Here is a 246,676-nt window from a genome sequence, read left to right as displayed (position 1 = left end):
AAGAAATGTTAAAACACTCTCTTTGGTCTTAGCCTAAGGGTAACTAAACAAGTCACCAGTGAGGTATTCTTCTTTGTTTCTGGAAGGCAGCCTTTCACTCTGTTGGTTTTAACAAAAACAAATCCAGTGAAACAGGTGGGGAGAGAGGACTTCTCAAGAAAGGTTAACTAGAATAAGAACCAACACTGAAAACGTGGTTTTCTGTCAAAGCTAAGGGAGCAACTGAAAGGCATAGGAAGATTTTTTTGGCTTTTAAAGGATACCTGAAGACTACAAATCTCCAGACAAGAGGGAGTGAAGAAAAATCTGTGCAGTCAGCAAAGTTCCTCCTCCCGAAGCCCAACTTGGGTAACGGGGTTGGGGTGTATGGGACACAATGAGGGAGCAGCTGCTGTTCTATTCACATGCACCAAAAGGACACTGGGTTCCCATCCATATTTTTGAAGTCACCTTGATATGGTGAACTAAAGGTCAAAAGTTAAGTGAAAAATCGAGATGGTGACCAGCATAGTCCCACACGGACTTGTCCCCTCTTGTTAGAATTGGACTGGAACCCTTTAATTCCTTTCCCCAGTCTCAGAGACCTCAATTCCTGAGCTACGAGCAAGGCAAGAGTAATTGTAGTCAGTCTTCCTGTGAGGTACAGAAATCACTTACTTTTCTCAGAGTCATCAAGTATATCCGAATTCCACTTCTCCTCCCTCCCAAATCCTGAGAAATGCGATACAGAAAATGATACTAAGTCCTAGGCTTAACTAGAAAAGGCCAGCTGAGTGGAAGCTGAAGAATTTCTGGGTGGCAGCCGGCTGACAGGAATACCAGAGGGCTGAAGACCAGAGTCCAACATCCTGAAGGAGGGGCTGCTGGGAGACGGTCCTCTAGCCTGGGACAAGTCATTGCTTTATTCACTGCTGAATCCTTTCTCCCCTAGAGAGCTCCTGGCATAGGACAGGTGTTCAGCGGCACTGCTGACTCCGAGGAACCTCCCACTGCATTTCTGAACTTCATGCACAGATACCTCCCATTAACATTTCTGAACTCCTGATCTATTTGTGTCTTTATTTGGAGTGCATCCTTGGTAGACAGCACGTAAGTGAGCCTTCCTTAAAAATCTAGTCTGAAAACTCCTGTGCTGCCATTTTGTTTTTGCCAGAGCTCTTTCTTCTCTGAATCACTGCCTGCTGTCATCTCCATTGTCTTCAGAGCACCATTAGTTATGGTCTCCTCCAAACTCTTAGAAACAGGGTCAGTGCCCGAAGCAGAGATGTGGAGGTCTTCAACCCACCGCCCGTCTTTCTGTCTGGGAGGAACCCCAGGACCACTGCACAGGAGTTTGGGGTTGGGATCTCCTTTTCCCAGCGTGAACTCACTACCCTATTAGTGAGCCTCAAGGAAGGGACAGGAGCCCCTAGTCCTCCTGGCGTGCCCCTCCCTCCCAGTGTGGAGATGCCACCCTCTGATCTACTGTAACAGAGTGCTTGGAGTCCTGGTACTCTCGGCCTGCTGTGCTTGGGGCAGAACTTCTGCCCTACTTTTGAGGTCTGATGGAAAAAGTGAGCACTGGTTCTCTGGCCATTTCTACCTGGGCTATAAATCCTGCAGTATGTAGTGAATTGGGATTTTAGGGGAGAGGAAAGTCCCCTTTCCATTTTCTTGGTCACTCATTTTCTGGGGTAACACAGAGCTGAGAAGAGGTGGGGAACTGAAGAGAGCAGGTCATGGTTCAAATGCCACAGCCTCACACTGCTCTTATCAAGAGGTAGTAGATTTGCTGGGCCCAGTGGTGCATGCCTGTAATCCCAGTGATTCTGGAGGCTGAGGCAGGAGGATTGTGAGTTCAAAGCCAGCCTCAGCAACTTTGGGAGATGCTAAGTAATCCAGCGAGACCCTGTCTCTAAAGAAAATATTTTTAAAAAGGGTTGAGGATGTGGCTTACTGTTAAGTGCCCCTGGGTTCAATTCCTGGTACCAAAAAAAAAAAAAAAAAAAAGATGAAGTAGATTTTCCAGAAAGAATATTTCTCCATTTGTATGCTGTTTGCCTTTAGGACAATTTCCAGAGACTTGGAATGTTTCCCCCCATTCCCAGAATATTTTCTATGAGAGGTATCCCCACCCCCACATCATTTGTTATTTCTGATCAATAATCATTAACCATTCTTATCTTTATTCTCATGTATAAAATGTATCTCTTATCCATCTGTTTCAAAGAATTTTTTTTTTTATCTTTGGTTTTCAGCCACTTGACAATGATACACCTAAATATGAAATTCTATTTTTTCTGGGCTTCTTAGATTTATAAATTGATACTCTTGTTCCAATTTAAGTTAGACAATTACTCAGTCAAAATTATTATTCAGCCAAATCTCCTTAAATATGTTTTTGCCCCATTAATTCTCTCCTCTCCTTCTGAATAACATAGATATTAGGCTGCTTGATAGTTCCCTTTAGGTAATTGAGACTCTGTTCATTTAACTTCAAATATTTTTCTCTCTTCATTTTGGTGATTTCCACTGACTTTTCTTCAAGTTTTTGAATCTTTTCTTCTGCTGTTTCTAAACTGGTATTAATCCTGTCCAACATTTTTTGGGGTATGATAATTTTAAAATTTCAGGTATTTAATTCTTTTTCAGTTCTCAGATTGTATTTTTCAGATTTGAAATTTCCATTTGGTCCTTTCTTTTTTAAAGCATTTTCATATCTTTTGTGAAATCTCCGTATCTTCACATATTATACCCAACTATGCTGTAAATTCTTCAACACATTTTAATAGTTATTTACAGTCCTTATGTGCTGATTCCAACATCTGCTCTATCTGTGGGTGTCTCTTTATTTCCTGGGGGATTTTCTTCTCCTCATTTTTCTACTTCTTCATGGGTTCTGTAACTTTGTATGTTGGACATTGTAGAAATTTTAACTTCTGTTATCTACCTCTGATTAGCGTTTGGTTTTGTTCTATCAGGCAGCTAAGTTTCTCAAGGGAAACCTTTATCCTGTTTTGTTAAGATAGTTATTTTTTATTCTTGTTCTTAGCTCTAAAAAATAGTCCATAATCCTGGGAAGTGGTCCTTACATGTGAAACATGATGCTTCCGTCATATAGATGAAATGCAAGAGTTGTACACCAAGCCCCCTGATAACTTCAAACTCTATCTCCTGAACACCAGGAAACTGCTGAAATATCTGCTCAGCACTTTCTTTCTTCCAGTTGTTGTTTTCTGCTGTGCTCTTTGGAGTTTTGCCATGTATATTTGCAGCTAAAAAGTCAGCCAAGATTCTGAGAAGATTTTGTACATAAATCTGGGAACTTCCCCTCTATTATCCTAATGTTCTGGATTCCTCTCCTTGGATTTCCAGTTGCTCTGGAAATCCTGTATTTCAACCTCTAATTCTTCAGTTGAAGAAGTCTATGTTGTGAGACTTGTGAGTGTGTGCAAGAGAAAAGCGTTTAGTGTGGATTATTTCTTCTCCAGTTTGGTCCTTTTCTAGCACTCATATATAATTATATATGTGTTCTGACTTTATCATTATTTCAGCAGGAGGTTTAGGCTGATACAAACTCTTCTTCAATTACTTGAAGCTGGAAGCCTATGGTTGGTATTGTTGCTTTTACACATAAATGAGGTCAGTCATGCTGTATATTCTATTTTGTAACATTTTTAAAGAAAGAACCCATTTCAGATATTCTGTGAATCATATATTAACTGATCTTATATCTTTTTCCTGACATATGGTGCGCTTAAGTATTCACTAATCAAGCTCAGAAACAAAAGTAAATTATTAAATGGAGATGTGGTGTGAATTAGACTTCTTCCAATGTTATATAGAAGATGCTAAGTTAGTTTCTTTTGAAGAATGAACCACCAGAGACCAGTCCTATTTGGGTCTGCAGCATCATGGGTTTAAATAATCCTCTATAAAGCACACTTTTATTATTTTTGGTTTTCCCTACTACAAGTAATGATGCAATGAACATTCCTATACACTAATTTTTCAGTCTTTCCTGTAGAATTATTTGTACAAAGTGGCTTGCTGAGTCAATGTACACCTACATTTTAAATTTTAATATATATGCAATCATCCCTTGGTATCTACAGAGCATTGATTCAGGACCCCCACACAACACCACTAGGGATGCCAAAATCCACAGACAATAAAGTTCCTTATAGAAAATGGTTAGTATTTGCATATAACTTAAGCTGAACCTCCCAAATACTTTAAATCATCTCTAGGTTAATTAAAATAAACTTACTCCAATTAGAATGGTTATTATCAAGAACACAAGCAATAATAAGTGTTGGCGAGAATGTAGGGAAAAAGGCACACTCATACATTGCTGGTGGAGTTGCAAATTGGTACAGCCACTCTGGAAAGCAGTGTGGAGATTCCTCAGAAAGCTTGGAATGGACCCAACATTTGGCCCAGCTATCCCACTCCTTAGTTTATATCCAAAGGACTTAAAATCAGCATACTACAGTGATGCAGCTGCATCAATGTTCATAGCAGCTCAATTCACAATAGCTAGATTGGAAACCAACCTAGATGCCCTTCAGTTGACGAATGGATAAAGAAACTGTGGTGTATATACACAATGGAATATTACTCAGCCATAAAGGAGAGTAAAATTATGGTATTTGCTGGTAAATGAATGAAGTTGGAAAATATCATGCTAAGTGAAATAGGCCAAGCCCAAAAAACCAAAGGCTGAATGTTTTCTCTGATAAGTTCATGACAATATATAACAAGGGGGGATGACAGGGGGCAAGAGAAGAGTGAAGGAACTTTGGATGGTGTAGAGGAAAAAGGAGGGGAGGGGATGGGATGGAAAAACAGTAATGAAACAGACAGTATTACCATATATATATATATATATATAATTACATGAATGGTGTGAATCTACATTGTGTACAACCATAGAAATGAAAAGTTGTACCCCATTTGTATACACTGAATCAAAATGTGTAAAAATGAAAATTATTTTAATTAAAAAAAATAAAATAAACTTACAATGCAAATGCTATGTAAACAGAATTGTTTAGGGAAAAATGTCAATAAAATAAAATAAAATCTATACATGTTCAGAACAAATGCAACTTTTTTCCAAGTATTTCCCATCCAGGGATGTGGGAACCAAGGATACAGTGAACCGACTGCAATCACCAACTGCTCTTTATTGCTCTTTAACAAAGGCTATATAAATGGATGCTCCCCACAGTGCATAAATTGCCTATTTCTTCATAATTTTAACAACATTGGATATTATTGATCTTTGAAATCTTTTCCATAAGCACAAACCATGCATTCACATTTCAAAAAAGGGGAATCATCAAGCCTTCTTTTCTGTTCTCAATCTTCATTTTAAGTAACCCAAATTGCCTTTCTAATTTCCCAACATTATAGCTCAGCCATTGAATAAGCAATCAATTTCTGTCCTTGGGCTTCCCCTCAGAAATAATTTGAGTTTTGTGTCTTGCATACATTCTCTGATTGTAGTGGTGAAACATCATTCCCCGTTGAACCGGGCCTAGAACTTAATTTCTTAGTGTTCCTCTACCACAAATACAAAGACCTCATTCCCACAGCATTCCCTCACTTACCTTTAAAAGCTGTCACTTTCCATAAAGTAAAAAATAGACAGTTTTATATTTGTGAATCAAGGTCATTACAATTTCAGTTGATCCATATCCCTGCAACACTGACTCAAAAATACTTTGTAAGTAAGAAATTCTCTATCATGTCTTCAAAATTACTGCTAACGACTTCTATTTTCTTCACCTTTAAAAAGTAATTATTAAGAAAGTAAACTGCATACCGGAATGTTTTCTCAGTAAAATGTATATGAAGCAAGAGTCAAATGTACTTTAAAGATAGAAGATGAAACATATTTTCCTCTACTCTCTCTGAATCTTCACTAACTGATATGGTAGGTCTTGTTTTGTTTTGCTACAAATCCAAAAAGGAAAAGAAAACTAGAATGATAGCTATAAGATGTTGTGAGTTAGGAAGCAGAAGACAGACAAATGACCTAGCAGGTCCAGGACAGCTATGTCATAGGTGAGCAAGCTAAGTAGCTGCCCATTTTCCAAAGAAAAACCACAACATATTAATAATTACAACTAGCAGGTTTATTATTTGAAGTAAAGGGGAAAACAAAAGTCTTAAGAGGCAGCTAGACTTCCCCAAATCCTCCACTTTGTATGACTAGGTGACCAACTCCTTTTACCTCAGCAGAAAATAGAGATTCAGACTCCATACAGAATAAAACCAGAAGGTTTCTGAGATTCCTCATGGCACAGTTGAGGGTAGTAACCATTTTGAAAAAGGAGAATTAACTAATAAATATTGAGAACGTGCCCTATAGTCCTCTTGATTTACTTGGTTCCCAGAAAACTGGGGGATCTTAGAAGATGCTTCTTGGAACACATCTAATACACCAAAAGAAAAGAACTAAAGACATAGATATTTGAGTTTTCCAGCGAAAGAGCCCAGTCTTTACCCTCCAAGTGATCTGATGCTCTTTCAAGCTCCATCCACAGTAGAGTCTCATCAAGATTCTTAGTGTCTTGTTTTAAATATAAATGAACAGTCAAGGAGCATCAGACATTTGGAGAAATCTTCTAAGAAAAAAGGCAGAGTGCTATGACTGGAGTATAATTTGTCCCCTCCAAAACTTATGTGGGAACTTAATACCTATTATGAAGAATTAAGAAGGTTGAAACTTAGTCCAACTATGGCATTTAGAGATAAAACTTCTGGGAGGAGTAGGATTAGACAAGGTCATCAGGGTGGAAACTCTGTAAGAAAAGGGAAGGAGGGTAAGATACACACTCACACTCCCTGTCTCTTACATGTGATGCCCTGAATCTCCTATAGGCTCTGCCACCCAGAAGGTCATCAGTGGATGCAGCATCTCAACCTTGGAATAGAACCATGAGCCAAATGAACTACTTTTCTTTGTAACTTACCAGTGGTATTGCATTATTAGCAACAGAAAATGTACTAAGACATATATTAAAAAAAGAAAGAAATTAGAGAAAACAGAAACTATAAAAATAAAAACAATCCAAAAGTCAAGAGAATATAGTGCCAACATGAAGCAATAGGATGCAGTTTCAAAATAGAATATTTGCATAACCAAAGAATCTTAAAAATTAAAAATCGTATGACATGAATTAAAAATCCAACAAAAAGTTCAGAAGAAAGAGTTGATTAAAACTTCCAAAGGGCAATAAAATGACAGAAAATAGGAAAGAATAAGAAACTTTACAGACCAAGTCAGGAAGTTCAATATCTGAACAATATGAATCCCAGAAAGTGAGGAAAATAACAGGAATAAAATCAACAAAGAAATAATTCAAGAAAATTTCTCAGATATAAATACTAGTGTTAGATAAAACAAACAAACAAAATGTATCAAGTGACCAGCAAAACAAACAGATTATACTAGTCAAAGCATATCATTGTGAATTTGAAGTATTTTTGGAGTCAAAGAAAGAATCTAAAACCCTCTGGACAGTGAAAAAAGTGGTTATGTTGCAAGAAAAAACTCAAAATGGCATAAATGTTCTCAATAGTATGGATACTTGAGGAAATGCTGCTGAAAAAAGTGAATTTTATACCTAGCCACGCTGTCAGGTAATGCAAAGACTTTCAGAAATGGAAGTTGTCAAAAACCACAACCACTATGTACCTTTCTCAGGATGCAACTGGGAAGCTGCTCCACCAAAATAAGGGAATCAAACAAGAAAGAGAAAACACACTGGAATTCAGGGCAGAGGGGGCTACAAACACAAGAGTGAAGTGAAAGAAATTCCCAGTGTGATGTTAAAGGGAAACCTCCAGGATAACAGCCATGTAGCAGGTCTGGAGGGCGACTTGTCTAGATCGGAGCAAGTCAGAAGATTCTGGGAAGGACCTAAGGGGTTAAAATTAATAGAATGCCTGATGTGTGTGAAAATTTTTGACTGTTTAAGGATGATTTAGTGATAAATGTGTATAACATAAACAAGAGGAATAATAATATCCAGGTGGAACCAAAAGTTGTGCAAGGAAAAGTAAGCATAATCCAAATATTTATATTGTCATATTAATATTGATCCAACCAAAATTATGGTATAGCCCGGTCCAGTGGCACATGCCTATAATTCCTCAACTTGTAAGCCGAGGCAGGAGGCACACCAGTTCGAGTCCTGCCTGGATAAATTAGTGAGACTCTGTCTCAAAATAAAAAATAACAATAATAAAAAGGGGTGGGGAAATAGCTTAGTGGTAGAGCATGAGGTACTAGTTCAATCCCCGTTGCAGCTTGGCACCTAGCAGATCAGTGAGAATGTTTCTGAATTAGTGAATAAATGAAACAAAAGTCTTAAACTAAGTCCTGTAGGCAAAAACAGAAGGAAATGATTAAAAATACGAGTATTATGTGGCTCCTCCTTGGAGCACAGGAAGAGGCATTACTGTGCCATTGCCAACAGAAGTGGCACATCAAACTAGTAACGTCACTAGCTGTGTGCCGTGTCTTTTCCCCTTTGTTTTCTACAGACAACAAGTAGCAACTGTTTAAAAAATATGAACTTTGATCACCTTCACCCTGTCTTTTTTGGCTGTAGTTCATGGAGCCAAGAAGCGTTACCGAGAGGTGGTGTATCGGAGAAAAGGACCCAGTAGCCAAGTAAACCATCCAACTGAGCCACCAAAATGGAAGGACTGACAGACCAGGGAAATCCAGAATCTGACCTGAGGCAGTGAGGTGAATCCAGAGCATCCTTGTGGGAACCTTGTGACCCCCCAGGTGAGATTAAACTTCCTTTCAATATACTCTCATACTTGCTTCTTATCACTTAGCTTACAACCTGTCACTAGATTACAAACTCTGTGGTAGCCCTCACCTGGGTATACCTTGCCTGGCACATAGACGGCATTAAGAGCAATTGTTTTTTGAATGACTAAATGAATCAGGTAAGAGCAGGAAAATTTGAAATAGCAAGTGAGATGTAAACCTTGGAGAAATTCCTTGAGTTAAAAAGAAAAGGAAACCTGATGGTGGCTTGGTGTGGGATACTGATGGGACATGCCACCCCAAACTACGACTGTAGGAAATCAGAATATGCCACTCCATGTATGCCTCTTTAGCATAAGGATTATTTTGAGCTGGTTATTTTGGAAAACTGCAGATAGGGAAGAAGTTCTGAAAATGTCTGAGAATTTACATCTAGGAAGGAAATCTCTGTAAGAGTGCTTCCTCTCTGCATCAAGAAGAGAAGAGTGACTCTAAATGCCTAGAAACTCACAGCAGTGGAGAAAGCATTGATTTCAATCTACATAACAGAACTTGCTCTTGTTTATAGTGCATTTCCCAACCATCTTGTCATAATCAGGCAGAACCCTACACCCTTCTCTTTTGTTCCAGAGACATGGAATTTAAGCCTGAAAAAGCAATGTTTTTGAGACTGACTCACTTTTTCCTGAGCATCTCCCATGTATCCATGTTTTTTTCTCTTGTTAATCTGCCTTTTGTTACAGAGGTCCATCTCAACTAGGAACTATGAAAATATAGAGAGAAAATTATTTCTCTCATTCATTTTTCCTACCCAATGGGGGCCAACAGCCTGGACATGAGAAGGAAGAGGTTTTATAAGTGCCACCTGTGCCTGGAAATTCCAGCAGTTACAACACACACACATGCAGGTTTGTGCCTGAAACTATCACCATGAATCTTAAATGCTGGGACTGTAATGGTAAAAAAAAAAAGTCTGGTTCAGCTGTCACCCAGTGAAACCAGCAACTCGATCAACGAAGTAATGGGAAAAGAAAGAGTTTTATAGGCCACAACCAGCAAGTTTGAAGAGGGCAGACTCCTGTCTTGGACATACTTACCATCTTAGCTAAGACTGTAAGCAAGGAAACTTAAGGGAGTGTGTTTTTAGCCACAAATGACTGAGCACGAGAGTAATCATTACCTACTGTGGTCCATTTCCTTTCTGATATTATATGAAGGTCACCAGATGTTCTTGGTTCTGCAAATCTAAATTATGATTGATTAGGAGGTCTCACAACCCATGTTTTTCTTGTTCCTTTTCTTTGGAGTAGCTAACTCTAGCAATTAATACTTTAATCATTTAGGGGCTGCTTTTCTTTAGAATTTAGGATGTTTTTCAAAGAGGAGGGAAATGAGAAGCTAATTTGCAAAGGACATGTTAGGTGGCTTCAAGACTATTACTGTCCAAGCAAGCCCTACATTACAGAGGAAGCCATCCTGGTTGGAGATATTTATTTCACAGACAATGAAGCTAGCAAGGGAATTCTCTGACTTTTATTTGGGAGCTCAGACTTCAGATTGACCAACAGCGACCTCAGATAATCTTCATCAGAATTAACAAATTCAGATGATAGGCCATTTCCCAATCCTGTGAATGACTTAATAAGATTAACTGTTTGGAAAGCAGGATGCAGGAACAGTCATCTCTAAAGGGCAGAAGGATTATTCCTCAAGGGGTAGAATAGGCTAATGACATTTTACTTTGAAAATAGTTTTGGCATAAGCTCCCTGGGGCCCAAAGAGAGGGATTGGGGGTGGAGGTGGAGAGCAAAGAGGATCCATTAGAGAAGTCAAGGAGGAGCTCACATGTTAAACGGCTGAATAAAGTCAGAACACCACTGGACCACACAGATACTGAGACAGTATCAGGGTACTGCCTGCATAATTCCGGGAAAAGGAAAATTTAAACCATTTATCTAAAATCAGTGTTGCCAGCATGAGATGTGGAATCTACCTGCTCAGAAAAACAGGTCTCTGTTTTGCCAAGAATCCAACTTTTCCTGCACTTTCTCATGCAAAAGGTTGTTCAAGCAAGGTCTTGAATGGTTCTTTTCTTTTAGCCATGAGACAAACAGCCTATTTAAAAGCCCGTGCTGCACTCTGCCCACACACTGACTCAGGTGGCAGTTATCTTGGGTGCTTACTAAATCCCACAGGACAGTAACTGCAACCTTACTGTGTGCTGCTGTTTCACATGACTTGATGGCTGGTGGCAGGTGGGAGCTAGTAATGATCATCTATTTAATTAATATCACTCACTAATTCTCTGTAACAATGATAGGAGAGGTACTGACACCAAAAATCCAGCTGGTAGGCTGGGTACATTTTTTAAAATACATACATATATATATATATATATATACATATATATATATATATACACACACACACATATATATATACACACACATATATATATATATATATACACAAACACATATATATTTAAATTTTTATTTTTACAGGCTGAACTTTGATTCATTGTACACAAGTGGAGTACAGCTTTTCATTTCTATGGTTGTACACAATGTAGATTTACACCATTCATGTAATCATACATGTACATAGGGTAACACTGTCTGTCTCAGTCTACTATCTTTCCTTCCCCCACCCCTTCCTCTACACCATCCAAAGTTCCTTCATTCTTCTCTTGCCCCCTGTGATCCCCCCTTCCATTATGTATCATCATCCACTTATCAGAGAAAGTATTCAGCCTTTAGTTTTTTTGGGCTTAGCTTATTTCACTTAGCACAATATTCTCCAACTCCATCCATTTACCAGCGTGGCTGAATAACATTCCATTATGTATATATACCACAGTTTCTTTATCCATTCATCAATTGAAGGGCATCTAGTTTGGTTCCACAATCTAGCTATTATGAATTGAGCTGCTGTGAATATTGATGTGGCTGTATCACTGTAGTATGCTGATTTTAAGTCCTTTGGGTATAAATCGAAGAGTGGGATAGCTGGGTCAAATGGTGGGTTTTCTGAGGATTCTCCACACTGCTTTCCAGAGTGGCCGCACCAATTTGCAACTCCACCAGCAATGTCTGAGTATGCCTTTTTTCCCACATCCTTGCCAACACCTATTATTGCTTGTGTTCTTGATAATAGTCATTCTAACTGGGGTGAGATGAAATCTTAGGGTGGTTTTGATTTGCATTTCTCTAATTACTAGAGATGTTGAACGCTTTTCCATATATTTGTTGATCATTTGTATAAGGCTGGGTATGTTTTGATGTGTAGCTGCCATAACCATTCTGAGCAACCTCTTGGCAGCACATCAGGGGTTTACAGAAAACAGTTAAGATGAGCCTTAGTTCAAATTGGGTACTGCTATGTATTTTAAACAAATGACCATGCTGAGTTAACTTCTTAGAGCATTGGTTTTCTGGCCTGTGAAATAAGGGAAATAAGGTTAAGACCCTGACTCCTAGGATTCTCAAAGGATTAAATGACACAACACAATTGTGTAAGAAATAGAAAATTTGATGATCCGTTTTCAAAATATAGTATTTAGCCTTAATTGGGATGTAGGATCCAATTGTAAGCCATTTTGAGATCAATTGCAGTCATTTTAACTATAGCCCTTCCTTTTGCCCAACCCAATTTTTAAATTAGCCTATTGCAAAGATTGAACCCCAACCTCCTCCTATCATGGGAAGGCGCAGTGCTATATTAGGCCTAAAAACAGGTGAACTGCCTGCAGGTGTGCTTGCTTGCTGGATTTTCTTTGGTAGCACACCCTTCTGCAGAAGTAAAGTTGGCCTTGCAGGGCTACTTGAGAGCACACTTGATTCACTGTGACACCCCAGTGTTTCTAACAGTTTGACTCCCTTCCACGTGCATGGTGCCCTAACAGATGCTCCATCACTGCTGCTTCCTTTGTCTCCCCTCCCCTGCAGCTCCATACTCACTGCATAAAAATACTTTGTTCCTGTTACTGAGCCAGAGACCCAACTCCGGGGATCCCAACAAATCAGATCCTGTCACTTGCCCCAAAAAACAAAAATAAGTAATGGTGAAAAGCAGGAACTTTAATTAGCATAGCTATACTGGGAAAACAGGGGACCAGAGTTTCCAACCCTGTCTTCAGGGTACACTGACATGAGTTCCCACATCACATAGACAAGGTAGACCAGAAGTATGAATAGTCAAGGAGTCTTGGTCAAATTGTGCTTTGATTTATCATTCTCTCAGGATCGGTCAAGTGGGGCAGTGATAAGGAAGTTGCTGTTGCCTGGGGTGAAGGGGTAGTTTCAACTCATCACAAGATGTTTATGGATCAGACCTGTTGTTCCTGGAATCCAAGATGACTCAGAGCAAAGGAGACAGATGTAAAATGGAGACAGAGATGCCAAGTTTTTCACATTTGCAGGCCCAAGTGAAGAGTCAGTGTTTTTAGTAAAAGCAGCCTCTAAGTCCTTGTTACATTCTTGCAGAATGAGTCAGGTGAAAGGGAGCGGGATTTTAGTTAATTGGACATGTTCTAGCATTGCTCTAAATAAATACCAGTTCCTGTGCAGCCTGTAACTGAGGGTTGGGGCCATCTCCCTAGGTTCTGTGTTCTGGAAAAGCTCTTTCTGTGCTGAGAACTGAACTGGGACTTCCTCACTAGAGGTCAGGATGTTCTGCTTTAGCATCTGCTGTTGCCCCTGGGGACAGCTTTGCACAAGGATGCAGAGTGTAGGAACATAATAGCCCAGCATGTGTTGATCTGCTCTTTCAACAAACATTGAAAACCTAAGGACAAGCCAGGCAGCATTCATTCATTCATTGATTTGTTCATTCGTTCATTCATTCATCAAATGTTTCCATAGTGTATATCCTGTGCCTGACAATGTACTAAGCACTTTACAGTCAGCATCTCACTGACTATTCATAACAGTGCTATGAGGTTGATTCTATTATTACCTCTATTTCAGAGAAAAAGATCCTGAAAGCACAAGAGCCGTTACATAACTTACCCAAGAAACATGTGTAAGACATTTTTGAATCTGTGACAACAGTCCTTCATCACTTGTCCTGGAGTGAGGGAAAAGCACACATTCATTTGTTCAGGCTTTCATCCATTTGTGGAGATGTTCATTAAACATGGAGTATGTGTCAGACTTTGTGTTAGGAAAGGTGGGGTCCCAAGACCTAGGCCTACTCTTGAAGAGCCTACATTCCAAGGGGCAAACCCTAAGGGGGCCTCATTTTATCCTTGACTTTGGAACCAGCAAAGAGGCCTTTAACTTGGGTCAAAGATACTGTCCTTGTAGGAGAATAGGCTTCTTTATTTAAAACAAATTACCTTTCTGAGGCATTAAACATGTGACTTTTGCTCTTACAATGCTCATGCTAAGGAGTCCATCAGTGGTACTTGCTTAGCCCTTCAGAAGAGAAAACGTTCAGGAGAGAAAATGTATATAAGGCTAAATGTACATAAGCCCAACAGGATATGTGGTCATAAGATGGGCCCAGTGTTCCCAAACTTAACAAACAATATTCTGTGATAGGTGTTAGGTATGTATTATTAGGTATACTGTAAAATACATAAAGAACAATATTGACCCATTTTTTTCAAGTATACTACTGCTTGAAGTAAAGACTTTTTTTTTAAAAAGTGAGTTAATTCAAAGAAAAATAGTAAGCTAGTAATGGCACAGGCAATATTTTAGATAATGAAAATTGATCAAAGTGGTACCTAAATAACCATATAGAAGTTATTACTGGGGTGTCACTGGCATTTTGGGTAGATTAGCCCTTCATTATGTAGGATTATCACCCATAGTGAGGTATACTTACTGTCCCCAGTCCCTGCCCCCCACATGGCAACAGTGTCCCTCCTGTATCCCCATCAATACATGGTGATAATCCTTCTCCAATAAATAATTCCTCAAAACATTTTCTTTTTTTATTCTTTTTTGTGGTGCTGGAGATTGAACCCAGTGCCCCGTGCTTGTGAGACAAGCACACTACCAACTGAGCTATATCCCCAACTCCTCAAAACATCTTCAAAAGCCACATAGTAGAGGACTGGAGGATTTGGTACCATTCTTGGTTGGGGCTTTTGGCTAAACCAAGGTTAAAGACTGGCTGAATGCCCACTGGAAAAACAAATACATAGGCTATTGTTTTATAGACTTTTTGAAGTAGAATGAAGGGAAGATTAAAAACCAAGCTCAATTCCCAGGTGGTTTAGAGGAGGAGGCACCAGAGTAAGCAAATGAGAACCCAAGTGAGAGGGCACAAAAACTTAAGAAAGTTCTGGCAAGAGTAGTGACAGAGAGAGTGGCCGGGGCAACAGAGAACTTGCCTGTCTTGGGACAAACCTGTTCCTGCATGTCAGACCTAGTATCTGGTAATGTCCTGAGAGTGTCCACTGCCTGCTGTAAAATAAGCAATACAACTTATTACTTGAACTAAATGCTGTATGACACCCACTCAGGGAGAAATTTTGCAAGGATACCTGAATCATATGATGAAAAATGTGACAGATTTATCAATCATTAAAGAAAGCAAAGAAGGTTCCAGAAAACCATGTTTCTCTTTCCAAGTGTCCCGTAATATAATGTGTTACTAACAGTGCAGATGAATTGGGGGAGGAGGAGAATAAATCAATGTTTGCACATCACCCAAGACGCTGTTCATAACCTTCAAAATAATCTTGGTTATTTTTGGTACCCGAGTCTCGAGAGTTCCCCTTACACTCTAAGGTTGAATGGCCTCTACCTCAATGTGTCTGTAGGATAAATCTTTCCAGAGATATTCATAGGTGGAGTCATGGAAAGAAAGGTTCGAATGTTAAATAAGTTTGGGAAATATTACACATTTCCTTTTTGGAGATTCACAGTGCAAGCTGGCATCTTAAAGGTTTTGAGATTTCTTCTACTTCTCTGGTAATTGAAAAGGCAAAATCCAAACTCCTTGGCTGGTTTTTTAAAATCCTCTGACTTGCCCCACCTGATTTGGTCAATCTGCTTCTCGGGAAGCAGGCTTGTCACAACTGTCGCTATTATGTGTCTTCCTGTCTTGGCTTCTGGGCCTTCTCTGGTTCTCCTCACTCTGACACTCTCCCCAGACTTTCCACTTCCGCCACACTTGGCCAAGCCCCAGCTCAAGATTCATCTCCTTGACTACAGGTGCCTCTGATGAACTTGCTCTTCACTGTGAATTTTCTCAGAACTGTATCTGTACAAGGTGGTGTCATGTCATTGTGATTCTTACTTCAAGGTTACTTTGGAATTAGCCTCAGGGTATATGATATATGTAGTTTGTAAACAGCCCTGCTTTTTTTCAACAGCTAATAGGAGCCCATGACTGTACTATGGATTATAAGGTTCTTATAGATAAAAAATATATGGTGGATGTACCAATGGCCAGCCCTGTACCCTTGTAAAGCCACGCAGACTCTGGATCTTTATGAATTAACAACCATTGTATAATGGTTGAACCTAGTATTCACGTTTTCTGTAATTTAATTTGATGTTTCTCAAATTAAATTAAATAGCAATGCAACATAGTCTATCTACAGTGTATAATGTTGGAGGTATTCAAAGTCAAAGCTAAGATTGTTTCTGGAAATGGAATTGGACCTTTTACCTGCATGTTCATTGTGTGTGTGTGTGTGTGTGTGTGTGTGTGTGCAGTGCATGCGTCCACGTGCATTGGGGACCGAAGCCAAGGCCTAGTGCATACTAGGCAACATGCTCTGCTACTGAGTCACATACCCCAAGTTGATTTTTTTTGGGGGGTGCTAAGGATTGAACTCAGAGCCCATGTATGCTAAATACACACTCTACCACTGATTTACATCTCTAACCCCTGAGTTTGTTTTTATTTCTAATATACTCCATATGTTCCTCCTCTATTCCCACAGCCCTGCCCCCACAACACACACAAGAGTCTGACTTTCCAATGGTCTTTCTCATGTCATTCAATAATGAATCCATCCTTCCAGTTTTTAGGACAAAACTTTCATGTTTCATAATTGAATTTTCTTTTGAAACATCACATCCAAATGTATTGAAAATATCTTCAGAGCCTGACCACTGTTCGTCACCTTGATGCTACTGGTGTGCACCCCTGGAAGCTGATTCTGAGAAGGGGTTAAGGGGACAGAAAGTTTACAAGGGGGTGCTCTCGGGATCAATGCCTTAAGGAAGGAAAGAGGCTTGGACAGAGGCAGACGTTGAGCTGTGAGCAGTCACCACCACAAAGGTCTGAGCTGACTCCCTGAGGCCCTCTGGGCTGGGAGGCCTTAAGGAGTTGTCTTGAATAGAGGTGAGGGGCCAGGCCTTTTGCACCCTCACTGACAGATCACTTCATGCAGGCTGTCCCAGGGAAGGGGGGCGCCATTGGACAAGATGGACTCTTGCGGAGGCAATTCTTGAAGATGACTGACAGCAGAAGGCCTTTAGCCAGAACCCTCTCAGCCACTGGAGGCCTGGCATTTCATTCCTGAAGGGACCTGAGCAGGAAAGCACATCATCCCATACACTCCACCATGACCATCTTGGTTGGAGCCCCATCTTCTTGAGACCGGGGTAACAGCATCCTCTCTGGTTTCCTGCTTCAGTGTTCTTAAAATGTTGGCTAGAGGGACCCTTTGAAGATGTGTTAGAAGACACCACGCCTCTGCCCCAAACCACCCACACCTTCCCGTCTCCCCCTGAGTAGAACCAAAGGTCGGATTGTCCACATCACTCTGCACCCTCTGCTCCCCCAGCTCTCGGGCCTCAGCCCCTACTACTCTCCCTCTTGCCCACTGCCCTCTGGCCACCCTGGCTTCCTTCATATTCCTTGAAAATGCTTGAAAAGTTCTGTTAAAGGATAAATTTAGGCAGGTTGACATTTTGACAAGTGCATGCGAACTGTCAACAACTCAGGCAGGAAGCAGCTCCAGGGCCAGCAGCAGGATGAGGGGAAACTGGTGAGGAGTCCATGGCAGCAAAATAGAGAAGACACCCGATTGGTTAAGGAGGAAAGACCCTATTTGGTGATTAGTTGGCAGTTTTGGATTGGCAAAGACTCTAGGTAGGAGATAGTTGGTGGTTTCTGATGGTAGAGCTTAAGTTCTCCTTTACTGTTTACCTGCATTGGGTTTTGGTTTCTTATGTAGGAAACCCAGGTGCTGGAGTCCCAATTAGTTATTTCAACAGTCTTCATTGCAGGGCTTTCGCCTTGTACTGCTGCCTCTGCCTGGGCCTCAGTGTGGCTCCTGCCTCTCCTACAGGTTTTCCCCCTGTCCCCTTCTTTGAGACCGCCTTCGACCTAAGGCTGTGTTGCTCCTTCTGCTGTCCCTCCCTGTCCCTTTGTTACATTATGTTTCTCTATAGCAGGGAGCTCCATGGGGGCTGAAGTTCTGGACTGTTGCATTGACTACTAGATCCCCGCCACCTATATTCAAGCCTGGCATACAGCAGGTGCTCAAGAAATATATGGAGAATGAATTTCTGTAAGTTATGGGTGAAGGGTCCATGGTTGGCCCAATTGAAAATTGTTCCCCCATTCTCTGGGTCTCTAGGAAGCTAAGAATAGCTTTGCTTCCTTTCCTTTTATTTAGCTATGGTTATGCAGGCCATTTGGTTTTCTTTACCCAAATTAAATGAGCTAGTTTAAGTGTCAATGGCAGATGGCACACAGGCAGGAGAGCTGGTGAGAGGGAGACTCACATCACTGGAAGAAACCAGAGATTGATTCAGGGGTCAGTTCAGAGGCTGAGTTTGTTCTTCTAACAATTCTCTAAGGACCTCAGGGTCCCACAAGAAGGGCCTTAACTCCTTCTAGGGCAGTGCCCTCAAGGTGAGGAGCCCCACTGGGCCCACCTCTTAAAGATCCCACCATCTCTCACTCCACCACATGGAGGACCCAGCTCCCAGCACATAGCCCTCAGGGGGAAAAACACATCTAAGCCACTGAGAGTTCAAACAGACATGACCTTCGATGGTGTTAAACTTTTTCTAAGGCCTGGACTCCCTGATAGCAGGGATGATTACCGGAGAAAGTTTAAGGTGATGGACATGCTAATTACTATGAGTTGGTCACTAGTCACTGTGATAAATCAAAACCTCACATTGTAACTCATGAATATGTACAAATATTGGGTCAATTGACAAATTTTAAAAAATTGTAGTCCCCCTATTTGTGTTTCAAAAAAATAAAGCAAAACAAAACAAAAAAACAATTAACCACCACAGTGAATGAACCAGCCCTCAAATATTACCAGACCCACTCCACACTTCCTTCCGAATCTCCTAAGACTCATGGATGACTCCCTTGTTAATGTGCCTCCATAAAAGCCAAGCCTCCTTCCTTTTCTTTAAGACATTCCTCAATAACAAATGTTCTTAAACTGCAACATTCTGAATAAAATCACATCCTGATTGACTAGTGTGTTTTGTCTCTTGTGCTTTCATAAAGAGGGGACTTGTCTTGGGAAGGTTTATTTATAGCCTCAAAGATAAAGTGTCCACTGGAAAATCAACAGCTGAATATTGAGTGACAAAAGGACTCTTGACAATAGACAACAGATAACTGAAGGGTCCACTCCCTCAGCAGAGAGCCAGCACAGAGCTCAGCCTCAGAACAGGAATAATTACTACTTCCAGAGGCCGTGAAAAACTTGACTCAAGCAGATGGCTGGACAAAAAGACATTGCTGGGAGTAATTTCCCAGCATATAAAGTAAATGCAGCTCTATATGATTTCTCCCTGAAATCAACTATCCTCCATGTGTCAGGCACGAAAGGCTCATTCCTTCCCTGTATGGAAACTCTGGTTCTAAGGAGGTGAAGTAGATGCAGAAATCCCTCAAAACCAGACATCATCAAACATGGCACGTTTACAAGCGCCTACCTTTCAAAGAGGTGGGACCAGGAGGTCCACTAGCCTACCCTTCCCTAAGGGAAAAGGTCTGCACTTGCTGTATAAAAACCAGGACTTAGATAAATGGCTTCACTTTTGTTCTAAATCCATGGTCAGCGCTTCACATCCTTGTATAATCCAACAGAAACATTTGACTCCATACCATTGGTCACCAAGTCTCCAAATACTATTTAAAACCCAAATAGGACTAGTCAGAACTAGATTTTGATGAAAGTTTGGTGCCAGGGATCCATTGTTAACTTTCAGATTTGGGGTTCTGGGGATGAACAAATTGGATCACTGGGAATTCCTTCAAAATAAGATGCCAAATTTTTTTTTTTTTTTTTTATGTGCACACACATGTTCTTCTAAAGAAGGTTTCCAGAGCTTTCTAATATTCTTAAAGGGAACCTCCAAGCCCTCTGATGGATAAGAACCACTTCTACTACGGATATTCTGGGTCTTCAAAGAAACATCCCTTAGACAGATCCCCTCATCCTTGGCCAAGGCATGTTATAAGAGGCAGAGAGTTCACTACCATCTGTGATGGGGTTTCATTAGTTGGCATATGTAGGCGTTCAGCCTGGTCCGGGGATCAGCAATAAGCTAAGTCATGCCAAGACCTTTGATATTGGCAAAGCCTCACAAAATCAATTCATTTTGTAGAAGCCGACCAGGCAAGGGTTACATGTCATCAAGAGAAAGACTAGTAATTATTTGGTCGAATCCAACTCCTTGTATATTTTCCATAATTATTCTCCATCAAGAATGCAACTTGATACCCTAAAACAACACTGGCTAGAGATAAAATGTGATACTGCAATGGAAACATGCTAGTATTACCCAGATGTTGGGTCTGCTTTTTTTCTTTTTAAGTATTAAACCTGGATGTCATAGGCTGTGCTCTGAATTAACAATAGCTATCAGAATTATTGCCATATGTTTTGCACAAGTTTTAACAAAGCAAAGACAAAGCTTAATTGGCTCACAGAACCGTGCTTTCATGAAAATGTAATTTTTCTATGAGAACAGTAAATGCCAACAAGATAGACGTCCCTGTTCTCCTGAGTTGTTAATAGTTCAAAGAAGTAAACAGAAACTTGTCACACTAAAAACATTCCCTGTATGCCGGCAACATCTAATTTGAATCTGTTGGAGTCTTACAGGAAGAAGGGCAAAGGATGACATAAAGAAGAATCCAAAAATATGCCTAATGCCTAAAACCTCAAGTCTGATCCTGATTGCATGATAGTGAAACAAGTCACATGCTTCTCAATGTCACTGCTGTCTTGAGGTACAGAAGAGGACAGCATTTGTCACTAGGTTTCATTTCAAAATTGCTTTGACACAGCCTTTTTGCATATTCACTTTGCAGATCTGTGGCAAGGGGTGCCATTTGTCAAACTAGATGTATAATAAATTAAATGGAATTCTAGTGTCCATTAATCTCCCCTAAGGGGACTGCTTGAGTCAGCTTTGCATCGCTGTGACCAAAAGGCCTGACAAGAATGACTTAGAGCAAAAGTTTATTTTGGCTCACAGTTTCAGAGGTTCGGCCCATGGCTGGCTAACTCCATAGCTCTGAGCCCAAGGTGAGGCAAAACATCATGGCAGAAGGGCACAGTGGAGGGAATCAGCTCAAGACAGGGCGAGCAGGAAGCAGAGAGCTCCGCTCACTACGGACAAAATATATAGTTCCAAGTCCCACCCACAGCGACCTACTTCATCCAGTCACACACTCTACCTGCCTATGTTACCACCCAATTAATCAATATCAGAGGATTAATTCACTGATTGGGTTATAATTCTCATAATCTCATAATTTCACCTCTCAAAACTCTTGCACTCTCTCACACCTGAGCCTTTGGGGGACATTTCATATTTAGAACATCACAGGAACTGACACACTACTGGGGCAGAACTTACCCAAGCTCACTTCAAGTGTCACCTCCTGTGTGGCCAACTTAACTGCTCCCTCTTCTGTGCTGGCCAAACAGTGTCATAGTTGCTGGTTCTTGTCTCCCCCAAGGCTGAGACCCGGTGGGGCAGGGACTATGTCTTATTTATCTTTGGATCTCCAGTAACTTGCGCAGTGTTTTGCAATCAGCAAGAATTTGCATGGCACAGGAACCATGTGCCATGGTTGTCAGGATTCATTAAATGAGAGCCAAGTGCTGGATCAGACTCCCACCCTGATTCTGAATACGCTCTGAAGTGTGCTACCATTTCATAAGTCTTTGGAGTCCTGATAAGTGCGCCAGAAGACTACGTACTTGCCATTGCTGTTCCATAGACCCTAGCAGAAGGCGGGTCTATCTTCACATTTCTCAGAGTCCTGGGAGGGGGAAGAATATTAGAAAAAAAATCCCAAGAGCCCAAATAATTCAGCCCAATGATCTAGTGAAACATTTCTGTGCTGGGCACTGTACTAAGCACAAGGCACCTTTCACCCCATGGGATTCTCACTGAAACCACAGGTGAGCACTACTATGGCACATTTTACATGCGAGAAAATTTGCACAAAAAAGTGGAGTAACTTGCCCAAGTGAGGGAGTCTTATTTCCCAGGCCTCCCACCACCTATAAAGAAAAGCAGAGGAATCTTTTCTGTCCCCACAGTTTCACTCTGTTCCCTCTCTGTTCTGCTTAGTACTCAGTCAGGTAGGGCCTTGATCCCATCATGTTGGATTGGAGATCCATGTCTACTCACTGGTCAAACCCTGAACCCCAGTGGGTGGGGATTTTTTATTGGTCATCTTTTCACCTCCCCACTTAGCTGACAAACTGGCTATAGTAGCCTCCCAATAAGCCTTCCCTGAACAACTGAATGCAGGGAGCCTCTATCCCAAACTTCCATGCTTGGGGGACTCCCAGAAAAAGGGGTGAAGGCAGATTCCTCCTACTGCCTCAGGAGGGGTGTGCCTGGGTGTGCATACACGCCCCAACAGCAAATTTCACAATAGATCACTGAAGCCTGGTGGGACTAAATGGTTTTTTAAAAAAATCAGATCGCCTCTATTTTACTGGAGCAAAAGTTGTTTTTAAAAAGTCAAAGTAGTTTTTCAAAAAAACATGTGTAACTTTAAACCCAGAAATTCTCCTCTAGGAGTTTATACCAAGAATCCTCATGGGTCTATTTCTAGAGGCAGGTTGAAAGCAAAAATACCTGCAGCGGTTGAGCAACAGGTAGGAGAGGGGTAGAGGGCATGCAGTCTGTCGCTGAGGGATGGTGACATGCTGGGCAGGGCTTGCCCAGTGATGCGAGGAGAGGAAACAGAGTAGCCAAACTCTTTGTCAACAGGGTCCAGATATCTTGGTTTTAAAATATCAGCTATGGTAGGTTGCAAAAAGAGGACCCCAGTTATTCCCCTCCTCTCTCCATACCTTTGGGTAGAGCCTCCTACGTTGACCCTCAGCGCCTACGTGACAGCCTTTGGCCAAGAGGAGCTTAGCAAAAGGAATGCCAACAGAGAGAGGCCTGAAGAGTGTTTGGCCAGTGGGGGCAACCAGGGCTTGCTTCTGGCTGCTATGTGACCCTTGCTGCCACCACCAAGTAAGCAAGGCTGGGCAAGTCTGATGGGGAAGGGCGAGTGACTTAGACACCTCTGTGGCCCCAGACAGATGCTGGCCCTTGCCAGGCACACGAGTGAGGCCACCCTGAGTCATCCAGCCTTGGCCAGTCATCAGCTGACCACAGATGTACCAACCAGCCCTGCAGAGGTCAGCTGAGTTAGCCTCCAGCAGCTCAGGCTGCTCACAGAACCCTGAGCTAAGTGTGAGTGAAGTGTTAAGCCAGCACATTTGTTGTCTGAAAACCAATACATGTGGGGGTGGTTTGCTATATAATAAGATCTAATTGGTAACAAAATTAAAACATGTTTGGAGTTAAACAAAACAGGGATCCAGTTCATTGTACCCTCGATGAATGTTGACATTTTGCAATGGAGACCTCCCTTGCATCATTGCTTGTTTAATGCAGTGCTAGGGATTGAACCGGAGCCTCCCATGTACTGGGCAAATGCTCTGCCACTAAGTCACATCCCCAGCCCTTTTTCTACTTTTATAATTTTGAGATAGGAGATCACTACATTGCAAAGACTTGCCTCAAACTTGGATCCTCCTGTCTCAGCCTCCCCAGTAGCTGTAAGCACAAGTGTGCATCACAGAGCCTGGCTACACCATTGTATGTAATAATGAAAAAGTCAAGAAAATATGAGGATCCACAGAATAGGGAAGGGGATAATAAAGGGTGACATATTTATATATAGGAGAGGTGCGCTGTCACTGGAAATGAAGGTGTAGGGCGGTAGCGACACACAGGTCTACCAACGTTTTGCCGTGTGCCATCAATTCTGTTGTTACTTGTTGCCATAGTGGGGGTAGAACTCAGAGGAACTTTACCGGAGCTACACCTCCAGCTCTCTTTTGAAAACCTAAGACAGCTTATTTGAGGACGTCAGAGCACACAATAGGGGTAGCATCAAGAGCTTCTCTTGAACAGTGACACGGCGCTAAAGGGGAACCAAGCAAAAAGTGGGATGGTGGGTGTTGGAGGGTGAATGCCATTGTTGCAGTTGGTAGCTAAGTGTCTTCGAATTTCTTCAAAGGTGTTGCCAAAACTATGGGACTTGAAAGTGTGTCCCTAACACAAAGGATGTGGGAAACCACTGGTGAAGCAAAATCTTTAATGGCATTGGGACGAGAGCTGTATGTTAACTAAAGGAAGTCAACTGTACTGCAGCATGTACGATACAACCCCCATTCTTTTTTTTTTTTTTTTTTTTAATTTCCACACAATGTTGCTTTACTGTGATAATCAGGTTGATTTTGTTATTTCTCCTTGATACTCCCATGATATCTTTACATTGCTGAAGTGAGGAGTTATACTATTACATTAAATGACAGGTTAGACCATTTGTTTTTCCTCACTAAATCATGAAATCTTTTTATGGCGTCTCCTTAGCTCCTCTTGATATTTCCAGTTCTTACCATCGCCTATTTCCTATTAGGTAATGTAAAAATGAAGAAGTAGCAATAGAGAGAAAAATAAGGGTGCCAATAACTTTTACTAAAGGAATTATGAAATGCTTTTTATAGGAGGTAACATTCTAACAGTTCCCCATTCTTGTTATAAAAAGAACATGCAGGCACAGGAAACTCACTGGAGGACAGAGAGCAAAGCTGGGTCTAATAGTGGTTACCTTTGGAAGAGGGGAGTATGGGTAATTCTTCATCTTTTCCCCTGATTCATTGTTCCTTTTTTTACAAAGAGATGTGATAAATGTGGACTTGTGTTGATAAATCAATAAAAGTTACAGATCTGAAAGCACTAGAAGGCACTCATGTTCTCATGCACACACCTGCACATCCTCACCCCTGACACTCTAATCCAAAGTGGAGTAAGAATGTCATTTTATTGTTTTAGCATCTGCAAACGTCCTGCTGCCCCTCTGCACTCATCCAGAATTTTCTTAGGGGTAGGCAGACTCTGGAATTGTAGAATATTCTTCCATGCAAAAACACATGGAATTCTTGCGGGCAGCTCACCTCCATGATTCTCTTGGGAGGCAGGCAGGTGCTATGTAGCCTCAGTCTTCACAGCCAGAGGTAAAAATGAGGCGGGGATTCAGCCGCTCTGTTCTTCCACTCTGTGGAACTTCTGCATGAATGTGAGCAGGCCCAAGGAGTTGCTGCTGCCATTTGGAGGTGGAGACACCCTGCTCGTTAAAGTCAATAAGCCAGAGCTCTAATGGCCCCCTGACCCTGTCAGCACTTCACAGCCTTATTCTGCACTAATTGTCCCTCACTACTGGCAGAGCACAGAAGTGTCTTTGTGCATGACAGATTCCTTACAAACAGTGGGAGCAAGATGCAGCTAATCATCAGACCCACTTCTAAGATGCCAGATAGCCGGACACAGTACAGCCCATCGACACTCACTCCCTCATCTGTAAATGTGACTGAGTGGTGAGAACAAAAGCTAAAAAAACTCTCTATTAGGAAATCCAGGAGGAAAAGAGCAAAATAATAAGTCTGAGATTCGAAATGAAAAGCAATTTATTGAAGATGCCATAGGAGTACAGTCTATCATGGGTATAGGGATGTGGACAAAAAGTACGAGAGGGTTACAACACAATGAACTACTGGCTAGGTGACAAGATGGGAAACTCAGAGCTCATAAGGCCAGTACATGATCCTTTTGGACTGCATTCGCTGAATGGATGAGCTGCAGACTAACTGATCTTTCTAATAAAGGGGATATGGGTACCAGATGACTGACATGTCAACACACCATGGTCATCTTTTTGGGTACCTGCTTCTTGTTCAACTCTATATACTTGTCTTCATAATGTAAGAAGGTAAAAAGTATATATTTTTTCCTTTTTGGAAAATCTTGAGTTATGTTAGCATTATATGGATGGCCCAATTATTGACGAAGATTGATCATGGATGGGGAACTCCACCTGTGTTTTTCTCGTTTGGATCCATTGTAGAGTAATAAAATCACATACTATTTTAAAGGTTGGTAATCAATTGCATTGGTAGTAATTCCCCCTCTAAGTCTCATCTTTAGGCACTAATCACTTTGTGAACTACATGTTCAACCATGGCAGCAAATGAACAGTTACCATTTCCCAAGAGCTGGCTACTGCTGTTCCAAAGAAATGATACTGTAATTTTACATCTTTAATCTATGCAATGTAAGAATGAGAAAAAAAACCCACAACACTTTCTCATGAAAGGAGCACAGTATATATACAGTAATTCATGGTTTATTATCATCATCATCAGTTGAGTTTCCAGGCAACATGAAGGTGGTGTTTTATATATGGGACACCTGCATGTAATGTGATAACATGGTATTTTTTTTTAATCACTATGATTTACTGGTCTATTAAAAGGCAACGGCACAGTTAAAAACTACAATTAAAACACAATCTTCAAGCAATTAAAAACAATGAATTGTTGAACCAATGTAGGAGATCTGCTGGGTACTTTGGCCTTTTAAGTAAAGTCGAGTAGAAATTGTTTTCTCTTTCCATCTAAAGATCAGTGAAAAGAAAAAACAAAAACAAAACAAAACAGTCACCTGCTCTGAGTGAGTCAGGATCTGGCACAAGGGCCTTGGGGACCCTCCCCCAGTGCTGACAGGGGGCGTCACTCCAGCATGTGCTGGAGCACCGAGGGGTCCACCTCCACGGCCTCCAGGCCCCTGTGCAAGCTCAGGAAGGTGGCCTGCTTGCCGAAGCGCTGCCGCCAGCGGACGAAGGCCTCCACCACCTGCGACTGCACGTTGTGGGGGTGGTTGGCCTTACAGCGGTAGATGTCCGTCTGGGACAGCCCCAGCGACAGCACCACGGGCTCCCACTCCGGGCCCAGCCTCTGGGCCAGCTGGTTAATCTGCTGGTCTGATGGGGAGCTGTTGAGGATGTGTGAGGGGATCCCAGCCATCCGATCACCTGGGGAGGAAAAAGACACGAAGGTGACACACAAACAGACACTTCAGGTGGGCAGAGACTAGAAAGGTGGGCGGCACAGACCACCGCTGGTGGGGGCTCCCAGCCTTGGTGTTTAAGGACTTAAGAAACACCGCCCAGCACCTGTGAAAATGTTCACGATGGCAAGTTTGAAAATAAGAAAACCTAGAACTCCCACCAGAGAAGCCCACCGATGATAATCTGGCTGATTTCCTTCCTTATATATATATGACAGACACTGGGGATGATCTCGTGGCACATGCCAGAGTGGCGGGCTCTTTTCACTTCCATCTCTCTTGTCAGAGGCCAAGCCAGGAGTTCTGCAGAAACTTAAGAAGGCTGCCCAGGCCCCAGTTCCCCCTGGCTCTGGCCTGTGGGCCAGCAGGGGCTTGATCCTCCCTGCAGGAAGGGCTCCCACAGAAGGGTAAAGCCCAAATCAAAGAGCTCTCTCTCCTGATGGCTCACCAGGAAGCATTACCAAGAACAGGTGCAGCTCTCAAAGCAGGAGCCAAGAGGCCTGCTGAGAGAAAATAAACTGCGGCTCTACAAGGGAAGAGGGACAGCGGGGCTGGTGGCAAGCCGCAGAGGCCACTGGAGTGGAGTTATCCATGCTGGTCGAGCCCAGAAGACAAACAAGCGTGTTTCAGTTTCTCTTCTGGGCTCGGGGGCAAGCAGAGAACTTGACCTTGCACTTCCTAAATTAGCTTCCTGTCTGCGAACAAGAGTGACAGTGAGTAAGTGGTTCTAAGTGTGTCTGACACCAATGAGCAAGGCCATAGTCGCACAGAAGGGGATTCAGAGGCCCTCCAGAGGAAGGAGGCTAAGGCGAAGCCCTGAACAAGAGGAAGGGGAGGTGGGGGAAGGGGAGAGCCATGCATTCCGTCCAGGGGAAACGGTGTGGGAGCACAGAGGGAGAGGTGGTGGGGCGCGTGGCAGCCAGTGCAGTTCTGGAGGGAACAAGCATGGTGCTGGTGGCCCTGGCTCGGGCCAGGTTCAGACACTTGCACGGGACAGAGTGCTGCACTTGCCGTCCGCAGGCTTCGGGGATTCGGGTCAACCCACCTCGCGCTCTCCAGCCCCCTGTTTTGATGTATGATTCAATAAGAAGGCAAAAGGCATCCTGTAAGAAGAGCTGCTGTTTTTCCCTGCCGCGCCTTTGGCCTCTAGGCAGTTAGTTGCCAATACCTCAGGGGCTAGTTGCAAAAATATTGCCTTGGACTTTTTCTGGTGTTTCTCAACACTGTGATTTAATTTTTTTAAAAAAATGTATTAACACATACTAATTATACATAGTAATGGGTTCAATGTGATATTGCCAGACCTGTATTCAGAGTGCACTGATCAGATCCAACCCCCCTTTCTCCTCCCCGCTTCCCACCCTCTTCCCAGTCTCTAGTAATCACAATCCTACTCTTGGGTTGACTTTTTTTAGCTTCCACATATGCGAGAGAACACGTAGAGTCTGTCTTCTGGTGCCTGGCTTCTTTCACTTAACACCCTCTGGTTCTATCCATTTTGTTGCAAATGCCAGATTGGCATTCTTCTTTATGGCTGAATAATACTCAGTTGTGTATATATACACCACATTTTCTTTATCCATTCATCTGTTGGTAGGCACCCAAGCTGACTCCATATCTTAGCTACTGTCAACAATACAATTAAAAAAGTGACTAAGAAAGCAATTAGAATAATGATGATAATTGTAAGCAATGTTTTATATGAACAGTATGATATTATGGTTTTTATAAAAGTGTGGGAGAGTTTATAAAAATAAGCGCATTAAAAAATTCAAGGACAGCAAAATTACAAAGAAGAAAGCAAATCAACCAATATCTCACCGTTGTATTTACAAGTGCTGAACATCATTCTGAATATCTCTTTATGCACATATACTGCTAGAAGGACAGGTAGATCTCGATCTCATTTAGAACGATAATATAAGAACTTTTCCCTAATAAGAGCTATTTGATTTTTGTTTAAATTTAACAGTAGAAAAAAAAGCAGACATAAAACTAAATACTTTCTGACTAGCAACAAACTACTTAAAAATACACATGCACAATTTAACAGAGAAAACTTACAAAAATTTAAGCGCGTAACCAAACGTTTTTTCATCCATGCTTTATAATTAACACAGTCCCTCTCCCATTCTCTTCCTCACATCTCTTGACTTTTTGTTGCTCGAATAATTTTTTGTAAGGTACCTACTGTGTATATGTCTCTGTGATAATAAGCCACATGCTCCTTACACCTGGCTGTTTAAGACCACATTACAGTGGTTCTGTCAGTTACTGGTTTTCACCATGGCTTTCCTACTCGTGGGTCTGTTTCTGGTTCTAATCTGGTATTGTGTTTTTGTTCTAAACTTCTCTTGGCTCTTTTAAAAATTCCATTCCATTTCACATCCATTAGGAAGGCCACTACCAAAGTGGCAGACCTAACAAGTGCTGGTGAGGATGTGGAGAAATCCTGTGCTCTGCTGGTGGGAGTGTAATGGTGCACCTGCTGTGGGAAACAGAAAACAGTATGGCAGTTCCTCAGAAAATAAAAAAATAGAACCAGCATATGAATCAGCAAATCCACTTTGCATATATACCCAAAAGACTTTAAAGGGGGCTTGAAGAGATAGTATACACCCAAGCTTACAGCAGCATTAAACACAATAGCTAGGAGGTGGAAGCAACCCAAGTTGCTTCGTTCAGTGATGAATGGATTTAAAAAAATGTGATAAATACATACAGCAAAATTATTATTCAGACTTGAAAGGGAAGAAATTCTAACATGTGCTCCAACATTGGTCAACCTTGAGAACATTATGCTAAATGAAATGAGTCAATGGCAAAAGGACAAATACCATGTGATTCTATTCAGAGGAAGTATCTGGAGTAGAATGGTGGCTGCCGGGTGCTGGAGGAGGGAGCAGTGAGGGGTTAACAGATACGGGGTTTTAGTTTTACAAGATGGTTGACAACTTTGGAGAGGTGCTACAGAACAATGTGAATATACTTAACACTATAGAACCGCGTGTTTAAAAGTGGTTACAATGTTACATTTTATGTTATGCATATATTACTACAATTACAAATAAAAATGAAATAGATAAATTAAATAGAATTCATCACTTTCTTTCCCCAAAATTGCTTCTGAGGGGCCAAGGCAGGGTGTTTCTTCCCTGCCCGCCACTTTCCATGGGGCCTGGCATAAAGTGTAATTGCTTTTTAGTTTATTTGTTGCTGGTGAATTGGGGGCAAGGTCCATTTTTGTTTTTGATTGCTTTTCAGTTCAGTTCACTGGCAGTGGGGGAGGGACTGTCTGTGTTGCTGCTACACTGTCGCTCTGTCATCATCTTTCTCACTTTGCCACCAACTCTCAATGCAACAGATGCTGTAAGCCAATTGTCTGGCAGTAAGGACAGACTTTGCTCTGATTCTTCCACACTTTCAGGGTCACGTACCCGCTGTGAATAGTGCCACATAACTGGGAGACGGCAGAAGTCTGTAGACACAGGCTGGGGCAAAGAGGACTGGCACATGCACCCTCGACTGCCAAGCAAATGAGCCCTTCCAACCAGACAGCTTTACATACACCAAGAGGCAAGAGCAGCTGTCTGTGCCGTCTGACCTCTATCTGGAAAAGTATCCTCATGAGGCCCTTTTAGCTTGTGTATTCTTGCTGAATACAAGGTTACTTAAAAATGAGAGTCCTAAGGCTTTAGTGTCAACTTCCAAGGATATATTACATAAAATGAGGCCAACCTACAAATTAATCCAGTGTGACCATCTGGCCACTGTTCTTCAAAGCAAATGCATACCACTAGTGGTGTGTGTGCTCATTTAGGTAGATGAATGTTCTGTAGTATAATGGTCATATCTATTTTAATACGGTGAGAAAACTACAAAAAACATTTGAAACCCAAGATTGCAAGGGTTAAGATAAGTAAATAAAAGAGCTGGTAGAGAATGGCAAAAAGTCAATTAAGAAGAAAAAGCCAATTTAAAGAAAAGCATTAAATTAGTAGTACAGGCGGTACATAGATGTGTCAAAATTGAACAAGCAGAACCCAAAAGACTGCGGTGGGGGAAGCCAGTGTGTGTTCAGTGCACCAATGGATTCAAGGCCCACCTCATGCTGTGCAGGGCCTTCGAGTTCACAGACCCTGGGATGGACGGACTATCCCTGATTAAGAATCACCAGCCACCGAGATCTAAGAATGTCCACTCTAGTGCCTAAAATTCTAAGCAATAATTTAACTCCTTCTAAATATGGACAATATGTTCTTCCTTACACAGATCCTAAATCTTTCATGCAATCTTTTAATCTCATTCTCAGTGAAGCTAAAACTCACATGTTTTAAAAGGAACAACATATGCTGAAAACTCACCGACCACAAGCCAAGGATCCACTTAAGGTACGGGTAACCACTCCTCTACCGCCCTCCACTTACTCTCTCACCACTCCATCCCCATCTCTGGGATCATCACAACACAGCTTGCCCCTCCTTTGCCCTCATTCATACTAATCAGAAGCTATTCTCGAAACTAAAAGTCTCCTTTCTAATTCCTATTGCATTGAGAGTCAGGTCTAAAAGTTTCACACATCACTTTTCCTTGTTTCATATTTGGTGTTGCTGCCGCCCAAGCTCCTTATGGGCAGAAATCACGTCTCCTGCCTCTGCAACCTCTTCTCCCAACCTTTAGCCCCGCACTGAACATAAAATGGAAACTGATGTACACTTTCCCAGTAACTGATCATAATCTTGAGGTGAAAAGGTCTTCCAAGTCAAGTGTCCAACTAACCATCTCCAGTAGCTTTGTACTTCTGATTTTATAACAAACCCCTGTGCTGCAGACAGTACTCCCTATCTACTCCTGGCAGGGCAGAGTGTGCTGAGTGAACCAGGTCTGGTCAACTTCCCCTTTCTACTCTGCATTCTATGATATGTGGCCACCTTAAAGGGGACCTGAGAAGAGAAACTGCACAGGCAGGATTCAAAAGTGTCATTTGGAAGCTAAAGACTATGGACTGAGAAAGGCATGGCAGGTGTATAAACCTCTGTTGGGAGAGTCAGTTGAATCTGCAGCAAGGGGTCTAGAATAATAGGAAGGACTTAAGCTATAATAGTTCTTTCTAAACTTTAGAAAATTTGCAATATGACTGGACATGTAAGTGGAAATGAATTCTTTATCACAGTAACTCAGCTGGACATGGTGTAGCACTTTAAAAAACTATACAAATTTCTGTAGCTGGTAATACACCAATTGCCCCAACTTATGTGGCTGTGAGCCACTGTTACTGATGGAAGTGTCCTATGCTTCAGGTTTGATGAACTACAAAGAGAATTGAGCTAAGAGAGTATAGCCATGTTTTAAGAGTCAAAAGCCAACCCCTTCTTGAAGACATTTAAGGCCTCAGTTTATGTCAAGTCCACTAATGTTCCATTAATCAAAGCAAAACACATGGCCCAAAACCAACAGAATAGGGAATTAAATCTTCTCACAAGATGGGAGGAGTAAAAATTTGCTGGGAAATTCTCTCTAAACACAAGTGCTAGAAACTGGTGCAAGAAAAATAAATTGAAAACTTGACTAGACCAAAGTATTAAATATATTGGAATGGCTAACAAACCCTCCCCTGCCAAAGAGTGCTAGTCCCATAGTGTTTTACAGGTGGGGTCTATCGAAGGCTCATTTAATTTCCTATCTTGTTCTTGGGCCCAGAGCAATGGAGCTGGCTGACCATGAACTGAACCTCTGAAACCATGGGCCAAAATAAACTTTTTCTCCTCTAACAACAACAACAACAACAACAACAAAAACAAAAACAGATCTTATGCAAGTTGTTTAAAAAAACAGAAAAAGAAAGAAGTTACTTAACTGATTTTATGAGGTTACCACACTTTTTTATTTCAAACAGGACAGAAGGAATGCAAGGAAAATTATAGCCTTGATTCAGTTATCATTTCAGAAGTAAAATAAAATATTTTATTATTTGCTATTATTTTAATAATGTTTTATTTCTTATTAAATTATTATTAAATAAAACATTAACCAAATTTAAATACATATTTCAAATAATATATCACAAAAAAGTACAACTTATTCCAGGCTTGAAATAATTTCAATAAATAATATCATAATAATATCATAATAATATATAATTTCAATAATATCATAAACCCTACCAATTAAGTCAACATACCAATAGACTAAAGAAAAAAGTCATTATCTTAATAGATGCAAAAAAGGAATTGGTAAGGATTGATGCCTATGATTTAAAAAATATTTCTTAATAAAATTTCAGAATACGAGGAACTCTCTTAACTTGGTGAAAATTGTGAAAAGGTTCAGTAAGCACTTGATTTAATGGAGAACCTCTAAATGTATTCCCTTTAAGAATGGGAACATGACAGGACACCTCTACCAGTATGACTGTGGAATATGGTACTGGAGGTCCTGACCAGTGCTGGAGAGAAAGAAGAAATCAGGTGTAAGCATTTGAAAGAAGAGGTAAAACTATCAGTTTTTTCAGATTACATGACCTAATAAGTAGAAAAAGACCAGAATTAACAACCCATTTGAATAAGATTACACAAAATTGTTGGTACAAGATCAACTTAAAACCTGACAAAACCAAATTTCAACATTCTAGCAACAATAAAATACAAAATAAAAAATAAAATAAGCAATAAGAAGTATAAAGGATCTAGTACTTAAATAAAGGCTGCATACGATCTCAATAGGAAATTGTTTATTAAAATTTTAAAAATTTAAAGCAAGAACTGAATAAAGGAGAGTCATTCACTTGGTGGGATGACATTATCATAACATAAAAATGATCATTCTTATAATGACAATTAAAATTCCAGAATTGGAAAAGGAGTTTCTTCAAACTGGTGGAAACTATTATTATACAGAGAAAAAGAAAACGAGACTTTGCCATCATGCCATAAACAGTGATAAACTGCACAAGGACAAAGGCGCAAACATAAAAGATAAAACTATAAAAAGTGGAAAATAATCTGAGAGTATCATTATGACCTGTGGCAGGAGGTGATTTTTTAAGTGAATCCCCCCAAAGATGAATTTTTTTCACATCAAAATTAAAGATTTCTGCTCAACAAAAGAGACCATGATCTAGAAAAACGGGGACAGAGAAAAATGGGGAAAGACACTTGTTATCATCTAACACCAAACAAGGGACTACTAGTTGGAATGTGTAAGGTACTGCTGAAGACCAAGGGGAGAGATAAGAACCACCACAGGAAAAGACCAGGGTACAAACAGTTGATTCAAATTAGAGGAATTATAAAAGCACAAAGGAAGAGATGATGAAACATAGAAATTTAATAAACTAAAATGGAAATAATGATAAATCATCTCATGTGCACAGAAATCTAGATGCTTTCAGTTTGGGCTGGAATGTGATACATGGAACTTTACACACTGCTGGTAGTAATGAAGACGCAGCAGTCATTTTAGATAGCAAGCTGGTAGTGTGGGTAAAACTGTACTATCTTGTTCCTAGTTATAAGTATCCAAGAAAAATTCTGAAAAAGATCCATAAGGGGCATGTATAAAGCTGCTTGTGTACAACATTTCACTATTTGTGCTAGCAAATACATACATATATATGCATATATATATACATACATATATAATATATACACACACATATATGTATATACAGCTTTTAACTCAGCAATCCTGTTTTGGAATATAATATATATTTTTATATAGTTTATTTCACAGTCTTTATACTTCTCCCCTATATACTCACTCCTATACAGATCCATGAGGCATGTGGATGCAGCTTTTTATATGAGGTAACACAGTTGGAAGAAAGGAGACTGAAGCAATCTGAGACACCATCATTGGTGGAAGAGATAAAGCAATATGAAAGTGTTTCTAGGAATGATGACAGACTTACAAAAGGATGGACTAAAAATGAGAGCACAAAATGTAAGGAAAAGAATGAGTTCTGTAACAATGAAACTTTAAAAAAATGTTCAAAACACCATTTACAAAAACACAGATAAAAGAATACAGTTATCTATGGCAGGGAGAGGAATGGAAATGGAAACAAAAGCCATAAATGAATGAGAGAGACCCCACAAGATTTTCACAGATCAATTAATGAAATACATTATGCCATAAGTTGAAGAACATGAAAGAAAAAAAGAGGGGAGCAGGGGTAGGAGAGGAGAAAGAGAGGAAGGAAATAAGGGAGGGAGGAAGGAAGGGACAGAAGGAGGGTCAAGAACCACACTGTAATTCAGCCGTCTCCTGGGCTGCCAGCATGGAGTTGATCTGGTTTGTGGCGGGGAGGGTGTTCCAGGCTGGGCAAGCTAATGTGACTGCCACCTCCCAGGATTCGTGTGTTAACGCTGGTCCCCAAGGGCACTAGCTCTTGGCTGAGGGACTGGTTGCCTGGAAAGGAAAGAAAGACACCTTCAAAAGAGAATTAGAAGTCCTTGTTCTGTTAGATAATCACAGAGAACAATCTGGGTTTTCCAGAGAGGTAGAGAAATCAACTGGTCTTTCTAAAACCAATTTCCAGGATGATGAAGTGACAGTCTACTCCAAAGTACAGACCATGTTGCAAAATACAAATAAATCCTACTTGTTGTAATGGAAAACTTCATTTGACTGTCAAGTCTGGGAAGGTCAACAACAAAATTGCTAGCAATAATGGAGTTCTCGCTGAGTTAACAGGCAGGAGGCAGACTGGATGCCCTCTGGCTAAGGGCAAGCAGGCCTGGGCACTATCTAAATTTGAATCTGCCACGAGCTAGCCATATAGCTTGGAAGAAGTCATTTAACCTCTTAGACTGTTTTATCATTTGTAAAAGATAAAACCGGATGAAGTCCAAGGCTTCATTTAGATGCAACATCATACTATCTTCTGGAAGCAATTTTATTAGTTTCTACAGATCTTGTGGGTTTTGAATTCTCATTACACCAACAATTAATCATTTATTATTGCATCAATTTTCTCTACATGTCGTCTAAGACAGAACTAAGCCTTTCAAGCTTTTAGTAATGGTTTTTGTTTATTTGTTTGTGCTTTGTGAAGTGTGAAGATCACTCGCAGGGGTATCCTTCCATGGGTGTGGCGGGGAGTGGGGAATAGGGGGCACAGTGAAATGGTTCAGTAAAGCATTTCAAAACTGTATGATAAACTTCAGAGCTTCATGTTACAACTTGCTGGGCCAGTCGTTTCTCACACTCTTGCACAGGCCTGACACAGTTCCATCAGTATGTCATCCATCCTGTACCAGCCAGCCCTGGGTCACAGAGCCCTTTCCCTGAAACAGTCTCCTACTGATTTTCTCCATCGGTGTGGCTCCTCAACCCTCCTCTGAGTTGCAACTCCCATTCCACTCTGATCTCCTCGTTCACACATCACCTTCTAGCCTAGGATATAGTTTATGATGTGCTCCAGCTGTTGCTGTCTACCATACCCACACTCTCTCTGCTTCCATCCCTAACGGAATATGAACTTCTCACTGCTAGGGGAGCTCTGTCAATTTTTGCTCAGTGATTTATTCCAGGTAGCCAGAACAGTGTCTTGCACATAATAGTCACTGAAGATTTGTTGGACAGAGGAATGAATTAAAAGGAATAAATTATTACAATTCCATCATATTCACTTAGTTCTGTTCTTTATAGCTTCAGTGTTACCAAGGACTCCTACTCTTAGTTCACTTAGCATTTAAAAAGTCAGAGAATCTGCATAATATGGGAGTGAACAAAACATTTAAAAGAGGGATGATTTCAAATAGTAAAATATTGTCAAGGTTAGAGATATCCCTTTCTATACTGAACTGGGCCACAATAAACTCCCCTCTCCCACATCCATGTTTAATTTGAAAAGAGAAAGAATCCAAGATGATTCCTGGGTAAATGCAGCAGAGGGAGGCCGGATTCCAAGTCTCCATCCCCCTAGTACCTAAAGAAATGAACAAGGCAATAATAAGGAAGCCCATCAGAAAAGATGGCAGAATCGCCTTCCAATTCCTACCTCCCTGAAGCTGGATCAATTACTCAGTAACACTCAACTCTAAGATCCTCAAAATCTGAAGAGGAATAAATGAAGTGGGGCTTCTTAATCATTTTTCTTGACTGAGTAGGATGCAGATGTAACTGCAACAAGGAGGCACGAGGAGACCAGATCTGTGCACAGTGAGGACTGACCATTTCTGGCAGAATGAATAGCCGTCTCCTGTGGTCTCAGGAGAGGGTGCAGGGCCCAGCAGTTTTAGTGAAGTTTCCTTATATACAACTGCTGAGCTCAGCTGCTACCTCACGCTTCTGCCTGTATGTGCCCATAAGCTGAAGGCAAGTGGACAGAAATGCTCAGTCTTCCAGGGGAAACACGGGCCGGAAGGGTGTCAGAGAGGTAGCCCCACTGGATCAGAGGGCTGAAGGCTGCACCCCAAGAGGAGCAAGATGGAATGAAAGGGCATGGCTGTTCAGTAACAAGCTGTTTTAACAAATGGCTTAAGAAGGGAACATTATGCAGAAGAAAAATGACCCAAAGCAAATATCCACAATCCCTAGGGAATAAAAGAACATATTTTGTGTTACAGAACAACCTAATAAGAGACTAGGAACAAGAATACAGTGAAACTAGAGCTTAATATAAGATAATCAAATAACAAAGTGAAATTAGGAAGAATCTTGCCAGACTAAAATCACAAACCCATGACCAAAACAGCACCATTATGAAGCTAATAAATAAATTAGAAACATTAAGTAATTAAATTAATGTGGTTCAAAACTGTACTTCAGAAAGGCTTGAGGTAATCAGATAAAAGGCAGAAATGACAGGATATGTTGATATATCTTGTGAGGAGAAAAATGTAATCCATTTAAAGTTAATGGACATCCCTGAAGTAGAAAACCCAGTCCCAAATATTCAAAGATCTAATATAAGAAAAGAGAATAAATCAAAAGAGCACACTTTGTTTTTAGGAAAAATAGATAAGGAACAATCAACTATGAGACATAACCTAGATAAATAATTGAATCTCCAGTTTCCAAAAATAATTCTTCAAGCAGAAAAAAATCGCATACAAGGAGGAGAAAGCTAGTAAAAATTTCAACCATACTTTAAGTGCCAAAGGAAAAGAAGCAATTCCTCCAAAATTCTAAGGGGAATAAAGCATAGTGTATGACTATCATTTCTAGCCAAGATGATATTCATATACAAAGGTAATCCTTAGATATTCTTACACATGAAAAAAACCTCAGAAATTCACCGTTCATGAACTCTCCATTAAAAGTCTTGATAATCTAGTCATTGCAGGAAGTAAAATAAAGGTATGAGCAGAGGCATACCTATGCAGGGAGGTGAAAGGGCTTGCTCCAAATGCAGGCCACAGGGAAGCATTAGAGAGAATTTAAAACCAGTATAAACCCCACTAAAAGTCAGTTGCTTTTCACATTACCAGGTGTCAGCATTTCTAAACAATGCAAATGATGAAAATCTCTCTTCTCTGGGAAGTTCTTTGTCCTGCCAGTCTCCACTGAACCCCTCGATCTGCTCCACAGTATTAGTGATAGAAAAAGATCAGTACTGGGCACTGAACTTGCTTAAATATAAAATTAACTGTAAATTGAGCAGAGTATAACACTATACACCTTGACAATATGAAAATAATAACAAATTAAAATCAAGGCTGGATTACAGAATAGAATGTAAATTTTATATACCTTGACCTTGACTATGTGGAGATAACAGTGTAACTCACTGAAATCTAGAAGGGAAGAAAGGAGTGAGTGAGTGTGCCTGTGATCTCATTTATCATGGCAGGGAGGACATGATTGTGGTCTAACATGGAAATGGAAGGCCAGGCCTTTAAGCTATCTCTGTCTAAGAACAAGTTGCAGATCTCCGTGAGTTGACAGATGGAGAGTTCGCTTCTCCCTCCAGCACCCTCCCCTACAGGCCCATGTGGCCATTTGGGGCAGTGCCCTCCATGTGCTGGCTTTGCAAACCTGTGCACTGATCGTATGCCCTCCTGCCGGAACGTGAGCATCCAGCTCACCAAGGCAGGGAAAGAAAGGGTGAGAGACTGGAGGTCTGGTGATTGAACACATCCATCCATAAGTGACACTGGTCATTTCTGCTCACATTTGTGGCTAAAGCACGTCACAAGGTCATATGTAACTTGAAGAGAGTGAAGAAGTATGATTCCTTTATATCCCAGAAGGGGACAAGAACTGTGTGAACACCAACAGTTGTGTCTGCTACCGAAAGTTATAAGAGAAAAAGACACGAAACCCAAACCAGCAAGTTCTTCATCATCTCTTTTCTTAACCTTAGAAAGAAAACAAAATTTCTTACTGTGGAAAAAATGCTTTTAAAAGTTCAGAAATTCTTTCTCATTTAGTTTCTTTTTCTCTAGTTAAGTTCGAGTAAAATTAAACGTAATGATTTTTAAATTTAAAAATGAGCATGTATCATGTAATCTCCCTCTGGAGCCCATCATCTTAACCACTCAGGCATGATTATAGCTTCTCATCCCAGTTTTGTGAAAGCACTTCTATCTATCTAGCTAACCAGCTCTTTCTGTGTATGCTACCATCCATCCACCCACCCATCCATCTTCCCATTTGTAAACACTCTTAGACAAATGTCACGTAATGCTAATGAAGCTTATTTCTGTTTTTCCTTTCTGTGGTGCTAGAGATGGAACCCAGGCCCTCATGCACACTAGGCAAGTGCTCTATCACTGAGCTATACCCGCAGCCCAAGGTTTATTTCTGAATGATAGAATTAGTGGGAATTTTTCCTACTTCTCTGCATTTCTTGGATTCCAAAAATGAGCATGTATCATTTTTTTTTATCTTTTAATTTTTTACAGACTGTATTTTGATTCATTGTACACAAACGGGATACATCATTTCGTTTCTATGGTTGTACACGATGTAGATTCATACTATTCGTATAATCATACATGTACATAGGGTAATGATGTCTGTCTCATCCCACCATTTTTTATACCCACCTCCTCTCATTTCCTTCTACATAATCTAAAGTTTCCCCATTCTTCTCTCTCTCCCCAACCCCCCTACCCCTATTATATATCATTCTCCACTTATCAAGGAAAACATTCAGCCTTTGGTTTTTTGGGATTGGCTTATTTCACTTAGCATGATATTCTCCAATTCCATCCATCTATTTGCAAATGCCATAATATTATTCTTCTTTATAGCTGAATATTTCATTATGTATATATACCACAGTTTCTTTATCCATTCATCAAATGAAGGGCATCTAGGTTGGTTCCACAATCTAGCTATTGTGAACTGAGCTGCTATAAACATTAATGTGGCTGTGTTCCTGTAGTTTGCTGATTTTAAGTCCTTTGGGTATAAACCGAGGAGTGTGGGATAACTAAGTCAAAAGATGGGTCCATTCCAAGTGTTCTGAGGATTCTCCACACTGCTTTCCAGAGTGGCTGCACCAATTTACAACTCCACCAGCAATGTAAAAGTGTGCCTTTTTCCCCACATCCACACCAACATCTATTATTGTTTGTGTTCTTGATAATAGCCATTCTAATTGGAGTAAGATGAAATCTTAGAGTTGTTTTAAATTTGCATTTCTCTAATTACTAGAGATGTTGAACACTTTTTCATATATTAATTGTCTGTATGTCTTCTTCTGTCAAGTGTCTGTCCAGTTCTTTGGCCCATTTACTGATTGGGTTCTTTATATTTTTGGTGTAAAGTTTTGTAAGTTCTTTATAAATTTTGGAGATAAGTGCTCTAACTGAAGTGCATGTGGAAAAGATTTTCTCCCACTCTGTAGGCTCTCTACATTCTTCATTGTATCCTTTGCTGAGAAAAAGCTTTTTAGTTTGAATCCATTCCATTTATTGATTCTTGCTTTGATTTCTTGTGCTTTGGGAGTCTTGTTGAGGAAGTCTGTTCCTAAGCCAACATGATGAAGATTCGGGCCTACTTTTTCTCCTCCTTGCTGCAGGGTCTCTGGTCTAATTCCTAATTCTTTGATCCATTTTGAGTTGAGTTTTGTGCAGGGTGAGAGACAGAGGTTTCATTTCATTTTACTGCATATGGATTTCCAGTTTTGCCAGCACCATTTGTTGAACAGGCTATCTTTTCTCCATTGTATGTTTTTGGCTCCTTTGTCTAGTATGAGGTGACTATATTTATGTGGTTTTGTCTCTGTCTTACATTGTATCATTGGTCTGCCTGTCTGTTTTGGTGCCAATACCATGCTGTTTTTGTTACTACTGCTCTGTAGTATAGTTTAATGTCTGGTATTGTGATAGCTCCTCTTTCACTTTTCTACTTAGGATTGTTTTGGCTATTCAAGGTCTCTTGTTCTTCCAGATGAAGTTCATGATTGCTTTCTCTATTTCTATGAGGACTGTCATTGGAATTTTAATTGGAATTGCATTGAATCTGTAGAGCACCCTTGGTAAAGCATGTGTCATTTTTATAACAAAGTCATGAGAATGTGAATGAGAAGTAACATTTTTATAACAAAGTCATGAGAATGTGAATGAGAAGCCAACCTTCTATCATTAAGTCTTTAGACCACTGGGGCTAAAGGTAAGTTTTTGTACTGCCTTAGAAAGGGGGAATAAAGGTGGAGAAATGATATTTCATGATCATTATAAACTATCTAAAATTACAAAATGGGTAAATGCTGATTAGGGGACTTGTGCCTTGGAGAGCATTGGCCTGAATCAGTTATGTAAAAGACACACATTTGTTTTACCAAGCTTTTATAAACTTTTATCACTTATTCAGAATAGTTGCTGATTCAGATAAGGGCTGATCCAGCTCATTCCTACCAAACATGCAGATGCTTATTGAGTTTAAGAGTCACTCTGGATGTGGAGTTGATTTTTCCCTTATTAAAATGATATGGAGGGCTGGGGAGATAGCTCAGTTGGTAGAGTGCTTGCCTCACAAGCACAAGGCCCTGAGTTCGATCCCCAGTACCAAAAAAAAAAAAAAAAAAAAAAAAAAAAAAAAAAAAAAAAAAAAGACATTAAAATACAGAAGTGTAATTTTAAAAGATTAAAAAGAAAAATAAATCTTCTAATAAGGGCCAACTTATCAACTAAGACAGTGCTTAGGGCGTATAATACTTTTGGGGGAGCATCATGAAAATTTTTAAATTTCTTTGACAATCACAGCAAGAAAGGAACTTTAGGTTAAAGAAAACACTGGAATAGATAATATTAATGTAGTCATCTTTAGGGCTGGGGAGATAGCTCAGTCGGTAGAGTGCTTGCCTTGTAAGCACAAGGCCCTGGGTTCGATCCCCAGCACCAAAAAAAAAACAAAAATTAAAAAAAATAAAATAAAATAAAATGTAGTCATCTTTATATCAACATGGTCATAACAAGAACATTTTTATGTTTTAGGGAGGAAGAGCCCACAAAGGCAAAAGTACCTCAGTCTGTGAAAAAGTGGTAAATGCAACCCTGCTTCTAATTTTGCTCAATCACAAATTCAGTGACAGATGGCAAAAATTACTTGGTTTATAGAAACATGTATTTTAAAACTACCTTGAAATCAAAAGCAGAGTCTGGTTGTTGAGAGACAAAATTCCAAAGTGCCACGTGACTGTATCAGAATATATTAGATAACTGATGTAAATTATCATTAATGATAACACTATTTCTTCCCAGGCTAACTGCAAAAGACTTTAGTGATTCCTATATATGGAAGTTATATCATGTAGATGTAAAATTTTGAGTTTTTCTCCTTTTCTAAACAGGGAAAACAAATACCTTAATCTTATTATTTCCCTTCAACTGTTCTCCAAACTTTAAAATATTATTTTAAAGTACCTGTAACTTTATTTTCATCTTTAAGCTCAAATATATATACATATGCATACATGTATATACATATTTATACATATACATACACATATACATACATACGAATGTCCATATGTGTATGTATATGTATAAATATTTAAACTGATATCCAAACTAAAGAAAATAAACTTGGCCCTGTAGTTTCTTGATATTACCCTTGCTTTTTATTTTCTGGGCAGGCAAAATTTAAAAGAGAGTTTAAGAGGCTTCAATTGCATATTATAAATTATAAATAACAACTTTGGTGGATTTAAGTTTCCCTTATTAGTCCTAAACCTAAGTAGGAGAAGGGTAAGATCATCAGTAATGCTCAGAAGGCAGTTAATTTCAGGCATCGAAAACACATTTCTTTGATGGAGTTGAGCTGGTTGAGTGGCTTGGCGGTAAGACCAAAGGGAAAAAAGTATGAAGGCCATGTAAAATTGCCAAACAAAATCCTTCAAAACTATGACACCACACCAGTCTTAAAAATGAAACATTCAGTCCTCTTATCAGCATCTAGGAGAGAGAGAGAGAAAAGCAGACTTAATTTGCTGCCTTCTCAAAGCTGGAAGGGACAGTTGATATGATGATTGACATAATCAAGAATCAAAATAATTTCAATAGATTGAAGGAATGATACTAACAAGATTAATTTTATTTTGGGATAAATGTGATCTCCCATCACCAGGTTTTTAAAAATCAATTACAAAAGTACAGAATGTTTTCAATGTGGCTTAAAGGCAGTCCAGGAGAAAGGTTCAGATGTTTTATTTGCAAATGCAACATGACCCTAGCAAAACCAAACAACACCAACCAAAAAACCAAGAGCAATCTTAGTTGCATTAACACATAAATTTGGAATCAGGAACAAGGAAAACAACAGTCTCAGAATTCGCAATAATCACAGATGCTGACTGCACATTATGTGCATGGAGATGCATGCAAAGCCTGAATGCAGGGTCTGCACAAAAAGGTAACCTGCAAGCACTGATCAGCTCAGCACGTGGCTCTGACTACTGTGAGCTGGGAGGAGGAGGAGGATGGGAACTGCCTCTCTTGTTCACAGGTAGAATCTAGCACAAGAAAATATCTTTTCAGAGTCTAAAACAAAAACAAAAACAGAGTACCAGAGTTTAAAACAAAAACAGTACAATTCAAGCAGGAACTGCATTCCTAAGATCTCACATAATGCAAAACTCACCTGACTAAATATAGGAGGCACAGTTGAGAATTCCTCTTGGCTTTGGAATTTTGTGATTCTTGATAAATTTTTAATTTTCAAGAATTTGCAACATTTCAAATTTTGTGCCTAAAGTGAGACTTCAGTGATAATTTTTATTGGCTGATTCAAATCTGACTCATTTTACATAAAATGCAATGGCATGCTGAAGATATGTCAATACAGCAAATATTAATTGAGGCTCACATTAGGTGCTAATGAAACAGCAGCGGGCAAATTGAGCCAATTATGTAAATAGCTTGGGGATTACCTAAAGCACCTGTGGGAAACCCAGGTTTGAGCACTGACTTTCTAAACCAACTCATTAAGGTTACCATGCAGGAAATAAAGTCAAGGAAATTACAGTCTCACCATTAGCTGGTGATGGATCTCAGCCAGTAACAGCAATCTGCAGATGCCTGTCCTAGCAGATATTAGGTCCCTACTTATAGGTACAAGCTGCTGAAGTTAACATTTTGGTGCATGTCATGAAATGCTCTCAGACATATAACACAGGTTCATATCTAATAAATCTTCTTTTAATCTCCTTGTTAGCATTCTCAAAAATGAAATTTTTTACAGACAGGGCTTCTCTATATTTTTAACCAGAACTTTCTTTTAAAAAATACAGATGTAGAAGCAAGTGTACGTATGTGTGTGTGAGAAACTGGAAGAAAAGTTAACTAAAACAACAAATACTTAGGTTTACCACATGCTATCCTATTTTATTTTATTTTAATCCTGACTAACAACCACTAATTAATTTTGTGTTCCACTAACAGGCAGCAACCAGAAATCTGACTAGCACTGTTCTTGTGCATATTCAGCTGGCTAATTTCTACTGTACATTCAATCAGCAACTCACATGTCCTCTCCTCAAAGAAGCCTGCCTGCTGGGAGACTTCCAAGCATAATCAACCATGCCCTTCTTGGAGGACCTGAAATGAAAGGGCAGATTCAGGGGAGAAAGTGGGAGGTGGCACTGAGATGCTTCTCTATGGCACACCTAAGTCCCACATGGAAGCAGAAGCCCTAGAGTCCAGGAGAGGAAGGGTCCTATCACCCCTGACCAATTTCCTGGGCACCACACACTTCCTGGCACATTATCAGTGCTCAATAAGCAATTGTTGAAATAAATTCTTTAAGGAGCTGATGAAAAGAGCTGACCCTGAAAGCAAATAAAAGAGCCCATCCATCAGAGGCTGCACTTTAGTAGCCAATGAACTGAACTTGGCCCACAGATGTGTTTTGTTTGGCCTGCACAGGTCAAAAAACTACAGAGACAGCATTTGAAAATTGGGAGGTTTCACAAAATTCCAGATTTGTGGCTTTGCTTGTCAGCTCACTAGAGTCATCCTTATGCTGATGACCCCACAGCATCCCCTCTCTCCCACCATGTATGGAAAAGCTCAGTTGCCAGGCTGCTTTCCCAAGTCCAGGAGCTCGAAGGCCTCACAGGGATTTGATTTGCACCTCCTGTACCAAATAACGGGGGAGAATCCTACACTAGTGTAATGCTTGGTGGATAAGCCTTGCATCAGAGGAGGGAGCACAGCAAAGGCCCCCCTTCACTCAAGACAGCACGACCTTCCCAGGGACCCTCAGATGCCTCCCTGAGACAACTGTCTTTACTCCTTCCTTCTCTGGAGAAGATTAAAAAAGGGTGAAATCATACGGAATAAGGGCCAGAATTAGGACACTTTATTTTTCCTTGTATCCTTTGGCATCAAATGACACCATTTTGTACAGGTGGGTTTTCAATAAACTTGGAAGCAAGGCTGTGGAAAATGTTTTAAATACTGAATTGGTTTCAAAATGTCAGTTGTTCAGATTAAAAAAAATGTGTTTGCCTCCTATTGGACACATCCTCCTAAAAGCCCAATTACTCCCAATCGAAATCTCAGAATATATTAAAAGAGAAATTGACAAGATGATCCTAAAATTTATAAGGAAATGTGAAGAATAAGAATAGCCAAAATAATTTTGAAAAACAAAAAGTTGGAGGAATTAAAGTACCTAATTTCAAGACGTATGCTAAAGCTACAGAACAAGACAAAGTTCAAAGGGAAAAACTAAAGTCCAGAAACACATCCACACCAATACGGACAACCGATTTTTGACAGAGGTGCAAGGGCACTTCAGTAGAAAAATTAGTCTTTCCAACAAATGATGCTAAAGCAAGTGGCAGTCCATTTGCACATATCCACGGGAGTGAACTTCAACCCATTCCTTATAACATTCCTCAACTTTAGCTCAAATGGATCACAGACCTCAAGAGAAAACCTAACATTATAAAACTTCTAGAAGAAAACACATTTCTAAGATTGTTTAGAAATGACACCAAAAGCATTATCCATAAAAAAACAAATAATAAACTAGAAGTTTAAAACTTCTGGTCTGGTCTTTGAACAATATTAAGAAAATAAAAGACAAACCGCAGACTTGGAGAAAATATTTGCAAATCATATAGGATAGATATAGATATACATATATGTATTTATCTACATATCTTATGAAGGACTTATATATAATATATACAAATGATCCTCAAAGTTTAATAAAAACATTTTAAAAATGGGCAAAGCTGTAGACAGCACTTTGGTTAAGAAGATGCATGGATGGGAAGTAAACAGGTGAAAAGACATCCAACATTAGTCATTAGAGAAATAGAAATTAAAACCATATACAAACAGAGAAACAACATGTATCCTATTTGTTTACAATAAAAAATAAATAAATAAAAAGTAAAACCATAATGGAGTACCATTCTATTCATCTTAGAATGTTTTTCAGTTACAGAAGGATAAATACTGCATGCTTCTACTTAAATGAAATATCTAAAATTGTCAATTTTATAGGAAGAGAGAGAATAGTGGTGGCCAGGAGCTGGGGAACCGGTAATGGGGAACTCTCTGTTCAACAGCTGTGCCTTCAGTTACACAAGGTAAGTAAGCTCTAGCTCTTCTGGACAACACTCTGCCTGTAGTTGATATTGCCCAGTACAGAGCTCATGTTGTGGTCTTACTACTATGAAAAAAAAGACTGAAATCCAGAAGACTGATATACAATGCTGGCAAGGCTATGGAGAGACCGGAACTCTCGTACACTGCGGGGAAGATCATAAAATGGGAAAATTACTTTGGAAAAGTCTGGCAGTCCCTTAATAAGCTAAACAGATACCTATGACACAGACCTGCCATTCTACTTCTAGGTGTTTACTGCAGAGAAAAGAAGTTTATGTCCCGACAAAGGCTCTACATAAACATTTACAGAAGCTTTATTTATAATAGCCCAAACCCAAGTGTCCATCAACAGGTGAACAGATAACCAGCTGTGGTACAGCTGTATAGTGAAATGCTGCTGTGCAATAAAAAGGACCAAAATACTGCCACACACTTCAACATGGATAAATCTAAAAATATTTAGGATGAGTGAAAGAAGTCAGACAAAAAGGACCACTGTAGGACTCCATTTATGTGAAATTCTAAGAAATGGGGCTAGTGTATAATGACAGAAAGCAGATCAAACTTTGCCTGGGGCTGGGGGTAATGGGAAGAAGGAAGTAAAAGGGCCATGGGAAAAGTTTGGGAGATGATAGATATGTTCATTATTCTGATGGTGGTGATGGTAATTATATCAAAACTCAAATTGTACAATGAAAATATGTGCAGTTTATTACATGCCAATTACACCTCAGTAAAACTGGTTTTGTTTATTTAAAAATACTCAGCTGCGCTGCACCCTTCTTGTTCCTGACCCCACGTCACTGTGTGAGGTCTCTTCCCTGGACCTTCCACAGCACTGCATGCTGGCCCCACTGCTGTCTTTAACACCATGTAGAGTTTCCATCTAATTATTAGACTGGTACAAAACTGACAATATTCTATCATTTCTGATCTTAAAAAAAAAAAAAAAAAAAAAAAGGTAGTTTCACGCGGCTCATCTGAAGGCTTGCCAGCCAGCCACACCTGCCAGTGAGTGCTGAGGTCCAAGAGCGTGTGGCCCAGTGTGGCTGGCCAAGTGAAGGTGCTGCTGGGGACCTCCCCAGCGACCTCCCTATGCTGGGTCTTCGCCAGCATCTGGGGAAAGATTGGTGGGCCCCGACTTTACAGCCTCATCCCTTTCATCCATTTGAAATCACTCAAATACCTAGTACTGTAAAACCTCCTTTTTACATACTTTTAAAACTTCCCATTTGAAAAGTATCTTTCAAAGCAACAGAAACACACCCGTAGGCTGCTGGAAGCAGAGGGTATAGCTTTGAAAACGTAAAAAGTATTAAACGTTTAAAACAACCATAAATCACAGTAAAACTCTGATTCCTGACATCTCTCAGAGGAAAAATTCCAGAGGCTGCAGCACTTTAAAATAATATCATGTGCTTTGGTTCCAGCCTTGGCTGCTTTTCCCTTGGAACAACAAAAAGAATCGTGCCAGCTATTAAAGGCGGTCTTGTTATATAATGCAGTTAATCTCGCATACTCTTCCCTGTGGGATTTAACCCAAGTTTCACAGTGGTCTATTTTATTTAGCATTGATAGTTTTATTCGTTTCTTATTAAAGAGATCTTTCCACAAAATTGGCTGCTCTCTTTGCTTTGGCTTGAGAAGGAAGAATATCTGAATTAAAAACCTGTGCAACAGATGGACCTCAGTTACAAAGAATATCCCTGGCTTCAGGAGTTCCTCATAGAGGCAGGTGTCAAGCATGCTAATAAGTTCTTGGCTTTCAGATTTTCCTGAAGACAGGTTAGGCTTCCACTCATGTACTTTATAGGTAGAACAGAAAATAAAAGCACCGAGTGCTATAAATACTCGTCAGAGTCTCGGGATGTATCTGCCTCGCTTTTTGACTTCCAAGGAACTGTGCTTTTAGTAATGGAAAACAAAGCAATCAAAGAGATGGAAGGAGGAGGCAGAGGGGACGTGGTTGATATGCCTGCCCTTCCTGGCATCAAAGGGTCTGAGAGAGTCAGAGGGATGCACGACATCTTGCTTGTCCTTCCTTGGTTCCATGGCTCGCTCTTTGACCAGGAAGAGCTGCGCAGAACAGGTTCTCATGGTCTATTACAGTTACTCCTCAGCTGAGGGTCAGCGAGCCCTATATTTTCTCTCCAAGCTACTTGGTGGATAACAGAGAGAAGCAGAGAAGTCATTTCCTTCTCCACGGCAACTAATGAAACAAATGATCTGCTCCAAGCTTAGAATAGTTTCTAACAGCCCCTCTGGTTCCCTCTTCGTTTAATTTTAAAACGGGAAAAAGGAAGACAATGGAAACAACTTGTATTCATAAAGCCATCACCACAAGATAGCCATCAGCATCTTTTTATAAAGGGGTCACTAATATCAGGAGATGATGAATGGACTAGTAAGGGACCAGTTTTAAACCCAGGTCTGTCTGGCTCACAGTCTGTTCTTCCAGACGAGTCTCTCTGTTCTGCTACATCTCTATCTGATTTGATGAATGCTGATGAATCCTGAGAGAGAAAGAGGATTACTGGGCAGTAATTCCAGGCAAGCTCAAGTATAATTCGAAAAGTGAGCGGACACCCAGGGACACCTACTCAAGGGTTAAGCTGGAGCCAATGGGGAAAGACAAGCCACAGAGAACACTTTCATAATTCTTTCCGCAGCCTGAGGATCCAGAAAGAAACAATCTGGTCAGTTTTGTGGGTAGGTACACTGTAACAAGTAATACCAACAACAAAAACTTATTTTCATGTTTGATTTGCAACAAACCACTTGTAGGTATACACCTGTAATGTTCTGAAAAGATAATGTGAACATTTAATTGACAAAAAGACAGGTGGGTTGGAAGAGACACCTGTAATTTGTTCCTCTCCCCCAACTCTCCTGCCCTGCGTGCTTCATCTCATCCAGCTTCTACCTCCTCCTGCTAGTCAGTCACAGTCCTTGGACATTCTTCCCCACACAGGGATGCACATGCTACAGGCATCTAAATTTTAGTAAATGAATTCTAAGACTTCCTAGAGTGAGGGCCTTCAGGAATATTCCTCAACAGAAAACTGGATTTTAGCTTCAGCCATGTCATTCTAAACTGGTCTTCAGGTTTAACATACTACAGATGATCCCCAATCTCTGATTTTTTGACTTTACAATGGGACAAAAGTGACATGTATTCAGTAGAAACCACAATTCGCGTTTTGAATTTGGATCTTCTCCTGAGCTAGCAATATGTGTTATGATCCTCTGGAGACACCAGGCAGTAGCAGTCGCCAGCTCCCAGCCAGCCACAAGATCTCCAGTGGAAATACCCGACACTCTTCAATAGACTGCTTCTAATGTGTGATGCTCCAAGTTTAGGTACATTTACAGCATTTGTGACTTGGGATACTTCTAACTTAGAATGGGTTTATCAGGACCAACCCTGTCGTAAACAAAGGAGCACTTGTAGTTCCATAAATCATCTGAACTTAGACAAATACACTCTGCAAAGTAATTTTTAAAATTTCTTCCTTCAACAGCAAGGTACTTCTTTTTAAAAGAAAGAAACAAACAACGCAACATGACAACAGAAAACCCCATGTCATATTCTTTCAGCCTACTTCCTGGCAGCATTTCTGGGTGTGTGTTCCAAAGAGCATTGAAGCAGCTTTTATGGTTAGAAAATTGAAGTGCTATCAAACCTAGGAAATTATAGGGATGAAAAACAAAACAGCTTATCTACATATGTCCCATCTGCTTTTGGTTTTGTGTTTTGTACAATCCATTACTGGAAGCATTTGTGAGGCTGGAAATGAGAAAGGGGCTTGTCCCACGGCAGCCTGGAGGTGAGAGGGAGGTGAGTGTAATGCAGTCATGGACTCCAAAGGGGGTTTCCAGGAAAATCAATGCAGGGATCACAAATAAAAACACCTCACACACCCAGCTGGAGCCAGTGTTTTGGAACATGGTGAATAGAAACTTTCCACTCACTAAGGAAACACCACCTATTTCACTATTTTGTCAGTTTGGGTCACAGTGTTCTCCACAACTCAGCATTTTCGCTGCAGACAGCAATTGTTCCCAAGTTGCTTTGATTGCAGATGCTCTGCTATTAGACAACTGCCCAGCTCAGCCCAGCTGGGCTTTTCTGGTGAGAGCTCCTTACAGCAAGTCTCTGGGGACCCCTCCATTCCAACAGCTCTACTTTTTGATCTTCTGACTATTCCCCTCTCCATTACCTGCTGGCAGACTTGCCCTGCACTTTCAACAAAAGTATTGTCTCCACTCCTTCATGAGCCACCCAAATGCAAGAAAAAGGCCTCACTTCTCAAAAGAAAGACAAGGATGAGGAGAGCAATGGATTCCTACTCCAAATGAAGTAAATGCCTGAACTGAAGGTTTTAAAATGAACCAACAGTCTTTGGCTGAAAGAATTCAGAAGCAGAGAATTCTTTTTCTTTTTTCTTTTTGGTTGTCAATGGACCTTTATTTTATTTATTTATATGTGGTACTGAGGATTGAACCCAGGGCATCATACATGCCAGACAAGCACTCTACCACTGAGCCATACCCCGGCCCCTATAGCAGACAATTCTTAAAAGACAAAAACTTCTATAACTATTGATATGACCGATTAATAGAAATACATCATTAGTAGAAGTAATTTTTTAAAATTATTTGTGTCTAAGGATAAAGAGTAAAAGGGGATGGCGTTATTGATCTGCTACTCTTGATAAATTTTCTAAGGAAGAAAAACAAATACGGGCACTTGGGTTCTAGAAATAAAATCAACAATGTGAGTCTATTCTTAAATGAGTACATTTAATTTGCATAAATCATCATGTTCATTAGTCTGCTGTTGTGAGGAGATGACAATCCATGAAATCATAAATCTGATTTCCATTTTTGAGCAATGATCAGATTGAAAGAGAGAATTTGATTTCTACATCTGTGTCTAGAGGAAAATATTTCTTTTAATTACATTGGTTTAATCATTAGAGGCTGTTAATATATGCAGACATTCTTGGACACACTTGAATACAGATAAAGGAAATACCATTAGGTAACATTAAACATTTCTGAACTCCAATAGGAAATAAAAAAGAGAATAGGGACAAAATCCAAAAGGTGAATGCATGTCATGCTGAGTTTCCTCCCACAGCTTTCTCTTCGGGAATTTGTCCCATCACTCCTCTTTTCCTCTGCAAAAATGGCCTGCTTCTCTACAGCTTATCTAGGAAGAGCCCAGAGTTGCTACAAGGATGAGGCCTAGAGTCACTCACAACACTCAGCAGTCCTGCCTCTCAGCTTCAGGGTCATGATCCATTGTGGTACAAAGAGGATGCAGTCGCCAGATCTACGCCTAGGGCATAATGTGGCCTTCTTCTCTAAGGAAGACTTGGTCCATCTGACCCAAGGCCCTGGGACTGTGGTTCACTGCAGTTCCTCTTGATAAATCAGAGCCACTGTTCATGAAGGCAAGCTGCAGATTTCCCACATTTCAGTCATCTGTCTGTCCACATTGATTCTCAGGGAGTGGCAGTGTGGACTGCAGCACTGAGCCCAAAGATTTGCCCTCCTGCCCTTTCCCTGCCACTGACTCATTGCTGTCTACCTCTCCATTTGCATGTTCCTGAAAAGGTGGCAACCTCACCCATTCTCTACCTTCCTTGAACACTGCAAAGGAAGAGGCTGTATCCAGATTGTATCTTCTCTGCCATTTTTAATCCTTGCTTTTCCCCACCTTTTGTATTTGGGCTACATGAATCAGCGGGTATTCTTTCAACACCACTGTGGCCCTCTTGACTACGTGTTCTAATTTTCATTTAGCCACAGATTAAAAACAAAACAACAAAAGGACACTGGTTAGCAAACACTGAGGGAAGAATACGTAAACGAGTTATGGAGTGTGTTTCCAGTAGAGAGCAGGAACCTGGGAGCTGGACACCATGAGGTGGTCCACGACCCAGTGCCAGAGATAGAGTCTCAGGTGCCACCTTTCTGGCCCCACCTTCCGTACCTGTAAAGAGAAGGGTGGAACAAGCTTAGAGACTGCAAGTTCAAATGCCCACAGAGAGCTGGGAGAGAATATGGTAAGTATACAACATGGAGCAATGGGGTGGGGCAAATGAGAGAGACATGCCCCACCTTAAGGGGACAGCAGAAGCAGCCAATCAGCAGCAGCTGACTGTCATTCTAGGAGGAGAGTCAATGTCTCCACATCTCCTGATCTTTAAGGAGAAGTCACAAATTCAGAATTTAGGTAAAATCCCTTAATTTAAAATAGTGTCAACTTATTTAAAAATTTTAAAGATGCTATGTGAGCAAATAAAATGTGTGTGCGGGCTGGCTGCAGCCCTAAGTGCTCAGTCTGTGGCCTCTGCACTAGGCAGTGCCTCTAAATTCTCTTTAATCTCCCACCTGCCCCAGGACGTATTTTTACAGCAAAATCTCCTACCTGATTAATGGCTATTTGATGATGAAGTGAGAAAGGACACAGTGCAGGACTGTAGTCAGGACAGACCTGGGATTTAGTTTGAGAGCAATAGAAAACCATGAAAGACTAGGGAGCGGGTGATACTGAGAGAAGAGTGGCATGATCCAATTTTTATTTTAATAAGACCATTCCAGCTGCTGTTAAAGAATTAACTGGAAAGAAGAACTACTGCATACGGCTAAGCAGATGTGCAAAGCACAGAGGTGCCCGCTGAGTGACAGGGGAGTGGCCACTCTGCCTGGGGCTGCAGATTCTCAGAGGTGAGTGTAATTTTTCTACTCCAAGGGGCCCTAAAGGTTTTCTGGCCTTGAGGCAGGGATAAAACAGGAAGATCAGTTAGAAAGTTACTGCAGGGGTGCAGGGGGGATCATGGTGAGCCTTGAACAGGGACAGAGGCAGTGGCTACGGACAAAAATAGATGGGTTCTAAAGACACCAAAGAGGTAAAATGGACATCTGCTGGTGACTGGTTAAATATGGGGCAAGGCAGAGGGGAGGCATCAAAGATAACTAGCTGTCAAGTTTCTATCTTGAGTGACCGGGTGGCCGGTATTGCCACTGCCAGTATTGAAATGGAGAGGACGACAGGAGGGGCAGGCAGAAGTGTGGTCCAGAGATGTATTTGAGCATGGTAAGAGTGTAGTGTTTGCTGGGCATGGTGGCGCAATCCCCGCGGCTCGGAAGGCTGAGGCAGGAGGATTGAAAGTTCAAAGCCAGTCTCAGAAACTCAGCAAGGCCCTAAGTAATTCAGTGAGATCCTGTCTCTAAATAAAATATTTTTAAAAAGGGCTGGAGATGTGACTCAGTGGTTATGCACCCCTGGGTTCAATTCCCAATACCAAAAAAAAAAAGAGTGAGGTGCCTGAGAGATATCAACATGGAAATTTCAAGTAGATGACTGGATATGCACAACCCCAGTGGGTCTAGATTGGAGAATAGTTCCATTCAAAATCTACAGCTTTCTTTACTCATTAATTTTCAAGGTCCTTCTTTGGGTAAATTTAATTTCAAAAGAAGTGAACCTATATATTGAGGTGGACTTTTCATCACTGATTCTACTTGGGTTATCTGCTGTCACCTGCTATCTGCTCCCTACCTTCTTACAGGTAGTAATAAGCCCTGAGAGCATGCCTACCCTGCCAGGCACTGTTCTACGTGTTTATCATGCACTAACCTGCTCCATGCTCACAACAGCCTAGGAGATAGGTACCATATTATCCTCACTTTCTTTTTATTTTTCTTCTTCTTTTTTGGTACTGGGAATTTAATCCAGGGGCACTTTACCACTAAGTTACATCCCCAGTACTGTGGTTTTCTGACTTTGAGACAGGGTCTCAACTATGTTGCTAAGGCTGGTCTTGAACCTGTCATCCTCCTCCTTCATCCTTCTCAATTGCTGGGATTGCAGACAAGTACCACCATGCCCAGCCTCACTTATGTACATAGGAAAGTGAGACACAGAAAGGTCACATGATCAGAACGTTCACCAGAATTTGGACTCCAGTAATCCAGCTCCTGAGCCCTGCTGTTAACCACTGCACACTGCTTTCTGCTGCCTCTTCAAACACCTGAAGTGCTGTTCATGGCTCCTTTTGGTCTCCCTTCTTCCACACTAAATAGCCCTGTTCCTCATCTGAACTGGTTTCCAGACTCCTCATTAGCATTTTCCTCACTTGAACTGATTTCTAGATGCAACCCCCAGCCCCACCCCATTAGCTTTATTTTCCTGCTCTTGAACCACCAGGGTTTGCTAGCTTGGACAGTGTGTATGAATGAGCCTACTCTTCTGGATGAAGCGCAGGAAGAAGGCCCTGTGTTTATTCCTTCTGAATCCTTTACAAAGCTGCCAAGAGTGTGCACACAGAGCAAGCCCTCATATATGGACAGGACAGGCCAAGTAGGGATAATAGGCCTGCCCATGTGGGTAACATGAGTCAGCTGGGAATATACTTTTATCTGTCACAACCCTAATTAAGGGAAAAGGCCTTATTTTGTAAAATACTGGCCTTGTGGCTAAAATGTCAACATAATGAATTGGCTAATTGTTCCTTCTTGCTAAAGATCTTTGCCAGTACTGTTTCCAGATCACAGCATCGAAACTGGAAGGCACCTTTCTTAACTGCATATATGATACAATGACCTTGAGTTATGGCCTAGCTGTTGGGGGACAGGCTATCTCTCAAAGTGATTCTGGCCCTTCTTTTTTTGGGGTATTTTTTTGCAGCAGAGCCCCCTTCATGGCTCATCCTGTGGCTTCCTTCCTGTTCAGTTCCCCAGGGCCTGGGAGGGGTCAGAGAATACACAGGATCTGCTCCCTGTCAGGAGTCAGGGAACTCTCTTCTGTCACTGGGAAGCTCCATCTCCTGTCACACCCTCTGCATGTGTTCCCCTCTGGAGAGTGCAGCTCTTTCTAACTCAGCATACCCTGCATCCCTGTCCTCCCTACTGGCCTCTCATGCCCACTGCTTATGTTTCTTACAGTCTCCCACCCACTGACTCACCAAGGAAAACTGGCCTAGGAAGGGAGTCTAACCAGAAAACATGGCCACCTGGCCTGCATGGCAGATACAGCCCCATTCAGGAAATTAAGGGTTCAGACAATCAAACTTGTAGAAGAAATGGGTAGAATGTGACTTGCAGAAGAATAAGGGCCACCCCAGGAAGGAGCTGGGAGAGCAGGGTAGGGAACACAGAAGGGCAGCTGGCTTTATGTAGGAGATGCTCTTTTAGATCATACCCCCTTCAAATCTAAATAACTGATTTTCAGCAATAATCTGATTAGTTGGTTTTGACCATTTCAAGTTGTAAAAATGTCTTGTCTAGGTGGGCGTAGTGTTGCACACCTGTAATCCCAGCTGACACTGGGAGGCGAGGCAGGAGGATGGCAAGTTGAGGCCACCCCAGACAAGTTAGTGAGACTCTGTCAAAACAAAACATAAAAAGAACTGGGGACATAGCTCAGTGGTAGAATACCCCTCAGTTCTACCTCTGGGGTGGGGAAAAGAAAAATGCCTTGTCTTGGAGGAGGACTCCAGCTGCAAACGAATTATGAGAAAAACTAGATTTTTTTAGTAGTACTTTACTCATGCTCTCTCCTGAGTCATCAGCCTGCGAATCAGAGTCAAGGTAACTGACTTTGGAGGGGAAAAATACAAAAAACAAGCCAAATAAATAAGTGAAAATTCAAAAAGAGATCTGTCTTGGGAGATGCACTTCCCAGAGCCTTAGCTGATAACTGAAGTACAGAGATGTGGAGAAAAGGCGGACATGCTGGAGAAGCTGGGTCTCCCTCCCGGTGCCAGTGCCAGGCTCCAAAGCTGTGATCTCTGGTGTACCTGAAGCTTCTTAATGTCATGGCAGAAGTTGGACTAGTTGCAACACTTCGGCCTCCAACTGCAATGTGTACTCACAGAGACTTGGCCTTTGCTGCCTACCTAGGATTCTAGGATTCCTGATAGAAAAAAGGAAATATTTAAATCTCCCAGACTAGTTACATTATAGTTGAGCTCCATTCCCACTGGATAATGCCACCTGAGCCTTTTGTACCCTAGGGAGAATGTGGACTCTACTCATCTCAATTAAAACCTTTATGAACAAGGTGAAGTTAGTCCCTCTCCATCTCCTCTCCTCCCAAGCTTCCTGCCTCAGAGTGGGAAATCTGTCACTTCCTTAGAGGGCCCACCTTACTTTGCCCAGCAGTAGATTGTGTATTCCCTGTGGGTGCAATCTACTCACCCCAAGAAACTGGATCCCCTTTGAATGCCAGTAGTTATGGGAAAACAACATGTCTACAGCCAGCACCAAAGTGTGGCTTGTACTTTGTGGCTGGCACTGGCCCAGCAGGGCATCGGTAGGCAGCTGAGAAACCTCTGCAAGCCACTGGCTCCAACCACCACCTCCACTGTCCTTGTCTGCCCCTAACCACCTCACCCCTTCGTCTGGGCTTCCAGTCTGGGAATAATATTCTCTGGCTCCACATCAATTCCCATTCTGTGACACTGTCAACAGCTGGGGAAAAGGGTAGCTCTGCCTTGCCCTGAACTCCACACTGTTCCCAGTTTGCCCAGACATCTTGGGTTCAAACACAACTCTTCCCTTTGCCTGGGTAGCTCTAGGCCCATCCTGTTCCTTTCCACTGCTCAGAGCCATACCCTACCCCAGGCCAATGGTTCTTTAATGCCCACATGTCGCTAGCCGAGGCAACAATTCCGCGGTAATTTGTTACCGCCTGCAGCAACAATTGCGTGGGTATTTATCAGAGGTGGATTGGAAACTGAGCTACTTCTATTATATTTCTCTTTAGTGCGCTGCTTTCTTGCTTGTTCGCTAGTTTATAGAGGAAGAGAGGCTTACTTGCTTTTAGAGGAAGTTTTAGAGGAAGACATGCTTTGCTTAGAGCTTAGAGGAAGAGAGACTTTGCTTATCAGGAAAAGAGACTTGCTATACTTTCAGAGAGGCTACTATTATCAGAGGAGCTATTTCTTAAAGGTCTGCTGCTTCTTCTTAGAGGTACGTCCTGCATCCTGCGATCTTCATTCTGCGAGCTGCAACCTGCATTCTGCAATCTGCCATCATCAACCCGCAACCTAGAGGTGTCTGCTTAGTCCTCCATCCAGCGATCTATCAGAGGTGCTGCTTATCCGAGGTGCTTCCTATAGGTGCATGTCTTATATACCTAAGGCAGTCAATCAGCTTAGGATTAGCACAATTGAGGCACGCCCCTCGGTACCAATCAAGAAAGAATGAGGAATATCTGTTGACCACTAGCACACAGGAGACATTAACTAATCAGGCAAAAGTAGATCACACCGTGTTAACACTAACTATGCGCCACCTTTTGGCTCAACGCCAGCCGCCATCTTAGGGTTACCCAAACATGTCTTCTGTACCCACAGAACCCAGGCCCAGCCCATGCCATGGCAGCAAGAGCCCCTTGTTGCTGGCACTTGGACCACTGAAGGCCCGTTGGCTTTGAGATCATGTTTGCCCCAGTGTGTGAACCAGAGAACTCAACCTAAAATAGTGACAGAAGTGGGACAGAAGAACTGAAGTGAACTGAGCACTGGTTCCTCAATAGGTGTGTACAATATGGATGTGTTAGAAAATGCATAGGCACAGAAATATAAAGGACAAAGAAAATACCATGGAATGAAAAAGGAAGCTTCTGCCCCAACTTGTCCTAATTACTTGTAATTTGATGGCTTCAAAGTGAGCCAAAAAAAGCTGCCAAGCAAGAAGGTGGAAGATAAAGACATAAATATAACATTTCATTTTTACTGCTTTGTAAAAAGCCCAAAGACTATTTATTCTATGTTCTTGACAACTTCCACATGGTTGCACTGGATTCGAGTTTTGTTGGATTTGGACACTTCAGAAGTTTTTGCGTGGCTAGGTAGGTTCTCGGCATTTAAGAAGAAAAGGATGCTGACACATAAGAGTTCTAGTTTCGAAACAGTCATTATTTCTTATTTAATTATACAATCCCTTCTGCTCTATCTGATGTTGGCAAAGTTTTTGGTGCACTGTCTTAATGCTTTGGGATATAATTCTTTTATGATCTAACATTTCACTTAAATTTATATTTCCTGCCTTTTCTTCATACATTAATTTGAAGCAGACAAACACTGATACAAAAGAGGAAAAACTTCACCCGGGACAAATAAGGATACTGTACTGGAGCAATTCTTGATTAAAGTTAGCATTTTACATAACAGTACAGGATCTGGCAAAAATCGACTCAAGATGCAGTAGATTGCAATTGCATTATAACTAACCAAGTCCAGATCCAAACTTCACACCAACTGTAAGTCATGGTGACTAAAATAAAACTCATGCATGAGCCAGTTGCTTTCCTTGGATTTGGCAACAAACTGTCATTTATTTGGCATGAGATAGGCAGCAGGGAGAAAATATTATCTTTCTTTGAACCAATCTGTGGTTATAAAGGGGAGCTAATTCTCATTTGGTAACAAGCTAAATTTTTAAATAACATTAATCCCCTCCCCCTTTTTTTTTAAGACCAGATCTCACTAAGTTGCCGAAGATCTTGCTAAGTTGCTGAGGCTGGCCTCAAACTTGTAATCTTCCTGCCTCAGCCTCAATGGGTATGAGCCACTGTACCAGGTTATATCACTTTTAATTAAATCGACATATCTGACCCAAACAGAAACTATGCCTAAATAACTTTATTGAAACTTAGAGTAAGAATAAAATAAAATAATAACAACCACTGAGACTATCAAGTGTTAGAAAACTTTTTAAAATTTACTTACTTAAGTCCATAGTTTATGTAATGGTTCATTCTTTGTGCTTTATATTCTACAGATTTTGATAAATGCATAATGCCATTTTTCCACATTTCGGTACTATACAAAATAGTCATGTTACTCTAAAAATCCCCCATGCTTCACCTCTTCACCCCTCACCCCTCCTCTTGCACCCCTGGCAACTACTGATCTTTTTACTGTTTCTATGGTTTTGCCTTTTCCAGAACATCATATGGTTAGAATCACAGTGGGTCATCTTTTCAGGCTGACTTCTTTCACTTATCAATATGCACCTGTTGTTCTACCCTATCTTTTCATGACTTGATAGTTCTTTTTTATTATTATTAGTAGAGTACTGTAATTATACAAGGTAGTTGGGTTCATTTTGACAAAATCACACCTGCAAGGAATTTGGTTTCAATCCCGTTTCCCTACCAGTAAATTTCCCTCCTCTCCTCCTTCCCCTTGTTCTCCTTCCTCTGCTCTACTGGTTTTCCTTTTGCTCATTGAATTATTAATTTTTGATTGGTACTTTCTATATACACATAAAAGTGAAATTCTCTTTGGTATATTTATATGTGCATATAACATGACTTGGTTAAATTCATTCCACATCCCCTTTCCCATCCTTCTTCTCTCCCTCTCCTTGTATTCCACTGATCTTCCCTATGTAGTTATGATATCTGGTCCCCGCCCCCACTGCCTTCTTTCCCTTATTTTCCTGTAGCTTTCATATTTGAGAGAAAACATTCAACCTGTGATTTTCTGAGTTTAGCTTATTTCACTTAGCATGATGTTCTCCATTTCCATCCATTTACTGGCAAATGTCATTATTTCATTCTTTATGGCTGTAGTTCATTTCTTTTAATACTAAATAATACTAAATAATAATAATCATACAGATGTGCCACAGTTTTATCCATTCAATTACTGAGGGGCATCTTGGTTGTTTCCAAGTTTTGGCTAATATGAATAAAACTTATATAATCTTGTGCAGGTTTTTGTGTATAAATTTTCAACTCATTTGGGTAAATACCCAGGAGAACAACTGCTAGATCATATAGTGAGATCATGTTTAAATAATGGAACCACTCTGCCTTCTTATTGCCAAATCTTTTGGCAACCCTTCAGTTTATGTATTTTATACTTGTTGCTCAGATGAAAAGACAGAGATTCCAGGATGTCAAATAACTTGTCCAAAGTCACAGAGCCAAGTGAGGACTAATGCGTGGATTCAAATTTGGGTTGATGAATCTTTTAAGGCTCACCATCTTTCTATACTACCCTGCCTCCTGAGCAATCCCAACACTCAGCCAGGGAAAAGTCATTTGATGGTGCATGTAGCCCATCTCCACTGCATGTATTAATGTCCCTGTCCTGAGTCTAAAGCCAGGTGTCAGGCAATTGTTCCATCGCCCAGCCTTATAACTTCCCTCCTTCCTCTGAACCAGTCTTATAACTGCCCCCCTCCTCTGCTGCAGCTCTGGGGAGGAGCCATAAGGTACTGTGAACCTGCAGACGGCAGGCGCTTGATGCACCTACATCTGAATAAGACTCTCGTGTGAGTATGTGTGTGCACACACACGTGTGTGTGGGTGCTGGGGATTGAACCCAGGGCTTCACACATGCCAAGCAAGTGCTTCTACCAATGAACCACCTTCTCAAGAGAGAATTTCCAAAGCCCACCCTCTCAGGAGAGCATTTCAAAAACATGGTTAGCCAAGGAAAAGATCAAAATTCAAAATTCGAAGTACAGTTTCACTAAGTATGTATCACTTTTGACTATTATAAAGACAAAAATCTTAAGCTGAGCTAGGATTGTCTAGCCAAAAGCCTCAGCACCAGGTTTTTGAATTCAGGGTTCTTTCAGAGAACTAGGGGACCAGCAACTGGCAGTTCTGGGATGTGAGACTAAGGAAGAGAGTCCCTGGCATCCCTAATGCCAGAAACAACTGAAGACGGGTATCACAGAATCATACCTGAAAGCTCAACTAAGAGAATTGGTCACCTAAAATGCTCAAGGCAGGGAGTTTACACCGCACTTTTAAGGTGTGATCTGAGATCGTCCTCATTCTCAATCTGGCAGAGATCCAAATATACTTGTACCTCATTTAACTGATCATCACAACGTACAGGGAGGAAAGATAGGCAGTGATGGGAGTGGGGTGGAGATGGCAAGTCTGAGCCCATGGTCAGGCCTGCATTTGAGTACAACCCTGGTACTTAGTATGACCTTGAGGGATGATATGTAGACCATCTCACCATCTGTAAGGCAGGGAGTGATATTTACCATGTAATAATACATATATCAGCCATAAGGTATTCTGCAAAAGGCCTTGTGAAATTTCCCACTCTTACAACACACCAGTTCTTTCCCTTTCTCTCTTCTCCTCTCAGCAATTCCAGCTACATTAGTCGTACCAGTTTTCAGAGGGCACAGAGTGTCCTACTTCAAGAAGTGCAGTTCGGTAGAGCCTGGAGAGGTGGCTTAAGAAGCTTAACAAGAGGAGTGATGCTTGTTCTCATGGTTCATATGATCCAGTTAATGTAGGAAGTGTACTTTATATAGCAATTTGGACAGCCTAGAAGCAAAGTCCTTTGCTGACAGTCATTTCTTTAAAAGGTTTATACAACTTTTCAGTTGTTTGTTGAGAAGGTTATTTTTTTGGCAGTCACTTGAAGAAGTGACAACATTTCTATCAGGGAAGACATAAATTGAGTGGAAAGAGGAGACTGGCAAAAAAATGAAAACAAGCCAAATTAATGGAGATCTTATGCCCATGTGTTTACCTACCAAGGGAGGGCTATGGGTTTAGTTCACATTCCCAGCTACAGAGAAAAGGGAAAGAAGAATAATGTGTCAATCAGCCATGCCAGGAAGCTTATTCATTCTTTATCCCCAATATGTAAGAATCTTGACTGTATGATGAGGTAGTAAAGAGGCAAAGGGCAACAGTGTGTACATGATAGTCTTTCTGGTCTATAAAGTACAGCAATACAGGGCTTAAGGAGCTGTTTTTGTGATTATACAGTTGACCAATTATATCCTTCCTCTCCCAAATTACATAAAAGAAAATGGACATCAATAGGTTAAATGATTTGCTCAAGGTCATACACCTAAACTACAGAAAAAGGTCTAGAACTCCAATATTTCCATTTCCAATCTAGTATTCTTCCAATATACTCATGTTCCTCAAATATGGCAGAGCCACCACTTGAGGCATAGGTATACTTGTGGTGTGAATCAGTTTTCCATTATGGTCACAAAATACATGAGAAAATCATCTTAAAAGGAGGAAAGGTTTATTTTGGTTCATGGTTTAACAAGTTTTCAGTCCACGACCACTTGGCCCCGTTGCTTTGGGTCTGTGGCAGCATGGTACATCATGGCAAGAGCAGGAGGCAGAGAAGTTCTGTCCACCTCATGGTGGCCAGGAAGCAGAGACAGGAAAGGGGTAGGGTCCCAATATCCCTTTCTAGAGCATGTCCCCAGTAACCTAACTTCCTTCCACTAGTCCTCACCTCTCAAAGGTTGCACCATCTCCAAAGATAACCAATGTAAGGACCAAACCTTTAACTTCTGGGCCTTTGGGGGATACTCCAGAGCCAACTTACAGCGCACACAACAGGATAAACACTGTGCACTTTCCTGGGGCATTGATTTTACCAAATGATAACTTTTTATATTAAAACACATCTGAATACGTCATGGAAGAGAAGTTAAAATTCACAAACACGTTTAAGATGAAAAGAAGGCTTTACAAAAATTCTGTGCTTGACATGAGCTACTGTGGTCTACCTTCCTGGACTGTCCTAGAGTCACTGGTCAGTCTGAAGTCGGGTTCTTCAGAGCAAACCTGGAGCAGCATAATATTCATGGGGCTCAGCTGCTCAGTGTCATGCACTCCAAGAGGATCAAGGACTGCAAATGTATTAAGTAAAGTCACAAAGAACTGCAGTGTTAAGGTACAATGCAAACAAATTCAGAAGAGTCCACTTGTGAATACTTTCTAGCCTCACTGGCCTCCTTGAGAAATTGGGTGGAGTAAAAGGGAGCTAGATACTTTTCAGAGATAGTAAAGTCAATCAAATCTACTACAAAGACATGGTGTCAGGTGGGGGTAGGGGGGAGGAAAAATAACCCAATGAGACAAACATCATTACCCTATGTACATGTATGATTACACAAATGGTGCGACTCTACTTCATGTACAACCAGAGAAACAACAGTTGTACCCCATTTGTGTACAATGAATCAAAATAAATAAATAAATAAATATATAAATAAGTGTATGAATAAAATAAAAAAAAAAAGACATGGTGTCCCTTACAAAAAATACCAGATACTTATACTGCCCAATCAGGATACATTCTTCCTTTTATGACAAAATCTCTTGAATGCATTTGTCTGAATTCATTCTTTCAAATTCTTTCCTCCCCTTCCTCATGAACCTATTATAGAAATGAATGACTGATAAAAATAGAAAAATTAATTTATAAACTTCAAAACAAAATAACTTTTATTACATTAGATACATTTCAAATTCCTCCCTAAGTTTTGTGAACCAATTTGTTCCATGATGGAATTTTGAGATAGCAAAGTATCAGTAATACTGAGCTTTTAAAACTCTGTTTCCAAACCACGGGGCTCTAAACGTTCTAGAACCTAGATCCTGAAGAAATGAAATACACAGCTCTAAAGATCGCATGCTGCGTTGTATCTAATTCATAAAACATTTCCAGATAATAAATACGCACTCACTTATTTTTATCTGCATTTCCTTGAAAGATAACTACAGACTTCAAAAGCTTCTGGGTCCTATTCCTATTCTATTAGTAAAACCAAAACCATCTAAGGAGAGGGCCCTATGTTTATGGAATGGGAGTCAACAGCTTATGGGTACACATTTTAATCCCTCACTCTTTTTTTACACAGCACATCTGCACTATTAAGCCAAGAGGACCAGCTCACACATCTGTGCCTGAAGGTCACTACAGGCAAGCACTGGTTCTCAGAGTGCTGCCAGCCCTCTCATTCCGTGGCTCCAGCTCTGCCAGCTCTATTTCAGTCTTCCGCCCTGTGCTTCTGCTCTTTGTTCCTTTGATGATTTTGGTTTCTCTCATCTTGACCCCTGTGCCCTCTGGAAGACTGGCTCACGTTCAAGCCTGTGGCTCTCTGGGCTCTGCAGTAGTACTGCGCTCTAGGACTCAGCCCACAGTACTTGTGGGCCTGCTTCTCAGGAATAATGCTGGCCTCAGATATTTATTCCTTCCATATTGATACAAAGCAAAGAGTCTCATTAAATACTTCTTTGTTTTCTTGATCAGTGGATAGTAATCATATTTTTTAAGATGATGAAAAGTGTTACATATATGCCAAAAGGTTTTATAGTAAAAGCTGAATTTGAAAAATCCAACTTTAATGACTCCAACACAAATATTTCAGAAAAACATCAAAGCTTCTAAAATTCTAAACAGTAAAGATACAAAATCAGTGCGGAAAACAATATTACTATAAGATTTAACTACAAGTTTCCTGGAATATAGCAAATTTTGGTGAGAAAAACAAGTCTGGCTACTGTAAGCTAGTTTAAATATCTACTTTCCCAAAGGCCAAAACATTTTCCAGGCTACCTGCTTGTTATGTCTCATGGTTTTGTTTTTGTCAGAATTTCTATATGTTACTTGAGTTTCAGTTTTGTTTTTGTTGCCAGAGCTAATAAAATGGAATTTGCCTATATTTAATTTATTCTCAGAATAGAGATATACATCTTTTACCATATCTCCCTAAGTTCTACAAACAAAACTAATAAAAATATGAATCAAAATTCTGTGATAGATATTTCTGCCACCTGCTTTGTCAACATAGTACACTCTTCACAGCTTTCAAAATGACTGATGAATATCCTTGAAAACTAACAAACACTAAAAGGTACAAGTCAAAATATGTATAAAATATTGTGAAAGATTCGAGAAGGGATTGGATTCACAAAAAGGAACCAATTTAAAAAATCTTGAAAATAAAATTATTAAAATAAAATAAACAGCAGAATAGACAGTTGAGGCAAAAATAATGAAAGCTGAAAACTGACAAAGGAATTCTTCTCACTCTGCAAAAATGAAGTATAACAATAACCTCAAGAAAAAACAAACAACTTGGGAATTAATATACTAAACGAGGTGAAGGACCTCTACAATAAATCTATGTAACATTAAAGAAAGAACGTGAAGACTTTAGAAGATGGAAAGACCTCCCATGTTCTTGGATAGGAAGAATTGATATTATCAAAATGGTCATATTACCAAAGACATTAAATAGAATCAATGCAATCCCTATCAAAATTCCAACCACATTCTTCACAGAACTAGAAAAGGCAGGTATGAAATTCATTTGGAAAAATAAGAAGTCCAGAACAGTTAATGAGAGGATAGAAGCTGGAGGCATCCCAATACTGGACTTCAAATTATACTACAGAGATATAGTAACAAAAACAGCAGGGTTCTGGCATCAAAACAGGCATGAAGACCAATAAAATAGAACAGAAGACATAGAGACGAACCCACATATATACAGTTATCTCATACTAGACAAAGGTGCCAAAAACATATGTTGGAGAAACATATGTTTAACAAATGGTGCTGGGAAAACTGGAAATCCTTATGTAGCAGAATGAAATTGAACCCCTATCTCTCACTCTGCACAAAACTCAAGGGGATCAAAGACCTAGGAATTAGATCAGAAACTCTGTACTTGCTGGAAAAAAATGTAGGTCCAACATTTCATGTCAGCAAAGGAACCAATTCCTTAACAAGACTCCTAAGACACAAGAAACAAAATTAAAAATCAATAAGTGGGATGGCATCAAATTAAAATGCTTCTGCACAGCAACAGAAACAATTAAGAGTGTGAAGAGAGAGTCTACAGAATGGTAGAAAATCTTTGCCACCTGTTCCTCAGATAGGGCATTAATATCCAGAATATACAAAGAACTCAAAAAACTTAACACCAAAAAAATACTAATAACCAATCAATAAATGGGCAAAAGAACTAAACAGAAACATGAAAAAATGTCCACATCTCTAGCAATTAGAGAAATGCAAATTAAAACTACATTGAAAACTACATATCATCTCACTCCAGTCAGAATGGTAATTATCAAGAATACGAGTAACAATAAATGTTGGTGAGGATGTGGGGAAAAGGTACACTCATGCTTTGTTGGTAGGACTGCAAATTAATGCAACCACTTTGGAAAGCAGTATGGAGATTCCTCAAAAAACTAGGAATGTCACCAAATTCTGAGGCATTTTCTTTTGTGAGGTTCATATGTACCCCTGCCTCTCCAAAATTGGACTGATCTCTGCACCCTGGTCTTCCTTACTCCTCAAACTGATGTTTCACCTAACAGCCAAAGTTTGACTTTCCTTGTAATGGCTCACACCAGATACAGAGGTAGAGTGCTTGCCTCGTACATGTGAGGCACTGGGTTCAATCCTTAGCACCACATAAAATAAATGAATGAATGAATAAATAAATAAATAAAGATATTGTGTCCATCTACAACTAAAAATATATTTTTTAAAAAACTTAGAAAAGGAAAGAAAGGAAGGCAGAAAACAAAGGAAAAAAATATTTTAAAAATTCTCTGAGTTTGCAAAAAGTCATGAGTCTTCAGATTAAAACTCCCATCAAGTATTGAACTGTCTGTTCCTGATTGCCTCAGTACTTACGTACTTACAGAGGAGACAGCTACATGAGATCTTCAGCCACCTGAGCCCCAGACCCTAGTTCCCTCTCCCAAGAACAAGACCAGCAGTATCAGGATAACCAATTACCAGCATTCCCATCCTCCCAGCGCCTGCGAAATAACCTTTCCCAAGGCTTACATTCTGACTATCTTAACCTAACTAATCTGAGTATTTCTGAGAACACCAATATGAAATATTACTGCTATATTTGATACTTTCCATCTTAAACTCTATTTTGTCTATTCGAATATGGTTATACTTGCTACCACCATTGTTTCTGTTTGCCTTGTATATTTCTTCCAGAACTTTTGTTGTCACTGTTGTTAGTACTGGGAACTGAAACCCAGGGGTGCTCTATCACCAAGCTACATTTCCAGTCCTGCTCTCCCTTTTTGTGTCAGGGTCTTGCTAAATTGTCCAGGCCTTAAACTTGAGACCCTTCTGCCTCAGCCTCCTGAGTCGCTGGGATTACAGGTGTGTGCTATATCATTCATGGCCCAATCATTTATTTGTACCCTTTCTTTGCCATTTTGTTTTAGGCAGCTATCTTGTAACCATCCCAATTTTACTGGGGGTAGAGGGAAGAGGAGGAAGAGTCTCTAATCAGATAGCTTCTACTGTGTAAAAGGAAATTTCCCCATTGGTTATCAATATGTTCTTGCTCAGTCCTATTGTCTTACTCAACATTTTTTACTTATTATAATTTCTTGTCCTTTTCTTTTCCATTCTGATTTTTAGTGAACTAAATTTTGATTTCATGTTTTCACTCTATTGAAAGTTATACACTCTGTTTTTATTTGATGGATTTTCAACACATTTAAGTTTAAAACAATATATAGCTAGAGTATATTTAGATATGTAGATATTTCCCTGAACAAAATAATATCTATAAGAATTCCTTTGCTTCTCTTGACCCCATTTCAGAAATCATGTTCAATTTAAGATCTCCATGGTTATTTTCTTTAAGTACATAAGGTTGAGTAACACTTTTTAAATTCGAGAGAAAAAAATTTCCTCTGCCTAGAATGCTTCCCCTTAATCTTCATTCCAGAACCTGCTCTATTACAGGACTTCCCGTCTCAGCTGATGCAATCCTATCCCTCCGATTGCTCAGGTCAAAATCAAAAACTTGTCTCTTCCCTGACATCCACCCATGCCCCATCCCAATATGACAGGAGATCATGCCGGCCCTACCTTCAGTGTAGACTTCATTTGGAGTCCACACACACCTCCACTGTGAGCACCTGACTCAAACCACCTTCATCCTGCACCTGGGTTACTCAGCCTCTTCCAGGGCTCCCATTCTACTCTTGCTCTGACATCTGTTCTCCACACAACAGCCAGCATGATCCCGGGGAAGCCTGTCAGATCGTGTCACTCCTTGCCTCAAAATCCTGCAATGGCTTCCTATTTTGCTCAGAGAGAAAACACACAATCTTCCCAACAGCCTACACAGTCTAGATCATTTGCTCTCTGGTGACCTTCTCTAACCTCCTGTGCTAACACCAGTCACATTCTTGCCGTTCTTTACATGAGTGAGTCATGTTTCCAACGCAGAGCCTTTTGCTGGCTCTCTCCCTTTCACAGTCCCTAATACACAGTTAAGTCCTCCACCTCATTCAAGTCTTTGAATAAAGGACACATGCTCTGTGATGCCTTGCCAGAGCCCTAATTAAAATCACACCCCTATGTTGCCAGTTGTCCTTAGTCTGCTCTATACATTTTCTTTTTTGCATAACAATTTCCACCTCCAAACACACCATGTAATTTACTTTAATTATTATTTCTTTTCTGTTCTCCTGCCACCCATTTAGAAGGTCAGGTCAGGTTCCCAGGCAAAGATCTTTGCCTCTTTTCCAGTATCAATCAAATACCTAATCAGTGCCTAGCACATAGTAAGCACACAATAAATATTTGCTGGGTGATGAATATAAAGACTGATTTTTATGTGGATGAGTTTAAGTCTCAGCTGAAATGCTACCTCCTCTGAGAAGCCATTTCTGCCCAGCTGGGGTAGCAGTCCAGTGGTATCACTCACATGATTTTCTTCACAGCACTTATCTCTATCCCATGTGTTCTCACAGATGTGCTGACTTCCTGTCTCTCCACCTCCCTGCTCCCAACTTCACAAGTATAGAACTTTGTTTTATTTATCTCTCCCTCTACTCAAACAAATCTCTAAGAGTGAACTTTGTCAGTATTGGGAAGTTCTGAATTCAAAACAAGGCAGTATACATAAATGGTGTGGATTATTCCAAAAGTCACTGCAGTGTTTTCTGGAACCATCAGATATTTTCAGATGGGCTGGATGGTGACTACATGCAAGACTTTTATGGATTTTGTTTAGATTTAACATCTTAGTCATTAAAATCTATTTCATCAAATCACATCATGAAACATTCCATACACAATCAATCTTTGGCTTATTTCAACTTTTGAAATGTGTAATGTTTTCTACTCTTATTTTTAAAAATGGTGAACACATTTAGATGTCAAGTTAAAAAAGTGAGGAAGTACATAGTTTGAAAAACATTCAGGGAATAGTTAGCAAAAAATGTTTGAATAGCACTGATCTACAGAAAAAGGGCAGAAGAGAAGCCAAAGAGGTTTGTGTGGTGGGCCAAAGACACATGGCTGGTTTCCAAACCACCAGTAGAACACAGAATGACCATGTGTCACTCCGCTCTTGTTTTGTTATAAAGGTCAACTGCACCTGTCTAATGGTAATGGACATTTTCAGCCAGTGAAGGAAAGCACATGGACCTGGAAATTTTCCCAAAGCAGGAAAGCACACTGAAGTACCTCGTCAGCTCATTACCAGTGGCTGCCATGGCCAACACTGACAGACACAGTAGCTCTCACACACACTATTCTTTCCTTCATGGGGCCTGAGAAATCACAGCACCTTAGAGACTTGCTGTACTTTGTCCAGTCAAACCTATTTAGGAAATTTGTGAAGGAGCTGAGTTCTATGCAGCATTCTGATAATCCATGCCTCCTCCATGCTCCATCTTTCCATCTGAAGACACATCATTGCCAAGCCTCAGCCTATGCATTGTTTCATGGGTAAGAAACAGGTTGCTGCCCTGGGTACAAAATATGTGCAGTAAACAGCGGCTCATAGTTTTAATTTCCTAAGTTCACATAATACATTAATGCAGATTTCTAGTGGTCATGCTAATACATATTTCTTCAGGGAATTTGTGGAGTCCCCCCTGCCATATTAGTGAACTATTTTTTTTGTTTTTATTTATTTATTAATAAAGAAAACACTGTGTTCCTTTTTACAGAATGCCTAGATGTATTGGGTAGGAGAAAAGGGCAGTTTAGTTAACAGGTTCTGAGGCCTAGTTCAAAAGAGGAAAAAGAAAAATTGACTATAAAGAAATGCAAAGTTTTTTAATGAATGTGAATTTATTTAAATTAACTGATTAAAAATTAAAACAAATTAAAATGTATACACCCCTTCAATGTAATTACCATACTTTAATGATTTTCTTTTTCTTGTTAGTTATATCACAGATACATTAAGAAAAAAAGGGACTTAGAAATATTTCTGGACCCCAACTGACCTTAGTGCTGAACTCTAAACTCTAAATTACATGATTTCCATGTATGGTAAGAGAAACTGCAATGGCTATGTGCTAAGATGGCATGATTTGACCTTCAGGATTGGATTATAGCTATGAGGAAATTACTATAGCTTTAAGAAGATTCAGCATAAAAAGGTATCTGGTGTCCAACTTGGAAATGATTTACTGAACTCATCACAGCCCTTAAAAGCAGTAGCTATTATGCTTGGCTTCCTCATCTTTCCTAACTACCGTTTATTAATTCATTATTAACTCTCCACCTTTGTAGTTGGTACTATTAATCGCCTTTCTGGAGTTCTGAGACACTTAGGATCAAGGAGGCTAATGAAGGGTCAAACACTGAGTCCTTGGGCAAACTTGGATGGGATCTGAATCTCAGTCTTCCATTCAGCTCTGAAGATGTGCTCGCTTCCTCTCTTCCTCCCATCCCTCCCTCCCCACATCCAGGCATGAGGTTTTATTTTCAACTGTTCTGGTGGTTGTGAATTAGAAGGATGACACTAATTGGGAGATGAAGCAGCTAGCCACATTTCAACAGTAGGGGTGGTGATTTAGAAGGAAACAAAATCATAATCGTGTCACTTGCCCAAGGGCCTGACCACAGTATTAGCAACTCATCCTAATGAGTACACCATGAAACCAGCAGACACCCAGGGCTGCATTTCATTGTTCTCCTGAGCCACGGGGACTTCTTTAGCTCCAACCAGATCTCACATAGTTGGATATGTCAACACTTACCAGAGAATCAAGATGAAAATGCAAAAAGTTCCCCTCAGATGTAGCTGGTCTACACCTGGCTATAAAATTCCAACATCTACTTATTTGGAATCATACATGGAGGGCCTTTAAATGTACCTACTGTATAAATGTGTGTTTTTTTTTTTTTTTTATTTAAGTGTCTTGTGTGGGATGAAATAGTTTGCTGTTGCTACCATAACAAATGAGCACAAATGTAATGACTTACAACAGTGCAAAACTGTCATCTTACAGTTACAGGTCAGAAGCCTGACATAGGTCTCGTGGAGCTGAATCAGGAGACCAATAGTACTGTCTTCCTTCCCGGAGGCTCTGGGGAGCGGGATTTCATTCCTTATCTTCTCTAGCTTCCAGAAGCTGCCTGGATTCCTTGGCTCGTGGCCTCTTCCTCCCTCTTCAATGCCACAACAGGGGTCAAATCCCCACACATCTCTGACCCACTCTTCTGACTCCCCTTTTCGAATCTTTTTCTTGTGATTAGATTGGGCCTAACTAAGTAATATAGGATGATCTCCCCATCTCAAGATCAGGACCCTTAATCACATCTGCAAAATCCTTTCTGGCATTTAAAGAAACATATTTACAGATAGGAGGGATTAAGACCTGGACATCTTTGTTGGGAGGTATTATTCTGCCCACCACAGATAAGTTGCTATTTTGTTGTTTATTTTCCATTTCAGCTGGAAGTAATTTGGGACTCTGCCTCTCAGAATGCCAGGAGAGACAGATCTAAGTTAAGACTTGCTAACAGTTTGTTGGCAGGCCACTTACAGTTCTTTGGGTGGTTTTAGATGCTTGGTGCTAAAAGGTGGATGGGGAATGGATTTTAAGAGATAAATTACATTTGTTAAGATGGGCTTAAATACCGTAGATATTTCCTTTGTTCCTCACAAACAGGTCTGGGCAGGTGAACTGCTTAGAGGGCTGGGCCTCCTCCATTCAGTCAAGGACCTGGCTGATGGAGGCTGCTGCCTACACTCCAGTCAGTCCAAAGGGAAAAGGAACATGAAGGACACGTACATCATATGGGAGGTTTTCATGAACCAGCCCAGAAGTGTAGGTACACACCTTTCTATTCCAATCCCATTGACCAGATCTCAGTTTTCCTTAGTTGAAAGGAAGGTTGGGAATTCCAGTCTGGCTGTTGGTCAAGAAGAAGAGAAAACAAATGTTGGTGAACAGCTGGCAATATCAGAAATCATCCTGATCTACTCTAGTCTTTTCCCAGAATTTATTATTCTCGACTTCCAGATGTTGTTGACCCTAACAATTACACTGATGGCTCTGAAGCATGGCATTTTATTTCTAAAGTAAAACTGGCACTGGAGGCTAAAGACTACCATTTCACAGACACAGCCCTTCTCTCTTCTTCCTTCCTCACTTCAAGTACTGACACCATGGAGAGTTCTAGGCTGTTGCTAGACTTGCAGCCTCCTTACTTCCGGGGAACCTTTTAAACAGAGAAAAGGTTGGTTGTTGGGAACCTCCTGGAGCATTCAGAGCCCCCACCAAGAAGTCCCTCAGTAAACAAGATAAAGGTACTGCACCCCGCCACCATTTCCTGGAGGGTCTGTTCCTGCCAAAAGCAGCAGGGTGGGAGCTGAAGGAATCTGAAAAAGGATGTACCTTAGGGATAAGGCTATATTGACAGCAGTATCTTGGTTTGTTCTACAGATTACAGAAAAACAGATGGTCTCCCTGAGAAAAGTTCTCAAAGGTGTTTTCCCCACCTTCTCACAAGACCAGTAGATCATGGAGAATGCTCAAAGGGTCCTGTAAAGATACATTTACCCACAGGCCAAATATTTCTCTATCCCACACCCCTTGCAGCTTGTTAAAAAGCTGGTCCTTTCCAGATGAGGAGGGGAAGCAGCCATGGCCAGGTTGACCACTGGACAAGCAGCTTAGCAGCTTGGCCCAACAGTCCTGCTGGCTGCTATGCCATTGCTATTGCTAGCTGGCGCTACTCTGTTTTCACACTGAGGTGACAATTACTGAAGAGATACAGTTCAGATAGTCTTGATTTAAAATAGGGTCAAAGAAATACATCTCAGGTAACCAAACACTTGAGGATATGTCAGCTAATAGAAGCAGAAGGAATGCAGGAATCAGAAAAACCACCATGTTATATACTCTTCATGAAATACTAGAACTTGGCAGTGATCACCATTGGTCAGTGAAACATTATGTGAGCAACTGATAGGGAAATTGATAACACAGAGATGAAGCTGAAGATGTCTGGACCCCCGATCAGTCTTACAAGCATTTCAAATGGGACTGCCAGACTTACATGCCTCTTGATGTGATACATTTGAAAATGTAGTGGCTGAGTCTCCTGGACATTTATGTCCTGTGTGCCTGGTAGCAAAGGACTGGGGCCACCAGTATTCCTGCCTTTGCCACCCCTGATGACACCTGTCTGCACCTGTCTTGCTCACAGTCGAAAACTGGACTTTTAAATATGTATATTACAGATATACTGTTTCCACTGTTGTGATTTATCAAAAATGGCTTATCCTTAGAAGAAAAAAAAAGAAAGTGTACAGTACCACACATGAAGTATTTTTGTCTGGAATACTTAACCTGAATTTAGACAATCCTCTGGGCTGAACTACTAGCTTACAGGAAACACAGAGAACAGAAAAACATAATAAACAACACCACAAGAATAAACTCACACAAATCCAGAAGTGTACAAGATATTTGATCCATTTTAGTGGTGGATGTGATGATTGATTTTAAGTGTCAACTTGAGCTTAAGACACGCCCAGATAGCTAGTAAAATCTTATTCGTAAGAGATGTATCTGGAAGGGTGTTTCTGGAAAAGAGTAGCATTTAACTCAAGATAGTAAAGATTACCCTCATAATGTGGGGGAGAATTCTCCAATGCAGAGGGTCTGGATGGAACAAAGGCAAGAAAGGGCAAGTTTTCTCTAGGACATCTGTCTTCTCCTGCCCTGGGACATTTCTCTGCACTCTTCTGGATGTTGTCCCTTTCTCTGACTGGGACTTACACCATTACACCATCCTTTCCTCTTTGCGTCACCCTCCCACTAAATGACACAACTGACTTACCTGATTCTCCAGCTTCCAGGCTACTTCTAAGCCCCCCAAATCTTTGAGCCAATTCTTTTTTCTTCTTTTTCTCTCTTCTCCTTTCTTCTCCTCTTCTCTCTCTTCTTTTCTTTTTCTATCTATCTATCTATCTATCTATCTATCTATCTATCTATTTTACCTACCTACTGGTTCTGTTTCTCTGGAGGACTCTAATACAGTGTATTCCAAAATAAGTTAAGTTTAATGAAAAAGCCATGGTTGTATGCTCATTATCACATTTTCTACTAATTGTTGTAAGCTGGCATATTCAAAGGTGGGATCCATGCACTACCTCTGCTAGCTAGGTAAATAAATATGGCATTGGCTGTTTTGGTACAGATGGTTTTGACACAACTGTTTATTGAGCAAAACCTCTGTTGCTACAGCAAAGAAATCGTGATTTGCTCTTTTGGTGTGTGGTTTCTGATTTTTAGCTACCTGTGATTTTCTTGGCAATCCAGAACAAAGCAGTTGCTCATTATTTCATGCCTTTTTGTTGTTGCTGTTTTCATAATCTGAAGCCAAAGATTTGATTAATTACTTAAGACACTTAAGATCTTTTCTATAGAATGTCTTTCAATGGAATATTTCCACTGCAAAAGCAAGATGCAGCCCAGATGCACTCAAAATGAAATGCTAGGATCTTTCTAACTGAAGGCGATAGCCCAAAGGTGGGTCACAACTGGAGTGGGGTGGGGGATTTTGTTGTATTTGAACTCGTGTGTGTGTGTGTGTGTGTGTGTGTGTGTGTGTGTGTGTGTGCTGGGTTGTAGAATACCATGAATTTCAAATTCAGAACATGGCTGCTGTAGGTGACTGAACTTGCTCTCATATCAGTCACAGCTTTAGAAACTCAAAGAGGCAGGGCTCCATTAGAAGATGATCCAAAAACATGTTGTGTTAATTTTTTAGTTAAATATTTAAATAAAAATACCTAGTTCTCATATAATTTTTATATGCCCAACTTAAGAAAGAATAATATAGTTCAAGTCCCTGTTTTAAAACGAGAAAACCAAAATGTAGTCAAATAGAAAAAAATGCCCTTTCTCCCTCTCCTTCTTTCCTCTTCCTCTCTCCCTTCCCTGCTCCTTCTCTGAATTCTGTTTAGACCTTTTTCTTCCACACAGCTGTAAGAGGGCCCAGCAACCCTGAGGTGAGGGAGCCAGGCTGCGAATTGGGGAGTGTCGTGGGGAGGGTGGCTGCTGCCCCAGATGGGTTTCTCTGGTCTCAGGAGAGAGACTACTCAGGATTCCTCAGCCTGGTTTCCTAGAACTAGCAGGTCCTCGTCATTGGAGAACTAAGAAGGGCACAACCAGAGGGAAAGAGCTCACACAGGAGGTAGCCTCATGAACCATGTGAACCTTTGACTAGTAATCTAGACAGTACAGCTATGACTGGCCGGAATTCAGGTGTTCAGGAGCTGAACAGTCTCCTCCATCCTTACAGTGGAAGAATAATGATCAAGGGACCAAGCTCTGGAGTTTAGATCTGACTCTGCCACCTGCTAACTTTGCAACTTTGAGCAAGTCACCCGACCTCTGTGGTTCTGTTTCTTCACCTATAAAATGGAGCAGGGGACTGGGGGGGTTGGCACTAATGATTGTTATGTTATAGGTTGTTATAAGGATCTGACGAGTTAACACCTGTGAAATGCTTAGAACACTGACGCAGCTGTTATTGCTGCATAAATATCTTCACTTACCCTTCATTCATAGAAAATAAAATACAAACTCATCTGCTTCAAGTATACCTTTGCACACAGTCCCAATGACATTCATCCAGCAAATATTCAGGAAAGCCACAAAACACAGACAGAACAAAGTTTCCTACTTTCAATAAAGATATATTCTCCTAGGAAACAAAGAAAAATACATACTGCCAATTATGAATAATATGTCAAGTGTTAAAACTGAGAAATGCTATGGGATCAGAGAAGAGCAATTGTATTTTACCAGGAGTCTCAGGTGAAGCTTAAGAAGGAAGACAATGCTTCACCTGAAGTTTAAATGACGTGAAAAGAGATTGTTCCCTCTCTTGAGCAAAACCCCACTGGTTCTCGTTAATGTATTACCCAAAGCCTGAACGATATTACTAGAGTGGAAAAACAAAGACAGCTGTCTCATAGGATGCTGGATTGGGGGATGAATCCTGGAGGAGCAGCCTCTTGCTGGTCCATGTATTCACACACCTGCCTGCCAGGTATTCAAGTTACATTTGGCCAAAATGTGTTCCTTTGTCTTGTTTTTAATATTGCTGTTGGTACATTCTTAAGCATTGTTATAATAGTCTTTGTGCAATAAAGACATTTCTAATAGAATTAAAGATATAAACACAGTAAGCACACATAAAATACAACATGGGCAGCTGAGTTACCCACTGCAGTGGAATTAAATTTCTTTTTTTCAAAAGAAAAAAAGACACAAGTGTATTAGTTAATTCATAACATTTGTACATTTTCATGGGATATAGTATGATTTGAGAAAATTTTGTCAGGTACCACCGAAACAGCCCAGATGGTAGCTTGGATTCTCATTGCCCTACAAGATGTAAGAAAAGGTGGTTCAAATTTCCACCAAATCTATAGCTTCTGGAAAACCAAAAAGTTCTGAGAACCTTCTAACATTCTGGGGAGATTATGTGCTCAAGGCCTCCTTTAGTTCCCAGTTTCTGGTTGCATGGGTGCTGTCTCCAGGCTGCACCTTATCGACCGTGATGTGCAAGCCCAAGTTCATACCCTGAAACCTACTCCACACAGCAGACAGAGGCAGAGGAGACTCCTCAGAAAAGCTTGGAGATCATGAGGAACAGTTGCATCCTGGTCCCTCCTGCACTCCTGCAACTTAGCTAATGCCTTGCCCCTTCTCTTTTGTCTAGCCTGTGTCCCCCTCACCCTCCCAACAATCAATGAATGCTTCCCCTTGACTGGCACAGAGCAACTCTGCCACCGCCCAGGCCTCTGGGCCCTCATTTTCTTCCTTAAGCACTCATTAAGGCATTTCTCCCAAGATCATTCCTTCATACAGTAAATGTTGCTGTCAGATGACCTGACAACAGTGTTTTCACTGTCCCCACCTCCTCACATTTATATGTAAGGGGAGGGGCTGACCCCAGCAGAAGCAGTTGTGCCAAGCTGACATGACAGCAGCCTGTGAAGGTGGCGGAGGTGGCACAGAGACACATCACATGATCTCAGACCTAGGTTGCTCATGAGTCTGTGAGACTCAGCCAAGGGCAGGAGAGAGCTCTGCAAAGGGCAGGGGTTAATAAAGCAGAGGGACATAAGGACCAGCAAATGAAAATCATTAATGCCAAAAGACCCAGCCCCCAGGGCCTTAGGAAATTGGGGCGGGGGGCTTCAAATAAAACCTCATAAGAAAAATATTAATCTTGACAAGGAAGGAAAGGTCTAGGCCCACAGAAATGTTTTCACTGATCTAAAAGTAAATGCTTAATACTTATAAGTAATATCCATATGATCCTGACAAAAGGACAGGTTTCTATATATACTATGCAAAAGAAGGTCAATTACAAAATGATTAGCTGTGACAGAAAAATATTCCTTAGCTTTATATAAATTTTTTTGAGATATAATTCTTTAAGAAAAAGTCCAAAAAGTCCTTGGGAAAAACATCAACAACAATTTATCCTCCCAAACACTCATGTAGACACAGATAGCCATTACTACACTCATTTGATAGTAGATAAATGAGTAAATTCCAATCTATCCCTCACTAGAAGATTCCTGAAGTACTGATGTATTCTAGGATGTCTCTTTGTCAGGAATAGCTCTCATAAGGGAATACCAGAATCTGCTCAAGCCTGTTTCAGTCTAATGGTCAAGATACCCTTGCCCTTGTATTAGGTTATTTTACAAAGGGCTGCTCCATTACCACATTAAAATTAGGATTTGAATGCAGCTTTTAGTTATATAACCAAGCTTGGGAAACAGTCTTTCTAGCAGTTGATCTCACTAAAAATTTATGGGTTGTCTTCTAGAGGAAAAGAAAAACAGAAGGGAAAGGAAGGAGCAAACTAACAATTAAAAATAGGTAAAGAAAGATAGGAAGAAACAAGTGTGTCTTAGATTAAAGGGCCAGTGCAGGAAAAATAAAAAAGTGTGGGTTGACATCAGCCAAGAAAATAACATATTCCAAGAAAAAAAGTGGCCTCTTACATCAAATGTTGCTGAAAGTTAAGTAGCACAAGAAGAGAGAATTAACCACCCACATAGCAAGATGGAGGCGCTCCATGACCTTGACAAAAGTAGTTCAGTGAGCTGGTGGAGATGACAGCCAGATGAAGCAGGCTGAGCTGGGATTGGAGGATGAGGATGCAGAAATGCAGAATTAAGACAGTTATTTCTAGAAGTTCTGCTTTAAAGGCAAGCAGGAAAACCAAGGAGATAGGACAGGAGTCAAGGAAGGTCTAATTTCTAAAAATTTGTTCTAATTAGTCATACACAACAGTAGAATGCATTTTGACACATTGTACACAAATGGAGCACAACTTTTCAGCTGTGCCTGGTGCAGAGTCACACTGGTAGTGTAGTACCACGTATACATGGTAATAATGTCCCTCTCGTTCCACTGTCCTTCCCCTTCCACACCCCCTCCCCTTCCCTCACTCCCCTCTGCCCAATCCAAAATTCCTTGATCCTTCCCTACCTACCCCACCCCCACATTATGGATTAGCATCCTCTTATCAAAGAAAACATTTGGCCTTTGTTTTTTTATATTTGGCTTATTTCACTTAGCATGATATTCTCCTGCTTCAAGGAAGGTTTTCGTTGTTGTTGTTGTTGTTGTTAATTTTTTATTTTCAAAGATACAGAAAAATAGAAAAGTATAAAGAACACCATGTCACCCAGTTTTGACAATGGTCTACTCCTCTCTACAATACTTTCATCCATTCCCCTACTCATTCCCAACTCCCCACCCACAGGACTACTATGATTTAAGTCCTGAAATCATTTCAAGGAAAATTATTTTTAAGTGAGAAATAGTGTTTGTTGTGCAAAAGGAAAACAGAAAACCTGTTGTACAACACTTTGAGAAAATTCCAGCCCCATTGCTTTAACAAAGTATTTCAAGAAAATACACAATCTTTATTCTCCTTTTAGGTGTGTCTGTGTCTCTGTCTCTCTGTCTCTGTCTGTCTGTCCTTCTCTTTTGTGGTGTTGAGATTTGAATCCAGGTCCTTACATATACTAAGCGAGCACTCTATCAATGAACTACACCTCCAACCTCTTTATTCTTCTTTTAAAGTGAGGATTCTCAAACTATGGCCCCCTAGCCAGGGGGTCCAAGAGGGATTTTCAGATGAGCAGCAAAACCCAAGTCCTCCCACTGGTTCTAATGGATGAGGGAAGCCAAAGTTCAGGGTCTTCTGTATGCTTTTTTTCATTCCTTTTTAGTAATATTTATATATAAATAAGTAACATGGCTTATCTAGGAAATTATTTAGGATTACCGAAATAAGCATGTTCCTAAAGTTTGCAATAACTGTCTTTTAAAATTATGGTAAGAAGTTTGATTGGGGCACGATGCCTGGCCAGCTGATGCCTGGCCCCAAAGCAACACACAAGCAGCTGGAAATTCTGTACACTGGGGAAGGATGCCTACTCACAGGGCACATTCTGAGGTGCTATAGCTTGCCATTCTCCTATGCTTGCCTTTCAATTACAAATTAATTATCTTCACCAACAATTTAGTTTATTGTGGGTTGTTTGAATCCTCAGTATGTAGTGATGCATAATTGAATCATTAATTTGTATCATTAATTAATTGGTCTAATTAATTTGTAACTCATTCATTCAGATTATCCTGGATACAAAGATCTGATACAGAAAAGTTTAAACATTAGAAAATTTTATATATTGTTAACTTCTTTTATAGATTAGGGAGGCTTTATAATTTTATTTTAGCTATGTAACACTCAGTCCTGTTGAAACAGTATAGTAGTTAAGAGCATAAACTGGATCTAGAGTGGCTAGGTTCAAATCAAAGTCTTTCTATTTACTACATATGTGACCTTAGAAAGTTACTTTTCTGTTTTTCAGTTTCTTCATCTGTACGTGGGTATTCCTGTTTCAATTACCTGCACAAGTGAATATCCATAACTGAAGTAGTAACTCACACATTTTAAATTCCCTCTTTTCCTACAGAAAATATTGCTACTATATCTACCACAACAACAATTACTACAATTATCACAGTTCATAATTCTAGAGTTGTAAGAGAAGACAATTTGAAAATCATTAACATGTAATTTAAAACCCTTTCAAGTGGTAAGTCTGATACGTATATGGTGGCTAGCTTTATTCTGAAATCTATTTTAACTCATAATAAAACCAAATTATCCACTAAGAAAGAATACTAGGCTGAATCCTGGGTCTTGGATCTTGGATCTATTTGGTGCAGAAAGCAGTGAGATCCAAATCCCTCCGAGTATACTACACCAGACATGAGAACTTTATAAAATAGGATGTTGGTGGGGAGAGTTTTCAAAATCTTCTCTTTTCTTTAAGTTTTCTTACTTTTGAATTCTATGCTTTCTAAGCTCCAGGTACCTGATATCCTGATTTTATCCTGAGGGTTTTACAATAATACTCATCAGGTCAATTCTCCCCTAATGTAATGTTTTTCAAAAACAGATTCCTTCTACTCCCAGCTATGTAGGAAGAGAAAAATGCTTTGGAAAAAAATTTGGCTACCTGTTTTAACATCTTAAGATTCTCAAAAGTATTTTTTATTTTTTTGTTATTTGTTCTAATTAGTTATACGTGACAGCAGAATGCATTTCAACTCATTGTACACAAACGGAGCACAACTTTTGGTTTCTCTGGTTGTACACAATGAAGAGTCATGTCATTCATGCAATCATACATGTCCACAGGGTAATAATGACCATCTTGTTCCACCATTTTCCCCACCCCTAACCTCCTCCCCTCTGCCCAATCCAGAGTTCCTCCATTTGTCCCTTGCCCCTATCCCATGGATCAACATCTATGTATCAGAGAAAACATCTGGCCTTTGGTTTTGGGGGTTGGCTTATTTTGCTTAGCATGATATTCTCCAACTCCATTCATTTACCTGCAAACGCCATGATTTCTCAGAAGTATTTTTATTCTTAAAGTCCTTTCCTTATCAGAATACCTCATTATTGGAAATTAATGCAGAATTACAAAGCTAAATGAAAAAAGTCAACTAGTTTGGGCCACTGCAGAACTTTTCCTGGAAGTCTTGAGACAGAAAAATCTAGTAGCACATTTTTATTATTTTCTTCCCTCCTTATTTTAAAAACTATATAGTATTAATTATATAATTTTAATTGACAAATAGTTACATATTTATAGGATAAAACATGATATTTTCATAGATGTAGACATTAAAGCAAGCTAATTAATGTATCCATCACCTCATATATTTACAATTTTGTGGTGTGAATATTCAAAATCCTCTCTCGGCAATTTAAAATAAAAATTATATTGTTAAATATAGTTACCATGCTGTGCAATAATTTTCAAAAACTTATTTCTCATGTCCAAGTAAAATTTTGCATCCTTTGACCAACATCTCCCCAACCATAGCCACTAGCCCTTGGCAACCATCATCTTACTCTCTGCTTCTATGGATTTAACTCTTGTAGATCTCATGTGATATCATCAATCACTTGTCTTTTGGTACCTGGCTTGTTTCCCCTTAATATATTGTCTTCCAGGGGCGGGGGAAGGAAAGATAGTGAACTGAGACAGACATCATTATCCTATGTACGTGTATGATTACACGAATGGTATGAATCCACATCATGCACAACTATAGAAATGAAAAGTTGCAACCCATTTATGTACAATAAATCAGAATGCAGTCTGTAAAAATAAAAATAAATAGAATTAATAAAAAAATATATATATATTGTTTTCCAGATTCATCCATGTTGTCACAAATGGCAGGATTTCTTTCTTTCAAAAGGTTAAATAGTATCCATGGTACATATATATATACACGACATTTAAAAAGGCTATTTGTGATGGGCTCTTAGTTTGATTCTGTACCTTGACTATTGTGAAAGAAGCAGCAGTGGACATGGCAGTGTAGAGTTCTCTTCAGCAACCAATTTCAATTCTGGGACATGTACCGAGAACTGGGATTGCAGGATCAAATGGTAGTTGTGTTTTTAGTTTTTTGTTTTCTTGAAGATCATGCTCTTCCAGGTGATGCATGTTCTTATCACCACCAGCAACACTGCCACAAGTGCCTGATGACACCTGCCCTGAAGTAGCCCTTAAAAGATATTTGTGGAATGAATGAATGAATGAATGAATGAGGTCAACAGGCCACACCACCCAGCTCTTTAATTCTAATGCTAATCACTCTGATGGGAAAGGTGCTTGTCCCTAAGTCATGGCACGATCCTCATAGTCAACAATGAGGGAATTCTTTCCAGTTTGGAGAGCTGAAGAACTTGGTAGAAACAGAGTGGATCTTGCCTTTTCTTGGAGAAAATCTATTCCTGAGCTTGATACAACAAATTTGAAAAGGAAAAACAAAAACAAAACTGTGCTAAAAGGTAAGCACAGGCTCTTTGGCAGGCACATGAGCAGAGCACCATCCACTACAAAGCAGTGAAACAGGGCTGTTAGAAAGTTCCAGAGACATGCCAGTGATACTGCTCTTAGGGGGAAAAAAAAAAGTACAAAGTGCCTTTGGAACACCTTTATCTCTATAATCATTTTATATGACATACAAGAAAACCTGCCATGCTACTTTATGGTCCTGGCTCATTTTTAACTAAAAATTACTCTAGCCAGTTTGATCACCACCTATGAAGCTGACTTACCACTACACAGTTCTTGGCCAGTCTCCTAAATCAAATCCACCTTCTAAGAATAAATACTAGCAGGGTAAAAAAAAATCTTTCGCCAAATGTGCCAACAGCTCTAAAAGCAAATTCTAAAGAGAGATTTCAAAGATATCTTAAGCAACTGTAGCATTATTGAAAGATGTATGGAGCTTTTGGAGGCAAACGCCTACACAATTCTGCACAAACTGCAATCTGAATCTTTTAAAAAGCCACAGACAACCTTGTAAGTAACAATTCCATTATGTCTTAGTCATGCTGTCATTATTCCCTTGGCATAGGGCCCAGCACACAGTAGGACATGTAGCAAATGCTTTCCAAATAGATCCCCCATGGCAGCAATCAAACTGGATTCGCCATCAGTCATAGGATCATTCACTAGACTTTTTTCCTAAAAAGGAAATGTCGTCTTGTTTTCCCTCATTGTCCAAGGTGGGTTTTGCTGCTTTAGGGACTCCACCTTAAAAGGGCAACTGACACGTCTAATTAATTTTACTGCCTTCTACAAACACTGGCAAATGGCAAACTTATCCCTCCATGTCTCTTAAAGACAAGGATTTAGACAAAAATATAAACTGAAGAGATTTCAGAATCTATGTAAAAGCACTAGCATCTACCATTCTTTCAAATTGTGAGCAACTAGCCATCAAGATAAAAATGAAAAAAATTACTGTGGATCTCTCTCTATCACAAAGGTAATGGAATTTACATTTAGAAGGTGCCGATTATGTATTAAATACCATATTACCTGCAAATCCTAAGAAAAGGTACTACCAGCCTCATTTCTACAGACAAGGAAATTTGAAACTTCAGGAAGTTAAATATAGATGTACAAGCTTATATATTAATTAAAGGGTAGGACTAAAGTTGAAGTTCAGGTCTGCCAGAATCCAAAATCTTAACCTCTAAAATGTGGAGTCTAAAGCAAAAGGCCCATCAACTGGCCACACATGGCCTAAAACAGTGGCTTGATAAAAATGAATGAGTTGCCAATGTTGAAAATAAGGAGTTTTACACAAAATAGGGATTTTACCTCCACACATTCCTTCTCTCATTAGTCTACATAGGCCAGGTATGAGTCTGTGACCCCTGCTACTCCCTCCTGCCTCTCTAATACTTTAAGGCAAAAACTAAGACCAATGTTCCACTTGTCCTGTCTTGCCTGTATGTCCCTCGGGAATTTATAATCAGGCCATTTAGACAATGTTGGACATAATCACTAATAAGAAGTACAACCCCTATATATTACAATCTAAGTGTTAAGTGACTTGTTTGTGGTCATACACTATAGGACTAGACCCTAAATGTCATTCTTGCCTGCTTTGCTACCCAAATTCTCACTGGTAAACAAACATATGGTTTGAGTTAGCGACCTGTGAAGTGGGGTATTACTATTCCTTCACAATTCCCTTTGAAATGACTATCATGAGCTTGCATTTCTAAAAACACTGCTAAAGCTGCCACGGTTCCAAAACTATTTTCTTTCAAGTAGCAAAGGTCTCCTGTAAATAAATCACTCTACTTTTATATATCCACCCTTGTTCTCCTATTTCTGCTCTGCCAGGAGCTATCCGCAGCAGCTGTGGTTGAATACTAGAGGGGAAAAGAAGCTATGAAGGAAGCTCTAGCCTCCAGTGAAGCAATTCTTTGACTTCTAACCCACAGTTCAGGGGGTCAAGAAACTGAGGATCACACTATGAGTGATTCATAGGTCACGCATACCAGTGGGTGACTCAAACCTGCTATCCTCTGGAGTAGACATGATTTTTATTTTCATTTCTGATGTTAGTCAGAGAAAATCAGCTTGAGTCATCTTCAATTACTACATAAATAGTAAAGCATATTCCAATTATATAAGCTGGCAAATTTTTCTTCTTATTCCCAAAAGTACTAAGCTTATCAAATTTATATTTAAAAACTTCCTCTCCAAAACCAGTAAAAGATACCAAAAAAATTGCTTGCCAACTGCAAATTATGTTTAGAGGTGGTTGGGGCATATGCATTATCAAATACAGTTGCTATTTAAAAAAAAAAAGAACCATGTTGTACTCATTCCAATGTTTCTGTATGTGACTGAAGCCAGAAACTGCATTTGTCAAAATACGATTTTTTGAGGAAAGCACATCATACTAATAATGAGGTGTGCCTGAAGAAATTTAGAATTTCAAAGTAAGAAGACTGTTTTCCTAATAGATCAATAGAGAATGGACACCTCCTTATTAAGGAGGACAGATTCTTATTTTGATATTTACAGCAAAATGGTATTTCTTTGCCATTTGTTTCCATTTCGTGTGTGACACATTTTTTTCTGGTAGTCTTGACTATATCCATTCTGATGTCCTTTAACTATCTTACAAGGTAGGTAGACCTAGTGGCTCTCCCACTAGACAGAGGAGATCACTCTGCACTGCGTTCTCAGATCAGCTCTCCAGAAATTTGCCTCTTGTGCTCTATCAATTGAAGCCTTCATCTCTTTCTGCTTGGCTCCAGACATCTGTAAAACTGAAAACTGGAGTTCTGGCACAGAACAAAGGTTTTGAAGATGCTCTGAAAATCCCTTGAGGGCCAAATCAGGACAGTGGTGGATCACAGAATGCTCTCCTCCACGTGCTGGTACTGACTGCACAGCGGATAGAGAGCAGAGGCTCTGGAGTCAGATGACAAGGGTTTAGAGCTCAGCTCTGCCTCTAACTGTGCAATTTCAGGCAGGTCACTTAGCCTCTCTGTGATTCATCCACCTCAACTATAAAATGGGATTACAGAGAGGCTAAATGTGATTATGTATTTATAGGGCTCAGCATAAAGTAAGACTCACTTGGCATTGAGTAAGACTCCATATATACTAGCAATAGTTATTTTCATCCATTTTTCATACCCTTGCTGGCCCCTGATAGGAATAAAATTTTGTCATTCAGCTTGATTATATTTAGTGCCTTGATTCTTGAAGGAAACAACAATGTCAGACCCATTAGTATAATTTCCTAAGACCCACTTAGACATCTGGAGGGCACAAATTGTTATGTGAGACCAGCCATGAAGTATTGCACTGCGGGTGTTCAGCAAAGTCACACTAAATCTTGTAAAGCAGAAGGTATGAATCTCACACACCCTGCAGCAAGAATTCAGCGGGTGGCTTGCTGTACTTCCTTGACGGATGACTGCTACTTCTGACATCTAGAGCATGACACACGACAGACGACAGCGAGGTCTGCCCATGCCCACAGGCGCACCCAGGTTTTGCAAAAGCCAAAATAATTTTGCAGGAAAGTAAAGCAGTTGGTGGCAAGGGGAAGTTCAGGATTTCATCTGTTTGCTTGCTGTGACACTGTAGAGGCTTTCTTTGTCGCGATGGTCCTTAAAATATTTTACAAACACAGGAGAAATGAAATGAGCTATTTTTCTCAGGCCGTCTGGCAAGGTAGCTAGGTCAAGTGGCTTTCCCACTTTCTAGCAGAAAGAGTATCAAATATATCCTGTTGAAGTATAAACATGAGTAAATGTTATTTTTTATTCCAAAGTTATAATTTGTAGGGTTTTACTCATGGATTCATAAAAAGTTGCTATATCACTGTTTGCCTTCTATTAGATCTTTATAATTATTTTAATGATACCTTCATTTTTCTCCCACACAAGAAATGCATATGCTGTTTCACTTCATTTATTATTTATTTATCGTTTAAAATTCATCCATAAACAAAAGTAAAAATAAAAAAAAGTTAAACCATAAAATCAAAGGACTACCCCCAGGAACCAGCATAACATAATACATAAGAGCTCAGATTGTGGAGCAAGCAGGTGGGCTTGTGGCTGTTACTATGGTTTGGACCTTAAATATCCTCCCGAGAACCATGTATCACAGGCATGGTCATGAGCTTGCAGCACTACGGGGAAGTGGTGGAATTTTAAGAGGCGAGGCTTAGTGGAAGGAAGCTGTTAGGTGCCTGGAGGCACGTCCTTGAAGGGAATATGGGGACCCTGGCTCCAGTCACCATGTACTGTGCCACACAGGTCTAAAGTGATGGGCCAAGCAACCAAGGGCTAAAAACCAGGAGCCAAAATAAATCTTTCCTTCTCGGGAGTTGATTATCTCAGGTATTTTTGTCACAGCAACAGAAATTTGACTAACAGTGGGCAAGAAACTTAACCCTCAAGCTTCCTTGTCCTTGTCTGTAAAATGAGAATTACAACAGTATCTGTACCTAGGAAGACTGGTGGCAGTGGATTGGCGCCCGATATAAAATGTGGCTCAGTAAATGAATTTTTTTTTTTATACTGGGGAACTGAACCCAGAGTCTTGCATATGCTAGGTAAGTGCTCTACCACTCCTTTTAAATTTTTTTTTATTTTGAAACAGGGCATCATTAAGTTGCCTATACTGGTCCAAGTAGCTGGGATTACAGGAGTGCGCCACAATTTACCGCTATAGTAAACGATTTTTGAGGAAGCAGAAAGAATGGAGGGAATATAAAAGGGAAGGGAGGGGAAAGAAGATTGAAAGATTGAGCAGCAGTTATTCTTTCTAGTTAAGCAAATAGTGGTTTTAACCAGGTCTTCTGCCAGGATTCTGCCTCTCACATAGCAAAAGCTGATTGTTTTATCATATACATTTTTCATATAAAATAGAAAAGTGTAAAAGAACTCCATGAACCCATCACTAAACTTGAGCAATTACATTCTAATATTTTGACTTCATTTATTTCCCTCTACATACTTTTTTTTCTTTCCATGGAGTGTTTTTTTTTTTTTTTAAAGAAAATCTCAGGCATTTTACCAATTCACTAGTAAGTGCTTCTAACAGATAAGGACTATTAAAAAATAACTGCAATGCCTTTAGTAGATTTAAAAATTATCAAGACTCCCTTAATAATATGTAATAAATGGAATATATTCCATATTCTGCTATTGTTCAAAAAAAGAAAAGAATTTTTGTAGTTAGTTTGTATGAATCATGTTCTAAACAAGGTTCATACCTGCACATGGTTTATAGGTCTCTTAAGTCTTTTAATATGTAACAGTTCCTCCTCTCTACTTTTCTCTCATAACATTTATTTGCTGAAGGAATTGGCTCATTTGTTTTGTGGATATTCCTATATTGAAGCGTTGGCTGATTTATATCCTGTGGTGTTTAACATGTTCCTCTGTCTCCTGTATTTCCTGTAAACTGATATAGTAGTCCCTCTTACTTGGAGTAGTTTCATTTTCTGTGGTTTCAATTACTGCCAGTCAAAAACAGTCTGAACACAGAGACAAACCCACATAAACACGGTTATCTCATACTAGACAAAGGAGCCAAAAACATAACATTGCTGAAAAGATAGCCTCTTCAGCAAATGATGCTGGGAAAACTGGAAATCCATATGTAGCAGAATGAAACTGAACCCCAATCTCTCACCCTGCACAAAAATCAACTCAAAGTGGATCAAGGATCTATACATTAGACCAGAGAACCTGTGGCTACTAGAAGAAAAAGCAGGCCCAACTCTCCATCATGTTGGCTTAGGAACCAACTTCCCCAACAAGACTCTTAACGCACAAAAAATAAAATCAAGAATCAATAAATGGGAAGGTATCAAACTAAAAAGCTTCTTCACATCAGAGGAAACAATCAATAACATGAAGAAAGAGCCTACAGAATGCGAGAAAATCTTTGCCACCTGTACCTCAGATAGAGCATTACTCTCCAGGATATACAAAGAACTCAAAAAACTTAACATCAAAAAAAAAAAAAAAGCAAATAACCCAACTAATAAATGGGCAAAGGAACTGAACAGGTACTTCTTAGAAGAAGAAATACAAATGGGGTCAAAAAATATATGAAAAAATGTTGAACATCTCTAGCAATTAGAGAAATACAGATTAAAACTACATTTGCATTCTACCTCACTCCAGTCAGAATGGCAATTATCAAGAATACAAGTAATAAATGTTTGTGAGGATGTAGGGAAAAAGGTTCATTCATACATTGCTGGTGGGACAGCAAATTGGTGCAACCACTCTGGAAAGGAGTATGGAGATTCCTCAAAAAACTTGGAACGGAACCACAATTTGACCCAGCTATCCCACTCCTCAGTATATACCCAAAAGACTTAAAATAAGTATATTATGGTGACATAGCCACATCAATGTTTATAGCAGCTCAATTCACAATAGTTAAGCTATGGAACGAACCTAGGTACCCTTCAACAGATGAATGGATAAAGAAAGTGTGGTATAGATACACAATGGAATATTACTCAGTCATAAAAAAGAATGACTTTATGACTCTTGCCTGTAAATGGATGGTTCTGGAGACTGCCATGGTAAGTGAAATAAGCTAATCCCCCCAAACCAAAGGCTGAATGTTCTCTCTGATATGTGGATGCTAAAACACAATAGGGGGTGGGGAGAATAGAAGTTCAGTGGATTAGACAACGGGGAATGAAGGGGAGGGTGGAGGGATGGGAATAGGAAAGATAGTAGAATTAATCAGATAAAATTTCCTACATTCATATATGAATACACCACCAGTGAAATTCCACATCACGTACAACCAGAAGAATGGGATCCTAATTAGAATAAGTTATACTATACTCCATGTATGTATATATGACAAAATACACTCTACTGTCATGTATAGCTAATAAGAACATGTAAAAAATTAAAGTAATAGTCTGAAAATATTAAATGGAAATTTTCAGAAATAAATAATTCATGTTTTAAATTATGTGCCATTCTGAGCAGTATAATAAAGTCTTATGCTGTTCCACTCACCTAGGATGCTATATGCCCATTAGCCAGCAGCCATATTGGTTATCAGAGTGCCATCATTATAGCAAAGTACTGTTAGGTGAAAAAGTGGAAGTTCTTAACTTAATAAGAATAAAATATGTTGAGACTGCTAAGACCTATGGTAAGAACAACTCTTCTATCTCTGAAATTGTAAGAAGGAAAAATAAATTCATGCTAGAGCTGGGACTGTAGCTCAGTGATAGAGCACTTGCCTAGTAAGCCTGAGGGCCCTGGGATCAATCCCCAGCATCACAAAAAAAGAAAAATTCAGAAAGGGTAAGAACAGTATGATAGGATATTTTGAGAGAGAATGCACATTCACGTAACTTTTATTATAGTACACTATTATAATTGTTCGAGTTCATTGTTATTAATGTGTCTATATATTAGACTTTATTATAACTACATATATATAGGAAAAACATAATGCATATGGAGATCAGTACTATCCATAGTTCAGGCATCCCCTGGGGGTCTCAGAGGTACTCCCCATGGATTAAGGGGGAATCCAGTATAGTTAAACACAGACATTTAATGAGATTGTGGTTCAACCTTGCAGGAGGCAATGGTGTGGGTAAGAATACTTCACCCGTGGGCTGGGTTGTATCTCAGTGGCAGAGCGCTTGCCTAGCATGTGTGAGGCACTGGGCTTGATCCTTAGCATCACATAAAAATAAACAAGTAAAATAAAGGCATGCTGTCCATCTACAACTACAAAATTTTTTTTAAATAAAAAAATTTAAAAAAAGAATACTTCACGGACGGTACTTGCTTTTTTATCAGATCATGTTGGAGGAGCATAATGTTCAGTTGTCCCACTTTTGGTGATAATTGATCAGTGGGTTCAAATGTTATAGGCCTGATTCTCTATTACAAAGTTCTAACTTTACCTATGATTTTAGAATTAACTAATGGTTGTTACCCAGCTCCATTATTTCATTAGATGTTATAAAATCATGGGTTTTTAAAATTTCTAGTATCCTTTTGCATTTATTACCAATAATTCTCCATAAAGAGCTTATCATGAAGAACAGTCTATATGAGAAAGCAGGAGTGAGTGCTAGATTTGTGTGTGTGTGTGTGTGTGTGAATCCATTTTCAGAACAATGACTTGACACCTTCACAAGTTCAGAAGTAACCAAGGAGTCTGGGGTTTTTGTTTTGTTGTCTTTAAAGTACTGTCATAAAATTACTTATTTTTATTTTTATGTATTTCAAATGTTTTGATGCTCAAACTGTCCCATTTTTGTCCCCTTGGGGCCTCTTTGGGTTGGTTTCTGAACCATTTTGGCATGATGCCAGTCATCTCTCTGATGGACTTCAGATTCCAGATGTCTCAAGGTCATTCTTTGAGTTTCACATTCCAGACCTAGAATGAGCCATTTCCTCAAGGACCTCTGATCCTCTTAGTGAGAAAGGTTGTTTAAAGGCCACAATCTGGGCAGCTTAGGAACTCAATACTATTGTGCTGTTACTACCTCTGAGTTATCTGTGTTTATATGCTCAGTGGACATATTTCATGATATAAATCATGCATTCATACTGATTTCTCTTATTTAAATGAAAGGATGATTGCATTATCATTCTTTTGTCTTACACAGAAACTTGGTTCCTAGCTGCATTGACCTAATTACTTGGTAATACTAATTTAAATTAATGATGAGATTACTGTTTAAGATTACAATTTAAGAATTCCTTGTGATCATTTTCATTTTGCCTTAGGTTATAACCCACAAGGGATGTGAAGTCAAATACTGTATTTCAAAGTCACTGGGATATACTGTCATATTCATTTATTTATGTTGTTTTCTGCTTACAGAGATCTGATTTCCCTTTTACTTTTTAATTTAATTATACACCATATTTACATGGGTTAAAGACCAAAACTATAGTCACTTCAGTCGGCTTTTCACTGCTACGACCAAAATACCTGACAAGAACAATTTTAGAGAAGGAAAAGTTTACCTGTTGCTTTCAGTTTCAGAGGCCCATAGCAGCCAGATCTAAGGCTCCAGTCCCAAGGTAAGGCAGAACATCATGGAAGAAAATGGTGACAAAAGCAGCTAGGATGTGGCCATCAGGAAGCACAGAGAGTACACTGCTCACAAGGGACAAAATATAACCCCTAAAGCACATCCCCACAGTGACCCCCCTCTTCCAGTCATAACCCACCTGCCTTCAGTTATTACCACCCAGTTAAACCCAGTGAATTAATGTACTGATTAGGTTAAAGTTCTCAAAACCCAATCATTTCACCTCTGAACATTTGACTCTTTTTAGCACACATTAGCTTTGGGGGGATACCTCCTATTCAAACCAAACAAATACATTTCAGAGAGGTCTAACTTCCATTTTAGTCCCTAGTCACTGTTCTCCCCCATCCTACAGATAATCTTTTTCTTTTCCATCTATACCTCCAAGAAGGGGATTTTCCTAAGGAAAAAATCCATATGATGAATTCAAATTAAAATAAAGAGAAAAGAACATAATTCTAATCAATGGTTTTCACTTTTGAGATGTAAATAATTCTCTTGACAAGTCCAGGGATAAAATATTAGAGGTGAAACCTTTTGATATAAATCAGACAAACTACAGTTCACTTTTAACCCGTCAATAGTTCAACCCTTTAGGTAGCAAGACCTATAAAACTCCTTTAACACTTCCTCTTTTCTAAAAATGAAAATAAAAAGTAACCAATATTGCTGATGTACTCCACACTGAACAACCTATTTTGAAAATATGTAGTACACATATATGTTACAATGTATTCACCATGAGTTTAGAAATATTAGACTTTCTACCAGTCTTTACTAACCAACCATCCTGACTGTCCACATTCCCAGGCCAGATGATTTAGCATTCCTGCTTGAGCCAAAGCCTCTGTTACAACTACTTTTCAGCCTTACATTGGTGCTCATCCCCAACCAATGACTACAATGGAATTAGAACCACCATAAAGAGTTATTTCTGGACCAAAGACCTAATTTGGTTCCCTCTGCATGTTGCCTTGGCTTTGGTTATTACCTGAAGGATTGAACTGGTTCTGCTGACTGGCTCACATACTCCTCATACCCCAACTGCTCTGTAGCTGCCTAGGCCACAGCCTCATTGCTGTGATGATGCTAAAAATACCAAGTTTGCCTCTCCACCCAAGCCAGCTCTGTGCCTTCTAGTGTGTACTGCCATTGTGCTTAGGTATGGCACTGGATATGCGTATACTATCCCTTTAATGATCAATTTCTCTCCGAGAAGAGACTGGGCAACCTGACCATCTGATAACAACATTACAAAGGGGTTTGGGAATAAAAACATCTTTGATTTCTCTGCATTTAACCAGAGAACTACCACATTGGCAGTCATGCTTTCTATACAAGGCCCAACAATCATCTTTGTGTTTCTCAATGTCTCATCTGGGCTTTGCTTAGAATTGGGAAGTTTGAAGTCACACCATCATTTAACTATCATATGTCTATGATACTTCTTTCACCTAGGTTTCATATTATTTAAATTTAAAAAGTCAAATGCTTTTGAATGACCGATTTCAATGTCTTTCATGACCTGAATCATAGGAACATCTCCAAAAGCACGGTTCAGTTGCTTTCTATGGAAGGCTCAACACTATTAAGTCAGATGTCTTCTATACTGTTCTATTCACTTTCACTGCTGACAGAAGCACCTTTCTCAACCATTTTTCTTTTGTTATCTTTGGGATAGTTGACAACATATGCTAGATTCCCTAGCAAGTATCAGAGGCCTGCAGAACTGGTCCACCAGCTGGATGCCTAATACATATTCAAACACTGAATTTGTGTAGTGTAATCCCTATGCCCCCAGAAGCTGGGCTATAACCATGGACAGCAACACTGCCATCATTTTCTGATAGCATTTTAATGAAATTTTCATTCTCATTTTCAGTGACCTGAATGTATTCAGACATCTTTTCTTATTCTTCTGCTAGGCCACTGCTGGTAAACCCATCAGTGACATCAAAGCAGCAGGGATCCAAAGAGCAGCCTAGCTACTCCTTCATTCCCACGAGATGGCCAGGTGGTTATTTTTATTAGCTATTTATGTTTCCCTTCTTTTCTTAAGAAAACATGTGTGTATATACATACACACACAAATATATATTTGTATTTTCCTTTCTAAAGGTAATAATACTATATAAATACTCCTTTCTACTTTACTTTTATCACTTAATAATAGATCACTAAATCTACTTCATGACTAAAAATGTAGATTTTCCTCATTCTTTCTTTTTTTTTTTTTCATTCTTTCTTGTAAGTGCATATTATTCCTCTGAATGAATAGACTATCATTTATTCAACCATTCTGTTCCTGATATCTGAAAATTTTCTGGTCTTCACTTATTACAAATAGTGTTGTAATAAATAACCATGTCTGTGTATCATTTTGGATTTGGGGCACAATGTTGAAGTTAACATATCCTTTCAGTTCTCACAGTTAAACATAACATCTTAAAATTTACATTTTCAATATATTACACTTACTTAAAAAGAAGGTGAAACCCAGGGTACAATATTGCATAGAGTGAGGTTTTTTAAAATGTGGTCCAGTACACACCTGCACCACAGTCTCCTGAGGTGTGGGACAAAAATGTGAATTTCTCAGACTGACCTCAGATCTTCTGGTAATCAAGTGTGAAATTTTCTGATCCAGTAAGGAACGCACTGTACTTAAAACCAGAAGACTGACATCTGGGTTCAGTCATGAGATCGGAGCCAACCCAAATCAGCTCTGATTTCTTTAGGAATGGTTATTTTTATTTTAGGGATGATAAACTTCCCTATCAACTTGACTGGATTGTTGTGAAGTACAATTTCAATTACGTATAAGAGAGCAGTTTAACTTCCAGCAACAGGAAAGGCAGTAGGCTCAAACTGTATCTCTACCTTCTCCCTATCAAATGTCCTACCCCTTTGCTCAATCTTAAAGTAAAAAGGAAGGCCTTATCTTTCCCCCATAAAACATGTGCACTCATTCATTTACTCATTCATTCTTTTTTGAAGGATCTTCTAATAGAAATTGTCATTGGCATCCAAAAGGTATTCTTCATAACGTACATACAGCCCTTCAGGAATGCCTACCTCTGTCTAGAATGCCAAAAAGTAGTCATGACAAGGATTAGGTCCAACGCAGGAAAAACAGCTAGAGGCATTGAGAGACTGCCTTTGATTAACTTCACACATAAGTGGAAAAAGCTTGATGCTTCAAAAATCATTGCCAGTAATGAGACACACACAAAGATGGAATAAAAGAAAAGTCCAACCCACCACAAATGTCCTAAAAGAAGAATTTGTTCTGTCATAATTTAGTGCATAATGTGCTTTCAGTCTGGTTCCGTAAAGTCAATGAATCCAGACAGGTCCCAAGTGTGTTTATTTTTAAAATGACAAGCAAAACTGCTGTAATTTTTGTCATTTTTCCAAAATATACACTATTCAGTGGATTTTTAAATTTTTTTAATTTTTTTAAGGATCCAGAACAGTTTCTACCTTCTAATTGACACAGTCATTTCTTCAATACAGGACTTTCAGTACAGGTGTGATCAAACAATAAGGAGAGATAAAGATGAAAGATTCCAGAAGGTAAAGGGATGGCTGGATGGGTGGGAAGAAGCATGGATACTTTCTATATCTAATCTGGAGAAATGTCTTCAGTCAACATTTATTGAGGTTCTAGAGAAATTAAAATTCCCCTGATGCAAGATGAGAAAGCTTTAGCTGACTTTACAACTCTTGGATCAGAGCAGAGCATTAAACATCCATTTTTAGAATGCATGTTAGGGGCCAGGTATGTGGTGGATAATTGATTCAGAGAAGAGGTTATATAAATTCATCAAGAAGAACTGACTACTTACAGATGGGCAGGTGCCACTGGGCTGGGGTGCTGTAAAGTAAAGCCCCTATTCTTTAAGATCACAAACGGAAAAGAATACCCTTTTCAAAGAGAATGTTGATCTTCTAGACACACATTCGGTACAGAGCACATAGTGAAATCACATGTACATGTCTGTGCTATTGTGTTCTGGCAAGGCAAAGCTGTATGTTTAGAAAAGTTTCAAGCAGGGGAATGACTCACACCTCTTCCTCATAGTAAGAAAGCATTCAGGAAGAGAAAATAATTTTGGAAAGCTGTTCAAGTCCTATAAGGGAAGTTTATGTGGACAGGGAAGATTAGACCAGTCCAAAGACTAGGGTAGAGGGTAAAGATGGTCTTGAGGATAGAGACAGACCCAAGGAGCAGACAGAGAGGAGGACAAAGGGGAAGGAGAAAAAGGAAGCAAAAGATCAGGAAAACCCAAGTAGCTCATGGATTAGTCTTAAAGTATGAATGAGGTTCTTGGCCTTTGTTCAATATAAACAGTTTATCAGTATACTAAGGGCTTTACTTTTTACTTTAAGCACTCTGACATGGTCTAAATCTGCAATCCTGTGATATTGGTACTATTCTTATTTTTACTTTTCCAGTTAGGAAATTGAGACACAGAGGTAACTTTCCCAAGGTCACCCAGCTAGGAAGCAGCCAATGTCAGGATTTCAAACCTGGCATTCTGTCTTGAGAATCTCAGGTCCAGTGGTGCCTGTCTGGGAGAAAAGAGGGGTAACTTCAGATCTTTTCTGTAAAGAAACAGGAAAGGCAAAGATAAGTTATGATAAACAAGCAGGAAATGGCTTAGATTCCTCCAAAGGGTTAAAAAGATGAAGGCTGACCACCAAGGCATTTTATAAGATGAGCAGAATTTCAGTATTCTTTGAAAAGTGGTGTGTGTGTGCCAAAGATCCACCAGTCTTTGTCTCAGAAGAGGGAACAGGTGAAGGAAAGGGACAGATTTTGTGTCTGTAATCAACGTACACAGTTCTTGTAGTCAGGCGAAATCATAGGATGGTTACTACATTACTTTTCGTGCAATTTTATTCAACAGCAGTCACATTTTAGTGGTCCTTTGTTCATTTTGTACTGTTAAGCACTAAGTGTACACTGAGCATTATAAAACTATTCCCTCTTATATTCTTCAAATGCTAACACTGCCATGGAATTTACTCAAGTCTGGTCCTGAATAGCAGCAATAACTCCTGGCAATGTTTTGACAATAAAATATAATCCTGTTAATCCCATTACTTTAGGTAATTTATTCATTACTATGAGAAAATGAGCTATTTTCAAAGAACCACTAATTGTTTTGAAAAAGTAAACACTGCAGTTTTTTGTTCTGATTTAACAAAAAACAAAAAACAAAAAACACCTCCCTCCCAAACATTTCTTACAAACTACCTATGGGGCAAGATTAATACCATTTTATTTCAAACTTCTGCAAAATTTAGATCTCAACACAGTCATATTATAATACAAACAGGTTCTTAACCAAAATTGGATTTTTCTTCTTTGAAGATTAATTTTTGAGAACCTACAGAGAACAGCCATTGGAAGAGAAGACAGTGATGACATCAATCATTCTACACTTGAAACATGGAAGAGTGGCACAGATTTTCTATAACAAACTGAAGGGTCCCTGAAACAGATCAATTACCCAACTGCCCATCCCCTTTCAATAATCTAGACAGCAAATACTGATCAGAACTTGAGGCTGCACATATTTTTCTTGGGTAATAATTGTGCCAAAACAAAGTAGCTTTTGATTTCCAAGATTTTGACAGTACCCAAGGGCTATTCCATGTTTTGACTATGTATGAAACAGAAACGTCCATATTCATAGAATCTGAAGAGTCAGAAGGTCATCTTCTCTAACATTTCATTCAATGTATGAATGTCTTCTTTATATCTCTAACACAGAAAATATAATCTCTGCTCGAATCCACCAAATTATTAGAAGGTACTTCGTTATGGTGATGTGAAATCTATTTGCAACTTCAAATTACTGCTCCTACCTTAAGCTACTGACATACCATGCCTAATTATTCCTCAAACCTCAAAAGATAAAGCATAAATAGGGAGTAAAACCCTAAATAAGTAAGAATGTGCCTAGCTGCTGTGAAGGCATTCAAGTCACCAAGACAAGACGAATTATATTCTCAGATGCTAAATGAATTGACAGATATGCAGAAAGATGTGGAACATTCTGAAGAATCAAAGAGAAAGCAAACAAATCCAGTCCAGATTTCAAACCTTTAAGAAAGAAATCAAGACAGTCTTGTTTTATATCATGTTGATTTTCCTTGTTTCAGTGATCATTACACACCATGGTTCTTCAGTACCATCTTCTAGATTTGTGTGTATTTATGTACTTACGATATAATTTAAAAAAAGAAGGAAGAGTTTGATTCCCTAAATCGTAAGCCAAGGATCTTAAGTCTAACCCTAGTGAAGTTTAAGAACAAATGATTACATGGGTCAGCATTTCCTAACTGCATGAAGCGATGACACCTATTTACTTTTCCAACCTTAAGTTCCTCAGAATATAGCTTGAACAATGCTGACCTAGATGATTCATAAGCATTTGGATAGCAATAAATACCAGGAAATGCCATGGGTTCACTAAGAACAATTCAGGCCAAACTTACTTCCTTTTTTGATAGAGCTATTATATAGATAGACAAGAGTAAAGCCATAAACACAGTATTTTATTTCCATAAAACCTGTATAAATCAATAATCTGCATAAAGTAGTTCAACCAAATATGAATCTACCTAACAGCCCAGATTGATTCACTTGTTTACAATTCATTAGATGTCCTCCAGTGGTGGGGACACCAGTTACATAAGAGACGGAGAAAGGGAGGTGGGGGTGGGCTCTAATTTGACCTGCTTTATGAGACCATGCTGCCCCCCAAGGATCGTTTCTTTCATTTTCAACTTTTTGCAAATCCTTTGCGAACACAATCTCAGGTTTGCCAAGCATCAACATCAAGCTCTTGGCTTTACACAGTCCCAAGTGAACCTTTAAGAAAGAAATCAAGACAGTCTTGTTTTATATCATGTTGATTTTCCTTGTTTCAGTGATCATTACACACCATGGTTCTTCAGTACCATCTTCTAGATTTGTGTGTATTTATGTACTTACGATATAATTTAAACTGAAAAATACAATCCTGTTTAAAAACTTGGGGCTGACAGGCATGGGAATCTGGGTATCTAGTCAAAAGAGTCAGATTTTGAAGCTTCAAAGGGATTTGGTCAGTCCTGAACCAAATCTTAGCACATCACTTACTGGCTATGTTAATTCCAGGCCTGTTATTAAATTTTCCTGAGTCTCAATTTTCTCCTTTATAAAATGGGGATGATAACAATAATATCTACCATGTACAGTTTCTATAAGTACTAGAAAAAAGTAACTAAATTCTCTTTTAGGGTACTCAATCCTGAATAGAAATTCAGTGAACTGTAGCTGTAACTGTTATTATTGTTACCTATCTTGACTGCTTCAATTTATTCTTAACCATGTTTATGTTATACATTCCAGTTTAAAGATCACTCTTTGATAAAGAGAGAAGCCAAAGAATTGAGTAGGTCTGCTTTCCATCATATGTTAACATTATTCCATCTGCCCCAAGCAATGAGCTTAGCCTTTACATGTTCTTGTTTTGAATGTAGCTTTAAAGATCTCTTCTCTATTGTCTTTAGCATTCTCTCCAGCCTCAGTTTGGTCTGAACTTGAGTTTTGCACACATTTCCTTACTAGTTTATGCCACTCCTCTGAAATTGCCCTTGACCATGTGCTTGTCTTTCAACCTTATATATATTCTCTTAATACCCAAGCCCAGCAAAAAGTTCCTTGTTTTTAAAATGGTTCCCTTTCCTTTTCTGTGCTCATCCAAAAATACTGTGATTTTACTATAAGAATTTTTCTCTCTTTTATTTCTTTGTATTTCCCTTTCTCACTTTTTATACCATCCTTTCAAGTCTTGGGACACTGAAAAATACTTGTCTTTTCTTTGAAATATATTTTCTAAACATCACTGTTACCATCTGGTCATGTCCAACTTTCCTCTCTTTTCAGTTACCAAACAATATTATTATTACTCCCACCCAAGGATTTTGTCAATCCTACCTCAATAAATGCTTTTTGAGTTAGTTAGAACTATGTTCAGAGGGCATTTCCATCTCAATGCTTCCAGAATCTGTGGTTTAAAAAAAAGAAAATGACAGGAAACCTTTTTGCTTTCTATGGATTGAAAGAAATATCCATCAGTGTTTGAGAGAATTAAAGTCCTTATCATTGACTATATGTATTGGCTTGTGTTAGCTGAATCTAAGTATGTGCAGTATCATAAACCAGCAAAGTAAAACTCTTACTCACTTGTCGACAATAACCTGCAACAGTTGTTCAGGGATAATTAAAATGTTTTGGCTCCACTGACAAGAGAACAAGCTGTGCTTTGAAGTTAAGTCATGACACAGTCAAAATTTCTAAGGGGGTTGGCAAAGGATGAAAGTTTATATCCCCCAACTCTAAGTGGTGAAAACACCTTGCTCTTATAGATCTGAGTCCTGTGAATCTGTGGCTATTTCCAGAATCTTTACACAAGAGCACAAAAAGGACTTCTAATATAGGCCATAACTGATTGTCTTGAAAAAACAAAAACAAACAAAAACCCTGTGTGGCTGCGTGTAGTGGTTTCCAGTTGGCTAATAGCCAGAAATTAGAAGTAATTTTAATTATCTTGCAGTTTAACAAGAAAATTTTATTCTTCATTTATTGAATGAGAGGAAATTACACCAGAGAGGGACTGCACTTCAACAACCAGCAAGGCATAGGAAGTCTTCCCAAAGGCCTAAACATTGAACATATTCAAAGTAACATCTCTAAGACTAATAAGTAAGCTTAGTTGCTCCCTAGTTAGCCAAAGGGCCTTAGACTAAGAATAGTAATAAAAATAAAAATATCCACCAGTTGTCATTTAACTAGCAGGCATGTGCCAGAAACACTCCCTTCCTCTCCCTCACACTGAATCATCCACCAAATTTTCTCTCACTGCTAAAGATTCTTTAGCATTTCAAAATAAAATCAGAGGAAAAGTTAGTTCTTGGAAATGTTTAAAATAGCTGAGATTTCTCTCTACATCCTAATCAAGCACAAAGATCAATTGTTCTTTATCTACAATATAGTCCTAAATGAAATTTTAAAAGAGTAAAACGTAGAGTAAAGAATTAAATGCAATGACAAAGAAAAAGACTTCTGCCTTGTCCAGAATAACTTGGCTATTAGACCAATAATGACCATATGCACGCTGTCCCAGGTTTCTAAAGTAAACTGTTGGAAAATCAGCAGAGTGGCTAAAATTAATTAACCTGCGAATGAAACCACGGAGACCTCAGTTCTTTCTGAAGTTGAAAACCTCAGACCTGAAAGTAACTAAGAAGATTTGGATATTATGGTTTGACCTATCCTAGCCTACAGAGCCACAGGGCCACAGAGCCAGGATGGTGAGGAAAGAAAAGTAAAGTGTTCAAAAGCCACCATCACATGAAAAAAATGGGCTTCAGTAGAAAGGTGTGTTGACTTTCCTATATTTGTCAGTACACTGCAAGATTAACCCTGTTCCTTTGAGCTAAATTTTATCTATCAGCACAATTCAGAGCCCACTTAGAACGCTAACTTCCTTTTAATCATCCTTATCAAGATATTTACTAGCAAACACATTCCAAAAGAACAGTTACTTGCATTATGTAGAAAAAGTTTCAATTCTGAATTTAAAACTGATGAGGCTTAGTTGCCAACAATGGCCTCATCTTTGCCTGTGACCCTAGGTCTTCCTCCTTTTTCCTTGACTCAGCAGCTGAGCTCAGCTTCCTCTCTCTGACCTTCCTTTTCCAAATGCTGGAGCACAGGAGGCATTTCTAGGTCAGCAGAGGAAACTATTACTGCCTTCCAGAACAGTATCTTCTGTGTATTCGAAGGACTAAACAAGAAAAAGGGGCAGTAATTTAGGGTAGTAACCTCAATTCCCACCCTGACTAGGGCATGGCATTAACTTCCTTGGGTCTCTACTCTCGGGGGGAGAAAGACACATGATCACTTGGTAGCTGGTTGGCATCAGCCACCTGAACACTAGGCTCAGTCTAGCACAGGTGAATGCATGCCCCAGCAAACTTCCTGCCATGCCGGCTGTAATGCTCACTTCCTGCCTGTTTCACAAGCCCAGGAAATAGACACATCTTCCATCTTTCCATCCCAATCCATGCATTCTGCCACCACTTAGTTCTTAAAATAGTTTTATTGGCCTGAAATCTACACATCATAAAATTCACCCATTTAAAATGTTCAATTCAATGATTTTTAATATATTCAGAATTGGGCGACCACCACCACAATCTAATTTTAGAATATTTTCATCAACCCCGAAAGAAACCCCGTGTTCATTAGTAGTTACTTCCCAAATCTCCTAAGCAACTGTCAATCTACTTTCTGCCCCTATGAATTTGCCCATTGTAGACATTTCATATAAAATATATGTGGTATTTTGTGACTGGCTTTTTACAATTAGCATAATGCTTTCAAGGTTCATCCACATTATAGTTTTTATACTATTTCCTGTTTGGCACATACCATAGTATGTTATTCACTCAACAGTTGATGAACCTTTGGGTTGTTTCCACAGTGCTGTGAACAAAGCTGCTTTGTACAAGTTTTTTGTGAACACATGTTTTCATAGATCTTGGTCACCACTTCTTTCTAGTAGCCTCTCTCCTATCTCTTCTCTGGCCTTAAGTTCAGGGATATCTTTAAAAAGAAAAATACTTGGTAAACAGTCATTCACATGCACTATGGATCAAAGAAAATAAGTACAACCTTTCTGGAGGACAATTTCTAATAGCTATCAAAAATTAAAATACATACACTCGTTAACCTAAGAATTCCATTATGAGTTCTCTACAAATAACCCCCTAAGAAGTTTACAGAGGGCTGCAAGGATGTTCACTGCATCATACTATACAGTATATAGTAAAGAGCAAAGATTAAGGAAATATAGATTGTCCAGTAAGAATCATGGAAAAGTGTTACAGTAGGCTACTATTCTGTTGATTTAAAAAATAATAATAAGGAAGAACTAAGTATTAGTATGAAAAACTATTCCACATATTAAAGAAACCAAGATACAGAAAATGCATATACTAAATGTATTTACTTATATAGAAAGTATGGGCCTGAATGTCCACAGAAAAAGTCTACGAAGATACATTTTTTAAAAATGAGGATTAAGAATTTGATGAAGGTCAGGCACAGTGGCACATGCCTGTAATCCCAGTGGCTCGGAAGGCTGAGACTGGAGGATCTGAGTTCAAAGCCAGTATTGGCAACTTAACAAGGTATTTGGCAACTCGGTGAGACTCTGTCTCTAAAAAAAAAAAAAAACAAAAAAAAAACCGTGGTGGGGACTGGGGATGTGGCTCAGTGGTTACACACCCTAGTTCAATGCTCAGTACCAAAAAAAAATTTTTTTTGGTGGATAATTGCTTTATATCCATTTTGTATAGATGGTTAGGGTTACTTTCAGGATTTAAAATATATATTTTAAAATGATACAAATAATCCTTCCAGGAGTCCTCTGATACCCAACTGTGAATAAGTTATAGGAGGGTGTGAAAAAATAAATGCCAAGGAGAGAACAGACGCACTAAAGAGGAACTGGGAGTGCTGAAAACAAACATTCCCATTTCATCCTCGATTCCTAGCAACGCTGATTCTAACCCCAAAATGGAAAGCACCAATGGAGTCTGACTCCTACTTACATCCTCAGGAAGGTAATACGGCCTAAGGGAGGACAGACATTAGATAAGCCCTGTTTCCTCTTGGCCAATGGGATATGATGGAAGGGGTGTGCCCCACCTCCAGTCTGGGCTACAAAGTCTCCTGGGAATCCACCATGCTCACCATGCTAGCCAGAGAAAGATGATCCAAGGGAGGGTTTCAAGGCCTTAGGAAATGGCAAGACCACTAAATGAAAGAAGTCTGGGTCCCTGAATGTCTTCATGGAGCAGAGCCCTCCCCAACCACACACCCACAGTTAAACCACTGAGATCTATGGAGACTTGATCATGGTTTTGGTTTTTTATCATTTTTTTTTCTTTTTTCATTTTTCTTAAGGCATAGCCAGAACCAGCCAAAGTTCCCTACACAAATACAAGTGTGTACACTTTTATGTAGCAGATAGTCCACTCTGACTTATGTGTATGTTACTTTATATATATTGTCACATTTGACCCTCCTAACAACCTTGATAGTAGATGTCACTATTTATATTTTATGGATGAAGAAACTGTCTGAGAGAAGGAAAGTGACCTGTCCAACATCACAAAAGTGGCCCAGGTAAGATTTGAACCTGTGGATCTGTAACTTCAAAGTTCATCTTTATTCTTTGGAACACTATGGCTCTTCTTGCTCCTGGGATCCTTTATTTGTTGCTAATAGTTCCTACAGAGCTGCTCCTGCTTAAATAAACTTGTTACTGATAGGCAGTACAAGCCACGGCAAGCACACCTGTCCAGGAAACCAGAGGCAAGGGAAAGCCAGAACCCGGCTTTGCTGTACTCAAGTCGGATCCTGGACCTGACTCAATTAATTTGTGATCATGGAAGATTAAAGATCCCATTAAGACCCGATCACCAGAAATATCAATAATATACTCTAGGAAATAAGCAGGAGACAACTATACCATTTTAATTTCCCCTTAAAAGAGTCAATCTCACATCATTAAGAGTGACATTTAAATGCTAATTGAAAAGCAGTGTTCCCATGTCTCTAGACAAGTATTTGCATGTTAATTAATTCTGGGGATAAGAAGACCAGCTTCCAATATGAGGTGTCAGAAGAAAAAGTTCCCTTACAGAGGAAGATGAAAGGTTATGGCAGAGACATAATTAAATTACTTGGCTTCAAGAGTCCTAAAAAGAAATAAGCTTTCGTTTGCAATGCAAATTCATATCGCCTCTTTTGTGAAGAGTGTATTTTAACCAAAGGTCCAAAATACAGTTTCCCCATTTCAGTACTCTTTTAATGCTATGCCTTCATCACAGACCAAAATGACTTTTACCAAAATAGTGGCTAAGGAGCTCATAAAGGACCGTCAATACCAAAGACAGAATCCTACTGCCTTAAAGCTAATAAACCACAAACAGTCTGAATAGTTAAAAAAGAACCATCAACTTGATTTTTTAAAGGAACAAACCTTTTGTAAAGCAGTCATGCAAATTAGAACAAATTCACAAATCACAGAGCCAGAAAGTTGTTCATTAGGATGAATATTTCACAAATTAGGTTACCTCAAAGAACAATTTTACATTACCTTTTTTCTATTTTATCTAACTGCTCGTAGTCTCTGCTAGTAAGCACATTATTGCTATGATATTGCTAAGGACATGAAGAATATAAACATTTGAGGAATAATCATAATATAAATAGGCTAAAGAGGGTTTTCTTTTTACTGTACGGACATGTTTTATAAACATACGTGGCAAGGGGTTATTACCTATAACATATAAAGAACACGTACTAATTAATAAGAAAAAATATACTAAACAAAAGCCATGAACAGGATACTCACAAAATAAGTACAAATGATCAAATCAAACCTTTTTCAATCTCACTAGTATAATAGACTTGAATTGAATATACAATGAGTTATTGTTTTTTCTATCAAAATAGAAAATGCTAAAAAAAATACTCATTCTCCAGATTCACAAGAGTGGAACCTGTTGTAACTTGGAGGAAAATTTAAGATGATACAATTCAGAGGGGAAGAAGAATGTGCCTGCTGTATAATATAGAAATTCCAGTTTCAGGAATGAATTCCAAGAAGATAGAAAGGCACTAAAAATGTTTACATGCATAAATGTTCAAGATCACACTTTTTACAGCAATGAAACAAAATAGAAACAACTTAAGTTCATAGCACAAAGGGATTAAGTACATTTTGATGTTACCCATGAAATATTCTGCAGTCATTAAAATAATATGCTAAAGCTAAATAACTAAAATATAAAATGTTAGGAGAATTAAAGAAGACGCACATAAATGGAAAGATATTCCATATACCTGAATTGCAAAGCACAACACTGCAAAGATATCAATTCTCCTATTGATTTGATTATAAAAACAATTGATCTAAAGATTCAAAATAAGCTGTAAATATTCTGGCAAATCTGTGTGTGTGCCTGTATTTGAGAAACTGACAAGCTGCTTCTCAGCTTTATTTGGAAATGTGAAAGGTCAGGAACAAATAAGAATCTTCAGGAACTGGCAAAAAGAGCTAGTCTTCAGATTATTAAGTTATAGTAACTGAAGCATATAGTAGCACAAGGAAAATATACCAATAGAAGAAAACAGAGCCCAGAACTGGACCCATGCACATATGGATACTTGACTTATCAAAAAAAAGGTGGCACTGCAAAGATAAATGAATAGTCTTTTGATAAATGCAGCTTAACCAACTAGGGACAAATGTGGAATAAAATGAAACTTAACCCTAACCTCTCACCATACACAAAAATTAATTTTATGTGAATTGTAGACCTAAATGTGAAACTTTAAAATAATAAAGTAGACAGATGATAACATATACTACATCTTCATAATAACGACGTTTTATACAGAATTCAAAAAATACTAACAAAGAAAAGATTGGTAAGTTGAATATTAAAACTGGGAACCTCACTAATCCTATTAAGGGAATAATAATAAAGGCAGCCACAGAGTGGGAGAAGATATTTCCAACACATATAACCAACAAATGAACTTATATCTAGGATATATACAAGTAAATAAGAAAAGGTCTGACAATTCTATAGAAAGTGGGCAAGAGACTTAAGAACTTCAAGCCCCCCCCACCAAGATAACCACTTGGTCAACAAACCTATTAAAAAAGTGTTCAACCTCGTCAGCTATCAGGAAAATGAAAATGAAAATCACAAGATACCATAACATGCCAAATTAGATAAAATCAGTAAGATGACAATATCAGATGCTGTCAAAGATGTAGAGCAACAGACACTCGCATATATTGATGACGGGGTTGTAAAGTCTGGCAACCATTTTAGCAGTAGCCCCTATATTTAACATGACCCTCCACTTCCATTCCTAGGCATGTACAACTGACAACTTAAAAACCTACATGTACATGCCAGAAGACAAGTACAAAAATGTTTACAGCAATATTTTTCATACTAGCTCGATGGCTATGAACAACAGAATGGGTAAATACTGTGGCATGTTCTCTCAATGGAATAATATACAGCAACGACAGTGAATGAAACAATAAACATGTTAAAAGGAATGAATCTCATGAACAAATGTTAAGCAAAATACGTCCAAAACAAAAAAATTACATACATTCCATTCACAGAAAGTTCAGAAACAGATGCTGTAGTATTAGATTCACAACAGCCATTATCTCTGGTAGAGAGGAACAGGTTATGGGAGGTTTCTAAGGGTACTAGAAATGTTTATTGATCTGGCTGGGGGTTACATGGATGTGCTCACTTTCTTATCATTCACTGAGCTATATCCGTAGGATCTGTGTACTCCTCTGAATGCATGTCATAGTGCTGTAAAATATTTTAATATATATTTATTGTCTTGGAAGCATGTCCATGATATATTAAGAGGAAAAAAAAAAAGTTGCTTAGCAAATTATATAATTCTCTTTTGAGACATAGAGTAAAATCATTCTTACCTAACACATTTAGGATCAGAAATTGCTTAACTTCAAAAGGTAATGAAAGTGAAGGTTCATTTAAAAAAAACGCATACCTAAAACATTTTTTGACTTAGCACTAAAGACTTTAGTATTTGCTGACTAGAATTCCACACCATCTGCATAAATAATATCCATAATCCATTTTCTTCTGTTTTCAGTTTTAATATCTTTAACATGGGCAAAATTTAATTATGTGAAGCAATATGAATGTTGAATCCTTCATGACTTTTAATATTTCTTTTCAAATCTGTCACAATTATTCCACCCACTGTGAAGTCCAGAACAATTGTTTTAGAGATTCATCTTTATATTTTGCTAAAAGCATTCTACCTAATTTTAGTGGAGAATAAACAACTAAATTTTTACGACTCTATTTTTACACTCACATTTCATTGGCTTATGTAATATTTAATTAGATTTCATAATTATAGTAATAAATTCAACTGGCATAAACAGAAGTAAGAAAAAAAACAAGTGGCTCTTAGTAAGCACATGGCTTTGGATATACTAAAGAAATATGTCAGCAGAATATATTTAGCCTTAAGCGTCTTCTAATGTATATACTAAATCCTTTGCTTAAGAAATATGGAAGGACATATTCTGAAATATTAATACAAGTTTAGCTTAACTGAAGGAGTTTCTGGTGATGTTTAATTTGATTTGCTTGTGTGTGTTTCTTCAGAGGACTTGTACTGATTATATAAAAACCATACCATCTCAAGTCACAAGAACCTTGGTCTAAGAGCACTCTTGCCTTCCTCTTGAAGAATGGAGGCAGCTGTTGGAGGTAGATGACATGTACCCTGCCTTCCCCTATGACAGTGTGAATTAAGACTTCTGAATTAAGTAGATGAAGATTAAAACGCCAGCTCTGCCACTTACTAGTGCACATGCATCCTTGGGTATGTCTGTAAAATGGGGATAATGCTGCCCACTGTGAACAGGTCCTGTGAGAATTCAGGTGACTACTGTAGGACCTAAAGCCCCAAGCACAGCACTTGACACAGTAAACTCCAATAACTGGTAGTTTAAAATGAGAAGAGTAGCTAATAGAGGAAACAGAACCAACATACACATTACATGACAATGTAAATGAAGACTTCACAGCACGACCTACTGGCAGTGTGCTGAGGAAACGCAAAGGGAAACGTGGGGGATGGAAGAGACACCGGCTTGTCAGGGAAAGCCTCTGACATAACAAGGGGCTCAAACAGACTCGTGGAAACGAAGACTGGAAGCCAAGCCAGTAGTTTAACGTTCATCGAATCTCTGGAAGGAATGTACTAAAAAAAAATAATAATAAAATCACAAGATTTTGGGGATGACCTGTACATACGACTGGAACCTGGAACTACAAAACAATGTGAGGAAACCAAGACTTCATGAACGTTACTATTGTAGAGAGCACAGGCAAGGGGCTTTCTGCCTCGGACCAGTCAGACAGGACAAGGCCTTTGTCTGGTTGGACACACAGGAGGAGAGAATCGTGGAAATGTGTTGCTTGCCACCAGGAGTCGTTGGCACCCTCCTAACTCTAACTCGAGCCACTGTCTGCAGGGAGTCCCCACAGGAAGCTTGGTTCCTCTATAGTGTTCCAGAAACTGTTCTGGGCACTAGGAATTGAGGGATGAATAAAACAAGTCCACTGTCCTCATGGAGATGACATTCTAGAAGGTTCAACTCTCTACCTCTCGGAAAAGGATGACTGACATTATCTGTACCCCAAACATCTTTTGAAGTGGGGTGGGAGGGAACACCTATGAAAGAGTGAGACATACCACCTTCACCAGGATGAGTCTCACCTAAAGTTAGTTTTAACCTTGACCAAAGGTAGAATGAAAACCAGAAAGAAGCTTTAGGAGCTTTGCCAATTCAATAAAGGGACTATAGGACAGCAGCCAGAGAAAAGTCCCAGAATGGCCAAAGGTCAAGTCAAATGATACAGCCCAATGGGAAACTCCAAAAAAGTACATTGTTAGAGGTGACGATTGGGAGTCTTTTAGGTTTGGCTTTAATCAGAAAAAGCAATCTCTTTAATTACATTGAGTATTCCCTTATTACAGTCCCATCATTAAAAGATTGCACATTTTTGGCTACACCATGTGTAGCAAAAGACACTGTAATTAGGCCAGCGTTGGGGGGTGGGGACAGGCACAGACACATGTACAGTGGGATGGCCTATCTGCTAAGCCAAGCTCCAGAATCTTAAGATTCACCAGGGAAGGCTTGGGGGCGGCGGTGGGGGAGTCCCAAAGTTAAACCAGAGACTCAGAAACTTGGCTTCTTTAAGCTGCCAGAGGATGAATGATGACGAGTGGAACAAGCAGATGTTTTCAGGTTTCCATATTTACAAGCTATATCTCAAAAACTAGGTTCCTTATGTAGTGCTTTTCCTTCGAACATGAATTATTGAAAACATATACAAATGTTCCTCAGAAGGCAATAAGCTACCTTTTTCAGGAATGTCCATTTCAATCACTTTCAAAATGCCTCCGTTAGTGGCTCTTAAACTATGCCTGAACTATTACTAGTTGCAGTTCCTCAGTCTGGACCAAGGTATTCTGCTAAAACCAAACATGAAAGTCCTTGACTAAACCCCAGAAAATAAGTTGATAAATGAGACATTCTCAATGTAAAGCATTCCCCGCATAATTGTGTTCTTGAATCCGTGGCACTAATAGTTTTACAAAGAATGCTAACAGAACGCAAATAAATTTTACTAAAAAAAAAGTGAGAAATAACTGGTCATGCTTATTCTGTGCTACAGTTTGGATCTGGACTATGCATGTCTTAAAAGCTTGATCCCCAGCTGTGGCACTACTGGGAGGTGGTAGAACTTGTAGAGGTGGGGCCTAGTGGAAGGAAGTTAGTTCACTGGGGGTATACACTTGAAGTGGATATTGGGATACCAGTCCCTCCTCTTTCTCTTTTGATTCCCAGTTCACATGAGATAAACAGACCTTCTCCAACATACACTGCCACCATAATGATTTATGCCACCTAAGCACAAAGTAACATGGTCAAGTGACTGACCATGAACCGAAACTCTGAAACAATGAGATAAGCCAAAAATAACCCTTTTCTCCTTATAAGTTGACTATCTCAGGTATTTTGTCACAGTGACAGAAAGCTGGCTAACACAGTCCAACATCTTTTGGTTCTCACTCACAGGGGTAACCGGAGTTCTACTTTTTATATTGCCAACATCTAAAGAAATCCTAGGAAGGCATACCCAGGAGCCCATTCATTCCCCCTCACCCTCACTAAAGAGGTTTGCCTCTTCCCCCACAGCTGCACTGTGGATTCTACCTTCAGGCACCATGAATATTGGTATTTACTAGAAAAAATACAGCTCCAGAATCAAATGATGTCAGGTAAACTTCTTAGATTTCAGTTTCCTCATCTGTAAAATGGAGATAATAACATCTGTCCTGTCTACTTCACAGAGGGATAAATGAACTATGAATTTTCAGAAACAGTGTAAACTGCAAAGTGCTATACAAAGGTAAGGGGTCACTACTATTACTATTTATTAAAACTCCCATTAAAAATGAAAATCAGTAACTCCCTCTTGACCTCTTATTGATAATCTGTTCAAAAAGTCCTTTCTTTACTCCCTGAGCAGCATGCACTCTGGGCTAAAATACTATTTGCCTTCAGGCATAACACACATCAATCTAATCAATATTAATTTCAAACATATGAGATATTTTTTCTCTCTGGGGAATGGCCCTAGACTACATGTTATATTTCTGATTTATAATCATTGCTGAAGATTTTAAAATGTCCATTTAGCCCCATCTCAACTACTTTCCCAGGAAGGGGTGGGGTGGAGTGGGATAGAAAAAGACAGTTTAGAATTTCTGAATTAGATAAATTTACCACTTAAGTTCATTTCTCCCTGGGAATTTATTTCCCAACTAATTCAAGATTAGATGGACACCTTTCATTTATATGAGGTATTTATCCTCTTTATCACACTCATAGAAAGCTGGATTACATAAAAATAATTTCCTTTGGCATAAAAATTGATGAAAAAATATTAGGAAAGATAAAATAAAGTTTTATATATTATAATACTAAATATTCTGCTCCCTGTAGTCAAAAACACACATACACGCGTGCGCGCAGACACACACACACACACACACATACACACTCACTTATTAAATATCACAAAGAGTTCCACAATTAGGAAGAAAATTGTTATAACCCTCATCCCATGAAAAATTTAAAAGAAAAAAAAGAAAACCCTTGAAATAACATGACAAAATGTTATAATGTCTGAGACTCTAAGAGGACTTTATTAAAATGCATCAATAAAGGAAAAACTAAGAAACCCCTCCTCTATATGTCCTTTGTCAGCCAAGAGCACCACCATCCCACCAGCTCCACAAACCAGAAGGAAACCCCGAGGTTACCTCTGTTTCTGGGCTGTAGGAATGACAGAGCAACCTAAATAAATGGTTTATTTTTCTCATTTTAAGATGGCCACAGACACTGCTGAGTATCTCTGTGGTTTCGAAACCAGTGAATCTTCTTTCAGTCTTTGCCTCCAGGTTCCAAGATGGAAGTCACAGACACTGCATTCATATTCTAGGCACAAAGACAATAGAGGGGGGAAAAAGGGTGGGATGAAGAAAAAGAATAGCAAAGGACGTGTTGACTTTGGACTGACCTCTGTTGTAAGTGCTTTATGCTCAGTTAGTTCATTTAAAGCTTTCAGGTAGAAAAACTATCATAGTCTTTATTTTGCAGGTATAACTTGCTCAAGATCCCAAGACGAGTAAGTGGGAAATGATCGGGTTTAAAGGTCAGTCAATCTCCTATTTGTTGTGTGACCTTGACAAATTTGCTCAGCATTAGTCCCAGGTTCCTCATCTGTAAAAGGAAGAAAGGGCCACCTTGTAGAGTTGTTGAAGAGACCAGAGGAAGCAGACATGATGTTCCAGTAGGCAGAGCATTCAACACCATGTTATTACCATTCTCTACGTGCTTCGGGTTCAGAGCTGTTCACTTTCTAGCTACCAATATTCTAATCAGTGTGAAAGCAAATAGCTCAAGAAAAGCAAATCTTACTCATGTGTTGCTCTCTACCAATATTTCAGACCACACAGCTATGACCTCCCAACAGGAAAGCTGGCTTTGTTTTGTTTTGCTCACCTGTTTTACCACTTTAGCATTTGGAAAGGGATAATATTTTTAAGTGAAGATATTTAATCAAATACATTATGGAAAAGGATGACATTAAATGTGGGAGAGATTAAAAGACATGAGTTGCAGTACTGCCTCTGGGTAAGGAAATCAATGGACTGGGGACAAGAGCTGAAAGGGGACCTTTGGCATTTTTAACTTGTGCATAAATATGTTAACAGTTCAAAACAACTAAATCTTAAATGTTAACATATTATGTTAAATTAAGGTATACATATTATTTAAAGTCCACCTTAAATTCTATGTTGATGGACCCAAATATTTGAGAGTCATGGATTTTCCTACCTGATGTCCTCTTTCTCTGAATGTCCATTGATCTTATCTTAATAACTAAAGTTTCAGTTACATTTAATGTTATTGTTTATTGGCTCAAGAAAGTCAGGCGTAACTTCAATAGTCTACAAGTCCCTTAAAGTCAAGGAACGTAAAATCAGGAACAAGATAAGGATGTCTATTTTCACTACTGCTTTTCAGTATAATACTTGAAATTTTAGCCAGAGAAGGAAATAAAGGGGATACAAATAGGAAAGGAAGATGTCAAATTATCCCTGTTTGCAGATTCTTATATTTAGAAGATCCCAAAAACTCTACCAGAAGATTCTAGAGATAACAAACTCAGCAAAGCAAAAGAATACAAAATCAATATACAAAAATCAATAACTTTTCTATACAGTAACAAATCCACTGAAAAAGATATCAGGAAAACAATTCCATTTACAATAATCTCAAAAAACAAAATAAAATATCTAGAAATAAATCTAACCAAAAGATGAAATACCTCTACAATGAAAATTGTAGGACACTGAAGAGAGAAACTGAAGAAGACCCTAGACAATAGAAAGAACTGTTCTTAAATAGGCAGAATTAATATTGCTAAACTGGTCCCCTTACCAAAAGCAATATACAGATTCAATGCAATCCCCATCAAAATACCAATGACATTCTTCACAGAACTAGAAAAATTAATAGTCCTAAAATTCATATGGAAGAATAATGGACTCAGAATAGTGAAAGTAATCCTAAACAAAAAGAGATTGTTGGAGGTATCACAATACCCGAATTTAAATTATTCTTCAGAGCTACAGTAACAGAAACAGCATGGTACTAGTGTAAAATGATACACACAGACCAGTGGAATAGAAGACATAGAGACAAACCCAGTGATCTGATCCTTGACAGACACCAAAAACATGTCGGAGAAAAAAGCCTTTTTAATAAATGGTGCTGGGAAAACTGGATATGCATCTATAGAAGAATAAGACTAGATTTCTATCTCTCACCCTGTATAAAAGTCAACTCAAAATTATGAAAGGCATAGGAATTAGGCCAGAAACTTTGCAAATGCTAGAAGAAACCACAGGCTCAACCCTCCAACATTTAGGCAAAGGCAACAACTTCCTCAATGGGATTCTAAAGCTCAGGAAACATTACCAAGAGTTAATAAATGGAAAGACATCAAATTAAAAAGCTTCTGCATAGCAAAGGAAACAATTAAGAGGATGAAGAGAGAGACCACAAAAGGGGAGAAAATCTTTGCCAACAACTCTTCAGACAGAAGATTAATCTTCAGAATAGATAAAGAATTTTAAAAACTTGCCATCAAATATCCAGACAATCCAATCAATAAATGGACAAATGAACTAAATAGACACTTCTCAAAAGAAGAAATACAAATAGTCAACAAATAAGTTCAACTTCTTTAGCAATCAGGGAAATGCAAATCAAAACTACATTGAGATTTCTTCTCACTCCAGTTAGAATGGTAATCATCAAAATACAAATAATAAATGCTGGCAAGGATTTATTATATTATATTCACATATGAATGTCATGATATATTCCCCTATTATGTATCATTATAATACACTAATTTTCAAAATTAAAAGAGCTGGAAAAAAAGGAAGGCAAGGAATAAGCCTTCTGAATTCTTTGTTACCCTCAGCCCCATCCCAGAACTGGAGGCAACAAACACTTAGGGATTAATCACTTGCTGTATAGAAAGTAGTAGCTGCAGCTGATCACAATGCCTGCAGGTTATCTTTATTCAGAGTATATCATGATGCAAGAAGAGACAGACTGTCACTCTAAAGAAAATGAATCCTTTCTTTAACTTAAAAAACGTTCCAAGTTATTAACCTTTTCAAATTTACTCTAAGCTTATCGGGCTTTTACTTTCTGCAAAGTTGGATCTTTGTTTTCTGTTTGTATTGCGGTAGGGTAGTGTTTCCTTTCAGGCTGGGAAGAAACAAAGCACAAAAGATGGCAGAAAAGCAAAGCTCATCCTCCAAAGAGACACTGCAATTTTCTGAAATCACAGTATTCATCCACTCCTTCTTTATATTAAAAGCATGGGCAGATTTTTTTCTTAAAATCACCAAGAAATTCATCGGGGCAAAAAGCATACTGAGCAATAGAGAATTAAAATTGCAAAAATTACTGAGAATTTTCCCTTTCATTCCTATTCATCACAAAATGGAACTAAGTGTTCATAATACCAACTTGGTCACAGTGATTGCTGAAAATAAGTCAGAGACACCCTACTAGGCAGTGCAACCTAATAATGCTGTAATATAGGTGTGAACTTAGAGTTGGAGGAAGTCAGTTTCTGCCAGAGGACAATGGGAAGGGACGACAATTCAGCCAACTCATCCTCTTCCCCCTCCCTCCACTAGCAAACCTGCTCTTTCTTCAGTTGTCCCTAACTCAATAAATGGCCACTCCACCCACCAACTGGGTCCCAGTCATCTTTGAGTTCCCTTAGCCTCACTCCCCACTTCCTGAAAGTAACCACTCCTCACAGTACCCCTAGGGCCATCTTCCTTAGCCACCCTCTCAGTTGGTCTCCTGCCCAGATCACTATGGGGGTCTTTGAACTGGCCTCCCTGGAGATCCCCTTTATCCTTCTCTGCTTATCCTGCACACTACACACAGTCTCACAATGATCTGATAAAAACTGAAAATCTGATCCTATCTCTCCCCTCCAGAAGTTTCCCAGTATAATCAGAATATACTCAAACTCACAATAGAAGCACATGGGGAACTCTTTAAAAATGTTGGTGACTGACCTACCACTGAAATCCTAACTGAGCCATCAAGTTGACTATAGTGTATAGCCAGGACTAAGGACACTACTGACCTACCTGGTCGCATCTCCCACCACTTCTGGCCTTGCTCTCTGGACCCCCACCATAGCAGTTGTCCCTTCCTGTCTCACAAGCCCACCTTGCACTGCAGGCGCAACTGCTTGAACAATCTTCCCAGTGTCCGTCACGCAGGTCCGGCTCAAATGTCACTTCCTCAGAGCAGCCTTCCTAGTCTTGGCTAAAGCCACCTACCACTAGAGACATTGTCACTGGACTATCACCGTCCACAGAGGCACTCTCACACCAAACGAGGAGCACCTAGGACAGTGCTGGCATTCCACGCATTCTTGCAAAATGAATGAATGAGGGAATGAAAGGCAAACCAGAGAAGATACGAACCCTGGGAAGGACACTGAGGAGCCACCATGACAAATTGACTCTATGGCTCAGCACGTTGTGAAAGTAGATGTGAAAGGCCAGCAGCCATGGGGTCGGGCAAATTATAGGAAGTTTCCCAAGTCACAGATATCTTATTTTCTCTCATAGACAATGAGCACTGGGAATCTAGTTTATTGTTCTACAAAACAAAAACAGCAAACTGGGAGGCTGTCTCATGCATACAAAACATGCCCAGATAAAATAGTGAATGTACCTTCTAGGTTTATTAGTTAAACTTCCAAAAATGTGGCCTGGCCCTCAAGACCTTCAATGATTGGGCAGAAAGGTGCTCTTCTCTCCTCAGATACACTCTCCCCTGTATCACACCAAACTTACCTTCTGCCTCTCACCCTCCACTCCGTGGTCATCCTGCCCTCTGCTCTAGAAATCTTCTTTCCAAATCTCTATTTGTCAAAATTCCAACCATTCTTAAAAGCTGAGATGAAACGGTACCATGTTCAGAACTATGTTCAGAACACCTCCTAATTCCATAACTTCTTCTTATTTTTTTTCTCCTAAAGTATAGAGATTTTATTGTGATTTACATATTTTTACTCTGACCTCCTATATAGATAGAAGTATAGATTCTCTATAGATCAGACAGACTAGACTTTTAAAAGCAAAATCCCAACAATATATACCCTTTCCAGTGATTTTCCATCAGACCCAGAGTAAAAGCCAACTCGCTGTCCAGGTCCAACACCCTCTGGGTTCATCCGTACGCCCACCTGCCCACTCCTGCTGATTCTGTGGGCCAGCCATTTCCCCTCAGGGCTTTGGCACGTGCTGTTCCCTCTGACTGGGGTATTCTTCCCTTCACTCTCCCCAGAACTGACTCCCGAAATAACCCTCCTCCAGGGAAGGCCTCTCCCCCTTCACTGTCTACCACTGTTTCCTTCACAGCCCTTTTCACATTTTTCATGCTTGCTTTCTGTCTCTCTTAGCCCAGAAGCTCCTTGAGGGTGGTGGTCAGGTCTATATCCTCAGTTCCTGACAGAATGCCGGGCATGTGATGGATGGATGGATGAATAAATGAATGCAAAAAAAAAAAAAAATCATTCTAATTCTTAGTCTCTACAAATACATGAAGTAATTTTTCTCAGAACCCCCATGAAACTTGTGTTTTATACCTCTCTAGTAGCACTGCCTTGTAAGCCAGTTATTTGTGTGTGGTTCTGTCGTTAACCAAGTTAGATTTGTTCTCCAATATCTTTGTTTTCACAAGAGTACCATATTAAGCTCAAAAAAAAGAACACAAGATCAGAAGAAAGTAGAAAGGAAGTGGAAAACAACAGAGAATATAAGGAGAAGAAAATAGAAAGAAAAGAAGTGAAGAAATAAAGGAATGACTACAGAGTAGGTAAGTATTAGAGAAAATTCATTTATAATTAATTAATAATACAAATTAGTAGGTGTGCTAGTCAGATCCCCATCACTGTAACAACATACCTGAGATAACCAACTTATGAGAGAAAAGGTTTATTTTGGCTCACAGTTTTAGACGTTTCAGTATATGATGGATTGGCCCTGTCACTTTCCAACTGTGGTAACACAACTCATCATGGCAGGAGTGTGTGATAAAAGGAGCTGCTTGACTCATGGTGGCCGGGAAACAAAAACAAAAGTAGGAGACTGAGGTCCCTGTATCCCCTTCAAAGGCGCACCCCTAGTGACCTAACTTCCTCCCACTAGGCTCTACCTCATACAGGTTCTCCCACCTCCCAATAGTGTCATAGGCCAGAGAGCAACTTTTTAACACTTGGGCCTCTGGAGGATACTTATCCAACCACAGTAGTAAGGAAGGGCTTCTCCTAACAACAACTCTATTAGCCAACATTTCTTTATTGTCCCCCTTTTTTCCTTTTTCTTTCCATTTTAACTAAACATCCTCCCCATATTTTTGTGGTATTTTTTCTCTGGGACCCAGAATGACAAATAACTAGTATTCTCTATTTCTCTGGAGACCATGTTAGTCCATAAAATCTACAAGTAGCAGGCTGACCTTGACAAACCAAACAAGGTCATCTCATTCCAGCATCAGAGAAGAGTAACTAGCAAAGTGGTCAGCCCCAGATCAAAGTTTATTTTGAAAAGACCGGAGTACCAATAATTTCTATTCCTGGAAATCCAATGAACAATCTTTGTTGTTCTCCCATTTTCCTTTGGCAACTTCTGTTGAATGTAGCTGTGTGTTTTCCTATATTTCTTCTCGCTTGTCTTTCTGGGATTAGACTGAGGTAGGGTGCCTACAAGTGAGTTCTACGAAGGGAATTTACGTTGGTTCCTAAAAGAGAAAGTCATGGTTAACAAGTTTCTTCCTAGGCTGTAGAAAAACAGGGTAAAGTCAGCAGTGGGACAAAGGAAAAGAAAGAATGAGATGGGGAAAGGCTCTCAGTGGGTAAAGTGCAACTAAGTGGAGAACAGAAATGATTTCAAAACAGCCAAATAAGACTCTGGGGAAACAGAATGAAAGAGGAAGAGATTCAGAGAGCAAAATAATTAGTTTTTCAACCAAAGACTCCAAGCAGATTTTTTTTCCTTTATCAAGTACCTAAGAGAGGCAGATGTAGTTTATAAATTTCCAGAAATTTAGGTGAAGTTTTTATTATTAATGTAACTCTTTTTAACTGTAATAACTTCACCATAATTGGTGACAGGCCTTTTTCTCCTCTTGTGCTGTTCTCCCCACTCCCCATGTGCCCCCTACCTCCAAGCCAAGATTATATCAACAATGATTATTTCTATGTTTTTTTTTCCATTCGAGTTACATCATGTGCAATAAAAGTAAACATTTATAACTAGCGTGTTGTGTAACACAATACACTTCTCTATTCTGCTGGTCCTCGAAACTTGAAGAGTAATAAAATACTCTACACTCCCACAAAATTAAATGCCTCGGTATTTCAAATTCTTAGTAAAATGCTTCTTAGTCCTTGAATTCCTGGAAACCTGTGAGGATAGCTCAGAAGAAACAAGGCGCCACAAGAGAACAACAAATAATGGCAACAAAATGATAATGAGAATTTACTTGATTTCATAAAATTTACTGTGAAGTCCTAGTCTCAGATTTCCATATTTCTCTTTCTTACAAGTAAACAATTTACCACTATACTCCTAATGTTAAACTGTGTATCCCGAAGATCTTAATGAAGCCTCTGGATACAAATCAATAAAAAATAGTGTCACATTAAAATTTATCAAATCTAAACTCAATTATAAAATTTTCATGTATATCTTTAATAACGACTTTGCTTATGTTGAGTAATATAAGCAAATAATATAATTGAGTAATACCAAATGTAAAAAATTCCACTGTATTTGAAACTCTGAAATACAGAGGTGATCTTATTTGATTCAAAGCTGCCACAAACTGTAAGTATTTTTTTAAAAGAAATGAGTCAATTTATATTTTTTAGTATTCTATGAGAAACATTTAGAATTAAAACTAGTCCCTACCCCAGGGGCAAGAATCTAATTAGAATCTGTAATCTGGTTCCAAAGATTTACCAGAACACCCCCTGCCCCATTAATCTTATTATTTTATTGATCAAAGATAAATTTGGAGGCTTCTTTAGAAACACCACAGTTTTTAAGGAAATCAATACAAGGCTTCCAATCAATAACTATATGGTAAGGTACTTTTGGGAGCAAATCCAACCATGATAGTAATAGTGGCAATGAGAAATAACAGATGCACTTCACTCCTTACCAAACACACATTGCCAAACTGGCAAGACACCAGGAAACCCTGTAGGCCCAACGTTCAGGCCTGTGGCTCTACCCCCAGTGCAGGCTCTGCGTCCACCATGCTGCACCACCTCACCACCATCACCTTGCCCAAGCTGCCCTCATCTCTCATGTGTCAATTGCCATGTCCTCCTCAACAGTCACCCTGCTTCTTACTTCCTCCTCTATAATCCATTTTTTTTCTTTCTTTAAGGTTCATCACTTATTTAGTTTTTTAATTTTTTTTTATTAGAGCACTATAGTTATACATAGTAGCTGGGTTCATTGTGACAAAGTCACACATGCGTGGAATTTGATTTACTCCATTTCAGTCCCCATTCCCCTGCCTCCCCATCTTCCCCTGCTCTTCCCTCCCCTTAGTCTCCTTCCTCTGCGGATCTACCTTTTGCTCATTTATTTATTTATTTTCGAGCTGTACTTTTTACATATAAAGGTGGAATTCCCTGTGGTATCTTTACATATGTGCAGAATGATATTGTCAAATTCATTCCACATTTCCTCCCCTTTCCCGACCCTCCTACCTCCTGATCTCCTTCTTCTACCCACTCATCTTCCCTATACCTTTACCATATCTAATCACTACCACCCTCATGCCGCACACTCCCCGCCCCGCCCCGTCCCCATTTAGCTCTACCTCCACATATGAGAGAAAACATTCAATCCTTCATTTTCTCTGTCTGGCTTAATTTACTTAGCATGATGTTTTCCATTTCCAGCCATTTACCAGCAAATGCCATACCTTCCTCCTTCTTTATGGCCAAGTACAACTTCATTGCATATATATATATATATACACCACATTTCACAATCCATTCATCTACTGGGCGGCATCTGGGCTGGTTCTATAACTTGGCTATTGTGAACTGCGCTGCTAGCGACACTGATGTGGCTGGATCCCTAGAGGAGGCTGATTTTTTTTCTTTTGTATAAATACCAAGGAGTGGTAGAGTTGGGTCACATAATGGTTCCATTCATAATATTTTGAGGAATCTCCATACTGCTTTCCAGAATGGCTGCAGTAATTTGCAGTCCTACCAGCAATGTATGACATACCTTTTCTCTCACATCCTCACCAGCATTTATTATTATTTGTATTCTTCATTACTGATATCCTAAGGTGAGATGAAATCTTAGTATAGTTTTGATTTGTATTTCCCTGATTGCAAAAATATTTCAATCAAGTTTAATTTTTCTTTTTTTTTTTTTTGGCTATTTGTGTTTCTTCTTTTGAGAAATGTCTGCTTAGTTCGTTTGCCCATTTATTGATTGGGCTATTTATTTATTTATTTATTTATTTACTGGTGTCAAGCTTTTTGAGTTCTTTATATATTCTAGTTATTAATCCCCTGTCAGAGGAGCAGCTGGCAAAAATTTTCTCCTGCTCTGTAGGCTCTTTCCTCAAGCTCTTGTTTCCTTCACTGTGCAGAAGCTTTTCGATTCTGCGGCATCCCAATTACTGATTCTTGGTTTTGCTTCTTGAGCTTTAGGGGTCTTGTTAAAGAAGTCAGTGCCTGCACCAAGATGAGAGAGTGGTGACCCTATGTTCTCTTCTAGCAGTTCCAAAGTTTCTGTTCTAAATTCTAAGTCTTTGATCCATTTCTAATGACTTTCTAAGTCATTTGATCTGACTTTTGTGCAGGATGAGTGACAGAAATATGGTTTCACTCTTCTACATACGGATAGCCAGTTTTCCCAGCATTTGTCAAAAAGGCTATCCTTTCCCCAACTTATATTTTTGGCACGTGGGTTTGTCTCTGTGTCTTCTATCCTGTTCTATTGGGCTTCATGTCTACTTTGATGCTAATATCTTGCTGTTTGTATAGCTCTGTAGTAAAATTCCAGATCAGGCATTGAGATGCTCCTGCAATGCTCTTCTTGCTGAGAACTGCTATGGCTATTCTGAGTCTCATGTTCTTCCACATGAATTTAAGGACTACAAGCCATTTTTCTACTCAAAAGTCAGACTAATCTTTCAAAACCGTCTCTAGATCACAGCATTGTCCCCTACATTTTTCTCTTCTCTTTCTCCTCCTTTTAATCATCCTACTGCAGAATTGGGGAGGCTGGACAAACAATATCCAGATGTTATTTTCTCTACCTCACACTCTGATGCAAACCAGGGTAAGAAAATTGGTCTAAAAATAAAGCACATTGTTAGCAGTGACATCCTACTACTTTGAAAATCTGAAACATAAAAATCCCAAGAGTCAAGAGTGGCTTCTCTTATCCGGAAGCCACATGTCTGATGAGCCCAACTCTCCACACACTGCTGAGAACTAGAGATGGGACCGACAGGAGGAGACTCACAGACAACACAGAGCCCATATATTAAAACTCCCTCATACTTAAACGAACCTAGGAAAGTCATCTATTTTTCTACATATAATCAGAAAGAATATATCTGGAGGCACTGGAACTCTTGGGGAAGCCACGTGGACAACATTAGAAAATGAACACTAACCAAGTACTAGACAGGAGCAGACTGCGAAACTATGAAAAGGAGACATGAGAATTCAAAGAAACACAATGCTGTGTGGTCTCCAGCATACTGCAAGAGCTCCACTGAGAGAAGAGTCAAAGTGCATTCACTATATTAGAGCACAATATTTCCAAAATGATCCTGAACTAATAAGAAAATACTATATGGTATTCCTGATATGCATACATTTTAGCAAAAATTTCAACAAAAATGGGTAGGTGCCCTTCTACAGATGAATGGATAAAGCAATTGCAGTATACACAGACAATGGAATATTACTCAGTCTTTAAAAAGAATGAAATTATGGCATGTGCCAGTAAGTGGATGGAACTGGAGACTACCATGCTAAGCAAAATAAGCCAGTCCCAAAGTACCAAAGGCCAAGTGTTTTCTCTGAAATGTGGATACTAAATCACAATAAGAGAGTGGCTAGGGAAAAATAGAGGTACTTTGGATTAAACAGAGGGGAGTGAAGGGGTATGGGAGTAGGAAGGATAGTAGAATGAATCAGACATTATTACCCTATGTGCATATATGATTACGTGACTTGTATAACTCTGCATCATGTACAACCAGAAGAATGAGAAATTATACTACATTAATGTATGATATGTCAAAATACAGTCTACTATCATGTATAACTAATTAGAACAAATTAAAAAATGATAAAAAAATAAAAAGTCTATGCTAAGTTCCATAGCTATTTAAAAAATGGCTAAACTCGTCTTAAGTAATGCCACTTAAAAGTTATAAATTCCTTAGATGAAAAATTCATTCTTCCAGGATAATGGCAATAAAGTGAACAAATATACTGACTGGCTAAGAAGTTGACTGATTTTCTGTTCGAGTTGAGTAATTTCTATGGGTAGTGTGTTCAGCCTCAAGAGGGCAGTCAAGGCTTCCCACCTGCACGTGGCCAGGAGAAGGAAGGAAGTCTTCAGGAGTGGAGGGAAGTACGGAGGAGGCTCCATGTCCTCACCAGAAGTTCCCTGGCTACCTGGAAAGCCAAGAAGTTAAGGTTTCATGTTCTCATCTGCTTTTCCCACTGGTCCTCTCTGGATTGCTCCTCCTCTTCTATACACAAAGGCTGCCTACGCTTGGGGGGACTCTGTCCTCCTTCGTTCAAAAAATATTTATTGAGTACCTACTACATACTAGGCCCTGTTCTATATTCTGAGGATACAGCAGTGAACAAGAAAGGCCCTGATACAAGAAACTTACACCAGGTCTGTTCAAGTTCTTCGGGATCCAGGCTCTCTCTCACTTCCTTTCTTAACAGTGTGGTGGGTCCTCAAGGTCCAAGAATAATGTGTTTGCCAGACGCAGTGGTGTTGATAATCCCCGCAACTTGAGAGGCTGAGGCAGGAGGATCAAGAGTTCAAAGCCAGCCTCAGCAGATTAGCAGGGCACATAGCAACTCAGCAAGACCCTGCCTCCAGTTAAAATATAAAAACGTGCTGGGGATGTGGCTCAGTGGTTAAGCAACCCTGGGTTCAATCCCTGGTACCAAAAAAAAAAAAAAAAAGAATGGTGTGTTCCAAGACAAGCTTTAGGACAGGGAGTCCTCGTATGGCTTACATGTGATCTGGTTCAGCTCACCAAAGTCTTACAACACTCGTTCCTTTTAATAAAGATTCTATCCTAGAAATGGGAATACAAGAACACTATCTTGATCATAGCTTAATTCATCGGTTTTTTTGTTTTGTTTTGTTTTTTTAATGGAACCCAGGGCCTCGTACATGCTAGGCAAGCACTCTACTACTGAGCTACAGCATAGCCCTCTTCATTTTTATTTGGAGTTAGGGTCTCACTAAATTGTCACGATAGCCTTGAAATTATAATCCTCCTGCTTCAGTCTCCTTAAATAGCTGAGATTTCAGGTGTGTGCCACTGCAACTATCTTAACTAGTCTTAAAACCATGGAACCTACAGAAAGCCATTCTCTACATTCACTAACAAGTATTTATTGAACATTTATTATGTGCACTGTAATTGACACTTGAGATAAATCAGTGAATAAGAGAGAGAACGATACTTGACCTGTGCCATTATTTGGTGGGGGTGCTGGGACACTCAATAAGTAATGAGCATAAGTAAATTATTTAAAGTTTTGGACAAGAAATAGTGCTTAAAAAGAAAAGTACAAGGGCTGGGGATATAGCTCAGCTGGTAGAGTGCTTGCCTCGCAAGCACAAGGCCCTGAGTTCGATCCCCAGTACCGGGGGAAAAAAAAAAAAGTACAAGGCAAGGGGAATCAAGGATGCTGGAGGAATTGAGGAAGGATGATTACAATTTTAAACTACACTCAACATGTAAGTTTGTTAGCTGACATCTTTATTGTCTGTTCTTTAGAATTAGTCTAACTGTCTTCACTGTAGGCAAAGTATCTTTGGGAAAATAAGCACCAGTCAGGACTGAACTTCCAAATGTGACTGGTGAGGTTTATGTGATCTGTGCTTCGTGACTTTCTACGTTATTGGTCTAGTGATTCCTTATGGTAAACAACCAGCATGTACTTTTTTCTTTAATTATGTTCATGCTTTTATTTTAAAGCAAAAAAAGCAAGATGTGTATCTGTGAAATGTCCCTCAAAGATACTTATTTATATATTTATTTTTCCTATAAAACAGAGTATGGTACAAAAAAGAAAAAAGAATATGGGAGACACAAGCATATTGCCAAGTCCATTCAATTAGAGCTTTCCCGTAGATGGCCTCAAATTCATTAAGATCGTTTACACTGAACTTCCACAGGGACAGATGCCCTCAGAGAACCTTTTAAATTAAATAAGTACAGGTTTCTTATAAGTGGAATTTTACCTCTCTATCATGTTGTAATTCCGTTATTGTGACATCCGTGATGTTTTCCATTCAGAAATTACATGGTAGCACGTAATTAGGTAATTTCGATAGTGACATGCACATTCATGTCTAAGGACTTTACTGAATTTGAATGTCAAAATATAATTTTCAAAAAGGTAAAAGTATAATTAACATACAAATATATAGGGAGTACATGTCAAAACACATAATAATGACAGCAAGAAGGAAAAAATCCTGATACATAAGGACAGTTTTTAAAAAATGCTAGATCAGGACTCTATATTATATATGAAAACTGGTTAATATTATTTCGGGCAATAAACAAGACCTTTGGGGTTGTTTTTCATCTGTCAGAAATCATTTGTGCTGCATCAACTTTATAGATTCTAAGTATTAATTAATGGCAAATAGTAAATAAAACAAAGTTACATTATGTAAAGAATCAGATGACCCTCATACTCAACACTAACCTCCATCTTGTTCTGTTATTACCAAGTTTCAGATGATTTTTCTCAATGTGAATAAAACCCTGAGTCAGTTGTCCATAAAGACAATGAAATTTTCTCTCCCTGAAGAACTCAACAAATTAAAAAGCCGGAACAGAGGCTGGGTCTTAGGTTTGATGTCAGATTTACACTCCCAAAGTTCCCTTCCCCATTACTCTTCCCTCCTATTATTAGAGTCCTTTGCCTAACATTGGCAAATATTTGGATTCTGAAGTGGCCCTCCTTAGACAGCAATCTGCTTTAAGGACAGAAACATGAGGCGTTGTCCCCATTTTCATCACAAAAGCCCACTTTTGTGGGACCTACTGTGTACCGGAGCTGTGTTAGGTTTATTGTGTTGAACCAAGTTCTATAGAGCAAAGCAGCACAGTCAAGAAAGAATGTCCCTAAAGGTCATGAAATAAACAGATGCACCCAAGAAAATCTATCACAATTCCAAAACTAGGAAGAGAAAAGAAAGGCTTAAAAGAGAAAGTATGCCAATTCTGGCAGCAAAGGATGGGTATGTTGGAAGATAAACAAACAAAACCCACAACAGAAAAGCGAGTAACAGTAGAAGTAACAAACAGATCATTGGAAAATTGCTCATTGTCACAGAGATGACTATTCATGTGTTCTTTCACCAAAAAGCTAATTAATGATGACAGTTAACTGAAAAGAAAACCTAAAAAATAAAAAGGAACAAGCGACTTCCGATTATTTACATTTGAGTTAAAAACAAGGGAAACACTGGAATATCACCAAAGGAGCCCACCAATCTGTCAGTCCTTCATAGGCATGATGTCCACTGAAGAGGTAAAGCAGACACTTAAGCAAACCATGTTCCTTTCTGCTTTAAACATGTCCAGAAGCCTCCCATTCCATGAATAAAATCCACACTCCTCTGCAGGGCTTGCATGGCTCAGCGAGGTCTGGCTCAGCCCCTGATCTCTCTTTCTCTCACAAAGTTCCAACAACATGACATTTGGACAGGTTCTGGAACACACCAAGCTTCTCCCCTTCTTTCCCTTGCTATGAACTTCCTGGCTCCTTTATCTAGAATGTTCCGGATGGCTCACTCCTACTCATCCCTCATATGTCAACTTCAATATCACTTCCTTAGACACACTTTCCCTGACCACCCATCTCAAGGGCTGGTCACCTACCCACCCCATCCTATTCTTTCCAAACATACCATGATACCAGAGATTTCTGCCTAGGTTATTAACAATTATATTCCCAGAATAGTGCCTGGATTCATTAAATACTTAAGATTATTGAAAGAATGCATGCAATTAATATGAAGAATTAGGACGGCACCCAAAAAGACCTATTCCAAAGCCCCAGAATAGTTGTGTAACTTCTAGAAGATTCTTGGAGAATTTATTGCCTTTATGGCTACAACAGTTTCAGGTAAGCCCCAATTCCCAGAAGAGATTGCAGATTATTCTTTCTTCCAGAAACTTCTAACTCCTTTGATTTACAAAGACCAAAACCAGGTTTCAAAGGGGACTAGATCCTTTGGTCAGGTGCCCACACTTGAGGCCTTCATGCCCTTGGAGATCACTTCCCTGCCATGACACAGTTCTCACTGCCTAAGGAGCTTCTCTTCTTCCCTCAGGGTTACCCAGCTCCCTGCTCCTCAATGTTCAGGGAGAAGAGTAAAAAATTACTGAAAAGTATGAGGAGGACAGCAATGAGAAACACCCCCATTCCTGTGGCACCCCTATCACAGTACACTGCCCTGAATCTTCTCACCCACCCTAGGAAGCAAACTGGAGACAGGCAGGTAGGGAGGGAGGGAGGTAGACACAAAATTCCTTTTTCTCCCCATTTTTCAAGTCCAGCAAACCATCAGGGTCCCCTGACTAGTGGAAAGCAAAACCAAGAATGAGGCCTAGGTTTGCCTACTTTCAAAAGCTATATCATTTTTGGCACCCCCTGATGGCCTCATAGGCAGTCTGGGTGAAAGAGCAGGGGGAGAGGTAAAATGCCACCTGAGGCCACTGCCATACCCGCTGCCCTGCATTAGAAGGGACGGGAAAGGAGGAAGAATTGGGATTTAGGAAGGGAAGCCCTGCCCCCGCCCTGTTGCTTCCCGTCGTGGCCTCCCGGCCCTTGGCCTCTGGACGCCTTCACCACACCATCTGACGAGAGTTCTTTCTCCAGAGCTACACGGAGATTCCACCCAGCCTGTTGAAAACCCTTCCCTCCTACGGCAGAGCTGCTGCAGAGGAATGGCTTCATGGATAGGAATAATAGGAACTTAATACATTTTCCCATAAAATAACATTACATTGTGGCTAGGGTTTATAATACCAGTGGTTTTCTTATTTAAAGAAGAAAAAGTAAGTTTAATAGAGATCTGCTAATCTGAAATCCCCAAAGCTCAAAAAAAAACCCAACTTTTTTTCATAATTCCTTTGGCAGCAAAACCTGACCTGACCTGAACTCCCCAGGCCTGGATTCATTTGGTGACAAAACCTGACCTGAGCTGACATAAGGCTATTTATAGTTTTTATTTATCCAACTGAGTGTGAATATTCATCAGTCTAACTACAAAAATATTAATGGGTTTGATTATAGGATCATACTCCAGACCACACTGCAGTGCTATGTAATAATTGGTAAATGCAAAACATTATCCTTCTTTTAAAAAAAAAAATCTGAATTCAGCAAAATCTGGCTTCAAAGTTCTTGAATACAGAATTGTAAACATGTATTTCTTCAGATTTAAACGTCTCTGTGCCTTGAGTTCATCATAAATCTGAAATTAGTTTGTAGACAACATCATTTCTTTGGGAAAATATATTCTAAATTTCAAACTAGTAACTTGAAAATGAACTTTGGGATAATACAAATTCATGAGCTAGGAACTAACTAGATAAAAGTATAAAACTGAGAAAAAAAAATCTTCATGATAAAGGTTTTCATTCTGGAAAAAAAAAAAAAAATCTTGTTCTGCTTCTTAAGCCCACAAAATCTTCAAGTCTTCAAGAAATCCTCAGGTTCCAGTAGTATTAGATCTGTCCGTGCCGGGGAACATGTTGGAATATCACAACATTAACCAAGGAAAAGAGAGGTAATAGCAGAAATCCTGGTAACCACTTCCATTCTGTCATGCTATTCATTTAAGTATCTGCCAAAGTTATGCTTCTGTGAATTTTATTGGAATTAAAAGTTAACCTTTCTAGAAGAAGGAAAACATCAAATGTCTCCCTTTCAAAATGAGTTCAAGGGAGAATCCCACTCTTCTTACAATCATCATGTGAATAAAATGAATCCAGTAGCTGACTATTTTTTCCCATTTTGTTTTGGCTGCTAGGGAAAACAAAACAAAACCAAAAAAAAAAAAAAAAAAAAAAAAATGGCGAAATTTGTAGCCTAGCTCTAACACCTGTGCAGAATTTTAAACTATGCGTTTAACATTCTAACCCTCCCCAGTCTTTTTATTTTTCTCCTAGTCTTATTTTCCTTTTGCCTTAATTTCTTCATCTATTACTTCAGGTGGTGGTGTGGAAGAGTGTAAATTTCCTCAGCATCTTTTTGTAATAAGGTAGATAGAATATGGATAAATAGACAAATAAGTAATTGTATACTTAATAATAACTGGCATGAATCCATTCACTTTCAACTGTAAAAACTCTAGCAATAACAGAAGTCTAAATCATTCCACTTGACTAATTACAGATACTCGACCAGAATTAAAGCCTTCTGTACCAAAATGTCCATGACCATCATTCATTACATGAAAATAATCACAAATTAGGGGAAGCAAAATAAGGCCCTTAGTCATGTTGCATGTTTTAAAAATGTACACGTTCCCACAGGAAACATGGCTAAGATCTTATCATCACATTCCCCCGAGGGCTGAGGAGGCACCAGGTTCAAGTGTGGCACACTTGCTGGCTGTACTTCCACCTCACATCTCCAGATCATCGGTCACTGCCGGGAGAACCACGTCTGAGCACTACACTGTGAGATCCCCACCTCTTGCTCTGGGCTTCCAACTTGTTGGAGTTACTGGAAGACATGGAGTTACTGAAAGAAGAGAGGGGTGCGTCCTAGAGAGTATTCTTGAAACCCCTAAGAGCTTTCTGTTCTATCCTTGGATCTGCTGAGCATTCTTTTCCTCTCAGTAATTCTGAGGCACGGGAATTTTCCTGTGTATAATTGACTTCAGGACAGTAGTACAGTTAACATTTCTAAAAGAAGGGTTGGGGGTGTAGCTCAGGGGTAGAAAGCCCTGCTAACATGCAAAGCCCTGGATTCAATCCCCTGTACCACCACCAAATTCTGAGAAGAAAAAAAAATCAGAGTTTAGGTAACAAATGGTATTCAAGTTTTAGAAGCAGTAAATTAGTATATGTAAGTGAGCCTACCCTCATCTCCCAAAAAGATGTAAGAGCTCTACAAGACATGAAGAGGATGTTTACATGTGCCCTACAACTAGGAAGTTTCAAGTTCATTTTAGGTATAAGTGCATGGCAGCTAGGTCAGGGGACAAGTTTCTTATCCAAAACCGGATTCTAGTGGAATTACATTTAAGTACATCAAAAACTTCCCAAGGCTGAAGTCAGAGTGCAAATGAAAACCATTCTTTTAAAAACGCAATTGTTGTTATTATAACACATAGAAGGGAGAGCACACGTGTGTGTGTGTGTGTTGGTACTATACACTGACTTCTACCTGATGTAATTTTATTATGACACCAAAAGTAAAACAAGATTAGGAAGACTTGTCAAGGTAGAAGTTTGAGTTTAAAAAACAACTACTTATGGTGAATTATTATAATATTAAACCTATAAAATTATAAGTAATATTTGATGTTTTCTGCATTTGTCATTTTAATTTTACCTTGCAAATATTTGATCATTAAAATGCTTTAAATCTCTTTAAAACAATGAATGACGGTTACCATCAAAGGTAAGTTGTACCTAGAGGGGTGTGATAAACAGAATTCCAGGGATACACCCCCGAAAGTTCTATCCCTGATTATTCAATCAAGTCCTTATCTAGGTACTGCTGTGAAGGGACTTTACAGATGTAATTTAGGTGACTAATCAGTCAAGTAGAGATTAAACTGGATTATTCAAGTGCGTTCAATGTAATCATATGATTCTTTTTAAAAACCTAAGAAAAAACCAGAAAGAGCACAGGCAACTTGAAGCTAATTCCACATGCTATTTCTGGCTTTGATGTTGGAGGCAGGTGGCCTCTAGAAGACCCCAGCTAACAGCTAGAAAGGAAATGAGACACCGCCCCCAATCCAATACCCACATGGGGTTAAATTTGGCGGATGAGCCTGGAAAGGGATTATTTCCCAGGACCTAAAGGAAAGGCCTGCTGCTACCTTGACTTTGGCTTGTGAAGTCCTGAGCAGAGAACCCAGAAGAGCCACATTGTGCCCCAACTTTTAACCCACAAAAAGAGTGAGAAAATAAGAGGGTATTGTTCAAAGTCTTTAACTTTTGTGACTACCCTCTATGGCCCCAATAGAAGACTAATACAAGGGGTAGAGCAAAAAGAACTAAAAGTAAGCACCCCAATTTTGTTAAACTCATTTATTTCTGCCAAATCAATTATACAGAAACCAAAAAAACTATCTTAACAGATCAGGATATGTGAAACCAAAAATTTTTTTAAATATAACATTTTATAGCATAATCTCAAACATTACCTTAAAAATCGGAAATTTTACCATTGTTTCTAAGTAGTTTAAAAGAAGATTCATAAAACATAAAGCAAGAATTTGGGATCCAAATGTGAATGTAAGACCTGAGTAGTCTAATTTGTCTTCCAGTATGCACCATCCTCACTCAAACATGGAAAATAATTTTAACCTTTTATTATTTGAGGAACAAGAACACAGAGATAATTCTATTTAATATAGGACTAACATTATAATAATTAGAGCTCTCTAGCAGTGGAATGGACTGCCTCAAATAGTCAGAAGTGTAAAAATGTTTCCTAGAATTTCATAGAAAAGTTGACCCAAATAACCCCTACACTCCTCCATCTCCAAAATGTTGTGATCCCATCAACTTAGTAACAGTGTACTAGCGTTAACAGAGTCACTTTAGTCACATTATTCTAAAAGCCAGGAGAACTCATTAAATCTTAACATCAGGTGTCCAGGACGACCCTCTCAGCATCGTGAATTATTAGCATTACAATGTCTAAACGGAAATAACATACGATATACTAAAACGAAACTATGTTATAAAGGCAGGCTTTTATTTTTAATTTTGCAGGACTCGTTTTCAAAAGTGAAGTTTGGGGGAGCCTCCTGGTGTGAGGCGGAGAGAGAATGGAGAGAAGGGAGACCCGGCCCGCCGCTGCCCTGGTGAAAGGACCCGGCACACAACCTGTTAATAATCTCCAAGGGCGCAAACACCTGACTCTTCTAGCACGGTTCGTCCCTTCCAAACAAAAAGCCGGCTCATCGCCTGTGACAAGAAATCTCCAAGCAACCTGTGATTGCTGGTTTACCGGAGCTGAGCCGCGGGTTGTTGTGAGAAAGGCCAATTTCCCCCGGTATTTTCTTTCCCAGACCCAAATGCCAGTATTTATGCAAGATCTGTTTCACTCAGGTTCGAGTTGGGCTGGATTTTCGTTGAGACAGGGCTGAGTTTCCCTAGTTTTGGTAGAGTGGCGACGCCTATCACTTCTTATTTACCTTTCCCTCGGGCCAAATGGGCACATGCAACAAACTGCCCTTTCGAGCATGCAGTCCCCGGGCGCCGCTCTGTGCCGCGGACAGGGCAGGCGGGAGGCGGCGGGTCCACCGGCTGCACCCTGGGCTGCGGGGACGCGCCGCGCGCCCGGACCAGCCCTCTGGATGATCTACCGCTCGCACAGCGCCACCGCACTCGCCAGTTCCTAGAGGAGGGATTCCGAGAAAAAGCAAGAGCCTGGTTCCCTAGAAACATTAAATTAACACAAGGGATCTGGAAACGAAACAGCAGATGCCTGAAAGCCTTCCCCTTGACGGTTTCCTGCCTTCTTGGAAAATCTTTGCATTAAAATAGATTGGATTACCCTGCTCGGCCAGATGCAGCTCAAAACTTTCATCTGGGACGAACGTGAAAGCAGTTTGCCATCTTTTAAAAAGATTTATCTTTCCGAGGTGGTTGAAGAGTGCTTTTGGGTTGTTGCTATCAGCAAGGACCTGAGGCTGAGTTTCTGCATTACAATAGAGAACTTTCCACAACATTGACTTGCAAATCAGATAATTGAAGTGGAGTGCAGAGTAAGAAAGGTGGAGCGCGGAGCTAACACCGAGTTCAGGGTCGGAGATTCCCATCTCTGGAAAGAGCCTAGCAAAAGCACGGTCCAGTCCCCTAATTTTATAGAGAGGAAAATGTCTGTTTCATTCCTAAACCTACTTACTTTGACCATAGCTATGAGAACACAACAGAATAAAACTAATAGCATTTCCAGAGAGTCACAAACAGAAGCAAGAAAGACTTGTAATACTTAAATCAGCCTCCTCGTGCTAAAACCCCACGAACCAACCTTCTTCAACCCTATCTGCAAATGAATCAGGTACTATATAATTTGTTAATTCAGACCAAGATTACTAACCACACACCTTAAGAACAGTGGGCCTTCAACTGACTATATTCCACCTTCGTGGCATCGTTCATATTTAAATTATTTTGTTAGCTGGGAATAAGCTCCAAAGCTTCCTATGGGACACCAGGAGTTTACAGAAGAAAAGAAAAAGTTTTTACAGTAGTTGCACCTTCCTTGACATTTTAACTTCTTTTTCTCTTGATAATCTTTAAGGAGGGACCTATTTTACAGGTATCGTGCTTTCTAGTAAATCAGACAATAACTTGCCATTCTGAAAGTCTTCTATGCCTATCCCAAATCTGGGAACACCACAAAGGGCTGACGTGCGTTACAGGATATTCTGCACAAAAATAAAATTAAATAACTTTGCCCAAGCATGAAAGCAACAAAACTTACTTTAAACTACATAGTCCGACAAAATCATTTCATCTGAAATAAGGTAAGCATACAGCTCCAGAATAGCAGCCCTAAGTATTTCTGTTTTAACAACTCACAGGGGATACACAAAATCTATCATTCCTCCCTAATGTATGAAAAAACAAAGAGCAATTTCATAGTAACTTCAGTGCTTTCTAACTTAATGGCTGTCCTTAAGTAAATGCAAGTACGATTTTTAAGTGTTTATAAGAAGCAAAGAAAAAAACGCTGCAAAAATTATTTGGCTGACAGGCCGCAGAGACCGGAATCTTTGCAGACTCACCAAACTAGAGAGCTCTTTTAAAACTGAAAGTCAAACAGCTTTTAACAGGTACTCAGTATTTTATATAACAAAATTATTAAATGAACATACATTTTAATCACAAATAATGCTTGTTTTATTTCTAACTATTTGGGAAGAACTATAGTTATACAAAAAATAACTAAACTACTGTAACAAGAATAAATAACTTACCAGACAACATTTAAAAAGTGGGCTTTAAGAAAAAGATTATCGAAGACTTTCAAAATTACTACGAATGATCAAGTGTGACTCCTATGTTTCCTAGTTAGGTCTTGATGAGAAAACATGGCTTTCACAGAAATATATTCTTATATTCTAAGACTAGAATTTACCTTACTTTCACATATTAATCACAATAACAAACAAAAATGATCACAAAAATAAATTCACTCTTAGATACCTTCTTTAAAAAATGTTTTTAAAATTAAAAAACAAGACCTTGGAGAAACCACAGCAATACAGAAAATTATGAAAAATTAATAAATTTAACATTCCCTCTCCAAAATTATTTTTTGGGAAAAAAAATCTTAATATCATAGAAAATCGGAACAGCTTACAACCCTCAGAATTCTTTTTACATAGCTAGTTTAGTCTAGTCGATATCTCATTTCTGGAATTTCTTCACAGCTGACTGAAATGTTAAAAAGACAGAAATATTTATACATCAAGAAAAAAGTTATTCTGATTATATCCTGCTTCACTATCTAATTTCAGACCATCGAAGTTAAATATCTAGAAAGCATCCGCTCTGCTTGGGGGAATATTTTTTCCTATTTTTTTAAGTCATTTCTAAACAGATAAGGTTACTACTAGTTAAAACTCCAAAACCATATACCCCGTAATTTAAAAAGTATATAAAATTAAATATATTTCCTTCTATAGACTGTCGTATCTTTGTCCAAATTCTCCCAGTAGAGATTCAATTTATGATTTGTTTCCTAAAATTTAAAAAGTCTGTATTTTATGCTATAAAAATCATTAAACATCTTCTAAAGTTAGGTGCTCCAAAATAAATAAATGATTCAAATATTTTAATAAAAGCCCTCTTACAATTAAAAAAGGTGATTAGTGATGAGGAAGAAAAAAGAAGGCATATTCCCAACAGACCAAAAGTAGAGTTGTACTTAGTAGCACCACAATGATTAGTAACGTTCTCCTGGGTTTTGCATTAATTTAAAAATACAGACTAGGTTTTTTCTTAATAAATGAAATATATATTTTTTTATCTTTAAGAAGAAAATGACTACCTTAAAAATAGAAGACTACCTCCAGGATCTTTCCTTTTCCCCATTTCAAGGCTATAAGTTTTATTTATCTTTCTGAATTCTTAAAATCCAGTGACTTTGTCACAGCTCTGAGATTGTCACAGCTCTAAGACCAAGATAATAGAAACCACCAATTATGTCTTTCTAGAAAGATTTATATATTTAATCTTAATAGACTTTAAAAATAAAAAGAAATCCTCCAGTTTCAATATAAATTAGAGAATCTAAATCACAGTACAGGCAAATTTAGTTCATGGGATCGGCTTATGCTATAAATGGGATAATTTAGGAAAACCTAAATATTACATTATATTAGTTTTTTAATATTATGTGTTTTCTATATATCCTGTTAAGATGAATGGGCACCAACCTTAAACCTCTATGGAAAATAAGCAAAATACACATTTTTTAAAAGGAGAGGATACATTAATCACTGCTCAAAGTCTCCTCTCATCATCTGGGAGGAGGAAAGAGATGCAGCCAGCATGTTCTTCACGGTGGCAGCTGCCCATCCCATGGCACTGCACTTCCTCCTAGGCCTTCACCACTGCCAAGGTCAGTCAGAATAGTTCAGCTCAAGTGTGCCTTCAGAGTCAGATCCTGGAGCAGTCTGCTGTGAGAAGAATCCCCCTGCGGAGAGGGATGTGTGCGTGTTCTCTTTTCCCAAACTCACTGCATCATTTCAAAGTCACAATTTAATGAAAATTAGGATGAAGAAAGAAACTACCAGTAACCTAAATGATGGTTTCCCTAAAGATACATTTTAAGGCCGACAAGATGACCCTCTCAACTAATTAAGAAAAAAAGAAAAAGAAAAAGACCCTCTCCCTTCCTTCTCACCTCCCTCTACCCCATCTCATTCTACTTTCTTTTTCTAAGTCAAACTCGGGCTTACTAATAATTTTTATTCATTTGAATCTGATTCGTGTTATCTTTTTGTGATTTTTCTGCAAAGAAGTACAGTTTCCATTGTTCATGAAGATAAAACAGCAGATTGGCATTTTATGCACAACAAAGAACGGGCATAAGTTAGAACATCATTTTAGTTTGGGCTGAAGCTGGTATTTGGGCAGGGGCAGGAGCGGGGTGAGGCAGGTGCTGAGTGTGTTTCTCAAGAGTGAGGATTTCTGCCTCCTGTATTGTCCCAGTTCTCTCCAGGGCCCACTTGCCCACTCTGCGGGTACACTTCACAAGGGGTGGACTGGCTATCTTCTTTAGGAAGCCTGAGGTTGGCAACCGCATCTCATGGAAGAATTCCACAGAAGGTTAAATTAGGATGAGATCGTCAACGGGCTTCAAAAAGGCAGAGTTCCAGGCATGCCTGAGGCCACAGGGCCTCCTTCAGGTCTCAGTCCCCACAGTCTGACGCTTTTGGTCCCTCCTCTCTCCTCCAGCTCCCCACCCCATTCTTCAGCCAGCCCTTTTTCCTCTACCCTGCAAGAAAAAAAAAAAAAAAAAAATGAGCGGCGCTGTTGTTTTGCTCCAACTAACAAAACAGCTAAGACGCAGAAGAACACGACTGCCCTTTTCAAAACAGGCCACGTGGTCAGCCTAGTTAAATGCAGCTCTTACAGTCAAAATGAACAGAGAGGGAGCTGTTTGGGAAACTCCTGCTTGCCTTCAGAATATTCTCATGCCCTCCCTTCAGCTACCTAAATCTCAAACGGGTTTATTATATGATGAATGATGAGCTATATTTTCTTACCCCAAAATTTTTCCTCAGTCCAAATTGCTAATGTGTCAGGTTCAGCTGCCTAAATTCCCTAAACAACATTCCTGGTTCCATAAAAAGCATGCAACTGCAAGCACAGCAGTCTTGCTCCAGTTCTCAGAACTATAAACGACTACCCAGTTCCCTGGCCTGTGAACAGGCAACATAGATGATTTAAAGGCAGACAATACCCAAGGTTCCCTTCCACTTGCAGGCATCCAGGTGAGAGCACCTCTATTTTTCTTCTGGCTACTACACTGATTCCCTGGGAACTACCCGTGCTCCAGAGGAAACAACCCCTCCAATGGAAAAGAGTGACACCAAATTTGTAGTGCTTTTCATGGTAGAATTTATTTCACTAAGAAGCTCAGAGTACCATGCAACAGACTGCCGCAGTTAGGTGACTTGAAAATTGTACCTACTGAATACAGATTAGTAAGGTGCAAAGTTTGAGTCCTTTCTTCTAAATTAATACAATCTCAGTATGAATAATAATCACTGACTTCTTTCTGACACATACGATATATACCTCTACCTCTAGCAAAATTACCACCCAAAACTATCCTAAGCAGATGTGAGGGCTTTGTTTTTATTTTTGAGACTGCAAGGAAAAGAGATTTCATAGCCTACCATACCGTTGCCAGACTTCACACTTGACAATATGGTGACATCTCTGTACTTGGAGATCCCTGCACACGCTCTGCTGGTCCATGCTGCTCTGTCTTTCTGCATACTACTCCTTCTCCAACCTTGTTCACACAGCAAACTCTGCTTTCTTGTTCAATAGCTATGCCATCTCCCTCCACTGCCACAGATCCAAGTAGTCATCACGGCCTCCTCTGTCCCTTGTACCTAGACCTATGCTGCCCCTACCAGACAATACCATGTTTGTTTATGTGTCTGTCTCTTCTACTGAACTCACGGTTCCTTGAGGACCTAATTATTTTTGTATCTCTGGTGCCTTCCACATTTGGCACAATGTAATAAGTTCTATAAAAGAACACAACTGTTGTGGTATAAAATGACTTCTAGTTTTTAACCATAATAAGCCTGACACAAAGTTTACATAGATCCTGATGGTTGATCATAAGCCTCTCATGTTGTTGTCTAAAACCAATCGTTCTCCTAACAAGTCCATCAATGGCTCACAGAAGAAACAAAAATTAGTCACACTTCCCTGATCTCTGTATCATAATTAAATCAGGGGTAAGAGGTGGTGACTGGAGGATAACTGGCCTACCTAGCGACATCCTAAAAGAAACCACTGTGGACTGAAGGAACACAGTGGATCTAGCGACATTTAACACGCCCCATATCCACCCATCATAGCTATTTCAATTGGCATGGGTGGAAACAGAAGAGAGAATTTTCTAAGGCTAACAGAATAAAACAAATAAATAATAGGAGGAAGAAATAAGGTTAGGTGATATTTATTAAGATGGGTAAAACAAATAATGAAGGTTAAAACAAAGTTTTGAACCTAAAGGTTTCAACAATCAGTGAGGTCCCACTTTTCTAGTAATAGGCTGACCGTGGACAATCAGAATAAGAACATTATTTCCCAGTCCCTAAACAAATGTGCTATACTACTGTTTAAGCAGCCCAGTGTCCTGCTTGCTTTGGTAAAAACACAGCATAGCTGCATTGCAACGATTCTTCCCTGAAGTTCTCTTTCTCTATTTTAATGATGTATGTACCATATTCCCCAAAAATCTTTCTGGGATTAGACCAATGGGAGAGTGGCACAAAAGGAGAACTAGAATGTTTTGAGCTGTTACGCGGACCTGGTGCTTGTTAAGCACTTTAAACAGACCGTCTATACACCACTCTCCCAGCAGGTCCCCCTGTTGCCATAGTCTTCATTTAAACCTAGGTCTCTCTGGTTCTAGATCCAGTACTCTTTCCATATGTCAGACTATTCTTGTTTCTAATATCAGCATTAGGAACATAAGAAGTTGACTTCAAAGGTTAAGGGTATGTCACTCACTAATTCATTTATTTGACAGCTACTATGAGCTGTCAAACACTCTACTCTCTTTAAGGCCATAAACATAAATAAGTTCTAGCAATTGACCTCAAGTTGCTCACAGTCTAAAGGGAAAAACAAATAAGCTGATTTACTCTCTTTTCCCCAGACTCTGTTGGGTTCCCCAATACTTTCTGCTGCCTCTTTACAAGTTTTGGAAATCTTAGTAGGAGCTTCTTGTTCTTTCTTTATACATTAGTAAAATATGAGAAACCTGCACCATTCCTAAGCTGCCCTCATTACTAAAATCATACTGTAGAGGGAAGTGAAATGGAACAAACCATGGTATTTCGACCTGCTTGTGCTGCTGCTGTGGGTTCAGTGGTGCTAGGGTGTCCATGCATTTATGAATTTTGGAGCGCTGTCAGTGCTAGCTGAGGAAAGAGTGGTGGGAACCACATAACCAGAGCTCTGCCCTCACAGGACTTACTCTCTGAACATTCCAAGGTTGCAGGCAGTCAACAAATCCATGGCTTGTGACAGGTGTGCTGTGAGGGGCAAACACATGTGCTGTGAGAAAGCACAAATGGCACAGGATTGACCCTGGCTGGAGAAAAGGAAGCCCCCTCCTCAGAAGGGGCATGAAAGCTGAGATCTATCAGAGCAGTGGAAGTGTCTTGGTGACAGTGGGAGAAGGAGGGACAGGACAGAGAATGGGAGAAACGTTCCAAGCAGAAGGAACACCAGAGGCAAAGGGCTGAAACTGGAAAGAACACAATGCCTCTGGGGAAAGACAGAAGACCAGTGTTCCCAGAAGACAGGGAATATGAGGGAGAAGTCCAAGATGGAGCTGAGAAGCTGGCAGTGGTCCAAGGATGCAGAGCACTGTAGGCAACATTTCAAATTTCAAAACTGTCAAGGGCAATGGGAATGTATGGAAAGGTTACAGCAGGTCAGCTAAACTCATAATGTCCTTTCAAGTCCCCTCAGCTACCTATGATTGAAGTATTAAGAAAAACAGTGGAAATATTTCAGTGATGGAAAACATAGAGCAGAAAGTAGAGTGTTCTCGATGAAAAGATGTTAAAATAAGAATGAGAAACAATGAGTTCTCTTCATGACACATTTAATCTCAAAATATCTCCATCTCCTCATCTATCAAATGAAAGTACTCAAAAATCCAAAATTCACATACTTGTTTTAAAAAGCAAATGAGATAACATTTGATAACACTTTGATTCTCTGAAATAAGCTCCTAGGGGGCAGAAACTTTGTTTTGTTCACTGGTGTAACTAGCACTGGAGGATGGATGGATGGATGAGAGATGGATGGCAGGGAGGAAGGGGGATGGATGGCAGGTGAATGGATCACATTGTGCAAAGGCAAAGCAAGATGTACAGTGTGTGAAGAAATCACCCTCCATGGGGATCTGGATCCCACAACATTACACAAGCTGGCTGGGCACTAAGCAGCTCCACAGCTATTCTAGAGGGCTAGCTGCTCAGCCACACCGTCAGAGGCCATGACATCCACCTCTTCAGTGTAGTTAGTGAGGAAAGTGACTGTGAGATGCCCTTTGTGCTTCTTCCTGAGAGACTGATCCTTGACAAGCACTCAAAGCTACGCCCCAGCTACACAACCTTCCCTACTAATATAATCCATCATTTTAGATGCTTATTTCATTTGTATACCATATATACTGTTCCAATGTTTTTATGTAACTTCTGAAACCTTTCTGACATTGCACATTCTTAACCATGTGTACCCAATTTCTTGAAGAATTATAACTAAAGGTAAAATATAAAGAGGGACTATAAAAAGTCTTAAAATGTTCTTTGATATTTATTAGATTTATAGCAATAATTCTGGCAACCATCATTGAATATCTACTCTATTCTAGGCATAGAGGTTAACATTTGCCTTGTTACCTCTAATCCTCACAATTTCTGACAGGGTAAGGATTACTGACACCACTTCATGGAGAAGAAAATTAAGGCTCATAAGAAAAAGTCCAAGATTATGGAGCTATTAAGGAGCAGAGCCAGGGTATAAATCTGTATGAAATAATACAATGCACATTCTTTATACCACATACTATTATAAAAATCTTCTAAAAGAGACTGAACCATATATGATAAGAGCAACCACTTACTGAGAATTTTGTATGTGCCAGGTGGTTGTCAAATATGTACTCCTTGCTTTACCCCAAAGTACACATGCACGTGCTCTCTCCTTCCTCCCTCCCCTTCTTCCCTCCCTCCCTCTCCACCTCTCTCCATGCATATCTGCTTCTCTAAGTAAATCTGTGTCTCAAAATATATATATATATTATATTTTATACATTTTATACACAAACACAAGGCACTGTATTCTTTATAAAATTATCTAGTTTAATCCTCAATAACCCTGTGAGATTGGTACTTTTGAGATGAAGATGCTGAAGTTAGACTTAAACTTGCCAACATTCAAACTACTTATGGTAGAGCCTGGCTGAATTTTAACTCTGGTTTCTCTGACTTCAAAATGTACCCTCTTAACCATTACACAAGAGTTCCACTATTCAAACACTATAAGTATAGCTTGTATGCCTTCAAAAGAAAATGTCAAAACAGAAGGACCGGGTCAGTAAACCATTTTAAAGATAATTCAAAATAACTACTGCATTAAGATTGTCTCTAAGAGGCCATTACTAATCATTTTCTCAGAGATTGTCGCCTTGTTCTGTTCCCCCAGATGGCCTTTAGAACGATCTAAAACCAGCGTTTTTGCTACATTTGTTTTCCTTTTTCATTTGGTAAGCAATTTAGAAATCTACTTCTAAAACTACCAGTTCAATCAAATGGAACTCCCCTCTACTCAAATCTTCAGAGATACTCCCAAAATGCATGCTATTAATTAGATTGTAATTCTTATCAATCAATGTCCTCTGAGTAGCCCGGATGATATTCAAAGTCACTGTGCAAACTGCTCACAAATAAAATACTGGCTGTCATTGTTTCATAATCAATTTTGTAGGTTGTATCAAGCCTTTTGAGATATTCCCAATATGATTATCTCCCTATCAGAAATAATGCTTCTTTAAAGCAGAAGATTTCTCAGGGTATCAGTTATATTTGTTAAGACAACTTTAAAATTTTTCATTTGCAATAAAGAAGGCACCAGTCCAATAAGGGACCTGCCCTTGTTGATCTACGGATTGGGCAAACATGAACAGGACTTCCTTATATCTATCGAGAGCTTTACTAAGGTACCTTTCACACTGACTGGATTTGTACAGCAAATAGCTGGCAAACTAGTACTTTAAACAAGATCTGTGAAAACGATACCCAGCAATTTTTGGAAAAACGTGCAGGAAATAATGTGAATGTGTGAGCTCATGCCTGTGTCAACCATTCTCAAAGAATGAAACATAAGCAGTCTTTGCTCATATAGAAGTACCTAAATGGTCCCTAACACAAGCAAAGTAAATATGCAGAACTGGCTGGCATCCCCAAATTTTGTGCTTATCCTCAAGTTGGGGTGTTCCATCAGTATGAAAAAATTACAAAAAGCACTTAAATACTTTTTCAACTATAGTATACACACATTGTATATGCACACAATGAAAATACATTAATAGATACTGGAAAACAAATTAATAGGAAAACAAAGAAGAAAATTTATTCCTTCTATACCACTGTCCACACTGTTGCACAGCTTGCCCCGATTTTTTTCCTGGTATACAGGTTTATATGAAAACTTGGAGTTTTTCAAATGTAGGGCTGTGCCATATATACTGTTTTGCAATCTGCTTTGTTTTGCTCTATTTTTCTCTCCAGTTGTAACTGAGGGACAATACTTTTTAAAAAATAATAAATATAACTCTACATCTTCAGTTCTCCCATAACTTATCTAACCAATCTTTCATTGAGGAACAAGTTTCCTTCAGTCTTTTGCTTTTAAAACAATACCGGAATGAACATCCGTTTACATACAAGTACTTGTCAAACTAATCCCTTCAAATTCTTAGAAATATGCTATGTCAAAGGATATGACTTTTGATACATATTGTTAAAGAGCCTTCCAGAAAGATCATTCCAAATGACACTTCCGCCAGTAGTATGTCAGAGTGCAGGCTTCACCCCCTGACCTTCCCTAGTTATGAGTATTTTTTTAAATCATTGCCAATTTGTTACCAGTCTGATAGACAAAACAAATGGTAACTTTTGATTGCCTCCATTGAGTTTTCTTTTCCTAAGTATAAAGCTCTGTAGAGGAGTAAAGAGTGAGCTTTGGAGGTGGATAATCCTCGGTTGCAAAAGTCCTTACAAATATGTGATCTCGGACAAGCTGCCTTAACTCCCTAAACTGAACTGTCCTCACAGCAAAATGTAAATAACTGCACCTGGCTCAGTATTTTCCTAAGTATTAAATGTGCAGCCCTTAGCCCAGTGCCTGGCAAACTGAGTAACTGGTAGCTGCTAGTAAATGGCTGTTGTCACAGTAGGAATGGAGTACTGCCAGCCATTTATGTTGCTTCTCTTGCTAATTGCCTTTTCCTATGCTCCGTTTTTGTGCTACAGAATTCATATTTTGTTTACTAACCTGTATGAGCTCTTTAAAACTTATATATAAAAGTTGGGCTGGGAATATAGCTCAGTTGGTAGAGTGCTTGCCTTGCAAGCACAAGGCCCTGGGTTCAAATCCCCAGCACCGCAAAAAAAAAAAAAAAAAAAGTTAACTTTTACATAGCTAAATCTAACCTTTTTTTAAAAATTCCTTTGGTTCGTGCTAATCATGTCATGCTTACAAAGATCTTCATGGCCACAAGACACAAGATTAAAAATAAAGAATGGGTATATATTTTATGCTACTACTTTTATAGATTGTTTAGTTTTTAATAGTAAAATCCTTAATCATAAATAATCAATTGTGCTATTAAGTAGAGATTTAACTTTATTTTCCCCCAAATGACTAGTATATTAGTATATAATCCCAACTTTTTTTTATTTGTTCTCCTTAGTTATACAGGAGAGCAGAATGCATTTCAACTCACTGAACACAAATGGAGCACAACTTCTCATTTCTCTGGCTGTACATGATGCAGAGTCACACCGTTTGTGCAATCAAATATGTACACAGGGTAATAATGTCTGTCTCATTCCATCATCCTTCCCACCCTCAAATCCCCTTCTCTCCCCTTGCTCCCCTCTACCCAATACAAAGTTCCTCCATTAATCCAAACCCTTTTTATAAATCTTTCATAATTGATGTGAAATGCCCCCAATCAATTAGAAAGTTGATAATTTTGCAATTTGTTGTTAAAATTCATTTGATGACAAAACTTGATTTGAGGGGCTGGGGCTGTAGCTCAGTGTTAGAGTGCTTGCCTAGCATGTGTGGGGTACGGGGTTCAATCCTTAGCACCATATAAAAAAAAATTAAATAAAGGCATTCTGTCCAGCTATAACTACAAATTTTTAAAAAAACTTGATTTGAGCTAATGTGAGGCTATTTCTGGTCTTTATCCCACTGAGTGTCACTATTTGTCTGGTTTGCTGTGGAAATACAAATGAAATTGATTATAAGGTACTGCTAAATACTCTTAAGTTTGAAACATAGCTGACCCCAATGTATCAAGGATTCTAGATCTGCTGTAGGTTGCAATACATATTCAAGTCTGCTTCCAGACTTCCTATTATAGCTAACCCATTCTATTTTCTCTTTATTCTGTAATAAATTACATTGCTTTAACCAATCTTATGTATTGGGATAAATCCCATTTGGTGTTGATGTATTATCAATTTTCTATTTTGCTGGATTCTGCTTACTAATATTTTGATAAGGTTACACCTATGCTCATTAAGTCTGTAATTTTTCTTTCACTGTCAAGTTTTGATATCTAGATCATATTGGCTTCCAGTTTCTTTGTTTACCATTTTGTTGTTCTTTTCTATATATTCTAATATTTTAATATTTAATGAGATAAAATTGTCCATTTTCATTCCTCACAAGTCTCTAAAGCAATATTTTTTACTTTAAAAGCATTTTATCAAATTCTATAAAATAATAATTACATTGCAATTTATGTTGGAATTGCATTAAATTTTAGAATAAAAGGGACAAAAGAGAGATGCTACATTTATTATACTGACTCTTCTAATGAATGAACATAGTATGCTTATTGATTCCAATGTCCTTTTATGTACCTTAGTTAAATTTGGTAGTATTTTTCACATAGTTCCTGCTCATTTCTTTTTAATTTTATTCCTACATAGTTTATAATCACTTATCTTTGAATTCTATCCATGTCTGTGCCACCATATTCTGTGAGTTCTGATTATTAATGGTGGATAACTGACAGAGTATCTAGTGTAATTTTTCCTAGGAAAGGGTAGAGTGCTGTGTGGAAGGAAGGAGCTAAATATCACCAGTTCATTTATTCAACAAACATTTGTGAAACACATAATATATTTTAGGCAGTGAACATTCAAAGACAAGTATTCTTGTCCTCAAGGGTTCACAATCCAGAGGGGAAGAAAACAAGGAAACATACAAGTAGAATATAACAACATACGTTTTGTGTTAAAGAAACACACATGAGAACGTCACAAAGTTCACCTCCAGGAATATAGACTATTGTCAGAAAAAACTTCCTGAAGAGCTAACACTTGGGGTGGGTCTCAGTTTCCCCCTTAAACATGTCCGGTGATGAATGCAGTTACCTCCAGAACCTGCACAGAGTCCTTCAGACCTGGCAAATGCCATTAATACAAAGTTAAGTGCCTTTGTCTTCCATATCTGAGCATGGCAGCAAATTCATCTGGCTCGCTGGCCTCTCCTCCTGGCTCAGCTATCCTAGCTGCCTGTCACTGAGTTGGGAACTAGGCATTATAAATCAAGAAGCCACCATTCCCATCCCCTCATCTGCCTGCATAACCTCAGGATGAGGCCATTAGTGCCAAGTGGAATCTTTGCAACTTCGGTTGCTAACTAGCCGGGCTCTAGACTCCTTAAAGCTCATCAAGTGTTATCACTTATTTTTAAACAAGAACATTATGTACCACAAAGAAATGACTCCATTTCATGTTGAAAATGGTAATAAAGCAAATGAATGTGGAACTGCTGTGTGTCTCCTGGATAGTGACAGGTTGTGGTACCCAAATAAACAGACCTGGCAAAGCTCAGAGACTCACCCTTAGATCAACTGTTTACTCATCGGTTCTATATTAACTGTGTAATCATTCTGCACCTAAAGAGCCCTTTGCGGAGTGATGACAGGAAGCTATGCATGAAGGAAGAGAACAAGGATATGCAGTCACTTGTGTTATTACTGAAGAGACCCCAGGGATCTGTTCAGTTATTCAAAAGCACATCTGGAAAGAATTCACCTGTCTTGAACCCTGCTTGCTCAACCACAAAATGCTCAATCAGGGCGATCTTTTCAATTGCAGAGACTGAAAGTTTTCCCACCTGAGCATCATAAATAAGGCAAATTGCATAATAGTATAATAAGAGTTGTTGCTGAAAGATGCAATCTCAAAATAAAAGGTCCTTTCAAAATCTGAGTATAGTTAGTAATTATCCAGGAATGGAATATAAAAAAGAGCAATTCCAAGGTTCCTGCTTCTTCATGTTATCACGAAACTGAGATGGCCAAATGCTAAAGATGACTCCTTCCTGTTTTTGATGACAGCTCTATTCCATTCCATTAACTTTTGTGCTACAGTAGCCCATCTTCTTTATCAGTCTAATCTCAAATTCTACAATGCACAAATTGCCACTTGTTCTTTTCTGCTACCAGAACCAGAATTCTACCTATTAAGATTCAGAGCAAAAAAAAAAAAAAATGAGGAAAAAATAACAAATTTTGGCTCCTTATACTTCATGGTCATGGTATATATTTATAAATCTAAATAAGGTTTTTCAGATTAGAGAAGTACTCCTCCAACAAGAAAGTTCTAGTAAACCTTGGTTTTCAAATATAAAAGGCAAAACCTGAAAAAGATCAAACATATAGTTAAATGTAAAAATACATTTATTGACCCAAATTCATAATACATGATCTCAAATAGGTCTAACAAAGTTGAGAAAGTCATTAAATGATAATTTACTCTTTGCCAGTTCATGAACATTAGCCACAAACAATTAGAGTGGCAAATTTTGTGAATATTTTAGGTTAATTCAGTAGGAGAATCATGGGTCCTGAAGTAAGCCCTAGGGTTTGTTTTGGGGTGTTTTTTTGGGGGGGAGGATTTATTTATTTATTTATTTATTTATTTATTTATTTATTTTGTACCAGGGATTGAACCCAGGGGCAATTAACCATTGAGCCACACCCCCAGCCCTTTTTATTTTTTGAGACACAGTCTCACTAGACTACTTACAGCCTTGCTAAATTGTTGAGGCTGGCTTCAAACCTGTGATCCTCCTGGACCAGTGGGATTATAAGCCTATACCACCATGCCCAGCAGAGTCCTAGGTTTGAATAACAACCCCATGATGTGCTAGCTTTGAGAACTGGAAAAAAGTTGACATCTTCAAGCTTCCTCATCTGTAAAATAAGAAAATACCTACCTTATAGGGAGAGGTTTTTGAGGATTAAGAGAAAATAGGTGTGTGTATGCTGTGTGTGTACACATCTATGTATCTATCCAAATAATGGAAGGGACATAGAGGCACTCCACAGTCAGCTAGCTTCCTACTCAAATTCTCTGCATACTAAACACTCAAAATAAATGTCTCCAGCTTCTCATCCCACAATGGACCCTTACTGTTTAATATATCAAATTCTTTCCATTTTCAACACACCAAATTTTATATTACAATACTTCACAAGTCAAAGTCTCCTCTGCAACAAAATCTGAATCTCTTATGTATTTCCAACTTTTTATATGCATGCTCTTATAAATACTACTGCACCACCAGCAGCAGCAGTATTTCTCAAAGTAATTTATGAGGGATTTGGGTGGGAGGAATAGGGCAAGACTGCATGGGTGGAGACCTTGAGTCTTTAAAGACAATAGTGGTGTCTGGTTTGACTTCTGCTTTTTAATTAATTAGTATTTTTTCCTTCAAAACAGAATAGTTTAAGAGCATATAACTAAATCAAAGAGGTATGTACAGCAGATGGTGACAACTGGTACTCAGAAACTAAGTTGAATGCTGCTGCTGATCACAGTGGTTTAAAATACTTTTATTCTTAGACCAACATTTTCCCACTGATCCTTACAGTGGGACACTGGTTTAAAAAGAAAAGCACACATCAGGCATGGTAGACCTGTAATCTCAGCTATTTGGGAGCATGAGAAAGGAAGATTGCAAGCTGGCGCCCAACCTGGGCAACACAGTAAGAAGGAAGGGAGGGAGGGAAAGCGCAGGGCCCTGAGCAAGAAGTCAATGCAGAGCGGAACGTAAGTCTTCCTTACAGACACCTGTCATATTTCATCTGCTCAAAATTCCTTTGTGACAAAACAAAATGTCTAACACTACATTAAAAAGATTCAAGACAATAACAATTATAGCCAATGTGCCTTCTCACTTATTGAGAATAAAAATAATCTACATTATGTTGTGTGCATAACAGAAATTTCAAATAGTATCCTGAAATAAAAATACCACCATTTTATTTTTTTCAAAGGCAAAAAATGGAAGGTCAAGAGACTTTTGATTTCTGGTTCTACAGGTAAGTAAGGAGCTTACAGGTTGCCACTGTCACAACCAGTAAAACGCTGAACAAAGTGAAAAACCAACAATTTTTCTTAGATCTGTAAGAGGAGTGAGCTCACACAGCAAACCACTGCCCCCCAAACTGGAGAAAGACAGGTAGACACAGAGAAACACCGCACAACAGAAAATCCTTAGAAAATCCCCCGAGCCTCCAGCAGCTTGGAGGCAGGATGCACCATTTGAATATGCCATACAGCTGAGTTCTTCTTAAAAAGGCCTGTACTCAGCAGAAACTGGTTAACCAGAGCCTAACCTGAAGGAGGATTCTCAGAGCTCAAACGAACTGTGGGAAGGGAAATACCCAATTCCAACCCAATCTAGCCATCTCCCACCTCAGGAGAAGAAAAAATTAAGGAATAACTTGTGAAGTCCCCTGACCAGAGGCACAGGCTCACTAAAAGACAGACATAATCACAGGACAACAAAACATTTCCCCTCCTCCCACACAACTTATTGCTACATTAATACTAGAGGCATATTCACAGCCATTCCTTTACCCAGTACTCATGTCCAATTGTAAAGAAAAAATTACCATCAGAAAGGGAATTTAAAACAACTATAATTAAACCCACTTTGTCCCATCATCCAAGATGTGGCTGTGTATAATTACAGTATATAATATATAACCTAATAAAAGATTGTAATATAATTATAATATGATATTAATGTAATTATATATATAACCTCTAGACTATGATCTCCAAACTATTTGATGAACCTATATCAATTTCATTGAAATAGTCAAAGAATTGAAAACTTGGGATTTAACGAGTCCATATGCTAAGGACTAATGGACAGTCAACATATAAGCACAGAAGTGTCCTATAACCAGAGAAATGGAAATTGTAAGATGGAGGGGGGATGAAAACAGACGTGCAAAAGTTCAAAAACACTGCAACATAAATGAAGAATGCCTTTATTGAATTATTAGTAGATTGGACACAGCAGAAGAAAGAATATCTGAGCTTGAGTATATACCAATAGAAACAGTTGTGGTTTAGATGTGAGGTGTCCCCCAAAAGCTTACGTACGAGACAATGCAAGAAAGTTCAGAGAAGAAATGGTTGGGTTATGAGAGTCTTGCCCAATCAGTGAACTAACCCCCTGATGGGATTAACCAAGCGGTAACTGGAGGAGGTAGGGCACTGAGGGTGTGGCTTTGGGGTAGATACCTGTATCTGAGTGGAGTCTCCCTCTGCTTCCTGATCATCAGGAAACTGCTTCACTCCACCACACTCTTCGGCCATGAAGTTCAGCTTCACCTTGAGCCCTGAGGAATGGAGCCTGCTGTCTGTGGATTGACACCTCTGAAACTGTAAGCCCCCAAATAAACTTCCTCCCCTAGTTCTGGTGGATCTTTTAGTCACAACAGCAAAAAAAAAAAAAAAAACCTGACTAAAACAGAAACCAATAAAACTGAAATACACAGAAAAAAGACTGAAAAATGAATATCCAAGAACTGTGGGACAATTTAAAAAGTGTGACACCCATTTAAGAGGAATATTAAATGGAGAAAAAGAGAGAAAGGAAAAGAAGAAATATCTGAAACAATACTGAGAATTTTCCCAGACACAAAGCACAGATTCAGGAAGTTTAGGAAACACCAAGCAGCATAAATGCCAACGCACACACAACAAGTAAGAAAGCTAACTTCAACGAGGCGTATCATTTTCAAACCACAGATAAAGAAAAATTCCTGAAAGAGACCAGAGAGAATAAAACCAAATCAGCTATGGAGAAGCAAAGACAAAAATTACACCTGATTTCTCAGACACCATGTAAACAAGAAGAGAGTAGAGAGTTCTGAAGAAGAAAATAAAACACCAACCTGGAATTCTGTACCCTGAGAAATCATACTTCAAAGCTGAGGAAGAAACAAAATTTTCCTCAAACAAAAATTGAAAAAACTGCTGTCAGTAGACCAGCCTTGCAAGAAATATTAAAGGAAGTTCTTTAGAGGAAGGAAAATAATATATGTCAAAAATTAACACCTACATAAAAAAGAAAGAACATCAAAGAAAGAATAAGTGAAAGTAAAATAAAAAATTATTTTGATAATCTAATATAAAAGCTTGTTCAAAATAATAGCAAAAATGTATTTGACTATAAATGGTTATGTATATATAGTTATATATGCTTATGTATAAGTGAAATGAATGATAGCAATAATATAAGGGACAGGAGAAAGAACGTAGGAAAGTTTTGTTATTACAAGGTATTTGCACCACCTACAAAGCAGTCAGTATACAGTTGTAAATATATCCTGCAAACTCTAGAGGAATCACTAAAAAAAAGTTTAAAGGAAAAAACTATAACTGATATGCTAAGAAAAGAAAGAGAAAAACATACAATGATTAAACATTAAACCACAAAAGGCAGAAAAAGTGTGGAAGATAAAGACAGAAACAATAACAAAAACCATAGACAATAAATAGAGCACAGTAACAAATACGGTAGATATTAATCCAATTATATTAAAAAAAAACCTTCAATATCAATAGTTTAACTGTATAACTTATAAGATAGAGATTGTCAAAGTGGGTCAAAAAACAAAAGCCAAGTATATGTGGTCTACAAGAAACCCACTTTAGATATAAAAACATAGGTTAAAATGGATAAAGATATACCATGCTAACATTAATCAAAAGAAAGTGGGAATAGCTATAGTAATTTCAGACATAGAACACTACAAAGCAAGGACAGTTATCATGGATAAAGAAGGGCATTATGATAAAGAGGTCAGTATTCTAAGATGATATAACAGTCCTTAATGTACATATTTCTAAAACATATCAGACATGTACTGATATGTACACATGAGCTGGGTTGTAGCTCAATGGTAGAGTGCTTGCCTAGCATGTGTGAGCACACTGGGTTTGATTCTCAGCACTGCATATAAATAAATAAAGGTCCACTGACAACTAAAACTATCTATCTATGTATATATATATATATATATTTAAAAAAAAAACACATCAGACAAAAACTGACAGAACTACAGGCAGAAAAGCAGGAAGGGCATAAATGAACTCAAGAGTACCACCAATCAATTAGATATAATTGGCATGTACATACTAGTTCATCAAACCACAGCAGATTATGCATTCTTTTCAAATTCACATGAAATATTCACCAAGCTAAACCACATATGGGGCCATAAAACACACACTAATAAATCTGAAAGAATAGAAATCATACCAAGTTTGTAGTCAGACCACAGTAGAATTAGCTAAAAAATTCCCCAAGAACTTGGAGATTTCTAAATAACACAAAGGCCAAGGAAGAATTTACAAGAGAAAATTTTAAATACTTTGAACTAAATAAAAATGGAAAACAAAATTTGTGAGATGCAGTAAACGTAGTGCTTATAGGGAAATGTATAGCATTGTAATCACATATTAGAAAAGAAGAAAGATCTAAGATAAATAACAAAGTTTCAACTAAGGAATTAGAAAAGGAAAAGCAAATTAAATACAAAGCAAGGAAATGAAAAGAAATAATAAAAATTAGAGTAGAAATCAATAAAACTGAAAACAGGAAATTAACAGAAAAATCAACAAAATCAAAAGATTGTTCTTTGAAAAGATCCATAAAATTAATAATCCTCTAGCCATGCAAACTAAGAATAAAGGAGATCGTAAATTATTAGTAGCAGAAATTAAGAATGGATATCTAAAGATCTGATGGACATCAAAAGGATAATAAGGAAATATTATCAAGAGCTCTATGCCAACAAATTTGATAACCTATATGAAATGAACCAATTTGCTGAGAAGTACAATCTACCAAAACTCACACAAAAAGAAATAGACAATCTGGGTAGGCCTATATGTATTAAAGAAACTGAGTCAATGTTTAATAACATTTCAAATATTAAAATGAAATAACATATTAATAACAAAAACATCAAGCTGAGATTGGTTAACTGGTGAATTCTACCAAAAATTTAAGGAAGAAATTATACCAATTTTATACAAATCTCTTTCACAAAACAGAAGCAGCAGGAATACTTCCTAACTCATTCTTATTATAAGACCAGCATCACCCTAAAATGAAAATCAGAAAAAGACATTAAAAGAAAAGGAAACTATAGACCAATTTCTTTAATGAACATAGATATAAAAATTCTCAATAAAATATTAACAAATCAAATTCAACAATGTAGAAAAAAATTATACCCCATAACTGAGTGGAATTTATCCAAAGTATGCAGGGTTGGTTCAACACATAAAATCAATTAATGTAATTCATCACATTACCAGGCTAAATAAAAATCACAAAATCATATCACTAGGTGCAGAAAAATCATGTGATAGAATCCAACACCCACATCATGAAACTGGCAGCAACTAGGAAGAGGAGGGAGCTTCCTCAACTTGATGAAGATCATCTACTAAAACCCTACAGCTAATATAATACGTAATAGTGAGAAACCTGCCCATGAGATAGAAATGAGGCAAGGATTTCCCCTCTATTGTTTTTCTACGGAAGCCCTAGCTGATGCAAAAGATAAGAAAAAGAACAAGGTGTATATAGCCTGGGGAAGAAGAAATAAAACTGTATTTGTTTGCAGATAACATAAATATCTATTAAGAAAATCCAAAAGAATCAACAATAACTCCCTGAACCAATAGGCAATTACAACATAGTTCAAGATAAAAGGTTAATATGTAAAAGTCAACTGCTTTCCTATATACCAGAATAAACAAGTGGAATCTGAAATTAAAAACATTACCATTTACATTAGCACCCCCCAAAAAATGCAAGTTAAGTATAAGTCTAACAAAACATGTATATGATAAATGTAAGGAAAACTACAAAAACATCTGATTAAAAAAAAAAACAAAGATGTACTAAATAAATGGAGAGAGAGTTCATGTTTATGGACTTAATATTGTCAAGGAGTAAACTATTCACAACTTTATAGATTCAGTGCAGTTCCAATCAAAATCTCAGCAAGATATTTTGTAGGTGTTGACAAACTGCTTCTAAAGTTTATGTAGAAAGGAAAAAACCCAGAACAGATAACTCAATGTTAAAGAAGGACAAAATTAGAGGACTGACATTTTTCAACTTTAAGATTTACTATACAACTATAGTCATAAAGACAATATGGTATTAGCAAACAAAAAAACCAATAGATCAGTGGATTAGAATGGAGCCCAGAAATAGATCCAAGTAAACACAGTTAACTGACACTTCACAGTGAAGCAAAGGCAACACAAAAGAGCAAATGGCCCTTTTAACAAATGGTGCTGGAACAACTGGATATCCATATGAAAAATAAAAAATAAAGTCTAAATATAGGCCATATGCTTTTCACAAAATTAACATAATAATGTGTGCATGTATTAATATGTAATAATAAATCCCATCAGTATGTACAACTATAATGCATCAATAAAAAAGTGGGAAAAAAAATTAACATGAAACAGACCATAAACTTACATGTAAAAACTATACAACTCCCAAAAGATAACCTAGCAGAGGGCTGGAGGATAGCTCAGCGGTAGAATATTTGCCTAGCATATGCAAGGACCTGGGTTATATCCCCAGCACCACAAAAATAAATAATTTAATTAAATTAGAGAAAATCTAGGTGGTCATGAGTATGGCAATAACTTTTTATATATAACACCAAAAGTAGGATCCACAAAAGAAAAAAAAAAATTGGTAAGCTGGATTTCATTAAAAAGGCTGCTCTGAGGGCTAAAGATGTAGCTCAGTGGTATAGCACTTGCCTAACATGTGGAAGGACCGGGGTTCAATCCCCAATACTGGGGTGGCGGGGGATGTCTGCTCTGCAAAAGACACTGTCAAGAAAATGAGACAAGTAACAGAGCTGAAAAAAATATTTGCAAAAGACACATTTGATAAAGGACTAGTATCCTAAATATACAAAGGATTCTTAAAATTCAACAAAAAGCAAAGGAACAACTTGATTAAAAATTAGGCCCAAATACCTGTACAGATATGGTGGGAATGCAAACCAACACCACCACTATGGAAGACAGTTTTGAAATTCTTTATGGAACTAAACATACTCTTCCCATAAAATCCAGCAACCATAAATAAACTGAAAATATCACCAAAAAATGCACATGGATGTTTATAGCAGTTTTATTCATAACTGTCAACACTTGGGAGTAAGTGAAGTATTCCTCAGTAAGTGAAGAGATAAATAGAACTGTGGTATATCCAGACAATGGAATACTATTCATCACTAAAAAGAAATGAGCTAGTAAGTCATGGAAAGACATGAGGAAAACTTAAATGTCTATTACCAAGTAAAAGAAACCAATCTACAAAAGGTACATACTGTATGATTCCACCTACATGACGTTCAGGAAATGTAAAACCATAGAGACAGTAAAAAGATTAGTGGCTGCCAAGGTAAGAGAGGAAGGAGGGATGAACAGAGCACAGAGGATTTTTAGGACAGTGGAAATACTCCAATTGGAAAGGCATTAATTTTAGCAATATGATCACTCTCTAAATAACCAAGCTAAGTAGCTAGCTTGCCTGTGCTCGAAATATGTATAGTGATGAAGAATTCACTATCTCTAAAAGAAGCCCCTATCATCTTTGGACAACTATTTTAGAAAGGTCTATCTTATCTTAACCTAATTTCTCCACCCATTGTCTTCATTCTACCTCCCAAGAAACATGGAAGAGAATTAATCTTTTGGAATGAGAGCCATCCTCAAATGGGTGAAGGCAACTATCACGTGACCGCATACATACAGTGGTGTTCGACAATTCCTTCGGCCTTTCCTCCTGAGAAAGGCAGCAGGTTCAGATGAATGCAACTCACATGTGTAATGTAAAATTTCATATTAGCGACATTTAAAAAGGAATAAAAATTATTATTATTTCAATAGATACTCAGAAATGAATGCATGAGATATTTACATTACTAAGTCTTTGAAATCTAACATGTATATTGTGTTTTAGCACACATCAGTTTGGAGACATTATACTGTTGATGCTCAACAGCCACGTGGCTGGAGGCTACAGATTGGACAGCACATGTCTACTACAAGAAAAGATTCTGTTTGCCGAAGATAAACAGGCAATGTTCAGTTAATCAGATAAATGGGTAAAACACATTGCTGCTAAGTTTCTGAACCTATGGTATTAAACAGACCTCTTTTAAAGGAGTGGGAGAGGAATTAAATCTCGTGGACCCCTAAGAATATGCTCTTGAACTCCCAGGCGTCAGTGTACCCCAAATGAGAAACTTTTCAAAAGTTTTTCAAAATAAAAAACAAAAAAAAAAATTCTACTTTGCATTGAACTTGAAGAACTCTAAAATCCCAGACAGAAAACACCATCGGAGCAAGAGAACACTGGTCTGGCATCAGAAGGTCTTTATTCTCATCTCAGCTCTGCCACTAAACTAAATGATGACCGAAAAAAGCCACTTCGTTTCTCCAGACCCCTTTTCTCTAAGGTCTCTTTTCTCCACTTTCCCATTAAAAACAACACTTTTCTTTCTAACCATCACAAACCATCCTCTTAATAATCCATTTTAGAACTCTACCCACAAGTAGCATAAAGCTCCCAGTCTAGTTTTTAAACCCACACTCCTCACTTGTGAAAACCAGACTTGCATTTACACATCTTCATAATTCCAACACTTTCCCACTTTTCAAGTTTTCATAAAAACTTTTTAACAATAAATTATCTCCAAGTTCTTTTTGTCCTGGAACAGACTATTTCTGGATCAATAACCCTGAACCCATTTTGAACAATTAAACTTTTTTTTAAAAATCCCTCAACTTTCTCAAGCTCTAATTTCATGTTGCCTATAATTATTCTGGCCAGTTCAATATGACCACTCCCACCTTTCAATCATTGATTTTACAAGTACTTGTTGAAGGTGTGTTGTATTTGACAACACACTGGGAATACAGATGAGTTGTGAAAAGAGTGCAAAGGCAGCCCTTGTCTGCAAAGAGCATTCATTCCAGTGATGGTGACAATGAACTGGCATACAATTAAGCAGGACAAGTTCAGGTATTAAAAAGTAATGTAATAATACAGCTAACATCTGAGAGCATATCATGTGCCAGACACTCTTGTAAATATGAACTAATCTTCTTAACAACTCTATGAAATATGTACTGCTATTATCAATCCCACCTCGCACATGAGAAAAATAGAGAAATAAGAGAGCTTCAATGCAAGAGAGACAGAGCTGAGGTAGGAAGGGGAGTTCCTGATGTACTATTTAGTCTCGGAGGTCAGGAAAGGTCTCTCTGAGGTCATCTGGGCTGGGGGTTGAATGAAGAGCCAGTCACACAGAGGTCCAGAGGCAGAGTGTTCCAGAGAGAGGGAACAGCAAGTACGAGGGCCCTCGGATGGGATGAACCTGGCAGGATCAACCTAGAGGGCTCCAAGAACAGAACGAAATAAAATGTGGCTAAAATATAAAGAGGAAGGGAAAATAGCAAGAGGAGAGGCTGGAGAGGTCGAGTGGGAGATAATTTATAATCAAGAGCACATATTTTATTACAAGTAGAATGAAAACACTGGGGTATTTTAAGCTGGGGAATGACATGATGTGATTTATGTTTTTAAAAGAACCCTCATTGCTCAATGAGAAATGAACTGTGGGGAGTAAGAATGGAATCAAAGAAGCCAGTTAGGGCAGAGAAGATGCCAGGTAAGTAGTTTGAGCTTCCCTCTACCTCTGTTAACTCTACACTATGAGTTCAGAGCACCCTGCTTATTTCCTTTGCTTCCTGGCTCTTCTTTTTGCCTCTTTTATGTGTTTATTTGGGCTGCTGAATCATGTGCTTGAGGTTACAGTGGGAATCCAGGAAGACCCCAGGATCTCCCTTTAGATTCCTTTGAATTCTGATTCCAGTGTCCACTCAACTTGGAGGAATAGGTACAACAGCACATAAGTGGTAAGTAAAGCAGGAAACTAGGGCCAAATAATCTGTGATCATTTTCAGCTGAGGCTCAATGACACCTGAAACATTCAAAGCAATTTTCTCAATCAATAATTTACCATCCAAAAGCAAACAGTTCAAATGATACTCCAAGGCCTGGGGGTTTTACTAAGGAAACCTTCTTCTCATGGAAGGGCTAATACTAATGAATATCCAAGCATCCTGGAGCAGATTATCTGTAAACATCCTACTAATATTGTGAAATGACTACAATAGCCCATGAGAATGAAACTCTTTGACATTCGAGTCCTAGTTGAGTTCTGAAACTCAGCATTTACTGTATTAGTGACCCTAGCTGACACCACATGGAACTGAAGAGCCAGTCAGCAGAGCCCAGCCAACACACAGAACTGTGAGAAATTAAAAAAAAAAAAAAGATTTTTTTTTTTGTTTTAAGTCACTAAGTTCTGGGACATTTGTGTGCAATTTCAACAGGTTAAGACAAAAAGCAACTTAATCCAGTTGAAAAAATGAACAGAAGAAAACTCAAAGAAAAGGTACACTAGAGAATATTTCTCAAGAATGACAAGTTCTCTAATAAATGCTACTAGGCACGATCTTGCTATTCCACTCAAAATTAACCACTCCCTGCACAAGCCCCATTACAGGGTCTACCACATGGTCTGTGTTCAGCTACCTTACAGGCAGCTAGCAATATCATTTGTTCTCCACTTTGCTAAACCCTCATCCGGTGCTGTTGTCTGAATGTTTTAATCTCCCCCAATGTCTTGTGTTGAAATCTAAATACCAATGTGATGGTACTAAGTGGTGGTGACCTTGGGAGGTACTTAGGTCATCAGGACTATGCCCTCATGAATGTATTAGTATCTTTATAAAAGAAGCTTCAGAGAGCTGCCTTGACCCCTATATTATATGAAGAGACAGAGGAAGCCATCAATGGACCAGGACATGGGACCTCAACAGACCAAATCTGCTCAAGTCTCTTGGACTTCCCAGTCTCTACAACTGGGATAATTTCTAGTGTTTATAAGCTACCAAGTTCACAGTATTTTGTTACAGCAGTCCAAACAGATGCTCTATCAAAGTTCTACATTATCCACTTATCCACACATCTGACCCTATTTTACTGGGCCCCAGTCATAGGCCAGGCACTATTTTATGTGCTGAGGATATAATAATGAACACAGCAACAGTGACCTTCATGGAGATACACTGTGATGAAGGATAAGATATATACAGGGAAGTCAGAGGAGGCTGGAGGAGGGCACAGTGACTAGTGATCTGAAGGAAATATGAAAGTGAACCACAGGACTGGAGAAAAAACATTTGGACAGAGAAATGAGTTGAGTGCAAAGATCCTGAAATGCCTGCATATTTAAGGAGGAAGGCCAATGAGTGAGAAAGAGAGAGGTAGTGCTGTGGTTTGGGCATGATTTGTTTCCCAAGGGTTTATGTACTCGAAGCTTGGTCCCCAGTGTGGCGAGGTTGAGAGTCAGGGCCTAATGGAAGGCAATCAAGTCACAGGGGCTCCATCCTCAGATGAGATTAATGCAAGTCATGTAGGACTGAATTAGTTCCCACAAAAATGGGTTGTTGCAAAGGAAACTGGCACCTCCCCTGAATCACTTTTGACATTCTCTCTTGCACCCTTGCCATGTGATGCCATCTGCCATGAGACCCTCACCAGAGGTGATCAGATGCCAGTGCCATGCTCCCAAACCCTCAGAGTTAGGAGCTAAATAAACCTCTTTGCTTTGTAAAGTACCCAATCTCAGGAATTATAATACAAAACAGACTAAGATAGGTAGCAAAGAGATCAGAGGGGAGATAGAGATCCAGATTTCAGAAGAACGTGTAGTTAGTGGCCTACACTTTGAATTTCATGTTTTTCAGTGTGACCATTTCTCCTACTTGTGCTTTTATTGGCCAGTCTTTATTCCATAGATTTCTATTCATCTCTTAAGCAACAATTATATTTTCCTCAACTCTACCTCAAGGACAAGAATTTGTAATCTGTACCCAGGATGTGGCTCTTAAGAGATACTCAATAAATCTTTTTAGAAGGTGATAATAATGATGTAATTTCTTAAGAGTCCTTTCCAGCTGTAAGATCTAAGATTCCTTTGAACTCTCTCTACAAATTAATTTACACAGTGACTCAGAGAGGACTGACTACTTTCTAGATATTTTGAGATTACAGTCATGCCATTTTTAGGGTTTCCATCATCAAACGACTAGGATAAATAACATCAGACTTTCTGTTTAAGTGAAGGTTACACCACTTGAAAAGGGATACACTTATATGAACTACTTTTTAGTATTTATATTTTAAACTATGTGCACCTCAGGAGGAATATAAATTCCTAGTAAATAAATGCTATTCTGATGTGATTTCATCACCACCAGCAATTAATGGCAACAACAAATTCTCTGCTTCTTCTCCCAGTGAAAGTTGGAGGATAATTCCATCCCTCCCTCCACCACCTTGATCTTGGAGGCTTACTTGACCAAAAATATGCAAAAGACCAGTGTTCTGGGACATATGAAGTTATATCACAAGAAGTCTGAGCCTTGAAATTTCTGCCTGCACCTTTGAGAAACTTAGCTTCCATGCTGTGAGAAACCTAAGCCAAGTGGAGAGATCACAAGTCAGTGCAGAGATCAAGAACCTGGCTAAGTACCCAGCATCAACTGGTCAGCCCAGCCAGGCGCTAGCCACTGGAGTAAAGAAGCCATCTTAGAAGTGGATCCTCCAGCCTCAGCTGCCTCAGCTGACACCAGGCGGATTTGAGACGAACTGTCCAGCAAAGCCCTTTCTGAAAACCTAGCCCATGAAATAATGAACAAAATTAAATGGTAGTTTTAATATACCAATTTTGGAAATAGTTTGTTACACAGTACTAAAACAAGAATCATCATGCAGCAATTCCTGGTTGACAGCTCACTAAAGTACCTACCTCCCAATCGCTTGTAAAAATGACAGACTCACACAATACAGGGTATGTCCAATGTCCAGTGATTATTCTGTCCAGGGATTTGATTCATGGGACATTTTAGGTGACTTTGAATGAGTTCTCTGAATCAGTCACGCAAACATATTTGCAAGCCAACAAAGTCACGTGAAATTTATCCAAGACAAAAGCCAAAGCATCAATTTGGATTAATCAGGTCACAAAATTAAGCTACTGGGCATATTACATGTAATTTTTTACTCAATCACCCTGCAGGCAAGAAAATAATCTATTCCACTACTTTAAAAGTATGAATGGGACTTAAAATAAAAATGTAATATGCAATTCTGTCATAAAGACAACAGGATTCAAGCACTAAACAATGACTGCATGCAATGGTAGAAATTTCTGAAATTATCCTCAGTCGATGCTACCAGAACGGAAAATGCTCTATTGCAAATGGTCTTCTCCTTTAGAACATGTTTTTGTTTGTACAAAGAAGTTGTACTGTGAAAATAAAAGCTCTCCAAAATGGACAGGCATTTGAACCCCATTGGTATGAATATCACTTCTGCCAAGCATAGTCATTTCAGGTCCTATGAATGAGAGGCTTTTGGGAAAACAGTATACTCATTTATATTCCCCCTCTTTCTTCTCCCATACTACCTTCTTTGAACCAGATTTGGCTCTCCAAAAAAATGTAGAACCATTAAAGGACCCAAGGAGAGGAGTGAAAATAACACAAAGGAACAAATTCTTGTAGCAAACAATTTAAAGCATCAATTTTTCATACTACTTCACTGAAGTATGTCTAATCATAGTCTATCATTCATATTTTTCATAATATGAATTCACATTCATCATTGGTAGCATTTTTTAAGAATCAACAAAAGGAAATGACAACTCAAGAAAATACCCGAAAAGTTAAGGGAAGAACAATGTAAAAATGGCAAAATGCTTTTAATGGAAAATGCCTTCCAACTTCATAAACACATATTTGTTTGAAAATTAATTCATTAGCAATAACAATAATAAAACCATAAAACAAAATGTCAACACTTGTATCACTGGAGGCTATATGGGTACGTGTAGTTTTCAAAACACAAAAGAAAATTTAATTAGAGAAAATTTATTACCCTCTAATAAGAATATTGAATAAAAGACTAGCCATCTCCTTCACATAGAAACCATTCCTTCAGTAGCAGTTCATTAACTTAGAATGACCAGTGTCTAAAAACATATTTTCCTATTCATATTCCTACACTGTATCCCATTTCCAAAACAAAGTGGTTGGTATTGCCATCAAAATAAATTTAGTGACATCTAGTTATGCGGCTCTGACAATCAATACAATGGAAGTTAAACAGGAATTTAAGAAATGAAACAGAGGGCGTAAATCTTGTTTGTTTTTTTTTTCCAGGGCGGAGGACTGAGTGCAGGGCCGTCTGTGTGCTAGGCAAGTGCTCTGCCACTGAGCTAAATCCCTAACCCCAAAATCTTGCTCTTTTTAAGTGAGAATATTAGCAGTGCTGTTGCGCTTTCAGCTCTGGAAGCAATTATTTATATGTTAAATTCAAAAGAAAAGGAAGACATTTGGGTTTAAAATAAAAACAAGTTTGGTTAAATGTTCAGTCACATGATATTAAGTTTCTTGTATCTTCTATACGACCAAGAAAGTCAAATCCTGTTCATCTAATACAAAAAGCACGGCTGATAGAGGAAATGAATGTACTTCAAATTTATCTCTTCAAATCACTAATATGGTCCAACAGTGTCACGCAGACAGGAGGCACCATGGGACAGAGGACTTACCTTTTCCATCTCATATGGTCCAGCCTCAGAAAAAAAACAAAAACCTTTATTGATACAAAAATACACAAAAGGAAACCTACAGTATTTTAATTATAATGTTCCCTCAGAATCCCAAATGTGGAAAAAAAATAATAATTTGAAACATCAAATTATTTCATTTAATCCATTATTATTTTCCAATTTCAAGAATCTTTATGATTATCTGGTTCATTAATGCATCTGCTCAACAAGGAATTATTGATGACTTCTTTGAGTCAGGCACTATCCTGGGCTCCAGACATGCAGGGTGAACCAGGTAGTTAAGGCAGCCCTACTTTGCTAGAAGCTTGCAATCTAGGGAATGTTAGCCCACTGGTCAAGTAACAACCATGTCCAATCAAGTGCAGAGGATAAGTTCAGATAGTATTACATGCTGTGGAAGAAAAACAGGAGGGTGTGATGGAAAGTGACTTGGGAGGGGGTTGGTCTGAATCAATCCAGGAGGCCTCACTGAAGAAGCCTGACAATGAAACTACCATAGGGGGATAATTAGCAAAGCAAAATGAGCAGCAGAGTGTACCAGAGAGAGGAACAGCCTGTCAGTGATACAAGGCAGGCATGCCACGTACTTGGCTGAATGGACACAGGAAGCCTGTGTGGCTGGAGTACAGGGAGTGGGAGGGAAAATGACTGATGGAGACTGGGGAACAGCAGGAACCTTCAGATCGCAACCTCTAGCGCTCAGTGAGGAGCTCCGGTTTTACCCTCAGTGCAATGTGAAGTCATCGGAGAGGGGTTTTAAGCACAGGAATTAACATGATCTGATTTTTTTTGCAGGGGGAGGGTACCAGGGATTGAACCCAGGGGCACTTAGCCACTGAGCCATATCCCCAACCCTTTTTTATATTTTCTTTAGAGACAGGGTGTTGCTGAGTTGCTTAGGACCAAGTTGCTGAGTCTGGCTTTGAACTCAATCCTCCTGCCTCTGCCTACTGAGCCACTGGGATTCCAAGAGTGTGCCACTGTGCCAGGCTGATTTTTTTTTTTTTTTTTTTTTTAACCTTAAAACGATGGTTTGAGTTGCTGTGTGGGAAATGGATGGGAGGGTAGAACATGTGGAGGCTACAGTATTAGCCCAGGCAAGGATGGAAACAGGCAGATTCGGGGAATGCTTTAGAAGGTTTGCTAACGGGATGAACATTGGGAGTGAGGACAGGAACAGCAAAGGAAACAAGGATAAATTCCTAGGTTTGGAGCTAGAACAATTGGGCAAACAGTGGTGCATTTGAAATGCAGTATTCATGAGGAGGTTTAGGGAAGAAAAAGAGGAAACCAGATTTCTGCTTGGGGTTACGCCTTCATTTCAGAAACGGGGATGTGAAGTACTGAACATATAAATAACTTAACCAAAGATGAATAACTGGCTAATTGAGGATCTGGAATTAGAACCTGACTTTCTACTTCCTAATCCAAAAGGTTTTAAGAGTATTAAAAGCAGATTTCCATGTTAAATAATTTCCAATTTTGCTATTATTACTTATTCACAAAAAGATTTCCCCAAATTTCAAGATAAATGAGCATTCAACAGCATATGTGAATCGAAACATATAGTACATTTTCACAGTATTTTACACACACAGACACGCAGAGTACATGTAAAAACGATTCCAAAAAGGTCTGCTCTTGAGTGGCCAGTATTGTATGAATGTCAATGTCCTGGTTTTGACAAGATAATGTTATCATCAGGAGAAACTGAATGAAGGGTACCTGGGAACTTTCTGTATTATTTTTGCAACTTCATATTTTACATTATTTCAAAGTTAAAAAGTAAAAAAAACAAAAAACTTGCCCCAGGACTCGGACCCAGTAAGAGACAATCAAAATTTGAGCCTAGAGCAACTGATTTCCACTTCTTTGATTATATCACAACTTTTATTCAAAAGGTCTTTAAATTAAAAGAAACTTAAAAACAACAACAAAAAAGCAACACCTAACTGGCACCTGTTCTCTTTAGTGGGCAAAAAGACCTGCCTTTTCGTCCTTTTTGAAGGTAATCAGTCTGATGGGGTCTGCTTTCTCCCATACTTGAAAACACAGTCAGCATGCAATTGCCATCTTGGAGCCAGAATCTGCACTGGCTGACTCTGGAAGTCTGTATTAAGTGAAACGCTGTCCAAAAAACAATTAATATATATCTATGTTTGTTTCCTGAGTGGATAGAACAATAATACATAAGTGATCTAAGCAATTCTCGTAATGAATCAGAACAGAACTTTTAAAAGGTGATTTTTGAGCAGGGCACAGTGGCGCACATCCGATTCCCAACCACTCGGAAAGCTGAGGCAAAAGGATCACAAGTTTGAGACCAGCCTGGTCAACTTAGTGAGACTCTGTCTCAAATTGTAAAAAAAATTAAAATGGCTGGGAATATAGCTCAGTGGTGGAGTATCCCTTGGTTCAATCCCTAGTAACCTCCCCAAAAGTTATTTTTGTCCAGTTGATAATTAGGGTCACTGCTCTCAACAGTCCTGCAAAGCACTATCAAAACTGTTAAAGACAGGCAGCTCCACCCTCATTTATAGGAGCACCCAGTGCCCATAAGACGTTCTTGCCTGAAAAGAGTTGTTTTTGTTGGGAAAGGTGGGGAGGGAGTGGTAGAAGGAATAGAGGTACAGATTAGGGTGGTAGGTGGTAGGACTGTGTGAACAGTACTCTTAAGAAGACAATAATAGGAGTTCAAGTATAGGTTGAATGTTGTTCTCTTACCAGGCAAAAGCAGAGCCAGATCACAGATATGGGTTTCTCAGTTCTTCCCAAACCCTATCACTATCAGATCCAGCAGCAGTACTAACCTGAAGGCAACTCAGGTTGGATTTTCTCAGTTAAGGTGAGAAAATGAAAGTCTCTAATATCACCTAAGATCTGGGTAAACCTGGTAGACACAGGGCAGTTAATAAAGCCAATACCCTGGGGTGATGGTTTCCTCCCTAGGCCAGTTCAGTTCACTGAAGGCTCCCTACCTTACCTCATCAAGCCCAAATCCAGTCCCTACATATCAATATCATCCAACTCATTCCTACCTGTCACTCATTTCTCTAATTCAAACTCACCAGTTCTTCATTTGAGTCAGAGTCTATTTGCTGGCCTTCCTTCACACAACTCATTCAATCCAGAACCTGCTCTGTCAAAGGTTCTGTGATAGCTTTGGAAAATGTTACTAAGATATGGTCCCTGAGTTAACTGGAGGAGTTGGCAATCAATGGTGAGGGAAGGTTAGGAAAGAGTTCTGGAAGTTTACACATAACTATGAGAAAAGATGGAGAAAAAGCTATGACATTCCAAAGGAGGAAAAAAATATCCCCAGTTGGGTAGAATTTAGAAAGGCTTCTTGGAGAAAGTGGCAGATGTTGGAAAATGAGTGGAAAGGGGAATGATAGCCAAAGAAAGAGATCAAGTAAATGCACACTGAAGAGAGGTTACAAAGTATTTATGTCCAGAGGAAAACACTGATGACTCCTCTCTCCTACTCTAAAGTTAGATCCGGATCTAGGTATTTCCCTCCTTTTCTAAGAATAGAAAGTGCTACACTTATTAACTGGACCATCATCCCAGGAAGTTGGAATCTTCAGAATATTGTGGTCTCCTAGCGACTCTATGCTCCCCAAAAGATCAAAGAGCCAGGGTTTGATCAAAAGTCTGTTCTCCATAGGGAGAAGCATGGTCAATTTCTTTTCCACCTATTCTTCCATTTTGTCTTCCTCTCTCTGAGTCTCCCTTCTACTCTGCTAGCACTTACCCTATAAAGGACAAGAAGGTGGAGGGTCCAGCAACCATTCAGGACCCTGAGATGACCTTGAGAATAATGTGTTAATGATGACCTTGGAAGTCATGTGTTAAGGATGGCAAAGCATAAAAACAGAAGGAGCCTTGGCTTCTGATAACTGTGGAGCAGTCATATCAGCTAGTCTGAGAACTAACTACAGACTTTGTAATGTGTGTATGTGTGTGTGCGTATGCATGTGTGCACGCACACACATGTGTGTGAAAGCTCTGTTGGAACTCCATTCACTGGTATGTATTTGTAGGCTGCTGTTAAATTTCCAGACATTCACAGCAGGGGCATGAGGTATAGCTCAGCGGTACAGCACTTGCCTAGAATGGGTGAGGCCCTGGGTTCAATACCCAGCACTGCAAAAGAAAGAGATTCATATGCATATCAGCCCTCTCTCCATACCAACTACAAACTCCTTGAAGGACAAGGGCTCTCACTACTATTTCTGATATAATCCTTTGGTTCCTCGTAGAACCCACATCATTTTGTGAGCACTCAAAATGTTAACAAATTCCTTAGAGGATTGAGAAACCCAATACAGTTATACTTCTGAATAACAGAAATAGTACAATGGCTATCTCAGGGAATGGGAAGAAATTCTTACCCTTGCTTGGCATTACTTGTCAGGAGGTTTGAGTCTCAATGACAAATGATTTCCTTCAAAGGAGGTAAAGACAAAAAACCACGATGGAAAGTTAGGAAAAAATACACAAAATACCTAATGGATGGGAACAAAAGGTAAATGCTTCATGATTACAAACCTTGCTTAACTCTTTTTGTGGTTAGTACTTAAATGCTAACATTATCTCATAGCCCCAGTACTTAAAAATCTTGAGACTAAACCATAAGTACACAGGATAAGCTGAAATGAAATCCTCGTGTGAATGTTCAGAGCACAAAGAAATTTTATCTGTTTGATTTACCTAATTGTTTATCTCTTATATACAATTTTAGAAATAAAAGAAAAGGTTCAATGGGCCTGGTATGACAAATGTCTTCTGGAAAATGTAATTCAAAAGAAATGGCAAAGATAATGGCATACTTTCAACAGGGAAAGTTTACCCTCAATTCTCCAAACAATTTTAAAACTAAGCAGTAGTTTTAATCCAGAACTTTGTTAGGCACCAAAAAAAGAAAGCAAACAAAGCTGATTCCTGTCATCAGAAAAAGTTAAAAGCTTTTTTGGAAAAAGCCATTTTTTCCCCCTAATCCTTCTCATTCTATACCAGGGATGAAGAGACTTTCTATAAATGATCAGATAGTAAGTATTTCTGGGTTTGTGGGCTGTAAGAGCCCTGCTGCAACTACTCCAGTGTGAAAGCAGCTGGAGACAATGCTCACAAATAAGCATGGCTGTGTTCCAATAAAATGTTATTTATAGACACTAAAATGTGAATATCATGTGATTCTTCAGACATCATAAAATCTTCTTTTTCAACCATCTCACAAAAATGTGAAAATTGGCCTAGAGGTGTAGCTCAATGGTAGAGTGTTTGCCTAACATGCCGAGGCCCTGGGAATGAGCCCCTGCACTGAGGGGGGAAAAAAAAAGTGAAAACCATGTTTAGCTCATAGGCCACACAAAGACAGGTAGTAGACAGATATGGTCCACGGGCTATAGTTTTCTAACCTCTGTGCTACATACCCCAAAGGCAAAGTGGCAATCAAAAATCAAACTTAGCTTAGAAACTGTTCAGTTTGTTTCCAAAAGGAAGGAGGAGATGGTGAATTCAAAACATGCCAAAGAACAAGGGAAACTCATGGGAATGAGTGGGATAGAGACTCGTTTGATAAAATGAATAGCTAACAGCTGGCAAAACACAGCAGCCACTAAAAAATGCCAAAGAATCACTTTCATGAAGGATTAAGTAGAATTATTTCTGTGACTATACCTGCCCACCTGAGGGTAAAAAGAAGGTTGCCACGCCTCTAAGGCACCTACAGGAAATAAAGGGGTAAAAGGAAGTAGCCAAACTGGATCAGGGAATGGGCTATGAACTTGAAGAAAACAGAACATCATAAAAATGTGGATTAATAGAGAGCTCAGAATGTAAGAACCAAAGCTACTGTGTGCACCAAACTATTGTGCTATCCAGGCAAGTGAAGTTATGATGTTAGAAGTCTGTTAGGTGATTTCTGTTTTGGTTTTGGGCTGTGTTCCTGAGTTTATCAGTTCAAAGGGCTCAATCCTAAATTCAAAATTTCAGTCTTAGAATGTCCATCTTTAAAAAAACATTTGGCCCCAGGGCACAGCTGGGCTTTAAGGGTTCTGACCTCTGGGCCTACTCCTAAATCTAACCTGAACCTGCAAGACCAGAATTTCCAGCCATAAATAAGAAAAGAAGCATTTTCCCAGATGAGATTAATTATTATAATAGTTACTAATAATAGTGACAAAATGGATTCATAACTAACTAGGCAGACAAGAGAGAAATTGCCTGGGATAGAGAAGAGTTTGATAAAATGAATGGCTAATGGCTGACATTCAGCAAAAAATAGCAGCCACTAAGAAATGACAAAGAGTCACTTCATGGAGGGTTAAGTAGAGTTATTATATCTACTGGCTATCCAGGAAAAGATGAAAAAAAAAAAAAAGATAAACTAAAAACCCACCAATAACTGGTTTCTTAAGTCTACTTTCTGTTGCTATAACAAAATGCCCAAGAATATGTAATTTATAAAGAATAGACTTTTATTTGGCACATGGTTCCAGAGGCTGGGAAGTATAGCAGCATGGCACCTGCATCCTCTGGGCATCTGGTCCTCACCTTCTTGGTGAATCATAACATGGCAAAGGGTATCATGTGGTGAGACACAGAAAGTTTGCTAGTTCAGGTCTCTCTTCCTCTTCATATAAAGCCACTAATGCTGTATGAAGGGTTCACCCTCATGACTTATCCAAACCTCATTATCTTCAAAGGCCTCCTCCACTCCAAATACCAGTAATACATAAATCTGGAGATTAAGTTTCAACATAGGAGCTTTAGAGAGCCATGTTTAAACCACAGCATTCTGCCTATTGGTCTCCAAAACTGAAGTCCTTCTCACATGAGAAAAACATTCATTCCATCCAAATAGCCCCAAAGTCAACTCCTTCCAGCACCAACTCAAAAGTCTACAGCCAAGAGTCTCAGATCCATATGAATCAGATATGGATGAGGGTCAAGGTACAATTCATCCTGGGGCAAATTCACTCCCGCCATGAGCCTGTGAAACCCAAACAAAGTATCTACTCCCAAAATACAACAGTAGGACAGGCACAGGACAGACATCCCCATTCGAAAGGGGAAAACAGGAATGAAGAGAGATAACTGGTTCCAAGTAAGTTTTCCCATAGGAAAAAACAACATTAAGCCCACAACTCCAGAAAAATCTTTCACTCCAGGAGAAAGACATGGACATGCTTGGGGAATCTGGGCTTCCAAAGGACAGGTATCCTTGTCCTTTCCCTCTGGCCTCGGAGTTTCATGCCTGCAGTTCTACCGGGGCTGGCGCTGAATGCTGGGAGTTCTACAGTTCTGGGTCCTAGGTCATGGTCTCATTCCCTTGACTCCATTATCACAGCAGTGTCATGGATGACCTGCGTCTCCTCCCAATTCACACGATGAAGCCCTAACTCCCAGTACCTCAATATGTCACTGGACAGTCATGCATCACATGATAATGTTTTAATCAAGTACAGACCACAAACATGATGGTGGTCCAACAAATGATAATGGTGTCTAGCCACGTTAGCACCTGTAACCCCAGGAACTGAAAGGCGGAGGCAGGAGGATTATGAGTTCTAGGTCAATCTGGGCAACTTAATGAGATCCTGCCTCAAAAAAAAAAAAAAAAAAAAAAAAAAAATGGAGATGAGAGGAGGTGATAGCAAGAATGCAATGCCAAGATAATAACCAGACACCTAAAAAATGTCCCTGAAGTTTACCAAAGGTCTCTGCTGCAAGGGGCACAGGTCATATGATGTAGCACAAACAATGACTGTTGAAATGGGAAAAGGACAATTATGAAAACCCAAGGAAATAAAACTCATCTTCAGCAACTGAAAAAAGGGTAAGAGTCAGACAATGGTATCCTGTCAGTTTCTACAAAAATGGTGGGTGGGAGACTCATTCTGAACTTCAAATCCTCTGGGAGCTTCATGAACAGAGAGGGTAAGGCCAGAAGCGAGGCAAGGGAGAAAGGGCCTACTGCAGAGTATCAGCCTCCATTTACACAGCACTCTATGTTCTAGAAGATTCGTTCACATGTCCTTTCATTTAATCTTAACTACCAGGGGAGATGAGTAGGAGGTATTTCTTTTACACATGAAGAGACTTAAATTCAGAGGAAAAGAAAAGTAACACAGTAGATAAAAGGTAGAAGCAGAACTTTATCTTGAGCCTAGAATCACATCTCCAAAAGCTTACAGAGCATTTTCACAGACTGGAATGCTGTGTGGTCCTGAGCTGGGTCTCAGATTCCTCTTCTGAAAAATGGGGACTATAATAGTATAAGCTGTATGCTCTTGATAAACGCAAAGCACTTAAAGGAGCTAGGTCGCAGTAAATGCTCAGTAAATGTATGTCAATATTATCTTAAATTGGACAAACATAATCTGTATGCCAGCCCCACAAAACCACCCTCCCCTGTGTGTCCGACCTCGGTGAATCTGCAAAGCTCATCTCTTCAGCTCCATCCAATGATAACAACAAAGAATGATAACACATCTCATGATAACACCAGCCACCAACATTCTCGGAAGGCTTACTGCATATCAGGCTCTGTTCTGCTCTTGGCTCTATTACCTTATTCACCTGGAGCACCTTCTGGGCAGGAATTACACCTGATTAATTCCTATACCTGTTTAACTCCTGGTACAGTGGTTGTTCAATACACGCTGGCTGGACCCAAGCAGGAAGTGAGGTGCTCTTTCCACTGATGTCCCCAGCCTCTCCTGCTTCCTACAATGGTTTATGGTGTTAAACTTGGAACTACAGCACACAGGAGAAGGGATATGATTATTCTGTCAAAGATTTTAAGTCTCTTTGAAATACACTCTATGATTTCATGAAAAAAGTCTTCAGGAATGTCCTTCCAAGTCAAGGAAAAAAAAGTCTACTACCCAGAATACCCACACATTTACAAATCTAGTCTACTGGAGGGAAACAAGTATATTTTTAAATGCCACGGGCAAAAGTTTAATCATCTATAATCTAACAGTTTGTGTAAAACAATGAAAAGATTTTGAAATTTAATATTCAAAAGTATACAAACAGGAGACATTGAAAAAAATCAGGTTATATAATAATCTAGTGAAATGCTTTGAAATAGAATACTCATAGAAAGATAAACAGAAAAATACTTTAAACAGAGTGAAAAATATTCTTCATAGTTCCTTAAGAGGCACTTCAAGAAGGTCATTTAAGTCCAGTATTCCCCACCCCAACCCTCTGCTCACCGAAATAGCAACAGTCCTTGATAATAATTTAAAAAGACTACTTCGAGTTGTTTCAGAAGTTTTACTCTGAAGAAAATATTTTTTTTACATACAAACACATATAATCTTCTAAATGTTTTTCTTTATTTGGTATCATGTAAAAAAATTCCAGATTTAAGCATTAGTGTCAAGTAAATAATAACTTTCTGGAAATGACTAGAGTTTAGAAAGAGCTTCTAAAATGGAATTTCCTCTGGAAATGACAGAGTACAGAACACACCACCCCAAAACATGGCACCATTCAATCTGAGAAAACAGTGGAAGCAAGCAGGTCACTCTTACCTCCCCCCGCTGCTTCCCTGAGGCAGGTCATGAAACCCAGAACTTTCTGACCTTCCCTGAAGCAGGCCATAAGATCCTCTTGTGCCAAAGACCCTACCGATACCCAAGGGAAGGGAGCATCCATGTCCCCAAAGACGCGGCAGAGAGAGAACAGGACTTGCTCATGACTGTCAAATCCTACTGCATCCCATCATGCTTCATGCAACTGTCCATGGTCATCACGCCCAGCACAAAGATATACACGTTTATTTCTTCAGGTCTTCATTTCTTTCCAAAGGCTTCCGTGTCCTAGAAACTTAGAGCAGATTCAGTTCTCTGCTTTTCTCTTGTCTACCTTTTATTCCAGGGGCTTCACCGCGAAGCTAGGATGACTGAGGAAAAGATATTTTTATTTCCCTGCAGTTAAAACTCATGCTTTGAGATTTCAAGAACAAAACCAAGAACAACCCAACTCAAAATATTCCTGTTATATTTCACTATTAATTTATTAGAAAGTGATTATCTTAAAATTTATATTAATGGAAAAATAAACATTCATATATTTATTATATATAACATTATGTTTTGAAATAAGTATACTATCTTAGTCTGTTTATGTTTCTATGACAAAATGCCACAGATTGGGTAATTTACAATAGAATTTAATTGTTTTATTTTCAAAAATTTTTTGGCAATACTGGGGATTGAACATAGGGGCACTTTACCACTGAGCCACATCCCTGGCCCTTTTTATTTTCTGTTTTGAGACAGGGTCTCACTAAATTGTGGAGGCTGACCTTGAATTTGCAATCCTCCTGCCTCAGTCTCCCAAATTGCTGGGATTACAGGCTTGTGCCAATGCCCATGGTTAAATGAAATTCGCTTCTCACAGTTCCAGAGGCTGGAAAATCAAGGTCAGAGTGCCAGCACTGGGAGTCTGGTGAGATCCTTCTTGCTGCATCTTCTCATGGCAAAAGGGCCAACACCGTATCCTCACATGGCACAGAGTGGAAGGGCAAAACACCCTAAGCTAGTTCTCTCGATCGTGTCCCCAAAGGCACCACTACTTAGTACCACCAGACTGTGGATTAAGTTTTAACACACGAATTTTGGGAAACGTTCAGACCGTAGCATATTCACACTGTGGAGGGGTTAAACTGAGATAATTAACATATGTATTACCTTGTATGCTTATCATTTTTTGTGGTTAGGACACTTAAAATTTACCTTCAGTGATTTTTCGAGAATGTAATACCTTATCGATTATAGTCACTAGGTCGTACAACTAACCTCTTGAACCTTTCCCTTCCACTTTTTTATTCTTTGAACAACAGCTTCCCAGTCACCTCTCCCCCAGACCCTAGTCACCACCATTCTATTCTCTCCTTCTAAGATTTTAACTTGATTAGATTCCACATATACATGAGATCATGAGTTATTTGTCTTTCTGTATCTGGCTTATTTTACTTAGCATAATATCCTCTAGGTTCATGCAACTTGTCATAAATTATAGAATTTCCTAGCCTGTAATCCCAGTAGCTTGGGAAGCTGAGGTAGGAGGATCACAAGTTCAAAGCCAGTCTCAGCAACTCAGCAAGGCCCTAAGCAACTTAGCAAGACCCTGTCTCAAAATAACAAAAGGACTGAGATGTGGCTCAGTGGTTAAGTGCACCTGGGTTCAATCCCTGGTAATAAAAAATTTTTTTAAAAATGTTTAAAAGGATATAATTTCTTTTAAAGGCTGAATAGTATTCCATTGTATATATCTACCATATTTCCTTTATCCATTCATTTCCTAATGGACACTCAGGTTGATTCCATATCTTGATTATTGTGAATAATGCTGCAATGAACATAGGAGTACAGGTATCTCTTTGACATACTGATTTTCTTTGCGTATTTAACCAGTAGTAGAACTGCTGGATTGTATAGTAGTTCTAGTTTTAATTTTCTGAGGGATTTCCATATTGTTCTCTATAATGATTTATTAATTTACATTCCCACTAACAGTATAACAAGAGTTCTCTCTTCTCATATTCTTGCCAATATTTGCCTTTTAACTTTTTGATAACAGTCATCCTAATAGGTATGAGGTAATATGTCACTGTGATTTTAATTTGTCCCAATGTCATTTATTGAAGAGGTAAGAAAAAAGTTAGGCCAATATCCCTGATGAACATAAATGCAGAAATCATAAATACTAGCAAACCAATGTCAACAACACATTAGAAGGATCATTCACCATGATTAAGGGAATACAAAGATGGTTCAACATATGCCAATCAATAAATGTGATACACCATCAGAATGTTTTGGAGAAAAAGAGTGGATTGAAAATAGAGTTGATATAGAGAGGAGGTTAGAAAGAATATGGATTAGGTACTGGTCTAAGTGAAACACACACTTATTTAAGATATAGAAACTCACTCTATCCTTATAATAACTCTTGGAGGTAGATACTGTTATCTTCATTTGCATTTTACAGATGAGTAGACTAAGATGTTGATAAATAGTCTAAATTCACACACTGAGGCAGTAACAAAGTTACTAATAAAAATAATAAAAAATTAATAAAAAATAAATTAATTAATTAATTTTAAAAAGTTAAAAGGCAAATATTGGCAAGAATATGAGAAGAGAGAACTCTTGTTATACTGTTAGTGGGAATGTAAATTAATAAATCATTATAGAGAACAATAAGGAAATCCCTCAGAAAATTAAAACTAGAACTACTATACAAAGAACAAAGAACAAAAATCCGATGATTGTTTCAAAGATGGCAGTGAAAGAACTTGACAAAATTCAACAACTTTTCATGACAACAAATCAACGTATTAGGAATAGAAAGAATGCACCTCAATATAATGAGTCATATGTGATGAACCCATAGCTAACATCATACTCAACAATGAAAAGTTACAAGCTTTTCTTCTACCATCAAGACCAAGACAAGGATGCCCTCTCTCGCCACTTTCATTCAACATAGCATTAAAAGTTCTAACCAAAGCAGTTAGCCACAATGAAGAAATAAAAAGGCTCAAACACAAAGGCCTGAAAGGCACATTTGCCCATAGCATCAATATATGACTAATAAAAAATAAATTAATTAATTAATTTAAAAAAAAAGAGATTGAAAGGGAAGAGCTATGTTTAAAAACTAAACAAACAAAACATTTCCAGATCAGTTTATTCAAAGTCTCTGTTTTGTTAAATCACATTTCTTAGAAAAGTCTTTTAAGTAATTTTCTTAAATCTCTCATTTGGCAAACTGTTAAAAAAGAGAGTGAGACAGACAGACGCTGTCATACACACGAAGTTGGCTACATGTGAGACCCAAGGCAAGAAATGGGTCAGAAAATGAGGAAGCTGCACTAGCCTAAGTCAGGTAATCTAAGACATGCAACCTAATCATAACCAGGAACAGATCTTGGAGGTAGAGACAAGACAGTGTAGCAAAAAAGCCCAGCTCTGTTACTGCCTCAGTGTGTGAATTTAGACAATTTATCAACATCTTAGTCTACTCATCTGTAAAATGCAAATGAAGATAACAGTATCTACCTCCAAGAGTTATTATAAGGATAGAGTGAGTTTCTATATCTTAAATAAGTGTGTGTTTCACTTAGACCAGTACCTAATCCATATTCTTTCTAACCTCCTCTCTATATCAACTCTATTTTCAATCCACTCTTTTTCTCCAAAACATTCTGATTTTGAAAAGGTTTATGAGGACCTAGCTTGCTCCAAAAACTGCTTTCCTGTGTTTTCTCTGCCTGCTTCTGTCCTCAATCAGGACCGTGCTACATTAAGATATAGAGATATCCTCCTTCTTTAAAGGGTTGTCATTTCTTTTCAGACCCATGAGCAAGAGACTGCTCAATCCTAAAGGAATGGAGGTGTACAGTACAGTAAGCTTCTCTGGCTTCAAACAATCTCCCCTCTTCCACTTGGCCTGCCTGTCCCCACTCCAGGGGATTCTGGTGTCCCGAGGGAAGGGCTTATGAACCAAACTTGGCTCACAGTCTTTGAATTCAGAGGGAGGGCACAATGGAGTAACTTGACAGGAGGTGGTCATCCCAGTGGCCTTAACTCCCCCTTGCTGCCTCATTCCTGCCCTTATGGAGTCCTGCAATTTTAGCATTCCTTCAAAGTTGGGAACTATCCAGTGTATTTCAGAGAAATTTTTATTTTTGTTTATTTTAGCACAAAGTACTACTGAAGAACCCATACACACACTGTTAGACTTGGTTATATCCCTTCCTTTCCTCATCTATAAAGAAGGGTCCTAAGATCCTTTCCAGCTCTAACCTTCTATAGTTACAGTGACAAGCAGCAGACATGGTCCACCTGCTCTGTAATTCTCTGTAACAATCTAACCATTATCACTCTGCTCCTCTATAGCATTCCAACAAATGGTAGAACTGAGAGATGCTTTTAGAGATTAATATTTAGGCCCTTCAGGACTCAGGTGTAGCTTAGTGGTAGAGCACTTGCCTATTAAGCAGAAGGCCCTGGATTTGATAATAATATCACTGCTAATAATAATAATAATAATAATAATAATATAAAATCACAAGCTTCTCACTTGCCACTGCAATATCAAAAAAATATATATATTGGTCTTCACCCCCTTTCCTGATATACAACTCTTAAAATCCTTTTCTCCTACACCTATTCTTCCTAACATTATAAACTGGCAAGCATGTTTCCCTGAGTCCCATGAGTAGCCCCAGCAAATGAATTGAACCCAAGGAGGAAATAATGGTGACCCTAATTTGAAGCTGAGGAACAAACTTGTGACTGGCATTAAAAACAAGGGCAGTCTTAGAGACTTAGCAGCCTCAACCAAGGGATCAGATACTACCACCAGTTAGATGGTGTCAAAATTGAATCGAATTAGAGGACGCCAGCTGGTGTCCCCGCAGGACTTGCTAGGGGTGGGGAGAGATCCCACACATTTGGTCCCAGAAGCTCTGCATACTGAGAGTATGGGAGAAACTGAGTTTGTTTATTCCTATATCCTCAGAGCTACTTGTGACATCTCAGCAGTGTTATTTTGGTAACAGTGTTACCACCCGCTCTGCCATGGTGCTAGGCGTAAACAGAACCTGAACATTTCCAGGAATTGTCAACTTGGCACTTCTCTCAAGGAGTTAAGGTTTCTTTTATAACATTATCAAAATAAAGCCTGGGACTAAATCCTGCCCCAAACTTCTGGATGTTACACTGCTTTTTCAATTAAAATGTACTGTTTGGAAAAACACAACTGATTCCTTATCTCCCGCTGGGGGAAGTGCCCTCCAAAGAACCACATGCACTTCTTACTGCCCAAACTGAGGAACAAGTACGAACGAACGCAGTTGCCTATTAAACTAAGTCAAGCCGGCCTTTCTGCAGCTGGCTGCGGCGGCCTACCCTAGGAACCATACCCAAGAAAGGGACGCCACCTTGCTGAGCTCACACTGAAACTGAAACAGCAGCACCAGAAAAGCTGGCTGCTGAACTGAGGGCTTTAGGCAGCAGGATTCAAGAACTGTGAGAGTAGAGCTTGAGTCCATTGTTGGAGGGACCAATTCACAGTCCCTTAATCAGAATCCAGATTTAGTCTTCTCTCACTCTCAAGGTAGCAGATGGGATGGGAGAAATGCAAAGTCTTCCCTTTACCCCAGGTAGGCTTATATTACACCCTGCCCTCCCTGGCCAAAATAAGGGCCAAATGGGGGATGGGGGAGAGGGAGACACCTAGCAGGAAAGAACTTTAGGAGAGCAGACAGGAAAGAGAAAGGCAAACACCCTGCCCCTGAGGTGTGCAACTGGGCAAGACTAGGGTGGGAGGAAGAAGGAGGGTTAGTAATGATGGGCTCTGGAGCAGCCTGAGGTTATCAGAATTCCGAAGGGGAGAAAAGTGAATTATGAGCAAATACTTTTATAGGATATAAGTGAGTAGGCTTTGAAGTCAAACTGCCTGGATTCCAAATTTGGTTCTACTACACTGTTACTCCTTGAGTAAAATATTTAATATCTCTATGTCTACATTTTCTCATCTAATGAAGGTAATAATACCACCAACCTCATCAAATTATTATTATTCATTAAATGGATTAATAAGTGCAAAGGACTTAGAAGGGTGCCTAGCACACAGTAGGCCCCCACTAAATACGATTACTTAACCAATGTCATCGTCATCGGAAGTTCTTGGTGAGATACAGAAAATACTGCAACTCTTTTTTTTTTTTTTTTTTTTTTTTTGTGGTGCTGGGGATTGAACCCAGGGCCTTGCATATGTCAGGCAACCACTCTCCCAACTGAGCTGTGTCTCCAGCCCTGATACACATTTTTAATTACAAACAAAATCTTGGGCAGACAGTCATTCTGACCACCCTGTGGAAGGAGAGACTGGGCCAGGTGCACTCTGACCAGTGGCCTTCTGTCTCTCCTCTATCCTCAAGCCACTTTCAGCTCATTTTGTATCTGAGAACAGCATCCAACTCATTCTTCATTAGTGGGTTCTGTCTCCATTTGGGCACAGTTTGATTCACAGAACACAAAGTATTGGGGGATTTTGCAATTACCACACAGTGTGAACAGGTAATGAAAATAATGCCCCCAATTCAACTTCTTCAGCTAATGCAAAACCCTACAATTTTGTTCTTATGTGCATCCAGCCAGTATACCCCCATAGAGCACTAATGGATTTTAGTGTTGGTAGTATCTTCACTACCAATGTTATGGGTCTAAGATTCTGGAACATTCTTGAGTAACAGTGTTCAAGAAATTCAAGGAGGAAAAACATTTGCAAACTAATATCCTTTTACGCCTCCATTTCTACCACCCTTCCACCTCCTCACACCTGAAAATAAGAACGACTCTTTAAGAGCACAGCTTTGGGAAGCCCAAAGTTGGGGAGCAGTAAGTGAGTAAGGAGCCACCTACCTAGCCAGCTGAGTAGATCCCAAGGTTCTCAACCCTGGCTGTAGTTTAAAATAACACCCTGTGTCTGTGCCTATGTTTGCATACACAAGTGTGCGCATGTATCTGTGCTACCACTGTCCAGGCCCCACTTTCAGAGATTTTATAATGAACTGGTCTACAGCAGAGTCTGGGCATCAGAACTTCTTAAAAAGTTCCCCAGGTGATTCCAGTGCACAGCCAGGAAGACTGAGCTAATCAATCCTGAGGTCAACAGGGTGATTGATGTAGCCAAATGGTCCATACATCCACAGGAGGGAGGAAAAAGTCACAGTCAGACTGTCTAAGCAAAAAGAACATTAAATCCATTTTTTAAAGTGAAATAGAGGCATCCCTGCTGGGGCAAGACCTGTCACATGGTTTGCTATTCCTAGAAAGAGCTGCAATTAGCTGCCAACAGATGCATTATTTCATCAGTCTCATAAATACTCGATAAAAGTCTTCTGCTCTTCCTTTATGTCAGCCTTGCAGAAGCTAGGGGAAAAAATCTTCTGATAAGATGCAGTACAAAACTATCATAATTTTTCAATGACTAAAATTAGTATTAATAAAAATAAGATATTTTAATAAAATCTCATCCCAGTATACCTCGAAAAGCCCTTGAAAATTTTCCCCTTAAAATAAAAAAAGAAAACATTAGTACGATTTTTGAAAAGCCTCTTTCAATTATTAACACTACAGCATAATACAATTCCATTTCAAACCCAGTGGGGAGCCAAGATTTCGAGGCAGGAAAAGTCCTAAATCAAGAGTTGGGAGGCTGGGATTCCAGTCCCAGCAATAAATCACATCAACTAGCTGTGTGATCGTGGGCAAGTTGACTTAATCTCCTAGGCCTCTGTTTGCTCAGAGAAAAATTAGATGATCTGTGAGTCCCTCCCAGCTTCCAGATTCCATAACACCAGATTCTGGCTCCATCTTGCTGACTGTTACAGCAGCAGATACATGTGTTTAACATTTAGAAACTTACAAACTTGGTAATTCTACTAATAAGCTTAACCAGTTCCTGTCACAGTGTATAAACCGCCTGGGCAAAACTGAAAGTGCCTTGAGTCCTCTGAACGGAGCAGGGCCCTCTCCCTCCCCAGCCAGCCAGGCCTCAGCTCCTCCCACAGTCCTGCCACGCTGTGCACTTGGGAACACATGAAAAGCACCTCCACACTCTGCCATAGCCGCATGGCTTTCTATTATGTTCTTAGTATTTTTATTTAACTCTTTTTTTTTTTTTTTTTTTTTTTGAGGTAGTGGGGTTCAAACCCAGGGACTTGCCGGGCAAGTGCTCTACCACTGAGCTAAAACACCAGCCCTGTTCACTCATGTGTGCTTCATTAACCCATTTTGTCCCATTGTCCCAGCTGTGGAACACTTTTAAAAACATAAACATAGTACATAATATATGATATAATTATACAATCCAAAATTATATTGGCATAATAGGAAAATATAATTATAGTAGCAGTAATTAATGATATATGTAAACTCTAAATTATTATTTCCAACCTACTTTAATGTATCTATCTCAATTTCACTGAGATAGTCATGGAATTGGAAACTTAATTGGTAAAATAAAAATAATGTATTTTTAATGGAACTTACCCCAAATGGAAGGAACCCACTAAAGTTGATACTTGCCTCCATACCCCCCAGAAAAAGCAATACAACTAAATTCCAGCTAATTATTTACGGCCTATAGAAGGCCTTAAGCTTAAAAAACCTCTGATCATTCTTTCCAGGACTATAACAGAAGTAAAAAGGAAACGCATTCCCACTGTGTGATTAAGCATTATTTAATCCCATGTCCACAAATCATCTGGAACCATCTTAATAGCAGCCAAGGTCACGTCTGTCCAAAGGGAAAGACAACAAACAGTGGTGACTGAGCCGATGCAGATGTGGAATGTGATTCATTTCTGAGAGGAAGGTGTCTTATCTAGTCGCACAATCACCCATGCTTCCACTTGAGTTCCTGTGCCCTTGTGGTTCACTGTCACAGAAGTCAGGGCTCCGCCCAGTGACCCCCACATCAGAGAGGCCTCCCTGACCACCTTCACAACCACACACACTCTTCACAGCACTCATTACCACCAGAGAGGTTATTGATTCATTTGCTTATTGTTTGTCCCCATTCTTTTCCTCTCTCCCCAGAACCAGAGAGCTCCAGGAGAGCAGGGACTTTGCTTTGATTACTGCTGTACCCCTGGCACCTAGCATCTAGGACATGGTCATAGAAACTGATCTACTGTTCTCCCTTAGTGCGCACGATGCCACGGGCAAGCACTACTCAGCCACAGAGAAGAGCCTGGAGAGCCCACAGGGAGATGAACTGAGATCAATACAGAAATTACACAGAGCAGGCTCAGTTATGCGGCATGACTGGAGGATCCTACGAGAAGAATCCTAAGCTAGAATTTCTCCAATGAGCCTGTTAATGTCTATAAGTCTGCTATGAGAGCTCAGTAACTGCTGAGCCTCCAAGCATTTACCTCAGAGCCAGAGTGCACCTCAGGAGGCAGCTGAGGTGGCTCAGCATGATCATTCAAGGACAGCTCCAAAAGGGACAGGCTGAGCCCTGGACCCACAGGCAGGAGGAAAATAGACCAGCCAGAGCCCTACACTCTGTGCCAGTGAGGACAGCCAGGCAGTCTGGGGCATTGGATCCTTGGGGGAAACCTGCTGAACAAGTGACAGCCTCGGACAGCCACTCCAGCAGGCTCAAGAGCTGAGGTGTCTGGTGCCCATTACAGGAGGCGCTGAACTGTGTCCCAGAGATCTGCCCTTCACTCTTGACAGTGGCTAAGAATACAGGAAGCAAGAATGGAGAGAGGGAGGAGAGAAAAACTGAAAATAAAAACAAACTCCCAAGTCTCAGGGAGGACTGGGGTAAAAGGCAGGGTTACCAGGCAGACTGTCAGAGGGAATCTTGGCAGAGACCCAGTCCCACAGCCAGGGCCAACCTGGGGAAAACAGGGTTCCGTGGCCCTCTGCTGTGCCTTAGGCTGTCTCACCAGACAGTGCGACTGGGGTTGCAGATAAACAGATTCAGATCTGCTCAGGCACTGCAGTGAGTGGTCAGCAGGGACCGACCCACAGGGGAGTGGGAAGCCAGGCAGGTGCAGGCTGCCTTCACCACATACGGCACTGTCCCCGTCTCCTCAAATGATAGGACAGGAGCCCGGAGAGGAGGTCCAGCTGATCTAATGTCTAGTATGTGACCTTGGTCGGAAAGGGACATGCTGTAAAGTGTTCCTTCCACAGTGCCAACACAGATTAAGTCATTTTATCGTCAGAATTCCCCTTTTAAAAGGTAAGAGTCCTTATAGGGCAGAAAAAAAAATCCTCCATTTATGTCTTAGCCTTTTTTTTTTTAAACAGAGGTTGGGTGACCTAGGCAGCATCTAAAAGAATTAAAAGGTTTTAGTTTTTTGTTTGTTGGGTTTTTTATTTGTTTGTTTATATGTTTTAAATTTTGCTGGAGGGGAGAAAAAAGGAGAACAAGATACAATTCAATTCACTAAAAAATTACATCTAGCACACAAATAAGCAGCTAACCAGGATTACCAACATCCATTCCAAAAAAATCTCTAAGTCAGTTCAAAACTGACAAATGAAACATAAAAATTAAACAAACAAATAAAGGGAAAACCAAGAATCTGCTAGAAGAACACAAGAAAACTTAAAACTGGTTTATTCTTAAAGAAAGATCAATCTCTTGCCTAAAGAAAAGACCACTCATTCTCATTTATTCTCAAGGTCTCTGAAGAGAAGGCTACCAAATCCATACGAATAAATTAATGATTACAACCAAAATGAGTGAAAGGTAAGAAGAGACAGACACATACACATTCAGATAGAAGCACCACATTTCCCCAGAGTCCAGTTCCTCAAAGATCAAAGATGCCATTACAACAATTTAAGTGGCCTACTGTAAAACTTTTTAAATCACTCTAACAATGCTGGAGAAGCACCGGGATCCTAGGAAACAGGCTCCTGGGTTTATCTGCTTTTTTCCAGAGACATTAAATTAGAAGGCATCTCATCTTTGATACTCATTCAGAATTTTAAACAAATAAGCAGTTGAAAAAAAAAAACAAAACTACCTACGTTTCCAATTCATTAAATTTCAACTTAATTTAAGAATTAAAATATTGCCATGAAATTAAACATTGAAATATATTTTAATGTGTCAAGCAAGAAGGCTATTAACTATTCACTCCTTTAAAATATATCATTTTTTCCATCCCTTCCCGCCCATACATTGTATATCTCTACATCTCTCTATATATGTCATACACATACACACATTTACCACTAGAACCCAGGGCACACTATATTTTCAACAACATGTGGATTTTAAAAGTGACTTCTATGATATGGAAAACTACAAAGTGAGAAAGAGAATGAACGACAAACCCCAAATTCAGGGTTTACCCGTAAGGGTTGGGAAGGAGGAGACTGGAAAGGAGTGCCAGGGATCCTCAAACCAATTGTCACATGACTCTTGAACTGAGTGATGAGGAGACAGGTGTTCACTTTACCTTATTCTTCAAATCTTACTTATATTTTATAATATTATTTTAAATAGTTGACATTTAATAAAAGCAACTATTTAAAAATGAATATATGTAACTGTCATTGTGCAAGGTACATGGAAATGCATAAATCAAACCTCTGCTTTGGAATCTTTTTTTCAGAGGCTGTGTTACTCAATAAAAAGGAAAACAATTGCAAATAGTTTGTTCCTGAGCCAAACTAGCTTTCCATCTGACCCCTTCTACAGAATTAACAAACTTTGGGGAAAACTTATTTTTCTAAACTTCAACACAGATGTGCACAGTTTTTCCCCACTATATGCTGCTTCACTCTGCTTGATTTCCAAAACCTATTTTTCCCTCTGTTCCTCTGTAACTTTCATGTGGTAAAAACTGTCTTCACTGTTTTTTGCTGTCTGAATGAATCTGAGGAAACAGGGTCACCCTTCCATGAAAGAGGTGCAGCAGTACTGTTTACGTCACCCATAATGATCATATAATTAAGTGTTTTGATAGTGAAAGGCCTTCAGTTCGCCTGTTCTGCTGTTTCCAACTATGTGCTGCCAGGAAAGCACCAATAATTTTTTAACATCTCCCCGATCCTATGTTATGTGTTCTGCTTTCAGTAAATTAATAGAAACGTCTTGGACACTTTGGCTTGGATTTGTTCAGACGGCTAGAGCACTGACTTTGGTAAGGACAACCCAAGCTGAGAATTTCAGTGGTCCTCAAAGGCCAGCCATTCTCAGTATTTCAAAAAACCTAAACCATACATTTACATGTAATTTGGACAGGGTTAGGAATAAAAATATTTTTGTTTTTCCACTGAGATTTACCAGTTCTCCTAACTGGTTATCTCATGCTGGTCAAATATTCAGACATTAATGAAAAAAGAAGAATTATGATTATTTAATACAATGTAGTCTCCAAAAAAATCTTTCAAAAGATGATGTAATAAAAGTAAAAGCAATAAAAGTGGTCTCATATTAGTAGCATTTTTTTAAACCAGTTCTACTCATATTTAAAAATCAGTAACGTGGCTGGGGTTGTGGCTCAGTGGTACAGCACCTGCCTGGCACGTATGAGGCACTGGTGTTCATTCTCAGCACCACATAGAAGTAAATAAAATAAAGGTCCTTCAACAACTAAAAAAAATATGTAAAAAAAAAACAGCAACAACAAAGTGTGGAGACCACTGCCTTGGAGTAGTTTTAATTGTCACAGAAACTCCAGAGGATGTTGATCTGTTAACCCTGCTGAGAAAAATCTGTAACTCAGCTTGGATTGTCCTTACGAAATTAAAACCAAGCTTAGTGTTTAAGGTATTTCTACTAATTTACTGAAAGCAGAACACATTACATAGGATGGGGAAGATGTTAAAAAATTATTGGTGCTTTCCTGGTATTTGACTTAGAGGTTCCTCCTGGCAGCACATTGTTGGAAACAACAAAACAGGCAAACCGAAAGCCTTTCACTATCAAAACACAATTATAAGACCATTTTGTTTTGCTGCACATCATTAATAGAAGCATGACTCCATTTTCACTTCTTCAGATTCATTTAATTTTCTTTCAAAAATTTGCAAGTCAACTTTCAATTCTCTTCTTAAATTTTATTCTTTTTGTCTCATGCCTGTAATCCCAGCTACTCAAGAGACTTATAGCAGGAGGATCCCAAGTTCAGGGTCAGGCTGGGCTGGGCATGTATTTCTGTGGTAGAGTGCTCGCCTGGCATACACACTGTCCTGGGTTCAATTCCCAGTACTGAAAAATAATTATCATTTTTAATTGTTCATTTCTCTGTTCCTCTATCTAGGTAGCAGTCATGAGAGACGTTAAAAAGGAACAAACGTTTCATATCACATCTCCCTGCCACAGCTAGGCCAACAGCACCAGAACTGTTTCTTTTCTACTGCTTTCAATTCTTAAAATCAAAATGCGACCCTCTCCAAACTACTGCCCTAACAAATTTAAATACTACAGGTATCTGAACAAAGTCGAACCCAGAAGGACATTTTAAACCATTAGCCTTTAAAAACAAACTAAGTCAGTCTTCAAAACAATCCCCTTTGGCCTTGTAGGCTAGCCCAGGGGACAGGTGCAGGGCATGCCTTCCTAGAGGCTGTCTCCTCCTCCATGAATCTGACCTTTTCCAGCTGGCAGCTCTGGCACCCCACAAATTAGTTATCAGCAGGCCAAAGCCTGCTTTCCCATCTGCACTTTCCAAATGGCTCCTGATGCCAAGGGCTGAGATATGACCTGGCTCTCTGATGAGAACATGCCTCCCAAGTGACTTGCCAAGATTCCCTGGAAGCATTTCTAAATGGACTCAGCTCCCTCCTCAACCTCTGTCATGGCTCATTCTTCCTTCCTTTCCTGCATTCCCTAATGCCACCTCCTCACCCTGTTCCTCCAAACACCAGGTTCCTTCCATCCAAACTCCTTACCCACTTGCATGAACCCCTGACCCCTGCCCACATTAACTTCCAATCCAAAGGGCGCAGTGCCAACAATTTCGGAGCTGGTTTGAAGTGATCCATTTGAGGCCTACCTGCAGGCAGCTCAATGATGGCTTCTTCCCTTGCCTTCTCCAGCTTCTCCCTCACCCAGGGAAACTCCTGCAGGGAATCTAGGAAGGTATCAAAAGCTTTTGGACCCCTGGAGGGAAGGATATCCAGCAGCAGCATTGTTTTCCGGAGGCCAGTGGCTTGAGCTTTGATTTCTTGAACATGGTTTTCTGTCAAGATTCCTTCCTGGTAAAGATACTGAAGAACCAGTCCCTCCACTAATACCTCTGCACCCAGCTCCAGGCGAAGAGAGCGGAGCACTTGCTTGTCTCTGGCCTCCATTTCTCCCTGGAAAGAGACAAAAATCATAGCTCAGATGATAGGAATGCTGATGCACTCCTAAAGGTAGGGGTGCTGCAGCGGACACACCTCAAGGTCGGGCAGGTTTTTGAAACTTAGCCGAGGATCAGGCCATGGTGTTTACTACTGTTGAATCAAGCCAAGTTAACTTCAGATGCGTCCCAACACAGTGAACAACAGTGGAGATGAATCATCTTTTCTGTTTCTGCTTTTTACATAATGAGGTCGTCCTTCAATAAGGAGATTTGACAAAAAAAAGCAGGCCAGAGACTCTGCTTGAAAAGCAGTGTTTATGCGAAGATTACAGAGCAGCATTTAATCTCAACATTTTACAAAAGAAATGGTGGCTTTTCTCCTAACAGTGCCTTCATCAGAGATAATCCGCCACCATCACTGCCAATTTCCAAAAATGACCACGGACATTTGCAGAACCTGAGAAGCAACGGACTGGAAGACTGAAACCAGAGATAGCAATGAGTTTAAGGATCTTTTTCACTAAGAGGAAAAGCCTTTCCACCATCGTCACCTACAAGAAATATATTTATTGCGTGTGTTGGGTCTACAATAAACCTCACAGAGCCACCTCTCCTACCCTCCTAGGAATTCTGAATCTCTATCACAAAACTGCCCTGGCCACCCAAGTACGGGGAATTCAGTGAGTTCTTTTCCTTAAATTAAAAAAAAAAAAAAGGCCCACATGCGGCACTGGTCGGAAGCCACCCAGGATTTGAAGGTCGACGGTGACTGGGGCGACTGGGCGGTGGCAACCAAGCCTAAGTGGCGGGGAGGAGGCGGCCGGCTCGGGTCGCAGGGGCCCCGCGCCCCGCTGGCTCCCGGTCAAGTCCGGTGGGCGGGCAGGTGAGACCGGGGAGCGTGTCCGTATGTCTGCGAGCGCTCATTTGGAAGTTTTAAAACATCCCTGCCTCGGCCACTGAAACCTTGATTGTGTCACACACAGGGACAACTGTGAGGGATATTTCGGGGTCACTTGAACCGCGGAAGGATCTTCACAGCGGACCGAGGGGAGAACGGGTGCCCGGCACCGCCACCCCAACCCTGGCCCGGCTCAGAAAACCCAAACAAGTTAGGAGGGCCAGAGAGCCACCCAGGGCCCATCGCCACAGCGCGGGGCATACGAAGAAAAAAAAAAATGGATTCCTGTTACTTACGTCTGCAAACACGTATCTTTAAAAAAAAAAAAAAAACTACAACCGGAATCCAGACTTAAGAAACCTGTACCATAAGCACCATCTTTGTTGAAGGCGAAAGCCCCAAACAGGAAGCATTGTCGCCATCTTTGTTGAGGGCAAGCACAGGAAGTGCTGTGGCCATCTTTTTTGAGGGCTGCAGGGTCAGAATGAAGTTTTTCCCGCCATGTTTGCTGTGGGTAAACAATACGCCCGCCTGAAAATGGAAAACGACTTAGATATAGGAGTAAATGGATTCCTGCATCTTAACCCAGTAACTCTACCCGGGCCTTGCACACAATTGACATGATAGGCAGGTCAAAAGTCACGTTAGCAGCAACGTCTTCCTTGACCACTGCGTTTAAAACGGCAACATGCCCGCATTCATCTGCGCTCATCTCCTTTCCAGTTTTATTAACATATATCACTGCTTTATTAAAACTTTTTTTTTAACTTATTCACTTAGAGGCTGCTTCTCACCACTAAAATGCAAGGTCATTTCTTGACATCAGAAGGGTTTCTGCCCACAGTTGACAAGTCAGTCTGGATTCCGTGACAGCAATCAGTTAGGTGCTCTTGACGGAAAGGGAGTCAGAGATACTGAGTCGCTGGAAAGACTGGAAAGGGGCTGAGCATCGAAGGAGGACTCCGCAGACCGACACTGCCAAACCAGCTCGTTGACCACAATCGGAAGACGGACTCTGTCCCCTACCTCCTGTCAACAGGGACTGAGCAATTAAATGAACATTGGACCACTGCTGCAGAAGGACTATGCTGTCCACGGTTGTATGTATTTTCCAGCAGCATCAGAACAGCACCTGCAAACCTTACTCTGCTGCAAACAATTGATGAAGCCAATTCACATGCAGAACAAAAGCGGCCGGGATGTCTGGTGCAAATGCTTTCCAGCTTGGAAACAGAGAGATGTACTAAAAAGAGGAGGTGTTGATGCTGAGGACCAATCTGCGTCCAACACATTTTTAATTTGGAAAGCAAGACAAAAAGTATGGCCCAAATATAAAGAGATACAGGAAGTCAATTTGAGTGTTCTTCCTCAAATTCCTTTATGAAATGAGGCGGCTGATCGATAAATTCATTCATTTCAAAAATTAATTGGATGATATATACAGAAAGTGCCACTCTGCTGAAAATCGGTTGACAACAACAGGAAAAAAATTGCAAAAGTTATTTTTACACACATTTTCACAACCAACACCTCAGGTGGAAGATGCCAATATCTGTGTAAGCAAATCAGTGGAGAGCAATTCTAAACCTCCTCTTTGTAACGTTTTAGTAATTGTATCCAGTTTACAGTGTTACTATGCTATACAATAGTATAGTATACAATGTGAAAATATTTTTACAAAGGCAGCAAGTATTATTTGTAGCATATTCTACATATGTACAGACTGGAATCAGAAATGTCAGTTGCCTCAGCCAACACCTCACAGCCAGCAGAAAGCAAAACCTGAATTCTAATCACATCCCTCTGATTTCAGGCTCTTTCCAGTACACCCACAGCCCTGTATAGTGCAGGGTCTGTTGTTCTAATCAAAGCCTAAAATATAGTTGGCAAATCATCCTGTTGCTCTAAATTATTGTCTTTTCCTTTTCTATATGTGAACAAGTATTAACAACATTCTTTGTCTTCATCCAGATACACTAGAGACCTCTTGCAGGATTACCACTAGCTAAGGATTACTAACCTTTTGGAGCAGAAAAACAAATGCATTTTTTCCAACTATAAACATTGACAGTTTTCAAACAAATAGAAAAATTGGAAAAATAGCACAATAAATACCCCTGTGATGTTTTAGATATTTCTTGGTGATTCATGGTGTTTGGAAAAGCTTGAGATCTCCTTGAAACTAGGAGCTGAGCACTGATGGTCATGTCCAGGAGGAGGTGGGGAGAAAACAGTAAGTTCCACGAGGGTTCAAGGAAGAGAAGAAAAGAGGGCAAGAGAGCATAAAAAAGTTAGGGCTATAGCTGAGGGGCATGGTATCCTTATGGTAAGGACTGGTCATTTGACCCTGAATTAAATCCCTAAGATGAAGTCCTTATCATCAGATTCCTCTACCTCTGGGTGAGTGTCCACACTGCCCCCTAAGCAACTAGCCTGGCTCTCTGAGTGACTGGCCACCCACCAGCCTGCTGTAGGACCCCACTCCACCTCAGCACTTTGTGATCCTCTCAACCACACACCAAAGGTTCAGCTTCAGTTATATAAATATCCCCAGCCACTGGGTCTCCAAGGAACCACAGACCAGAGTTGCTGTCACAGGTGGTTACTTCCCTAACTCTGGCCAGTCCCTCTGTGTAGGCTGGAACTGTGCCCCAACAGAGGATTAAGCACCAGTTATCCAGCAGTAATGAACCCACTTTCAGGAAGGACAGATACTTACTTTTACTCCCCTATTATGTTTATTTGTGTCAAGATATACCCATTGTGAGCTCTCAAAAGAGTCAAAAAGAACAAATGTAGTATTTTTTTCTGTCTTTCAATTTGATCCTTGGTTTCGCAACCTTCAAAAAAAATAAAAGGAGTTGGATATTTTTGGTTCTTCCTATTTCATAGATGTGGAAATTAAGCCATGGGCAAAAACAGAATTTTTTTCAAGCAGCACACTTGAAATATTTACAAAAATAGATCATGAATTAGGTCACAAAAAACTTCAATAAATTCCAAAAGATCAGTAACATACAAACAATGTACTTGGGCCTTAGTCAATAAAATTCAAAATTTTAACAAAAGGATAACTTCCATGAATACTGTAAGTTTGGAAACTACATAAAACAACTTTTAAACCTTTGATTTTAAGAAAATTTTACACATACCAAACAAGTATAAAAGAAAGACAGGAAGGAAGGGAGGGAGGGAAGGAAGGAAGGAAGGAAGGAAGGAAGGAAGGAAGGAAGGAAGGAAAAGAAAGAGAGAGAGAGAGAGAGAGAGAGAAAGAAAGAAAGAAAGAAAGAAAGAAAGAAAGAAAGAAAGAAAGAAAGAAAGGGAAAAACTTTATTCTAGAGAAGGCTGGCCAACATCACCTGATGCAGTATGGATCCTACCCCTAAAGACCAATGGAAGCTTGGTCCTCAGCCTGTGAGCTGTGGGAGGTGGTGGATATGAGGCCTAGTGGGTGTTCTTACATAATTGTGTGTACCCCCAAAGAAGACTTTGGGACCTCAGTCTCTTCTGTTCTTTTTTTTGGCTTCCTGCCTGTGAGGTAAGTAGCTTCCTCTGCTACATGCTCCCACTATGATGTGCTGCCTTGACACAGGCCCAAAATCAGTAGGCCAACTGACTATGGACTGAAACCTCTAAAATCATAGGCCAGAATAAACCTTTCCCCTTTTTAAGTTGATTATGTCAGATGTTTTGTTACAGTAATGGAAAGCTGATTAACACATCACCATAGCCAAACAATGAAGGTTAAGCATCACTGATAAGAAGTCATGTAGATGCCATGTACTACAATGTGATGCGACAAGAAGGGTATATCACTTCCTTTGTATTCCACCACAGAATTTGTAACCTCAATCTTTCATTAGAAAATACTGGACAAACCCAAACTTAGAGATTCTACAAAATATCTGACAAAAACTCTTCAAATACCTCAAGGCCATAGGGACAAAGAAGAACAGAGAAATTGTCACAGATTAGAAGAGACTAAGGGGATATAAATTTAAGGGAAAGAGCAAGAGAGGGAAAATTGGAAGTGGAGAAAAGCAAGCCTGTGAAGGCCTTGCCCATAGTCAGGAAGAAATTAAGATTTCTGGGTCTAAATACTTATTTCCCGTTTCATCTTAACTATTTTCTTATCTCTTTCTGTAACTTTTGATAGAAGTATTATGCTGCAGATAATGTTATCTGCATCACCTGTACTCATTCATTATTATTTTACTAGGTTGTGAATCCTAATGGTTCCTTTAATTCTGCAATATCCCATTTTCATCTAGATTAATTATTACTTTTTGAAAAACACCTAGGACTATTTTCAAAAACCTAAGTTGCAAACCTTTCAAATGAGCCAAAGAATTATTATGTGAATTATCAGGTACTAGTTCAATTCTACAACAAGTTAATGCTGGAAGTTTAAGTCACCAAACAGTTAATTCTACAAGTTTGAAGTATAATGCTATAAGACTTTAGTGACTCATAATACTAGGATTGTTATGATTTGTTACAATTTGTTGATAATTTTTTTCATTGAGCATTTACTACATGCTAGAGTCATCTAGAGGTAGTATACTAAGAGAGAGACAGGATTTCTGTCTTCATGGAGCTTGGAGCCCAGGCAGAAGAAACAAACATATAGAAGGAAACTAATTAAAAGTAATAATTACAAATTGTTATAGGTGCAATGAAGGAAGAGTGCTTTGATAAGAAAAAGTGATCTGAGGAGCTGATTTTGACTGAGTTTCCAGAAAAAGTTAATTTGAGTAGATGACCTCTTCTTTTTTTATTCAAGAAGACTTGTGGTAGTTATAAAACTGTACTATGTACTTTTAAAAATGAATGAGAGCTGACACAATGACATACACCTAAAATCCCAGTAACTCAGGAGGCTGAGGCAGGAGGATCACAACTTTGAGGTCAGCCTTAGCAATTTAGTGAAATCCTGTCTCAAATTTTTATAAAGGGCTGGGACTGTAGCTCAATGGTAGAATGCCACTAGATTCAATTCCTTGAACACCCCCACCCACCAAAAATGAATAAGAAACCAATTAAGCATTAGGAAACCTAAAGATATTCAATGATAAAATAAATTATTAATTAACTGGCGTTCATGGAAAAAGAGTAAAATAGGTGTGGTATTGTGTATAGTTCCCACTGCTCAAAGAAGGAAAATATACAGAGCCATGTAAAGGGATTAAGATTTCTCAGGTACTGGTTTCAAGAAGGAATTTATGTTGCTTTTTTCTGTTTTTGGTGGTGCTGGAATGGAACCCAGGGCCTCATGCATTCTGGGCAAGTGCTCTACCACTGAGCTACGCTGCCAGCCCCTTAAGCAGGAACTTATCATATTACTCTTTATATAAGGAACATCAGATAATTAATAAAATGTGATTTTCTTGTGTTGCTTTGCATAAGATACTAAAAGATTCTTCAAATGACACTTCTCATACTAACCCAATATAAAGCACAAGATAATGCAATCCAGGTATTGACTTTCTAGTGATATAACTAAATCCAGTGACTGAAAGAAACTAATAAGTGATGCCATTTAGTAACAACTGAACTTAAATATTCTGAATGACAAAGTTTAATTTTCAAATTCTCTGCTGATCATCTGCAGGACTGACATCATGTATCATTGATTAAAGAGGAATCCATATGCTAGTATGGATAGTAGACATAAAGGAGACTGTATTAGTCAGCTTTCTGTTGCTGTGACACAATACCTGAGAAAATCAACTTATAAGAGGAAAGGTTTATTTTGGATCACAGTTTCAGAGATTTCAGTCCATGGTCAGCTGTTTCCATTGCTTTGGGCCTGAGGTGAGGCAGAACATCATGGCAGCAGGACAGTGGGAAGGAGGGGACTGTTCATCTCATAGCAGCCAGGAAGCAGTGATATAGAGTATGCTAAAGGGGCCAGGGACAAAACAAACCCTTCAAAGGCACACCTCCAATGACCTGCTTTCTCCAAGTAGGTTCCATCTCCTTAAATTTCCACCACCTTCCAAGAGTACCATCACTGGTGTCCAAGGCTTCAACGCACAAGCTTCGGGGTACATTCCACATCCAAATTATAACAGACTGACTTATTTTATGGAAAACCATTTAGTTGCTAACCTTCCACTCTTGTCCAAAGGAAATGACCTAGAAACTGGGTGTGCTGGTCCTAGGGGTAGGAACAATGTTAGGGTTTGGATAAGAAGTGCCTCCATAGACTGGGGTGTTGAAGTCTTGGTCCCCAATGTTCAGAGGTGGGGCTTTCGGGAAGTGATGGGATCAGGACAGTTCTAACCTCTCAGTGGACGCATCCACTCATAGAGGAGTGGATTACTGGGAGGTGATGGAAACTCTTGGTGGTGGGAACTGGTTGAAGGAGGTAGGTTATGGGGGGAGCACTGGAAGAGGGCTTCTCAGTCCCCACACCTTCCTCTCTCGACCCTCTCTGCTTCCCAACTGCCATGAGCTGAGAAGCTTTCTCTACCCTGGCATTCCACCATGATGTGCTACCTCACCTCAGATCCAAAGCGACGGAGCCAGTCAACCCCAGATTGACACCTGAAACCGTGAGCCAAAATAAACTTTTCCTCCTTTAACTTGTGTAAATATTTTGGTTACAATGATGAAAACCTGACTAACACAAGAACAACAAAAAAATGTTTCAACCTGTTTAGGAATATGGCCAAGTATTCGGAGACCGTGGAATTTGGTATCATAAAGCAGCAAGAAATCATTTTGCCACTCTCCTGGATATTGCCATTAACAACTGGTCACTTTGAGCACAAAAGAACTTCACCATGAACCCTACTGAGAATATCTTTCCAAGCAGAATTACATCATCATGGGTCCTGCCAGGATGACTTATCAGTAAATGTACCAAAAGCAGCTGAATGAACTAAGCTTCTATCTGGGGTTATTTAATAAAGTCCATTTAAAAACTAGACAATGACTGCTAAATATAATGGCTCTTGTTTCAGCATAATTGAGGCTAAGCTGTTCTTTCTGACAACAATCCACCAAAAGGTTCAGCTGCATCTTAACAAAGCAAATATGATCAGCCCAGGAAAGACCGCTTCCCTTCCTGCCAAAGGTGCTATTCAGCAGGCCTGCATCCAACCCACATACCAGCCATCCAGGAAGTATAGAATTCCAAACAAATAGTGAATACTAATGTTAAAGCAGCGACTGTGTTGGATTTAATAGGGAGAAGAAACAAGCCATTTGAAGTGCTGTTGGATTCTTCGAGTCTCTTCTCCCCAGCAAATAGGACAGTAAATGCAGAGATGCTTGAAAGTGCCAATTAACTACAACTCTAACATGGACTAAAATATTCTTCTCTCCACCCAAAGAAGCCCTCCCATTGACCAGAAAGGAAGGTAACTCAACTTCTTTGGGTGGAGAGAAGATAGGATGGAGTGATGAATTTCTCCTAATGGCCTAAGAACTTCAGATATGCAAGCCAGGCATGGTGGCTGGGATCTGCAATCCCAGTGAGTTGAGAGGCTAAGGCAGGAGGATTGCAATTTCAAAGCCAGCCTCAGCAACTTACCAAGGTCCTGTCATAAAAGATGTGGCTCAGTGGTTAAGCACCCCTGGGTTCAATCCCCAGTACAAAAAAGAAAAAAAAGAACATCAGATGTGCAGAAATAAAAAAAGAAACACTATCCTTGCAAACCTTCACTGACTTGTTCTTCCTCTCTAATTTAGGCTCTTTTCTTGGAGCAGAGAATCAATTTACCATTTGTTGTCTACTCAAATCATCTAGTACTGTGCACACAGCATGTGCTCAGTAAATGTTTAACCAACAACATGACCAGCCCATTGATTTCATTGTATGCACACTGCCTAATATAGCGTCTTGCAGTAGACTCTCAAAAGCATGTTCAGTAGCCATTGCGGCCATGAGTTTATTGCAGCGGGCTTCGGTCACTGCAGTGACAGTTCTGTCTGGCCGACGCGCTGGCACTCCGCTCAGATTCGGAGGCTTCCTCACCCGTGTTTTCCCGAAGACCATCGCTCCTGTGCGACACAGTACAGGCCATGGGAAAAGACTGTTCATCATCAAACCTTCTTCATACTATGACAAGCGTTTTTTGAATTTATTGAAATTCTACATTTTGTTTACTGGGCTTCCAGTAGCAATTGGCATAACTCTGGTGAATATATTTATTGGCGGAGCTGAATTAGCAGAAATTCCAGAAGGCTATATTCCAGAACATTGGGAATATTACAAGCATCCTATATCAAGATGGATTGCTTGTACTTTCTTTGAGTGCCCTGAAAAGAATTATGAAAAAACAATGGCTGTTCTTCAGATTGAATCCGAAAAGGCTGAATTACGGTTAAAGGAGCTGGAAGTTCGAAGACGAATGCGTGCGAGAGGTGATGGACCCTGGTATCAATATCCAGCTGTTGACAAGGCGCTTATTGATTATTCTCCAAAAGCAACTCCTGACAACTAATCGTTTATTTCTTTAAATACAAAGCATATTCTCCCAAGTGGAATGTAAATGAGTAAATATAGTGTGTATTTTTGCTCTGTAATGAATAAAAGAGCTTCTTCCATTAAAAAAAAAAAAAAAAAAAAAAAAAAAAAGCATGTTCAGAAGAATGGGTGTAAGACCAGTGCTTTAAAACCAGATTTTATTTTTGGCCCCCATTTAAGTATGCAAAAGAATGTGAGAGAGTCACAAAATCCCATCAAATTACTTCTATGTGGCTAATTCTAAAACGGTTATATTTTATTATTATAAAGTTCTGCTCTGAGTCATAGGTGCCTGAAATTTTAAGAATATTCCTAGAACCTCTTCGCTTTTCTAACTCTATTTTTCTAAGTATTCTCATCCAAACTACTCCATTGAAGATTATCTGAAAGGAAAAAAAGAAAAAACTCCCGGAAGTTCAGCTGTGACCTTGGTCTACTTGACATCTTCCAAAACCAGACTCTCAACTCCTGTTCCCCGCCCCATCTAGATACTCCTCCCTAGCTGACTCCACTTCTGTAAACGATGGCACCTTCATTCCTTCAAGCCAAAAACTGTGGGAGTCATCCTTCAGTCCTCTTCGTGCCTCACCCACCTTCTGTCTAATCCATCAAGAAGCCCTGTTGCTGCTCCTCGACAGCATATTCCTGTGCATTCGCTTCTCTCCGTCCACCCTCTCCCATCCTCATTGAAGTCACTGTCGCATCTTGCTTGGACTCCAGAACTTCACTCTATCTTTTCATTCAGGTGACTCCTCAAATGTCATCTCCATCCAGAGGCCTTCTTGAACACACAACCAAAAACCGCTCCTCCATCACCTTGATTTTTTTTCTTAGCATTTTATTACCAGTTTACTACCATTTGTTTATTTTCTTGATTTGGGAGAAGGAGGGTATTTTCTGTCTGTCCCCTTCAAAAAGCAGGCTGGTAAGAACAGGGACCTTTGCTGTCCTGTTTGCTACTGCATTTCCAGTGTCCACAATAGATACATAATAGGTGCTAAATAAATAGTTCTTGGATTAAGAAATCAATGAATCCATTAGTAAATAAACCTAAGACTCATTTGAACATGAACAATAAGTGGAACACAGGACAATATGGGCTTTTGCTTTTTTTTTTTTTTTGCTGTGCTGGGGATTAAACCCAGGGCCTTGTGTTTGCAAGACAAGCACTCTACCAACTGAGCCATCTCCCCAGCCCCGACAATACATGTTTTTAGGTAAAGCAACATATCCATCAAGACACTGTTTATTCAATTTCCTTCAACACCTCTTGCCTTAATTTTTTTTTTTTTTTTTTTTTTTTTTTTTTTTTTTGGTACCAGGTATTGATCCCAGGGGCCCTCAACCACTGAGCCTCATCCCCAGCCAGCCCTTTTTATTATTTTTTAATATTTAGAGACAGGGTTTTGCTAAGTTGCTTATGGTCTTGCTAAGTTACTGAAGTTGGCTTTGAATTTTTAATCCTCCTGCCTCAGCCTCCCGAGTTCTGGGATTACAGGCATATGCCACTGCACACAACTCTAACCCTAATTTTTCAGCTAACAATTATTTAATACTTACTATATGCAAAAAAAAAAAAAACTAAATATTTTCCACATATTATTTCATTTAATTGCATTTTATCCTTGCACAGCCTTATAAAGCAAGAATAAGTAGCTAAGTGGCAAAGCCAGGATTCAAATAAAAGTCAGTCTTACCTCCTTTTTTTGGGGGGGGGGGTCTTTTTTTGGAACTGGGGTTCGAACCCAGGGCTTTGCAAATGCAAGGCAGACGCTTTGCCACTGAGCTACATCCCAGCCTGTCAGTCTTATCTCAAACTCTCAAACACTTTAACTGGTCTATTAATATTATGCTCTTTTCAGATTGGCAAAATCCCCTGGAAATATTCATCCAGGAAAGTAAGGTCAGGAGGCTCAGCCTCATCTCAGATCTCCACGGCTCTCTCCTGGAAAGTCAGAGCATTTGGGTTGTTTACTTGGAGAGCACCTGGAGATCAAGATTGGCCACACAAGACCATTCTTACCAGGATGCCTGCCCTACAAACACAGCCAGACATTATCCAAATCAGCAATTCCTAAGTTAGTTAATTATTCAATGTCTGCATATTCTGCTGAACCTATACAATGATTCTTCAACGTTTTCTAAGATTCAGGTCTCCAAAGTTAATACTCAAAAAATTGTTCTTTTTACATATAGAAGCATTGGGTTCTCGTAAGGATTAAGGTAACTAGTGCATGCAATACCTCTGAAAAAAATAGTAAATATTGCACAGGAGATGTAGTATCAAAAAAATTACAGAACCTGGAAACAGACAGGAACTGAGAAATGGCCCCTAATTTCACAAAACAAGGCACAGAAAGGTGAGGTGACTTGTGGTTGTGGGGCTAGTAGCTTTTAGAATGAAATTACATCATTTACTAACTTCAATCAATCCAAAACTCAGTAAGCGTCTTTTTAGTCATTTTGCCTGAGTTAATAATACACATGACTTCAAACTTTCAAAATGAGGCCAAGGATATGATATTGATGTGCACTTATTATTTTTTTTTTTTACCAGACTTTACATTTTATTTCCTTTAGAACTTTTCAGAGTTACCATTTTCCCATATAATAAGTAATGGACATCATTTCACCTTAGTGTCTAGAGGAAGAAATATAAAACTATATAATCCTGATAAATGACCTCTTGGAAAATCATTTGTCATAGATGCCAGTGTAATACCTAACACATCAAGACAGGAAGGTTCTACTGGTGGATTCTCTGAATGGGTGGGTATTCCCCCCCCCCCCAAATCTCAGTGACTTTCGACAGAAAACACTGGCATTTGGAAATATGTGAAGATTTTTTTGGTTGTCATAATGATGAGGGAGAGCTCCTAACATTTGGTGTCTAGAAAACAGGAATGCTAAGTGGCCTGTAATTCAAGGGATACTTCGACATAAAGGATTGTTTCACCCAAAATTCCATCTGCTACCTTGGGCACCAGAAAAGTGACTGTGAGTATCTGCTCACTGGCGGCAACACTCTGAAGTGTGCACAAAGCATGCATTTTAATTTGGAATCGTTACAGTACCTTTAGGCTGCTATGACAAAATAGTGTAAAATGAATGACCGTAGTGGCCGCGAGGCCCAAGATCAAGGTGCCAGCGGATTTGGTGTCTGGTGAGAGCCTGTTTCGTGGGTCACAGTTGGCAATTTCTCTCAGTGTCATTCCACGACTCTGCTCTGTAGGCCTCTTTCCTGAAGGACTCACAATTCCATTCATGAGGGCTGCACCAGCTGAAGGCCCTGCTTCTTAAAAACTTCACACGGGTGACTGGATTTCAACACATTGACTGGGGTGGGGGCACACAAACATTCAGATCATAGCAGGAGCTTTTAAAAATGAAGGAATTTATCACAATGGCTGAGAGCTTGGAATAAACATGGTAGGGTTTACTAAACAATTAACCTTACATCAATTTTCAATATTTCTGGCAACAGGGTGGATGAAAGATCCTGACACCTAATACTACACAGCGTTGAACTTGCGAGATGAAGTATAAGTTACTCCTTTTAAATAGATGAGCCCATGGAAAAAATAAAAAGCATTCCTCTGAGACCATGAGGCCAAGGAGGTGATGGAGCCCATCGTCTCTGAAACCCACCTACAGATTATAGCGCTAGGAATTCAGTGGGGCGGGGTGGGGGAGTGGTCAGGAGGAAGAAAAGACTGAAGACAAAACCTGGGATCCCCAGAGGGTGAGGAGTTGAGTTGGAGATTGTCCAACATAAAATCAGAATATGAGAAAGGTCTATGTCATCGGACAAAGGGTCGACGAGGAAAATAAAATTCAGAGAAACACAAACAGAAAATGAGCAACAAAAGGCTAAAAGAGAAGGTTGGGGGATACGGATAACAGCGGAGCTGCTCCTTCCTGGCTTTGCCATCACCCCACTGGCTGAACCCACAGGAAGTCACACATCCTGAAGCCCAGGAAGCCCAGCATGGAGAGCAGGGCAGGGGACAGGAATAACATAAGGATCAGCAGCCCAGAGCCTGCGTGGCCAGGAACTGGGATAACGCACTGCTGGGCGGGTCTTCTCAGCAATCTTCACAACAGGCGGAACTACTGCATCCCTGGAATCCCCGGACCTAGCAAACCTGAGTGTCTGTTCTGAGGGTAGAGCCAGTAGTGACATCTGGGGCTTGGCCCCAGGCCGGCCTGACTGCAGACCCTGGACTCTGAACCGTCTTACTGTGCAGATGTAACAGCAGCGGGCTTCCCATGTTGACTTGCTGTGTCTCCTCACTGGCTTTGGGTGGAACACTGACTTAGGGGTGGTTTGTGGTCCCCTTCCACGGCATCCTGGTTCTGCTCCTCTTTGTCAGACCTTATGTTCTACCTGGGTCCTTGTGTGGCCTGCTCTTTCCTCATCTCAGAGCCCTACTTTCCCTACCTATCAGCAATGGCTGCAAGGGCAGAGTTGTCTACTGCAGCATGACAAACAGCCCCCAAGTTGTGTGGCTCAAAGCAACCACCATTTTATTGCACCTCACAGCTTTGCAGGCTGGGAACTCAGGGCATGGTTGGGCAATTCTGCTCCATAGTGTTGATCAGGGTACTTGATGGTGTTCATCTGATAGTGTGTCTGGCTTTATTCCTGAACTTGGCTTCTTCTTGAAAGGCTGGGCTCAGCAGAACCCCTCTCCGACTCCATGTTGTCTCAGGGCACTGCCCACCTCCCCACCCCCCATGTATTACATGGCAGCTCAGGGCTCCAAGAGAACAGGGCAGAAGCTGTCAGTCTTCTTCAAAGCCTATGCCTGAAACTGCAGAGTCCCTTCTCTCTCAAAGCAGCCACAGCCCAGACTCAAGAAGAGAATTAGGCCTCCCCTCTCAAGGGAAGGAAGTCAAAGAATCTGTGACCATTTTTAACCTGCCACAGTTAGAGAAATGTCACTAATGATACTTCTACACCTTAGCTATTTATGTGCCTCTTGGCTATTACTCTGGTCTGTACAATTTCCAACTTCAAGAAATGACTCCTCCAGTTCTGCATAAGCTTATTATGGTTGACTAGGCAAAATGCCATCTTTTTATTACAAAGAGTTATTTGCAAGACCTGCCCCACTGCCTGGCCCACAGTAGTGGCCCCACGAACAATGGATGGACAAATGACCTCATTAAGTAGTGACTCTTTTTATTGTATGAAAGCAAGTGGAAGGTATTTATGGACAGCTCCGGTTCTAGCAGGAAGCTAGGGAAGGCTACCTTGAAGTCTTCTCCATTTTATGTGCTATTTTCTCTGTGGATACTGTCTGAGTCACAAGCACAAATTTCTTCCCCAGTTCAAAATGATTCAGCAGTTCAACACTGGTTCAAATGGGCCACTAGTACAAACTGTATTAACTCTTCAGTGTCTACGCGTGTGTCTCATACAGAGATCCTGATCTTCTAATTCGGTGGTTCCAGAATTTTAACTGCATGAGAGTCACCTGGTGGGTTTGAGAAAGTGCAGAGGACTGAGTTTCTGACTCAATAAGCCTTGGATGGGGCTCAAGAATTGGCATTTTTAACAGGTTCCCAGAAGAAGCTACACTGACAATCATTCCCATCAGAATTAGCCAGTACTAAAATTATTTGAGATGGATTTTTAAAATCCTAGATTAATCCAAGAACACAGAGACCAGTGACTCTAGTCCAGATGTCAGATCTGTTCCTTCCATAAAATTGATTATCTGAAAACTTCACCTCGAAACCCTTCATTTAGAAAATAAAGCTGTGAGCTATTGTCAGAGATTCCCATGAAAATTAGTTATTAACTGCTGATTCGTGCTTTGAAAAATAATGAGTGCTATTGTTGCAGGTAAAGATTCTATTAAGCATTTTCCATTTGATGATTCTTCATCATACTGAACAAAGAATTTTTGCTCCTGTGCAGTCTAGACCTGGTTCTGTTGCTTAGCAATGGGCTCTACCGTACCATTATAGTATTGTGCTTCCCTCTTGAAAGGACAGTGAGCCACCGGTACTTTTTAACTTTAGCAGAGTGCTCCCATGAAAAAGAATTAACAATCATTTTATATTTAATCTAGAGGACTGAAAATTCTCAAGGTGACAAGTTTTCTTTTAGGATGTTGCAAATACACTGTGCTCTTTCTTCAAAGTGAAACTCTGATTCACTCTCATTGAAGTAACTTCCAAAGGGAGTTGTGTTTCTGGTAATGAGCCATCCATCAGTTAACACAGACTGCAGAGTCCCCCCGCCCGTGTTCAGCTACAAGCTGGGCAAGTGGAGGATTCAAAAGACATAGGAAAGAAATCTTCAGACCAACTTTATACACCATACAGCAGAACATTTAGATATTATGAAAACAGCCAACGTCTCCTTGGTAAATTCTGTGATGCATAAGAAAGATTTACTTGGAAGAGACAGCAAACTGCAGAAGATAGTGTGCAATTAGCTACCAAATTATGAGGCACTCAAGGAAGAGCCTTTTAAGAATTCAGAGAAGGTAGAAATGAAGAAGAGGAGCTGGCATTTTTCAAGTGCCTCTATATGCCAGGCACTTCAAATTCATTATCTCTTCCAACAGTCATAACAGTCCTGTGAAGTCGGAATTGTTATCGTCCTCATTTTCAGATGAGGACGGGAAGTCGCAAAGGTTAATGAGCTTGCTAGTAAACAAACCCAGGTCTGGGTTAAGTGAAGGACAGCGCTGAGGAGCCGAGCTAGCTAGGCCCACCCATCACGCCGCCTTTTTCCCTAGTGTGTCTTTGCATTATTCATAAATGCAGGCTGAATTCCAGGCCACGTGGTCCTCAGGGAACAGCCCTAAGCTTTAATTCATGCTTATAAACCTCTGTGAATACCTATCCTTTCTGCCTTTTCAGCCAACAGGAAGTCGCCTGGAACAAAGTAAAGGAAGAAGGATTTCTTTTTATAGGATCTTTGAACAATGAGTCCTGCAGAGTGACACATGATTTGCATGAAAGTGAGTATAGTGACTTCCAAAAAGCACTGAATCACATACCCTTCCAGAGTTGAATTGCTCCACATGCTCTCCAGTCCTTCTTGATTGCGCCTGTAATACCCTATGCCTGTCCTCATGAAATATTTTCTGATTCAACCATTCCTTGAAGTTTATCTCCAGCTCTTTTTGTAAAGTGCCCCAGATTCTGCAGATAACAGTGTGTGATTTCTCAGCTGCCCCACATCCCCCAACACACTCAGGAAACCACAAGAGAAGTCATCATATTTTCTAGGAGGTTTTGAGGACTGAAGATAAGACCGATGGGGTCCCCTCACTGCCAGACTTGGGCTGGGGGGTGTTCTGTGTTCTTTCATGAGATAGTCAGTCAGGAGCAGCCACAAAACGAGGCACAGAAGAGGCACAGGAAAGCAAAACTTATTCTACTTACAGGTCCTGGGGATAAGAGGCACAGCACACCATGCCCAGAGTATTCAGAGTGTTGGGAGACCATGCTTATAGCAGCACAATTCACAAGAGTCAAACGATGCAACCAGCCTACATGTCTGACGTAGAAAACGTGGTATATATACACAATGGAGTTTTATGCAGCCATAAAGAAAAATGAATTTCTGTCATTTATAGGAAAATGGATGGAATTTGAGATCATGATGTTAAATTAAACAAGACAAGTTAAACTCAGAAGGTCAAGGGTTGTATGTTTTCTCTTAATGAGGAGCTAGAGAGGAAAAAAGAAAAGAAAAGTGAAGGAGACTTCATAAAAATCAAAGGCAGATCAGTAGAAGAGAGGAAACAGACCAGTAGGTGGGAGAAGGAGAGGCGGGGATGTCCTGGGGAGTAAAATTGGTCAAATTATTATTATATTGTGTGCATGCACTAATAAGTAGCAACAAATCCCACCATTAGGTACAACTATAATACATCAGTTTAAAAGTGGGGAGGGGACACTGTAAGAGAATGAATTTGTACTGTTTTGAGATGGAGAGAAAGAGTATATAAGGTGGGCATATGAAGAAGTGAAATAAAAACAGTTGAGTGAGTTGAGTTTTGTGCAGCATTTCCAGTACTACAATAAGAACAAGACACATACATAAACCAAGTCCAAAAGATGAGTTGTGCAATTTCTGTGATTCCGCATATGAATTAAATGCTTTTAAATTTATATTTTTAAAAAATATCATTGCAGAATATAAAGAAGAATAGCAAGATGTATGCTAATAATTTTTTTCAGTGTTGAGTACTGAATACGGGGCCTAACCATGCTTAACCCTGAGCTATACCCCCAGCCCAATGCTACTAAAGAAAGAAAGGAAGTGACTGTATATTGTAACATTTTTAATGGCACCCTTTTCTTGCTTTTTGAACAAGAGGACCTCCATTTTATTTTGCATTTGGCCCCACAAATAATACAGGCTCAAACTTCTGGCTTTTACATCTAGCGTGCTAATGACAAAATGTCATCAAGCAACTGGCAGTTGCCTACACTGTTGTGAGGATTAATTTGATGTGTAAACTTTACTGGGCTAAGGGCTGCCCAGATAGCTGGTAAACCATTATTTTCAGATGTCTCTGGAAGAGATTAACATTTGAATCAGTAGACTGCGTAAAGAAGATGACTCTCACCAATGAGGTGAGCATCATGCAATTCATGGAGGACATCAATGGAACAAAAAGATGGGGGAAGCGAGGATTTATTCTCTCTTCCTAAGCTGGGACATCCATATGCTCCTGCTATTGGAGCTCCTGGTCCCCAGGCCTTTTGGACTAGGAGTTGCTTCAGCAGTTTTTTTGTTTCTCCACCATGTGACTATAAACCATGTGACTTTGGGCAAGGAAATTAACTCCTTGAAGCCTCAGTTTTTTCATCTATAAAATGGGCTAATAGTGAAATGTACCTCATAAGGTTGTGAAGATTTAGTGTTATGCCTGGTATGTAAAAAGCCTTCGGTATATGTCAATAATGAAAGCATCCTAAGGGCTCTCTTCTCACTGAAGTCCTCAGTGGTTGAAGGGAGTGTGTGTGAATGAGTGAAATGAACAGCAGCTGCGTAGTTAGGATAGGTTCAAGTCCAGCTCTAAAGGTGGCTAGCAATGGTCTCAGCTGATTTCTTAACGTGTTTGAAAATGGAGATGATGCCCATCTTACCTGATCATCACGAGGCTTTCTGGGTGACCTATGGGAATATACCCGGGAATTCCCTCTGCAGACTTTACCTAAAGAGCCACCCACACCCCCAGGGGCCTATCTCTAGTTGTCCTAAAGAGCAGATGCGGAGGGCAGGACATTTAACCTTCTACCTGTTCCTCAGCAACGTCAGAAGAGCTGGCTGCTTATTAAGTCCAGAAGCGTAAGGGAGGAGCCACATTCTCGTGTTTTCCTCCAGGTGGGCGGAAAGGAGAGCGACACGACCTAAAAGTGGGCGCACACCAAGGGCGAACGACCCGCCACCCCCGAAGATATCCGCTCTCGGGCGCATTGTGCGCCAGAGCCCAGGTGTGCAGACAACCGGAGAGCGCGCCGACTGACCAGCGGACACGGAGGACCGGTATGTACACAGGAAGGAACATTATTCAGCCTGAAAAAGAAGGAAGTGCTGCCCTTTGCTAGGACATGAATGAAACCAGAGGAACATTAGGTTAAATGAAAAAAAAAAATCAGAAGCAGAAAGAAAAATATTTCATGATCTCATTTTTAGGTGGAATAAAGAGGGAAGCGGAGAGGAAACTCACATACACCCATATAGAGAATGAAACACTGGTTACCATGGTCGGGGGTGGGCAGGAGAAATGGGCAGACGTAGGTCAAAGGATACGCGAAGGCAGGTATGTGGGACCCGTGGGTCTAGGGATCTAATGTACAACCTGAGCTCTAAAGTTAATAAAAGTGTAGTGTTAGGGATCTTTTTGCTAAGTAAACTTCAGCTTTGTTTATCACACAAAGCAACTAGTGAGATGACAGATATGTCAACCTGCTTCACAGCCACCACTTAACTCTCGAGATGTATCCTGTAGCACCATATAGTAAACCTCAAAACTGCACAATGACATTTATTTATTTTTATTTATTTATGTATTTATCCTTCATTTTGTGGTGCTGGGAATGGACCCCAGGCCTTGTGCTCCGCCCACAGCCCTCCAATGAGACCTATTTTTTAAAGGGAAAACCATCCAGAAGCTGGCAATGGTGGGCCAGGAAGAAAACCACAAAGCCCTGGGATGAGAAGGAAAAGTGAAGCACAGAAAAGGGCCTCCAGTTAGGACAAAATCAAAGCCACAGGGCTTAAACTGCAGGAAGATCACCTCTCTGTCCCTGAAACCCTTGATCTCAGGTCAGTCCTTAAGTCAAGAAAGTCACTGTAAACAACTGGGAGTGAGGCCTGAAGGTGGAGGTGAAGGCAGGTGGAGATCCGGGTAAGGAAAGACCTGGAGCACAGAACCCACTTCCTCAACACTGGTCCGCAAAGGTAACTTCTCTGCGCGGCTTGACCCATCTCTGGTCACTGCATTATCATCATCTTTTTTTTTTTTTTTTTCCAGCAGGGTGGGTGTGGGGGACAGAGTACCAGGGTTTAACTCAGGGGCACTCGACCACCGAGCCACACCCCCAGCCCTATTTTGTATTTTATTTAGAGTTAGGGTCTCACTGAGTTGCTTAGCACCTCACAGTTGCTGAGGCTGGCTTTAAGCTTGGGATCCTCCTGTCTCAGCCTCCTGAGCCGCTGGGATTACAGGTGTGGGTCACCGCATCCAGCTCCTTATCATCATTTTAAGAACTTTCTATCCCATTAGTTTCTAAAGCGCCTGGTACAGAACCAAGAACATAGTTGACTCCTAATACTATTTATGAATGAATAAGTGGAGAAATGAGTGTCTGTCTGGGCATCTATGAAATGGTACCAGTCACAGCCACAGGATGGAAATAAAGTTCCCAGTGGTAAACCTGAGTGAGTTTGTTTGAGGTGTTGCCCAGGCCAATCCGTGCAGTTGTGCAGGCTGTTTACTGAACAAAAACACCTACCTAAGGAGGTGAGTGAGCACTGAGACCCAGGCTGCGCTCCCTTTGCCAAACTATGATCCCAGGTCTAGGACTTTGTCCTCTTGAAAGTTTTTTTCCAATTCATGCTCAGACTGAATGGACGAGCACTCACCTGCCTGAGCCTTATTGGATGCAATCTGTTTATCAGTCATTTTTCCTTAGAAACACAAAAGTAAAACACTGGTCGTCCCCTCTGGAGGTCTGATGGAAGAGTAAGAAAGTGTGAAAACGCATGTCAGGGGTCTGAAAGACCAACGTCTGCTGAATTGCTTTTGTTTGTTTTCTCTGCTTGAGTAAAAGCAAACCCAGTTCTGTTTGACAAAAGCTCATGAAGTTGGCTGGGATTGTAGCTCATTGGTCCAGCACCAGCTTAGGATGCAGGAGGCCTGGGTTCTATCCCCGGCAACACACAAAAAGCTCACGAAGGCAGAGGCTCCCAACTAACCAAGCACCAGTTCTGGGAGTAGATAATTAAAAGCACATTCTAATCTCTAGCCAGTGTTTCCTATTCCTAGCAAAATATGACTAAGAGAAAATATAGTTTTCAGACTTCCAGTTCTTTGCAAAACAGAGGAGATCATCAAAGGGTAGGGTTGGAGCTTCGAACCCACAGACAATGTCTCACACACGTGGAAACTACTTATGGGACTATGGCAATAATCCTTCTCTGAATTCCCTACACTTTCCCAGGGGATATTTGCCACTTTGTCCAGTACATTCTTTGTATACTACTTTCACCTCCTCTCCACATCATGAGCTCCTGAGTGGAACTGCTTTCTGATTTCAACCTGTGTCAAATGAAATAATTATGTGAAAAAAAATTTAAACTGTAAAACATCACACACGGAAATTGAATCCCATTGCCATACTTGCTTGTACCTAAAAAATGTTGAATATACCCATGAATGACTATATGTGAACATCACAGAATCGTTGCTCATTAATTTTTAGTTTTATGTACCACCCCATTGATTTTTTTTTTTTTCTGTTTCACCCTTTATTTTTCTTTTTGGTAGCTTGAGAAGATTATCATTAAAATTCAACACTCCTTATTAAAGTCTTGAGAAATCCATATCCTCACCAAATCGTCCAAACTTTTGTGTTAAAACTTTGGTTGGTAAATAACTCAAATGTATTTTTTGAAGTATTGTTGGGCTTGATTCAGTTGGTAGTACAATTTCAGATTATACATTACTAATTCAATCTATTTTATACCAAGTGGAGCTCACAGTTTTTCATTTTCCTTATTTGTCATCATTTCCTTTTGTCCTCAAACTTCTTGTGGATAACTTTTTTTTTTTTTTTTTTAAATCCGGGCCAACTCTGGTTCTCATTGGCCTCAAAAGGGAAAGCCCGTACCTGGAAGCAGAGTGATCTTTGTTTGATCTTGTTGCATATTTTGTGCCTCCCTTCCCTCCACACGTAGAGTACACACACACACACACACACAATCACAGTGCTCTGCAAACAACTGATGTCCAAAAAGCATGATCCCAGCAATGATCACACATCCTCAGATATTGACAAGGAAGCATTATTTGGAATGGATTCAAAACAGGTAAGTAGAACCAGTCTTTCTTGGTCCCACATCACTGGATGAATCCCATTTGCCAGAGGTTAAGAACTTTTAGGAGATCCTTAAGGAGTCAAGTGAGAACTTAGGATCTGGTCAAAAAGCAGACATTAAGCTCTGAGTATTTTATGTCTTATATTGTTGATTTAAAAAAAAATAGAGTGGTTTGAAACTGCACTAAATAGAACCTCAACTTGTTCCCACAAATTTTTTCTTAACAATGAAGATTATAAGAAAATGCATAGAAAACCAACATCACATTTTCCTTAATGAATTATTTAAAATAGACTAGCTTTGAAACTGGAGAGTTTAATAGATGGGAAAGACTGTTGGACTTGTCAAGACCAAAAACAAACAAAAAACACAGAGCTTAAATACCATGTCCACTAGTTATCAATTAAGTGCTTATAGACAAATCATTTACATTCTCTGTTCTTCAGTTTTCTACATCTTTAAAAATGGATACTAATTTTTTAAATGAAGACTGTAGTTATTTCCTAATATCTGTTCTCCTCTTTTATCTTTGGTTAGGGAACTACCAAGTTTTGTCTGAGCACATACTCACCCAGCTAAAGATATGCTTTCAAGCCTCCTTTGCAGCTATGTGTGGTCATGTGACAGAGCTCTGGTCAATGGGATGTGAGAAAAAGTCATGTCTGAGGTCTCCTCCCATCCAGTGCAATGAAATTAGAGGATTGGTGATATTATATACCTGATCATGTATTAAAATGTATGATTTGCAAATGTTAAAGTAGTTTATTCAGGTAAATCACTTATAACAGTACCAGGCACATAGGAAGCCCCTCATAAACAATGACTGCGGTTGTTTTATTATTGTGACCAACAAGGTTCACACTGCAGTTTGTGTTCAAGGATGAAGCACCTTCCTAGTAGGAGCAATACCTGCTTGAAATGATTAAAATACAATCAAAGAATTTCTTTAAAATGGTGTTTAGAACTCCAGTGTCTACCTCTAACTAGAGAATACCTTCAAGTGCCCAAGAAATATATATAAAAATGTTTATTATATTCCTGATTCATGACCTCTACCAAAAAAATGCAGCAACAACTTACTAACATCAGAATAAGTCTCAAAAACACGGGTACACAAAAACAGCAAGTTTTAGAAGAATGCTACGGTGTTCATTAAAAAATACAACAAAACTATAAGTACATATTTAGCCATGAGTAAGCATTCTAAAACATGTATAGTGATGTGCATCAATTTCAGAATAGATGTTACTTCTGCGTAAGAAAAAAAAAGGGATAAAGGATAAGACTGAAACTGTAATGATTGCATTTTATTTCTAAAATTTAAAATAAAAAGTAAGGGGGGATATCTTTAAAACAAAAAAGTTACTTGTATTATTTTGTGGACACACAGGAATCTATTATAGCACTTTCTATATGTTTAATATTTGTCATAATTTATGACCTATGACATTAGGGTAATATTCATTTTCAAACACATTTATATTACTTAGTGAAACTCAAATGTCTCACATCTTGGAAAATCCTCTGGAAATCTTACCCCCTGGGTTCCCACAGCACCTGGTTTAGTTCAGTCCCCTTTGTAATGGTTATCATTTATTTATTTATTTATAATTCAGGTATAAATTTTAGAGTTCCATTTACAGTGACTGGTGCTCATTTCTCTTTGTACCCTAGTCAGAGCTTAAGACCAAAACAGCTACATTATTAGTACATGCTTAATAAATACTTAATGAAGTAATGAATTTGTATATCCCATGATTGTTGATGAGGTGCGATAATGATTATTGACAAAAATGAAGAAAGAATGAATATGAAGAAAGGTTGGGTCATCAAACAGTATCTCTGAAAAATCCAATTCGTTGATCGAATCCTCTGAAATCTAAACCTCAAGTCTCATAGTCTGCTTGGGCTGCCTTAACAAAATTGTACTGAAGACTGTATGGCCTGAGTCACAGAAATTTCTCACGGTTCTGGAGGCCTCACGGTCCAAGATTTAGTTCCTGGCAAAGGCTCTTCCTGGCACAGAGGAAGCTGTGGTGTCTCCTCCTCTTTTCATAGGGACACTGATCCCATTGTAAAGGTCCCACCCTGATGACCTAACTTGCCCTAATTATTTCCCAAAGGTACCACCTTCAAAGTGGTATTTAGGGCTTCAACACATGGAGTTGGGGGTAAGCAAACATTCAGTCTATAATATCATTTCAAACTTGATACCATGAATATTATAAAATAAGCAAGCAGGTTTGGGCTCCAGGGAATTCTGACCCATGGTCAGAAACTCATATGTGAGTGGGAGAGGACGGTGGTTGCAGAATCATAGGACCTGGCTCATCACTACATCTCCATAGTCTCTTCACATACCTGAGTGCCAGGGGAGGTAAATGAATTTCAGCACGTGCCTGCCTCCTGGTTCCCGTCAGCTCCTCATTGCCATTGATTGCTCTCTTGTCAAGATGGAGGAGGGTTATAGTCTTTTGCAACCAATTATATAATTTAGTAATCAATTACACAGCCTTTGAATGGTCCACAGAGCCTTCCTGCAAAAGTCATTTTAATTTTTAATCATTGAAAAAAAAAAAAAAAAGCAGGAGTGATTTGATGCATTCATTCCCTAAGGTTAAAAAAAAAAAAAAAAAAAAAAGCCAACCATAAGCATATACTGTTAGAATTAGATTCAAATAAATGATTGTAAAAGTCAATTTAGCAGCATTGTATCAACTATTACAATGCTAAATAACTATTTCTACATGAAGGTTGTCATGTTAACATAATCAGGTAATTGGTTATTGATGAACCAAAGGCTGCATAATTTTCATTACCTGAATGCAGTGCTGATTCACCAATATGCAGATGGAGATCATTAGTCACATAAAAAAAGAGACCCAAATCATTTATTTAAGGCTTCATAGAAGATGATTCTTTGTTTTTTTCACCTTAAACAAAAAAGACTCCTTTTTTTATTTTTCATTGTGAGATTAAAATCTGTTCACTTTCCTCATTCAGAATCTCAGACTCCTGGGTGTGTAAGACAGATGATGCTCTTCCTTCCCCAAGAAGTTTCCAGGAGTTTCTCTTGCTTACTGAGTCCCCGTAAACCTCAGGATTCAAACCAATGACTCACCATATTAGTTCTCTGGCAATAGACTGATATTTCTTGCCTTTGCTCTCTAGAGTTTTATAATTTTAGCTGTAAGAAACCATAACCAATTTTTTCTAACTGCAAATTCACACTCATAAAATTGGGTGATAATTACACAGGACTCATTAACAAAAGGATCACAGTTAGGGTGAACAATTCTGTAATTAATGTTTGGGTTTTGGTTTTCTCCAGTGATAGATTTTTTTCCTCCCTCTATAGCCCATCAGCACTCGTTCTGCTTAAATCAGGATGACATTGTAATGGTCATTGTAAAAACCAATATAAATGCTGGCCAATGAAAAACATATTGAACAAATGGAAGCTGAGTTTGGACATGACTGCCTGACTCGTCCTGGGAAAATCTGCTATTCTGTCTCCAGGCTTCTTTGTTTGTTTTCCACAACTTTTTAGTCTCTGCACTGTGAACCACTCTCCCACCTACCTACCCTTGTTTATTACTGAACTGTGTGCAGGCATATGTAAATGGAGACATTCGTTATCTGACAAGTCCTCGCTTCATGCCAACTGCCAGAAGTAGTTTGGGGCTCTGTAGGATTCAAACAATAAAACACAGTCACTTTTGAAAGGATGTGCTTTTGTGCATGATACATGAAACAATGTGATTCAGCAAATCACAGAAGAAATACAGTGACTAATAGATACTTGAACAAAATGTTTACACCCACCAGTACTCAAAGAAATAAATGTAAACAAAGATGACAGTGAGGAAGGATTTGCCAGCTCTCAAATTAGAAAATGTTTTTAAACATTTTAATAACCTGTAGTAAGTATGGAAGTTACTTTGTTCCTGGACTACAGCTATTCCTAAATCTTCCTTAGTAACAAAAAAAATTTTTTTTGTTTTGAAATGTTGAAACCCATAGGATACATCTGGGTGATCTAAGTCAATCATGTAGTCTCACTTTTATTGTCAATTCCTGGTCTCTGCAAAGTTCTGTCCACGAGACATAAGAGGAGATCTGCTAGGGAGGGGAAATCCTGGGATGGTTTTCCTCTTTCTTTCTGAAGTCTTTCTTCTTTCTTTCTTTTTATTTTTTCTTACTTTTTAAAATTTTCAAAATTTTTTTAAATTTAGGCAAGCAGTCTACCAATGAGCAACCTCCCAAGCCCAGTTTTATTCTTTCTTAGAAAGAGGCCCAATCCAGTCACTCTCATTACTTTCTCACTTTATCTCACCTTGTTTTAATCTTGTTTGCATACCCTAGATCCAGCAATTCTTTTTCTGAAATTTTTATCTTAAATAATCAGGGAAGTTGGCAAAGATTTACATACAGGTCTGTTCATCTCAGAGTTATTTACTACAATAAAAATTTAGAAACAATCATAATTTTCCAGTAATAAGAATTTGGATAAGCAAATTATGGGACATCCATAAACTACTGCATACTTTTTTTTTGGGGGGGGTGCTGGGGATCAAACCTAGGGCCTTGTGCTTATAAGCACTCTACCGACTGAGCTATCTCCCCAGCCCCCCTGCATACTTTTTAAAAACTGTACTGTAGCTGAATGAAAACTCCTTCATGATATATAGTTAAAAGAGAAAAGTTAGTACAGAACCATAATTTTTTAAAATAAATTATGTGTACATGTGTGTACATATATCTCCCCTGAAACAGTGAAATAATGGGAGATTTTTATTTTCTTTTTTGTGCTTATTTGGACTTCCAAAGTTTGTAGCATAGTATTAATCAGTTTTACATTAGTATAACAAAATACCTGAGGCCAGGTAACATTAAAAAAGAAGTTTACTGAGCTCATAGTTATGGAGGTTCAAGGGTGTGATATCAGTATACACTCAGATCTTGTGAAGACCACATGGAAGATGTAATCATAATGGTGGAAGAAAATGTAAGAAGGAAAGGAATCACATGGCAAGACAGGAAGCCAGAGCAAAGGACAGCATTTCAACCTCCCACTAGGACCTGCCTGTTAAAGAACCCACTACCTTTCAATATGGCTACACTGGGGACCAAGCTCCCAACACATGATCCCTTGGGCCCTCAAACATATCCAAACCATAGCCAGAGTTAACGCTTTTTGATTTTTCAACTGAAGGGGAAAATATATTACTAAAAAAATCAACTCATATTTCAGTGTCATAATGGAACACAAAGGACAAATGACCTAATCGCAAGTGTGGGTGGGCCATTCCTAGAAGTTGTGCCCAAGCTGAGTCCTGAAGTGAACCAGGATCATGGACTGGAGAGGGGAAAGCACTGTTTCCGGCAGAAGGGAAAGCACATGCCCAGCACTACACCTTGGGGAGAATCGGACTCCTGTCTTTGTCTAGCACACGGCACAGCAGCATCCCAGGACCGCTGCGTAGACTTCTTTACATCACACTGCAAGCTCCAGCGGATGAGACCACCATTCCTACCCCTAACCTACTGCCGAAATGCATGTGGTGGCCCACATTCCGGGGTGGCCCACAGGCCAGAATAGGCGGCACCCAACTCTGTGCCTCATGTCACTAAAGGGTAATAACGCTGCATTAAGACCACATAAGGGCAGTTGGAAAAAACCTTCCCAGCCCCTAAAAGTAAATCATTACCTGATGAAAGAAAAGTCACCCTTAGAGAGTCATTCTTTTGGAGTACATAAGAAGAAAAGTATGTCCCCTCTCTCTCCATCAAGATGGTTTCTGATTTATGATGGTCCAACTCTGCAATGCAAGAGTGATACACAGTCAGCAGAAACCATACTTTCAATTTTGAATTTATGTCTTTTCCATGGCTAGTGATGAAAAGCACCACTTTTCTGGGGAACTGCCCCCTCCTTTTTATCCTCATGGTCAACCCCATGTTGACTGGTTCAGGGATTGACATCCAATGCCATCTGGTCTTAGCTCAGCCTTCTCAAAGGGATTTGAAATTAAGTATTTGTAGTGTAATCAGGCTGAGCTCCTGAATGGAGGAGAGGTCAGCTTGGTTGCTGGTGGCCTTTTTCCACTGTGATGAAGAAAAGCCAGAGAAAGTAATGTGCAACAGGAGAGATAAATGATACAGGGGTCAGGTAGCAGCAGACTTGAGATATGGTCTATGAAGGTAGACTACCCACTCTAAGAAACAACCCAGATTGCAGTGGCTTGATCCAACACAAGTTTATTTCTTGCTCACTCAAAATTCAAAGTAATGTGCTTGGTTGGACAGCTCTCCATTGAGCTCTCTCCAAGTGGTGACTCAGGGATCCAGGCTCCTTCCATCTGTCTCCACCATCCTGTGGTTTCAAGATGTCCCTGGCATCATCCCAGCCAGGAGAGGGTGGGGGGAAGAGGAGACATGAAAGGTCACTTGGGACATTTTGTAACCAGACCTGTAAAAGACATGTATCACTATCTTCTACAGACCATTTGCCAGACCTAAGTCACACAGTGCAAGGAAGGCTGGGAAATCTTAACTTCATTTTGTGCCTACAAGTGGATAAAAGAAGAACCAGAGATGGCGAACTCAAGAAAGCTCTGCTCCATGTGGGGAAAGAGAACTCGGATTTCCACAGCCCCTTGATTTCCTGAGACTTGATTAGTCAAATCCAATTTTTTAAGCTAGCTCAAGTAGGTTTCTAGTAATTACAACCTCTGAAAAGGATGAACAGATAATCAAAACACTTTCTGATTATAAAGCACTTTGACAATCTCATCCAATTTTTAAATCAAGCCTGTGAGGTCAATCTTATTATTTTCATTCTCATTTTGCTGATGAAGAAACAGTCTCAGAGAAAGGATATGAATTACCTAAGCCCCTAGCAGCCAGCAGAGCCACGACTGGAATTAAGTCCTCTGGACTCCAAAGCTAGGCTCTCTTTCCACTTCATTGTGTGCAAGAACCTCTGGGAAGGAGAAAATTAAACCCCTAGCCCCTAGTGTGAGTGGTTTTATTAGATTGCTGGCAATCCGGGAAAAGAGAGAGTGACAGTATAAAGCCACCAGCTCTCCAGAAGAGTATGTGGGAATAAAATCAAATGTGTAGAGAAGAGAGTTCAAGCACACCAGGCACCTCATCTTCTTTACAATTTTACAGAAGTTCTGGTTGGAATTCAGGAAAAAAATGTTATCAAAGCCAAAAGGATAGGAATCCCGGCTCTGCAGAGGACTGCATTTTGTTTGACATTGGACTACACTCCAGAGTCCGACGCAGACTTTGCAGAAAACCCTGAGAGAAGCAAGACAAATGGCCAAGACTTTGAGTAATGGCACCAAGATTAAAGCCACTGGGTCCTCACAGCCGGGGTGAGGAGAAGGACAAGGATGAAGGAGAACACTGAAGCCACCTTTGTGCACAGTAAAGGATGAGGTAACCTGGAGCAGCGGAGAACAGCTGCTGTGTGTTCTCAGAGCTAACAGCTGCTACCTCTGGGGGGCTTTTCTATCAACAGCTCCTCTGACATTCAGGCTAAGGATTGATGGTCAAAGGCTCTCCCAGGTGGCAGTGAAGTGTTTGCCTAGAGAAAGGTCTCTAAATGTCGCTGGAGCAAGATGGGAAGGTGCCAGGTAGGAGCAACCTTGGCAGAACAGAGAGAACAGAAAGGGGTCAAAGCAAACTGTTAGAAGAGTGTGAACAGACCCTTAAGGTGGTCTTTCCCAAATGCCTATTTTTTTTTTTTTTTTTTTTTTTTTTTTTTTTTTTGCAGTGCTGGGAATAGAACCCTGGACCTCCTGCATGCTAGGCAAGTGCATTACCACTGGGTCACATCCTGCCCCCCCCAAAAAAAATGTTTTGAAAGTTTTCACTAATCCCCAGCAAAAAGAGAAATAGGACCACATAGCCAGTTTCTCTTACATGCTGCCTACTTAAGGGACTTTCCTTTAATCCAAGTTTTGATGTTAAAATATCCTTTAATGAAATGATTATGACAGAAGATGGCTTTTGTCCTCCTCTTATACATATGGCAAAATACAATGATCCCCCTGCCACGACTCCCTTTTATTCCCCCCTTTTTTATTAGTCCATGAGACTTAAAAGTCTGGTGCCCAGTCAAAAGTCTGGAACTCCTTAAAAATTGTTTGCAAAGAAATAAAAATAGAAGACAACTTAGAAAACACTCGCCCATATCAGAACGATAAATCACACAGATTTCAAGGACAAATCGGTGCTCATGCTCGAAGTAAACTAGAGGACAATCATAACACCAAACAGAAAAGGACTAACTGGTCAGATTCTATCAACCTTAGGAATCTGAATTCTCTGTGCCTTTCAAAGACACGATGTAAAAGGGAGTGCTGGGCCTTGACCATCACTCACAATTATCTCTAACATGCAAAACAGCTGACTTGAGAAACGAGAGGCTATTAAACGTTTCAGAATAGATTACAAAATACTAGCCAGCAGCCAGCTGCAAAGACTTTGACAACAGAATGGTTCCCAATGTTCACAAGAGTAGTACTGAGAAAAACCAACAATAGCAGCTGTTTTGCAAAAAGTGTAAAAGAGGAGTGGAAGAATGAGAGAGGGGGAAAAAAAAAAAAGAGTGTAAAGTCACCATGTGACTCCTAGAATAGAAGCTGCAAATGTTTCCATGCAATGCTCAATACATTTACCCTCTTCCTATCTGCCTTCTAGGACCAGGGCACCGATAAAATGAGACCATTCAAGAAAGAAGGCTTGGACTTGAGTACTCAGAAAGAGTGGTAAAAGATTCCTTGAATTTCAGATTCACATGTACCAAAGTAATTGCAGATTGTGTGTTTCTAACTTGCAATAACTGAAACACAGCTGGAATATAAATAGAAAAAAAATAGTAAATGAAAGGTAAAGACATTCACACTCACTGGAACTTGCTAGCACTCGTTTTCTTGCCCCGTGCTTATCACTTTCCAGTGAAAAAGAAAATGATTGAGAATATTTGGGAGAAGGAATTGCAATTTATTAATAAACATCAATTAAGGACTAGGCATGATGCTTGAAACTCTCCTTATGTGTTATCTCATAGGTTTCTAACAATTATATTCTGAGGTCACTATTAGGGTCCCTTTTGCCAGATGAAAACACTGAGGCTGGATAACAATAGGATATGCCGTAGCTTGGATCTTGAATATCCCCCAAATGTCCGTGTGCTGAAAGTTTGGTTCCTGTGATTATGCTGTTGGGAGGTGGTAGAATTTTTAAGAGGTGGGGCCTAGTGGGAATAGGGTAAGTCATTTGAGGGGGTATGCCCTTGAAGGGGACTACAGGACCCAGTCCCTTCCTCCACTTTCTTTCTTCTTCTTCCTGGCCATGAGGCAAACAGTTTTGCTCCACCATGTACTCACACCATGCGGTGCTGCCTCAGTACAGGACCAAAAGCAATGAGGCCAATCAACCACGGACTAGAACCTCCAAATCTGTAAGCCAAAATAACCTTTTTCTCTCTTTAAGTTGATTGTCTCTTGGATGTTTTGTTATAATGACAGAAAGCTGACGAATATAGGGTGCCTGCCCTGACATTGTAGCTGTTGTCAGAATCAAGCATGCACTTTGGCTGCTATGCTGAACAGCAGTTATCCTCTCCTGAGGTGAAGGAAATCGCTTTTCTAAGAATCCCTCTTCCAACTGTTACCTGCTTTATTACCTGGTGTTTTGTTTCCAAACTCCAGGACCTGCCCTCCCTTGGATGAATGCTCTTGGGAACTCACATTAAGATAAATTTACTTGTCTTTTCAAGTAAGCCCAGGAAGTCACTTCTGTGTGTCAAATTAGAAGGGAATGTATCTGATCAAACAATACATAGTTATGTACTAATAGAAGAGGATAAAACAACAATTCCCCTGTCGAGTGGAGATAAAAGCCTGTCTATTAACAACCTGGGGGAGGGAGCCCCACCCACTCAAAGGATCCAATCCTACCACAAGCCAAGATCTAACCACTCTCAGGTATACCTTACCAATGATGGAGACTAATGTTCCCAGGGGAACAGATGCCCAAAGATAGAGGAAAGAGATACCTGTAGGGTATCACTATAAAAGAAATTCAACAAAAAGAACAGAAACAGGACTAATGGAGATAATAAATGCTAAATAAGTACAAAATCTTCAAACAAATATTAGTAAAATGAAGGAAGAACTAACAGAGTAAGGAAGAAACAAATGGAAAACCTGGTTCCAAAAAATTATGAGAGTTGAAAAAATAACAATCCAATAATTGAGATGAACAACCCAAGAAATAAACCTGAAGAACAAATTGCTGAGCTGGGAGATTGAGTTTAATGAACTCAGCTGTATCACACCCAGAAGCGATAAAACAATGAAAATATACATTAAGAGATCAGGAAGATAGACATAAAAAGGTCAACACATATGCAATAGGTGTCTCAAAAGTAGGAAAAAAAAACCACAGAGAGGGCAGAATATGTTGAAAGGGATGTCAGAGAATTGCCACAATTCAGAAAATATTTTTAGCTTGGAAGTTCTCACAGAGTGCCACACAAGATTAAGGGGGAAAAGACACGTAAAGGTAGTATGTTGAAATTTATATCCAGCTAAACTATCTTTGTATGTACTTGTGAAATAAACAATAAAAAGACCCAGAAGGTTTATCATACAAAGATTATTTGAAAATACTTGAAAAAAGGAAAATACACAAGTATGCTACAAAAAAATAAAGTATAAAGGAAAGAAAATGACTAAGAAATACTTATTGTCAGACAAAGCAGAATATAAGACCAAAAAATATAAAAGATAAAGAGGGACATTATGCCTAAGAAAACTTGGAATGGAACCACCATTTGACCCAGGTATCCCACTCCTCGGTTTACAACCAAGGGACTTAAAATCAGCATACTACAGTGATGCAGCCACATCAATGTTTATAGCGGCTCAATTCACAATAGCTAAACTATGGAACCAACCAAGATGCCCTTCAACAGATGAATGGATGAAGAAACTGTGGGTGTATATACACAATGGGATATTACTCAGCCTTAAAGAGGAATGAAATTATGGCATTTGCAGATAAATGGATGGAACTAGAGAATATCATGCTAAATGAAATAAGCCAATCCCAAAAAACCAAAGGTTGAATGTTTTCTCTGATAAGTGGATGCTGATCCTTAGTTGGGGGTATGTAGGGAAGAATAAAGGAACATTGGATTATGCAGAGGGGAGCAAGGGGAAGGGTAGGGTGATGGGGATGGGAAAAAGGGTAGAATGAGACAGACATTATAATCCTATATACATGTATGACAAAAAATTTAAATAAAAATAAATAAATAAATAAAATAAAAAGAGAGGCATTATACATTAGAAAAAGAGACAAAGGTTAATAAAACATAATAATCATAAACATTTCTCCACTAAATAAAGCAACAACTGACTGAGCTATGGGAAAAAACATAAGGTACATGTGTTGTTAGATATTTCACATATTCTTTTCAGAGACTGATAGACCAAAAGAAAAGAGAAAAAAACAATAAATGTATGAGTCATTTGAAAAACCAAGGAATAAAATTAAACACATATTCTTTCCAAGCAAATATAGAATACTTATTCTTTAATTCTTTTTATTTTGATTTTATTCTGAAAAATCAAAATATACTCTACTAAAGTAACCCCCAGATTGAAGCAGAAATTACAAGAGACATTAAAATCTTGCTTAGAATTGAGCAACATTGCCGGGTACAGTGGTTAAAAAAAAAAAAAAATTGAGCAATATTGAATACTCTATGTAAAAAAAACTGTGATACACAAACACCAAAAAAGAGTTTATAGTTTTAAATATATTTGTTAGAAAACAAGGAATTGAAAAAGAATAAGCTAAACCCTTTTTTAAAAAATATTTTTGTACTAGGGATTGAACAACCCAGGCGTGCTCAACCACTGAGCCACATCCCCAGCTCTATCTGGTATTTTATTTAGAGATAGTTTATCTAGAGACAGGGTCTCACTGAGTTGCTTAGCACCTCGTGGTTGCTGAGGCTGGCTTTGAACTCCCAGTCCTCCTTCCTCAGCCTCCTGAGACTGTGGGATTACAGGTCATGCAATGAGAATAAGCTAAACTCTTAATTTTGTGAAGTTGGGGAGGGAGAGATGAGTCAGCCCAGTGAAAAGTATGAGGGAAAGAAATAATAAAGGTAACCACAGAAATAAAATAGTGAAGACAGTTAAACCAAAAGGCATTATTTGAAGATAAACAAAAAAGACACACTATAGTGTATTATGTCATCGGTGTGACAAAGTACTTGAGACAGTCAATTTTCAAAAGGGGGAAATTTATGTTGGCTCACCGTGTCAGAGATGGCAGTCCATGGCTGCTTGTCCCTGTTGCTCTGAGCCTGTGGCACTGCAGTACATCATGGTGGGAGTACATGTTCTCCTCATGGCTGCTGGAAGCAGAGAGAGGAATGGGATAGGGTTGCAACATCCTTTTCAGCACCCCCAGCAACCTAACTTCCTTCCGCCTGGCCCCACTTCTTAAAGGTTCCACCACCTCCCAGTAACTCACCATCTGAGGACCAAGCCTTCCACACTTAAGACACTTAAGGCCCAAAGTATAGCACCTAGAAAAACAGAGCAGTAAGAAAAGAATAATCTGTGGGATTTTACCACTGACTGTACATTTTGAGCACATGCTACAAACAGTGCATTTTAAATGAATGTATATATTATTCAAGGACGATATTGAACAAGCTAATGTGGGTGTCTATGGAGCATATAAAATAGGAGTGAAATCAGTAATGAAAGCAAAAACTGTAAATAAAGAGAAATGCCTCACATGGATAAATGGAGACACAGCCCCATGGCATCAGATGCGACAGACAGAGGAATAGTTATTCTAAAATTTTGAGGGAAAATAATAAAATTACGTCTTTCTTTACTCCCCACAATACATTTTTTCACATGGATTTGAAAGTTTTATGTTGGGGTTTGGGTTGTGGCTCAGTGGTAGAGCATTTGCCTGATGTGTGAGGCACTGGGTTTGATTCTCAGCACCACATATAAATAAATAAAAATAAATAAAAGGTCTATTGACAACTAATAAAAATGTATTTTTAAAAAAGACTGTCTCAAAAATAAATAAATACCTAGGGTACAGTGAAGGCCACAACTGACATGTGGCAGAGCAACAAGGTACATGCAGATGTGCCCCAAACAAATACATATATAAAAATAAAAGTTTTATGTTAAAAATGAAACCAAGGGCTGGGGCTGGGGCTTAGTGGTAGAGTGCCTGCCTAGCATGTGTGAGGCACTGGGTTCGATCCTCAGCACCGCATAAAAATAAATAAAATAAAGATATTGTGCCATCTACAACTAAAAAATATTTCTAAAAAATAAATAATAAATAAAAATGAAACCAATAACTAGGTCAATGTATTATTATTTATCTTGACTTTGAAATGCACAAACGTACTAAAGGAAACAGCAAGGGAGGGGAAAAAAATGAATGCTTTGATTTCATTAAAATGAAACCTTTAAAAAAATCCATCAAAGAGTTAGAAAAAAATTAGATGCAAAAAGCTAATCGTAAAGGGTATTTTCAACAAAAACTACAAAAGAAAAATATGCACACCATATTGCTTGCAAATAAATAAGAAAACATAAAAATAGAACTTATTAGAAAATGGACAGAAGAAAAAGAAATTTAACACTCCATAGAGAGAATACAATTATCCAATAAACATGGAAGAACATGCAATCTCAGTAGTAATATAAAAAAATGCAAGTTAGAACTGAAATTTACCATCTACTACATTAGCAAGCAAGTCCTCTCATGCTCCTCCAGGGAGTAGGAAGTATTCCCACTTCCTAGAAAGCAATTTCATGATACATGTCCAGAGACTTCTGACTCAGTAATTCCTCTTGTAAGTCTCTGCCCTTGGGGAAAAACCTACAGATTCACCAAAATGGGAATAAAACATTGGGAACGTCCATACTGTGGTAGTGAAACTCCATGAGAACATAGTCTCCGAACCCCCAGGGCCTGAAACAGAAGGGTCACGACAAATACCTGTTAACGGGGACTCTGGGACTCTGGGTGACAATTTTAAAAAAGAATGCTTTCAAACTACAACTTGGAAAGGTCCCCTAAACAAGTTATTAAATGAAGAAACAAGGTAAGAGACAGGGCAAACCAGGTGCTGCCACAGAGGTTAGACTAAAACCAGTACCAAAACAAAGAAAAAGAAACATCTCCCCCTCCGGCCCCTCCTGTATGAGAAGGCACAGGCAGCAAGACAAGAAACCCAGGATGCTTGGGAGTGGGAGAGGGACCTCCAGGGAGCAGATCTGGAATGGACCTTGTATTGTTTGAATGGGTTTAGATATCAATGTGCTCTCAGACTACTTGAGCGCTTTTTAAAAAAAGTTTAGCTAAGGTGCAGGGTGTGTGCTCGTAGTACCAGCATTTGGAGGCTGAGGCAGGAGAATCCCTGAAGCCCTGGAGTTTGAGACCCAACTGAGCAACCTAGTGAGACTCTGTCTCAATAATAATAATAATAATAATAATAATAATAATAATAAATTAAATGTTTTCTAAATATGCATAATTGTTCATGATTGCTTCATTTGTAATAATGAAAACTTGCAAAAAACCACTTAGGACAACAGATAGACGTCATCCTAATATTATAGAGACATAAGCTGTGGGTTTTTTTATTCCATAGGAAATAACAGGATACATTATTAAGTAAAATAAAGACTCTATGAAATGATATAGGCTCATCTCAGAGCCTATAACAGAGTTATTCAAGCTAAAAGTGAGTCAGTGACTGTAGAGATTATAATTTGATTATAAGTACACACATACACACATACAATACAGAGTACCAGTAAAGGTAATCATATGGCTAATTAAAAGAGTATAAATACATATTTCTCTTCCCTTATTCTCTTCACTTATTTTAAAAACAATTATAGAAAATAATATGCATATAATTGTACTGATGGGTCTGACATACAGAAATATAATACATTTAATGGTAATAGCACAGAGCAACTGGATGGGAGCAAAGTTGTACTAGAATAAGGAAATTACACCAGAAGTTAACTAAAATAAAATAGAATAAACAAAGAAAACCAGAATAATAAGGTTAATGTAACAAACTCCGTAAGTATATTCCTATATTATAATATTATATATTATTCTTTTTTTAATTTTTAAAAAGATGTAAAATGATAGAAAGTAATAATTATAATAACACATTGCTGAATTTCTACCATAATCTATATATAATATATATGTAAACCTATAATAGTACCAAAAAGAGGAAGAGGGAATAGAATTATTATGAATAAAAGTTCTGTACTTCACTATTATTAAGTTAATATAAATCTGAAGTCAATTTTTATAAATTGAAATGGTAAGACTCAGAGCAACCACTAATTATTAAAAAATGCAGTGGAAAAAAAATCATTAAAGGAATTAAAATGTCACACTAGAAAATAGCCACTTAACACAAAAGAAAGCAGCACAGGAACATAGAGAAATCAAGAAGAAATGAAATAGTAAAAACAAAAAGAAAAATGGCAGACACAAATCCAGCATAACCAGAATAACAGTAAATATGAATTAATGTAGTAATACAACAGAAGTCAAAAATTTATCAGACAGGATAGAAAAAAATAAGATGCAACTATTTGCTGAGTATAAGAGACACATTAGCATCAAAGATACAAATAGGTTAAAAGTAACAGGATAGAAAAAGACATACCATGCAAGCAACCACAGGAAAGCTAGAGTGGCTATACTAATATCAGACAGATTTTTTTTAAAAATGTTACTAGAGATAAGAGGGAGATTTTACAATGGTAACAGGATCAAGCCATCAGGAAGATATAACAATTATAACATATCTGCACTTAACAACAGAGACCCAAAACACATAAAGCAAAAACTAACAGAATTGAATGAAGAATAGACAATTCAAAACAAGTAGTTTCAATACCTACTTCAATAGTTAATAGAACTAGGCACAAGGCCAACAACCAAATAGAAGACTTGAACAACACCGTGAGCAATCTGATCCACAGACATCTTTAACACATTTCAGTCAACACTGCAGAATACACGTTCTTCTCAAGCGCACAAGGAACCCTCTCCAGGATAGATGATACATTAGTCTCAATAAATTCGAAAAGGATTGAGACCATGCCAAGCATATTCTCTGGTCATTGTGGGATAAAATCAAATATCTATAACAGGAAAAATTCTAGAAAGTCCATTAATATGTTGGAAATCAACATATTTTTAAGTAACAAATGGGTCAAAGAAAAGAAATCACAAGGAAAATTAGAAAATACTTTGAGATGAATGAGAAGGAAAGCCCAACATATGAAAACTTATGGGATGTGACTCAAATTACGCCTGCAGGAGAACTGATAGCTGTCAATGACTACATGTAAAAGGAAGAAAAACTTGAGAGAAGTGGCAAAAAACTGCGACCCTACCTTCCTCCTTAAAACACTGGAGAAAGCAGAGTGAAATAAATCCCAAAGCAAGCAGAGAAGGCAATAAGAACCGAGTGGAGATCAATGAAAGAGAAGGAACAATAGAGAAAATCAACAAAACCAGAAGCCGATTCCTTGAAGTGATCAACATGGACAAAACACCTAGCAAGACTGGCCCAGGGGGAAAGAGGAAATCAAATTTCTAAAATTAGGAGAGAAAAGAGGGTCATTCTTATTAACCTCAGAAAAGTAAAGAATTATAAGGAAATAGTATGAGCAACCGTTGACCAACACATCAGATAGAGATGAAATTAATAAATTCCTGCAAAGATGCACGCCACTGAAACTGAGTCAGAAGAAACAGAATCAGGAGGAAATGCAAACAGACCAACAACAGAGGGAGAATTAGTGTATCAGTCATGCCTTTTTGCTTTATGTATCTCTGGTGCTTTGAAATCTGGAGACTTGGGGGTCCTGGGAAGGGAAACCTCAGGCTGGTCAACTCCTAGAAGAACCTTCTGAGTGCAGCTTTCATCAGCAAACTAAAAAAGTCCAGAACCCACCCCTTCCCAGCCTCCTCTGTTGGATTCTTCCATTTGGGTTATTATTCTGAGGTCCTAATCACCCCAGGCCCAGGTACCAGATAATTTATGGATAACACTTATGCTCAAGTGTTGAAAATATGCCCTCAAATCATTCATACTAGCCAGTCCTAATCCTGCTTATCCTGCCCAGCCATTCTCTCCCTCAAAAACCACAAGAAAGCTTCCATTTCCCGTGGGTCCTTTTGCCTCCTGATTGACCCTGTTATTTCTCCATGTAGCTTTTGGGAGGCACTTTCTGATCCTCTGTGAGCAATGAACTATTCATGGTGATCATCTCCTGATCTCTTGACCTCACATACCTGAATAACAATAAAACCTTCATTTTAAAACAACCAGAAATTTCAAAACACACACACACACACACACACACACACACACACACACACCCCAGTTCCAGAAGGCTTGCTGGTGAATTCTACCAATTTTTAAAGAATAAATGCCAATTCTTCACAAACTCTTAAAAAAAAAAAAAAAAAGGCAGGGGGGAGATTTCCTAACTTATTCTATGAGAATAGTACCACACTGAAATGTAAATAAGATAAGAAAACTCCAGACCAACCCATATTCCTTAAAAATGTAGATGCAAAATCCTCAACAAATAGTGAACCAAATCCAGCCCCATACAAAAAGAATTATATACCATGACCAGGTGAGATTTATCCCAAGAGTGGTGGTTGACTTACCATTAAAAAAAATTTAATGTAATATACAATATTAATAGAACAAAGGACAAAACCCACATGATTATCTCAATACATGCAGAAAGAGCATTTGACAAAATCCAGTAATCCTTCCTTTAAAAAAATAATAATAATTCCACAAAGTAGGAGTAAAAAGGAATTTCTTCAGTCTGATTAAAAAAAAAAAAAAAAACCCACAGGTAACAGTATATTTAATGGAGAAAGTCTGGATGTTTCCCCCATAAGATCAGAATGAAGAGATATAAAAGGCCAATAAAACTCATGACTAAGATTCTCAACATCATTAGCCATTATGGAAATGCAAGTCAAAACCACAGTGAGATAAAGCCATAGTACAGTCACAATAAAAAAAGATAAGAGGATCATAAGTATGGGTGAGGATGTATAGAATCTGGAAACCTGGTGCACTTTGGTGGGAATGTAAAATGATACAGCTGCTTTGAAAAAAAAAATCAAAAGTTCTTCAAAAGGTCAAATATAGAATTATGATTTGGCCACCAATCCTACATCTAGGTGTATACTCAAAAAAAAGAAAACGGGGCTGGGGCTGGGACTCAGTGGTAGAACACCCACCTGGCACGTATGAAGCACTGGGTGTGATTCCCAGCACCACTTTAAAAAAATAAAATGAAATAAAGATATTTTGTTTATCTATAGCTAAATTCTTTTAGAAAAAGAAATGAAGATGTATCTATACAAAACCTCACACACAAATGTTCATAGCAGTATTGAGTACTATAACCAAAAAGTAGAAACAACCAAATGTCCATCAACTGATGAACAGATCAGCAAAATGTGTTATCTCCATGCAATGAAAGATTATTTGACCATAAAAAGGAGTAAAGTATGGATATAGCCTTTAACATGAAAGACCCTTGAAAACATTATTGGGGTGTGAAAGAAGTCAGGCACACAAGGCTGCATGTTATATGATTCCATTTATGTGAAATGTCCAGAAAAAGCAGATCTACAGAGGCAGAAAATAGATAAGTGAGGGGAGGGGTGAAGTTGAGAGCAATTGCTAATGGAGATTGGAGAATGAACGTGTTCTGAAATTAGTTGTGGTGATGGTTGTACACCTTTATGAATATGCTCAAAATCATTGAATTAATTGTACACTAAATGGGTGATGTGTATGGCATAGAAATTACATCAATAAAGCTGTTATTTTTAAAGTGTTGAAAAATACCTGGAGAGAAAAAAAATTTTGTTTCCTTTTTTTTTTTTTTTTTTTTTTTTTTTTTTTTTAATGGGGTCTCCCTATATTGTTCAGGCTGGCCTCGAATTCATGGGCCCAAGTGATCCTCCCACTTCAGTCTCTCAAGTAACTGGGACTAAGCCCACACCACCACACCCTTAAAATTAAAATTTTTAAATATTTTTATTTGTTGTCGATGAACCTTTATTTATTTGTATGTGGTGCTGAGAATCGAACCCAGTGTCTCGCACATACATGCTAGGCAAGCACTCTATGACTGAGCCACAATACCAAACCCTAAAATTAAATTTTTAATAGTGATTAACTCTGGCAAGTTTGCAGATAGGTTTTAGTTTCTTCTTTATACGTTTCTGTATTCCCTATTTCACTCTTACCACATCATTTTTATGAGACACATAAATATTTCAAAATATGTTCTTACTCATCAACAAATATTTAGTCGCTTTTCATGAGATAAAGTACTGAGACTCAAAAAAACAGTGAGCATCCCTCCTCTCCTAAAACTCAAGATATAAGGGAGACAGACGTTAAGGTCAAGAGAGTGCTAGAACAGTCACAAACAAGGTACAGGGGTGGATCGAAAGTTCTGGTGCTATGAGGAGGGCGTGTGATGCTTGACTTGGGTCTTGAAGCATACAGAGGAGTTCTCCAGGGAGAAGAGGTGGAGAAGGACGTTCAGAGCTTTGATGGTTAAAGCATCTAGGTCTGGTTGGTAACTGCACCATTTGTAAGGTGTGCCTGGACTTTAGAGTCTGTTAAGAGGGTGCAGTGCAGGTGGAAGAAGGCCAGCAAGATAAGGCTGGGAAGGTGTGCCAAGTCGCGGATCGAGGGCTTAGCATAGTCCACAAAAGTGGCATCCTGTTGGACTTAGGTCTGCATTCAGCAAAGACCAGATGAAGCCCTCAAGGAGGACATTGTTAAGAGAAAATGGCAGCCGTAGGATAAGCAAAAAGATGTTCTTTTTCCTTTCAATATGCCCTAGGAAAATCAAAGCAATGATCTCAAGCTGGGAAGAACCAGCCTTTGGCAGCTTAGTGCTGGGTCTTCACCCTGGTATCCACCCTGGTCCCACTTACGTCTATTGCTGCTTTCATTGGTTTTTTTTTTTTTTTTTTTTTTTCCTCATGGTTTTGGAGCACCCTGTATTTCCAAGGATGCTTTAAAACAATGAAAAAGGTTTGGCCACTAGCTGTTAGTGTCACTGTGGGATTTCAGATGCAGGGCCTGGATGCCAGAACACTTGAAGGGAGCAAAGCCACTATCCACTGTGCTAAGCGGCCAGGAGTTTTCTTTTTACAGAATAGTAATGATAACAGCTTGCTTTTCTCATCAAGGAACTCTGAAGCCTTGTGTGACTGAATCCTGAATTCGACACTCTCAGCTAAACCTGGGAGTTGGTTGAAGATTAAATAGTTAGGTCTTTGCTTCAGTTGGATGAAGTAGAAAACTAAAATGCAAGTGAAGACATGTGCTGAGAACAGGGAGATTTGGTATTATATAACTGAAGATATAGAGGCTCCTTTTTAGGGCACACACGTGTATGTGCGCACGCGTTACATCAACAAAAAAAATAAATTAAAAAACTGGTGAGGACACATGAGTCACTGTGAATGTTTAAAACTATTTGGCTCCCCCAGGAGACGGCCAGATAGTCAGTGAATGACTCAGCCTGGGAAATTACCAGGCAGAGCAAAGGCAAAGGAAGAAGGATCCTGAAAGAGACCTCAGAGGTGTGGAAAAAGTGGGGTCTTCACTTGCTGCTGAGAGTTTTAGAAAGATTATGTCAGGGGATTAGTGAAGAGCTGGGCTCCAACCTGCTTATTCTAAAAGTAGCTCATGAACTATGGTTGAGAAAGAACAGGAAGAAGCAGTAACCACCATGTTTCGTTGATCAATCAAGATGGTTTTTCCACCAAGAAACCCCTCACTGGGTCTTGAGTATGTCTTCATCCATTTGTACTGCTATAAAAAAAATACCTGAGACTGACTAATACATAATGATAAAAATTTATTTTTCAAAGTTCTGGAGGCTGGGAAGTCCAAGATTCAAGGTGTTGGCGGGGTGAGTGTCTGATGAAGGCTGGGTCTTTGCTTCCAAGATGGAATCTTGAACAGTGAATCCTCACATTGCAGAAGGGACAGAAGAACAAAAAGGTGCAAAGTCTAGTTCCTCCCAAACCTTTCATAAAATGCTAACCCTGTTCATGAGATCTCCACCTTCATGCTGGAGGCTTAATACCTCCCGAAGGCCCTGTCTCTTAATACGGTCACACTGGTGATTACATTTCAACACAAGAATTTTGGGAGACACATTCAGACATAGCAAATACCTGTCGGGTAGTGCCCACGTCTCTGTGCAGCTTCCTAAACAGCATCTTACATGTGCACCTGGAGATACCATAACTATTGCTTGGTGCTATAGATATCCCTGTAGGAGTAAATATCCCAATTGAATTTCAGATTCTAAATAACACAGTCAACCTTTCTAAAGACCTCAAAATGATTTTTTTTAAAATTTGGGGCTGGGCTAATTAGGCCTTATTAGCCACATTAAAACCACATGCAACTTTATTTTATTTGTGATGCTGGGGATCCAACCAGGGCCTTGTACCTGTGAGGCACGTGCTGTACCTCTGAGCTAACCCCTTAGCTCTAAAGTGATCTTTTAAAACAAACTACCTAAGTTAATCATGCCTGAAACCTCTCCTAAGACAGAGATTTAGTAACTATTGTTTGTTAAAGTCTTGCTACATGGCGGGCATACTTCTAAGCAATTATTGGTTGTATTGGATAAATTATGTATTTTCTATGACAATTAGTTTATTTGTAAAATAGAGACAACAATATCTCCCTTAGGAACCGGAGTTGAGTGGCCGCTTCGCAGCTAAGGTGCTCAGGAAGTAGAGGAAGTGGGATGTGCGCTTCAGCCGTCCTGGGTGAGCTGCGCCTGACAGCGTGGCGGCCTGTTCCCTGCCCCTGCCTCTTCTTCTGTAGGCAGGTCGTGCCTTCCCTCTTAGAGCAGCAGAAAGTGGGAGACAAGCTCTCCTCTGCTCTCTTGCAACAAGGGTCCTGGCCAATGAACCAATGAGCCAGTGTTGGCCAATAGTGAAGTCAGGACAGAACTGGCTGAGATACGGGTTTTTTAAAAAGGGTTTCCCTTATAAGAAGACAGCATCTTTTTCCCCACATCCACGCCAACATCTATTTTTGCTTGTGTTCTTGATAATAGCCATTCTAATTGGAGTAAGATGAAATCTTAGAGTTGTTTCAATTTGCATTTCTCGAATTACTAGAGAGGTTGAACACTTTTTCATATATTTATTAATTGCCTGTATATCTTCTTCTGTCAAGTGTATGTCCAGTTCCTTGGCCCATTTATTGATTGGGTTCTTTGTATTTTTGGTGTAAAGTTTTTTAAGTTCTTTATAAATTTTGGAGATTAGTGTTCTATCTGAAGTGCATGTGGAAAAGATTTTCTCCCACTCCGTAGGCTCTCTCTTCACACTATTGATTGTATCCTTTGCTGAGAAACAGCTTTTAAGTTTGAATCCATCCCATTTATTGATTCTTGCTTTGATTTCTTGTGCTTTGGGAGTCTTGTTAAGGAAGTCTGATTCTAAGCCAACATGATGAAGATTCAGGCCTACTTTGTCTTCTATTTGGTTTAATTCCTAAGTCCTTGATCCATTTTGAGTTGAGTTTTGTGCAGGGTGAGAGATAGAGGTTTCATTTCATTTTACTGCATGTGGATTTCCAGTTATGCCAGCACCATTTGTTGAACAGGCTATCTTTTCTCCATTGTATGTTTTTGGCTCCTTTTAGCATACTACAGTAATGCAGCCCCATCAGTGTTTATAGCAGCTCAAATATCAATAGCTATATTGTGGAACTAACCTAGATGCCCTTCAACAGATGAACGGATAAAGAAACTGTGGAATAAATACACAATGGAATATTATTCAGCCATAAAGAAGAATAATATTATGGCATTTGCAGATAAATGGATGGAATTGGAGAATATTATGCTAAGTGAAATAAACAAATCCCAAAAAACCAAAGGCAGAATGTTTTCCCTGCTAAGTGGATGATGATATATAATGAGGGGGAGGGGAGAGAGGGTGACAGACAGATGGAGAAACTTTAGATTACGTAGAGGGAAATGAGAGGAAGGGGGAGTATGAAAGATGGTGGACTGAGACAGACATCATTACCCTGTGTACATGTGTGATTACACCAATGGTATGAATCTACATGGTGCACAACCATAGAAACAAAAAGATGTACCCCACTTGTGTACAATGAATCAAAATGCAGTCTGTAAAAATAAAAAAATAATTAATTAATAATAATAATAATAAAAAGGAAACAGCACCAGTGGGAAGACATGCTCTTCTTTGCTGCCCATGTGTCTGCATGTGACATGTGGACCATTGGAGACACTGTTAGATGTGAGAAGGGACATCTAAGCTGACCTGCTGAAGATGTCAGAGGAGACAGGCGGCAGCATCAAGGCAGGGAAGCAGTGGTTCTTGACAAGTTCTGTGTCTCTGTACTGAACCTGGCACTACCCGACCTGGGACTTCTTAACTGATGGGGATCATCACTCGAAGCAACGATTAGCTGGGGTTTCTCTCACTCGCCCGTCTATCACCCGCTCTGTTCTGCAGCGCACCCCCCAAGGTGCAGCCCCATCTAGAGAAGTCAGAGGTACTAAGCTCAGGCTGGTTGCTGCCAATGAGGGCTTTTCAAGAAGAGTCAGAAATCCAGATTTTTATATAAAACTTCAGTTTTAATTGTTGGCTTAAATAAAAGAAAAATCTGTGGGCCAAACAAAACACATCTGCAGGCCAAGTTCAATCTACAGGCTGACGACTTTCAACCCCGATCTATCTCCTAGAGTTGGGGTGGAAACTAAGTTAAATCAGTCTAAAAAAGAAATGAGGAATGGTAATTGTAAAATGTAATGCACCTACTATGCGTCAGGCCCTATTTGCTTGCCTTACCAATTCAGTCCTCACCTGTGAGGGGTTTAGGTCTTGCAACAACTTTGTGAGGCAGGTGGGACCCTTACCTCACTTTGCAGATAAAGTAAGGAAGAGAAGTGAAGTCACTTGCTCTGGTCGCACAGCCATGAAGACCTGGAGTAGGGACCTGAGTCTGCCACCAGGCAATCTGGCCCCAGATCCCCCCCACTCTTAGTCAATGCCTTATGCTTATAAAACAAGCAGCACAAGGTTCTGGTCCAAACATACACTGACTCTCACTCATCGTAGTTCACCTCCCACATCCCCCTCCTGTGCTTTCGGACAGTTTCAGGAATAGAACCGGGGATTTCCTGAGTCTGGAGAGGGAAGTTTGGTGTTTTAAATAAAGGTTTTAATTAAAGGTGTCATTTCAATTTGGTCCCTCAAAAACGGCTCTGCTGTCCAGACAGGTGATCGGTCTCGTAACAATGGAATCTAGGTGGTCTTGGTCTGGAGCTGGGACAGGCATGAGGACTTTGGTGCTCAACTCTTGGTTACCAAAGGACAAGGACTGCATTGAAGACGGAAATGTTCCATCTTCAGAGAAGACCACCAGTCTCCCCCCGACTGCCACACTCCCCACTAAGGCTCCTGCGTAGTGTAGACTTAAAGGAGTGAAAGGATGGGTGGATAGAAGGGTAATAGGTGGGTGGATGGATGAATGGGTGGATGGATGGATGGGTGGATGGATGGATGGGTGGATGGATGAATGGGTGGATGGATGAATGGGTGGATGGATGAATGGGTGGATGGATGAATGGGTGGATGGATGGATGGGTGGATGGATGAATGGGTGAATGGATGAATGGGTGGATGGATGAATGGATGGATGGATGGGTGGGTGGGTGGGTTTCCCAAAAGTATTCATCCATCTGCATATACCAGAAGACACTATTATGTCGACTCTTCTATAACAAGATGGATCACAAAACAAACTATATTCTCAAAGCTAAAGCTATTTGAATCAAGTCTAATCACTCTCCTAAAGCATTCCCTAAGGATAGGCTCTTACAGAAGTGATTCCATTGAAAAAAATGCAGCTCCAAAACTTTAGAACAACATTGACATTGAAGAGAAGGGGCACGCAATACATCCGGATGTCCAGCAATCGAATATGGTTTAAAGTAAATTTCAGGACATCCATTGGATGGACTATTAGACCACCATTAAAAAAAATACTATTTACAAAGGAAGGATAATATAAAAATACTCTTGACCCAACATTAAACGAGAAAAGGATACAAGCTATGTAGTATGTATAAAGATGTATTATTGAGGAGACTTTTCTCAAACAACAAAAGAGGTTGAAAATAAGTAATTTAATTCAGGTTTATAGGCAAACTAACAAATATGTATTTGTTACCTATTAGGTGCTGGAGATGCAAAGCACTGGAAAGAGGCAAATAAAGAAAAAAAAAATTCTGCTTCCAAATTGCAGGGAACTGAGATGCTGTCAAATAATTGCATTATGAAGAAATAGATGGTAATTGGAAACTGAATGACATGTAGTCGTAGCTGTAATATTCAGAGGAGAAAAAGATGCCCCCGGCCGTGGTGCCTCTGCACCACGTGTAAAGAGGAGTGTGAGCAGGGCACAGCTAGTGGGGTTTCAGCAGACTGCAGGGCACTCCAGCAGGTGGGATGCAGTGCCTGGGCAGCCGTAGGCGTGAAAGCACACACGGTACGTTCAGGGTGATACTGAAAAAACTGTGAGCCTCAGTCCTAATCCCGACTCCACGGTTTCTCCTGAGCAGAGTACATTCCCCTCTAAGGTCTCAGGATTTTCAAGGAATGAGGACAGTAATGCATCTTGCAGGATTTCTGTGCAGATTAAACAAGGCTGTTAATCAAGGATGTCTGCCCAGCACATCACAGGAACTTCTTATATGTTCATTCCTTTGGTATCTCTTTGTCTTTCTCTTCAATTTTCTTAGTTCACCCAACCAGTTGTCCATTCATTCATTCAGCATATGTTGAATGTCCACCATGTGCCGGGCACTGGGCTGGTTATACTTGGTTTGCTTCCATCCAGCTCCACTGCCTTCCCTGTCCTGTCCTTGCCCCAGAAAGCTGACACCTATGGACCACATCACCCAGGCTCCCTTACCCTGTGGCTTCCAGTTGGCTTTGGCCAGGAAGTACCTTTAGGGGGCTAAGCGGGGAAAGAAGCTAGGCCAGGGGCTCTTGACTCGCTTACCCCCTGCTTCCCCATGGCTGTGATGAGTAGTCCCAGCTCCTACCATCTCCAAACACAATTCCTCTATGGCTTGACTGTGATTTGAGTGTGTCTCCCAAGGGTCCATGTGTTGAAACTCAATCACCAGTGTGAGGTACGAAGAGGGTAGAAACTTAATGCAACTACAGTATTTAGAGTGGGGCCTTAGAGAGGTGGTTAGGCTTAGATAAGAGCAGAACCTTCTTCTTCTTCTTCTTTTTTTTTTTTTTTTTTCCAGATTCCGGAGTATCTGTCAATCACAGGAAATACTGATTTATTACTTCCTAATGGCCCTCTGAGATGATACCAGTGCCAGCATCCTGGTTAGAATGCCTTGATTTCTTTGCCAACCTCCTACCATGCACAGAGTCTAACCTGATGTGCCAGTTGTTACACATGGAACCTACTCCCTAGAACATTGATAGTATTAGCCTTTTTCTTTTCTTTTTATTTATTTATTTTTATTATTAAAATCTTTTTTATTTTTACAGACTGCATTTTGATTCATGATGGAACACTGGTAACGACATACACACACACACATACACACAGACACCTCCTCCCTGTCTCTTACCATGTGATACCATTTGCCATCTCTAGACTCTCCTGGCAAACAGAACATCAACAGAATCAGCCTGAGCCTTTTAATCTCCAGAACCAAAAGCCAAAACAAATCTTTCTCTTATAAAGTTTCCTACCCTCAGGTGTTTTGTCATAGCAGTGAAAAGCAGACTAGTACAACTGCATCTTCTTGCTCCTCCAGGCCTAGAGGTGGGAATGACTTTCCATAGATACTATGCCCTCACTATGTCTCCTTCGTTCCCTTAACCCTGCCCATGTTTCTGTACATGGTCCTTCTGTTAATATTCCTTTTAGTTAAGCTCCTTCAAGAGTGCTATCTTCTGCTTGCTGGGGGGCTCTAACTGGCATAAACCATGGATAGTAGATAAGATTCTTGCCCTCCTGGGGCTTCCGTGTTCGCCAACAACTATATGAACAGATGACTTTGGGTACAATGAAGAAAAGAAAGTAAGACAATGGGATAAAGAATGGATGGGACAGATTACTTGAAGAGAGGACTTTTGAGCTGAGACCTAAAGAATGAGAGGGAGCCAGCAATTCAAAGATCTGGGAGGGCCATATTTCAGGTGGAAGTGCACACGTAAAATCTCTAAGCACGGACCAGTGTGGGGTGCTGGGAGAACAACGAGCCAAAGGGGTGGAGACTGGCGAGCCAGGGAAGGAGGAGAGGAGGTTGGTCAGTCAGGCAGGCAGGAGCCAGTCAATGATAGGCATGGCAAGTTGTGGAAGAGGACTTGAACTGCAAGACTAAGAGTACCAGTAAGTCTTTGAAAGGCTTTAGGCTGGGCAGTAATCTGAGCCATGTTTTAAATCTATCAACTTATACTAAGTGGGCAATGGATTATTACATAGGGCAAGAGTGAGAGGATATTGCTACAGCCCAGGCCAGAGATGTGGGTCACTTGAACTAGATGGGGGACAATGGAAGTGGAGAGATGTGAGTGGATTTGTGGTCACCTTTCATTGTGATCCTAAGTTGTCATAATACTTCAGTTTTCCTCAACCAGTTTCCAAGGTTCCTGGAGAGTTGTGAACATTCTACCATATTTTTTAAAATTTATATTTTCAATATGATGATTGCCTATTTTAAGATAACAGAAATATATTCTGGATCAATCATCCATATGCTCACTCTAGTATTATCACATAATTTCAATGGTCTGCATTTAGTTTTGTTTCTAAGACCTCCATGGTGAGAAATGGTTGCCCACAAGGACAGAATTTGGCATGATATAGTGTTTTTATTGGACTATAACAAGCACATAGAAAGGAACCCCATGCATAGGTGCATAGCTCAACAAATTTGCACAAATTAAACATTTCCACGTGACCAGCACACAATTTAAGAGCCCAGTATCACCAAGACCAGGAATTCCTCTCCTGTCCTTTCAAAGTTACTACCATCCCCACAAAAGTAACCATTGTCTTGACTTCAACTACCATACTTGAGTTTTGATCGTTTTTGAACTTCATCTGCATACAAAGGAGGACAACATGATAAAGCAGAACTCTAAAAATTCCACTTCCATATGTGGGCAGCATGGGATTCCCACCATGGATAGGCCCTGGGTTTCAGTTCATGTTTCCTGGACATTGAAATGAAGAAGCGATCTCAGAAACCAAGTTATCTCCAAAGCATGATGCAATCTAATAAGCGTATCATGGTGACATCATTGTTTTCCCAGGTCCCAATCAATGGACGTGGCCCAGCACCACCCCATCAGTATTACTGGGTATGTAGAATGTTTACTTATTGTAGCTGTGGCTGTTCTGTGAATATTATTTTCCCACGCCTTAGGTGAGTCATGAAATGTTAAGAATAAAATGGGTGATGTCTTGGCTTTTGAATTTGTTTTTCTACTCTGCCCTCCAGCAGCTTTCCCAGGTCCAGACCAAAACGTATTTTCATTAATCTAGAAGAAAAGTCCAGCTTCTAGCTGCATGAACCTCCCCTCCCACATGGACACCCTGCTCCCTTGGTCCTTATTCTTTAGGTGGCCAGGGTCAAAACAGGGAAGCAGGCAAATTTTGGGTTGATGTAGTCTCTTGTTCATGCCGACTCTAACCCCTGCCAATCGCCCCAGCAATCCCATTCTTCCTACTGGTCCCTAGAGCCTCTCACTGGAACCATAGACTCTACCCATCAAAACATAGCCCTCGTGTCTCCCGTTCTCTCTAATTCTGCTTTCTGGTATGTGACAGTGGGTGGTATTGCTTAATCAGAGGACTCTTCAGTGGAAAGAGCACTAAACTGGGGAGGTAAGAGGCTAATTCTAGCTCTAAGGTTGTATTAGTGAGGTTAATTAGTTGAAGGTTACAGAACCCAACTTAGCAAAGACTAATCCAAAAAGCCCAGTTACTAATTCCTATGGGGATCAGGGGTCAGTCATGGCTATATCAGGGTCTCCAATGATGTCATTGAAACAGACACTTTCCATCTCTTGGCACCACTTGGTCCTCCACCTATACTGACAAAATGGCTTTCAACAGTCTCAAATTTGCATCTTACCTCTCAGCAATCCCAAAAGAGTATCTAAACTTCTCTTTCCCAGTGTCCTGAAATCAAGTCTTACTGGCTTTGATTGTCCCCCTAGGAACATATGCCCCGATTTTCTGATTGTCCAGCTTCGTTCACATGTCATACTGGAAATGGGAATGAAGTCACCACGGCCAACATGCCAGAACTGGGAGGGGGAAGGGATGAAGTAGGCAAATGCAACAGATGTCCTCTCCAGCCACTGACGAACCTCCAGAGCCTGGGAAAAAACCCTTCTGCCCGAGCCTGCTTTCTGACAAAAAGGATGGACCCTGTAAGAGGCAAGGTCCCTTCTATTTTAATATCCCATTTCTTATGTGAATTATTTGTGGCATTTTTAGCCTTCCAGAGGATAATGCCTTAATTCAATTAAAATGGAGATCAGCAGAGCTATAACCGCCGGTGTGGTAAGCCATTTGAGAGGGACAAGTTTCACCCTAGACACAGCCTTCTCCATCCACTCTGCAGGATCCCTTCCCAGTGAGGCCATGGAAAAACAAGCCAGAGAGCCTGGTGCCCAAGGAGAAGAGGGATGGAATCTGAAGCAACCGTTCACTGAGAAAGCTAAGCAACAAGGACTACGGAACTCCTACATCCCAAGCACTGTACTGGACTCTGGGAACGAACCATGACCAAGGCACAGCCCTTGTGCTCTGGGAGAACGGTCCTGAGGTAGGCACAGGCAAGCAAATCACAGGTGAGCAAGGCAGAATGTCAAGGGCTCTGGCAGAACAACAGGTAGCTCAGGAGAGGGAGACCCAACCCAGTGGGGACTCAGGGCAACCATCCCTAAAGAGATCCTGAGTGCTGACGATATAGCCCGTCATGTAGATTGCCTGCCTCGCGTGCGCAAGGCTCGGGTTCCAGTCTCCAGCACTGTGGGATTGAGGAAAAAACAAACAAACAAATGAAACCTAAAGAGATCCTGAACGGGACCTGAAAAGAAAGAAAAGAAATTAGCCTGGTGGAAAAAAAGCAGAGAAAGAGCATCCACAAGTGCATTGAGTTAGGTCAAGCTCAGAACACTGCAATTTGTTCCAAGTAACTGCAGTTTGGAGTTTAAACGTTAGGTGAGCTCGGGTCTAATCAGGAGGGGTCTCATTGCCAAAACAAGAAGTCTAGATTTCATCTCAGAGGCCCTGGAGAGTCATTGAGGGATTTTAAGCAGGGGAATAACACGATACCACATTTACATAGGGTCTACCAGAATTATAAAGGGTCATGGAGGTGTAAGACCAGAGTGCTGTCTTCCAGAGGCTTCTACTCTTACCATCTTGGTTTGGTTTGGTTTTGGGTGCTGGGGATTGAACCCAGAGGTGCTAAGCCACATCTTAGTGGTAGAAGGAGAAGCACTTTGCTCACAGTATTGGTCTGCTTGCTTTGTGCTGTTGTTACTATGTCTATCTATTCAGATTTCACTTCATTCCACCTAGAATATAGAGCTCACCCTTCAGGGAAACCCCTGTACCTGAGACAAAGACTTTTAAAAGCCCACCCCTGATCTAAAATGTTCACGGGAGATCTATCCATCTCTGTTGAAAATGTGGCCACATCTCATTCCCAAGTTCTCATGTTTGATTGTGAAACAATTTTAAGATCTCTGCTTCCCTCAAATATTGCAAGGACTTAACAATCTCTTAGCATTAAAGAGGTAGCCCCTGGAAGCCTCCACACCTCCCAAGGATCCTCATCAGTCTGCCTTCTTTACAAGGAAGAAATGAATTTAGGACATGAGGTGATAAGCAGGTATTAAGGGAAATTGTTCAGTACAAAGGAAAACCTGGATCCCTGCACACTCAGACTTGAGGGTGACAGTTTATCTCTAATGGTGTCAATTCTCAGAGCATCGTGTGTTTGGAGGAAAAGCAAGGCTGCATCTGAACACCAGGGCCGCCTTAGAAGAGAAACAAATAGAAGTACTAATTCAGCGGTGACCATAGCATCTACCTGATCAACCCAAAACCCCGATCCAGAGAACAGGTGCCTTCCTAAATGCATCCTGCATCGATGAATAAGTGAAAAAATGGCTGTTCTCCATAGAAGTCTAACATCCACAATTCACTACAGGGATAGTTGATTCTTAATCATGGGAGTTAACGGGGGCCTTTTCCAAACATTATGCAAAGGGAAGAATAATGATTTTTAAAAATCTTTATATTTAGTTGAACTTTTGTTTGTTGGCTGGTTGGTTTGGTTTGGTTTGGTTTTGGGTGGTGGGGATTGAACCCAGAGGTGCTAAGTTACATTCTCCAGCCCTTTTAATTTAATTTAATTAATTAATTAATATTTATTTATTTATTTATTTATTTGAGACAAGGTCTTGCTAAGTTGCTGAAGATGGCTTTGAACTTGCAATCCTCCTGCCTTGGACTTCCAAGTTGCTGGGATTACAGGCGTGAGCCACCACGCCCAGCTCTATGTTTAGTTTTGAAGGGTGTTTTTTTTTTTTTTTTCCTTCTTTGGTACCAGTTTTAACTTTCAAACTCAGTTTCACTGAAAATTAAATGACAATGACAATTTCTCTTTGGACTCTGTTGCAATTTTCAAAGCTCGTTCACATCCATTGTCTCCTTCCAGTCTCCCCATCATCCAGATGTTCACCTTGGTTCACAAATGCCCACTTTCCAGATCGGACAATAAGACCGGAGACACTACACGGCTGCTGAAGTGGCAGAGCTAGGTCTCAAATTCAGAATTCTGAGCACTTTGGAATATGGTACTTTTTCCCAGAAGCCTTTAAAAAGGACCAAAAAAAAACCCAACATCAACAATGAGGACAAGGATAACATGGGCTGCAGAAAATAAAGCAAAGATGCAGAAGGTTGTACAGCAGGATGGGAAGTTAATAACAAAGAGGCCATTCTTCATGTGGACTCAGAATGTGAGTAAGGCCTCTCTCTCCTCTTTCTATTTATACAGTAGCTTTGTTGTTTTAAAAGGCTCTTTCTTCTCATTCAAAATGAGAAAATACCTTCTGACAGCCATGCAATTAGCAGGGCCTTGGGATATTGATTTCCTCTGTTTTGGCATTACCCTTTTTCACAGGGCTCCTCAGATAGAAAGCGCTAGAGTTACTGAACTAGCCTCTAAACTCTTTTGGCTGTTTCCCATCTCCATCTCTCAGCACCTCTCCTCAGGCTTTCTCCTCCCTCCTTCGCTACATCTAAGGGCTATTGCTCGACAGAGCCATAGAAAAGGGAGAGGCAGTAGGGGAAGGGAAAAAAGAGGGGAATGAAAAGGGAAGAAAAGAGATCCCTGGATGGTAACACAAGAAATTCTTGTGCAGAGATTATATTCGCTTTGAAGAAAGGAGAGGGATGGGGTGTAAGGTCAAAGTTACCAATGATACTACCACCACTGATTCATCGGTTCATTTCTCAAGTATCTTCAGAGATCCTGCTGGTCCCAGGGACTGTGAGAGACTCCGAGAACACACACATTTGGCAAACATGGATTCATTTCCTTACCCTGGCATGGGTTCCCAGGGGGCCGACTCTGAGACAAAGCATAGAATGCAGGAGTTGCATTAGGGAGTCTGCTTGAGGTCAACTCCCAGTGGAAGAAGGGAAGGCCACACAGGCCAATGTCAAAATATGAAATGGTAGACTAGACCATTCCCACAAGGATTATAAAGATGGGTGACCTTTCAGAGTTGTGCCCAGTGTGTGAGAGAACCAGGCCGTCACACTGCCATGAAGATCAGTCATTAGAAGGGGCATGGGCTTGGCCGGCTCAGCTAAAGCAAGGCCAAAGGCTAGCAGCTGAGAGCCATACTTCTTGCAGCTGGGACAATAAAAGCATTCAATGTGAAGGCTGGTCTGAGTGGCTCCTAAGAGCCCATGCCACAGGCAGTCTGGTAAAGGAAGAAGAAAGTCATAAAATAACCACAGGAAAAAACATGTATAATGCCCCTGTGGTTGGTTCTTCAAAGGAGCATCACACAGTACCATTAAATACAACAGGGGGATCAACCTAGACTGGGAGTGGGGTTGGATTTCAGGCAGAAAATCACAGTGCGAAGGCCCTGAGTTGGGAGGGAAGGTGAAGGCAAGACGGCAGATCAAAGAACTTTTTTGAATGTAGGACGGGCAGGACTTGGTTGAGCAGCCACCATATGACAGGTGCCAAGTTCAGCATTTTGGACACATCTCCTTGTTTTGCTTCAAAACCCCATGAGGTAGGTATTGCTCCCAGGGTCCTTCTAGAATCTCACAGTATCAAAGGACAACATTCCCCAGGGCCATGTGGAAAAGTTGCAATCCCAGAAATGACAAGGCCTGACTGGGTGTTGAGTCCAAAATAGAACCAGTTGGTCGGGGCCAAGATCCAACTGACCAGTTCTCTGAGTAAAGGCTTTTGAGGAAAACAGAAAGGTCAGCTGACCTAGGCCTCTTTTGTGAAAAATGAAAAAGGGAAAAGATCAATATAAACCAAATATCAAAGCAAGCCTTGTCAAAATTACAGATAATAGAATTGATCACTGGAACAAAACTTAATAAAATCTTAGATTGGTTTTATCCCTACATTCATTGGCAGGGCTGCATTTGGGAACTGTAGAAATTGAGTAAAGCTGTGCTAAAACAGAATCAAAATAAATTAGGACTTAGGGCAGCCTGTAATTTCAGTGTAATGAAAGAGAATTCTTAAAGATAATTTTTGGTAGGTAATTCAGTAGCTCTGGCTTCTACATCTGATGGTGTAAAATCCATTGAAATAATACAATCTGCAAAGCAAAAATTGAATCTTGGCATGAGTTTGTAACTTAATTAGAAATAGTATATGCAAGTAAAATTTGCATAGAAGTCCCTCTTGAGTCTCTCCTCTGTCCACTATAGATCTGTGGTAATGATTGGCCGGAAGCCCATCTGCCCCAAGGGATTCGGACACCTCCCTAGCAGGAAGAGAATTGAGCCCTGATGTCTGTGGTCTAAGGACAGAGTGTTGAGGAAACCTGTTGTGGTGTCAGACCTGGGTCACTTCCTAGCTATGTGTCTTCAAGTAAATTACTAAATCCCTCCTAAGCCTGGGTTTTCTTTTCTACAAAATGGAGGTGGTAACACCAATGTCACAGGGCCATGAGAAATTCTGTGGAGTTCTTCACTTTTCCAGATGGGACACAAATCCCTAGGGGACAGTTATGAATTACTGCTCTAAAGTAAACCAATATTTATTAAGCAAGAATGGACATTCGTATGAGAGGGTGAAAATATCCTGGCAGCGTGTCTTATTCTATTCCTGCTGCTACAACAAAATATCTTAGATTAAGTAATTGATAAACAACAGAAATGTATTGCTTACACTTTTGGAGGCTGGGAAGTCTATGATCAAGGTGCCAGAAGATTTGTTGTCCGGTAAGGGCCTGTTCTCCGCTTCAGAGATGGTGCTTTGTTGCTGTGTCCTTGCATGGTGGAGGGAAAAGAGGGACAATCACTGTGTCTTCACAGGACAGAAGAGACAGAAAGGCAATAAAGAGCTAGTGTGCTCCCTTCCACCTCTTTCTTAAGTGCGCTGGTCCCACGCATGAGACAAAATGTGCATGACTTAATCACTCCCCAAAGGGTCTTTTTACACTCATTCATGTGCTTCAACATATGAGTTTTGGAGGGACACATACATTCAATCTATAGCATAGTGTTACCAAAGTGTGTCTTAGACTGGCTGAAGCACCTGAGAGCTTTGTTAAAAACAGGAACTTTCAGACTCCACTCCAAATCAAACTTGCTGAATGAGAAACTCTGGAGGTGGGGGCCCAGGAATCTGCGTTTGCACAAACTCTCCAGGAGATGTGATCAACCTCCAGGAGAGGTTTTCCAGGGACTGAGTGAAGTCCTGGGACAAGGATATTCAGAGCTAAAACTGGAAAATTCAGGGCAACCTAAAATGAGTTGTTTACCCTAACTCCGCATGATTCTCATGTGTGCTAAAGTTGGAGAACAACCACTTTAAAAACCTGTATGCGGGGCGGGGGATAGAGCTCAGTTGGTAGAGTGCTTGCCTTGCAAGCACGAGGCCCTGGGTTCAATCCCCAGCACCACAAAACAAAACAAAAACCCTGTATGCGTATGTTAAAATAAATAAAATATAGTAGACAATAAGGTTGGAGATTCCATTGGAGATTCACACAAACCCCTAGGGTACAGTTATGAATGACTGCTTTAAAGCAAACCAATATTTATTGAGCATCTTTTACAGGTCAAAATTTGGATAAATGCTCTCTATTTTATCTCTGATCTTACAGAGTCTTCTGGGAGATAGATGTTTTTATCCTCACCTAGTGAAGATTTGGAGAAGTTAGTAAACTGCCTAAAGGATCACCAATTAGGCCGAAGTTTTGGGGTTCAAGGATGTCACTTTCCAGAGCCTATGCTGGTTCCATTAAACCCAAGTGTCCCCAAGAGTGGAATGCATCTCAGTAGGGAATGTGGGATGTTTTCACAGGGCACAGGAGGTGATTTCAGAAGGTAGAGGACACACCATTAAACAAGACATGACATTGTGAGAAATAAGCCTGAAATTGGCTAATGCTTACGTAGTTCTACAAGGCTACTGTGATGTTTGCAGAGCGTGCCAGGCACAGTTCCAAGTACCTCATGTACATAAAGAAGGTAATACAATTATCTTCAGCTTTACAGAGAGAAAGCTGGTGCACCAAGATCACATGGACGGAAAGTGGTGGGGCCCTGGAATTAGAACCCAGCTGAGCAATGGCCCATCCAGAATGAAGGGCAGCCTTCCCTGATTTTTTTTTTTTTCCCCTCTGCAGCATTGGGGATTGAACCCAAGGTCCTGGCACATGTTAGGCAAATGTTCAACCACTGCGCCGTACTCCCAGGCCCCCAGAAGTCTTGAATGGAGCCTTATGGAGTCCTATTAGGGCCTTAGGCAAAAGAAAAATGTGCCCTCCTATTTATACTCATCAAAATAACCTCCTGTATTTTGAACTGAGAAAAATTAATAAAAGCTCTACAATCAAAAGACCCAAATATGTATAAAGCCACACCTTATCCAATCCGTTCACATAATTGTCAACTCTCATAAACCCACACCACAGAGAGGGGGAAATCTCAAGGGGGCCAGGAGCCTGGACCTGATTGGAAATGGATGTTCCCATCGCACAATGAGGCAGGGTGGTAAAACAAACAGAAAAGCAGCCTGTCTTTATGTAAATGTTGACATTTTTCATCATGAATTATTTTGCACGTATTCTTATTTTTTCAAATATTGCATTGTGTTTATTTCAACTATAGAGGGTCTGGCATCCTTGTGGATTCTACTGCCAGAAGTGCGTGCCTCACTTGCGTCCCCTGAATCCCAACTCTCCTCAGCCCTGCAAGGACTTCTGCTTCTAACATTTCCAAAGGCAGAGATCTACAGCAGGTATGGTTGTGTGTCTTTCCTGGTGTGTGTTCATTTGGTCTGGCATGAGCTTGAAAAACATCATGTGAACTTTCAGGAACCAGGTTTTCCTTTTCAAATTTTGTTTTCAGCACATGCCATCTGTTGGAAATTGTAATCTGGGTGGAAGAAAGGGTCACCCTCCTGCCAAATTTTGTTGTGTGGAAGATGCCAGTGGTTGGATGATGTAGAAAAGCAACATCTGGTTTCAATACTACTTTTTTTCTCTTTAAAATAAAATTCTTTCTAGAAAATCTGCCACCTTTTATTTCATTTTTAAAAGATAGTCTATGGTCCTCAACATGAGTCTCGGAAAAAGGATGTATATTTCAGTAAGCTGTTTCCTTCTTATTAAGAAGATTTGGGGGGACACATTTTCTAACCTAACCAAGAAACCGGGTATAATCTGAATCAAACTGAAGAATGACATTTTCCTGGTCTAGGTTCCCAGTTCTAATTAGGCAACATCCAAATGGAATAACCATTGCTCAATAAGGATCACAGAATTCTTTGAACAAAATTAAATGTGTGCTTGCTTTCAACTCTAAAGGACATGCCACAAAGCACCTTCCTGGGAGACTCTTTTAAATGGTGTGGCAATCTCCAGGAAGCCAAGGGTTCTCAGGCTTGATTCTAGTTATTAGAGTTCAGCAAACTAGATGCCACATCTAGCAGCCTCAGAAAGAGCTCATTGTGTGACCATCAGCAGGTAACTGAATCTCTC

General features: G+C 39.6%; 2 protein-coding genes across 6 annotated transcripts; one reads left to right on the top strand and one right to left on the bottom strand.

The window, feature by feature from the left end:
* Nucleotides 1–26,323: 26,323 nt before the first annotated feature.
* Cradd (CASP2 and RIPK1 domain containing adaptor with death domain) lies at nt 26,324–221,612 on the bottom strand. 5 transcript variants are annotated; one of them, XM_047550996.1, is made up of 3 exons: nt 221,514–221,612; nt 186,917–187,220; nt 26,324–27,127 (listed from the first exon to the last, which is right to left on the bottom strand). In XM_047550996.1, exons 2-3 carry the CDS (start codon nt 187,212–187,214, stop codon nt 26,826–26,828), a joined length of 600 nt encoding a protein of 199 aa, XP_047406952.1. In that variant the 5' UTR covers nt 187,215–187,220; nt 221,514–221,612; the 3' UTR covers nt 26,324–26,825. The 5 variants fall into 5 exon arrangements, with proteins under 5 accessions (XP_047406952.1, XP_047406955.1, XP_047406951.1 ...); XM_047550999.1 differs by lacking the exon at nt 221,514–221,612 and adding an exon at nt 188,900–188,918; XM_047550995.1 differs by lacking the exon at nt 221,514–221,612 and adding an exon at nt 188,402–188,528.
* Nucleotides 195,890–196,663, top strand: LOC124982958 (NADH dehydrogenase [ubiquinone] 1 beta subcomplex subunit 5, mitochondrial-like). Its single transcript, XM_047549802.1, has one exon. The coding sequence runs from the start codon at nt 195,890–195,892 to the stop codon at nt 196,556–196,558; it is 669 nt and encodes a 222-aa protein (XP_047405758.1). The 3' UTR covers nt 196,559–196,663.
* Nucleotides 221,613–246,676: the final 25,064 nt, after the last annotated feature.

Source organism: Sciurus carolinensis, chromosome 4 (genome assembly GCF_902686445.1).
Source record: "Sciurus carolinensis chromosome 4, mSciCar1.2, whole genome shotgun sequence".
Taxonomy (NCBI): Eukaryota; Metazoa; Chordata; class Mammalia; order Rodentia; family Sciuridae; genus Sciurus; species Sciurus carolinensis.
This window is presented reverse-complemented; position numbering and strand designations above follow the sequence as displayed.

Bases quoted from the DNA above. Each gene is read 5' to 3' on its own strand.
- Cradd (XM_047550996.1), bottom strand. From the start codon at position 187,214: ATGGAGGCCAGAGACAAGCAAGTGCTCCGCTCTCTTCGCCTGGAGCTG. The intron at 27,128-186,916 runs GTAGGCCTCAAA...TTTCCTCCCCAG, and splicing joins CATCATTGAGCTGCCTGCAG to GTGATCGGATGGCTGGGATC.
- LOC124982958 (XM_047549802.1), top strand. From the start codon at position 195,890: ATGTTTAACCAACAACATGACCAGCCCATTGATTTCATTGTATGCACA.